General features: G+C 53.3%; 7 protein-coding genes and 5 long non-coding RNA genes across 25 annotated transcripts in view; 6 read left to right on the forward strand and 6 right to left on the reverse strand.

The window, feature by feature from the left end:
• The window catches only part of EIF2D (eukaryotic translation initiation factor 2D), a 28093-nt gene extending 15561 nt beyond the window's left edge, over positions 1–12532 (reverse strand). Inside the window, exons 1-11 of one of the 6 annotated variants that reach the window (XR_011381387.1) lie at positions 12279–12523; positions 11322–11512; positions 10238–10321; positions 9664–9754; positions 5905–6012; positions 4211–4410; positions 3695–3812; positions 1464–1509; positions 972–1075; positions 738–887; positions 295–384 (exon numbers count right to left, since the gene is read on the reverse strand). Coding sequence is in view for 4 of the 6 variants with exons in the window: in XM_002717549.5 (XP_002717595.1) it covers positions 295–384; positions 738–887; positions 972–1075; positions 1464–1509; positions 3695–3812; positions 4211–4410; positions 5905–6012; positions 9664–9754; positions 10238–10321; positions 11322–11512; positions 12279–12334 (1238 nt within the window). In the remaining 2 variants the exon portion in view is untranslated. Of the gene's footprint in view, positions 1–294; positions 385–737; positions 888–971; positions 1076–1463; positions 1510–3694; positions 3813–4210; positions 4411–5904; positions 6013–9663; positions 9832–10237; positions 10322–11321; positions 11513–12278 lie in introns of those variants that run through there. The other 5 variants (XR_011381388.1, XM_051821272.2, XM_002717549.5 and 2 more) reach the window with 5 other exon arrangements.
• An 8153-nt stretch (positions 12533–20685) lies between these two features.
• On the reverse strand, positions 20686–21892 carry LOC127483525 (uncharacterized). The gene is made up of 2 exons (XR_007909890.2): positions 21446–21892; positions 20686–21142 (listed from the first exon to the last, which is right to left on the reverse strand). It is a non-coding gene; the product is annotated as an uncharacterized lncRNA (long non-coding RNA).
• Positions 21893–21896: 4 nt separating this feature from the next.
• DYRK3 (dual specificity tyrosine phosphorylation regulated kinase 3) lies at positions 21897–33947 on the forward strand. Of its 3 annotated transcripts, none has more exons than XM_070054947.1 (3): positions 21897–22033; positions 24939–25050; positions 32144–33947. In XM_070054947.1, exons 2-3 carry the CDS (start codon positions 24967–24969, stop codon positions 33716–33718), a joined length of 1659 nt encoding a protein of 552 aa, XP_069911048.1. In that variant the 5' UTR covers positions 21897–22033; positions 24939–24966; the 3' UTR covers positions 33719–33947. The 3 variants fall into 3 exon arrangements, with proteins under 3 accessions (XP_069911048.1, XP_002717594.1, XP_008266723.1); XM_002717548.5 differs by lacking the exon at positions 21897–22033 and adding an exon at positions 22372–22647; XM_008268501.4 differs by lacking the exon at positions 21897–22033 and adding an exon at positions 22671–22874.
• A 13668-nt stretch (positions 33948–47615) lies between these two features.
• On the forward strand, positions 47616–64422 carry LOC138844934 (uncharacterized). Its single transcript, XR_011381391.1, has 3 exons — positions 47616–47756; positions 62682–63225; positions 63915–64422. It is a non-coding gene; the product is annotated as an uncharacterized lncRNA (long non-coding RNA).
• Positions 60800–67905, reverse strand: LOC138844933 (uncharacterized). The gene is made up of 2 exons (XR_011381390.1): positions 67767–67905; positions 60800–61046 (listed from the first exon to the last, which is right to left on the reverse strand). It is a non-coding gene; the product is annotated as an uncharacterized lncRNA (long non-coding RNA).
• Positions 66973–111565, forward strand: MAPKAPK2 (MAPK activated protein kinase 2). Its single transcript, XM_051821279.2, has 10 exons — positions 66973–67567; positions 106108–106247; positions 106344–106408; positions 106626–106705; positions 107129–107255; positions 108353–108428; positions 108710–108834; positions 109132–109217; positions 109331–109411; positions 109985–111565. The coding sequence occupies exons 1-10, from the start codon at positions 67277–67279 to the stop codon at positions 110126–110128; spliced, it is 1215 nt and encodes a 404-aa protein (XP_051677239.2). The 5' UTR covers positions 66973–67276; the 3' UTR covers positions 110129–111565.
• A 15903-nt stretch (positions 111566–127468) lies between these two features.
• Positions 127469–132154, reverse strand: LOC127483527 (uncharacterized). Its single transcript, XR_007909891.2, has 2 exons — positions 131412–132154; positions 127469–130980 (listed from the first exon to the last, which is right to left on the reverse strand). It is a non-coding gene; the product is annotated as an uncharacterized lncRNA (long non-coding RNA).
• Positions 132155–142485: 10331 nt separating this feature from the next.
• On the reverse strand, positions 142486–149017 carry IL10 (interleukin 10). 3 transcript variants are annotated; one of them, XM_008268045.4, is made up of 6 exons: positions 148701–149017; positions 147761–147820; positions 147370–147522; positions 146410–146475; positions 145387–145417; positions 142488–142892 (listed from the first exon to the last, which is right to left on the reverse strand). In XM_008268045.4, the coding sequence occupies exons 1-6, from the start codon at positions 148863–148865 to the stop codon at positions 142771–142773; spliced, it is 597 nt and encodes a 198-aa protein (XP_008266267.1). In that variant the 5' UTR covers positions 148866–149017; the 3' UTR covers positions 142488–142770.
• Positions 147393–184609, forward strand: LOC127483528 (uncharacterized). Of its 3 annotated transcripts, none has more exons than XR_007909893.2 (5): positions 147393–147516; positions 180778–180957; positions 181820–181888; positions 182355–182580; positions 182703–184609. It is a non-coding gene; the product is annotated as an uncharacterized lncRNA (long non-coding RNA). The 3 variants fall into 3 exon arrangements; XR_007909892.2 differs by having other exon boundaries at positions 181823–181888; XR_011381392.1 differs by having other exon boundaries at positions 181820–182580.
• A 7476-nt stretch (positions 184610–192085) lies between these two features.
• Positions 192086–192643, reverse strand: LOC127487004 (large ribosomal subunit protein eL32). The gene has a single exon (XM_070055201.1). The coding sequence runs from the start codon at positions 192582–192584 to the stop codon at positions 192177–192179; it is 408 nt and encodes a 135-aa protein (XP_069911302.1). The 5' UTR covers positions 192585–192643; the 3' UTR covers positions 192086–192176.
• A 16794-nt stretch (positions 192644–209437) lies between these two features.
• Positions 209438–218134, forward strand: IL19 (interleukin 19). Of its 2 annotated transcripts, XM_002717437.5 has the most exons (6): positions 209438–209699; positions 211531–211709; positions 211825–211890; positions 214296–214448; positions 215312–215386; positions 217636–218134. In XM_002717437.5, the coding sequence occupies exons 2-6, from the start codon at positions 211566–211568 to the stop codon at positions 217729–217731; spliced, it is 534 nt and encodes a 177-aa protein (XP_002717483.3). In that variant the 5' UTR covers positions 209438–209699; positions 211531–211565; the 3' UTR covers positions 217732–218134. The 2 variants fall into 2 exon arrangements, with proteins under 2 accessions (XP_002717483.3, XP_069912306.1); XM_070056205.1 differs by lacking the exon at positions 209438–209699 and having other exon boundaries at positions 211430–211709.
• Positions 218135–234151: 16017 nt separating this feature from the next.
• On the forward strand, positions 234152–237455 carry IL20 (interleukin 20). 2 transcript variants are annotated; one of them, XM_017347827.3, is made up of 6 exons: positions 234152–234306; positions 234415–234602; positions 234879–234941; positions 235042–235194; positions 235830–235904; positions 236736–237455. In XM_017347827.3, exons 2-6 carry the CDS (start codon positions 234444–234446, stop codon positions 236844–236846), a joined length of 561 nt encoding a protein of 186 aa, XP_017203316.1. In that variant the 5' UTR covers positions 234152–234306; positions 234415–234443; the 3' UTR covers positions 236847–237455. The 2 variants fall into 2 exon arrangements, with proteins under 2 accessions (XP_017203316.1, XP_002717482.1); XM_002717436.4 differs by having other exon boundaries at positions 234153–234306; positions 234876–234941.
• The last annotated feature ends 9387 nt before the right edge of the window (positions 237456–246842 follow it).

Raw genomic sequence — 246842 nt, forward strand, 5'->3', positions numbered from 1 at the left:
ATAATACCAAAAAGCTATGACAACTTGGGTAAAATGTTGGTGAAGTTTGCATGCCACACCTCACAGCAGCCACGTGCACCTGAGATCAGTGGTGGCTCTTCAGTCCACAGCCGATGTCGCCGGCATGGTGGGACCCAGGCAACCTAAGCAGGAATACTCTGGAAGCCACCTCTCAGGAAGATTTCTGAGACGCCACGGTTTCTGCACTCCACCCCAGACACCCTCCCCAAACACGTCACTGTCTGAAGGTGAAAACCGAATGGGGCAGACCTAGCTCTCTGCCTCCCCACTCACTTTTTGTTGTCTGCATCCACCAGGTCATTTTTCTTGGCATAGTTAATGATGATGGCTCGGACCTCACTGCCCTCGAGAACACTCCCCTTCCTAGGACAGAAGGACCCGGGAATCAGTTCAAGCTATGGCCAAAGACAAAGCAGGAGCGTCCAGACTCAAGCCCTGCTCAGCACATGCCTGCCTTGGCTTTTGACCTCTACTCTCTTCCCTTTTCCTGGGGCAGGCACACGTGCGGGAAGAGGCTTGACAGCAGAAAAGGAAGACACCTACTCTGGTTCTTCTAGTCCCAAGAAACTGCCAAAGAGAAGGCGGGGCTTGAAGCTGGACTTAGGAGCAAGGAAGACAGGGAAAAAGGCTTTTCCAGTCACAAAAGAACAGTTCCGAGAGGGAGCAGAGGCCAGGACACCAAGCAGGCAGGGAAGGGCTGCTCTCCAAAAACTCACTTGTGGCCAGACTCCTGGAAGAGCAGGGTCATGCTGGCTGGGACACAGTAGAGGGGTTTTATGTCTGGAGGGCGATAGGGCTGCTCCCTGCTACCCTCCTGCACACTCTGGGAGGTCAGGGAGGGCTCAGGTATGACGAAAGATGTGATCCTAGAACCCGGCAGAAGGAAAGAAAACACATTTGATACGAGCATCTTGGCAAGCCCCGCGCCGGGGCCCAGGCCCCGCACTCACCTCGGGTGTCTCCAATCCACAGCCACAACGCTCTCCACCCCTCTGCTGAGCTCCTTCACCTGCACGATCTGCTCCTGCTGCATGTGCTGCAGGAACTTGGAGAGCTACGGGAAAGGGGGCCAGTGGCAGGGACTTCCTGGGCCCCGCCACGGAGCACTGGGGTGTGCTGGGGCAAGCGGGGCAGGAACCCTGCCCTCATCCACCAGGAGACCCATCCACCCTGCCGGAGACTAACCCGGGAGGTTGTGCAGAACTCTGGTCACACAGGCAAGAGCCAAAAGGGAAGAAGTGGGACCACCCACCCAGGGAGACCTGGTTTTTTGTTTGGGTTTTTTTGGGGCGGGGAGGGAAGGGGCCTTTTCCCTGGAATCAAAAACCCAATTCCAGCCCACGTCCTGCACACAACAGGCTGTCCCAGTGTCCAGGCGGGTCCGTCCCATCCTGTGTGCCCTACGCAGTTCTGAGTACAACGCAAAGCAGGTGCCTGCTTACCTTCTTGTAGCTTGACTTCTTTATGTCCAGCTGGTGTCCCTCAGGGCTGATGGCAGAGGAAAAGGCAACTTAAGCTGACAGCAACCTGGTGGGACTGCCCGACACCGAGAGGATGGTCTTGCCTCAGCCTTCCTCCCCACACTCATTTCACACAGATGCTGTGGCTCCAGAACTTTCTGTCCAGTGGGGGCATCCGAGAGCCTCACAGACTGAGGGATGCCTGGATCAGGGCTGTGTAACAGAACTTTCCATGAAGGCACAGAGTCTCCATCTGTGTTTTCCAAGGGGGGAGCCACCAAGGTGGCTATTGAAATGTGACTAATGTGACCAAGGAGCTGAATTTCTAGTTTTATTTAATTTTAATTCATTTAAATTTAAAGTAACACATGTAAAAGCTATTATACTGGATATAGTTTTAGATTCCTCTCAAACCACAGGAACTTCTATGTCCTCAAAAGCTCCACCTCAGGGCTAGGGCTGTGGCATAGGGGGTAAAGCCACCGCCTCTGGCTGCTCCACTTCCGATCCAGCTCTCTGCTATGGCCTGGGGAAGCAGTAGAAGATGGCCCAAGTCCTTGGGTCCCTGCACCCATGTGGGAGACCTGAAAGAAGCTCCTGGCTCCTGATTTCAGATCAACCCACCACCAGCTGTTGCAGCCAACTGGGAAATGAACCAGTGGATGGAAATTCTCACCCTAACTCTGCCTTTCAAATAAGTAAATCTTAAGTTAACAACAAAAACTCTACCTCCAGAGGAACCTTCCCATCACCAAGTTCACAGTCCAGGCAGCCAGGTTGAGCAGGGTCAGCAAGCTCCATCCTGTGGCCACCACCAGTGCTGCAGTGGCACCGCGGAGGTAGGGCCTACCAACCCTAACTGCTACCACCTGGCTTCCTGTAAGAGCTACAATCTTTCCCTCTCCCTAGAGCTTATCTTTTCTCAAAATATGATATTCAACAGCAAGATTATTGGGGAGCTCTTCCAGCAGAAACCACTGCCACAGATGAAGAACCTCCGTTCTACAGAATATTCCAGGACCCCTCTCCCCTGTCCTTCGAACCCAGCAGGGTCAGGACAAATTCCTAAACATCTCACAACTTGTGCAGGACGCCTTGAAGCAGCCTGGGTGTAACAGGCAGGGACTACACTAAAAGCCACTTCCAAAAATGGAGCAAGACTCCCCAGTGAAAGAAATTCAGTCCTAGGGTAAAATCAATAAGCAAGCCTCCTGACACAACAGTATTTATGGGGTGCTTATCAGAGGTCAGGCTATCTCACCTTTACCCTGCGAGTGCTGGAAGCGGCTCAGAGAAGCCCAGCGGCTGGAGGAACTCTGCCTTACTCAGACCCGACGGCCCCACTTCCAATGCCCTACCACGCCTCATGGCTTCTGCTTTATGGGGGGGGGGGGGGGGGGCGGGTAGAGGGTCCACACCTGTTCTTCCTCCTAGAGAACTCTGCCTTGCTCAGACCCCGACAGTCCATCCTTCAACGCCCCACCCCTCATGGCTCCTGCTTTATGGTGTGTGTGAGTGTGAGTATGCATGCGTGTAGGGGTTGGGTAGAGGGTCCACACCTGTTCCTCCTAAGGAACTCTACCTTGCTCAGACCCCAATGGCCCCCTTCAACACCCAACCCCTCCTCATGGCTCCTGCTTTATGGCATGTGTGGGGGTGGGGGTAGAGGGTCCACACCTGTTCCTCCTAGAAGAACTCTGCTTTGCTCAGATCCCGACGGCCCCCCTTCAACACCCTACCCCTCCTCATGGCTCATGCTTTATGGGGTGTGGGGTGTGTGTGTGTGTGTGTGTGTGTGTGTGTTCTAGGTAGAAGGCTCAGACCCCGACGGCCCCTCCTTCAACGCCCCACCCCTCCTCATGGCTCATGCTTTATGCGGGGGGAGCATAGAGGGCCCACCTATTTTTCAGAATTGTGAGGGAACTGAACATTCCAGAGGGAGACCCCTGACGAGACACTGTCCTGGGTCTCTCCCAGGTCACCTGCCTGAGCCGAGACAGCCTGGAACCCCCAGCAGGGGCCATTTCAGAGAACCTTCCATTTCCTCCACATGCTTTCACTGGCCAAAATCTAAGTTTGTAAAACCCAGGACCTGGTTTATTCGCCAGGCCAGCTTTCCACTCCACCCCCACCATGCCACATGGCGTGGTCCACCCAGTCCCCCCTCAGCCTGTGCCCTCCCCGGCTGCTGGCCCCAGCAGTGCCTTCCGTACCAGCAGGAGAACATGTGGCTGCCGAGGAGCGTGCTGGTGAGCAACGGGAGGTCGGCCTTCTGGATGCGGCACTTCAAGGCGTGCAAGAAGCACTGCTGCAACAGCTCATCCATTTGCTCTGCAAGGCAAAGACCGGATCACCTCCTTCCTGAGGGAGGCAGAAGGCCCACCCGGCCCAGCTCCACCCCGGCCTCAGCCTCTGGGCCTTGAAAAGAACCCGCCCCAGCTCTTACTCTTGAGCCCTGAGTCCCAGGGAAGGGGTCAGCCCACAAGTTCCACGAAGCCAGGGGCACTCACGCAGAGAATCTGAGCCACATAAAACCCTGGAGGGCTCTGGAGCTGGAAACAGCCCCGAGGCCAGGGCAGACTGGCACCGCGAGGGGGGCAGGGTGCACTCGAACTCCTAGGCAACATGTCACAGGGCTGCTGCACCACCCTCTGCTCTCAGATGAGGGGGCACACCAGGCGCCTCGACTGGAGAAAGGGAGATGTGTCCTTGCACTCCTAGAGCCGTACCTTGAAGGGTTCTGCTGTCTGTGGGGTCTTGGTCCTGGCCCCCAGCGCTGGTGGCTTCTGAGAGAGCCGTCTCCCCATTCCCCTCCTCCTCTCCCTGCAGCACGGGGTTCACCTGGACCGACTCCTTGTCATCATTGAGATCTGCAGGATCCACCACCAGGGGAGCAATGGAAGGTGGAGAGGACTTGTCTCCAGATCGCCTGCAAAAATCTCATGTCAGAAACACCAGGAAGCAGCCAAATTGCTCTCCTGGGCGGGGAGAGGCAGCCAGAGGCTCACAGCAAGCACGAGCCCCCAGGCAGGAGCGTCTGAGAGGGGACAGGGAGCCTCTGCTCTCGTCTCAACACTACTTTCAGTCCTGGAGCCAGTCCCCCATCAGCCTCAGTTCCCTCATCTCTAAAATGGGGAAATCCTTTCCTCTTCCTTATCCCAAAGGAATAATACAGGTATCGTTAACACACATCCTGAGACAGAGAAAAATAAAAGAAAAAGCAGTTAAAGTTAGGTCCCTAAAGTATTCTGCTTAGACGAGTTAAAAATAGCAGAACCATCTTGAACTAAGCACAAAACTCAGACTGCATCGGCAGCACGCGTTTGGTGAAGGAAACCCGAGGCCCAGCGTAGAGAGCAAAATACAGACACCTGGGCTGCTCAGGGGCTGCAAAATCAGTGGCTTCTGTTAATCGAACACACTCAAATGTGCACAGTAAAGACAGCCCTGCTTGTAAGCCACTGAGCGTTAGAAAGACAGGGGAAAAAAGCAAAGCCACAGCAGAGTAGGCAGAGAGAAGCTGTCAACTCAGAGCTGCAGTGTGTCTGTCTGGTACTGTTCACAGCAGGCCAAAGTGCACCATCAGGTAAATAGCATGATTTTTTTTTTTTAAGGGGAAGGGAGACTAAGGCAGCTACTGATAGAAAAATTTAGACAACCTGAACCTGACTGCTCTTGCCCAGATGGTTACAAAGCAAGGTGCCCAGAGGACAGCAATCAACAGCTCTGGAAATCCTGCTGGAAAAGTAGGCTAATGAGCTGCACCTCCAGCAAAGCAGGGCTTGGCCAGCACTTATCAAGAGTATCTCCAAGGCTGGGCTCGGAAAGGTAAGGCTGAATCTACACCACACAGCCACACGGCCTCGTGGCCTCGGCACTCGGCTAAAAGGCCAGCTACATCACTTGTTTACTCATCTGGTAAAACGACCGGAAAATGACCAGAATAGGAACAGGTACGTGGCTTTAAAAGCAATGGCTACATTCCGGATGTGTTACTTCTGTAATGAGGGGGAGACCTGAAATGTGAAACCTGATGAATGAGCCTCATCAGACTATGTCCTGGGGCTGAGAACCTAACCTGCTTTGATTTGGATTCAGAAGCACCTGTCATGAGGTGCTTGGCAGGTAAGGCCAGACCAGCAAAACCAACACCAAATGCCAGTATCACCACAGGGAGGGCAGAGGAGCCAGTCCCTAAGGTCTTCCTCCAAATCTGGGATCTACAATTCCCCCTGAAAATCAAGTTCTAACTTATCTGAACAGGAAAAAAATATTTTCTCCCCAGCTGTCAAGGAAACATAGTCTGGTGCCAGCAACCTGCCTAAGGACTCAGCAGGGACTAAGGCTCTCTTTTCTGGGCCTCGGGCCCCATTCTTTCTCCACCCGCACCGCTCCCTGTGAAGAGAAGAAAGGCTGTACCCACCACAGGTGGTCCTGGTACGTGTGGAGCACAGAGAAGCCCCTTCCCTTCAGGCCTGACGTCAGCATTTCTTCTGTGGACATGGCAGCAACTCCAATGGCTACTGGGGCTCTGAGAGGAGGAAGGCCAGGGACCAGGGTCAGGGAAAGGCTCCCAGAGCACACGCCAGGACCACCTTCCCACACAAGGAAAAGGACCACAGTCACCAACTTCAAACTTCCACTTGTACTACAAAACTAACTCGGTCCAATCTCCATTTCCTTCAAATTCTCCGTAGATGACTCAATAATTCCTGGGTCAAACATTAGCCTTCTGTGTAGACTCCTGTTATGAAATTATCACTGCCTCTGTTTCATAAATCAAACATGGGAAGCACATGGAAGGACATTTAAAGTTTGTTTTTTAAAAAAAAATTATTTTCATTTTACTTGAAAGGCATACAAATAGAGATCTTCCATCCACTCCCCAAATGCCTGCAAGGCCGGGCCATCCCAAAGCCAGGAGCCTGGATCTCAATCCAGGTCTCCCACACGGGTGGCAGGGACCCAGGCACTTGAGCCATCACCTGCTGCCTCCGAGGAAATGCATTAGCAGGGAACTAGAACGGGAAGCAGAGTGGGAACCCAGCCACTCCGATATAAAATGCTGGCATTCGAGGTGACATCTTAACCACTTCACCAAATACCTGCCCCCAAAGTTCTTTTTCCTTAAGGATGTATTTTCTTTATTTGAAAGACAGAGTTACAAAGAGAGGTAGAGCCAGAGAGAGAGGTCTTCTGTCCATTGGGTCACTCCCCAAACGACTGCAACAGCCAGAGCTGAGCTGACCTGAAGCCAGGAGCTTCTTCTGGGTCTCCCATGTGGGTGCAGGGGCCCAAGCACTTGGGCCACCTTCTACTGCTTTCCCAGGCCATAGCAGGGAGCTGGATCAGAAGTGGAGCAGCTGGACTCGAACTGGTACCCATATGAGATGCTGGCGCTGTAGGCCAGGGCTTCAACCTGCTGCCTCACAGCGCCGGCCCCCAGTTCTTTTTCTTTAATTCCAAAAATATAAACCATCTCCCCTACTCTGCAGGAATCATAGCCATCCTGTAAGGAAGTCGAGAGGGGAGGTAACTCATACACCATAAAGGAGGTGGAGGGATGCCATGGAGAAGAGACAAGAGATAAGCAGTGGAGCCAACTATAGATTCCTCTTGAGCTGGCTCTTTGTATCAGGGCTTGCTCTGTGAAACTACATAGCCAGGGTCCAGCGCTGTGGAGCAGTGGGTTAAGCCGCCGCCTGCAGCGCTGATATCCCATATGGGCATCAGTTTGATTCCCAGCTGTTCCACTTCTACTCCAGCTCCATGCTAACGTACATGGGAAGGCCGTGGAAGATGGCCCAAGTGTTTGGGCTCCTGCACTCCCGTGGGAGACCTGGAAGAAGCTCCTGGCTGCAGTCTGGCCTAACCCTGGCTGTGACAGGCACTTGGTGAACTGGCAGATAAACCAATGATCTTTCTCTCTCTTTTCAAATAAACATAAACAAAAATTCTAAAAAATAGTAATAGTATTCAATCATCACTCACTAGCGTAACACAAATGAATATGACCTATATCCAGCATTGGCCACAGTGCAGGGAAACAGGCTCCAAATACGCTGTGAGTAGAACAAATGGACACAGCTTTTTTGAAGGCAAACAGAAACTAGGCATCAGCTTCAAACTAACAGTGCTGCTTTTCCGTATCTGCTCTGTGAAAGTAGTGGCTCCAGCGTCCCTAGAGGCATCAACAGGACTGCTTGTGGTAGAGACGAGTGGGAGGCAACATAAATGTCTGCTGGGGAGGACTTGCCCACGGCCACACAGCAAGTGAAGAAGACTCAGCAGCTGTGTGCTGACAAGGAAAACATCCATACCCACGAACTGAAAAAACCACCACGGCAGACGGCACTGTGGCGCAGTGGGTTAAGCTGCTGCCTGTGATGTCAGCATCCCACACGAGTGCTGGTGAGTCTCAGCTGCTCTGCTTCCAACTCCGCTCCCCGCTAATGTGCCTCAGTAAGCAGCGGAAGGTGACCCAAGTGCTTGGGGCCCTGCCACCCGTAGAGGAGACCCAGAAGGAATTCCAGGCACTTGGCTTGGCCTGGCCTAGCCTTGGTCCTTGCAGCCATCTAGGGAGTGAGCCAGCAGATGGAAGATGTCTATGTCTCTCTTTCTCTAACTCTGCCTTTCAGATAAATAAATATTTTTTAAAAAAATGCATACACTGCATCATTGTTGGTTTGTGGTTTTAAAGAGACACACCTCAAATCATACCCTTTTAGATGCTCACATGTAGATGCACTGAGAAAAGGCAGTAAGCATGTACAGCAAAATGATAATGGTTGAGGCCGGTGCTATGGTGTAGCGGGTAAAGCCACCACCTGCAGTGCTGGCAACCCATATGGGTGCCGGTTTGAGTCCCGGCTGCTCCACTTCTGATCCAGCTCTCTGCTATGGCCTGGGAAAGCAGTGGAAGGTGGCCCAAGTCCTTAGGCCCCTGCACCCATGTGGGAAACCCAGAAGAAGCTCCTGGCTCCTGGCTTCGGATTGGTCCAGCTCCAGCAGCTGCGGACACTTCGGGAGTGAACTAGCAGATGGAAGACCTCTCTCTCTCTCTGCTCTCTGTAACTCTGCCTTTCAAATAAATCAATTTTTTTAAAAAATGATAGTGGTTAACTCTGGAAGAAAAAGACTGTGGGGTGAGGGGACTTCTGATTTCTCAGAATTGTTCATATAATTACCTTTTGATTTATGTGTAAAAGAAAACAGTGAGGTGATGGCTGAATACCTCTGTAAATGTACTAAAAGTCATTGAATTATACGTTAAAATTGGTGAATCTGAATGGAGCTAAACTATATATCAGTAAAGCTATTAAAATTAATTAGAAGCAGACCAGGACCAGTACTGTGGCATAGCAGGTAAAGCCGCTGCCTGCAGTGCTGGCATCCCATATGGGCACCAGGTTCTAGTCCTGGCTGCTCCACTTCTGATCCAGCTTGCTGCTAAGCAGTAGAAGATGGCCCAAGTCCTTGGGCCCCTGCACCTGTGTGGGAGACCTGAAAGAAGCTCCTGGCTTCTGGCTTCAGATTGACGCAGCTCTGGCCATTGTGGCTATCTGGGGAGTGAATCAGCGGATGGAAGAACTCTCTCTCTCTCTCTGCTTCTGCCTCTCTGTAACGTTGACTTTCAAATAAATAAATGAATCTAAAAAAAAAAAAAAAAAAAGAAGAAGAAGAAGAAGAAGACCAACAGAAAAGTCAGGAAGAAGGAGACTGACATGACAACTAAACGCGAGCTGATATCGTGGACAGGACCCTTGACAGAAAAGACACTAGCAGAACAGATGGGAAATACTGAAAGGTATGGAATTTAGCTAAGTGTTGTACCAATAATAATCGCACAGTTGTGACAATGACACTGTGGTTATGTAAGATGTTCCACTGAGGGGAGCTGGCTAAGGAGTCAATCAGAATCTGTACCATCCCTGTAGCTCTTCTGTAAACCTAAAGTTATTTACAAAAAAGCAAAGACCAACAAAACCGTCACAGCAGCAAATACCCCCAGCCCAGACGTTCAGGCACCCCATGGACCCAATGCCAGTCCAACAGCAGGTCCACTCTCTGCTTCTTCCAAGGAAACTTGGATTTCCTTTCCATTCTGGGCCCATAAGCTTTGAAAGCTATCGTTCCCCTTCTCCCCCCCTTTCACCTCAGCCTCCCCCCAGAGACACCGTACCTGTTCCCCACCAAGGCAATGGCGCAGAGGTCGCCCTTCTGTACCTGAGGCAGACCAGCAGGGGGCACCACAAGTCCCGGCAACATCAAATCTGCAGCAAACAGAAGCATCACAACTCATTTCTGCCTCCATCCAATGTCATGTTTTACTCCATCATTTATTCATTTGCTGGACAAAGAAACATCGATTAAGTAGAAACTATGTTATTCACAATGGAAACTGAAAATGGTAGCTTGTCAGACCTCCCTTTGGGAGGCTGGTGATGAAACCCGACCAGGAAGGGTGTTCTACAGCACGTACTAGCTTGTCTTGGTTCCCTAAACTCGGCTGGCTGGTTTAACGCACAGCAAATGGCCACTCACAGAGTTCTAGCACAACACTTGTCTTCTTTGAGCCTCACAACAGGTCCGGGAGGCTGAGAGGGCCCACAGAACCAGCCATGTGAGAGGTGTAACACAGACATAGGGAAACTCTACCTTTCAACCATCCGAACCCATAAAATGGGGACATCGATTAAATTGGTTGCCCTCCCTAAGTAGGTTACAGCCAATCTGAATACAGGAAATTCTCTTACCTGCTCCCCCCACCAGTTTTTCCAGTACCAGAGGCCATGTTGTGAAGGTCGGTAGGAGATCGGGATGGGACCACAGCATGTACACTACACAAACAAACCAGAAATCACTTAACCACCGAACACTCAATCTCCTAGGGACCTGGCAAAGCCTGACACGACGGTCACTGTAATTAGAACAGAAAAGAAACTGAACTCAAAGCCAGAGAGAAGTTGTGAGGGGACACCCAAGAGGTTTCATTCCTGAGAAAGGCAGAGACCTAAGAAACTGGGTGTCACTTGAGTTTGGGAGGCACCCATCGTCCACCTGGAATGCAACAGCAGGAAACGGCCACGTGGATACAAGTGGGCACAGACAGCCCACGAGGCTTCCACTTATGACCTCAGAAGTCACTGAAGAGCAGGGAGCCAGCCTGCAAACTTCTCCATGTACCGCTTCTATTTCTTCTGTTTGCAGAGTGAACAGCAGTAAGACGCTTAGCTCAGAAAGGGTCCACGTTTGTCTTCAAGAATCGCAGGGAAGTGGGGGTGGGGAAGAAGGCATCGCCTAAGGAGACTGCATTGCACAGCTGCAGCAAACATCAGAGAAAAGTCAGCAGCCGTGGAAGAGAGGAGAGGCGTCCCTGCCAGTCAGAGCCTCAGACTCCTTGTGAGCCACCCCGAGTGAAGTTTATCACTAAGATCACTATGTAGCGCACTTCTAGCACAGTAGCTCTTGTCAGTAGCATGAATGTCCTACTAAGGACGGTTTTGAAAAGCAAAATGCCCTGAAATCACGTCACTTTGAAGACCTCAGCCCTACCCCTACTGAACCCACTCTAAGCTCCTCAGCCATCGCTCCCTCATCTCAGAACTTCCCTTTGCAACCAGCTGGTCTGGATCAGCCCCCTCCGCCTCCCTCCTACAGCAGCTCTGGTTGTGAAAGACCCCATTTCTAGGAAGGCCAGGCCAAAAAGACCCTGAGGGATGGTAGCGGGAGATTTTTGTGCTCATTGGTCACCCATGAGGCAGGTTAAGGGAAGAGAGAAAGAGAGGCAGCGGTTACACGAGGACTATAGTCATGGCCCTCTCCATCCCATTGCCATACCTGTCGGATACAGATTTTTCTCCAGTTCAAATAGGATGGGGTTACCACCACTCACGTACACAGTCACTGCATCCCCTCTGTGGGCATACAGCTTCACAGTGTTGAGCTCCTCCTTGCCGGGGACTAACTCAGAGACCTGATCTGTGCCCAGGGTGGGAAAAGCAGCCGCCACGTCAGCCCGGAGCTTCCTCCTGCAGAAAGCACATAGAGAACTCAGGGCTCACTATAAAACCGCGTCTGATTCAACAGCCTGTTCTCTTTCTCATCCAGCGCTCTGCAATTTCCCCAGGTTCCTGGCGCCCGTCTTTCTCTTTATGGCTGGGAAAACTGAAGCCTAAATGAACAACCCAAATTAGCCTGCTACAGAAAATACGGCCCTGCTCTCCTGATTCCATGCCTGGCCCTCAGACCCGCCCCTCTCTGGGCAAGTCTGTCAGCTTACGATGAAACAGGCTACACCACAGCACCAACAATGCCAACTGCAGGACGCCGGCTGGCAAACGCGGTGTCTGTACTGGCGATGCTGTGTGACCGGCTACAGTCCTCCGCGCCGCCGCCACCTGCCTCCCCTGCAGGAAGGAACCACTCAACACTTTTCTTCCCGTACTTTGAGCTCCCAGGGCGCCTCCCCCGACCCAGTCTGAACTCTCCCAAGGAGCTCTAACTTCTTCGGAGGGCAGGGACCCTGTATTACTGCCTTTTCCGCATCCTCGCAAGTTCCGACTGAAACAAACCTTCTTTAAACTAAACTCCCTAAAAGACCCCCCCAAACCGGCCTGGCAGATAAGGCAGGCCCCCTTACTTTCCTCACCCTCAAAATGTGCCTCCCCGGACTGTTCCCCTCGGCCTCCGCCGCGGGTCGGCGGGCCCGGCCAGAGACGGCCGTGGGGCTGCGGCCAGCAGGGCCGAGGAGTCCAGGGGGCCTCGTGGGCACAACAGACGCGGTCCCTCCCTCACCTGTCCGACCCCTTGATGGCCGTGTTGGACTTGACCCGAAAGGCCTTGGCAAACATGTCTGCTGGGGTGGCCGGGGGAAAGCAAGGAGCGCACAGAAGCCAGAGGCTGTCAGGAACGCGAGCGCGCTACGATGCCCCGGCCCGCGGCCCTGGAGGCAGCCATGCTGGGCCCGGCCGCGAAAGAGGCCCGGCAGGAAACCCGGGCAGCGCAGATCCGCGGCCGTCGCCGCTGCGGAGGCCGCGGCCGCCCCCAGTGGCCAGGCCGGGAACTGAAGAGGGCGGGGCCGAGTGGAGCGGCTCCCGGGGCGTCCCCGCCCCGACCAGGCCGAGCCTCCCTCCGCCGGGTCTGCGCCTGCGCGAGTTTGTGGGCCCGGAGGCGCTGCCGTGGGCGCTGTGTGTCTCAAGGCGGGTGCATTCGTTTCTTTTTTCTTTTTTTTATTTCCCACTGGATCTGTACTCGGTAGTGCGTTGAGTAGACGCTCTGCCAGCTCTCTTTCCATTCAATTTTGCTTAAATTCCGGAAAAATTAATTGCACTCACGTTTTATTAAACTTTCAGGCCTCTTGAATGCATTTCTTTCTTAAAAAAAAAAAAAGATTTGTTTTATTTATTTGAAAGAGTTACAGAGAGAGGTAGAGACAGAGAGAGTGGTCTTCCATCCGCTGGTTCACTCCCCAGATGGCCGCAACGGCAGGAGCTGCACTTATCCAAAGCTAGGAGCCTCTTCCGGGTCCCCCACGTGGGTACAGGGGCCCAAGGACTTGGGTCATCTTCTACTGCTTTCCCAGGCCATAGCAGAGAGCTGGATAGGAAGAGGAGCAGCTGGGACTAGAACCAGCACCCACATGGAATGCCAGCTCTTCAAGCCAGGGCTTTAACCCCACTGTGCCACAGCGCCAGCCCCTGGATGCATTTCTTAAAGGCTTCTATTTAAGATCTTTAATGTTGTGGGGCTGGCTCTCTGGCATAGTGGGTGAAGCCGCGGCCTGCAGTGCTGGCATCCCATGCGGGCAACGGTTTGGGTCTCGGCTGCTCCCCTTCCAACTCAGCTCCCTGCTGATGTGCCTGGGAAGGCAGTAGAAGATGGCCCAAGTCTTTGGGCCCCTGCACCCACGTGGGATACCCGGAGGAGGCTCCTGGCTCCTGGCTTCCGACAGGCCCAGCTCTGGCTGTTGCTGTCATTTGGAGAGTGAATCAGCAGATGCAGGACTTCTCTCTCTCTCTCTCTCTCTCTCTCTCTCTCTGCCTCTGCATCTCTGTACCTCTGCCTTTCAAATAAATTTTTTAAAAAATTTTAAAAGGATGTTTATGGTGTAAGTCTCTAGCTTACACCATATAATATATTCAGCTATTATATCTGCTCCCTGATTTTAATTTACACTAGGGCACTAATAGTGACATGAAATCCACTTTTTAAAAAAAAATATATTTATCTATTTATTTATTTTGAAAGAGTTACAGAAAAGAGGAAGACAGAGAGCGAGCTTCCATTTGCTGGTTGAGCCCCTAGATGGCCACAACAGCCAGTGCTGGGCCAGGCTGCAGCCAGGAGCCAGGAGCTTCATCTGGGTCTCCCATGTGGGTGCAGGGGCCCAAGCACTTGGGCTATCTTTCTGTGCTTTCCCAGGCCATAGCAGGGGCTGGATTGGAAGCTGAGCAGCCGGAACATGAACTGGCCCCATACAGGATTCCAGCATTGCAGGTAGCAGCATCGCCCTCTGCACCACACCAAGGGATCCACTCTCATCCCAGGCTTGTCCTCAGACTGGCACACCACAGAAAGAGATCATTTCCTAAGAAGGGAGCAAACACTGAAACACCTGAGGGCCTGACCCCTCCCAACTTTAACTGTGTGAGCTAAAGCGTCAGTGTTGTGGCTTAGCAGGTTGAGCGGCTGCCTGTGCCACTGGCATCCCACCCCACATCAGAGGGCCAGTTCCAGTCCTGGGGAGTCCCGGCTGCTCCACTCACCATCTAGCTCCCTGCTAAAGCACCTGGGAAAGCAATGGAAGATGACCCAAATACTTGGGTCCCTGCTACCCATGTGGGAGACCCAGATGGTATTCCCAGCTCCTGGCTTCCACCTAGCCCAGCCTTGGCTGTGTGGACAGTTGGGGAGTGAACCAGTGGATGGGAGATTTCACTTTCTCGCTCTCTCTATCTGTATCTCTATCTCTTTCTGCCTTTCAAATAAATGAATAAATCTTTAAAAAAAGAAAAGAAAGCTTCAAAGCGGAGTGTCCAGGCACCGATAGAAAATCCTAAATGCTTGACTCAAGGTCGGTTGCACAAAGGAGATTTCCACCTTGACTGCCCAAAGATGCAGCTGTCCAGTGTCTGCCCACACCTGCTGTGGCCTTGTTGCCAGCCTGCTTCCTCCTGAACTCCAAACCCCCAGTCACAGGTGAATGTCAGAGTTGCTCAGTGGACAATGCCACCTAGGACACATGCATCCCATCCTGGCTCTGCTCCCAATTCCAGCTTCCTGGGAGGCAGCAGGTGATGGCTCAGATAGCTGGGGCCACATGGGAGATCCAGACTGAGTTTCCCACTCCTGATTTTGGCCTTGCACAGTCCCAGCTGTTGCAGGCATTTGAGGAGTGACCCAGTTGATGAGAGATCTTTCTCTTGCATGTACCTGCTCTCTCTTTCTCTGCCATTCAAATAAATAAGTAATAAATAAATTTCATTTAATTAAAAAATAAGCTATCAAACCATGAAAAGGCAGGAGAATCCTTGAATGCAAATTACTAAGTGAAAGAAGTCAATCCAAAAAGGATCATGCCCATAATACCAAAGTGAGAGTTCTACCTGGATATAGCAAAAAGAAGAATGATTGCCAGAGTTGGTGGGCAGGGCCGTGGCAAAGCACAGAGGACTTGTAGGGTGGTGAAGTTAATCTGTATGACACTGTAAGGGTTGCTGCACTCTATCATCCTAGATTTGTCCAACACCCACAGGATGTACACCCCCTAATGAGCCTTTACAGACTCTGGTAAACTATGGACTTCTGGTGTCAATGTAGGCTCACTGAGTCTAATGTGCAAAGAAAGAAAGTTTGATACAAAACCTGAAAACTTAGAAGACCAAGATGTTTGAAGGGCAAGGGAAAGGAAGTGGCTCTAATTGTAAAACCTGTGCCCGTGACCCTGTGGCTTTTTATGAATGAGAAGGTCTCCTCGAACACACGATGCACAAGGGGAAGAGAGGAAGTGAAGGGCTACCCATCAGGCTGGAGCATTTCTAAACAAAATGAGAAGGGCGGGTGCGAAGAAGGCGGAGTTCCGCCAGGCCCAGCACAGCCCTCCTACCTTGTCTGGTCTTCCAGGCTGAGAAGGGGGCCTGCTGGGACCAGGCACCCAGTCAGAATAGCTGCACCCTGGCTGTCCACCTTGCATGCTCTGGGAGCTCCAAGGTGCCTCTGGCACTGAGAAGACATTGTTTGTAACTATGAAGCCTTCTTGGCCTTCCCTGGGACTTCCTGAACATTCTGCTATGCTTAAAAAAAAAAAAAAAACAAAAAAAAAAAAACACCTTTCTTCTTCCCTAAACTTATACTCCCAAAAGCTTCTGAAAAATATCTAGAGGATCCTAGGTAAGTCACATGGGAGCCCCTGAACATGGGCAATTGGACAGAGTCTTAGAGTGGATCAGAAGTGAGCCTTCCACTTCTCAGAAAGATAGTTCTTTCTTTATCTGGGAGGTGAGCATGTTCCCCACAACCTGTGGTTGGAGACTTCCAGAACCCACTGGTGTCTGGGGAAACTCTACCAAGGAGGGAAGATGCCCTGGGAGAGGTTCACAGTGGCTGAGCTGTAAGCCCCAGGAGCTGGAGGGGAGAAGGGAAAGGGGAAGGCAGAATGATGAGGTTGGAGGCCCTGCAGATGGACCTGGGCTCCTTGGGGAGCCCTAGACAGGAAGACTGGCAGGGACTGGGCAGTGGCTGGACTAGCAGCCCAAGGATGGAGTCAGGATGCCTCCTAAAGTCCAAAGTTAGAAATTCAAGTGCTAAAGGAATATGTTTTTGTATTTTTTTTTTTAAATTTGAGAGTGAGAGACAAAGAATGCCTGTGCTCCCTCATCCACTGGTTTACTCCCCAAATGCCCACGATTGTCAGAACTAGGTCGGGCAGAAGCCAGGAGCCAAGAACTCCATCCAGATCTCCCACGTGGGTGGCAGGGACCCAAAGACCTGAGCCATCATCTACTGACACTCAGGGCATCATTAGCAGGAAGCTGGAACCAGCAGTGGAGCCAGGACTTGAATCCAGGCTCCACTTGAATTTGGTGTAACCATTATACCAAATGCCCACCCCAGTTTTGTGGCTACATGGGAGCAGTGAATTTCTGCAGAAAGAATTCAACTGGCACCCACACTGATGGCAGGACTGAAGTCAAACACTGAGCTTGGGTCTAAAACATGTTAACAGCGTGGCTTTTAACTTCCAGACCATCCCTCAAAGGAAGAGGAGGCCCTGTGGCCATCCCCCAACCATGCCCCTCTCAGCACGAAGCAGCCAGCGAGGTCATTGCCCTTTACCACTAGGGTCCATTCTTCTGAGGGGGGAGATGTGAGGAGTCAGACGAGCTAATAGGCAGTTAGGTAAGATCCCTGCTGGAATGAGAGAGAGAGTCCTTGTAAGAGTGCACCAAGTGCTTGCCTCTTCCCACAGGCTGCCTTTAGCAACACCTAGTTTTTTTGTTTGTTTTAATATTTATTTATTTATTTGAAAGTCAGAGTTACACACACAGAAAGAGAGAGAGAGAGAGATGTCTTCCATCCACTAGTTCACTCCCCAGTTGGCCACAAGGACCGGAGCTGTGCCAATCTGAAGCCAGGAGCCAGGAGCTTCTTCCAGGTCTCCCACACAGGTGCAGGGGCCCAAGGACTTGGGCCATCTTCTACTGCTTTCCCAGGCCACAGCAGAGAGCTGAATTGGATGCGGAGCAGCCAGCTTTTGAACCAGCGTCCATATGCTGGTGATTCAGGCCAGGGTTTAACCTGCTGCACCACAGCCTTGGCCCAACACTTAGTTTTATTATGAGAATAGGCTAGATGGCTAGAGAGATTGCCAATTCCAGCCCTCTAATGGGTTTTTACCCCTGCCCCTGATTGCTTGTTCTTCCAGATCTCTGAATGGTTATTATTCCAGTCCTCTGAGTGGTTGTTAACTGTTATTCTGCTCCTCCCCTGGTTAAATCTAGATTTTGTGGAAAAAAAAAAAAAAGCCACTATCCATAGGATTCTGGGCAACTGCTTCACTCCCCAAATGGCTGCGACGGCTGGAGCTGGGTCCATCCAAACCCAGGAGTCAGGAGCTTCTTCTGGGTCTCCCACATGGGTGCAGGCCCCTGCCGCCCATGGGAGAAACTCAGGTGGAGTTCTGGGCTCTTGGCTTCAGCCTGGTCCAGCCCTGGCTATTGTGGGCATTTTTGGGAGTAAATCAGAGAATGGAAGATCTCTTTTTGTCACTCTCTCCCTGTCCCTCTGCCTTTCAAATGAATAAATATTTAATTAAAATGAAAGGATTTAGTGTGGCCCAACCACCGGTGTCAGCCCCACCCCCACCCTAATGGGATTCGCTGTTCCTATTTCCCTGCCCGCCCTCCGGCAAAGTTTTAAAAGGACCTGTTCCTGAACACGTGGCTCTCTCTTCTCCCCTGCTGGCTCTCTTTCTCGGCTGGCTGGCTCCTCTGTCTTGGCTCCTCTTGCTTCTCTCTCCTGCTCTCTCTCTCTTTTCTCCTCGCTAGCTCCTCTCCTCTCTCTCTCTTACACTCTCCTCTCTCTTTTTCTTTCTTTGCCCCTTCATCTGCTGAGTTTTCCCCGATAAACCCTTTCCCTTACTCCAGTGTCTGGTGTGTTTGGTGGCAGCCTTACATTGGTGCCGAAACCCAAGACCTTACATTTTGCAAATGAGATTATATGCACTTAAGGAAGGAGAACAAAGTTTCTTGGGATTACTTCTCCAAGGTTAAATTTCAAGTCCAATTCAAGGCATTACAGGTGAAGATTTTATTCCCTCAGACTGGACTGCCACATCTAATGAAAAATACAAGATGCCTAATTAAATTTCAGATAACCAATGCATAGATTTTTTTTTAGTCTATCACAAATATTGCATGAAATGTACTTATAGTGAAAGCTACTCACTATTGACCTGAACTTCAAATTCCCCTGCTGAGTGGCCTCTCCCACTTGTCTGGCAGTTGGTGTTGGCTAAAGGCTCTAGCTCAGACGTGTCCACATGGGGGCAGCATTCATGCTACAGAGAACAGTGGCCTTGGCTCATACCACACAGCCCCAGGATCCCCAGCTTTAACAAATCGCCACACTACCACGTAGTGCCTTGACACACAAACTCAGTTATCTTACAGTCCTGAAAGCGAGCAGCCCTAGAGTCATGGGCGGGCAGGCCGTGTTCCTGCTCCCTGGCCTTCCCAGCTTCCCCAGGTGGCCTGCACTCTGTGACCGGGGGCCCCTTCTCCAGATGAGCATTAGCAATAGCCTTTGCAACTCTCTCTCTCTCTGGCCTCTGCTTCCATCTCCACATTTCCTTTTCTGGCACCTTCTAAGGACTCTGGTGATTACACTGAGCTCACCGGCGCATCCAGGAAAATCTCATCTCAAAATCCTTAATTTATCACATTTGCAAAGGCCATTTATGCCCAGTAAGGTGACACAGATTCTGGGATTAGGATGTGGACATCTTTGGGGGACTATTACCCTGTTGACCATGTTTCAGAATCTTAAATTACGAGGAATTGTAAGTCACAGAATTCTCTAAGACTCCCGTGGTTTTGTCTGGGCTGTCCTGCTGGGATCAGAGAATCCAGGCAGTACACAGACAGGCAAACACTGGGTCTGAAAACCAATCAGACAGGGTTTGAATTCCTGATCCTCACTTTCTAGCCCACGGCCTCGGGTAAGTTATTCGTCTCTGGGGCTGTGTATGATGCCTGCCCACAGGACCATGTGGAGTTTCAGATGAGCACATCCATATAAAAGCATTTCAGATGCTACTTGGAACACACAGATACCTAAAAAATGGTGACGCTTAGAAATGATCCTGGCTAGGCTTTCAGAGTTCAGAAAAGTAAATGCTTGTCAAACATTTTGAAAGGAATTATATACTTCTATAGTTTTAACGATTTGTGACTATTTTAAAATTCATAGAAGTAAAGCTGAACATCTTTTGATTATGGTGTATGGACCTTGCCCATTTTCCTGTTGGACTATGTTATGTTTACTTTTTATTTGTTGAACTCTTCAGTGGAGCCAATAAGCCTCTGACTTAAAGTAAATTAAAAATATGCTACCTCAAAAATAACAAATATTTTTAAAATTTCAGTTTCATATGGCCCACCAGGGGCGGTGGGTAGTACTCTGTCATGTCAACTCAAGAAAAACTACAAAAAGAGATGGCAGAAATTTGGGGAAGAAAAAAATGTTACTTGGTTTGGATTAAGAGACAAACTTTGAGGCTGGCGCTGTTGCGTAACAGGTAAAGCTGCCACCTGCAGTGCCGGCATCCCATATGGGCGCCAGTTCAAGTCCCAGCTGTTTCACTTCCAATCCAGCTCTCTGCTACGATCTGAGAAAGCAGTAGATGGCCCAAGTCCTTGGGGCCCTGCACCCATATGGGAGACCCGGAAGAAGCGCCTGGCTTCAGATTGGCACAGCTCCAACTGGTTCAGCCAATTGGGGAGTGAACCAGTGGATGGAAGACCTCTCTCTCTCTTTCTCCCTCTCTCTCTCTCTCTCTCTCTCTGCTTCTCCTTCTCTCTGTGTGTAACTGACTTTCAAATAAATGAATAAATCTTTTAAAAAAGAGAGAGAGAGAGAGAGAGAAAGAGAGAGAGAGAGAGAGAGAGCAAACTTCGGGATCTAAGAGACACAGAAACAGATATGTACACTACCAGAAGCAGTAGTGCTAGAAGAATGATTTTTACAACTTCTCTTGAAATAATTTGTAAAAATGCATTATAGGGGCTGCTGTGGTGGTGCTGGGTTAAGCCACTCTGCAACTCCAGCGCCCCATATCAGAGCACCTGTTCGAGTGCCTACTGCTTGGCTGACAATCCAGCTTTCTGCTAGTGCACCTGCGAAGGCATCGGCAGGTGATCCAAGCACGTTGGCCCCTGCCACCCAAGTGAGAGACCTAGAAAGAGTTCCTGACTCCTGGCTTGGGCTGGTCCCCAGACCATTGCAGCCATTTGGAGAGTCAATCAGCAGATGAATCTCTCTCTCTCTTCCTGCCTGTCACTCTGCCTTTCAAATAAAGAAATCTTTAAAATAATTTTTTAAACTTAAAAATGCATCCAACTTTGTGATGCATTATAGGATAATATGCATTATGGTAAATTTTGCTGTAAAGAAATTAATAGCAAAGAACCGATTTCAAGCTTCATCCATCAATAGCTATTTTATTCCAAGGTGACTATGACCACAGGAATAATTGCTGACTCTGTGCATTTGAACCGGTCACAGTCACATTCTGAATACTCCAGTGGTTTTTGAAATTGCTTGAATAATTACATTTTGTTGTTGATTTGTGACAGGTTCTTTGTGTTAGGGGTCTGTTAGAACTGGCCTCAGGGGCTGGAGGGCTCCAGGGAGCGCATGGGGGCTCTTGCTAGATCCGTTACTGGACTTTAACCCAGCAACAGGGGCTGGGAAAGTCCTCGGGTCAGCAGGTCAGAGGTTCGTGGAGCTCTCCTCCCTGCCTTGACCGTGGGAACAGTGGGTGAGAGACAAAGGAGGCCTCTGTGTCTTCCAGCTTCCGGGCAGGAGAGGGAGAGCGCTGCTTCACCTTGGCGCTGGGCGCAGTCCTCCCAGAGCAGCCGTCCAGAGTGAGGTCAGCAAACCTGTGCGGGCAAGTCCACCGCACCGCTCAGGGCAGTGCAGCGGGCCCAGGCGTCCGCGTACCCAGCCGAGGGATTACTTAATAGAAGGTTGCAACCTCAGAGCTCCAGGGCCCGCACAACAATCTCTAAACTTTGCGTTGCCATGTTCTTCAAACAAAACCTTCAAAAGAGCGCAAACGCAAATCCCCACGAAGCAGGTTTGCTCTGGTGGCACAGAGTAAGGGGTGGGGAAGGCAGAGAGGAAAACTCATTCATACAACTGGAAAATCTCCAAAAACTGTCACGAAAGCCAGCCTCACGTACACCTGTGTCCCAGAACGAGGCCACGCTGACCCCCAAGGATAGAGTTCCCCGCGTGGACAGGTTCTCGATTTACAAGGTAGGCGGCTCTGGGTCCTCAGGGGGCGCCTTCACTTGCGGGACGGAAAAGCCGAGGTCCGGGAGCCCGCACCGCGCCCACCGCGGCCCGCGTCCCCGCATTCTGAGAACGCGGGGCTCGCTCCGGGCCGCCTGCGCCTCGCGGGTCAGACAATCGGCGGGGAAGCCACGCTCGGGGAAGCGCCGCGCGCCCCCTGCGTCCTAACCCCCTTCACGTTGGTGTTAGGAGATAGCTTTTACTTCTCACGCAAGGCCAACATCATCATCATCATCATCAATAATAACCGCACACACGCTGAGGAAAAAGAGCCTTCCGGAGGGTCTGGCTCGGGAGTGGGCGGGCTGCGCTCGCGAAAGGTCAGGTTCTGGCTCTGCCGGCAGACGACCCTGAGGGGCACGGCTCCGCGGGCTGAAAAATGGCTCTCGGGGGCCGCCGCCCGTTGTGCTGAGGATCGACCACAGCGCCAGCCAACGGGTTTCTGTAATTGCTTTCCCCCGCCGCGAGGAGGCCAGGTTTGAGAACAGGGAGCAACGTGCCACGGAAGGGACCGGAGGCTGTGAGGGGCGGGCCGCACTTCTGGGGCTCATCGTGGTTTTCACTAACGTCTCGTCCGAGACTTCCTCCGCCGCCCCCGCGAAGCCGGCAGCTCTGGCCGAAGCTGCTTCGCCTCCGGAGCTCCCGGGCTCGTGCGCGCGCGGCCCGGGACACCGGCGCAGGGCGGGTGCAGGGCGAGGGCAGGGCGAGGGCAGGGCGGGCCGACTCCGCCCCGCCCCCGTGCGTCAGCGCGTCGCTGCGCAGAGGCGTTTCCCGGGGCGTGCCGCGGTTGCTAGGCGACCAGGCCGCGCCCCCTCCCGCCCCGAGCTGGGTCTCTCCGCCCGCGTTCCGAGCAGTCGCGAGGGAGGGCACGCGGAGCTGCAGTGGCTGGCTGAGTCCCCAGGGAAGCGTCGCGCCCCCGGAGGCAGCTGTCCCGGCGGCGGCGCAGGTGGACTGGGCCCGCCGAACCCTCCAACCGCCGCCCCTCCCCCCGGGGCAGGGTCCCGAGAGCGCGGATGGGAGGCACGGCTCGCGGGCCCGGCCGGAAGGATGCGGGGCCGTGCGGGGCCGGGCTCCCGCCCCAGCAGCGGAGGTAACGGCGCCGCGGGGTAACGGGCTGAGAGGCGCCCGAGGGAGCGGCTGGGGGGCGGGGACGGCCTGCGCCGGGATGGAGCGAGCCCCCGGCAGGGCGACGGAGGGAGAGGGGCTGGGGAAGAGGGGCTGACTCCCGCCCCGGGACCGGCCCCAGCTCCCGGGAGCGGGGAGGGGGCTCGAGCGGAGCCCCGGTTCTTTCGGGAGCCCTGCGGGCGCGGGCGCATGGTAAGGGGCATTGAGAGCCTGGGACTTTTTGTGGAGCTCCTGGGGGAGCCGGGGAAGAAGCCCTGTTGCTCGGAGCGCAGGGCCGCCCTCGGGGTTCCGCGGAGCGGGTGCGGCCCGCCTGGGCTTTGCGGGTGAGGGTTCGCGGGCGCAGGTTGCGGGGTTTGCGCCCCAGTGGAGAGGAGGGGCCCGCCGCAGACTTCCTGTGGTTGAATCTCACGTTGCGGGCGAGTCCTGGTGGTCTGTGTTTTCGAGCGCTCGGGGCCAGAGGGGTGGGCACGGCTCGGATACTTAGTTTCTGGAGGTGACGCTGTGCCCTGCTAAAGATACAAATAAAGCGATCAGAATGCGAGCACGTTTTTAAAAAGAGAACATTCCAAAAATCTGCCTCGTTTTTTTTTTTTTATCCTTTGTATTCTCATAACATCAACAAGAAAACTCTAGAACTGATTTTACTAAGCAGTTTTTAAAGGCCACTAAACCACGCTAGGATATTTAAAAAGCCATTGTAAAATTCTTCGTCTGTTGCACGGTACTTGGTGATAGGGTGAAGCGCTGGTTTGTGTAACCTGCAAACCCCTGTTTCTGGTAGCTGATGAAATACATAATTCAAGACCATCTTGCAGATTAAATAAATCCTGGTGGGGCACTGTGTTAAAGAACAGAGAACTGATCCTTATTCATTTAACATTTTGGCTCCACCACCACCAGGAAATGAAGTGGGAACAGAAGGCACACTCAGTACATTTTGCAATTTAGAGCATCCCTTTAGAGTTTCCTGTCGAATTCACTGTATTTTTCTTTTTTTTTTTATTTTTTTATTTTTTTTATTATTTTTGACAGGCAGAGTGGACAGTGAGAGAGAGAGACAGAGAGAGAAAGGTCTTCCTTTGCCGTTGGTTCACCCTCCAATGGCCGCCGCTGCAGCCGGCGCACCGCGCTGATCCGATGGCAGGAGCCAGGATCCAGGTGCTTTTCCTGGTCTCCCATGGGGTGCAGGGCCCAAGCACCTGGGCCATCCTCCACTGCACTCCCTGGCCATAGCAGAGAGCTGGCCTGGAAGAGGGGCAACCGGGACAGAATCCGGCGCCCCAACCGGGACTAGAACCCGGTGTGCCGGCGCCGCAAGGTGGAGGATTAGCCTATTGAGCCACGGCGCCGGCCGAATTCACTGTATTTTTCTTCAAGTTAGGCAGATGTACCTAACATAAGTAGTTAAACCAGTCATAAATAAGGAGAAGACAGCCCTAAAAAGGCCTTTTATGTTGTGGCTGTAAGACCCAAGTCTGCAGACTGGCATTGTGCAGGCTCAGAGAACGGGCACAGCCCCGTGGCAGAGCTGGGAGTGGCATCCGCGTCTCTGACTTGGAAGAAGCCATGACCCCTTGTCACCTTTTTCTCGTCTGGTTTTTAGTCTTCAGATTTGAATGCCTTCATTTTCAAGTAGGAAATTAAATGAGATCCTGTTGGGAGCCCCTGTTTTTTAGACAACATTCAGAAAGTAAGACTTATTCTGGTTTAAAGTACAAACTTAGCGATGCTATCCTTTCTTTAACAAATTGAAGGAAGGGTCTGGCCTTGTGGCAAAGCCTGTTAAGCTGCTGCCTGCGGCACCCGCATCCCGTATGGGTGCTGGTTTGTGTCCAGTCCGGCTCCCTGCTAATGCACCTGGGAAAGCAGCAGAAGGCAGACCAAGTATTTGGGCCCCTACCACCCAAATGGGAGAGCTGGATGAGGCTCCTGGCTCCAACCCAACCCAGCCCTGTCTGTTGCAACATTTGGGAAGTGAACAAGCAGATGGAAGACCTCTGTGTCTCTCCTCTCTCTGTAATTCTAGCTTTCAAATAAATAAATGATTTTTTTTAAATAGGAAGAAAAAAGTTGGATTTCTTGTATTCCTTTCACATAAGCCAGTTGTTTGTGTTCAAAATAGAGACATTTACCTCTGCTCATTGCTTTTCATAGCAGATAGGAAGCAGTTAAGACATAGGGTGTTTTGGAAATACAAATTTATATTGTTTGATTGCTGACAGGGTTTTTGTGTGTGTGTGTGATCTTCTCCACTAGATTGGGGGATGGTGTCTATGATACCTTTATGATGATCGATGAAACCAAATGCCCACCGTGTTCAAATGTCCTGTGCCATCCTGCTGACCCACCCCTGCCCAGAAGACTGAACGTGAGTACCGGGTCGTCCTTTGCCCTCCAGTTGTCTCAGAAAGCAGGAAGCATTACGTAGCACTGATGGTTCGGTTGTGGATCCCTGGCACCGAAACTGCTTTTGGTTTGTCTGTTTCCTTTTGATTTCTCCTGACTGTGGAATAACAATGACCGTGGCCCAAGTTGAGCCAGTTTGGAGCTCACCTTTTCCTTTGATTTTTCACTGGGGCAAATGTGTGGCATTAGGAAAGAAAGTGGGATGTGACATTCACATAGGTAAGGTTTTTTTTCCTAGAGGATGTCATACACAGGGTATTACAAAGCCTCCTTTTAGTAAAGACAAGGAACAGCAGAAATCCCCCAGAATTCATAGATCTACAGATTTTTTTCTCCTGCAAGGCAGAAATAAATTCCCAGCTTATTAGAACGCTAATAAAAAACCATCTTAGGGATCCTAAATAAAACGTGAACGGTACATTTTGGTTTTTGATACATGTCATCATTCTGAGGACTGCAGATACTTGGTGTCCGACTCTGTCTTCCTTAATATGATAAAGTTAATTCACATTCCCTCGGCACTCAGAGAGGAGCGGGCAGCGCAGGGCTGGGACTTATGCCAGGACAAGCAGAAGCCAGCCTGTGACTTCAGAATTCCCTGCATGCGTCATCTAGTGAACAAACTGAATAATCGAATTGACTAAATTGTAATCTTTTTCACATTTCTGTGATTGAGACCTGAACTTGCTTCTGTATGGAAAAGAGTCACCTGTATTGGCCGGCGCCGCGGCTCACTAGGCCAATCCTCCACCTGCGGCGCCGGCACCCCGGTTCTTGTCCCGGTTGCTCCTCTTCTAGTCCAGCTCTCTGCTGTGGCCCGGGAAGGCAGTGGAGGATGGCCCAAGTGCTTGGGCCCTGCACCCCATGGGAGACCAGGAGGAAGCACCTGGCTCCTAGCTTCGGATCAGTGCAGTGCGCCGGCTGTAGCGGCCATTTGGGGAGTGAACCAACGGAAAAAGGAAGACCTTTCTGTCTCTCTCTCACTGTGTAACTCTGCCTGTCAAAAGAAAGAAAAAAAGAAAAGAGTCACCTGTACTTCGCACGATTCTCCCAAGTTCTCATCCGTTTCTGCCATTAGGATCAACCTTTTTACCACTTCAATGCTAATATTACAAAGTGTGGGCTAAAAATACTGGGAGGGCTGGCCACCCTATTTTTAATCTTCTGGAGCGCAGTAGGGTTTCTTTCTATTTCGACCACAAGTTTATTTCTTGAGTATGTAAAAACCTCTGCGGGCTGTGGAACCGCACGCCCCTCGTGTTGACCGTCAGACTTGGTGGACGCTTGGCGCACTCAGCATGGCCCTGTCGGAAACTCAGCTGTGGGCTAATTTAAAGTTCATTTTCACTTTAATTCAGAGCTGGCCAAAGCTGAACATGTTCCAGGAGGCCACCTCAGCTGGATGTTTCAGGATCAAGATGTGTGGTGTTGAGAGTAGTAGGTTGTGCAAGGCACAAGACTTTAGATTCTAACCTAACGGTGCTTTGCAAACTTTCCTGAGAAAGTCTGTGACCTCTAGGTGACGCTTGAAGTTCATTATGCTGGGACTCCCTCCTGAGCCTGTACTGCTGTTTTCACTAAGTCTTTCAGCTTCATTATTTGTTCAAGATGCTGCTTTGTTCTCAATGTAGACAGTAAGTCATCTGCACTTGGACTTGCATTGGGTTAAGTTTTGTGTCGCAGGATTTAGAGTTGGGAGCTGGGGAAAGGGGGGGTTCCATATGTGGATGAGAGGACGTTTCTGCTGAATTTCGCAACAAGATCTTTTATAAGTTAATTTATACAGTGTAGGATTGTGCTTGGAACACCAGGAACCCTCCGAATTAACAGTGTATGCAAAGTATTTTTTTTTTCTTGAAGATTTATTTCTTTAGTTGAAAGTCAGAGAGAGAGAGAGAGGGAAAGACAGTGAGGGAGATCTTCCACCTGTTGGTTCACTCCCCAAGTGGCTGCAATGGCCAGGGCTGAGCCAGACCAAAGCCAGGAGCTCCTTGTCGGTCCCCCATGTGGGTGATAGGGGTTAAGTCTTGGGGCCCTCTTCTGATGCTTTTCTCAAGGCCATTAGCAGGGAACTGAATTGGAGTTGGAGCAGCCGGAACAGGGCCCATATGGGATGCTGGCGTCGCAGGTGGCAGCTTTACCCGCTGCACCACAACACTGGCCTCTGTGAAACATTCTTAAAAAATAAAGCATGGCGCCGGTGCCGCGGCTCACTAGGCTAATCCTCCGCCTTGCGGTGCCGGCACACCGGGTTCTAGTCCCACTCGGGGCGCCGGATTCTGTCCCGGTTGCCCCTCTTCCAGGCCAGCTCTCTGCTGTGGCCCGGGAGTGCAGTGGAGGATGGCCCAAGTCCTTGGGCCCTGCACCCCATGGGAGACCAGGATAAGTACCTGGCTCCTGCCTTCGGATCAGTGTGATGTGCCAGCCACAGCGTGGCGGCCATTGGAGGGTGAACCAACTGCAAAAGGAAGCCCTTTCTCTCTGTCTCTCTCTCACTGTCCACTCTGCCTGTCAAAAAAATAAATAAAAAAATAAAGCATGGCAAGTCTGGAATGATCTGTCTCTAGATATAACTACATGGATAATAAAATATTTGGTGGAGTGGGCCACATACATTCTTGGTTATTGTGATGACAACCCTAGACTGGAAATATATGTCGTTCTATAACATTACATGTACGCTTGAACCTGTATGAACATTGTGGAATCGCCTAGAACAATGGAGGGAAGGTTTATTTATAGCACAGAGGACTTGGTATGTAGTTGGTTGAGTTATTTACAGGAAGGGAAGGACAGATAAGGAGAGAACCCCTCCTTGTGTGGAAAATTTTCTTCCTGGAATTCTCCAGGTCCCGGGTGATTCACACCTTGATCTGTACAGGACCACACCTGCAGCAGTGAGCTCTGCCCTGGGAGCCATGCTGAAAGACAAGCCCAGAGCGCAGCCCGTGCTGAGAATGCCAGCGGCTAGGAGATAGAGAATGTAGCCCGGAAGGGGAGAGGAGCCAGGGGGCAGGGCAGCCCCTGTGCGGGGTCTGAAGGGCTCAGACTTGGATCTGGACACTTCCTGTGCAGCCCCTGAGGGCAGAGCAAGGCTGCATTTGCCAGGAGAGAGATTTTAGCTCCTTTTAACAAAATGCCATGAGCCTGGGCATCCCAAAGGCGTCCTTGCTGTGCTTGTAATTGTCCTCTGGAGACTCAATTGCCACTGTCTATCTGTTCTTACTACTGTGCTGGGCCTGAGACCCTGTCTTTATCACACACAGAAATGAGGGCCCCCACAGCCAGCACAGCCTCACAGGTAGACAGAGCAGGTGGCGCTCCTGGGGACGGATGGCCCTGAACCATGAATACCTTTCCTGCCAGCTTGTCGTCGATGACTGCAGATCCTGAGAGGCTTTCCGTGGGCTGAAGGCACTGGTGTTCTCTGCTCCTTACCCCTGGAGTGGTGGCTGAGTGGGACTCGACTGTGTCGCAGCCTGAGAGTGGGTTTTATGCAGGGCAAGAAGTGGGCGAGGCATTTCCCTGCATGCTAGGGAAGGCCTGGGTGAGGGGGCTGGCTGAGCAGAGACAGATTCCGTGCTGAGTGCTCTCGGGAGACTAGCAACGGGACACCACTGCAGAGTGGAGATAGAAGCCGAAGGGGTGAGTGGAGGAATTTAAACCTTAACATATGGAGAATTTTGCCTAATTGTCACCTGTGGTTTTAAAATATTTTATATGGTTTGTGAGAGTCTTTCACATATACTGTCCATCATAATTTGATTCACACAGCATCCTGCAAATGGGTATCATTATCCACGTTCCACAGATAGAGAAACAGTCTGAGAAGGGTTGAGGCAAGCTGCCCAGGGACCCCAGCTGCTTCAGGAGTATGGCCACTGTATCCCAGAGGCCCTAGCTGGAAATGTTTAGATGCATTAAAGTTAGGCAGTAAGAAGTTCCAGGGACTGACTAAGATGCGTGCGGATGTTCTCTTTTCTATATGTAACTCTAGCTACAAGCAAACAAAATTTTTTCTCTTAGTTCAGCCAGACTTATTCCTGAATACATTGTGATTCCTGAATATGCTTGTTTTGGGGGCCAACACTGTGGCATATTAGGTTAATTCTCTGCCTGCAGCGCTGGCATCCCATATGGGCACCGGTTCTAGTACTGGCTGGTTCACTTCCAATCCAGCTCTCTGCTGTGGCCTGGGAAAGCAGTGGAAGATGGCCCACGTCCTTGGGCCCCTGCACCCACATGGGAGACCTGAAAGAAGCTTCTGGCTTCTGACTTCAGATAGGCTCAGCTCCGGCCGTTGAGGCCATTTGGGGAGCGAACCATCGGATGGCAGACCTTTCTTTCTGTCTTTCACTGTCTGTAACTCTACTTCTCAAATAAATAAATAAATAAAATCTTAAAAAAAATGCTTTTTTTTAAGCACAGTTGCTAAATAGTGAACAAATTCAGGTGATGGATGGAGGAACATACATGCTTCTGTTTCTCCATCTCTAAAACCAGGAGTTATTATTTGACTTAATTATGGATAAACACTGCATTTGCGTGCATTTTAGCAAGGTATTTCAGTCCTGTCTGCAGGCCTATTTATTTTTCTTGACCATCTATGGTACCCTGTTTTGGTGTCAGAGAGACTATACTTGGTCCATGTTCAACCTCTTTAAAATTAAGTGCCGAGCTATAAACTGACTACTTCACTTTTGTTTAAGATCAAATAACTCTCATGACTCAATATTTGATGAATATTTAAATTGATCAAATAGCATAAAAGGAACCAATGGCAGGTACCAACGTGCTACTTTTTTTTTTTTTTTTTTTTTTGACAGATAGAGTTAGACAGTGAGAGAGAGAGACAGAGAGAAAGGTCTTCCTTCCGTTGGTTCACCCCCCAAATGGCCGCTATGGCAGGAACTGCGCTGATCTGAAGCCAGGAGCCAGGTGCTTCCTCCCGGTCTCCCATGCAGGTGCAGGGGCCCAAGCACTTGGGCCATCCTCCACTGCCCTCCTGGGCCACAGCAGAGAGCTGGACTGGAAGAGGAACAGCTGGGACTAGAACCCGGCACCCATATGGGATGCTGGCGCCGTAGGCGGAGGATTAGCCAAGTGAGCCATGGCGCTGGCCCCTGTGCTACTTTTATACCTAGATTAGGGGCTGCCTGAGATATGCCAGCACTTAAATGTTTGCATTCTTTTTTGTTGTTGTTCATGTTTTTGTTTTTTTATTTTGCTCATCTATACATAATATATTCAAATATAATTATTTACTTAAGTTGTGCTTAACTTCTTTTTTAAATTTATCTTTATTTATTTGAAAGAGTTACAGAGCAAGGTAATGACAGAGAGAGGTCTTCCATCTATTGGTTCACTCCCCAGATGGCTCCAAGAACCGGGTCTGGGCCAGGCTGGAGCCAGGAGCCGGGAGCTTCTTCCTGGTCTTCCACGTGGGTGCAGGGGCCCTTAATCTGCTGCTTTCCCAGCCCATAGCAGAGAGCAGGATCGGAAGTGGAGCAGCCGGGATTTGAACCAGTGCCCATATGGGATGTAGGCACTGCAGGCAGTGGCTTTACCTGCTATGGCACAGCACTGGCCCCAACATTTGACTACTTTTTAACATCATATTTTAGAGATAGCTGTAGCTTAGAGCTCCCCCAGAATTCTTTGTCCCTGATACTAGAGCTGCTCTGAAATGATCAGATCAGGGGTACAGATCTTCATGATCCATCAAGAAAAACATATATTCTTCCAAGTACCTCAAACTTTTTCATTAAGAAAACATGTCTTCTTTCTAGCCCCTTAATATGTTCCTTTTTTCCCTTTAAAAGCTTACATGGCCTTAAGGTAGGCAGCATGAAGTTTGGACACACGAGGTAAAACAGGTAATATGGTCAAGCCAACTAATACAGCCGTCATCTCAGTTACCCTTTCTCCCTTGATGTCAGATTTCTCTGGGTGTTTGGTTATGTTTGCTTTTCTTTTCCTCCATTTTATTTCAAAGAATCTGATTTTAGGTCAAAGACTCTTGTTTCAGTCTAGAGGAATAAATAGAACTGTCTTCTTTGAGTTACTGTTCCTCGCAGGGAAAGGTTAAGGCAGGTAGGGGAGAGCTGGGCTCCTTACTGAAGGGACCGCTGCTGGGAAAGGGTTTCGCCGGAAGTGCTGCTCATCAGGGACGATGTGATCACGTGGGATCTAAGAGCCCCTCTGGCGTGGACCTTTCGTGCTCCAGTGACCCGAGTTAGAAGCTGCAGTCACTTAGGTGGTGCATGTTTGATTCCTAGCTGTGGTCAGCATTCAGACCTCCTTAGAGGTTGTGTAAGTGCTAGAACTGGTGCTGAGTTTATGCTGACGGGAAGAGCCCTGATTGGGAATTGGAAGACCTGGGTTCAAATCCTGCCTCTGTCACTTAATGGTACTTTATAGAACACTTCAGTATGCATCGTTTTGATCCTGCTGCACGCCCTTACGGTTTGGGAGGATACCTGAGGTGATTAGTAACAATGTAAGACAATATGCATGTACAGTATATACATGTTATGTAGAAAATCAAGTAGATTTTGCACATATACAAGTAGATATGTAGAAAATCAAGTAGAAAATCAAGTGGCACGGACAAAAACTACAGTGAATATGTGGAGCTAATTAGTATGAACCGGGAGTGGTTCTGTGTGGGAGAGACCGGACTTTTTGGGCCTAGAAAGGTGTGTTGAATTTGAGTGAATGGAGGTGTGTGTGTGTGTGTGTGTGTGAGAGAGAGAGAGAGAGAGAGAGGGAGAGAGGATTGTCAGGACATAGATGTGACTATAAGAAGGAACCAGTTTAGGGGGTGGTAAGACAACTGGAATCTTGAACAAAGCCAGGCACGTAGCGGGTTGGGTGGCCTATTTTAATAGAGACGCTGAGTGTGGAAGAATGTAACACAAGCCTCCTGAGACTCCTGCTTGTCTCATCTCCCTTTTGGGCTGTTTTAATCTTAAAATAAGCATGACTGGACATGCTGTTGAGAGAGGAAGCTCTCATCCTTATCATGTTTTCCTGTTCATTTTTCTCATTCTCAGGTCACCACCGAGCCGTTAGCGAGAGATCAGGCCCAGCACCTTGTGAGCGGTGGCGAGATGAAGGTAGAGCAGCTGTTTCAGGAATTTGGCAACAGGAGATCAGATGCCCTGCAGTCAGATGGCGTTAGCAGCTCCGAGAAGGGCTCTCCCGCCGTCTCCCAGGGCAGAAGTCCCGAGGGCTTGCCTGCCGTGAAGTCCAGCAGCTCGTCCAAGGCGCCCCGAGCGGTGCCTCTGACTCCGGAACAGGCGCTGAAGCAGTACAAATACCACCTCACTGCCTACGAGAAGCTGGAGATCACCAGTTACCCAGAAATATACTTTGTGGGTCCAAATGCCAAAAAGAGACATGGGGTTGTCGGTGGTCCCAACAACGGGGGGTATGATGACGCGGACGGGGCCTACATTCACGTCCCTCGAGACCATCTTGCCTACCGATATGAGGTGCTGAAGATCATCGGCAAGGGGAGTTTCGGGCAGGTAGCCCGGGCCTATGATCACAAACTGCGACAGTACGTGGCGCTGAAAATGGTGCGCAATGAGAAACGCTTCCACCGCCAAGCGGCCGAGGAGATCCGGATCCTGGAACACCTGCGGAAGCAGGACAAGACGGGCAGCATGAACGTGATCCACATGCTGGACAGCTTCACCTTCCGGAACCACGTCTGCATGGCCTTCGAATTGCTGAGCATTGACCTTTATGAGCTGATCAAAAAGAACAAGTTCCAGGGCTTCAGCATCCAGCTGGTGCGCAAGTTTGCCGTGTCCATCTTGCAGTCCCTGGATGCTCTGTACAAAAATAAGATCATTCACTGTGACCTGAAGCCAGAAAACATTCTCCTGAAACACCATGGCTGCAGCGCGACCAAGGTCATCGACTTTGGGTCCAGCTGTTTCGAGTACCAGAAGCACTACACGTACATCCAGTCTCGGTTCTACAGGGCTCCGGAGGTCATCCTGGGAAGCCGCTACAGCACTTCTATTGACATATGGAGTTTCGGCTGCATCCTCGCGGAGCTGCTCACGGGGCAGCCTCTGTTCCCCGGGGAGGACGAAGGGGACCAGTTGGCCTGCATGATGGAGCTGCTGGGGATGCCACCCCCCAAACTCCTGGAGCAATCCAAACGTGCCAAGTACTTCATTAACTCCAAGGGCCTGCCTCGCTACTGCTCCGTGGCTACTCAGGCAGACGGGAGGGTTATGCTCGTCGGGGGCCGCTCACGTCGGGGTAAGAAGCGAGGGCCTCCAGGCAGCAAAGACTGGGGGACGGCGCTGAAGGGGTGTGACGACTACTTGTTTATAGAGTTTCTGAAGCGGTGTCTTCACTGGGACCCTTCTGCCCGCCTGACCCCCGCGCAAGCCTTGAGACACCCTTGGATTAGCAAGTCTGTGCCCAGGCCTGTCACCCTAGAGAAGGTGTCAGGGAAACGGGTCGTTAATCCTGCAAATGCTTTCCAGGGACTGGGTTCCAAGCTGCCTCCGGTTGTTGGAATAGCCAGTAAGCTTAAAGCTAACTTAATGTCGGAAACCAACGGCAGTATACCCCTGTGCAGTGTACTGCCGAAGCTGATTAGCTAATGGACCGTGTGCGTCCAGAGATGCATATGTGTGTATTTTTAATTACCTTGCAAACCTGCAAGTGGGAAAAAGCGCAAGCCCGTGGTGGATATGTTTTTGTTCGACTAGACTACTTTTTATAACAAGGGCAAAACATTTTTATATGACTGAAAGAATCTTCAAGGGCTAATCACCTAACCAGCTTGTGCTGGACCCCTGGAATGTACAATAAATGGCTTTGAATCGGTCAGTGCATCGTCAGATGTTTCAACCTGTGTGTTATTCTGTGGCTTTAAATCTTTCTCTCAAGTTAGAAGGAATATGGAAGAATACATGCTAACTGCTTCTCAATTCCGTTACCCCTGGTTCTGGGCGGGTGGCTTAGGACGTGGCGGCCACTGCAGGTGAGCGCCCGGCAGGCCTCTCTCTGGGCTCACGGAGACTGTGGGGCAGGGGAGCACCCGACTGGCTGATCGACGTCACTGCTTTTCCATCCTCTGAGGCACGGGGTTTTTATTGTGTGTGTGGCCGCGTTCCTGTTCCACGTCTCCTGTGTTGCCTCTGCACCCTGAGCATTTCCAGGCATTTTACCACTGGCAAGTGAGCTCTGACTGCAGGGTGGAGCCGGGTGCGTCCCTCCGCGCCTGTCTCCAGGGGAGATGAAGCAGCTTCTTTGCCCCAGGTGACCTGCATGAAAACTGCTGTTCCCTGACTCCCTGGCACTCCATGGACCACCTGCTGCTGCGTGGTCGTGGGCTTTCTTCCTTATAAAAGCAATCACTGGGGTGGGCATTTGGAGAAGCGGTTAGGATGCCACGCCCAAGTGTGTCTGACACCCACATCCCATGTAGGAGTGTCTAGGTTCAAGCCCCGCCTCCCATCTCAATTCCGGCTTCCTGCTCATGTGCACCCTGGGTGGCAGCAGGTGATGGCTCAAGTAATTGGGTCCCTGCCACCCATGTGGGAGACCTGGGTGGAGTGCCTGGTCCCTGGCTTTGGCCAGGCCCAGCCCTGGATGTTGTGAGCTTGTCTGTCTGTGTCTCTCTGCCTTTCAGATAAATAAGACTTTTTTTTCCCCCGTGGTGATCATTGTCAGGTAAACCTCACGACAGTTTAAATGCTTTCCTTCCTTTCTTTGTAGTTAGCACCTTAACGAGCCACATCTTTGCCATTTTTACTTGAAATGCAAGACTCTCTCTGGATTCTGTTTGAGCCTCACAAGAAGAAAATCGACTTTGATTGACAATCCAGAAACGTGATAATCTGTCTCCCTACCCTCTTCTCCCTTATTTTATTCACCTCAACAGCTCTTCATTGTCTCTGCTAAGATTTCAAGGTAAATAGTGAGGGCTGAGCATGAAAGGAATTGCTGGGATGGAGAGTGGAGGAGGGACGGTAACCAGCTCGCTGCTGCTGTTGGGTGGGGTGTTTCTTCTTTCTTTTCCTGTCTCCTCTTCCATGTCCTCGCTCCTGGATACGTGCTCTTTAGAGCTGAGCATTTGTTTTCGACAACATAGTTCTCAGCATGATCTGGTTCCATTTTTGTTCTAGAATTTTCCCTGTGCAGGCTCTGTTTTGCAGGGTAACACTGTAACAAGAGAAAGGAAGAATGCCATGGACTTACTATTCAAGGGTCTTGAGTCTTTTTAGTTAAAAAAAATGCTTATTTATTTGAAAGACTGATAGATCATCCATCTGCTGGTTCACTCACCAAATGCTTGCAACAGCTGAGATTGAGCCAGGCCAAAGCCAGGAGCCCGGAACTCCCATCTGGGTCTCTCCTCTGGGGAGCAGGGCCCCAAGTACTTGCGCCAACAGCTGCTGCCGTCCAGGGTGCACAGAAGCTGGAATCTGGAGCGGAGCTGGTGCTTGAAGCCAGGTACTTCCGTGTGAAATGAGAGGCCGGTGTCCCAAGCAGCGTCTTAACCCCCTGTGCCAATCATCTGTGCCAGATCGGGCTGAGGGAAGTGGGTAGGGAAGGCTCAGCCTCCCAGCCCGGGCCGGACGGCAGGGAGGAGCTCCCGAGCCTCTCCACACAGGGGAGGTCTTGGTTCTCTTGTGGCAGAAACTGGATTATTTAAACTGTAAATATCGCCTTTGCTCCTGGCTTCTGGAATATCCTGCCCTTTTAGCTTCCTCTAACTCTGGCCCGATTCTCTAGCTTGCTGGGAGGCCTAAGCACTGCCCTTCCCTAAGCTTCATGCATTATCTCGGCGGCACATGTGTGGATGTTGTTTTGCCCGTGGTTATCAGCGTGGAAAACCTGCTCTTACCGTTAGGAGGTTGCTACCGCAGACACATCAGCTCCCCGCGCCTCCGTGTCTGTGGTCTGGGTGAGAGTGCGCGACCTCTTGCTGAGGTCCACCTGTGCTCAGGTTCTGCGGCCTGTGGGCCCTGGGGTTACCCAGGCTACAGCAGCGTGGCAAAGGCTGTGGACAGCCATGATGCTGTAGACAAATTCCTGGACACTCTGGGAAGGTGAATGGATGCATTTCCGCCTACGCTTGGCAACCCAGAGGGTGACGCGGGGCAGTTGTTCAGGTTGGCGTGCCTGGCTCCTGCGGGCCCGTTCACGTTCAGGGAGCGTGGGCCGCGCTGGAACGGGCTGCTGTGTGTGTGGATGGGTTTAAGGAGACTGATGGGTGGGTTTCAAGGGTGAGCGCAGGGTGCGCTCTGTGGAGGCTTCCCTGAGCCCTCTGCCCCCTGTTAGCCGCTGTTAAGTGTTCGCTTGGATTTCTGCCCAGCCATGGCAGGAATTCAGGGAGAGACTGGATTGGATCAGTTGGTGCAGACGCAGACTGTGTCACACGCAGTCCCTGGATTGTTCCTCAGCCACTTTGTTCTCGTCACTTCATTAGGTCACACTGGGGGGACTTACTGATTTCTGAGTTGACAGCCTTAAGAGAATGTCCAAAGTGTTACTGACAAAATGAAAAGGTTGGCTCAGAATTTGTTTTATTTCATTCCTCAAATCTTTTCTTTCTTATTTATTGGAAAGTCAGAGTTACAGGGAAAGAGAACTTCCAAACACTGGTTCACTTCCCAAATGGCTGCAACAGCCAGGACTGAGCCAGGCTGAAGCCAGGAGCTCCATCTGGGTCTCCCATATGGGTGGCAAGGTTTCAAGTCTTAGACCATCCTCTGTTGCTTTTCCCAGGCCCATTAGCAGGGAGCTGGATCGGAGGTGGAGCAGCCAACACCCACATGGGATACTAGCATCACAGGTTGTGGCTTACCCCACTACATCACAATGTCAGCCCCAAAATCATTTTTTTTTTCTTTCAGCAAGGGAAATTGGCCAGTGCAGCTTATACCTGCTCACCATATCAGACTCCATCCTGCCTTCTACTCTCCCAGTGACTGATCTCTTCACATGTCAGGAGGCCTCAGATGCAATCCCGTATCTTTCTGATGCTTTGTGATATCTTTATGATTGACAGGTTTGGATGTGGGTGGGTCATGTGCAGACTGGGGACTGAGGAGCACACTGTCCTTGAACATCAACCAGTGCAGCCTCGGACCGCTGCTTTTTGGGAAAACAGACAAGGGCTAGGAGAGGCCACTTGTTCCTGTTACCTTGCTAATAGCAGTGCAGCTGTAACCTAGCTATGATGGAAGGTCCTGCCTCTGTCTCACAGGGGCTCTGTGGAGGAGGAGAAAGTCTAGCTTGGATCTTGGTTCCTAGAGGAAGCTGAGAGCCAAGCTTCATGGCTAGGCATTTAAGGGGCTTTGGGGCAGCCAGCCTAGCTGGCTAATGTCATTACATTTTAGTTTTCATGACATCAAGTCTACTCAGTATGGAGTTTATTGTATGAGCAAAAGACAAAAGATGAAATAAAAATTTCAACTGAAAGTTTTGATTTGTAGCAGCTGGGTGTGTTAAAATACTATGCATAATTAAAGCTAAATGCTAAAGTTTAGGCAGGAGCTGATAAATGGTTCTAAGCTTTTCTGCCAGACTCCTCCTCCTACTCTATAGTGAGTCATGAAAAAGTCTTTCTCATTTATTTGAAATTATTTCTTTTGCATCTGTCATTGGACGTCATCCGCCATGGAAGTGGCAGGGGTGACTGGGATTCTAGAAGTGTCTAGAAGGGTTCTGTGTGCAGCTTCTCTCCTGAGGATTCGGGGTAGGTGCTCCTCCTTTGACCTAGGACTTGCTGTGGCATTGCCCATGTCCTTCCTTCGGTAGAGCGCTAGAACTTGCCACACAGAGAACAGGTGTAGACATCCCTGAAGTGGAGAATCTGGCGTCTGTACTAACAGGGAGCCAGAAAAGGCCAGGGGTTGGCAAACCAAGGAAGAGCTGTCCTCTGCCGGGGGTCACTGTCCCAGCTATAAACACCGTGTTCAGTAGCCTCCTTTCCACGCATACCACTTTCAACTTCAAACTGCACTTCTGGGAGCCCAGGATCTTCCTTCCAGACCCGGACATCGGTCGTAATGTGGTTAGGGATAACCCTTTGGAAACGTCTGTCAGATTACGGCAGTGCATTTTAGTCACTGTGAACCTATCCATGTAGGGACTGAAGGCTCCCTGGTCCCCGGGGTCCCTAACCACCCATGTAGGGACTGAAACTCCTGGTCCCTGGGGTCCCTAACCACCCACGTAGGGACTGAAGGCTCCCTGGTCCCTGGGGTCCCTAACTGCCCACGTAGGGACTGAAGGCTCCTTGGTCCCTGGGGTCCCTAACCGTCCATGTAGGGACTGAAGGCTCCCTGGCCCCCGGGGTCCCTAACCGCCCATGTAGGGACTGAAACTCCTGGTCCCTGGGGTCCCTAACTGCCCACGTAGGGACTGAAGGCTCCCTGGCCCCCGGGGTCCCTAACCGCCCATGTAGGGACTGAAGGCTCCCTGGTCCCCGGGGTCCCTAACCGTCCACGTAGGGACTGAAGGCTCCATGGTCCCCGGGGTCCCTAACCGTCCATGTAGGGACTGAAGGCTCCCTGGTCCCCGGGGTCCCTAACCGCCCATGTAGGGACTGAAACTCCTGGTCCCCGGGGTCCCTAACCGCCCATGTAGGGACTGAAACTCCTGGTCCCCGAGGTCCCTAACTGCCCATGTAGGGACTGAAACTCCTGGTCCCCGGGGTCCCTAACTGCCCATGTAGGGACTGAAGGCTCCCTGGTCCCCGGGGTCCCTAACCGCCCACATAGGGACTGAAGGCTCCCTGGTCCCTGGGGTCCCTAACTGTCCATGTAGGGACTGAAGGCTCCCTGGTCCCCGGGGTCCCTAACTGCTGAGATATGCCAGAGCCACAAATACATCGTCTAGACTCCGGAGGGGCTGGATCCGATTCTTAATATAGCTCAGCCACTCGATGCTAATATTGTCTACACTAGGAGATGCCTTCCCTACTGGAGACTAGAAGGACTGTCCCCTTTTCTGCCACTGCACTGACAAAGAAAGGAGTCTGCTCAGTGGGGCCACACTGCCCCGGGCTGTTGAGCTCCGCAGGCCGGCCTCAGAGGCGGGAGTTTGAATCATGCTGGTGTCATGGGATTCTGCCGTTGTTCACGTGGGGCTGCTGACACGCTTCCTCTGGAAAGCACGGCTTCGTGTGGATGAGTCAGTGGTTTTTTATTTTTTTATCTGGGGGTGTTTAATTGCTTTGAGAATTTTTTTTTTTTTTTTTTTTTTTTTTTTTAGCATCTTGGGATTGGTTCAAAGCCAAAGCTGAAATTGGCCCCTGAAAAACCCAAATGCCCTACCCTGAGGGGGCCTCACGGGGTGTGTGCATGGCAGTCACCAGGCTGCAGACGCTGTGCTGCAGGTACAGCCTTGCTAGCTTGGTGACAAGGACAGAGAAAGAGAGGGCTGGCAAGAGGGGGTACTGGGAAGTGTCGGGGTGAGATGAGAACAGCCTCGCCGGGATGCAGCCGAGACTGCTCAGTCTGGTCGGGAAGCCCAGCCGGGAAGGAGACACGTGGGCTCACCATCTCCTGGGCAGCTTCACCCCCCACTCCGGAGCCCACGCTCAGCTTAGGGATGAAGTCTAACTTCAGGGAACGCCGTTTACTTGGGAAACAGGTGATTTTCTTGGGCCTGGACCTCCATGGGTAGAGGTCAAGTTGGAAGGGACCACTGAGGGAGTGGAAGGGAGGGGGCACAATGGTGAGGGCCCTGGGCAGCTCTGCTCCCTGCCTGCCTCTGATCTGGCCCTGGGCCACTATTGCCCTGGCAACCAGAGCGAATTGGACACTGGACTGAGGCATCGCCTTCTGCCACCCTTGAATTGTCCCCCGGATTCTTAGGCAGGCTATCTGCCACATGGGAGCCTTGTGTAAGGTAGAAGTGGGCACACTCTCACGTGAAGAAACTGCGTGGCAGAGAAAGGAACTCCTGGCCGGGCAGAACTGAACACGCAGCCTTCAATATGGCCAGTCGCATTTATTCATGATCAAGCACACGGTCAGTCAGGACACTCCACATCTTTATATATATATATATATTTTTTTTTTTTTTTGACAGGCAGAGTGGACAGTGAGAGAGAGAGACAGAGAGAAAGGTCTTCCTTTGCCGTTGGTTCACCCTCCAATGGCTGCCGCGGCCGGCGCACTGCGGCCGGTGCACCGCACCGATCCGAAGGCAGGAGCCAGGTGATTCTCCTGGTCTCCCATGCGGGTGCAGGGCCCAAGCACTTGGGCCATCCTCCACTGCCTTCCTGGGCCACAGCAGAGAGCTGGCCTGGAAGAGGGGCAACCGGGACAGAATCCCGCGCCCAGACCGGGACTAGAACCTGGTGTGCCGGCGCCGCTAGGTGGAGGATTAGCCTAGTGAGCCGCGGCGCCGGCCGCACATCTTTATATTTCTAATGTGCTGCTTTTTTGCTAGTAATTTTTTAACCTAAAGGTTTATTTATTTATTTGAGAGGTAGAGTTTATATGACAGGGGTCTTCCATCCTCTGGTTCACTCCCCAGATGGCTGCAGTAGCATGTGCCGGGCCAGACCAAAGTTAGGAGCCAGGAGCTTCCTCTAGATCTCCCACATGGGTGCAGGGGCCCAACCACTTGGGCCGTCTTGCATTGCTTCTCCCAGGCCTCAGCAGGGAGCTGGATTGGAAGTGGAGCAGCCGGGACTCGAACCGGTGCCCATGTGGGATGCCAGTGTCTCAAGCAACCATTTTACCCATCTTGCTGCAACACCGGCTTCCATGGCTTTCAGAGCAGTTAAGGCAAGAACTCTTGAGCAGTTAGAAGAGGCGGTGAAGGTGGCACGCTGCCCATGGCTTCCTGCTGTTGAAAGAAGTCCAGGGACAAAAGCACAAGGTGACTGAAGCTAGAGGGGGCCGGCGTTAAGGACTGGTCTTGGCCTTTCCCGCAGCTGAGCCTGCACACACTTTGGCCTGGCTTTGCATCTGGTTCCTGGTGGGTCCTGATGCAGGAGCAGACTCGGGACACCCAGGCTGCGCCGCCTCTGGAGCCGGGGCCGGAAGCAAGCTCACCGTGCTGCTGGGAGGCACGTCCTCACAGGCCTCTGGGGGCGCACTTAGTCTTTCATCAGTGACTTAACAAGGGACTGCTGCACGCGGGGAAGGCACTGCAGGGGCTCTCATCAGGGTCCGGGGCACCCGCAGCCTGGCAGACCGTAGGTACGTTCAGGATGTGGCAAAGCCAGGCAAGGGCTCCAGAGAAAACAAGTGGCCTACGCTCTGCTCGGGTTTCAAAACGTGAATGAATGCACAAGGTGAACGGGGTGAGGAGGGGGAGAGGGAAATGCTTCCAGAACGTTCTGGGTGCACAGAGCGAGGCTTCTGTTCTGAGCTAGAGGAGCAGGAGGGAAGGGGCGGGGATGAAAGGGAATGGCAATGTGCGATGTGCACCCCGGGGGCCACTGGGCTCCCCTCTTACCTGGAGGATGAGCTGGGGTCATCCTGGAGGGAGGGGTATGACTCCCGCTGCTCCTCCTCTAAGCGATTCTACCCCCAGTCGGCCGGCCGGAGGAGAGGAGGAAGCAGCTGGCACGAGGCCGCCCACCTCTCCTGCCTCTGCCCCACTTCCCTCAGCAGCTGGCTTTCTGCGGTTGCTAGATCACGGTTGTTCATTTGTGTCCCACAGCAAATGCCATGAGAGCCCGAGAGAGGGGGACACAGGCGAGGCCCGTAAAGGTCACCCCTGACAGCTTCTCCTGTCACACTGTCCCAGTCCAGCTTTCCCCACCCCCGTTAACCCTTTCCTCTCCTCGGAACCCCAAGCCCCTATTGGCTTTCAAATGCCCAAGGAGGGGGGGAGGGACGAAGAGGGGCCTTCCGAGTTCTTTGCGGGGGTGGGGAGTCGTGAGGAAGGACCGCAGGTGCTTCCCCTAAGTCCTGTTGAAATAACAAGGGCAGGTGCTTCCGTGGCGGTCCCTCTGCTGTGTCACCAGGCTGGCCTGGCCCCAGGTGGCTGCGTTTCAGAGACAGGCTCGTTCCTCTGCTCTTTATGCTTGGCTCTGAGTTCTACCCCGTGCAGAGAGGAGGAGGGTGAAGGACGCCCCGTAACTGGGAAAGGCTGGAGTTCTCAGACCACAGATTAGCAGTGCTGGGGAGGGCGTGGGCGGTCCTGTCTCAAGCTCCCCCATAACTACTTCTACGCAGGCTCCTTCAGGGGTGCTGAGTCCCCTACCTGCCTTCTCCTCACTCTAATTGGCCTGTGCCTCCGGCTTGCCACAGCCTGGCTGGATCCACTCAGACACGCACGGCACCCATGCCGCTACCCTCCAGGGAAGTCAGACACTGAGATTCCTAGAGCGCAGATGTGGGTGGATGTCCTCCGGGAGGAGGGAGGGAGTGGAGGGAGGAGGAAGAAGAGAAGGAGGAGACAAAGGGTGGGGTAGAGGGTTTTGGTGGCGACTGCCTGGGCCATCACTGGTTGGCTCTAACTGGTTTCCCTGCTGCCTGCCCTGCCTGGGAGATGACGAATGAATGCCACCCAGGTTCTTCCCAACTGAAACTGGAGACTGCAGGCCCCAGTGGAGTCACCCAGCACCCTTGTCCGTCTGGTCCATGGCGGAGCCAACAGCTGGGAGCTAGACCCCCAGCCCGGCACCGTGCGTCCCAGCAAACCCCTGCCCCTGCCCCTAGCCAACTTCCTGGAGCTCCAAGGTAGGTTTACTTCTCCCTGTGGGGTTGGGGAAGGGGCAAAGGCTGGCCAACTGGGGCTTCAACACGACGAGAGCACACCCCTGCCAGCTCTGCCTGAGGAGACCCCTCCCCTCCGTGGGAATGGATCCCACTGTGTGCCCTGCCTGCACACCTGCGGGTCACGTGACTCAGACTGGCGCAGAAGAGATCCTGGGTCATCTTCCAGATCAGGTGTCTCCACGGCCAGCAGGCCAGCTCTTCTTTACGGGGCCTGGGTGGCCAGGGAGGCACAGTGGGAGGAAGCAAGTGAGGCCACAGAGGGAACCAGCTAGACTGTGCTCCCCGCTAAAGCTGCTGGTGGCTGGCTCCTGACACCAGGAAAGGCGCTAACGTGGGTCAGGACAGTGTGGAAGAGGAGCTGGAGGGAGAAAGGCGTGGCCAAAGTTCAAGACCAAATCTTAATGTAACCAAAGCCGTTGTTCCCATCAACACCCCCACCCCTACCCTTCCTGCGCAGGCTCATGTGCACACGTGTGCATGCACACACACACACATACACACACACACACCCTGCCTATCTTTATTCCCATAGCTTTGGGCCCCTGCATGCCTTCCTGCCCCCACCTCTCTCCTCCCAGCTCAGAATGTCAACAGCTGCCTGTCTCCAGCACACGCACACACACACACACACACGCACACACACATACATCCCCTCTCCTGGGTCTCAGGCTTGAGGCTGCCTCCCCTTCCCAGGCCTGTTTCCCCGTGGGCACCATGCAAGGCCCTCTAGTACCCTGGAGCAGCACAGAGAGGCTCCTGGGAGAAGAGGGTTCAGTCTGGAGGTGGTCTCTGAACTGCTGTCCCAAGGTAGGCCAGAGCATTCAGCAAGCTGCAGCCTCCCTCTCCCATCTGAGTGCCTGGGCTTGGCTCCTCCTGGCGAGAACAGTGCCAGCTGGGCCCGTGCAGCTCCAAGTGTACCTGTGCACTGCGCTGGTTGGGCTGGACCTGGGCCTAGGCATCATGAAGGGACTCAAAACTTGCTCTGTAGAGGATGACATGAGCCCAAGCTGGCACGGTGCCATGGGGCAGGACGGAGACAGCCAACAACTCTCGATCTGATGGCTGATTCTTTAAATGAATTTTTATTTATTTGTTTTCATTTGTTATTTGAAAGGCAGGGAGAGAGAGAGCGAGACAGAGAGAGCTACCTTCACCTGCTGGTTCACTCCCCCAAATGACAGCAGCAGCCAAGGCTGGGCCAGGCGGAAGTCGGAGCCTGGAGCTCCATCCGGGTCTCCCACATGGGTGGCAGGGGCCAAAGCACTGGAGCCGTCACCTGCTGCCTCCTGGGATGTGCATTAGTAGGAGACTGGATCAGAAGCGGAGTAACCGACTTGAGCCAGGCACTCCCGTTTGGGATGCCGTGTCCCCGGTAGTGATTGATTTTAACCACCGCGGCCCAGATGGCTGATTTTGCAGAAGAGGAATTGGGTACCTCCACCCTCCAAAACAACTCCATGTCTGCACTTTTTTTTTTAAAAGATTTATTTTTATTTATTTGAAAGAGTTACAGAGAGAGGGAGAGGGAGAGGAAAAGGGAGAGAGAGAGGGAGAGAGAGAGGTTTTCCATCTGCTGGTTCATGCCCCAAATGGCTGCAATGGCCAGAGCTGAGCCGATCCTAACCCAGGAGCCAGGAGCTTCTGTTGGGTCTCCCATGTGGGTGCAGGGACCCAAGCACTTGGGCCATCTTCTACTGCTTTCCCAGGCCACAGCAGAGAGCTGGATTGGAAGTGGAGCAGCCGGGACTCAAACCAACGCCCATATGGGATACGGGCGCTTCAGGCTGGGGCTTTAACCCACTGCGCCACAGTGCTGGCCCCCCAAATTTGCACTTCTAACAGGTGCAGAACAGCACTGACCTTGGTGGGATCACGTGTGACATCATGAACTGTGCTGGGGCCGTAAGCTTGGGGACAACTGCCCATTTTCTCTAGCTGGGAAATTTAAAGAGATCCGTGTGGGATCAGCACTCTTGCAGAAGCATCAGAGTTGCTGGAATACAGCCAGTAAAATGGACTCTGAGCCAATAATAGGGCCAGCACACCAGTGTGGAACAAGGGACTGGGGATTGCAGATGGCTTGGAGCGAGACGTGGGGGCGGAAGACGTTCCCAAGGATGCTGTGTCTCATCTCTTGAGAGTCTAATATAGAGGCCATGTCCGGCAAACGATTTGGGGACAGTGAATTGCATAAGGGAAAGCCATGAAGGGCGGAGGAAGGGAGAGGTTGCCGGACTCCCAGAGAGCAGTGGGCGTGGCTAGGCTTTGGAGCAGAAGCTCTGGCCTTTGGTAGTGGAAGGTGGGCCGCACAGCCTCTGGCCCGCAGGGAAGGACCGGGGAAATCAATGGACTGACCTCACTCTTGCACCGTGTCATTTTACTCCCCAGCCTCCCACTGGCCAAACCCACCAGGAAACCAGAGCGCGAGGGAGTCTGGTCCGTGCAGCAGCCTGTGCAGAGGGCGGGGCGTGGAGCACTGGAGCACGGCGTTGGCAGGCCTACGCAGGCAGTTTCAACTGTGTCAGTAAACACTGTGTGAGCGCGAAGCTGGCACCGGCACTGTGCTATCAGCCGAGGATGACACATGGGCACGGAGGGCTGGTGTTGTGGCATAGCAGGTTAAGCTGCCACTGGCAATGCCAGTATCCCACATCTGTACCAATTCAAGTCCCGGCTGCTCCACTTCCAATCCAGCTCCCTGCTAATGCACCTAGAACAAAAGATAGCCCAAGTGCTTGGGCCCCTGCCACCCACATCCGAGACCCAGATGGAGTTTCAGTCTCCTGGCTTTGGCCTGGCCTAGTCCTGGCTGTTGTAGGGAGTGAACCAGTGGATGAAAGATCTGTCTCTCTGTAACACTGCTTTGCAAATAAATCTTTAAATTAAAAAAAAAAAAAGATAAAAACATGGGAACGTATTTTCAAGAACCTGTCACCCACATGGGAGACCCAGATGGAGTTCCAGGCTAATGACTTTGGCCTGGTCCCCCACTGGCTCTTGCAGGCAGTTGGGAAAACCAGGAAATCGAAGCTCGCTCGCTCTCTCTCTCTCTCTCTCTCTCTCTCTCTCTCTCTGTGTGTGTGTATATCACTCTGCCTTTCAAATAAATAAAAATAAATAGCTAAAGTTCTAAAAATGCACTTGATTGGTAAGTAGATGGTACCATACTAAGAACTTGGGCTATGGAGGTGGATAAGACACACCCACCAGGGGCAGTGTCGTGGCACAGATGGTTGGGCCACCATGTCCAGCACCAGCATCCACGTGGGAGCGTGGGTTTGGATCCCGGCTGCACCGCTTTTGCTCCGATTCCCTGTGGGTGCTCCTGGGAAAGCAGAGGATGGTGGCCCCAGTGCCTGGGTGCCTGCCACCCTCTTGGAAGACCCAAATGGAGTTCCAGGCCGCTGGCTTCAGCCTGGCCCAGCCTTGGCCTTGGCGGCTATTTGGGGAGTGGGTGGACAGATGGAAGAGTTCTGTTCTGTGTCTTCCTATTTCTCTGTCACTCTGTCTATCACACTGATCAATCAATCAATCTTTAGGGCACACACCCTCTTGCTGTCCGTGTTCTACAGTGAAGAAAGACCAGAGGTGTAGGGAGGAATGGGCAAAGCTGTAGGGGGCCAGCGAGGAGAGAGTGGGATCTGCTGGCTCCCCACCTGCCCTCCGCTCCCAGCACCGTCTCCCCATCTTGCAATCGGCGGTGCCGCTGGCTTCTCTCCAGGACGGTGCGGGTCGCCGGGCCGGCAAGCCCCTTCCTCCCGCGCAGGGGGGCCCGCCAGCGCCCGCGGGCTACGTTCAGGCTCCGCAGGCGCTCCGCCGCCGGTCTCAGCTGGAAACTCGGAAACCAGGCCAGCGCTGGGCAGCTTACGCAGTCTCTGCTCTGAGGACACACAGGGAGGCAGGCAGGGGCAGCCGCGCTGGGGCTCGGACGGCTGGGAGCCGGTTCCAAACGGGATGCCAAGGGCGCAGACGCCCCTTCGCCTCGGCCGCTTGTCACAGCGAGGGGCCCGAGGCAGCCGCGGGGGCCGCAGCCCGGAGCCGGCCGGCAGACTGAAGGGTCTGTTGCGGCCGAGGGAGGAACCCTTAGCCCTTGGGGTCCCTCACGCTTAGCGAGCGCCTTCTTAGCGCCGCGGAAAGACCCCGAGTGGAGCGACAGCGCCCCCTGGCGGTGGAGGCGGGGATAAAGCTACCCGGGGCGGCCTAGTGCCCTGGTCTCTCATTCAAGATCCAAAAGTCAGAATGTGAGCCTGGCGCGTGCGTCCAGCGTGGATCCCTCCTCTTCGTTTCCCCTGATTGCAGTTCTTGCCCCAAGCCAGGGGCTCCTTTCAGTTTTACGGATCGACATGTGATAGTGGAAGATGAGCGTGGTCCTTTTTGCTCCTGGGAGGAAGAGAGGTGGTTTTCTGGAAGATCTTTATTCAGGCCTGTTTCCATACCTGTAACGTGGAGATGATGCTACAGGCTGTGAGATCCACTAGGACCCGCTGATCACAGGCAGGGATCTGGGCCTGGGATCCCAGAAGTCCCTTGGCTGGGGTGGGCTGTCCGCCGTGCCTGATGCATGACCTGGTGTGGAAGCCAGCATCACTGTCACTCCTGCCTGGTCCCGAGATGCCCTGGTGGCTGCCAGCCTCCGTCTATCCCCTCTTCCAGCTGCCCAGGGCTGGCTGCCCAGCGAGGACACAGTGACCTGGTGACTATGGCACCCAGGCTGGACGGAGACGGGGAGGAGCCCTGGGCCTATTTGTGGTGGTGTTGCCACTTAACGGTCTTTAACATTTGCATTTATTTTTAGGCACCTTACTGGACATTCCTTCACACGCCGCGTGACCCTGCCCGGCCCTGGATGCCGTTGGTGGGAAACAAGTCAGCGGCACGAACTCTTCCCCTCCTACGGGGCGACGCTCTGACGGTAGCTGCGAATCTCTTCCTGCAGGTAAATCAGCAGTTCCCTTTCGTTTCTTTCTTTTTCTGTGCTGAGAGCTTAAAAAATACAAACGAACTGAGTTGTTGGAACAATCAGTTCCTTGGCTACGCGTGCATCTGGGAGCAGTGTTGCCCTGTGCACTTACAAATTATTCCCGGGAATTAATTATCGTTAGTGAGAGGCTGCTGGATTCCAGCTTTGGCCCTCGGATTTCTGGACGGCGCTCCCTCCTGTCCTCTTTAGCATGGGCAGAAGCGTAGTGGCCGCCATGGCCCAGCCCCTCCCCCAGAGGAGTGCGTTTGCTACTGACGACATCAGAGCAGGGGGTGTGGCTGCCTCAGTTTCCCAGCGCCATGAGTTCTGGGGTCTTTAATACCGTGGCCCAGCCAGAGCCCAGCTCCTGGTCAGACAGGGAGTGGGTGCCCCAGAGAGATGTGCTCAAGGAGTGAGTGAGCCTGGATGTGTTACAGCTGCTCATGGTGACAGCGAGGTGACAAGGGTGTGTGCCTGGGGTCAGAGAGGTCTGGGTCCACATGCTGGCCCTGCCCCCTCCTGTGCACGTGCTAGCTTGTATGCCACAGAAGGGGAATCGTGGTTCTTACCTCTTGGTGTGAGGCCCCCCCGTAGCCCTAGGTATGGGGGCCCTTTGCCTCCCTGCCGCCTCCTAGGGAATCTCACAGGAGCACCTCTGGAAGCGACTTTCTCCTCTTCCACACCCGCTGTATTTCCTGTTGGCTCCCTTCTGTCCTAAGAAAGCGAATCCTGGGGCCGGTGTTGTGGCGTAGGCGGTAAAGCCACTGCCTGCCATGCCAGCATCCCTTATGGGTTCCAGTTCAATTCCTGGCTGTTCCACTTCTGATCCAGCTCTCTGCTACTGTGCCTGGGAAAGCAGCAGAGGGTGATCCAAGTGCTTGGGCCCCTGCACCCACATGGGAGACCCGGATGAAGCTCTTGGCTCCTGACTTCAGCCCGACCCAGCCCTGACCACTGTGGCCATTTGGAGAGTGAACCAGCAGGTGGAAGATCCCTCTCTCCCTCCCTCTCTGTCTGTTACTCTGCCTTTCAAATAAACAAGCATATGTTTGACACATCTTTAAATAAACAGGTCTTAGCCCTTGAAGGTGAGGACTTCAAGGCCAACAAGAGGAGAGAGAGAGATGCCACTTTCCTCGGCTTGGTGGCTGAGATTTGCTCATCTTGCTGTGTGTTCCCTTTCCCCCTCCTGCACCCCAAATACCCAAGCACCGACATGGGGCCCTCCTCCCATCTACACCAAAGCTGTTGCACCCTCCCCTTTTCTCCAAGTCCAAGAACGTGGCTATATTCTATGACTATCTACCTAGTAAAGTAGTTGGAGTAAGTTAAAACCCAACATAAAGTAATAGTTCCCATCCACAGCTATTCGCTGGGTGCTGTGTACATTCCTGAGGGCTGGAGCAGTGCAGGCTTATGGAGCATGGGCCTTTTATTAATGTGATGACACAGGATTTACGGCGATGTTCTAGAATAGGCTCTGAACTCATTTAGAATAGTGCCTGTGACTTAGAGCCAAGGCTTGCGAGGGCCCGTGTCTCTCGGCTCTGGGGAGCTATGGAAGTTACCGTTTTTCAAGATTAATTTATTTATTCAAAAGGCAGAGGCACAGAGAGCAAGGCATCTTCCCAACGGCCAGGGGTGGGCCAAGCTGAAGCCAGGAGCCTGGAACTCCACCTGGGTCTCCCATGTGGGTGTCAGGGACCCAAGCACTTGGGCCATCTTCCACGGCTTTCCCAGGTGCATTAGCAGGGAGCCGGATCAGAAGGGGAGCAGCCAGGACTCGAACCAGCACTCGAAGGGGATGCTGGAATCACCATAGCCCACGGCGTCACAACACCAGCCCCTGTCGAAAGATCTGTGAGGCCCGTAATAACGTGGTCAGATTTGCATTTGGAGGGATGATTGGATGATATTCGCAGGATGGATTAGAAAGGGGACCGGAGAAGCCAGGTAAGAGGCTGGTGCTGCAATCCGGATGGAAGCTAGTGGGGCCCAAAGTGGGGCGGTAGGGTAGGAGGAGTGAGAAGGAGCCTGCATCGGCGACGAGGGGTGAGGAGTCCGGGCTGATCCTCAGCTTCAGCCTCTGGACACCAGTGAGCAGCAGAACAGAGTGCGTGTGTGGTGCAGATTTTCCGGTCGCTTTGCGGATGCTGGATTGACGGTGTCTGGGCAGCCAGAGTGAGGGGAGTCTGCTGCAGGTGTGGGGTCAGGACGACACGGGCTGTGCCTGCAGCTGTGGCTGCCGGGCTCGTGCGTGCTGAGTCCGCTGCTGGCTGGAACCTGGCCGGTGGAACACCTGGCAATGACCGTCAGGAAAGGGTCCCAGCAAGCCCTGGTGTTGCTGAGGCAGGCGGGGCCGAGAGCAGCCGCGGGAAACGGAAGAGGCGAAGAGGCGAAGAGGTGAAGAGGCAAATAGGCGTCCCAGAGCCCGCGGGGTCCTGAGAATCCCGCCAGGAGGCGGCTTTGAGAAGAAGGAGAGAAGCAGCAGAGAGACCTCAGCGGAGAGCTGAGGGCAGACCTCAGAGGAGCTGCGCCTCGGGAGAGGAGGATGTGCAGGCGGGGAGTGCAGCGATGTGGCTGCTGCCCTGAGTCAGGGAGGGGACAGGCAGAGGAGGCCGGACCCTGGAGAAGAGACACTGATGCCTGTCACAGCCACTGCAGTGGGAGCGGACACGTGCCCTTACTCACCCCCTAGAAACCACCCCATTTTCTTTCCTTGTGGCAGAATCCATTGGGGCAGCAGGTGGAGAGCAAAGTGCTAGGGGCAGGTAGACTCCTCCCAGCCCCAGGGGAGGAGCCGTGGGAACTCCAGTGCCTTCATGCAGTGGTTGGTTTAGGAGTGGGCGTGTGATCCACTTCTAGCCAATGAGACTTAAGGGGAAGCTGAGTGAAGTCTTCTGGGAAATAGTATTTCCCTTGATAAATCAGATACAGGAGGAAGAAAGTCTTTGACATTTTTAGAAAATATTTATTTTTGTATTTGAAAGGAAGAGAGAGAGAGAGAGAGAGAGAGAGAGAGAGAGAGAGAGAGAATCTTCTATCTGCTAGTTCACTCCTCAAATGGCTGCAACAGCCAGGTCTGGGCCAGGCCAAAGCCAAGAGCTGAGAGCTCTGTCTGGGTCTCCCATGTGGGTGCAGGGGCCTAAGCACTTGGTGCATCTTCTGTAGCCTTCCCAGGTGCATTGGCAAGGAGCTGGTTGGGGAGTAGAACAGTAGGGACTGGAACCGATATTTCCATATGGGATGCCCGTGTTTCCAGGGGTGGCTTAACCCACTGTGCTATAACACTGGCCCCTTTGATTTTTGCTTTGCCTTCAAATTAAAAAGAAATCTTTCTTAAAAAAAATTTCTTTTGGGGCCAGCTCTGTTGAATAGTAGGTTAAGCCTCTGCCTGCAGTACCGGCATCCCATATGGGTACTGGTTCGAATCCCAGCTCCTCCACTTCTGATCCAGCTCCCTGCTGGTGGTCTGGGAAAACAGTAGAAGATGGCCCGGGTGCTTGGGCTCCTGCACCCAGGTGGGAGACCCAGAAGAAGCTCCTGACTCCTGGCTTCAGATCAGCCTAGCTTCAGCCACTGCAGCCATCTGGGGAATGAATCAGCAGATGGAAGATCTCTGTCTTTCCCTCCCTCTCTCTGTAACTCTGCTTCTCAAGTAAGTCAACAAATCTTAAAAAAAAAAAAAAAAGTCTATTTATTTTCATTTTATTTGAAAGACAGACAGAGATCTTCTGTCCCCTTGTTCACTCCCCAAATGCCTGCAGGGCTGAGCCAGATGGAAGCCAGGAGCCTGGAAGCCCCCTGGATTTTCCATGTGGGTGGCAGGGACCCCAAGTGCTTGAGCCACCACTGCTGCCACCCAGGGTGCATGTTAATAGGAACAGGGATTGGAAGCGAAGAGGCCAGGACTCAAGCCAGGCACTATGACGCGGATTTTAGACACAAGAGTGGCGCCCTCTTGATGGGAGAGTTGGAAACGCCAAGCCACTGAGGAAAGCACAGGTGACTGGAGTGGAGTCCCTGCCCTGGGGAAATTCACACCCCGGGCGAGGGCGAGGAGAGCCCTAGTGTAACACGGCTGTCCACAGGTCTGCTGGTTATGGAGCTGATTCTGGAACAGTCTAGAGGAGGGGAAAGTAGGACAGTCTCCTCTAGGAAACGAGGCGAGGGAGATGGAAAAACAGGACGGATACAGGAGCTGACTGTCCTGAGGTCCGCGCTTGCCAGCGGAGTTGATGTGGGACGCAAGGAGGGGACCAGCCAGAGGCCACATCTATTTTGGCCCGGGAGCGATCCTAAATACCTACTCGCGGTTCTCCAACTTTATAATTTTTTTTAAAGATTTATTTATTTATTTGAAAGAGTTACACAGAGAGAAGAGGCAGAGAGAGAGAGAGAGAGAGACAGACAGACAGGTCTTCCATCTGATGGTTGAGAGAGAGAGAGAGGTCTTCCATCCGATGGTTCACTCCCCAGATGGCCACAACAGCCAGAGCTGCACTGATCCGAAGCCAGGAGCCAGGAGCCAGGAGCCAGGAGCTTCTTCTGGATCTCCCATGCAGGTGCAGGGGCCCAAGGAGTTGGGCCATCTTCTACTGCTTTCCCAGGCCATAGCAGAGAGCTGGATTGGAAGAGGAGCAGCCGGGTCTGGAACCGGCGCCCATATGGCATGCCGGTGCTTCAGGCCAGGGTGTTAACCTGCTGCACCACAGCGCCAGCCCCATGTTCTCCAACTTTCTTTCAGCCGGGGTCTTCCATAGAGCCTCTGTATTCAGGGCAGATGTTTCTCTCCTTCCTTTTCCTCGTTGAGGAGGTTGAGGAGTCGGGGCACTCGCCTAGGGAGAACCTGTCACTCACCCTCCAGGCCCAGCCCCGAGATTGTCCTTTGGTGTGCAGAACAGCAAAGCAGCCCACAACAATAATTACTCAATAAATAAATGAATGGGTGACATCACATCCTCCCTTCATTCTTTATTCTTAGCCTGGTTGTGTCTTTGTGCCTGAGAGGGAGGGTTTCTTTTTCTTTTTCTTTTTTTTTTTTTTTTTAATGTTAACTCAGTTAATTAGAGGTCTGATTTATTTATTTATTTACCTGCCTTTTTTGTTCACAGAGAAAGGACTCTTAACCACCTGCTTCCTCCCTCCCTCCCCTTCTCCTGGGGCGGTATCGCCATTGTCATCAAGATAATGGCTCCCTCCCCCACTCCTCTCCTCCCATCTCATTCCCCTGAGCCTGGGAGATCTCTACCTTTGTCCTTACAGGACAGCCTTTTAGCAGCTGTAAAAAAAATTAAAATACTGGTCTGATACCTCTGCTCCCTGAACCTGTCATCCCCACCAAACTCTGGAAGCTGCTCATCCCAGTCTTAGCTGTTCCCAGCACATTCTCATCGCCAGGGAACTCTCTCTCTCTCTCTCTCTCTCTCTCAGCCGCCCACCGTCCCAGGCTTCGAGTGTGCCAGAATTACATCTTTTTTTCCTTAGCAGAAATAGCTGCGGTTTCTCCTAACAACTTCGCAAGTTCCCCGCCGAGCTGGAAATTCCCTGCTTGGTCACAGCTCTTACTAGATACACAGGAAGCCAGAGCTGGACGTGTCTTCGCCCCCGACCTGCTGTGTGGCTCTGGGGAGTTAGCTTGCACTCTCTGGGCCTCAGATCACAAAGATTACCTGGATTGGGGCCACACTGTTGGATGACAAGGTTTGGGGAAGGATTTATTTTTGGAGGACTTGGGAAAAGGGGTTGATGGGGGCTGGCATTCGTGGAATGGCCATTTAGAGCCCTGTTGGGAACTGAGCCCAGTGCTCTCCATCACCCTCTCCTACCCCACCCGGCCTCGGCTGTACTCCACGCGTCTGGGAGGCCCTAGATAAACAGAGGGCAGAGGCAAGGGGCAGAACTGTCATTATGATGATGATGGTGGTGATGCTCTCAGCATGAGAAACAGGAAGTGAAACTGTCTGAAATGCCCAGTGGTAGATGCCCAGCCTCATCTCCCCCGCAGGGTCTGAAGGCAGAGAGGCAGCCAGGGAGGGGAGCCGGGGGCCCCGCCTGGCTGGGCAGCCTTCGGCTGGGGGCAGCAGCACGTGCGGTGGTGCCAGCCCCTCTTCAAGCCTTGGTGGTGATTGGAGGTCCATTCCACCCGCCCCCGCCTCCCCACCCCTTCCCACCAGCCCCTTCTCCCTTACTGTTTCCTTCCCCATTTCCTAGAGAGAGCTTCAGCCCACTGGCTGGGGGAAGGCATTGAGGGGCTGACGGGGTGACTTGGCCGGTGCTGTGCATACCTTCCCCGCCAGGCCAGGTCTGAGCCCAGGGCTTGTCTCCGTGGCCGGTTTCGTCAGCCCTGCAGACACACACTACCCGACCGGCCACGGGCTTGCCTTCCCCGCCTTTCAGGGAGCTGCGTGTTCACTGCTGGCCTGGCCGCCCAACGCTCCATCTGCTCCGTCCTTTGTCTTTTTCAGGAATCGATCACAGATAAATGGGAGTTGGTGGCAAGGGTATCCCATGCTGACGTTTCCATTCGCGGCAGCCGGCCTCTAGACACACAGAGAGACCGGGAAAGTGACCTGATTTCCCTACCACCTTTTTAGCTCCACTTCTCGGGGAGAAGAGAGCCGACAGACAGCCGTGTGGGCAGTAAAGGAACCCAGCTGGGATTGCAGAAATACCTCCTCTCTGGACCGCGCTCTGAAACCAGGCAACCTAGGGGGAAGGGGTGGTGGTGGGGCACGTGGCAATGACAGTGAGTTTTGCAGCCAGACAGGACGTTGGGCTCTCTTTCTGCTTCCCCAGACCCACAATTTTTTGTGGCTTTCATACCAAGATCTGGAGCCAAATTACTCCCCAGCATCGCTGCGCAGTGGGTTAAGCTGCCTCTAGTGATGCCCACATCCCATATCAGAGCACTGGCTCAAGTCTCTGCTGTTCTGCTTCTGATCCAGCTCCCCGCTAATGCACCCAGGAGGGCAGCAGAAGATACCTCCAGTGTCTGAGTCCCTGCTCAGAGCTGGATGGGGTTCTAGGCTCCAGACTTCAGCCTGGCCCAGCCCTGGCTGTCACAGTAGCTTGAGGAGTGAATCAGCAGATGGAAGATTTGATCTCTCTGTCACCTGCCCCATCTTTCTCTCTGTCACAGTTGCTCTGCTTTTCAAATAAATACATCTTTAAAAATGCTGTAGATAATTGGATTTTGATTTGGGAAAAGCATCCCGGTCTTATTCTCATGATAATATATTCTGATCTAGAATAGGGATCCAGAGAAGCCCACCTTGGGGTGGATGAGGGTCACAGCAGGGTGCTGGGCCAAGGATGAAAGATTCTAGTAGAGGGGCCAGCACTGTGGCACAGTGGGTAAAACCGCAGTCTGCAGCGCCGGCATCCCATATGGGTACCGGTTCAAGTCCCGGCTGCTCCACTTCCGATCCAGCTCTCTGCTATGGCCTGCAATAGCAGTAGAAGATGGCCCAAGTCCTTGGGACCTGGAAGAAGCTCCTGGCTCCTGACTTCGGATCCGCACAGCTCCGGCCACTGAGGCCATTTGGGGAGTGAACCAGCAGATGAAAAACCTCTCTCTCTCTCTCTCTCTCTCTCTCTCCCTCTCTCTCTCTCTCTCTCTCTCTGCCTCTGCCTCTCTGATAAATAAATAAATAAATAAATAAATCCTTTTTTTTTTTTAAAAAAAAGATGCTAGTAGAGAGCTCTGTAGCCCCGCTTACAGAGGGACAGGGGCTGCTCCCTGCTCAGAACGTGGTGGCCCAGAAGTCAGGTGCTGGTTCCCAGCTTCCCGTGTTCAAGCCCCAACCCTAAGCCTTGCTGTAAGTCACTTCAAGTCCCTGGGCCTGTGTTTCCTCCTCTGGCTCCCTGGAAGGTCACACTGTCTAGTAGGAGTGCAACAGGCGTTGACTGAGTGAGCACATGGGGTCATTGCAGGCATTTCAGGAGCTCTGCCAGCGCTTGGGAAATGGGAGCTATTAGATTGTGACCTTTATTTGTCCTTGCTGCCATGGGCCATCTTCCATTCCACCCAGCCAGAACCCAAGGGCCGCATTCAGTGAGGGGCACTGGGCGAGTCACTCGGTGTGGATACAAGGTTATGAGAACAGAATCTCTTAGATTTCTTACCCAGTGAAGAGCGGAGCCTGTAGCAGGTGGTGTCACATTGAACCCAGCTGTTCCTGGTTCTCCAGCCTCGTTCCTTCCCTGTTCTCTCCTTCACTCACTTCTTCTGCTTCCCTGCTCTTTCTTTGTCCAACTTCGCAGGAGGAGAGGCCCCAGGTGTCTGGGCCAAGGAAGGTCCCTGGGACCCCTCCAAGCCCTTTGATGCCTTGTTTGAGCCAGAGGAGGAAACGCAGGCCCAGGGACTTTAAGTGACTTACAGCAAGGCTTAGGAGTAGGGCAGGAAGCCACGGGTCCCCCCACCCAGCAGTTCCCTGCTTCCCAGGCCCTGGGCTCCTCTACCAGCTCTGAGGAAGCTGGAGGAGGTTACCAGGCCCTGTAATAACCACACTTCTCATGGTAAACATGAACCAGATTCCTGGGCCGTGATGCAGGCGGGGCTCTGGCCGGGGCAGCTGTGATTACACCACGGTGTGAAGCAACGCCTCTGCTGGGCCCCGACCTGCTTGGGGAAGGCCCACAGGAGAGCCTGCCCACAGGCCCCTCTTAGCTACCATTCTGGTCATTATTGGCCTGAGTGACAGGAGCCTTAGTGCCAGCAGGCTCTGCAGACACACGTGGACGAGCGGGCAGCCCTGCACTCCCAACCAGACTGGCATCCCTCCCCACTTCTCCCAGGGCTTGTCCCCCCACCCCCGTCCTGTGCCCAACTCCCACCCTTGCCTGTCACCCCAGCCTCTCTGTCTCCCCATGGGGAGAAATGGGCACTTCCCTTCCGATGCCAGGAGAACCCACCTTTCTTTCTTTTTTTTTTTTTCTGTTTGTAAAGGATTTATTTATTTATTATTCAAAAAGTAGAGTTACAGAGAGAGAGAGAGAGGGAGAGCGAGCGAGCTTACTTCCACCAGTTCACTCCTCGAATGGCCACAAAGGCTGGGGATGGTTATGCTCAAGCCAGGAACCAGGAGTTTCTTCTGTGTCTCCCACAACAGTGAGAGGCCCAAACACCTGGGCCATCCTCCCCTGCTTTCCCAGGCACATTAGCAGGGAGCTGGATTGGAAGTGGAGCTGCAGGGATGTGAACCAGCGCCCATTTGGGATTCTGGAGTCACAGGTGGCAGCTTTATCTGCTACATCACATGCTAGCCCCACCCTCCTTTTTAAAAAGATGTATTTATTCGAGGGGCCGGCGCCCTGGCTCACTTGGTTAATCCTCTGCTTGCAGCGCTGGCCTCCCATATGGGCACCGGGTTCTAGTCCTGGTTGCTCCTCTTCCAGTCCTGCTCTCTGCTGTGGCCCGGGAGGGCAGTGGAAGATGGCCCAAGTGCTTGGGCGCCTGCACCCACATGGGAGACCAGGAGGAAGCACCTGGCTCCTGGCTTCGGATCGGTGCAGCGCCGGCCATGGCGGCCATTTGGGGAGGGGGGTGAACCTACGGAGGGAAGACCTTTCTCTCTGTCTCTCTCTCACTGTCTATAACTCTATCTGTCAAAAAAAAAAATTATTTGAAAGGGAGGAGAGAGAGAGAGAGAGAGAGAGAGAGAATCCAGTTTCCATCCACTGGTTCATTCACCAAATGGCTGAAATAGCAAAAACTGGGCCAGGCCGAAACCAAGAGCCAGCAACTCCATTCTGGTCTCCCATGGGGGTGGCAGGGGCCCAAGCACTTGGGACATCTGCTGCTGCTTTCCCAGGTGCATTAGCAGGAAGCTGGATTAGAAGTGGAGCATCTGCAGGCTGGCGCTGCAAGCAGTGGCTTGACCCACGAATGCTGCAACACTGGCCCCTGTTCCAGTTCTTATGTTCATGCCCTATGTTGAGGTTTGCACAACACTCTCACATTCATTCCCCATAGCTCTCCAGCCGCCCAGAGTCCAGAGCGTGAGTGGAATTGCCAACCCCCACATCTGCCTCTCCCCTACACACCCCACCATCCAGTCTGTGCTGGCCCCCTGCTGCGTCTAAGCAGGCAAAGCAATTTCCTGTCTCTTCCCATTCGTTTGTTCCTGTCAAACTCTTTCTGCTCTGTGGCTCTTCTCTGCCCAGAGTGTCCCGTCCACTGGGAGGACTTCCTGGAGGACTTCCATTTATGAACCCCACAGCACCAGGCCTACGTTCTCAAGGCTCCCCAAGAGATTGGCTGTTACCACAACCAAAACCAGAAGAGAAAACATACATACCACACAATTTATCATTTAAACATATTTAACAGTGATTAAAAAGAAAACTTTATGATAGCTGTATTTTTCAAAAAGTCTATGGAAAATACATATATGAAAAACTGCATGGATATCCAACTTTTTGGCATCAACACACACTCTTTTTTTTTCTTCAAAGATTTATTTATTCAAAAGGCAGAATGATAGATACAGAGGGAGATACAGAGAGAGAGGGCTTCCATCTGCTGGTTCACTCCCCAGATGGCCCCAACAGCCAGGGCTCAGCTAGGCTGAAGCCAGGGACTCCATCCAGGATATGGGGGTACAAGTCCCTGGGCCATCATCTGGTGCCTTCCCAGGTATTTAGCAGGGAGCTGGAAGGGAAGCAGAGTGGCTGGGAGTGGCATCAGTGCTCCACTTTGGGACAACAGTGTCGCAAGTGCACCACAAAGCCTGCCTCTGCACTTACGTCTTGATTTCACTTTTCCATGAACCTTTTCAAGTCCCTGCTTATATGTAACTTCTCAATGCATTTGAGTGCACCTGTGCTTTTGCGGTTTTTTTTTTTTTTAGATTTTTATTCATTTATTTGACAGAGTTACAGACAGTGAGAGAGACAGAGAGAAAGGTCTTCCTTCCATTGGTTCACTCCCCTAATGGCTGCAATGGCCGGAGCTGTGCTGATCCAAAGCCAGGAGCCAGGTGCTTCTCCTGGTCTCCCATGCGGGTGCAGGCGCCCAAGCACTTGGGCCATCCTCCACTGCCCTCCCAGGCCACAGCAGAGAGTTGGACTGGAAGAGGAGCAACCAGGACTAGAACCCGGTGCCCATATGGGATGCCGGCGCCGCAGGCGGAGGATTAACCAAGTGAGCCACAGCGCCGGACCCTCACCTGTGCTTTTTTTAGTTGGCTGGCAGCTTCTCTAGATGACAGCTGCCATGCCCATCACAGTACTGGCACTAACCGATGCTCAATGCTTGTCGCCATGACACAGGGCACGGAGCTGATGGTGAGGGGTGGGCAGGTGCAGGCCTCAGGCTGGCCCTCAGGCCAACCTCTTTCTTCCGGTATATCCAGTTTCCCCCTGCACCTATGCCTGCTCCCTTGGGAGGCTCTAGACATCCATCCAGGGCCACTGGTAGGCCCCTCCCCAGCGTCAAGGAATGGACTTGCAGGAATGAGAGAGGCCTGCTTACAACAGGTGCCACATGGGTCACACCAAAGGTGTGCTACGATGAGGCCCCAGCAGTTCTGAGAGCCGGAAGTTGTTAAGGCCACATGCCTACCTGTCAATATGTGGTGTCGACGGGGTTTGTTTGGGGGGGAAGCGTGCAGATCCAGTGGTCTCCACATGTCCCTTTCCTCTATAATGTTGGGGTTTTCACCTCATAGAAGTGTGAGGGGAAAAATTAGCTCCTCCCTCTGCTGACAAAGGAAAATAGAGAATGGATCACACAAGCCTCACGTATTTAGGCCTTTCCACAGAGGCTTACAAATGCTAGGACCCCAGGTTCCCGCCTTCACTCATGGCCTCTGTGTCCTGCAGGCGAGGCAGTCCCCGGAGCTGGGCACGTGGGCTGGGGTGTCTTCCGCAGGGCAGCTGGGCTCGTTCATAAGAGCTTTTAAGAATCCAGGCTCCGAGACGGAGGCAACACCCGGCTCTGGATTCCCGTCCTGACTCTGCGGGATGGCCTTGGCCAGTGAGTTAGCCTTTCAGACACGGCATCGTCTCAGCAGAAATACCACCACTCAGGGCACAGCTGAGAGCTCTGGACCAGAAGATTCCGATGAGAGTACCTGCTGCGGAGTAAGGACTCACCTTCACCGGAGTCACCACGGGACAGGGAAAACACACAATGTTGTTTGTGTATTTAATCTAGGGAGCGTTATCTCTTCCTTCATTATGTGAAGAGAGTGCTGAGGTGTGGTTAGGACAGTGGTAAGTAGTGGAGGTAGGATTTGAACCCAGGGCTCACTCTACCATGCTCAGCTACCTTGAAATTCCTTTCTCCTGTGAAGCTGTCATTAAACCCTTAGGAAGTCTCCACCCTTTCCATATACAGACTCCCACGCTTCCTCCCTACCTCTTGTGCCCTCCCACTTCCGCACGTTTATCTTAAGTGAGGGGAAAAATCCAAGCATCAGCAGGTCACCAGGCAAAGCTCTGATGATCCTGTGGGCTGACCCATCCTACTTGTGTTCTGGACCACAAGCCCCTTTTGTCCTCGAATTCCTTATCCAGGCTGCGTCCTCATCCACATTGCAACTGATGGGACAGACACAGGCCGGACAGGAGGGAAAAGCTTATGCAGGGATGACAGCCGTGGGTCTTCTAGAATACAGCTGGGGGTTTGTCTTCTCTACTTGGCGCACACTGTGCTTCGGGATTCACAAGGCGGCTTCTTGTCGTCCTAATTAGTCTCATTTGTAGTCCCTTTGGACCGCGTGCTGTGTGGAGGTGAGGTTCCCCTTCCCCCCCGGGGGGTTCCTTCTTTCTCTTTCCATTCCCCTTCCTCACCAACTGCTCCCCGGGGCAGATAAGGACACAGCTGGCGGCAGCGGGGGAAGCGCTGCTTCCCCCCCAGGATGTCCCCACGTGGGGCACCTCGAGTCAAGGGCAGCTGCTTTGGGTAGACTTTCCTTCTGTGCTTCAGCCCACAACATCTTCAGAGAGATCTAAGAAGAAGGGTTGATGGAAACTGCGGAGACCAACATTTTGAAGTAATTTTTGGGTCAGAATTTTTACAAAATTGATTAGTTTATTTGACAGGCGGGAGGAGAGAGAGAGAGAGAGAGAGAGAGAGAACGCGCGTGGGCGCGAGAGAGATCTTGCATCTGCTGGTTCGCTCCCCAGATGGTCACATCATCCAGTGCTGGGCCAGGCTGAAGCCAGCAACCAGGAGCCTCATCCTGGTCTCCCATGAGGGTGCAGGGGCCCAGGTACTTGGGCCATCTTCTGCTGCTTTCCCAGGCCATTTGCAGAGAGCTGGATTGAAAGTGGAGCACACAGGACTTCAACCAGTGCTCATATGGGATACTGGTGACCCAAGTGGCAGATTAACTCACTGTACCACAATGCCTGCCTCCCTGGCTCAGAAATTTTTTGGCTAATGATTCCTATATAGGAAGATACTTCGAATTCATGCATTGTTTTACCATAATGCACACTTCCCACACTTTTGAGAACTTCTTGTCTGCATTTCAATGTTTTTTATATCCAAATAGATATAGATGTATCTTAATTCCATTTCCACATGCTTATTGAAGTCCCCATGTATCTCTGTCATTTTTGTTGCAGAGAATTTCTCATTTTGTCAAAGAAACACATTTTTTTTAAGAATTATTTTTATTTACTTGAAAGACAGTCTTCCATTCTGTTGGTTTACTCCCCAAATGACTGCAACAGCCAGAGCTGAGTTGATCCTAACCCAGAAGCCAGGAGCTTTTTCCAGGTCTCCCATGTGGGTACAGGGGCCCAGGGATGTGGGCCATCTTCTACTGCTTTCCCAGGCCATAGCAGAGAGCTGGATTGGAAGAGGAGCAGCTGGGACTCGAACCAGCAACTATATGGGATGTCAGCACTGCAGGCTGGGCTTTAACCTGCTGAGCCACAGCATTGGCCCCAGAGAAACACTATCTTACGACAAGAGTCTGCTTCTGTCTCCCCGGCCTCCAGTCCTTTTCCTTTCCCAAAGTGTATTTTCAGCCTACAGAGCTTCTCCTGGACTCAGGCTCCCTTCTGTAGTATTTTGTTGACTGCATCAGCAGGACAGACAAAGGCCACACCCTCGGGTGCATACAGACACCCTCCAGCCTATGCCGACCCCATCTCATCAAGGGAATGCTATTAGAAACCTCCCCTGTGTCATGCATCCATAATGCCACACTGCGGTAAAACAGGACACCTCTGTGACCTTACGGTGTGATGGCAGGGTGGGGAAGCCAGGGGCAGAGAGGCCGACATGGATTCACCATCTGTCCTGGAATATAATCCAGCCACATAAATGACCACGGCCCTTTGCTTAGGCCAAGATGGAAGCAAGCTGGGATGTGGGAGATCTAAAGCTGATGTAAACTGGCAAGTGTAGCCCACATGTCTTCAGGCTGCTCCCGACCAGCAGTGGCAGATGCCCTTGCGTCTCAGCCGTCAAGAACGACGCATGGCTCCGTGTCTGTTCAGGGTTGCAGTAGGGATTGTGAGCATGGACTTTGGGTCACGCTTGAGTTCTGTCCCTCGCTAGTCAAGTTATCCTGGGAAAGTGACTTAGTTTTTACAGGACTTGCTCTTCTCATTTCTGAGACAGAGACATGAGGATAACAGCACCGTGCTCACAGGGGTTGTGTCATGGCGCAAGGTTTGTTGGTGAGTGACAGAAAAGCTGGCAGATCAGTCCTTCAACAAAAAGGATATTTATTTCTCCTTCATATAAAAGTCTGAGTAGGTTTTTGTCGGAGAGGGGGGAGTGTCACTGTTCCTAAATCTGTCTATATGAAATACATGAAACTTGTATAACTTAAATAAAATTAAAAAAAAAATCGGAGTGGGTGATTTAGCGCTGACACGATGGATCCATGCACCGAGACACAGGCCTCCTCCGTCTGCTCTGTCTTCCACCTGCAGCTTCCTGTTCAAGACCCAAAATGGCAGCTCAGGCTCCAGCCATTCCATTCTCATTCTAATCAGCGGGAAGGAGCAAAGAGGAGGAGGAGGAGGAGGAGGAGGAGGAGGAGGAGGAGGAGCTACTTCTTCCTTTCAGCCACTTCCATTTCAAGTCATTGGAACCAGCCATCAGAGAAATCGGGAAACATAACTTCCATCCAGGCAGTCATGTACTCAGCCACATATCGGGGGCTCTTTCTTGTTAGAAGGGGAACAGATGTTAGCCTGGACACCTGCCAAGGTCAGCTGCAGATCTCTAAGATTTCAGTGAGACAATGCAGGTGTGAGCACGGCGTAGGGCAGATATGAAGCACTCGGTAATCGCTGTCATCGTCCTCATTACCATCACCACGAGGGTGGAGACTACTTTGAAACCGTGCCAAGGAGCTGCTGATCAAATCATCCTTACTATCGCCTTTTGAAGACACTTTGAGCTGCTTCTTTTATGACACCCCCAACGTGTCCTCATGAAGTAAAACAGTATGGAAAGCAAAGCAGGGAGAAGGTGAATGTAGGATTTGGGGTGATGGTTATCTTGGGGGGCGGGGTGGGAGAGTGCAGGACGCACCTGGTTAGGTATAGGTTATCGTCAAAGTCCTGAGTTTTGGCTGGCGCCGCAGCTCACTAGGCTAATCCTCCGCCTTGCGGCACCAGCACACCGGGTTCTAGTCCCAGTCGGGGCGCAGGATTCTGTCTCGGTTGCCCCTCTTCCAGGCCAGCTCTCTGCTGTGGCCTGGGAGTGCAGTGGAGGATGGCCCAGGTGCTTGGGCCCTGCACCCCATGGGAGACCAGGAGAAGCACCTGGCTCCTGCCATCGGATCAGCTCAGTGTGCCGGCCGCAGCGTGCCAGCCGTGGCGGCCATTGGAGGGTGAACCAACGGCAAAAGGAAGACCTTTCTCTCTGTCTCTGTCTCTCTCACTGTCCACTCTGCCTTTCAAAAAAAAAAAGTCCTGAGTTTTTATGTTGGGTGGTGGATCTACAGGTGTCTACTGCATTACCAGAGGGCTTCATAAAGTTCACATTATCTTTTAATTCCATTGGTCCATGAACTTTTTGAAACCTCCTGTGTAAAGCATAACTATGGGTTAACTCCATAGAAGCAGAGACGCATGGTCCGATGACAATGATGAGGGTATGCCATGAGTTGAGGATTCTAAAAAGTCAAATTCTTTTTCTTTTCTTTTTTTTTAAAGATTTATTTGAAGGGCAGAGTTACAAAGAGGCAGAGGCACAGAGGCGTCTTCCATCTGTTGGTTCACTTCCGGGATGGCTGCAATGGCTGGAGCTACACCGATCCGAAGCCAGGAGCCAGTAGCTTCTTCTGGGTCTCCCATGCAGGTGCAGGGGCCCAAGCACTTGGGCCATCCTCCACTGCTTTCCCAGGCCATAGCAGGGAGCTGGATCGGAAGTGGAGCAGTCGGGACTTGAACTGGTGCTCATATGGGATGTGGGCATGCAGGTGGCGGTTTTACCTGCTATGCCACAGCACCGGCCCCAAAAGTCAAATTCTTTGTACCCAAGGGCCTTCACTTGTCTGTGTGCACTATGTTGCTTGGAACGTGTGTGTGTGTGTGTGTGGGTGTGTGGGTGTGTGTCCATAGTAGGCAAAAACAGAGCTTTCTATTTGCATGGAGCTTGTTCGTTTGAAGTACTTTTACACAGTCACATAAAAGCAGCTTAGTAAATAGTTCATTACAGATGGCTGAGAGTGTGGTGCTATACAAATAGGACTTTGGACTTCTTCTGTGTCCTGCAGGAAAATATTTTAGTCTTACGAAAGCTCTGCCAGCTAGGCAGGGCAGATATCATTATCACCATCTCCACAGATGAGAAAGAAGGAACGAAGGGGCACGGGGCTTTGGCGCAGTCCCCAGCCCATCAGATCGGAATGAACAGGAGCTTCAGTCTCGCCGGTGCATCCTCCTTAGCTCCTTGCACTCCTCAGTGACTCACTCAGCCATTAGGCATTTATCCCGCTGCGTGCCAGGCACACTGGGCTCACGTGCTGTGGTCACGCGCTATGCACTGTGGAGAGCCCCTCGGAGTCCCTGGGTCCCCCTGGCCCGGCGAGGCCCTTGCAATGCAACAGGAATCCCCAGCTGGGTCTCAGGCATCCTGTTATTCCTGGGCTCCCACCAGGGAGGAAGGCAGCTGTGATGTGAGGGTAGATCCCTAGGCAGTGGGGCAGAGAGCAGAGGAACATGCCAGCAAAGGCCCAGTAATGGTGATCTTCACTATTCATGGTATTGACGGTCAATGCTTTCTGAACAATTCCTACAAACACCGCCTCACTTCATTCTCACTCAGCCAAGGGCCCCTTCCTTCTTCTTTCAGGTGCAGAGAGAGGTTACAAGGTTTGCTCAGGTAACTCAGCTGCAGGCCTGTCTTGGACTCAGCCCATCTGTGTCTGGATTCTGTTATTTTCCCACTGGGCCTTGCTGTCTCTGAAAGACAAAAGGCGCTCATTCTCTTTCTAGCCTTGTAGAGAGGAGCAGGTGGTGGCTTAACACCCAGGCAGAGCAGGCCGTAGGGAGCCTCCGTGGGAAAAGCCCAGCATTGGAGAGCCCTCATCAGCTCAGGCCAGGGGCCTTCTTCCGCCTCCTCCTCCCCATGTTCCTCTCTGTCCTTGGGCATGTCCAGCAGTAACACAGAACGGGGAGGTGAAGGTGCTTCCAGGCCTGTGCGCTTAGGTAGTGTCTGTCTCTGAAGGAAGGTGGGTGGGGGTGGGGGTGGGGGTGGGGGTGGGGGAGGCTCCAGTGCCTCTGGTGGTGTCAGTCCCCTAGTGTGGGAGGAAGCTCCCAGCTGCTGCAGACAGAAGTGAATTCTTCCTCTTTGGGCTCCCAGACCTGTGCCTGCCACTCTCACGGTGCCACCCACTGACATCTGCCTGTCTTCATCCCCACCAGATGAACACCACCCACTGCCAGAGGCAGGGCATGGCACCTGCACACAGCTGGTACTTAGCAAGTGCTGCCTGAGAGGAGTGGCTATTCGAGCTACTTCAGGAACCATGTATCTCGCTGGCCCACAGAGTGAGCTCTGCTCGCCTTGGAAGGGACAGGGCTGGGAGCGGGACCCCTGCCCTTCACTCTCCTGGGAAAGATGAACCAGGCAGGGGTCACTATCACTTTTGCCCTGTCCTCCTGGACTCAGTTCCCAAGGGCTCAGGCTGCTCTCTCCAGAGTTTTTTTTTTTTTTTTTTGAGGATGAGTTTTATGGGCCATGTGTGGCCACAAGTCAGGTCTCACTCTGATACAGACTTGGCTGTAACTGACCTGGAGTCTTGTCTTTCCCTGGCTGGGGCCCTCCTCTTATTTCTCCGCTGCTCTACTAGTCCAAGGAGGGAGCAGCTCAAGGGATGTGTTTGGTGATTATCTCCCAACCCTCTGGGAACAAGAAGAGCCCCGGATGCACCCTGGATTTCCTCTTCCAGGGGTGCAGCGGCCCTCCCAGGCAGCCTCTCTCCCGGCCAAGGGTCTGGGCCTCCCTCCACCCCTCCCCTGGCCCTGGTTATGCTGTGGGTCCCGCAGGACCCTGGGAATCGCCCTGGACTAAACCAGCTTTCTCAGAAACACCCACTTCTCAAGGCTCTAGGTTCAGGATTAGTTTTTCCATGTTGGAAATGAAAACCTTATCACTCTGAGTCTCTGCACACCCTCGGGAAGGGGCCGCTGGTCTCCCCGTCCGGACCGCGCGGCCGGCAGGTGGGAAGAAAGGGGCTCCTAGGGAGCCATCAGCCTCGCACCCTGCGTCTTCTCCCGTTTGAAGGTATAGCTCCTAACTCGTCCACGGCTCACAGTAGTGAATCTTCCCTGAAAAACCACACATGTACTAGAAAAGGGCAAAGCCTCGGAGAAGAACGCTCACCAGGTGCTCGCACCTGTCCCAGGGCGGGTGGCCCCCGAGGTCTCACCTGGCCAAGGCACCCCTTCTCTTCCAACTTGCCGCTGCCGCCCAAAATGGGCCAGACAATTGGAGGAAAGTGGATTTTCTCTCGGCATTACGCAGCAGCTCTCCCACGCCTCCCCGCGCCCCGCGCGCGGCGCCGGCCGAGGGACACGCTTTCCCCGGTCCTTCTCCCGCCCCGCGGGGTCCCAGCCCCCGGCCCCGGGCCCCGGGCCCCGGGCCTCCCCAGCACGCGGCCGGCGCCGCGCGTCCTCCCCTTTAAGGCCCGCCCCTCCCCCACACCCACACCGCCCCGGGCCCCGCCCCTCCGACCCTCCCCTTTAAGGACCGGCCCCGGACGCAGACGAGGCTGTGACGCGGCCGCCGGCCCCGGGGCTGGGACTTTGTCGCGCGGCCGCTGCCCCCCGGCCGGGCCCCGCTGTCCCGCGGCCCCCGGAGCGCCAGGCCCCCGGGGGGGGGAGGGAGGGAGGGAGGGAGGGTGTAGGGCCGGTGGGCACCAGCGGCGGGACCCACGGAGCCCCGCGGCCCGCAGAGCCTGGAGCCGGGCGGGGGCGCGGACGCCGGCTCCAGCCAGGAGCAAACTTCGCAGCCGGGCGGGGGGCAGCGGGGACCCCGTCCCGGGCCGGAGGAGGGGGCGGCCGCCGGCGCCATGCTGCCCGGCCCGCAGGGCCCGAGCGCGCCCGCGCCGCCCCCCGGGCCGCCGCCGCCGCCGCCGCCGCAGCAGCAGCCGCCCCCGGCCCCGGCGCAGCCCCCGGCCCCGGCGCCGCCGCCGCCGCCCCCGCAGCAGTTCCCGCAGTTCCACGTCAGGTCGGGCCTGCAGATCAAGAAAAACGCCATCATCGACGACTACAAGGTCACCAGCCAGGTCCTGGGGCTGGGCATCAACGGCAAAGTTCTGCAGATCTTCAGCAAGAAGACGCAGGAGAAATTCGCCCTCAAGGTAGGTGTGGGCCGGGGGGCGCGCGAGGGGAGCCCGCGGCCCCCGCCGAGTTTCCGGCCACCGCGGCGGCGCGGGGCACCCGCAGGGCTCCGGCGCCGGGGCCACTGGTGCCGAGCCCGCGCCGTGTCGGGGATACGGGGCCCCACGCCCGCCTCCCTCCTCCCTTTCTTCCCGCGGGCACAAAAGGCCCATTACTCACCGGGCGGGTGGTCGGTGGGTTTGGAGAAGTCGGATCTCGGAGGTTTCCTTCGGCTCGCTCCTTATTTGGGAGCCGGAATGTGTGATTTCACTTCCCGGGGCCTCGCGAGGGCGGCCGCGCGGGCCGGGGACCGGCGGGGCGGACGGGTCCCGCGCGCGGGCCACTCTAACTCCGGCCCGGGAACCCGGGGCCCGGGCGCCGCTCGCGTCCCGGGCGCCGCGCTCGCTGGGCGGTGGAGGGAGCGCCGGGGAAACCCAGCCTCTGTTTGTTTTGTTTTCGTTTGAAGGGGTGTCGGGGGCGGGGGTGCGGGTTTCTAAGCGGAGACCTGCCGGAGAAGTTGCCCGGAGCGCACCTGGCGGCCCGCGGAGGGGTGGGGGGCGCTCCGTCGGTCGGGGTCACCCGAAGGGTTTCGGCTCAGACCCTGTCTCCGGAGGGAGCCGGGCACATCTGTCTCCCTGGGGGGTGTCTTAATGATTGGAGGAGGAGAAAAATACTTCCTGTGTTGTATTTTTCTCTTCCCTTTCACGTTTCAGTTATCAAAGACAAAACTCAGATAGGAGTTGTGGGTGGAGCGTCGGATATACAACCAGCCTCATAGAAACCGGGCGCAGAGGGGCAGGCGTGCTCGATTTCGAGGGTTTTGGGGTCTCTGCAATGATTCTCTCGCCCCTTTTCTCCTCCACGCTGCCGGGTTTCTTGGCTTTTGGCCATAAGCTCCGGTTGTGGGATCTCTGCTGGTGGTGGCAATGGTGGGAGAGTGTTTGTCAGAATTTAGGGCACCCTGCAAGGTGTGCCTTACACTTCTTTCCATACCAACAGCCGGGAGAGGAGGGGGGAGGAACTGTTCCGCCTGACCATGGCTCTGACCTTGGGCATTGCCGTTGACGGGTCAGTTTGACCACGGTTAACCTGCATCCTGGAGGAGGTGACAGGCACGCTTTCCAGGAGGGTTTTGTGTCCTCTCTGAGTTGCCATCTGCCTTCCTTGTCCCCTGAATGGTTGGAATATGGCATAAAAAGGCTTGAGGACAAAAGCTCCCGACTTCTGCTGCGTAGACTTGGACACGCAAAACCACCTTCTGAAGTGCTTCTGGGTGGCAGTTCAGATTTTTATTGCAATTAATAGGCAAGCTGCTTGCATATTTTCCTCTTCTGAATAGTTCTGAAAGGAAGAAATGAGCAGCGTATTAAACAGCACTTGTAATTTATCCTCCTCAGGTTAGAGTGGGTGAAGATGGAAGGCAGAATGTTTTGACAGGCAGCCTGCTCCCAGACCTTCTAAGTTGACTCAACTGTTCAATGGTAGATTTCCCACACATCTCTGTGTTAAAACTTAATAATAGAGGAAGAGAGTAGGGGCGAGGCATCAGGAGACTGACAGCGGTGTCAACAGCACTTCCATATCCAAATATTGGCTAAGACATAATTGCAGCTGTGGGGGAATCTGGCTCAACGGATCCTGTTCCTCACACCAAAGAGACTTCCAGATCGGGAATTCTGATTAACCTTAGGGACTGAAGAATGGTGTGATTTTTTTTTTTTTTTAACAAGCAGAAGTCTTTTGATTGTAAAGTCAGATTTTTGATTATGAAGCTGTGGGGGCAGCAGGAGTACCCCCAAGAGGAAGGCTTCAAGAAGGAGGCAGACTAGCACTGGGCACAGTGTGGGAAGGCCATCGCTGGGGGCTCGCGCAGAGCCACAGGGGCTGGGAAGTGTGACAGCTCGAAGCTCGGAGCAGGTGGCAGCTGCTGGGATGCCCGGCTCCCTGTCTGTGGTCCGGTGACCTCTCAGACCTGTTAGGTGAGAGCAGGGCTTACCCAATGGTCCAGCGCGCCTGCTTTGTCTCCACCTCCACCTCTGAGAGCTGACATTTACATGGTTTTGGTGGGTGCTGTGACCTCAGCTCGCTGTCTCCCCTGGCTGCTCTTGCAGAGCTCTGAGTCACGCTCACGCTTGCAGGCAGAGCTGGACAGGACTCCAGCCGGCATCTCGTCAGCCCCCTCGTGTTGCAGGTGCGAGGAGTGACTTGTTGCAGGTATTCTAGCCCTGTGCTCGGCAGAGGCAGGATTAGAACCCAGATCGCCCGCAGGGAGCTCCCCAGCTCTCAGTGCCCCGGAGTAGTGGCCGGGCTCACAGGCCCTCCTCACCCGTCCTGGACCCTGGGTGGGTATTTGCCAGCTCTCAGCTCTCTGGAGTTGGAGGGGCACCTCCTAAGCCAGCTCAGCAGCTCTGGGAGTTTAGGATCTGCTGTAAAAAGCTTTCTTTCCCCTCTTACCGTCACCCTCTCTTTTAAAGGGATAGGACTTCTGTTAACTGCTGCCTTGGGAGGAGCACCTAGTGTCAGCCCACTTGTGTATTGATTGGCTGTGTTCCCCATGGGGCTCCTCAGCTGCTTGCTGCTTCGCTGTGTCCTGGTGGCTCTTAGGTATTAGCTGAACAAATTTAATTAAAGCTTGCCCTGTTGTCCCCCTTGGCTGTGCACTGCTGATTAGGGCAAGCACGTTATTGCTTTGCAGAATATAAGATGTTGTCGTAACTTATCTCTGTTTATCTTTCCACTGTGTGGCTTAGAGAAAACAAGAGCCTGTGTTTCTTCTCCTCGCCTCTCTCCATCTGGCCTCCCTTGCCGGGTCATGTAAGTGCCGCAGCCATGTGGCTTCCTTTAGTTTCGTGAAGAGATGAGTGGAAGCTCTCGCAGTTGGTGTGGACACTGTCAGAGGGAGATGCCCGAACTCCCACTCCTCAGTACAGGCACCATCCTACCCACAGGCCACACGCCTCCTGTGGGGCACCTCCGGTGGGAGCAGGATGGGTGGGGGGTGGGCGAGCGGCAGTGCCCCGGTGCGGGTTGCTGGATGGACTCAGCAGGTGAGTGGACCAAAGCAGCCTCTCTGATATTCAGTATTGTTTTGGGCAGTTAAGAGTTTGTTGTATAAGCTAGCCTGAAAAATTTAGGGGTCAGTTACCCCCTCTGGAGAAGACCAAGTTAACACATGGGGTCGAGAGCTGCCTTGTCTAATATGTAGCCTCTCTCCAGGTGTGGGTATTAGAGTTTCGAGTCATGAATATGAATGCAGGAAACGAAATCAGAATTCGCTTGCTTGACAGCCCCTCGCCCAGTGTCTCGGAGCCCCCTGCAGCTGCTGGCTGCCGGGTTGAGCAATGCAGAAGAGCGTTTTCGTCCTCGCAGAAAGCTCACTGGGCTTTGCTGGTCTCGGGGCTCGACTGTGGTTGGGAATGGAGGAGCTTTGGAAGAGGGAAGCTGGGCTGGTGTCAGGGGTCGTTGCTAGGCCCCTGAGGAATGAGTGTTGGGTGAAGTCGCAGCGCTGAGGGAGGAACCGGGCAGGTTGGTCGGGGCAGATGGTGCCGGGGGCCGTGAATTGAACCTAGCTCATCGTTGTGTCAGAGCAGGTGTTGGAGTGTTTGAGAGGGGGGCACAGTGTTGTTACAAAGCAGGGAGAGGAAGCACTGAGGCAGGGCTTGGAGAGTTCTGAGGGAAGGGTTTGACCTTGTCCTTTGGGAGAAGGCTTCGCACTGGCCCTGGCTCCAGCCCCAGCCTCTGCTGCAGCAGGCCTCTTGGCATCACTGAGTCAGGATCAAAGGCTGGTCAGCTGCTCGTCCTCTTCCACTTGTGAGTTCTGGGCTTTGGTAGAGATTGACGATAATCTCTAGCTAAGATCTGGGATCAGTGGCCGACAGGAGGGCAGAGAAAAGCCATCCCAGGGCCTCCCGGCCAGATGTTGGTGGGCATCTGGGACACGCAGCGCTCCTTTTTGGGAGGAGGAAGATACTGGCTTGCGCAGTTGGGAAACCGTTTGGACTGCTTGGGACCTGAGGGGTTGGATGTTATCAGCCGATGACTTTGCTGAAGCAGCAGGTGCAAGGAGTTTGGAGGCCTGGAAGAACCGAAGGCTGGAGGCAAATTTAACGCAATCTCTGGCCAGATCCTGGCGCTGAGGCAGAGGCCAGAGCTTCAGTCACCAGCAGAGTCCAGGCATGTGTGGGGTCTGTGCCGGGGGAATGGTTCAGAGCTCCCAAGCAGCCCTGCTGGGCTGAACGCCCAGATGCCCCCTGGGGGCTTGGTGTGTGCGGTATAGGATTCCCACTTTGCTGCCTCCTTCTGCTCTAGCCCAGGCCCTTCCAGGGGTCATGTGGTGCCCCCCCACCATGCTGCACGCTTCTGGGAGGTCCCTGTCTGGGAGGGAGGTAGCAGTGGTTCTTTGAGGGGCTGCAGCTGCTCTTGGTGATGGTGTGAGGCCCAGTGGTGAGAGAGCCATGTCTCCCGGCTCTGCGGAGCTGCCGCTTGCCTGCTCCTCTTTCTCGACCACTTAGGTCTCGTGGAGGAGGAGGCTGGGCCAGTGCAGGCAGTTCTGTGGACGTGCCAGAACCATGGCTTGGGCCCTTTTTCCCGGGACCTGCTCTCGGTCGGGTTTCTCGGTTTTCATGGTAGTTGTTCTGGGCTGCAGACCAGCAGGGGAGACCCGAGCCCTGGCAGCTGTTCCCCCAGAGGTTGCCGAGTCAGTGAGGGCACTGGCAAGAAGGGGCCGCACCACCGCATGGCTCTGTGTGTCCAGATGTGGAACCCAATGAGATTTCCCGTGCCTTTTCTAGACTTTAGGAAAATCCCAATATTTTGAATTTTAAGACAGAAACAAGCCTGCTACTAAGGGTTATGAACTAGATAAGAAGGCACAAGAAAAAACCCACAGAACTTCTAGCCTTTGTGCCCTGCTGTCTGGTTGTGTGACCTTGAGAAGGGTCAGTTGAGCTTTGCAGGCCTCGGTATGTCAGAGGGTCTGGCTCCAGCAGCCCCTGAGCCCTGGTGGTGTGGGCCAGTGGAGGGCTGAGGGCGGGCAGGGCTGCATCATTGCTCCTTGTCGTCCGTGGGATGTGGGCAGCATGAATGCCCTTTTGATAAGCTTAGTACGGGCTCCAGGACAGCCTGTGTCCGGTTAATTAATAATCACCACTGGCCAGCTGCTCCTTCTCGGTGTGAAGACTTAGACAGGGTTCCTGCTGGCCACTCGCAGGGGAGGGGCTCCTAGCTTAGGAGGTGCGTGTCTTCCCGTTCCTTGAAACCTCTTCCTGTAGTGGTGGTGCAGGGTAGAGGTGAGGATCTGTGTTCCCTGTACAAACTCTTTCTCATTGGAAGTCTGGGGCTGTGATGGATGGTGTGGTTGGGCCTTACACACAGCCACCTGGGGTAGGGCAGGCCTGAGATCCAGCCCCTGTCCCCTGGTCAGGGCGTGTGATTTTGCCTGGATGTGTGATTGAGTTCCTTCAAAGGGGCACCACTTTCTGATTCATGTATAGGCAGGTAGGAGGTAGGGAGGGCCCGTTTTAAGAGCTGGTGAGAAACAAGGATTTATGTCCAGGTACGCTAAGCCCCAGGTAGGGCTGGGTCAGAAGAGATATTAGGGTTCCAAGGAAGCAAGACGGGAAGGGGGTGTCTGGTAATGTCTGGAGGCAAGAGTAGCGTTTTCAGCCCTGGAGGTCTGGGCTGTGGGGTCCTGTGTACTAGGCCGGCAGATTTGGTTGGAGGAGGAAGAAAGACACAGGGAGAAGGGGCCTAAGGTTGGGCTTGGCCTCTGGCAGTGTGGACTTTGTGGGGTCTTCATTCTTGGATCCAGTAAACACCTCTGTGTGCAAGCCGGCTGGCGGCTGAGGCTGGGACGTGCCCCAAGGTCGACCTCTGTCTGACGTTGCATTCCGAGGCCAGCCAAACTCTGTGTCCACCCCAGCAGCAACAGAGCTCTCCAGAAGGGTCAGATGGAAGGGCGTCATATTCCTGGGGACATTTCCAGTCGTCCCCTTGGCCAGTGTCCACCCAGGACGGTCATCTGGGAGGGGAAGAACAGAAGCTTGGAAGAAGATAAGGGAAGAGGGCGTGGCGCTCTGGGTGCCTTCTTCAGTCTTCACTCCGTGATGATTCTAACTTTGAACCTGAAGCAGAGATGGACTCTGTCTTATCCCAAGTAGGAGAAGGACCTTGCTGACCCCTGTACCTTCGTCCCTCAGGGCATTGTGTACCCCGCTGCAGCTCTGTGCGCAGGTGACTGGGGGATCACCGGGCTGCCGTCACCATTTATCCACATCGTTAGGAGGTTTCCAGCCCACACTGGGCATTTGCAACCCAGCCTATCCCAATTGCTAAATATAAACCTGTCACTGCTGCAGTCCCCCTCTCAGCCAGGCCCTGCTGTCTGTCCCAGGTCTTCCTGGCCTGCCTCTGACTGCTTATCTCACTGTCACCTCCTCGTTTGCCCAGCCTGAGTGCTGCTGGCAGGGTAGGGCCAGCTCTCTGTGCTGGGAGCTGGGATGTGCTGGTTCTTCTCCCAGAGTCTGCATTATGTGGCACGCTGCCTTGTGTGGTCCGCGTGGGGAGAGGGCTGGGCAGAGAGGAGGGAGAAGTCCTTCAGAATGGATGAGACCTCCTTCTGGGCTGGCCTCAGCTCTGGCTTGCTCCAGGCTCCCCTGCCCAGCAGGCCCCCCTGCAGGGGTGAGTAGGGGAGTCCTGCCCCGGCTTCACCCCAGGTGGGCTGAGCCTGCTACCTGCTGGTTTGCCTGCTCTGCTGGTTCGTTAGACCTCACTCCGCAGCACGGGGCTTCGGGTTACCACATTCAAAAAGTGTGACCTCATCTTGTTGGCTTCCAAGAATAACTGGGCCCTGGCTCTCAGGACCTCCTTCCTCAGTCAGGCGGTGGCTCTTGCAGCTCTCCTGGCTCAGCCACCTGCAGAATGTCACAGAAAGAGCACAGGTCTCTTCTGTGTCCTGACTGCGGGGGCAGGGCGGGGGGCAGATGGGGTCCTGATGATCTGGGTCCATTCAGGTGCCTGGAGTCCTGGAGACCTGCGGAGCCAGATGAGGAAAGGGGCTCAGGGTGCTGGGGGCGGCAGCTTGGCTGCTGGAGGCTGGGCAGGGCATTCCTTAGGGTTGACGTTGGCATTCTCCTCGTTCTGGTTTGTCCAATCCTTGGACAGGTGTTGGTACTAATCATGGCACGGGGTTCCTGGGTCTGTGTTCTGAGATTAGGGTTTATTTGGGGGAGAGTGATAGGAGCCGAGAGCCAGCACTTGGGGAGTCCTGTGCCTCCAGCTCGAGTTACAGGCCCAGACCATGCCTGCAGGGCTGCCTCCTTCCATCTGTCCCCCGGGGCCTCATTCCTCTGCAGGCAGAGATTTATCTGCCAAGGCCCATTGGCCTCTGGAGGGGAGGAGCTGCTTGTAGTTGCTAAGAGTTTATTTTTAACTCTGACAGGAGGATCCCCTGTCCTTGGAACAGTCAAACCTTCTCTCTTCCCCTGTCCTGGCCTCATTCCTTGGCTTCTGCAGTTCTTAGAAGAAGGTGGTGGGATTCTCAGACCAGCCTTCACAAGCAGCGAGCTGTTCTCACTCAGGAGAGCATCTGCACATTGCTTGTCCTGTGTGGCTTTTACAGAGCTGCAAGGGTCTTGGGGCAGGGGCGGGGGTGGTGGTGTGGTGTCGAAGGCCACCCGTGTGGAATGTGGAGCATCCCAGGAATGCAGGTGGACAGGCCGAGAGACCAGTGTCGCCCTCCAGCCTGGGGTCCTGTTCCCCTTCCTGGCAGGCAGAAGGCCATAGAGGAGGAGCACATATAGTGACTGCTTTATAAACTGACCTTCCAGAAAGGCTGAGTGCCGCTGTTCCCTCTGCCCACAGGCTCCCCGCGTCGTGTCCTGGCCAAGGCACCTTCCCTTTTATTTCACATCTAAAATGCATTTCTTCACGTGCAAGGTGTTTCTTTAGACATTTGATTGGATTGTAGATTCCTTGGAGACTTGGTCTTTGTCATCACCGTGTGTCCTCACTGGGAAAAATGCAGAGTGTTTGGGCACTTGCACTACACCTAGCTGCCCGAGGAAGATGTGACAGCGGAGTAGAAGTGGGTGCCAGCGCTCACACATGCAGCTCTGAGTGGGATCCACAGGGCAGGGCCGTGGCGGCTCCGAAGTGGGACGGTGCTGGTCCAGGCTCTCCCGAGACTGAGCCAGGCTGTAACGAAGGCCCCCCCTGACAGCTGTCCCAGTTCTTCCTCCTGTCTGCAGGAGGCTGCTCTCAGAAATCTCCCGGGCGCTCCTTCCCTCCACCCCCTCAAATCTGCACCCTCTTTGTGCCGCGGAGTTCTTGTTCCCATTCTTGTAAGAGCCCTGGCCCCAGCTTTCCATCGCTGTTTCTCCTGCCTTCCCCTCCCTGTGTCGGGGTCCTGCTTTCCCTGTTCAGCTTTGGGGATGACCCTCTGCCCACTGGCCAGCTTTGAGGGAGGGGCACATGCAGAGCAGGCCAGCTTTCCTCCCTTGCTAGCTGCAGACGCACTGGAGACACACAGGTGTCATCCAGGGCTGTCTGTCTGCTGGCCTTGCTCCTATGTGTTGCAAGAGGGACCAGTGTCAAGCACCAAGTTGCTAGAACTGTGGTCAGAGGTTTGAACCTCGTGGGACCTCAATTCCGTGTCACAACGGATTTGCACAGGCTAGAGACTGAGCTGGAACCCCAGCCATCTCCCTCCCAGCCCTACCTGCGTGGCCTGAACAAGTCCTAGAACCTGTTTGGGCCTCATTCAATTTCTTCATTTGTAGGTCAAAGGGACCAGACTAGACCCTGAAGGAGTCTTGCTCTGAAGGCCTTTCTTGATTGTTGTTGCCACATTCCCACTGCGGGGGAAATGACCTGGTGCTGTGGTAGAAGTGGTCAGCCTGGGTGCCAGGGAGCCCTGGGGTCTGAGAGCCCTCTTTCTGTTTCTGCAAGCCCGTGCTGTTTCACCCTTCCCTGGGCTGTCGTGTTTTTATCCATTCAGCCAATGTTTATAAACGTTTATTCTCCTCCATGCCTGCCTCCTGTCTTCCCTGCTGAGTGGCCATCAGGTGGCCCAGATGGCAGGATTAGCCTGGAATGGGAGAAAGTCAGGGTCATCCCCACGGGCTTAGACCTCTTTAATACCTCTGCTCTATGAGGTGAAATTTAGAACAATGAGAGTTGATGCTTTGGAGCAGCTTAGACTGGATCCCTGCCTTTCTAAGCAGGATTTGCCTTAGGGTGCCTTCTATCCCCCTGAGATCCAAAGCCACTTTCTGCTTAAGAAAATTAATTGGCAGTGCCAAGAATGACTTTTGCAGCTTCCTAAGGATAGATCAGAACAGCAGATTGCCTTTGATACATGTAACAACCCATCATTCAGGCGGATGTTGGAAGCTTAGCAACTCTGTGAAGGTTTCCCAGCTTTGTGGCAAGTCTTTATTGAGCAGATACTAAGTAATCAGGCATTGTGTTAGGTGTTTTACTCACACTCTCCCTAATCCTTAAAATCAAGATGCAAGGGAAGAGTCCATTTTACAGAAAAGGAGACATGTTCAAATGGGTTTAGAATAATGCATTTGTTAGCAAGTATTTTTAAAAAAGATTGATTTGAAAGGTAGAATCATGTGTACAAACACACACAGAGAAAGAGAGAGAGAGAGAGAGAGAGAGAGATCTTCGATCAGCTGGTTCACTTCGAAAGTTGCCAAAATGCCTGGTGCCCCTCAGAGCTAAAGCTAGGGGTGTGGAACTCCATCTGGGTCTCCCACCCATCTGGGTTTTCCACGTAGGTGATTGGGCCATCTTCTGCTGCTTTCCCAGGTGTATTAGCAGGGAGCTGGATCTGAAGTGGAGCAGCCAGGACACAAACTGGCACTCATATGGGATGCTGGTGTCCCAGGTAGTGATTTAACCCACTGTGCCACGATGCTGGCCCCAGCACCTGCTAAGAACTGAGCGTGATTTTAGGCTCTGGTGATACAGCAACCTATAAGACAAACAGACATAATACTCCTTACTGCGTGGAGCTTGCATTCCAGGAGGGGCAGACACACATCAGTTAAATGACACACTTGTCAGGTGGTGATAGACACAAAGAAGAAAATGAAGGCAGAAGGAGGCCCTGGAATGCGGAGTGTGTGTGGTATTGCAGTTTTAAATAGATCAGGAAGGCTTCAGAACTGAGGTGGGGCAGCAGCGAGGAGCACTAGCAGGTGCAAAGGCCCATGGCTGTTAGTGATGGGAGTGTCAGACTCTGGATCCTGGGCTCTGGATAGCTCACAGTGCTGCCCAGCAGTTCTGTGACTTCATTGTAATTTTAAAATTTTTATTTAATTTTTATTTTTTTATTTGACAGGTAGAGTTATAGATAGTGAGAGAGAGGCAGAGAGAAAGGTCTTCCTTCCGTTAGTTCACTCCCCAATGGCCGCTACAGCTGGCGCTTCGCAGATCTGAAGACAGGAGCCATGTGCTTCTTCCTGGTTTCCCATGCGGGTGCAGGGGCCCAGGGACCTGGGCCATCCTCCACTGCCCTCCCGGGCCACAGCAGAGAGCTGGACTGGAAGAGGAGCAACCGGGACTAGAACCCGGTGCCCATATGGGAGGCTGGCGCCACAAGGCGCGGAGGATTAACCAAGTGAGCCACGCCTCCAGCCTCCATTATAATCTCATACTGCATTTACCTAGCCATTTGTTTTATCAAGTATTTATGGAATGCTTATTTTTTACAATTTACAGTGATAAGAATAAGTTGTGGGCCTGCCTTTGGGAATTTAGTTTCCAGCAGGAATGATCACCTGTGTGTATAAAAATGAATGAATTAAGGCTGTCCTCCTCCCTTTCCCCTCCAAGAGTAGGAATGTGAGTGCCCTTTCGGGCATATGTCCATTTGACCCTGGTAGGTGGGGTGGTCTGATTGCAGGTTTTACATTCAGAGAGATGTGGGGGTGGTTTCGTGGCAGAGTCAGGGAACAGGCAGCCAGTAAAGGACACAGACACTGATGGAGTCTCCAGGTCCGGGAAGGGGTGGGGTCTTGAGGGTCGAATCTCTTCATGGACACACACCTGGGACCCAGCCCAGAGGGTGCCGGTAGGAGTGAGGCCAGCAGGACAGTTTCTAAAAAAAAAATACGAGAGACTTGGCCAGATACTCCCTTTTCTTTGGCTGAGGAGGGAGAGATGTCACCCAGGAATCTTCTCGGTGACAGGAAATACTTGGGATTGGGCAAAACTGACCACTGCAGAGAGCCTGGAAAAGAGGCCTGGGAAAGCCAGGTGGCTGGGCTGCAGAGGGTGGCCGCTCCTGTTTTCTTCTTTTGGGCTCTTAGAGGATTTCTGTGGTGCCCAGGGGAGTCGCATCCTTCTCATGTTAGCCAGTGGACAGGCCGTGAGCAGGGGCTGTGACCCCCGAGGGCTCTGGCCATCTTTGCTTCCAGGCAAGCAGAGAATGGCACACAGGATGGAGCTGCCGTTAGTGCAGATGGGAAGGTGAAGCAATGGGTCCCTCTGTTTTTTCCTGAACTTCTGCTGTGACAAAGGAAGTTGCAACATATTTTTTTTTCTTTCTTTTTATAGCATAGGAAGGGGGGGAGACCATTTTCCAGTAAAGTGAGAAAAAGTAGCAAGTCACGCCTGGGTGGGTGCTGCGCCTCCTCGCACAGTCTTCCTCTCTGCCTTTCTTCCCCATCTCTGCCTTTCTGTCCCCTTTCCTCCCAAGGCTGTGGCCCCGCAGGAGCCGAGCTGTTCTCCGAGGAGGGAAGAAGTCAGCCCTTGGATGGAGGGAACCTTGTCTGTTGTCCCAGCTCGCACCTGGAAGGTTGCCTGTGGCTTCACCCTGGATACTGAGTGATGTTTAAACAGGACAGGTTGTGCCTGATACCCACCTGGCGTCTCTCTTGGTGTCCCAGCGGGGTGAGGCAGTACTTGTGTCTCAGTACTTCCTAACCACCTTGTTGGTGGCTTCAGGGTGTGTGTCCAGGCAGATGCTGGGGAAAAGGGCCTGGAATGTGTGGGAGGCAGAAGTCAAGGCTGGATGACCACACATGTTAACACTGAGTCCTTGGTCAGGTTGGATTTTGGTCTCTGTGCTGTGGCTGGGCAGGAATCCCGTTGTATTTGAAAGTGTGCAGATGATATATTTTCCTGATGAGAACTTCTGAAGTTTGGAGAAGTCGTGGAACTTTTTTACTCTCTATTGGTGAGATTCCTTTCCTTTCTCTTGGATGTCTGTATCTCAACACAGCCAAGAAGTTACAGAACACACGCACTTTGAGACAAGCATCGGGCAGCCAAGGGGTGTTCCAGGCCAACCCTGCGGGTGAGGTCTGCAGATGCTGCTGGTGCACAGGCGTCCGCCTGGCTGTCCAGGATGGGGTGCAGTGGCTGGTGTGCATGGCTTTCCTGGGCTGCAGAGGGGTCAGGTCCCTCGGAGTGAGAATTCTGGTTCTTTGTCCCCTGTACCTGTTGCTTCTGCTGAGCCGACACAGAGCTCCTGCTTTCTCCGTTTTCTTTGAGTTTTATCTCTGTCACCAGGGAGGTCTGAACTCTGAGAGGCTGGTGCTGGAGGGAGTGGGCCAGCATTTGGTTGTTTGCCTGCATCCTACAATGGATTCATGTGTTCTCTTCCCCAGGCACCTGCACTTGGCCAATATGGTAGACACTAGCCACGGGTGGCTATTGCTTTATTTTTATTTACTTATTCTCCTTTTATTTGAAAGGCGGACACACACACACACACATTTCCATGTGCTGGTTTAATCCCTATGTGCCTCCAGCAGTCAGGGCTGGGCCCAGGCTGAAGCCAGGAGCCCAGAACTCAGTCTGGGTTTCCCATGTGGTTGGGAAGTACTAAACTACTTGGACCATCACCTGTTGTCTCCCAGACAACACTCCCAGAGTGCGTTAGCAGGAAGCTAGAATTGGGAGTGGAGTCAGGACCTGAACTTTTGTACTCTAATATGGAATGCAGGTGTCTCAAGCAGAGTCTTAGCCACTTGCCAGCCTGCCCTGCAGGTGCTACCTGAATTGAAGTTACAGTTGAGTGAAGTTCAAATCTAATTCCTCTGTTGCATTAGGCATACTTTGAGTGCTCGTTTTTTCCTTCCTTCCCTCCCTTCTTCCCGCCCTCCTTCCTTCCAAGATCTGTTTGTTTATTTGAAAGGCAGAGTAACAGACACAGACACACACAGACACACATGCACAGATATTGAGATTGATTGATTCCACCTGCTGGTTCACTTCTCCTATGGCTGCTGCCAGGTCTGGGTGCTAGGGGGCCAAGTACTTGGGCCATCTTCTGCTGCCTTCCCAGGCGCATCAGCAGGGAGCTGGATCGGAAGTGTGAAACAGCTGGGATTTGAACTGGTGCTGATGTAGGATGGTGGCTTAACCAACCACCTTACAACACCAGCCCCGAGCAGAAGTTTTGAGGCCCAGGTGAGAGGGCAAATTCTAAGTAATCATTTAGAAAAGTGTCTGGAAAAGGATGTGGCTTGACCTGCGTAGGACTGTGTTCCAGCAGTCTGCGCCCTGTCCCAGGGGCTCCCAAACCAAGTCAGTTGACAGGCTCGCGTGCGGGTGTTACTGCAAGGTGCAGATTCCTGAGCTCCATCCTTTGTATCTTGCTGAGTCCCAGAGTCTGCAGAGGTGGTGTTCAGGACTCTGCATCTTTACTGTGCTCCCCACGTGGTAGCACTCTGGGTAACCATTGATCTATCTAATCTGTGCTTAAATTCCTCCGGGGAGGGGGAGCTTACCCCTTTTCAAAAGACTCTTTCCCCAAAGAACACCCTGATGTTACAGCTGTGTGTGTACTGAGTCCACGCTCTGGCTCCCTGGCCTTGTGAAGCCCTTTGGTGCTTGTTGGATTCTCCAGAGCTCGCATCCTCTGCGTGCAGATGCTGGTGGGGTCTCCTGTAGCCCGAAGCCATGGCACCATTGCAGGGGCCCTAGGGGCATGCAGATGCAGAGGGTCGGGCATCTGTCGTCAGGCCTGATGGGAGACAGAGGGAAGGTCAGACATGGGGAGTGTCAAGGACCGTCTGGCGGGGGCGTACTCTGTGGACCCCCCCCCCCCCCCCCCAGCGCTCTGCACCTGTGCCCAGGGTCGAATTCCTGTTTCTCTGCGTGGTTAATACTCGCTCTTCAAGGGTACCGGCCTGGTTCTCTCAGGGCCATTGGGAGCCTCAGCAGATAGGATGACACCTGTGACTTCTGGGTGCAGACCTTCAGTGGCGTCCCCTCACCTCCAGTGTACAGGGCAAACTCCTACACCAGGTGTTCGAGCAGGCTGGGTTTAACCTTCCTGCCCCTCACCGTTCCGGGCATCACTGCTTCCCACTGCGCCGTGTACGCGTGTGTTCCAGGTCCTCTTGGGCCTGCCTTTTGCTCATTTTCCACATGCTCTCTGGTCAAATTGTTTTTGTCCTCCAGGGCTCGTATTTGGTTTTCCCTGCCCCTGTGACCCCAGTTCTGGGCAGAACTCCCTCCCTTCTTGTGCCCAGAGCAGGTGTTGTAGCCTGCACGACTGCTTGGAATTTGAGCTGGTCATGGCCATGGCCTCCTCTGCTGGACTGAGCCCCCTGAGGGCGTGGACTGTCTCACGCTTGGTGTCCCTAGGTCACTGAGGGCCTGGCACGGGGCTGGGGGGAGGGCGTGTGCCCAGGGTGGGCCGGCTCTGGTCTGGTGGTCTTCTTGTGGGTGCCCTTGCACAGCCCCGGCATCCTCAGCCTCAGGGAGCCTGCGCATCCTGCCTTTTAGCAGCTGATAACGACCAAGCAGGCTGTGAGGCCTGGCTGTCTCAGGCAGAACTGGCATTTAAGCAATAAAGTTTTGAAAATGGAGCATTAAAGTGTCAGCTTTAGAACAGCTGGTTCCCCACACCACCCCACGCAGTTGGAGACAGGTGATGGAATCGTGAGTGGCGCCAGAGAATCCTTGCAGCCTTGGAAAGAGCCCAGGGGAAGGAGGCCTTGGGGGCTGTGGGCGGGAGCTGGGAAAGGCTCTTTTCAGGTTTCTGCTTTCCAGCGTGGGGCTGGGGCTGAGGGGCTGGGGCTGGGCTGGGGCTGAGGGACTGGGGCTGGGCTGGGCTGGGCTGGGCTGGTCGGTAGATGGGTGGCAGGTGCTTCACTAGAAGGGCTATCAGAATTCTCCCAGTTTCTGGAATTGAACAGATTTTGCCAGTTGAACAAGCAGGGAAGTTGGGGGGAAATGGGATAGGAACGCACCCTGCCCTTACCCTCAGGTGGCAGAGCGTGCCGTTCGTGTTCAGTGCTGGGCAGATCGGGACAGCCTCGCCATGCCTCATCTTCCTTCCTTCTGACGCTCCTGGGGGTGGGAGGGACAGCACCAGAGCTGGAGGAATTCCCCAGCCTCTTGATGGCACCGTCACTGACCACAGCTCCACCTCAGCGGAAGGTGTTCTGAGAAACATGCCTGGCGGGAGCAGGCCCCGGCTGCAGAGCGCGGGGAGCTGCCGGAGAGGCAGAAGCTTCCTGTGAAGTCGGCCGTGGGGGCTGGGGTGCACCTGCTTCTCCACTCAGCTGGAGGGGTCAGCGGCAGGCACCCTTTCTGAGTGAAGCACACAGCCCACCCAGGAAACCAAGGAGGATGCTGGAGGGGTCTTTCCCACAGGTTCAACCCAGGGAATCTGGGCTTTGTTTTCAAAACCCAAAATTAGGGTCTGTCTGACAATAGTTTTTCTTTGTGGAGGGGCCCTGGAGGGGAGTGAGTGTTGCTTTCAGATCCAGGAGAAAATCAGAGCTATGTAGTTTGAATATGAAAGCAGCAGAGGGGCAGGTGTTGCAGCACAGCCCTGGAAGCTGCCGTGCCGCATCAGAGAGTACTGCCTCTGCTGCCGTTTCCAAACAGCCTCCTGCTTACGCACCTGGGAGGCAGCAGGTGATGGCCTGAGTGCTTAGGTTCCCGTCTCCTGTGTGGGAGACCCAGATGGAGTTCCTGGCTCTTGGCTTCAGCCTGGCCCAACGCCAGCTGTTGAGGGCATTTGGGGAGTCAGTGGATGGAAGATCTCTCTCTCTCTGTCCCTGTCTCTGTCACTCTGCCTTTCAAATGAATAAGTAAATTAATCTTAAAAAGCACTAGACTTTTGTGGGAAAGTGAGATTTATGTGGAGTGTCTCTGGCTCACTGGCCCCTCCCTGTATTGTCTGGCCCGTGGTAGGAGGGATGGGTGAGAAGGCCCTGGGCCCCTTCCTGCTGTGCTGTCAGGTTCCGTTGCTGGAGTTTATGGAGTCTTGGCTGAACTCATCCAGTGTGTGATGGTTGTCAGTGACTTCTCACTGACCGCAGGTATGTACACTGAATGCGGTCACTCAGGTATCCTCGTAGCCAAATGCGGAGCAGCTGGTGAGGTCTGGGGTGGGGAGGACTTGCTGGTTCACCAGGGTAGGAACCTTGTCCTTGGTGACGTAAGTGCTGGTGGTCCATAGCCAAGGTTGCCTTGACTTTGTGCTTGGGTTCAGTGCCTCTGTGAATGAACAGTGGTCCTTGTAGGAGCTTTATCAGCTCTGGACCGGAATAGCAAAAGGTAACTCAAGTGCGTGTGTGCACTCGCTCGTCGGCTTGCTGGGAGCTCACGGAGGGGAAGCGTGAGCATAGTGCTTCTTACACACTCCAAATGGTAGACAGCTCTGGCCAGGCGACCGGGTGGACCTAGAGGAAGCGGCCGCTTATTTCTCCTTGCGCCGACGCCAATGCCGACTTCCTCTGTGATCACGTGAATCAGGGAATGTTCTGCAGTGCATGTGACCTGGCCATATTGAAGGCTCTGAGAAGTTCCACAGTAGAAGAATATTTCACTTGTTTCATCCTGTGCTTCTACATACACACATACAGGAGCCCTTATTACTGTTCTGTGGGCTACTGTCTGAGAGGTGGCAACACAGTCTCTCTGCCCGGGAGAACTGTCCAGTGAATCGGGGAAAGTCACATGACTCGGTCCTCACAGGTTTGGGAAAGGGGTGTGTGTGTGTGTGTGTGTGTGTGTGTGTGTATCTGTGTGTCTGCTGGGGGGTGTGGCAGAGAAGGGCCCCTGACGGCAGGTGGCTTCTATTGAGGTTGGTGCTGTCTGCATCCCTGTTGGCTTTGTGCTACTGGGGAAGCTTTTGTCCCGACTTGAAAACACTGAATGGCAGCTACATCTGTCACGCTTGGGAAGTGGTGGTTTGCAGCGTGGGGGGTGAATGAGCCATTGCAGACACCCCCGCTCCAGGCTCAGACTGCTGAGCGCATCGCCGTGTTGGAGAAGGGAGGGGCTGCCGACCCTGGGAGTGGAGGGGAGCAAGCCTGAGCTCTCTGACCTCTCTGCGATCTCCTTCCCCGGGGGGGGGGGGGGTGGCATTGGCCCTGCAGGGGCTAGCCAGGAGGGAGCAGGTGGGCTGCAGGTTTCTTCCCCCTAGAGGTGGGCCAGGGTTCCAAGGCGCTCAGTTCTTCATTACCCAGGGGAGTTGAGCCAGGCGTTTGGCTTGAATTTAAGACTTAGATTTGTAAAATGGATCTACCCAGATATGTGGAGTTTGAAAGTTGGTGAGTCCTGTCTGGGATGGTTTCAAGACCCGTGGTAACCGCCTGGGAGTGACCGTTCCCCAGATGACTCTGAGGAATGCCTGGGAGGCTCCCTGGAGTGTTCCCCTTGGAACAGACCCAGGCCTCCAGGATTCCCGGAGCCTCTGGCTGGCGTGGCTTTGCCAGGAAGCCATGGTTGTTTCTGAGGAAATCAGCAATTGGGAGCAGATGGCTCCATGGGGCAGGCGTCCGTCACCTTTCTGGGGACTGTGTGCTTCCAGGGCCAGGAGACCCCCACGTAACTAAGGGAGGGCCAGGATTTCCTGTCTGCTGCCCTAAGCTGGGCAGGGCTGGCGGTCCTCAGCAGGAAGGAGGGTGGGTGTCGGCTGTCCCCGGCTCCTCCCAGCCCCACGCGCAGGCCTGGAGTCTGGGGTGAGGAGGAGCAGGGGCAGGTGTGTGCGCCCCACAGGCTGTCCGCTGGCCGGCTTCGCTGTGGGAGGCGGGAGCATTAGCTGCTTTGCCCCCTGGGGCTGTGTCTGCAGCCCCCAGGCCCCAGGGTCTCTGGAGGACCCAGCAGCTCTGAGCCCTGTGGAGGTGCCGTGGCTGTCAGGCGAGAGCCCTTGCCAGGGCCCTCTGAGCTCGCTGAGGTGGGTGCTGGGTGAGGGTGGCGATGATGACTCCTCTGTCCCCGCAGCCGGGGCTGCATCACTGCTGTGCTGGGAAGGCCTGGTCAGGGAAACTCTTCCTGACCCCCTGAGGGGAGGGGCTGCTCCTCTTCTTCAGGAGAACCTCCAGCTGTGCCCGGCCAGAAGGCAGGCCAGCGTCTGAGCCGACCCTGCAGGCACTGCCGGCCTTGGCCCCCTGACCAAGAGCAGCTTAGCCCGTGTGGTGTGCAGTGGGTGCGTGGTTGGGGAGGGCGTGGCCCCACCCCTTCTCTTCCCCACAGGTCCCCGCCTTGTTGGGCCTCTGTTTGTGGTCATGGCTGTGTTCGCAGCTGTGGCACACTTGGTCCAAGATGGGGTATCCCATTATCCTGCATGTTAGGGACCCCTGGCATGGCCATTCCCAGAAGAGGTGGGACTTCCCCAACCCTGGGCACTCCAGAGACTTCTTCCTGGTCCCTTTCCCAGTCTTGACCACCTCCCCCAGGGAGTGCGGTGGGAAGGGGTCCTGCCAGAGGCAGTTTTTGGTTTGTGGGGGAACAGCCTTTGGGCTGAGCAGCAGACACCCCTTCCTCCGTGCGAGGCCTCGAGCACCGGACTCCTGGTTTCCTTGGAAACCACAATGGCTGAGGCAGAGAAGGAAGGGTTGCTTCTTGTGGGCTGGGATGGGGAAGGGGTGGGAGGAAGGGGAGGCCGTGCTCCTTTTCAAAAAGTCCTCGCTGGTCTGATCCGCGGGGCGAGTGATTCACGCACTGACCGTGGAGCTTGGCTCTGAGGACATCTTGCATCAGTGCAGGCTCCTTGCCTTGGCCTGTGTGGCTCGGGCTCCCTGTAGCTGTAACAGCATCTCTGCTTTCCTTGGCTCCTGTCTGTAAGAGTGGTGGGCAGAGGTGCTGTGAGTGGCAGCTGTCAGAGCTGGGAGCACACAGGTCTCTCTGATCCCCTCCTTGTACACTCATCCCTTCAGCTGAGACCACGGGGGCAGGGATTGGACCCTGACCACACGCACAGTCACCCGGTCATGGAGCTGGTCCCGGAGGAGCAAGAGCTAAGGACAGCCGAGGCTGAGCACCAACCTCACGGGTGCCCCCTCTCGGGCCTTGTGCAGTTCTGCAGCTGGACTGGCCCCTGTTTGCCCCCGCACTGCCCCCTGCTGGCTGTTACTTCCTCCTTCCCAAGACGTTTTACTATGAAACAGTTCATATGTGCAGCAACTTGAGAGAGTTGTGCAGTGAACACCTGTAAAGCCAGCCGCCTAGTTGCTGCCACTCACCTCTGCCTGTATTTGCCACATCTCTTTCAGTCTGCTAGCCCGTGTTACTTTGGGAGTGTATTTCACAGTGAGCTGCAGACATCAGCGCTCTTTTCCCTTACGTAGATGTTGGAGGTCAGTATTTGTTCATGCATTTGTTTTTTTTTTCTTATGTAGGTCAGTGTTATGTAGCAATGAAAAGCACAAATCTTAAGATACCATCTGATGGGCTGGCGTCGCGGCTCAATAGGCTAATCCTCCACCTAGCGGCGCTGGCACACCGGGTTCTAGTCCCGGTCGGGGTGCCAGATTCTTTCCCAGTTGCCCCTCTTCCAGGCCAGCTCTCTGCTGTGGCCCGGGAGTGCAGTGGAGGATGGCCCAAGTGCTTGGGCCCTGCACCCCATGGGAGACCAGGATAAGTACCTGGCTCCTGCCTTCAGATCAGCACGGTGCGCTGGCCGCAGCGCGCCAGCTGTGGCGGCCATTGGAGCGTGAACCAATGGCAAAGGAAGACCTTTCTCTCTGTCTCTCTCAATATCCACTCTGCCTGTCAAAAAAAAAAAAAAAAAAAAGATACCATCTGATGAATTTTGATCAATGCCTCCATCTGTGCGACACACACCTCTGTCAGTATCTAGAACAAAAGGTTTTATGGCCCCAGCAGGTTCCCTCCTTCTCCTTCCTGAGATTATCACAGTTCGTGGGTTTTCATTATGGATGAGTTTGTCTCTTCTGGAACCTCTTGTAAATGGGATCATCAATGTGAAGTCTTGTGTGAGGTTCAGTCACAAGGCAACATGCGTTGGTCGTTTGTCCCTGTTTTTTTTTTTTTTTTTTTGACAGGCAGAGTGGACAGTGAGAGAGAGAGACAGAGAGAAAGGTCTTCCTTTGCCGTTGGTTCACCCTCCAATGGCCACCACGGCTGGTGCACCTCGCTGATCCGAAGGCAGGAGCCAGGTGCTTCTCCTGGTCTTCCATGGGGTGCAGGGCCCAAGCACTTGGGCCATCCTCCACTGCACTCCCAGGCCACAGCAGAGAGCTGGCCTGGAAGAGGGGCAACCGGGACAGAATCCGGCGCCCCGACCGGGACTAGAAACTGGTGTGCCGGTGCCGCTAGGTGGAGGATTAGCCTATTGAGCCACGGCGCCTGCCCCCTGTTTTGTTTTTTAAAGATTTATTTATTTATTTGAAGAGCAGAGTAACAGAAGGGGAGAGACAGAGAGAGAGAGAATCTATCTATCTTCCATTTGCTGGTTCACTCCCTAAATGGCTGGGCTGAGCTGAAACCACCAGCCTCCAACTCCATCCTGGTCTCCCATATGGGTGGCAGGAACCCAAGTGCTTGGGCCATCACTGCCACTTTCCCAGGTGCATCAGCAGGGAGTTGGATCAGAAGGAGAGTCGCTAGGATTCAGACTGGCACTTTGCTGTGGGGTACTGCCACTTCTAGCAGTATAACCTGCTGTGCACAACGCTGGCCTGTCCCGCCCTCGTTATACTGAGCAGTACTCCACTGTATAGATGGGATCTAATTTGCTTATCCATTCTCCTGTTGATGGACAGTTTGGGGCTGTGATGAGTAAACTGCTATGATTGTTCCTCTGTGAGTCTCTGCGAACATGATGTTTTCCTTTCTTGTGGCTCAACATCCGGGAGAGTGGTTGTTGGGCTTATGGGAGGCTGCAACTTGTGTTCCTGTCTGTTTTGCTGCCCTGGCCTCCCCTTGTGCTCTGCACCGAGAATGATTAGGGGTAGGAATCCTCTGAAAGCCCACGCACGTGGCTGCCCCTGCCCAGGCACTTCCGAGGGACCTTCAGTCCCTTCCAAGACCGCTAGTGTTGTGGGTGGCTGTTGTAGTTGCTCCCTGGAGGACCCACGTGGGCCGACTCCAGCTCCTGTTGTGTGGCAGCCCCACAGGCCTCGAGGTGCGCTGTCACATGTGGGCCCATCAGCCACAAGCCCAGGTGTTTGGACCGATCTTACTGATCTGGTGTTCACATCTGTTACATCGGGGGCGTCCTCCTTTGGGAGTTTATTTTCTGGTTGGGATGTGGCCTGAGCACTGGATTCTAGTGTGGCCTAGATGTGGATTATGGAGTGTGAGAAGTACAGAGTATGGTTGCCTCTGGAGCTAATTGTTCTAAACAAATTTTAAAGATCTTCCATCCACTGGTTCACTCCCCAAAATGCTGCAGCGGCCGGAGCTGGGCCCATCTGAAGCCAGGTGCCAGGAGCTCCTGGGTCTCTCATGTGGATGCAGGGGTCCAAGCACTTGGGCCATCTTCCACTGCTTTCCCAGGCCATTAGTAGAGAGCTGCATAGGAAGAGGAGCAGCTGGGACAGGAACCAGTGCCCATATGGGATGCCAGTGCTGCAGGCAGAGGCTTAGCCCACTGCGTCACAGCACCAGCCACCCCTTCGCCCAGGTGCTTTCAACAGCTTGGGTTGGACAGGGAACTCAATCCAGGTCTCCCAGCTGAGGTGCAGGGACCTAGGATTGAATCATCACCTGCTACCTCCCAGAATGCATTAGCAGGAAGCAGGACTCAAACCTAGGCACTGTGATATGGGGTGCAGGGAGCCCATGCAATGTCTTTTTTTTTGTTGTTGTTGTTGTTTTTTTTTTTTTTTTTTTTTTTTTTTTTTTTAAACTTTTATTTAATGAATATAAATTTCCAAAGTACAGCTTATGGATTACAATGGCTTGCCCCCCATAACGTCCCTCCCACCCGCAACCCTCCCCTTTCCCACTCCCTTTCCCCTTCCATTCACATCAAGATTCATTTTCGATTCTCTTTATGTACAGAAGATCAGTTTAGCATATATTAAGTAAAGATTTCAACAGTTTACTCCCACACAGAAACATAAAGTGAAAAATACTATTTGAGTACTAGTTATAGCATTAAATCTCAATGTACAACCCACTAAGGACAAAGATCCTACATGAGGAGTAAGTACACAGTGACTCCTGTTGTTGACTTAACAAATTAACACTCTTGTTTATGGCATCAGTAATCACCCTAGGCTCTTGTCATGAGTTTCCAAGGCTATGGAAGCCCCCTGAGTTCACTGACTCTGATCATATTTAGACAAGGCCATGGTCAAAGTGGAAGTTCTCTCCTCCCTTCAGAGAAAGGTACCTCCTTCTTTGATGACCCGTTCTTTCCACTGGGATCTCACTCGTGGAGATCTTTCATTTTTTTTCCCCAGAGTGTCTTGGCTTTCCATGCCTGAAATACTCTCATGGGCTTTTCAGCTTGATCCGCATGCTTTTTTTTAAGATTTATTTTGTTTGAAAAAGAGAGAGGTGGGTGGGGGGAGGAGAAAGAAAAAGATATTGGTCTTCCATCCACTGGTTGACTGCCCACGCGGCTTCAACGGCCAGGGCTGGGTTAGGCTGAAGCCAGGATCCGGGAACTTCATCCTGGTCTCCTATGTGGGTGGCAGCTGTCCAAGTACTTGGGCCGGCTTCTGCTTCTCCAAGCACGTTAGCCTTAAGCTAGATCAGAAATGGAGTAGCCGGGACTCAAACCTGCGCTGGGATGCTGGGGTTGCAAGCAGTGGTTTAACCTGCTATACCACAACATTGTTCCCACCCAGTGGCGTCTTAACTGCCGTGCCAAGTGCCTGCCTCCTTGTCTTGATCTAGATGCTTTGAACTGTCAGGAAGCAGATGATGTTAACTTCTTGGCAGCACATCATGGCGTCAAAGCAGATGAATTAATGTTTGCAAAAGGATCACACATCTCAGTGGTACAGATAGTAAGATGCTCATCCAGGTTTAGTCATCTGGAACTTCTGATCTTAATAGCGTTCCTTGCATCCTTTCTACTTGCCATTGTCTCATTGAATCTTTAAAACAATTTCAAAACACATTTAGTCAGTTGAAAGAGCAAGAGAGGGTTCACTCCCAAATGCGCACGCCAGCCGGGGCTCAGCTAGGGGCGCAGCTAGCGTAGACCCTGGGAGGGCCCAAGTAATTGGGTCCCCACCCGCATGGAAGACTGCATTGTGTCCCTTGCTCTGGACGTTGGCCCTGGCCCAGCCCTGGCTGTTGAGGCACTCAAGAAGTGAACCAGTGTATGAGAACTCTGCTTTTCTTTCTTTTTAAAGATTTATTTATTTTATTTGAAAGGGTTACAGAAAGGCAGAGGTGGGGCGGGGGGAGAGGGAGGAAGGGAAGGAGGGAGGGAGGGATCGTGCTTCCATCGGCTGGTTCATTCCCTGAATGGCTGCAACAGCTGGAACTGAGCCAATCTGAAGCCTGGAGCCAGGAGCTTCTTCTGGGTCTCCCATGCAGGTGCAGCGGTCCAAGCACTTAGGCCATCTTCTACTGCTTTCCCAGGCCATGGCAGAGAGCTGGTTTGGAAGTGGAGCAGCCAGGACTTGAACCAGCACCCATATCGGATGCCGGCACTCCAGACAGCGGCTTTACCCGCTATGCCACAGTGCCAGCCCCTGTTTTCTTCTCTTAACCTTTCAAGGATCTACTGCCTAGCACCGACTGTCCCCCCCCCCCCCCCCCAGTTTTCTGGTCACTTGCATGTTTTGCATGTTGGGTACACTTGTTGTTTACCATATCGTCAACTGCTTAGTGGCGAAATGCCAGGCACAGCTAAGCATCCCGGTGGCACTCCTTGGTTTGCTGCTCGAGGTGTTCTTTGGGCTAGGTCGACAGCAGCTGCTTGTTGAGTGTCTCCTGAATGCCGTGTATTGACTGGGCCCGGGCACATGGTCCACGGTGGGAGGGAGGATCCGGCTAAGCAGCCACGGGGAGCTCTGATGTCAGAGTTTCGCGAGAGTTCTGTGGGAACCTAGGAAAGAGGGGCTCTCTCTGGCAGGGCAGAGGGCTTCCCAGAGGCACGAGGGCGTGGAGTCACGAAAGGCCTGTTTGAGGTCATGGAGGTGTGGGGTGTGTTGTGAGGGTGGAGATGCTGTGGGTGGGACTAGGAAGACCGTGTTAAGAAATATAGAGGTTAAAAAAACCTTTAAATTACTTTCCGCTTATTTGGGGGGAGGGGACTGAATGAGTTCTCACTTCCCGAATACCCACTGCTTGGGGCCTGAGCCAGGAGTCAGGAGCATAATCTGGGTCCCTACACAGGAGACAGGAACCCAGTTCCCTGAGCCAGCACTGTTGCCTCCCAGGGTCTGCGCTGGTGGGAAGCTGGGGTCAGGAGCCAGAGCTGGGGATTGAGGCACCCCCAAGTGGAACACAGGCGTCGTAACTGCTGGAATAAATGCCCACTGCGCCAGTGGAGATGTTTTAGGAAGAAGCTGTTGTGCCCAGGTTGCCTTCCAGAAGGTGACCCCCGGGGGTGTTCCGGGACAGAGCAAGTCTCCCCTCTGCCGGGAAGCAGCAGAGGAAAGGGGTCTGTCAGTGGGCAGGAGGCAGCCGACTGGGAAGAGCAAGACGGGTTTGGGAGCTCTTCCCAGAGACAAGATTGGATGGGCTCTGTGAGCGATGGGGCAGAGAGAGAGGCATCAGGATTTCTGTCTGGGAGCCTGGCGAGCTGGCAACGTCACTGCTGTTTTCTGAGATCTGGAGCAGATGACCGGGGGACAGTGCTTCCGTTGTGTGCATGTTCAGCGACCTGTCCTAGATTCTTTCAACAGCATTTTATTGCTGGTCATTTATGGGAACTGCAAATATTATCCAAAAGCTTTGGCACCTTGCCTCCCTCTTTCTTTGTCTGGCAGGAGATTTTGTCTGTATGCCTATTTTCTTTTTAAAGTTTTATTTATTTGAAAGGCAGAATGACGAGAGAGAGAGAAGGAGAAACAGCGAGAGAGAGAGAGAGAGAGGGAGACAGACAGGCAGGCAGATCTTCCATCTGCTGGTTCACTCCCCAAATGGCTGCAGTGGCTGGAGCTGGGCCGATTTGAAGCCAGGAGCTTCTTCCTGGTCTCCTACATGGGTGCAGGGGCTTAAGGGATTAGGCCATCTTTTACTGCCTTCCCAGGCCATAGCAGAGAGCTTGATTGGAAATGGAGCAGCTGGGGCTTGGACCAGTGCCCACCTGGGATGCTGGCACTGCAGGCGGCGGCTTTACCCACTCACTACGCCACAGTGCTACACTGCCCCCCCCTTTTAAAAGATGTATTTATTTATTTATTTGAAAGAGTTACACAGAGAGAGGAAGACAGAGAATTTTCCATCTACTGGTTCACTCTCCAAATGGTCATGATGGCCGAGGCTGGGCCAGGCAGGAGCCAGGGGACCAAGCTGGATCAGAGAGCTGGATCAGGGTCAGGGATCTGGATCGGAAGTGGAGCAGCTGGGTCTCCAACCAGCGCCCGCGTGGCTTAACCTGCTATCACAATGCTGGCCCCAGTGGGATGTGATTCTTAACATTGGGGTCACTTAACTTAGTCGTTATTCATAGTTTACCTTGGATTTGAGGTTGAGAGAGAGAAAGAATATGTTTACTTAGCTTGTTCCAGACTGAAGCACATTCTCTTTGACAGAGAAGGACGGGGCAGAGTGGACAGGAACGCTCTCCCATTCTCCATCATTTTGTGTGTTTGAGCCTCTGTCTCCACGGGCAGCTGCCTCCCTGTTCTTCTTGGAGCTTTGGGTGACCTTCGAGACGTGCTTCTGGGGGTTCTTGCCGTTTCACAAGCTCTGCGTGTTCTGTTCTGTGAGCCGAGCCTTTTCTCTGGATGTGTCCTGGCTTGCGGGCAGTGGCTCTGTCCTTGACACATCCTTTAGTGCCTGTGCTCATCACAGTCCCTGTGCTGTGGCCCTGCCCCGCATGGCTGCCGCCTCTGCCTGCTCCGTCGGGGATTGCTGTGTCTTAGATGGCCAGAATGCACCTGCTAGCGACTCAGCAGCATCTTTCAAGATGCACCCCTCTAGGAATCTCTCCCCATATTGCTCTTTATTTCAACATTTTTTGTTCCCTTTTTAAAAAAATCTCTCTTTTGAACTATAAATCAAAAGACTACTTCCTTCTGATATTGTGTTCTTGATATTACTGTTTTTTTTTTTTTTCTTTAAACACAATTTACTAGATTTTTCTTCCTGGTCAGACTTTGGTTTGGAGTAAGAGTTCCCTTCCCGTGTCTTCAGCTGCGCGACAGGTGATGTCTTGAGTAAGGTAAACACAACCATTTACCAGGTTCCCCAGCTCTTAGCGGCAAGCCGCTGTTGGTGTTGGTGACCTGAGCTCTGTCTTACTCTGGACCCTTTTTGCCAATAGTGTAGGGAGAAGTGGCTCCTGCCTTCCCCAACCTTGTGGTCTCCTGTATGTTACCACAATGGTTACTGATCTGGTTCCTTTCATCATCCCTCTCCAGCGGTTCTGCAGTCTCAGGCAGGTGGAACCCTGTGCGGTGGGGTGTGTGTGTGTGTGTGTGTGTGTGTGTGTGTGTCTGGATGTGTGTCCGTGTGCGTGCGTGCGTGCATGCACACACGCGCTGCCCTCTTGGTTTGCAGGATCCTTCTCTCTTTCTGCTCTCTCCCTCAGCTCCACTCCCTTTCCAGATAGATCTGCTGAGTGGGTACACATGTTCCGAATCTTGTTCCACTAAACCAGGCTGATGAAGATGAGATGGCATTTATCCCTTCAAATTAGAATTTTCTTTGGCAGCTGTACAGGGTCACATTGACAGAGGTGGCTTAGTCCAGAAGCAGTGTTCCTGACCTCCTTCCGTCTGAGCATCTCTTGATTGGTCAATCTCCGGGTTTTTTTTGAGTCACAATAGATACTGAAAGATCATGGTATTTTTCTTCCTGCTGCTCGGATTCTAGCTTAAAGCAAACTTGGAGAGCGAAGTGTGTTTTCCCTCCTACCTAGGTCTACCCTGGCTCCCAGGGAAAGGTGTCTTGTGCCTTGTTGTGAGCTGCTGGCTCTGATACCCAGGCTGCCCCTCGATCAGGGGTGTTTATCAGACTGCTCTGTACCAGGCTGTGCGCTGGCCGTGACGGACGTGGAAATGAATGGGGCGGCATGTGAGCAGAGTGGGGACAGGAGGCCCTGAGGAGGGACAAGACTGGCCAGAGGACACTGACCTCAGCAGCTCGGGGTTCGTCAGAGCTCCTTCGTAGTGGAAGGAAGAGCCTGGCAGTGAGTGTCTGGACTGGGTCTGAACGCCGACTTGATCTTTCCCAGCTTCGTGGTCCTGGTTGCTGCACCTGTGCCGTGCAGCCAGCAGCGCTCCGTCTATAGGGCTGTTAGGAGGCTTCATGTAGCAATGTGTCCTGTGCGCGTGGTGTGGTTGGGGCTGTGCAAGTGAGAATTCCTCCTTCTCTTGCAAAGACGTCACCTGTCCGGAGAAACGGGTGTCTGTGTCCCTCGACTCTGTTTCCTCCCGACACTCCCCAGGTTCACATCCGGCTGTGTGTGCAGTGTCCATTTCCACATAAGTCAGGAGTGGCCGGCGGCTCTAGCAACTGTTGGTCACAGCCTCCAGGGCCGTGTCTGTACACTGCTGTTACCCTCCTACTCGGAGTGACAGAGGTGCCCCGGCGTCCTGTGGCCGGTGTGAGAGCCCTCCTCTCACTCCCCTCCCACTGTAGCAGGAGGCTCAGCCTGCGTTTGGGAAGACCTGAGTTATGCTGTAACGTAGGACCTGAGCCCCGGGACCCGCGCTGTGGTGCAGAGGTGAAGCTCCCACCTACGATGGCAGCATCCCAGCTCCGTGCACTGGTTCAAGTCCCGGCTGCTCTGCTTCTGAGCCAGCTCCTTGCTGATGTGCCCGGGAAGGCAGTGGAAGATGGTCCAAGTACTTGGGCCCCTGCCGCCTACACTGGAGACCCAGATGGAGTTCCAGGCTCCTGGCTTTGTCCTGGACCAGCCCCAATCATTGCAGTCATTTGGGGGAGTGAGCAAGCAGATGGAGATCTCTCTCTCTCTCTCTCTTTCAAACAAATAAAAGAAGAAATCTTAAAAAAAAAAAAAAAAAAAAAGAACCCAAACCCTCTGACGGCCTCCCTCTTTGCCTCAATCCCCTCCCCTCTGTCCCCCTTCTCTCCTTCCCCTTCTCCTGTCTCTCCTTCTTCTCTTCCCTTACACAGAGCAGGAACACAGAGGGAGACACCCCGGGGCTCTGAGAGGGTGGGGGGCTGTGCGGGATCCAGGCTGTGAGCCTCCCCGAAAGGTGCAGGCCCTTCCTCGGAAGGCAGGTGCTCTGTACGCAGAGGATCTGTGCAGACAGTAAAGCAACCTGGAAGGGTGTAAAGTGGGGAGCGGGGTGCAGAGGAGGAGGCTGGGTGAGAGGAGCCCAGCACAGTCCAGTGCTCGGTGGCGCAGGGGCGAGCGTGCGTCACCGTGCTGTCTTGCATCCCGAGAGAGGAACTGATAGGCACCAACCACAAAGCACAGATGAGGACGTGGGAAGGCTGGCTGCCTGGCTCCGTCGGCTCGCGCTGTGTTAATGTCTGAAAGTACTGCACGGTGCCCCATAAAAATGTGCAAGATCGTGTGTTAATAAAACATTTAAAAAATAACTTTTTTAAAAAGGAAGAAAACTGCACACCTCTCTCTTGCACCCACTTTCTAGGGATTGACTGTTACTTTATTTTTTATTTATTTTTGATAAATTCCCCCAGAAAAGGCTAAGTGTCCACAAGTCTGTAAATCCTCCTCCCTCTGCCTTGAAAAATAAAAGAACAGCAAAGCCACACAAATGAGGTCATTCCGTGTACATTCTGCTCAGCACTTTTCCTGTGTCCACTGTTGGAAATTTAAAAGATAACACAAAACAAGATGGTAGCACCTCAGTACCACTGAGAATTAACCACGGATTAACCTTTTCGTGTATTTGCTTCTTGTCTCCATAGCTTTGAAAGTCACCTAAGCAGTGGGAAGCGGTCCCGCTAGACCGTGCCAACGGGCCGCCCGTCCCTGGCTGCTCTCCCATCTCCGGAGCCCTGGGTCGGAGCTGCTCACCCTCTGGGTGCGGTGTCGCACTGGGTGGACTCGCAGTCCTGTTGAGAGACCCTTGGGGGGCCACAGTTCCTTGCCAGTAAAATGCCCAGTGAACGTAGTTCATGGAATGATTTCCTGGGTGGGTACTCACTAGGCCCAAGGCTTGTACGTTTACGATTCTGATAGTGAGGCCAAGCTCCTCCAGATGCATGTGCGATTATATATCCCAGGTGAGCGTCTGAGACTTTTCACCCACGATCTTTGCATCAACCCAGGAGTTTTGGTTGCTCGGTAACAGTTACCGTCACTGTCTGGCAGCATTTCGCGTGCAGCGAGTTGCGCAGAGCGTCCTCCGTTTGGCCGCCTGCAGTCCTCTTGCTGTGAGCTGCCTGCTCGTGTCTGTCGGCCGTTTTTATATCGGGTGGTTAATCTGTTGCACTTGGTTTGCCAGAGCTGGCCTTCTGTCCTGTCCATCATGTGTCACAGACGTTTGGAGAATTTGTCATGGACAGTGTGAGACTCGGCCTCCTGGCATCAGGGCTGGGTGGCCAGGATGGCACTTTGCGTGGCGGTGAGTGGTGTGGCGTGGTTGTGCGGTTTTAGATACTGAGATTGTGTTGTTGGAGCTTTGTTTTGGGTGCCGATTTTGTCCTGTCATGGTTGTGAAAGTCAGTTATCAGAGAATTGCTTTTGCCTCCAGCCAGGTGTCTGGGACCTTGTGCGACACCGAAGGGCCTGGTCTTGTATTTCTCAGATCTGTTGTGAGATTCACGTTGAGGTCTGACCGACAGGGGCCGACCATCGGTCACGCCCCACTGAGTGCCGCGGGGGCCCTAGGACGGGAACGGGGCCTCCTCCCTCACCTGCTCGCCCCCTGGATGCGGAGGAGAGCCAGGAGTTCAGTCAGGAGCCGGCGCTGCCCTTTCTGCGTTCCTGAGCCGGGCCAGATGGAGAGAGAGGCCTGATGTGTGTGTCCAGCGTGGGAGAGAAGAGAGGCTCTGCCCGCGCCCTGGGAGCAGCATCCTCGAACTCCTTCTTCCCTTTGTAACCCAGATTGCAATTCAGGCCCTTTGCCTGGAACTTGCTCCCTGTGTACCTCCTGTGCTGAAGGTGGGTGTCATGGCGGAGCTGGAGAGGGAGATGCGGCGGTGGCAGAGGGCTTAGCTGCTCTGTCCTGCTCTCTGTGGTATTCTCAGTGCCCCTGGGGCCCGTGTGGGTCGAGCTGGGTGCTCCAGGTTGTTACTGAGTGAGGGCTTCTGTGCAGATGAGATCTGTCACTGTGTGGCTCCTCCCTCTGGGCCTCCGTGTCCCGCTTTGGCTCCAGATCCAGGGACAGGAGCTCTAGGGGGACCTGGCAGAGAGAATGATGTCAGGACAGCGTGGCCTGGTCCTGCAGCCGGGTGACTTCCTCTGCCTCCATCTTGGCTTGTGCAGGACTGGGGTGGGGGTGGGGGGGCAGTGTGCTCAGCATCCCAGGTTTCAGGCTGCAGGGAATCTCTGAGCCGGCTGGGCTGCTGCCCTGCTCACCGGGAGCTGGGTTCCTGCTGAGCCCAGCTGGAGCAGAGGAAGGTCACTGGACAGGTTGCATGGCAGTTCTCCCTCTGTGGGGAGGGGGCGCTTGCTCTCCTTCCCCAGGCGCAGCCTACACCTGCTGGGCACGAGCTGCTTTCTTGTAAGACCCCAAGAGGGCAGCCCCTGGTCCGCAGAGCCCGGTAGAACTGCCAGGAAGCCCAGGGCGCTGCTCCCTGGCTGCGGGGTCTAAGGGCGTAGACGGCCACCCTCTGATGTTTGGGTGCTGAGCTGCTTCGTTCTGTTCCATTGTAATGTGCTAAGTGGAAACCACCTAGGAAATAAAGCTGTAATAAAGGAAATTAAATCACCAGTGGTTCTTTCAGAGATAATTACTAGTAATTTGCTGCGTACAATTACCCTTAGTGTTTTATATCCTTGTATGTACAGTTTCAATTTTTTATACCAAAGTGCACTTATCTTTTTGTTCCATTATCCATGATCTTTTTGAAGTACCCTCATCTATGGAGTGTGTGTGTGTGTGTGTGTGTGTGTGCACGTTTGTGCAGGTAGCTACGATTAAACACAGATACAGTACTTATAGAACTGGGTCAGTGCAGCAGGTAAGGTTGTGTGGCTGCCCATGTTTTACTTACCATCAGATGCTTTTCTTTTTTCTTTTTCTTTTTTTTTTTTTTAAGATTTATTTATCAGGGCCGGTGCCCTGGCACACTAGGTTAATCCTCCACCTGTGGCACCGGCATCCCATATGAGTGCTGGTTCTAGTTAGGTTGCTCCTCTTCCAGTCTAGCTCTCTGCTAGGTCTTCCATCTGCTGCTTCACTCCCCAATTGGCCACAACGGCTGGAGCTGCACTGATCCAAAGCCAAGATCAGGAGCTTCTTCCGGCTCTCTCGCGTGGTTGCAGAGACCCAAGGACGTGGGCCATCTTCTACTGCTTTCCCAGGCCATAACAGAGAGCTGGATCGGAAGTGGAGCAGCTGGGACTCGAACTGGTGCCCATTTGGGATGCCAGCGCTGCAGGCGGTGGCTTTACCCACTATACCACAGTGCTGGCCCCAATCAGATGCTTTTCTGACAAATAAATTCAAATAATTTTATAGGGGTGGGGTTTGGGCTGCGAAAGCACCACTGGGAGCGGTGACCGGGAACCTAACACTTAGACCTCCATTCTGCTACGTATTCTTCTGAAACATCATTTTATGGCTGTAGACCATACAGATTCTCACTTTTGAAAAAAACTGTCTTGTGGCTGGACGTAAAAGTTTCTAGCCATTTCTAGCTAACTATTGGGATAATTATATCCTTAAAGCTACTTCTAGGATTAGTATCTTAGGATCAGATCCCAAAAGAGAAATCGCGACATCAGAGGGTTTGTGCCTTCCGGCACCTGCAGCCTGTGTTTCTGGCTGGGGGTGTTCTGGACACTGGAGCAGATTCCCTGCGCCCTGCCTGGCCAGAGCCGCAAGAGCAGGGTTCAGATTCCAGCCCTGCCACAGACAGCTGGCGGGGAGGCCTTGAACGACTCACCCGGTGCTGAGCCTTCTCATTTATAAAATTCATGTTCCCGCCCAGGGTGGGCAGGAATCGGGGAGCTGACCTACTGGAGGTCTCGGCAGCTGTCTTACCCAGGGGTTCCTCTGTCCTGTGCCCGCTGTGCCCGCTGCTGCCCTCCCCAGTCCTCTGCTTTCCCTTTTACCTTGAAGAGCCCTGGGCCAGGCCTCGTGTGGTGCAGAGGGACTGCTGTGGCCTGGCCTGGCAGGTGAATGTGGGACACACAGCTTTCCCTGCACCCCAGGAGCTCAGAGGAGGTCTTGTGTAACAACATCACCACAAGGCACACTGTGCTCAGGCTGAATCGGACATTTGCATCCCTCTTGGTCAGGAAGCTGTATCTTCCTCCTCTCTATGTGTACACGCTGGCCTCTGACTGCCTGAATTCAGCAAAGTGGGGGTGGGGGCTGCCTTCCCAAGCCCACTTCCCTTCCCTGTCCTGGGTCCCCCTCCACCCTACTTCTGGAGCTATTAGTAACACTTGAAGTGAAGTGGGCGTGACCAGCATCCCAGGTGCCTGCCCCAGGGGCGCTAGTACATGGGGGGCAGGGAGCGGAGTGACAATGGCATACGCTCACGTGTGCCAGGCACCCTTCTCTGTCATTCACACAGTGCACCTGTGTGTTCCCTCTTCCTATAGCAACCTATAGCAACCCCAAGTGGCAGGGACTGTTACCCTATGCATTTAACAGGTAAGGGAAACTGAGGCACAAAAGAGTTAACAGCTTTCTCAAGCTTCTGAATGGGTCATCCCTTGGTGCTGGGGCCTGTCCCTCCCCAGTCTGGTCCTCCCTCTGCCCTGCAGGGGACGAGGGCCTCAGGCTGTGGGCTCCCTCTTTGTTCTCTTCTCTCTGGCTTGGCCAGGCTTTGCATGATGCAAGAGCTCTTGAAGGGGAGAGGAGGGCACCACGCACGACCTGGGCTGGGAGTCCTGTCCTCTTCCTGCTGGGCTCTGGCGGAGACAAGGATTTGGGCAGCTCCCACGTCCCCGCCCCTGCCCCCACGCCGCGGCAGTGGGCTCTGTGGCCAGGTCCCTGGCTCCTGCCGCACTCGGCAGGAGCTGTTGCCGATTGCACTGCAGTCAGCACACACAATGAGCTTTTCTAGGGTGCGAGAGTTTCAGACGCAAACCACGTGGGGATGAGGCAATGCACAGTCCGGGGCCTGGCTTACACGGTTCGTTTGAACATCTTGCCCAGGCGTTCCTGTGGCTTGGGAGTGGCCGACCTTTCCTTCCAGTCTCCGGCTGTCAGAGTCTGGTCCTGCGCCCTTTGGCCTCTGCTGTCCTTGTCCAAGTCGGAACCCTTGCCCCGTGACTCTCCTGGCCTCTGGGGGAACCTGCTGCCTTGCTTCTCTGCTGGTGCCCCTGACAGTTCCCTCGCTGAGCCCCACTCCCTGAGTCCTGGTCTGGCCCCATGCCCCAGGGTAGTGGATGCCTGCGTTCCTCCCCCAGAGCCGGGTGGCTCCTGACAGCTCTGCCCCAGGGGTGCTGGCCAGCCCAGCCCACCTGGCCAACTTGGAAATTTTGCTTGGTTGATTTTTATGATTTCTGAGACATGTGTGTCTGGCTGGATGCCACTTACCAGTAGGCACCGCGATTCTCACCCTGTTTCCCTAAGAATTTAAAAACAGCCTTTTGGGGCCAGTGCTGCGGCGAAGTAGGTTAATCTTCTGCCTGTGGTGCCGCTATCCCACATGGGTGCCAGTTTTAGTACTGGCTGCTCTACTTCCTATCCAGCTCTCTGCTATGGCCTGGGAAAGCAGTAGAAGATGGCCCTAGTCTTTGGGTCCCTGCACCCACATGGGAGACCTGGAAGAGGCTCCTGGCTCCTGGCTTTGGCTTGGCACAGTTCTAAGCCATTGCAGCCATTTGGGGAGTGAACCAGTGGAAGGAAGACTTCTCTCTGTCTCTCCCTCTCATTGTACCTCTACCTCTCCAATAAATAAATAAAATCTAAAAACAGAACAGCTCTCTTCCCAATTTACTCTGCTGCCGCGAGGATAGACCCACACAGTGTACCCTGACGTAGGAGAGGGCTCGGGTGCACGGGGGGCTCAGAAAAGCCTCTCCCCAGTGTGGGAGAAAGTTGGATACATTAGCCACCGGGTGAGGGAAGGAGTGGAGATGTGCCCCTTGGGGACGGGTTCGAGAGACAAGTCGCAAACCTAGACAAACCTAGACAGCCTTTTCAGAGCTGAGGCATTCCCTGCAGGGTTTCTTTGTCTTTCTTCCTCCTTTTTTTTTTTTTTTTTTTTTAAAGATTTGTTTATTTGAAAGAGAGTTACAGAGAGGGGGAGGGGGGAGGTCTTCCATCCACTGGTTCACTCCACAGATGGCTACAACAGCTGGAGCTGGGCAAATCTGAAGCCAGGAGCCAGGAGCCAGGAGCTTCCTCCAGGTCTCCCACGTGGGTGCAGGAGCCCAATCCTCCGCTGCTTTCCCAGACACATTAGCAGGGAGCTGGATCGGAAGTGGGGCAGCTGGGACTTGAACCAGTGCTCACGCGGCACTGCAGGCGGTGGTTTTACCCATGACACCACAGCTTGCCTCCCCCTCCCCCCCGAGTTTCTGAAGCCCCCAAGAGGAATGGAATGGGAGTTCCTGAAATTGCGCCCAGCACTGGCTTCCTAGCACGAGCTGGGCAGTGCCCACCTGGGATTCCAGATCCCTGGCTCACCTGTGTGTCCGCCTCTCTCAAGGGGAGCATTCCGGTGGAAGGGAAGGCTGACCCAGACCCAGGCTTTCTGACCGCACGTCCTCTGTGGCTTCGTGCCGCTCCAGCCTTCCTGAGTCAGAAGACAGCTTGTGTGGGGGCTCTGGAGGCACTGGGAGGGGAGCCTGCACGTGGGTGCTGTCACGCGGTGGCTGTACTGGTCACAGCAGCACTCCTGGGCGGTACCCTCGCCCTTTCTTACAGGTGGGAATGGGCTCAGAAGGGGCATGAAACTCCAGACCTGTGCAGTGTCTCTCCTAACTAAATCCTCAGCTGGGTGTTCCTCTCTGGGCCTCTCCTCCTGTGTGCCTGTAGAGGGCGACAGGCTCCTTCCTGCTCTGGGAACTGGCCCTGGACTCTTGAGTTTTGAACTGGTGCAGCACATTGTCTCCCAGGACTGTAAGCATTTCCTGTGTCTGTCGCCCCCTCCTGTCTCTCCCTCCTCCCTTCTCCCTTCTACTCCCGGTTGGCTTGTACTCTGTCGTATTAGGACTCCAGCATTCGGTCTTGACATTGAACGCAACATGTGTCCTACAGCAGGAGCTCAGCAGCTGCTTGCTGAATGGAATTACACAAAATGAAATTGGCCAGTGCCTCTCATGTGCTCTCAGAGTGTGGGAGAGTAAGGTAGACGCTCCTCTGGTCTGTGTAATAAAGACTTTGAAAGTGCCAGGGCGGGGATGGGTGTTGTGGGGCTTGGAGTGCTGGTTCCACTTCCTATCCAGCTTCCTGCTGATGTGTCTGGGAAGGCGGCGGATGATGCTGCAGGCACTTGTGTCCCTGCCACCCCTGTGGTGAGACCCAGATGGAGTTCTTGGCTCCTGGCCTCAGCATGGCCAGCCCAGACTGTTGCAGGCATTTGGAGAGTGAACCAACTGATGGAAAATCTCTCTCTGCCTTTCAAATAAATAAGTAAATCCTATGTGTATCTATCTATATGTCTATGTCTATAAAAGTGAGACGCAGGACCTGTGCAGTGTCCTCCTATTGCCATAAGGTGGCAGTGTGACCTCTGCAGAAACCGACCTCTTTGTGCCCTTGGCTCCTTCATGCTCTGTCGGGGAGTCTGGGCTATCTGTCTGGGAACTCCTGTTGTGGGACTTGCCCCCGACACAGTCAGTCTGGCAAGTGCTAGCCTGCAGCCCCCCCCCCCCCCCCCCCCCCCCCGCAGTGTAATGGTGGGAAGATGTGGGCGTTGGACTCTACCAGGCCTGGCTTCCAACCCTGCCTCTCCCTGGACATGGACTGCAACTAAAGGCCCAGTGTATGGATGTGAGCCACCACGTCAAGGCCTGCTGGCTCGTTTTCAGTGCCTTCCGTAACCTGCCGCCTCTCGGCCGTGGGACCTGACTCACCCTGCTTCATGTACTTGCCAACAGGTCTCTCAGACCTCCCTGCTGCACCCCCCACCCCTCCCCCTCCATCTCTGCCAGTGCCTGTGTCTGCCATGGCCCCTGCCTGCTGCCCCCCACTTGCCTCTCCCTCTCCTTCCCTACCTGTCTCTCTGACACCCCAGCCCTGAAATCAAGGTGTATAGGACCAGGCCAGCCTGCACTCCTGTGGGGCTGGCTGGTCTGCAAGCCGCCGTCTTAGCTGTTTTGGCACCTGTGTGGTTACAGCAGGCACTCCCTGATGCAAGCCGCGGTTACTGTTACTGAGCACAGGACACTGCTGGGTGCTTTGGGGCATGTTTCTTTTCATCCTCATGAAAGATCTGTGTAGCAGAAGCTGTTATCCCTGCCTTGCAAAGGGGGCAGGTGTTGGGGCTCAGCAGGTGAGGCTGCCGCTTGGGATGCCTGTGTCCCGTATCAGGGTTCCTGATTCAAATCCTGGCTACTCTGTGCTTCTGGTCCAGTGTCTTGCTAATCTCCTGGGAGGCAGTGAATGATGGGCCAAGTACCCATGTGGGAGACCCAGGTGGAGTTCCTGGCTCCTGGCTTCAGCCTGGCCTATTCTTGACTGTCGCAGTCGTTTAGGAAGTGAGCCAGTGGTTGGAATGTCTGTCTGTCTGTCTCTGTCTCTCTCTTCTTCTCTCTGTCACCATGCCTTTCAAATAAAGAAATGTTACAAATAACAAAAAACCCAGAGAGTTATACCATGATGCTTTGGGCACACCACAGCAGTGTGAAAACAAAGCAAGGTTTAAGCTTTTGGCCAGGAGAGGTCATGCAGGATGCTTGGTTGTCAGCCAGGATCCAGATGGTTGCCTTCCCCAGGGCACTGGTTGGACCTCAGGCTAGCTCCCCTCACCTGGGCCAAGGTGACCGCCACAGTCCCAGGTGGCACAGGCACGGCCACGGTCTCTGCTGGCGACATTGCTCCGCCCTGGGAGCCTGCTGCAGCCCCGCAGCCCAGCAGATGGCCTGGAAAGCCCACCCCTGTGCTCCTGCTCCCTTTCGGAGGCCGCTGGAGACTTCCCGCAAAGTTCTTCCTGGCCTGCCGACTCCTAGGCTTTTTCCCAAGCCAGTCCTTAGCAGAAGGACTGGAATTAGCGATACTGGCATGGACCAGGCAAGATTCAGCCCCTGAGACTGGTGGGGGCCCAGCCACCTGGTCCAGGGAAAGGGGGACGCGACGGGCTCACTGAGCTGTGTAACTTGTTCAGTCGCAAACCTAGAAGAACCAGTTTCAGACTCTCCGCTGGCGAGTGTTTGCCCGGTGGTTAAGAGGCCTGCTTCTCACCTTGGAGGGCTCTGTTCCGGGCTCTGGCTCCTGCTGCAGCTTCCTGCCAGTGCAGGCTTCGGGAGGCAGCCGGTGATGGCTCCAGCAGTCGGGTCCCTGCTACCCACGTGGGACACCTGGCCTGGGTTCCCAGCGCCCGGCTCTGGCCTTGGCTGTCACAGGTGCTTAGGGGAGCGAACTAGCAGATGGGATGCTGTCTCTGTCTCTTTGCCTCGCAAATAAAAGAAGAACCAAACATCTGGCTGACGGCATGCCATCTCTCGTCTCTCGGTTGGGTGGGGTAAACACAGGGAGACCGAGCCCGGCTCTGGATTTCGCCTGCTGGGTCTGATGGTCCGGGCAGCACCTTTCCCTGCTGACCCTGCCGCATCCCCTCCCGCTAGGCCCCTTTCATTACCGTACTGGTTTTTTTCCTTCTGTCTCGCTCTCCAGTTCCTGTCTTCCAGTACCCAACCCCTGCCTGCCTTCTAGAATAGACTTCCTGCCCTTAGCTGGAGAAAGGGCCAGCAGGCGGCATGGCCTGAGGGCGGGGCTTAGCATAGCTGTCAAAGGCCTCAGAGGGGTCACATGGAGGTTTCTGCCAGGGCACAGGAGGCAGCTGCCAAGGCCTCCCAGGACCCAGCAAGGGAGGCCAGCAAAGGGCTGCAGGGGCTGGGCAGGGCCAGCGGGCGTGGGGTTTATGGGCTGTCCGCAGGGCCTGCAGAGATCGTGCCCTTACTCGGGGGGCGGGGCTTGTCTTGCAGATGCTTCAGGACTGCCCCAAGGCCCGCAGGGAGGTGGAGCTGCACTGGCGGGCCTCCCAGTGCCCACACATCGTGCGCATCGTGGACGTCTATGAGAACCTCTACGCGGGGAGGAAGTGCCTGCTGATCGTCATGGAGTGGTAAGCGGCTGCTGGGCTGCGCCTGGCCCGTCCTGTCCCCACGCCCCGCTCAGGACAGCCCCGTGTTCCTCAGGTCTCACTGTGGCTTTGTTTCAGTTTGGATGGTGGAGAGCTCTTTAGCCGAATCCAGGACCGTGGAGACCAAGCGTTCACTGAGAGAGGTAGAGGGGGGTGTTGTGGGCCAGGCAGGGCAGTGGTCTGCGTCCAGGGCCAGCATGGAGGCTGGGCCTGGCCTCCTCAGCGGCCAGGCGGCTCTGGGGTGGGGGTGCGTGTGGGGAGCCTTGGGCTGCATGGGGGCAGCCGGGGGCCTGGGCGTTCAGAGCTGGTGACGCATCTCTGTGCCTGCCTTTCCCTTGGCCGCCCCTCTCCCCGCTGCAGAAGCGTCAGAAATCATGAAGAGCATCGGCGAAGCCATCCAGTATCTGCACTCAATCAACATTGCCCACCGGGACGTCAAGGTGCTGGCTCCTTGTGCCCCTTTGGGTGGGTGCTGTGGGGACTGTGGGCCGGGGCTGGTGGCCAGAGACCCTGCGTCTGGCCACCTGGCTCCTGAGGGCAGTGTGGGGCTCTCTGACCACTGGCAGCCCCCACGCCAGCAGTGAAGGCCTCGTTGGCTGGTCTGTTCCGCCCGAGCCTCCTGGTCGCATCCTGCTGTGTTTGCCACTCGCTCTCGGTGTTAGCTTCCTGTCCCCGAGTCTCCGAGAGCTCTGGGTAGACAGTGACCTGGTTAGAGGGAGCCCGCGTGGCCCTGGGGGATCCGGGGCCAGCAGATGATGCGCACGAGGCACGGGAGGGCGGGAGGCAGGGCCGCTGCCCGGTAGGTTTCCGGTAACTGCGTCCCGGCCACAGCAGGGCCGTCACTTGTCTGTCTCTCTCCGTAGCCCGAGAATCTCTTATACACCTCCAAAAGGCCCAAAGCCATTCTGAAACTCACCGATTTTGGCTTTGCCAAAGAAACCACCAGCCACAACTCCCTGACCACTCCTTGCTATACGCCCTACTACGTGGGTAAGTGCAGCAGAGGCCCAGGGCCCTGCTGTTTGCCTGGACTCGTGGAGGGTGCCACATGCTGGCGGGTCGGGTCCTTGTGGCTCCTTGGCGCTGGCTGTGGCGTCAGGGCTGCACTGGAGTGGGGGGTAGTAGAGCTCATCTCTCAGGCGCCGGGTGGGGATCCTCACACACAGCCCTGCGCCCCGACGAGCCGCCGTTCCCGCAGATTCCTGGGGAGGCCGGGGCCCAGGTTTCGTTGTGGCATAAAAGGTTTCTCTGGCAGTTAAGGAATTTGTTCATCTTAAGATTCTAGGGTTAGGGCTGGTGCTGTGGCATAGTGGCTAAAGCCAACGCTGCCTGCAGTGCCGGCATCCAATATGGGTGCTGGTTCCTGTCCTGGCTGCTCCATTTCTGATCTAGCTCCCACTAATACACCTGGGAAAGCAATGGAAGTTGGCCCAAGTGCTTGGGTCCCTGCAGCCATGTGGGAGACCTGGATGAAACTCCTGGCTCCTAGGAGGCTTTGCCCTGGCCCAGCCCTGCCTGTTGTGGCCATCTGGGGAGTGAACCAGTGGATGGAAGACCTCTCTCTCTCTTTCTCTCTCTCTGCTTCTCTATAACTCTTTTCAAATGAGTAATCAAATCTTTTAAAAAGGAGAAGAGGTATAGGGCTGGTATTGTGGCGCAGCAGGCTAAACCCCTGCTTACAACACCGCCATCCCATTTTGGAGCACTGGTTTGAGTCCCAGCTGCTCCACTTTTGGTCCAGCTCCCTGCTGATGCCACCTGGGAAAGCAGCAGAAGATGGCCCGTGTGGGAATCCGAGATGGAGTCCCTGGCTGCTGGCTCCTGACTTTGGCCTGGACCAGCCCTGGTTGTTTTGGCCATTTGGGGAGTAAACCAGTAGGAGGCAGACCTCTCTCTCGCCTAGATGCATCAGTCAACCAACCTATCAGTCTTAAAAAATAAATGAATAAATAAACAAAGAGCCTAGCCCAAGGACTGCTCTCCTCCTCCCCTGTCCTCCTCCCCCTGGCTGTGGCTGGAAGGTTGGATTGACAGCGGCGTCCACGGGAGGGGTCGCCAGGCCCCTTATGTTGACTTTTGGTTTGCAGCCCCGGAGGTGCTGGGCCCCGAGAAGTATGACAAGTCATGTGACATGTGGTCCTTGGGCGTCATCATGTACATTCTGTGAGTGTGCCACGGAGGACGCTGCACAGGCTGGGCTGCGGCCGCCAGTGGGGAGGCCGGCGTGTGTCCCGAACAAGAAGCAGGGGCAGATGTTGGTGCCCCCTCTTGGACACATTTCCTGGGAATCCCCTGCGTGCCCTGTTCTCTTAATGTTTGAGGGGTGGACGTGGCCAGTGTGTGGTTTACACTCCTGCATGTTGGGTCCCTAGCCCTGTCCCAGCTTCCTCTGTGGGGCCTGTATCAATGAGCCCGCTCAGCCCCTCTCCGTCTGCTTGACACAGGCTGTGTGGCTACCCCCCCTTCTACTCCAACCACGGCCTTGCCATCTCCCCCGGCATGAAGACTCGCATCCGGATGGGCCAGTACGAATTTCCCAACCCAGAGTGGTCAGAAGTGTCCGAGGAAGGTAGCAACCCAGCCTTTTGGGACCAGGGGGAGTCTGTGTGTGTGCACACGTGTGTGTCCATGTGTCCATGTGTGTGCACGTGCATCTGGGCGTCTTTCTCATGTGAGTGCCATCACTGGGTCTGCTCACCCCTGCTGTGTGCGAAGGGCCGAGGCAGGACTGGCTGCAGGGCTGTGGAGGGTCCCAGGCGGTCCCTGGGGCGGGTGCCCCCACGCCGCCCCTTCGGGCCCAGTTTCTCCTGAGAATGTGGGAGAGGCCGGGCTCTGAGCTGTTCCCGTGCCCTGCTCACACCCACAGTGAAGATGCTCATCCGGAACCTGCTGAAAACGGAGCCCACGCAGAGGATGACCATCACGGAGTTTATGAACCACCCCTGGATCATGGTGAGCCTGGCGGGCCCGGGGGCTGGCCCCCAAGGCCTCCACTCTGGTACGGGGCCTCGGCCAGGACCCTGCCTGCCCCAGGCATTCACTCGGGCCCCCTCCTCTCCCCTCAGCAATCCACCAAGGTCCCTCAGACGCCCCTGCACACCAGCCGGGTCCTGAAGGAGGACAAGGAGCGATGGGAGGACGTCAAGGTGAGGGGGTGCCAGCCAGCAGGTGCGCGGGAAGGCGGCTCTGCGCGCCCAGCCGTGTCCCCACGCCAGAGATGGTGGCTCTGCGCGTCCAGCCCTGTGTCCCCACGGCAGAGGTGGTGGCTCTGCGCGCCCAGCCCTGTGTCCCCACGGCAGAGGTGGTGGCTCTGTGCGCCCAGCCCTGTGTCCCCACGGCAGAGGTGGTGGCTCTGCGCGCCCAGCCCTGTGTCCCCACGGCAGAGGTCGCGGCTCTGCGCGCCCAGCCCTGTGTCCCCATGACAGGGGTGATGGCTCTGCGCGCTTGGCCCTAGTGTCCACATGACAGCAGTGGCGGTTCCCTGTGCCTATGTCTGCCAGCTCTGCCTCCCTGGGACCCCGGTCATGCAGCTGGGCTGGCTGGGGCAGAGCAGGCCCGGGGGTCCTGATCCGGCCCAGTGCTCTTTCAGCCTGCCTGCCAGCCATTGGAAGGCTGCTGCCAGCAGGTGGCCAGCATCCGGGCCTGTCTCTTCTGCTCTCTGCGTCGCCTTTGCTGGCCTTCTGGGCCCTTCCTCACGCAGCACCCCTGCCCACCCCTAGGAGGAGATGACCAGTGCCTTGGCCACAATGCGTGTTGACTACGAGCAGATCAAGATAAAAAAGATCGAAGATGCGTCCAACCCTCTGCTGCTGAAGAGGAGGAAGAAGGCTCGGGCCCTGGAGGCTGCGGCCCTTGCCCACTGAGCTGCAGCCCTGCCGCCTCCCTGGAGGACAAGCAATAACTCCCGAGCGGATTTGTTTTTTAAGCGAAGAGACACAGACTGTCCCCTCTTCCCCCTCTGCCGCCCGGCTGCGCGGAGCCTGGACCACGTGGCCGGCTGAATCCTGCCTTTGATTCCGGATGCCCGACGGGGGGAGTTGGGAGGTCGCGGAGAGGAGGGAGGGAGGTGCTCTCGAACCTGTGCTCGTTTTGCAGTTTTATCCGTAATTTGACTTAGGATTTTTATGAATTCTTTTATTGTGCTTTCCCTTCCGCTGCCTCCTTCCTGCCAGACCCCTTCCTCTCTGGATCCTGCAAAGGTTTGGGGTTTGTTCAAGGGTGATTCATGGAGCTGTTACGGGAGGGTCCTGGTGTCGTCCCACCCGCCTTCCCTGTCTCCCCACTGGCTCGGTGTCCTGGGCGCTCACGGCCATCCATGGGGGAGCCTGCCACCCCCTGTCACCCCTGGAGGCCTGGGGCACCACCAGTGTGCCGGGCAGATGGGAGTGTGCGTGTGTATGCTTGTATGCGTGCGTGCGTGTGTGTGTGTGCGCGCGCGCGCGCATGTGCGTATGTGTGCCCACTTCTGTGCCTGGGACCGCGCATTTGAGGAGCCAGGGCCAGGCAGGGTTGCAGAGGGAGGGGCCCCCAATGGCTCAGAACCTCCTCCCTCCCAGGGCCTGCCCTGCCTGTACTGAGCCTGCCAAAGTGCCTGGGATGCCTGTCCAGACTCTGAGCCGGGCTGGCCGCGTCCTGGCTGTCAGCTGGGCTCCGCGAGGCAGAGAGGAGTGACTTGGGCACTGGCACAGCTATCGGGAAGACTGGACCCCCTGCCCCCACACCCCGTGCTGGGCCTGTGTGCTCTGGGCACTGATCTACTGAGCAGCCTCTACTTCCCTTCTTGCCTCTAGCAGCCCTTTCTCCTTTTCTTACCTTTTCAGCCACTTCTCAGTGGGCTGCTCTCGGCTCCTGTGGCCGAGCTGGGCAGTGTATGTGGACAGCCTTGGGCATGCCCATGTCTCCTTGGCGCAGGGCATCAGCCGGCCACCCCATGGGCCTCCCTCAAGTTTCCATTGTGTGACCTAGTGTGTGTGTTGGGGGGGGGGTCTTCACACCAAAGATGTCCCGACTGCCTCATTGCCCGTTAGCCTTTCAGCCCTACCCCCAAACAGCTCTGCCTCCTGTGCCCAGGCTGGGGGACACGGCATGGGGAGCCGTGCTCTGTGCCCTGGTCCCTCCCTCCGGCGACCTCGCCCCCAGGAGCAGGTGGGAGCACCGGGTCTTCTGTGGGTGCCGGGCAGGGCTCCGGGTGCCTGCCGCACCTCCCTCGTCTCAGACGGTGTGTCCAGCACTCAGACTGTTGTAAACTGTTGTTTTGTATGAGCGAAATCGTCTTTACTAAACAGATTTAATAGTTGAAAGTTTTTTTTTCTGTCTTCCTTCCTGGGGCTCAGGCCCCCAGGCCTCCTCTCTGTGTGTGCTGGGGAGGGCACAGCCCAGGGCTCCTGGGAGGGCTCGGGAGGTGCGAGGAGCCTGGGAGCCCGTCCTCTTTGCTGGATGCTGAATCTGGAGCCAGGCTGATTCTTTGTCCCACACAGCCATGTGGCAGCTCTGTCAGCCTGGGGGAACTGGCTGGTGTGGGGTCCTGGGGTGGGGTGAGGGGACAGGGAGAGGATGATTAAATTGTTTTCAAAGCCTGGGACGGGCATCGAGAGCAGGTTAGTGTAGTACTTAACAATTCCAGCAGGGGGCGATGGGGTCCAGCAGAAACCACAGCACCTCCAACTGGAACAGACCTCAGTGGATGCAGATGGAAGTTTGGGCGCAGAGCTGGGCGGCTTGGCGTCACTGGGTGATGAGTTGACTTGGGCACGCGGCTGGCCTGCCGACCTCCGCGGCTCCCTCCCCGGCGGGCCAGGGAATAGCACATCCTAGATCCTGTCACCTGCACTTTCTTTTGTGGTCCTCAGGCTGTTAGGACAGAAATGCCAACCAGGAGGGTGTTTGTCCCCATGTAATGAGTGATGGCCAGCGAGAGGGTGCGGCGAGGTGTGGAGGCCACACAGCCCTTGGTGTGGGTCCTGAGACCTGGGTGCCCCCGACCCCCGGAGGAAGGCTTGCTCATTTGCCCCCTCGGTCTCCAAAGCCGTCACAGCGCCCGTGCCCAATTCATGGGGAGAGAGGCCCCGTGGCTTCCCCCTCATGACTCCCGGTGGGTGGCTGAGGTTGGTCCCACCTAGAGACCGTGCGTTGCTCTAGAAACCCGGGCTCAGAATTAAGCAGAGTGGGGGTTTGCCTTTCGAGAATCCGGCTGTTTGGTCTGTGTGTGAGATGGAGGGAAAGGTGTTGGGAAGGGAGTCCTCAGAGCCGCTGTCACTGAAGGCCGCGGGGCAGTGGCCGCCCCGATGCAGAGGCCTAACACGGCGCAGGTGTGGGGTCAGGCGTGGGAGGGTCCCGCTTTCTCCATCTTTGAAGCCAGCAACCTCGTGTCTCACAGACCCTCCTGTGGCCAGAAAGGAGTCAGACTCTCTCTCTCTCTCTCTCTCTCTCCCCCCCCCCCTCTACCCTCTACCCTCTACCCTCTACCCTCTACCTCATCTCAACATTTATTTATTTTATTTGAAAGGCAGAATTAACAGAGAGAGAGACAAAGATCTTCCATCTACTGGTTCACTCCCCAAATAGTTGCAACAGCCAGGGCTGGGCCAGGCCTAAGCTAGGAACCTGAAACTCCATCTGGGTCTCCCACATAGGTGGCAGGGGTCCAAGCACTTGGGCCATCATCCACTGCCTTCCCATGATGCATTAGCAGGAAGCTGGATTGGAGGCAGTGGATCCAGGACAAGCCAGGCACCCTGATATGAGATGCAGGCAGGGGGTGGGGTGGGGGTGGGGGCCTAACCTGCCGTGTGGCAATACCTGTCCTGGAGTCTCTCTTTTTAAGATTTTATTTATTTATTTGAGAGGTAGAGTTACAGACAGAGAGAGGGAGAGACTCTTAGGAAGGTCTTCCATCCATTGGTTCACTCCCCAAATGGCTGCCATGGCCAAGGCTGAGCCAATCTGGAGTCAGGAGCCAGGAGCTTCTTCTGGGTCTCCCACGTGGGCGCAGGGGTCCAAGCACTTGGGCCATCCTCCACTGCTTTCCCAGGCCATAGCGGAGAGCTGGATTGGAAGTGGAGCAGCTGGGACTAGAACCGGTGTCCATATGGGATGCTGGCGCCGCAGGTGGAGGCTTACTTAGCTCACTACACCACAGCTGCAGCTCCTGGAATCTCTTAAAGATGGGTGGGATGAGATTGGGCCCACCCAGATAATCCAGGAAAATCTCCCCATCTCAAGTTCTTGCCTCCTGTTCCATGGGTGGGGTGCCAGGTGCCAGGTGAGGTCCTGTACCCTCAGGTCCTGGAACGAGAGTGTCTTTGGGATCCAGCCTGCTGCTGCAGCCACCTCGACGCAGATCCCTGTGTTTTGCCTCCTCGCCTGCCTGGGTTAGCCCAGCTCCGGAGGACGTGTGGGTGGCAGTGAGGTGGGCCTGGCTTTCAGGGGAGGCACGGGGGTGAATGCCCAGTGCGTCCCCGCTCCCCGGCCTTCCTCGTGCATGGCTGTGACTTCCCCATCTCTAGTGGGAGCTCAGCCACCTCCTGCCCAGACTCCCCACTGGAGGGCACTGGAAATGTGTGTCCCTACAGGCAGCCTCCAGCTTGCGGGGGGAGGCATAAAGGGCTGTGGACACCCCTGGGCACCTGCCTGGTTCTTGTCCTTCGCGTCGTCAGCTCAGCTCAGCCTCTGCTCTTCCCCACGAGGGAGCTCAGGCCCAGAGAAGTGGACTTGGCCAAGGTCACACACTAGTTGGGTTCTGTTAAGAAGCCCCTGGAGGCTGGCGCTGTGGCACAGTAGATTAAAGCTCTAGCATGAAGTGCCGGCATCCCATATGGGTGCCGGTTCGAGTCCTGGCTGCTCCACTTCTGATCCAGCTCTCTGTTATGGCCTGGGAAAGCAGTAGAAGATGGCCAAAGTCTTTGGGCCCCTGCACCCACATGGGAGACCCAGAAGAAGCTCCTGGCTCCTAACTTCAGATCGGCTCAGCTCCAGCTCTTGTGGAACCAGTGGATGGAAGAACTCTCTGTCTCTACCTCTCTCTGTACCTCTGTATTTCAAATAAATAAAAATAAATTTAAAAAAAAGCCCCTGAAAGCACTCTTTTTTTATTTAAAAAGATTATTTATTTATTTATTTGAAAGGCAGAGTTACAGAGGGGCAGAGGCAGAGAGAGAGGTCTTCATCTACTGGTTCACTCCCCAAATGGCCGCAACAGCTGGAGCTGGCCATTCCAAAGCCAGGAGCCTGGAGCTTCTTCCGGGTCTCTATACAGCAGCCCAAGGACTTAGGCCATCTTCCACTGCTTTCCCAGGCCATAGCAGAGAGCTGGATTGGAAGTGGAACAACTGGGAATTGAACCAGTGCCCATATGCAATGCCGGCACTGCAGGCAGTGGCTTTACTCGTTATGCCACAGCACCAGCCCCATGGAAGCACTCTTGATAAGGGAGGGCCGAGAGAGTTGGGGGAGGGGCTGGAGACCCACCCCCCAGAAAAGTTTATTTTCCTGTGCAGTGGGGGTGCTGTTCCCAGGCCCTGAGGCTTTTTGAGGAGTTGGGTGGCATGCTGGGTCAAATGCCTCGTGGCCTTTCCCACGAGTGCAGGCCCAGCCTCCAGGTTGGTGTCCAGTGGTGTGGTGAGGCTGAGCCCAGCCTCTGCCCTGAGCTTGAGGGGGAGGGGGTGTTGGAAACAGGAAAAGCACAGGTCTGGGTGGGTCTCCTGCTAGTGCAAGGTGTGAAGGAAATACAGGTATTCAAGAGCACAGCGGGAGGCTGGGGAAAGTGGCTGCCTGGCTCAAACCCTGCCAGAGGGATGAGGCTGCCTGCCCAAGGGTGGAGGCTGTCCAGGCAGCCTCTGTCCTCAGCCCCTGAGAACACAGATGCTTCTTCCTTGGGCTTCCTGATGGGAGAGGCCCCAGCCACCCCGGGGCAGGGCCAGCTGGGTTTGACACCAGGCTCCAGCTCTGTCCCTGCACTGAGAGCAGTGTGGGATGATGCCCAGCACAGCAGACCAAATCCCCAGACACTTCCTCTCCACTTGTGCTTTGGGCAAACAGACCAAGTGCTAGATCCTGATCCTGCCCTCAGGAGATGGTGAGGGGATTCCTCCGCCTCTCCCTGCACAAGGCGTCTGCCTGCAACAGTGAGTGGCCTTGTCCCTCCTGTCCCTACCTCCACAGGCCTGAACACCTGAGAAACTTCCAGTGCTGGAGTGTCCTCCATGGCCGTGTTGAGGTCAAAGGAAACACTCTGGATTCTCCTGTTCATGCCTCGGGGTTGGGGGTATCAGCCCTACCCTACCCGGGACTCCCTGGGGCTGTGCCAGACTCAGGAAAGTGGGAGATGCGCTGTGTGGGGGTGGCAAGGAGGGGCCACGCCGAAGCTCCGGGCCAGCCACTTCCCCCAGGGTCAGTGCTTGGGTCTCTCTGGTGAGGCAACATCAGCCACTGCCCGGGAGGAGCTCAAGTGTGTGCTGGATCCTGTGCAGTGTGCGAGACTTCGGGGAGACACTGGTGAGGACGGGAAGTTCAGTGTCGGGCGTGGCCTGGCATTTGCATTCTGGGAGGGAGCTTCTGGTGCAAGAGCAGGGGGCTGGGAGGGCTGCCCACAGCCCTAGTCCACGCCGGCGCCCAGCGGCCGAGTGGGCAGTGGAGAGTTCCGTGCTGGGTTCCCACTGCAGGAGCCGCAGCCTGCCGCCTTTGAGTCTGGGTTCAGCCCTCGGCTTCTGGTCTGCTGAGCTCTTGAACTTGACCTTTGACCCCATGGTTCTACCCATAGTCTGCTGCCCCCCCTCGGTGTTTTCTGCCCAGCTTCTCCAACCTGGACGCCTCTCTATCGTGCTGTTGCCCCTTCTCTCCACAGAGCTGCAGTCTGGGGGCGTCCTCTGATGGGGATTTCCCATTTGGTTTTTGGTTCACTGAATTTTTTAAAACCCTCGCAAACGTACGTCTTACACTTGGGTAGTTTGCCATTAGTCCTGCATTTTACAAATCCTTATGGACCAGTATGATATCACCTGGAATTGGGGGCCCTCCTGGGGCTGTCAGGGTCCCCCTTACTCCTCTGGCTGCTGCCGCGGAAAAGCCAAGGCCTCTCGACTACTCTCCTGCCGCCACCCTGCCCATGCAAGGCGGCGTGCAAAGCCTGAAGCCCTTGGGGGCCTCCTGTCCTGTGCGTGTCCAGCATGCCAGCACCTCAAACACGGGGTCATCTTGGATTTACCGCTTCTCCTGCTCAGAAGGTAAGGGTCAAGGGGGCCGAGGACCTGGGGGTCTGGGCCTCTCTGAGGGGCCAGGGATGCCATGCAAATGCGTTCATTTGCATCACTTTCTTACTCTCAGGGACAGTCAAGTTTCCTACACACAGCACGGCCAGGATTTGCAAGTGAAATACCGGCTCAGGCCTTTCCCCCTTGGACCCTGCCCCCCACTCCGTTCTGCCCCTTAGGCCCTGTGTGACCTGGCACTGGCCTTAACCTCTCTGATCCCAAGGCAGCAGTGTTTCCTGGAGCCCGACTATGCAAGCGGGCGCCCTGGCCGGTGCAGCCACCGATCAAGGCCACTGCTGTTGGAGGCTGTGACCCGGCTCCTGCCCCAGCCGGGCAGCTGTGCCCCCCTGTTCCTCAGACGGCCGAGCCTCTCGGGGTAGAGAGGCCTCAAGTTTCGGAATGAGCCGCCTTCTCCCAGCCCTCACCCTCTGGCCCGGAGACCTGTGGTTCTGAATTCACCAGGCAGAGGTTCTCAGAGAAACCACAGTCTCAGCTGGGGCCGTGGGAGAGCCATCTGGGTTTGGTAGGACTCCTAGGGGGCCCTCGGGTTTCTGGCATGCAGCTGGCGCTCTTTCTGGTCATTAACCTGTTCTGAGCAAATGGTCTCTGGAGTGAGACCGGAAGCCCACTTCTCAGCCGCCTGCCTGCCCACAGGAGGGGGCGTGGGCAGGCTGCTTGGGGCCAGTGGGCAAGGCAGAAGACGACGGGCCGTGAGAAACCCAGCTTGATCTGCTTATCCAGGCTGGAGTAGGTGCTCCGCATCTGTTGGATGAATTCATCCAAAGCAAAATTAACTGCAGTCATCTCAGTAATTCAAACATTATGGAAGTCACACGCACATAGAATTATCTAGACACACAGTCAGGTGTGAAAGTTCCTTTTGATAGCCTCTCCTCACCCAACTGCCGATTCCTGTTCCAGAAATAGCTCCTTCGAACAGCTTGCTTCTAATCCCCCATGTTCTATTAATTTATTTAAATAGATAACTGCTTATAAACACAGCTGAGAAATCTCCTTGAAGTTTGTAACAGGAACAAGTGGAATCATTAGGCATGTTGTTCTATCACTTGGCTTTAAAAAATTGTGATAAAATACAGCAAAATTTACCCTCAGCCATTTTGTCGTGAATTCAGTAGTTTATTCCCACTCTTCCTGCTCTTTAAGCACTTGCTCTTGCTTTTTTATGATTTATTTGTTTTATTATTGAGAGGCAGAGAGAGAAAGAGCGAGTTCCCATCTGCTGACCCGCCTCGCAACAGCTGGGGCTGGACCAGTCCTAAGCTGACAATTGGGCACTTAATCCAGGCCTCGCTCGGGCGTGGCAGGAAGCTGATTACTTGAGCCATGGCTGCTGCAGGGAGCTGGAATCCCGTGGAGAGGACACTCCCATGTGGAATGTGTGCATCCCATCCAGTGCCAGCACCTGCCCTGCACTTGCTCTTTAAACCTCGGGATCTCAGTGAGGTTCCAAGACGCAAGTCAGGGGATCATCCTTTTTTTTTTTTTTTTTTTAGTAGTGGCAGCGTATTTCCATAGTGTGGCTGTGCCATAATTTATTGAACTATCTGCCGATGGCTCTGTGTGCGCCCTCCCCCCTTTTTCTAGTATTGGCATAGATGCTGCAGGTATCTGTACAAGATCTGTGAACACGAGTGCATTTCTGAACTGTAAATCCCCAGAAGTGGAACAGCCAGATCTGAGGGTCTATACATTTTAGGTTTTAGGGACAGTAGCAGGGATTTATGAATGAATGCATCTTGCACAGCGTGTTCTGAGTGACAGGCCCATGAGGAGCCTTGCTGTCCACAGTGGGGCCATCTGGGGATGGAAAAGTCCTCTGAGAGCAAGAGGGCATTGAAGGCACTTCCCCAAAGTGATAGATTCATACCCTTGGCCGCACTGTGGGCTATTGGGAAAATCAGGCCCAGCGAGGAGCAAGGGGATTCCTCTGCCTCTCCCCGCGTTAGTGGCTCTGCTCACTCGGTCTGGTCATTTGCATATATTTTGGGCATGTAGGCAGAATGGCTCAAAGACGAAATCTGGGCTTCAGCCTGTTCAGCCTCTTGCTGGTGTTTGATGGTGAGCCGGCTACCTGACCCCAGGCTGCGGGAACACTGCAGAGCTGGCAGATGACCTTGACCTAGGGCTGATTCCGGAGGGTGCTGGGAGAGGGGGGCTCATGGTTAGGGATAGCATGGAGGGCACAGCGTGGAGGAGGTGGCTCCTGCTGAGGGTCCTGGGTGTTGTGGTGGACCTAGGACACAAGCAGGCATTTTTTCTGACCGTGCAGGACCTCATATGGACATTGAGTGTGTGTCCAACCCTTTACTGGTTACTGAATTTGAAGGACACTGCATGGGAGAAGGCTTTGACGTGACTAGGCTAGTCTGAGTTCAAACTACTGGTGGCCACTTGCCCTCTCCCAGCCTCAGCTTATCAGCTAGTAAAATGGGGATAATTTTTAAAGAAAATATTTATGTATTTGAAAGAGTTACAGTGAGAAACAGAGTTGTTCCACCTGTTGGCTCACTCCCCAAATGGCTGCAATGGCCTGGGGCTGGGGCAGGCTGAAGCCAGGAGCCCAGAGCTTTTTCCCAGTCTCCCACATGGGTACAGGGGCCCAAGGGCTTGGGCCATCCTCTGCTGCTTTTCCAGGTGCATTAGCAGGGAGCTGGACTGGAAGTGGAGCAGCCAGGCCTTGAACCGGTGGCCCTGTGGGATGCTGGTGTCTTAGATGGTGGCTTTGCCTTCTATGCCACAGTGCTGGCCCCAGCTCGGGATCATTTTTGAGGTGCGCTTGAGAACGTGCCTTACAGACCCCCTGCTGCAGGGCCCCAGCTGCCGTGCTCTGAGATCCATGGTTGTGTTTATGTGGAAGCTCCACTTCCTCTGTCTGTTCCCAGCCAATGGCTGGATGCAGCCGGGAAACCAAGCCACAGCTGTGCCAGTAGCACCAGGAGCACCAGGACCCCAGCGGTGGCTCCCAGGGAGTCCCCGTCGCTCTGGGAAGTGCGGGGTCCTCCGCCTGGGGTGCACTTCCGCCTTCTCAGCTGTTTCCACCAACAAGACCCTTGCAAGTTTCACCCCATTCTTCCACCTGCTTCTTGGAGAACTTGACAATTAACGCTTGAGAAAGTTCATGGAAGACAGAATTAAAGGAACAGTTTAAGTTGGTTCCGAAACATGGAAGTACCACCTAGTGTTTTCCTAATAACCATTTCCCATGTACTTCCTGCGAGGTGTGAGGAGTACACACCATGTAAGGCGATCGTGTGGAAGCCTTAGCCGGCCCTGGGTTGGCACTGGCTGTCGTCGTGTGGTCTCGTCTCTGTCACTGTGCCAGTGGGAGCAGCTCCGTTTCCTGCGTGCGGGTTTGGAGTCAGGACTGAGGGTCTCCACGCCCTCCCCTGCCCGGTCGCCTCCTGGCTTCTCTCTCCCAGATGGCTGCTCTGTGACAGTGGGGACCAGCCCTCTGTCCCGAGCTGGGCCCGACTCGGGGGGCTAGAAGGAACTCCGCGGACGGCCCCCTTGGCCTTGCTGAGGTGCCGGCCTGCTGGGAGGCGCTAGGAGGGACTCAGAGGGGCTCTGGGGTCGGCCGGCAGTGTGGCCCCAGGGTCCGAGGGAGGATGATGGGAAGACGGTGCGGTGAGCGTGAGTCACAGTGTTTCTCTCAAAACCCCGTGCTCGTGGTCTCAAGAAGGCGCTGGAGCCCATGAGCCCCAGCCCTGGTTCCACGAACGCCCCCGCGTTCCTCCCACAGTTGCCAGAATTCAGCAGGCCCAGGTTTTGGGGTGGGGGGCGGGTAGCATTCTTGTCGCTTATAAGAATTTGACCAAGAAAACCACCAGGTTATATTCCCGCCAAGGAGGCCGCGGAGATTGGGGCTGATTGGGAGGAAACGTGAGGGCAGCCGTGTGTAGTCTGCGGCTCAGAACCCGGCCCCTTCCGCTCACGGGCCGAGACGACTCAGGGTGGAGCTGCGGGGGCAGAGTGTGGCCTGGAGCCCCGCCTCCTGCACATCTGCTCAGTCTCCACATCTGTACCCCCCACCCCCGGGTCCTGTCAGTGGTGGGAGAATGAGCCCACCACCCTTCTTGCCTTATTTAAAACTGCCCTCCGCCTTCCCGTCCCCGACTCCTCACTCTGGTTACTATACCGCTGAATTCAGGGCTGTAGTTTTGAAATCATTCTTATTGAAGGATCCTGTACCTGCAAAAAGTTTCCAGGCTTACATTTCCCCCACAGATCTGGTCAAACACCTCTGAACTTCCTGACGTGTGAGGGCTGGGATAGAAGGTCCAGGGACGTGGGCCGGTCTTACATGCAGGCCCTCAGCTGCGTGTGGAAGGTGGGCAGGGACCTGCTGGCGTCTTGTCCTCGGCACAGGACGGAGCCCTTCCTCCTCTGACCTCACAGCTGTGTGCAGAACAGCACAGGCGCTGTGGGAGTGCGTGCCGAAGGCTGTGGCCCAGAAGCAGAGCGTGCTCACCTGGGGCTGGGAGTGGGTCCCAGAGCCCTGGGATGGTACAGGAAAGGCCTCCTGGAGCAGGTGAGCTTTGAACCTGCCTGCTGCCTGCACCGGCTTCTCCTTCCCCAGTGGAGACGCAGCTCCCTGCTGATGCGCCTGGGAAAGTAGCAACGGATGGCCCAAGTGCTTGGGCCCCTGACATCCACATGGGAGACCCAGGTGGAGTTCCTGGCTCCTGGCTGCAGCCTGACCCAGCCCTGGCCATTGCAGCTATTTAGAAAGTGAACTGTGGGATGGAAGATCTCTCTTTGTGCCTCTCCTTCTCTTTCTGTAATTTGCCTTTCAAATAAGTAAATAAATCTTTTAAGAAAGGGAAATGGGACTGTGAGGAGAGGTGTGTGTATGGCCAGACGCCCTTGCCCAGTGAAGCCTGGTAGAGCTAAACCCTGCAGGTGGCCAGGCACTTGTCTCCTGCTCCAAGGAGGGCAGCACAGTGGTGGCTGGGGTGCGGCTCCACCTCCTGGGGCCGACAGGGGGAGTTATGCGGGGCTGTGTGTGGGCGCATCTTGTGCCCCTAACCGGGCATATCCAAGGCCAGGTGGAGGGATGGCATCTTGGAGTCTCAGGGGCTCAGGGCTGGTGGCCCAGAAAGGGACGCTGGTGTTTCTCTAGCTTTCAGAAACCACAGAACACCAAGTACTATTTGTCACGCTGCACCCTGCACAGCTTTTGCTTGCAAAGTGCCCCTGCCCTGACCATCTGAGTAGCTAACACACAGAGCAAGCACCAAGAGAAAGTCGTGGCCCCAGGTGTTGTGGTTGCGAAGAGGTAAGAGTAGATCTGTTTCACCAGCAAAGAATGGAACAGTCCCGATTCTCATGGCAAGTTTGTGATTGCTGTCACGGGGTCTCGCCTAGAGTTCCATGAACTCTGGAGCTGAGGCTGCCCATCCCAGGAGCTCCGCCTCCTGCACCCCGCCCCCAACCACCACCAAAGGAGGCAACCACGTGTCTGTCTTGAGTCATCCCCAGTGAGCATGGGTGGCGGCTGGGGCTGGCCTCTTGGGGGTCATCCTGGAATAACTTCACGGTGAAGCCAACGTGCCTGGAACGTCAGGACTGTGACAGCAAGGACTCTTGTCTGATTTCGTATCTGTACCTGTAATTTGTGTACGAAAGGCAGCTTCCAGATTATTCAAGCTCTGGGCTCTGCAAGGCCTGGATCCATGGCTACTCGCGTGTGTTAGAGAAAGCGGAAGATTCCAGCCCCTTCCGTGGCGGTTGCTGGGAAGTGACATTTCCCAGGCCCTTGGCATCTGGTGACTTGGGTCTAGCTACTGGGACGTGGGCAGAAGGGATGCACCCACCAGCCCCAGTCCTGAGCTAGTAAAGCAACCCATGCAATCCTCAACCTCTGTTTTCGACTTTTGGCTGCAAGCCAACATCCAAGGCAACCTTGGAAACCAGGCATGGCGGTAGCAAAGTGATAGCGTCTGACGATCTCAAGTTTGCTGACACGTTTCAAAGCCTCCTCACGTGTTAGGCTTCTGCCCCCGGAGGCTGACGGGAAAGCCCGAGCACTCCAGCCTTGGCACCAGCAGGGAGCTCCAGCCATGCAAGTCCCAGCTCGTACCTGGCATCCTTCACCCTGCCCGCGCCTGCACCACCATGAAACCCACACCACCACCCCTTCCTTACGCTCTCTGACGCTAGTTTTTGGACGTCCTCGGGAGCCTGCTCTGCTCTCCCTGGGAAGGACTCATAATGTGCGTTAAAAACCTTTTCCTGTGGCGCAGCGGGTTACAGCCCCGGCCAGCAGTGCCGGCATCCCATATGGGTGCCAGTCCCAGCTGCTCTTCTTCCGATCCAGCTCTCTGCTGTGGCCTGGGAAAGCAGAAGAGGATGGCCCCAGTGCTTGGTGCCCTGCACCCATGTGGGAGATCTGGAAGAAGCTCCTGGCTCCTGGCTTCGGATGGGTCCAGCTCCGACCATTGCAGCCATTTGGAGAGTGAACCCAAATGCAGATGGAAGACCTCTCTCTCTCTCTCCCTCTCTCTGTAATTATGTCTTTCAAATAAATAATATAAAATCTTTAAAACAACAAGAACCTTTTCATACCTGATTGGTGCCAGTGCGGCGTCATCAGTCCTGACATTCCGGGTGCTCAGGGTCCGTCCTGTGCAGAGGGGTGAGCAGTGCTCAGAGGCCATCAGCATGAGTGACCGCATACAATGGACTCCTTGCCTGTTCCTCTCCCTGCCTCCCTCTGCTGCGCTGACCCCTCACCCCAATTTGTATTCTTTTTGGGAGTGACAATGAACTCCTATTGTGTGTTACAGCATCCAATGTTACCTTAACTCTTTAGTTCTAAACATTTGTGATCTAATTCATCTCCTAAGTAGCTTTTCAGAAAATCTGAGAAAAAAAAAATGAAATCGTTTGAGTATTCTCCTTTCTTTCATTCTGTGCCCAGCAAAGACAATATGAAGAGTGAAGCCTTTTAATTCAGAATACAGGAGGGAAGGTGCGAGGGTTCCGGCCGGGGACTCCCTGCTTGGTTTTCCAGTTCTAATATGTCTTTATTCATTCATGGTATTTTGTCCTGTCAAAAAGAGGGGTGGGAGGAGAGGGTTGGTATGTGCTATGGGGAAGGGAGGGAAAAGAAGTGTCCAGTACAGCAAAATCAACAGTCAAATAAACCTACCTATGGAGTCGCCCAGGCCCAAGGGAGCTGCCACCCAGGGGTGAAGGGAAGGGGTTGCTACCAACAGGTACTCACCTCCCCACCCTCGTTCCTCTCTGTAGCCAACATTTCACACACAGCTTTGGTTGCTGGCAAAAAACATGGCGGTCCATTTGTTCCGCCACCTGGCCAGCAGGTTTCAGCTTTGGTGACCTCTAGTCTCACACAGAGAAGGGCTCCTGATACGCATGCACCTTGGCTTCCCAGGGCCCTGCGCACACCCACTTTCCACGTGGAAGGCTCCTGGTGGCTGCTTTCTGCTTTCAGAGTGGAGTGAATGCTAGGTTACCAAACCAACGAGTGGGAGCCTGTAGAGAGTCACCAGGGAGGGGACAGGGAGCCTCCTGCCTGGGTTGTGGACGACACCTGTTGAGTTTGAGCAGAGGGAGATGCCGGGTCAGGAGGAGGTGGTGGGTGTGGCAGCTGAGTCAGATTTCAGAGGTGCTGCGAAGTCCCGCCCGAGAGACACAGTCTCTGACCTGAAGGCCAAGGTGCAGGCAGAGCAGGCAGCATGGGCAGGGCACGCTGCCTAGGGCAGAGGAATGGAGTCACTCAACACGAACGGCCACTTCTGCACACGGCCGGCGTGGTGCAGAGGGCAGCTTTGAGACCATCCTGGTCAAGACAAGGTGCTGGTTTCATGTGGTTATTGGACTGGCCCATCTGGATTTCCAGTAGACTTGGTGTATCCGGATTTCACCAGGCATCGGAGAAGGTCTTATGTGATCGATTTGTGATAAGACGTAACTGTCTATTATGTCTAGCTGGGAGAAGAACCTTGACCGATATGTGATGTCCTATGACCTTGGTTCATGATTGTCTGGCAGCAGTGATGGCTCAGTGATTGGGTTGCCGCCTCTGCTGTGGGAGACCTGGATTGAGTTCCTGGCTCACAGCGGTAGCTTCAGTCCAGTGCATCGTGGGCATCTGGGGAGTGAACCAGCAGATGGGAGCTGTCTTTCTCTGTCTCTCAAATAAATAAAAATAATAGAAAAGCTAGATCAGCATTCCAGAGTACCTAGAGTAAAGCAGGTATAAGTAGTAAACTTAATTTAAAAGCTTTGGAGTGCAATGCAAGGTGAGGATGAGGAAACTTGGTCGTGTTCAGATCAAGGAGACTGGGATGTTAGGTGACCCCAAGGACAATGCTGAGGCAGAGCCCCACACGCTAGGTGGCTTCAAACAACAGGAGTAAATGCTCTCCCCGTCCTGGGGGCTAGAAGTCCACCACTTCAGAGTCAGCAGAAAGCTCAGGGGCAGAGTCCTCTTGCCTCTGCTGGTTTCTGGGGATCGCTGGCAATCCCTGGCTGTGGCGATGCAGCCCCAACCTCCGCCTCTGCCTGCACATGCTCGTGTTTCCTGTGTGTTCCAGCTTCTGTATCCAAATTTCTGGACTTGTTACAAGCACCCACCCGCAATCCAGTATGACCTCACTTTGACTTGATGAAAGCTACAGAAACCCTGTGTCCAAATAAGGTTGCATTCGCAGATACTGGTGGGGTGGGGGTGAGGGTGGGGTTGAGACTTGCATGTAACTTCTGGGAGACACAGTTCAGCTGACGGCACTCAGTATGGCCAGCACCGTGGTGCAGCTGCGGCCGGGCCCTGCACTGTGGTGGTGTCATGAGGCCCCCTGAGAAGGAAGGGGACCGTCACGGCCTAGGCAGGCACAGTCAGGGATCTCTGCAGTGCTCGGCTCCTTCTGCTTCCTGTGGCTTCCAGGACGTCACACTCTCCCTTCTCCTTTTACCTTTCTGGCTGTTCTTTCTTGGTCGCCATTGCTGGTAGCCCGTCCTCAACCCAGCCATGAAATGCTGTGTTTCTCGGTGGTTTAAGTGTCTTCTCCTTCTATGTATTGTTATTATCGTCATTATTATTGTTCTTTGCTGAGTGAGCTGATTTCCTCTCCCAAGGCTGCAGTTACCATTTATATCCTGATGACGACAGAGTCTTGTGGAACTGTCTCTTGCCATCCAATTAGATGCCTCTACTTTTTTTTTTAAAGACTTTTATTTATTTTATTTGAGAGATAGAGTTACAGACAGTGAGAGGGAGAGACAGAGAGAAAGGTCTTCCTTCTTTTTTTTTTTTTTTTTTTTTTTTTTTTTTTTGACAGGCAGAGTGGACAGTGAGAGAGACAGAGAGAGAAAGGTCTTCCCTTGCCGTTGGTTCACCCTCCAATGGCCGCCGCTGCAGCCGGCGCAGCGCGCTGATCCGATGGCAGGAACCAGGATCCAGGTGCTTCTCCTGGTCTCCCATGGGGTGCAGGGCCCAAGCACCTGGGCCATCCTCCACTGCACTCCCTGGCCATAGCAGAGAGCTGGCCTGGAAGAGGGGCAACCGGGACAGAATCCGGCGCCCCGACCGGGACTAGAACCCGGTGTGCCGGCGCCGCAAGGTGGAGGATTAGCCTATTGAGCCACGGCGCCGGCCGAAAGGTCTTCCTTCTGTTGGTTCACTCTCCAGATGGCCGCTACGGCCGCAGCTGCGCCGATCTGAAGCCAGGGGCCAGGAGCTTCTTCCTGGTCTCCCACACAGGTGCAGGGGCCCAAGCACTTGGGCCATATTCTATTGCCCTCCTGGGCCACAGCAGAGAGCAGGATTGGAAGAGGAGCAACCGGGAATAGAACCGGCACCCATATGGGATGCTGGCACCATAGATGGAGGATTCACCTAGTGCGCCACAGCGCCGGCCCCTAGACGCCTCTACTTAGCTTATCCCAACTAAGCGTATCCAACATGGAGCTCTTCATCTTCCTCTTGAAAACCTAGGTCTCCCCTGAGGTTTCCAGTCTCAGCAGACAGCACCGCCATCTGCACACGTGTCCAAGACGTCCTTCCCTGCCCTCCTCCAGCCAGGCACCGAATCGGATGGACTCCACGTTTGAACTAGCTCCCAAGTGTGTCTGTGGAATTCACTCTTCATTCCCGTTGCCACGACCTCGGTTCAGAGCACTGTCTGGTGTTCCGGTTTTGGCTTGGGTTAGAGTAGCAGCTTCTGAGTTGGTCTCCCAGCCTGAGGCCTTTGTCGCCTCCAACTCACTTTTCGTATCACAGCCACAGTGCAAAGAGGGTCATGTATGGCCGCTGCGTATCCCCAGCCTCTCCAGGATGTGAGTCAGCCTCCCTCACGTGGCCCACCAGCGACTGCCTGCTCCGGTGCCTGCTCAGCTCGCAAGCCTCACGTCTCTTTCTTCCCTCTGCTTTCTCTCTGCCCCTCCCTTTCCTCCTCCCTGCACACAGTTCCTCTCTTACTTTGCCTAATTCATTGAAACTCAGATTTTAGGTTCAGCAAAAATGTCCTTTCTTTTGGGGAGTTCTTTCCTGGCCTAGTTAGCCTGCTCTTGTCAGTGGCTCGTCTTCCACGTTGCGGGAGTCTGTGTGCTGAAACTGATGTGCCGTGTGTGATTGGCAGCCTCGGCATTGGGCGATGCCTGGACTCCACACACTTTGTTCCCCATCTCTGCCTCCTGGATTGCAAGTTCTTCATTTGATTCTCTGTTGCAAGCCTGGCGTGCAGGAAGTGCTCATATTTGTTGAATGAATGGCTCCGTTTTCAGAGAGATATGGCTAATTGGAGTGCATACAAGAAATACGGAAAATGTTCTAGAAAGCACCCCTTTTACAGAATAAGCTAAGTACTGAAGAATTATTGTGGAGAAATGAAGAATTAGAATGGCTAGAATAGCGACCTTGAATATTTGCAGGGCTGTCATGTTGGAAATGGAATATATTATTCTATTCTGTTTTTTTTTTTTTTTAAGATTCATTTATTTGAAAGGCAGAGTGACAGAGAGGGAGAGACAGACAGAGCTCTGTCATCTGTTGATTCATTCCCCAAGTGGTTGCAATGGCTGGGACTGAGCCAGGCTGATTCCAGGAGCCAGGAACTCCATATGGGTCTCCTACATGGGTGGCAGGGTCCCAAACACTTGGATCAGCTTCTACTGCTTTCCCAGGTGCATTAGCAGGGAGTTGGAATGGGAGCGGAGTGGTGGGGACTCCAACCAGCGCTCCAATGGGGCGCCAGCACTGCAGGTGGTGGCTTAACCCATTATGCCACAATTCTAGCCCCTATTATTCTATCTTATTCCCGAAAGCACAACTGTAATTTGAAAGCAAGTCATAGGGAAAGAAATTTGGGGTTGATAGTAAAATTGAAAGAACTTTTCAATAAGGAGCTGAGCAGAAATGAAACTGGTGGCACCCAAAATAATGAGCTGCGCCTCAGTGCAAACACCGAAGTCTGAGCCAGGTGTCCATCTGCAGGGTCGCCACGGGTGACAGTGTGACAAGGGAACCTTTGGGAGTGACAGCCTGTGATTTTATGACTATGGGGAAGTTTATTTTTCGGTTGAGCTTGGGCATTTGCTTAATGCTTCTTTGTGCTGGGCACTGTTGGGGACACAGGGCTGCACTCATCCCTGCCCTCCAAGGTGCAGTGGTTAGGTTTTGAGGGGCAATGTCAAGTTCATGGGGGTCAGTAAAGAAGGCAGAGCCTTGCCAAATATCACCCCGCAGCCATGTGTGCCGTGCAGAGAATGGTCTTGCTCTGGGGTGGAGGGATTCCCAAAGAGGAGGGGCTGGAAATGCCCTTGGAGGATGGGAGAGGCCTGGAGAGGAGGATCCACTTCAGGGGATGAACGGTGATGCGAGGACCTGTGGGAGAAGCAGACGAGGCCGGGGACCCAGGCAGGTGCACGCCACGCCTTTTATTCCCAGCCTCCAAGCCCGCAGTTAGCTCTGTAAAGCTCCGGCTTCCTTAGCTAAAGCTGATGAGGAAGATGGGCCAGGGAACTTGCTGAAAGCCAGGAGTTATGTCCTGGTGAAAGGGGATGGACTCCTTGCCTCCCCAGCTCCTTCAAAGATTTGGGGTTCGCTGGATGAGTCAGAAGTGACTCAGCTGCTCAGAAGCAGGGAGTAGGGGAAGCCCCAGGATTGAGGCTGCCGGACTGTTTGTAACCCAATAGCTCACATCTCTTTTTTGTATATACTTCTGGCTGCGAGTAAATGAAAACCCAATTAACAGTGGTGTAATCACAAAGAAGCTGATCATCTCGCAGACTGAAAGTGCTGAGATGATTCTCATCCAGGACCGCTTCATCTCATGGGGTCAACAAGGTCAACAGGGTCCAGTGACTTTCCACTACTTTATTCCTGTTTTCTGCTGAGTGAGCCCAGGATGGCTTCAGCAATTCCAGGCTTCAAGTGTAGACAACACAGAGAGGCAGAGGAAAAGCCCAGTTTCCCTGCTCTTAAGAGTAATGAGAATATTTCCCAGCAGGCTCTCGTTCCTGGAGGGACTCCGGTCCCTCCTCCTTTCTCATTGGCCAGGTAAGATCATAAACTTTTTGCTAAGTCAGTGCTGGACAAGTGAGAGGCAGTGAATTCCCAGCTCCCCTAGACCCCAGCGATCTCAAGGTTCTTTGTCATGAGAGAATGGGGGAATGGGAGCCAACAGTGACGGCCTCATTTTCCTAATAAGGATACTTGGCTCTTCAGGTTTGGCAGAGACCAGGCGACACGTCCGTTGCTACCCGCCTTCCTGCAGTAGGCGTCCTAGTCAGGGTGTGCCCACCGTGCTGGGGCGCCTGTGGCGGATTGGTGTGGCCCGAGATTCTCGCTGGAGCACTAGGTAGGGTTCAACCAGATGATATTGAATCAGGCTCACAGCACTGCACCTCGTGTAAACTTCATCTCAGATCTGCAAGGCAAGGCTTATTATTCTCACCTTCAGGTCGGGAACTAAGGTGGGATGGCTTATGCAAGGTCTACAGTAAGTGGTAGAGTGGAGATCTGACATAGGGTTAGTCTAAATTTTCCTCCCACATGTGTCTCACTAGCTCTTTCCTCCAGCCTAAGAACTTCTGTGAGGCTAGGAACAAATCAGGCAGTCCTACCTACGTTTGCCCTTCTCAAATATCTTTGACTAGGCACCAGATTTTTTTTAAAGGGTTTGTTTATTTGAGAGGCAGAGTTACAAGGAGAGAGAGGGAGAGAGCGGCCTTCCATCCACTGGTTCATTCCCCAAGTGGCTGCAAGGGCCGTAGCTGGGCTGATCCAAAGCCAGGATCCAGGAGCTTCTTCTAGATCTCCCTCATGGGTGCAGGGACCCAAGCACTTGGGCCATCTTCCCCTGCTTTCCCAGGTGCATTAGCCGGGAACTGAATAGTAAATGGAGCAGCCAGGACTTGAACCATTGCCCCTATTGGATGCCATAGGCAGAGGCTTAACCTACTAAGCCACAGCATCAGCCCAAAGAACCAGATTTTTTAAAAAAATTTCAATCTGTGATGGATCATCATTTTTATAAAATAGTAAAGAGAATTACTAGGAAAATGAGTGAAAATATAATAAAGATATATGAAATATAATCTCCATTTTAAATTGGTCTATCAACTACAAAAATATTCTGTCAAGTTACTGTAAGGTCCTCTAAAAACTTTTTTCAAAAAAAATTTTTTGTTGTTTATTTGGAAGGCAGAGTGGGAGAAAGAGAGAGAGAAAGAGAGAGAGAGAGGGAAAGAGGGAGAGAATGATGGAGAGAGACCTTCCATCTGTTGGTTCACTCCCCAAATGCCCATAGCAACCAGGGCTGGAGCCAGTAGCTGCATCCGGGTCTTCCATGAGGTAGCAAGGAGTCAGTAACTTGAGCCGCCACCTGCACTTCCCAGGGTGGCATTAGCAGGAATGTGGACTGGGAACAGAGGCGGGACTCCATTTCAGGTACTCCTATGTGGGATGAGGGCATCCCAAGTGGCAGCTTAACCCGCTGTGCCACACTGCTCACCCCTCTAAACACTCTTGCTTCTTGCACTTATCTTGCTACAGACTGCTAACAAACAGCCGTGGGCTGATCTTCAGTCCACACTGGGCAGACGGATTTAGGCCGTCTTTGCCTCTGTCCCCTCCCTAGAGGATGGCACAGGATCCTCGACGTGTGATGCCTCAGCTGACATGAGGGTTGGGAAAATCACTGGTCGTAATCTCGCCCCGTTCATCAGAGGAAGAGGTTAGATACTGCACAGCTGTTTTCCTCGGGACTTCTATTTCCACGAAGAGAGTTGCCTTCGAACATTTGCTGTTGGTGATTTTGATTTTCCATCCTTCTGCTAAGTAGGAAAGAGACTGAGCTCAGTGGTGAGGTGTGAGATGGGAGAGACCCAGGAGGTCAAGGACCTGAAGCCACAGGAGAGGTCCCTGTTAGGAGATGTGCTGGAGGTTCCCAGCAGGATGTGTCATTGAATGATGATTCATCCTGACAAAACAAAACAAAACAAACACCAAACTTCTTGATTTGAGTGACTCTAGGGCTGTGTGTGGTTAATGCTTGGATATTTATTTTTCTGACGTAAAAGTGACTTCAATGCCTAAGATATATTTAGGAACATGTAGCCCCTTTCATTTGTTAGGAAAGTCCAGTTATCCTGGGGAGTCTTTCCAAGAGATCTACATTTATTCCCCTCTAAGATTTAGGAAACCTAAGATGATCAGTTGCCCAGCTCATGAAGCTCTGAGAACTACGTGTGCGAGGATCAGAATCCCCCAGAGGCTCCAGGACCACTATCTCCTCCGTCTACCCCTGTTTCACACATGATTTGAGCGCCTGCCCCGCAGTCTTCTTTCTTCTGCCTTGACTGACCCCCTGCTGCCGCCCGATGGAGGGCTGTGCCCTTGTGGGCGACTCACCTGAACCGTGACTCCTCCGTTCCGTGACTTCATGGTTCCGACGGCGGCTTCCTCTGCCGCTACGCAGTCATTTGCTCTGCTGATCGCAGTCTGACTTTTGCCGGAGCTGCTCTGTCTCCAGGCCTCTTCGTTCAGGCGCTGCCGTCTGCACAGCCCCCTTCCCGTGGGATCAGCTCCGCCCAGCGCAGCTGTTCCGTGCCTCCATGATCGGAGTCCCAGTGCTTAGGCTTGTCTCCATGACTGCCCCCTTATCAGCTCTCTCTGGTCTTTGTGTCTCTCCTAACCTCCTTACACTCTCTCCTCCTTATCCACTCTTCCAAGGGACAGCAGAAATCACCCAGTGGATACAGTATCAATTTCCTGCCAACAGGTCTCTCTGTACCAGCCTGCTCTGCACTGCCTGCCCCGTCCCCCTTCCTGTTACAGGGTGGAGGTGTCTTCCTCACTTCAGAGGTAATTCTTTCCTCTACCTGCACCCTCTCTGCTGCTTTCCAAGGAACCTGACTTCAGTTCTTCCACCTCAAGCCTCTATCGTCAACTGCTTCTCTGTGGGCCCAGTGTCTTGAAAGAATTGTCCACAGTTATCATCCCATTTTTCCACCTCATATTTCCCGTGCGAGTCAAGAGTGGTCCCCACCTGTGGTCTTAGCTGGCCTCCACATGGCATCTGTTCCGTGACTACTCTTTTTCTCTTTCAAGCTTTCGTTTATTTATTTGAAATAAATAAGAGGAGAGAGAGAGAGAGAGAGGTCATCCTTCTGCTGGTTCACTCCCCAGATGGCCGCAACAGCCGGAGCTGTGCCGATCCGAAACCAGGAGCCAGGAGCTTCTACTGTGTCTCCCCCGTGGGTGCAGGGGCCCAAGGACTTGGGCCATCTTCTATTGCTATCCCAGGCCATAGCGGAGATCTGGATTGGAAGTGGAGCAGCCAGGACTTGAACCAGCGCCCATATGGGATGCTGAGGTCTCCCATCCTTAGGCAGCAGCTTTACCCACTACGTCACAACACTGGCCCCAATAAATACTTTCCATCTACTGTTTCACTACCCAAATGGCTGCCACAGCCAGGGTTGGGTCAGACGGAAGTCAGGAGCAGGAACTTCTTCCAGGTCTCCCACGCAGGTGCAGGGACCCAAGCACTTGGACCATCCTCTGCTGCTTTCCCAGGTTCATTAGCAGGGAGCTGGGACTTGAACCTGCCCACAGGGCATGCTGGTGCTTTATCTGCTACACCACAATGCTGGCCTTGACTATTTTCTCTTTCTTGGGATAGTTTCTCCCCTTGTCCTCAGGGATGCACTGTCTCCTGGTGTTACTTTTCACCATTCAGGACTCTCTAGGACTCTCTTTAAGGAGTTCCTTTGTCGGTTTTTCCTGTCTAGGTTCTCCATAGCTTCATTCTGGGCTTGCTTCTCTTTGGCTCTACTCACTCTCTACTCTCCCTTTGCTGCTGTGGTTTGAGTAGGGTTTTCTTTCCTTTTTTTTTTCCCAAAGATTTTATTTATTTGAGAGGCAGAGTTACAGACAGAAAGGTCTGGTTCATTCCACCAAATGACTGCAATGGCCAGGGCTATGTCATGCCAAAGGCAGGAGCCTGGAGCTTCTTCCAGTTCTCTCACATGGGTGTAAAGGCCCAAGCATTTGGGCCATCTTTCACTGCATTCCCAGGCCATAAGCAGAGAGTTGGATTGGAAGAGGACGCAGCTCAAACTGACACCTGTATGGGGTGTAAGCGCTGTAGGTGGAGGCTTAGCCAAGCATGCCACAGAGCTGGCTCCCCTGGCTTTGCTTGTATGTGTGTGTGTTTTAAGATTTATTTGTTTATTTGAAAGGCAGAGAGAGAGAGACAGAGAGACAGAGAGAGACAGAGACATCTGTCTTCTGGTTTACTCCTTAAATGGCCACAACAGCCCAGGCTGGGCCAGGCCAAAGCCATCCAGGTCTCCCACATGTGAGCAGGGGCCCAAGCACTCGGACCATCTTCTGCTGCTTTTCCAGGCATGTTAGCAGGGAGCTGGATAAGAAGTAGAACAGCCAGCTGGGACTTGAACTGGTACTTACGTGGGATGCTGGCATCACAGGTGGGGGCTTAACCTGGTGCGCCACATCGCTGGCCCCTGGATTTGGTCTGAGTGTGTCTTCGCAAGGTTCATGTGCTGGAGTTCAGTCCCCATTGTGAGGCTTTGAAAGGGTGGAAATTTACTCTGATGATGGTGTTGAGAGGTGCAGCCTGGGGAGGTAAGATTAGATGATGCCCTCGGGCTGGGGCCACCATGATTGCATCCTGCTGGCTTTATTAGAAGAGAGAGCCCAGAGTGTAGAGGAACAAGCATGCGGTCTCTACCACGTGATACCCTGCACCACCTTGGGACTCTGCCAGCAAGAAAGTCATCCCCAGGTACAACCCCTCAACCTTGGACCAGAGCTGAAGCCCAAGTGAAGCTCTTTTCTTTTTTTTCTTTCTTTTTTTTTTTTTTTTTGACAGGCAGAGTGGACAGTGAGAGAGACAGAGAGAAAGGTCTTCCTTTGCTGTTGGTTCACCCTCCAATGGCCGCCGCAGCCAGCGCACCGTGCTGATCCGATGGCAGGAGCCAGGTGCTTCCTCCTGGTCTCCCATGGGGTGCAGGGCCCAAGCACTTGGGCCATCCTCCACTGTACTTCCTGGCCACAGCAGAGAGCTGGCCTGGAAGAGGGGCAACCGGGACAGAATCTGGTGCCCCGACTGGGACTAGAACCCGGTGTGCCGGCGCCGCAAGGTGGAGGATTAGCCTAGTGAGCCGCGGCGCTGGCCTGAAGCTCTTTTCTTTAAGAAGCATCCCATCTGTAGTGTTTTCTTGTTGGCAACAGAAAACTCAGGATCTTGGTGCCCTTATCCACTCCTGTGTGTCCCTACCATCTTGGTGTCATTGACGCCCATGCAATTCTCTCCAGATGAGAGCTCCGCGTCCATCTGACCACTCTGGGAGTCTTCACTTGAGTCTCAGTGGCACCTTCAACTCAGCAGGGCCAAGTAGAAGACGACACCTGCTTCTCCTCCACCCAGCATCTCAGGGCAGAGGAGTGGGGTGCACCTTGGCCATCACCCACTCTCCCCTAAGCAGCTGCTGAGTGTCTACCCTCACCTTCTCTCAGTTCCTCTTTTTTGATTTTTTTTTTTATTTGACAGATAGAGTTAGACAGTGAAAGAGACAGAGAGAAAGGTCTTCCTTCCATTGGTTCACCCCCCAAATGGCCGTTACAGTTGGAGCTACACTGATCCGAAGCCAGGAGCCAGGTGCTTCTTCCTGGTCTCCCATGCCGGTGCAGGGGCCCAAGCACCTGGGCCATCCTCCACTGCCTTCCCGGGCCACAGCATAGAGCTGGACTGGAAGAGGAGCAACCAGGACTAGAACCCGCCACCCATATGGGATGCCGGCGCCACAGGTGGAGGATTAACCAAGTGAGCCACGGCGCCGGCCCCTCAGTTCCTCTTTATTGCCACCTTTGTTCACTCTACAGCTTCCTCCTGTCTGGCCTGGAAGCACAGGGCACTTAGATGGTCTCACTGAGAAGGTGTACGCTCTCCTCTCCAACACAACTTCCAGCAGCTTCCCCTTGCCTATACAGTCTGAAACTTCTGCCATGGTCTCCCATCCCCGAATGATTCAGTCCTTGCTCATCTCTCCAGGCTCATCTATTTATTTATTTATTCTAAAGGTACAGTGACAGAAGGAGAGAGAGAGAGAGACAGAGAGAGATAGAGAATCTTCCATCCTCTGGTTTACTCCCCAGAGACTGCCACAGCCACAGCCAGGTCTGGGCCAGGCAGAAGCCAGGAGCTTGGAACTCCATCCTGGTCTCCTATGTGGGCTGTAAGGGCCCAAGCACCCAGGTCATTATCTGCTGCCTTCCTAGGTGCATCAGTAGGAAGTTGGATCTGAAGTGGGGCACCTGGGACTCGAACTGGCACTTTGATATAGGACGCTGGAATCACAAGCAGCGGCTTAACCCACTGTACCACAGCGCTGGCCCCACTCTGAACTCATCTTTAAAACTTCCCCCATGCCCACCCCACAAAAAATACCATTCAATGGGGCTGGTGCTGTGGCGCAGCGGGTTAAAGCCCTGGCCTGAAGCGCCAGCATCCCGTATGGGCGCCGGTTTGAGTCCTGGCTGCTCCTCTTCTGATCCAGCTCTCTGCTATGGCCTGGGATAGCAGTTGAAGATGGCCCAGGTCCTTGGGCCCCTGCACCCACATGGGGGACCCAGAGGAAGCTCCTGGCTCCTGGCTTTGGATCAGTGCAGCTCTGGCCATTGCGGCCATCTGGGGAATGGACCAGCAGATGGAAGACCTCTCTCTCTGTCTCTACTTCTCTCTGTAACTCTTTCAAATAAATAAAAATAAATCTTTAAAAAAAATACCATTGGCTCTGTGATTCATCATTTGATTCCTTAAACAGTTTAAGTTCTATGAGACAGGATGGAGAAGCCAGAGGGCCCTGAGTCCAGCTCTGCTGTGAATTGGAGGAAATGTACCCGCACTTTGCAGACACAGCCCCTGCCCCACCCCGCCCCACTGGCCACGGTTTGAGTTCTAAGTGTCTTTTTTTTTTTTTTTCTTGTTTATTTGACAGATAGAGTTAGACAGTGAGAGAGACAGAGAGAAAGGTCTTCCTTCCATTGGTTCACCCCACAAATGGCCACTACAGCTGGAACTACGCTGATCCGAAGCCAGGAGCCAGGTGCGTCCTCCTGGTCTCCCATGCCGGTGTAGGGGCCCAAGCATTTGAGCCATCCTCCACTGCCTTCCCGGGCCACAGCAGAGAGCTGGACTAGAAAAGGAACAACCGGGACTAGAACCTGGTGCCCATATGGGATTCTGGTGCCACAGGAGGAAGATTAACCAAGTGAGCTATGCGCCGGCCCCCTCTAAGTGTCTTTTAAATGTGCATTTCACTCTGCCTTCTGTCACTTCCTTCTTCACTTGGCCGGCTCCCATCCACCCTTCATCCAGGCCGGAAGACACTTTTTGGGGGAAGCCTGCCCTGACCTGGGGCCAGGTTACTTGCTTTGCTAAACTTCCCACTTCTTAGTACTGGAGACCATCACCATCATAATAAAAGGGTGCAGCTAACTTTATCATGTCTGCTTCCTGCGAGGGCAGGATCAATGGCTGCCTTATTTTTGGCCTTTTCTTCAGCCCCCGATATAAGACCTAGAGCTTCATGGGTCCCAAATAGACAAATATTTATATCCTAAAAGTTCTGAATTGGGGCAAAGGTCAAGGAGAAGTCGGCCTGCCTCTGGTTTGATTTCAGTCTCGACTTCGAGGGACCCGCATGTAAAGATTATGATGTAAGGGATCAGATGAATGATTTCATCTGGCACATTAGCCACAGTTCAGTCCTGGTAGAGGGCCATGGCAGGGTCAGGCCGGGAAAGTGACAACCCCCTCCTCTAAGTAATCCAGGAACTCTTCAAATGGGCGTGGGATCCTGGGTTGCATTCTGAGTGAGTGCCGAGCTCTGTTACAAAATGGCTCCGTGATCTTGCAAAACGGCTTTCCCTCCCCCCCTCTTTTTTTTTTTTTTTTCCAAACAATGTATGAAGGAAAGATCAGAGTAGTAATTCGAATGGTCATAGTTTAGATTTTTTTTTTTTTTTTTGACAGGCAGAGTGGACAGTGAGGGAGAGAGAGACTGAGAGAAAGGTCTTCCTTTTCCATTGGTTCACCCCTCAATGGCTGCTGTGGCCGGTGCACTGCGCTGATCTGAAGCCAGGAGCCAGGTGCTTCTCCTGGTCTCCCATGGGGTGCAGGGCCCAAGCACTTGGGCCATCCTCCACTGCACTCCTGGACCACAGCAGAGAGCTGGACTGGAAGAGGAGCAACCAGGACAGAATCCGGCGCCCCGACCCAGACTAGAACACTTTGTGCCGGTGCTGCAGGTGGAGGATTAGCCTATTGAGCCGTGGCACCAGCCATAGTTTAGATTCTTATCATGCAAAACAATGATGGAAAATGAGGACCTCTGAACAAAGTTCAGTTTCGTCATCAGATAAAGCTTTCGGCTCAGTTAACCTAGCTTCTATTTAATGGCGTGTGTAACCATCGCTCAAATAGCAGTGAACCATCTATGTTAGCAGGTTACTGGATTTATGCAACTCCAACTGGCTATAATTCATGTAGATTTCTTTACCGCGCCAAGCATTCCTGAGGCCAAATCATGAAATTGAAATCAGAGTTCAAAACAAAACAAAAACAATGGGTTTCTCTTTCCCTCCCAAAGAGAGGGCTGAGCCCCCTTCTCCTTCCACCCAGAAATGGGGCGGAGGCAGAGGAGGCCTTGGAAGGAAAGTCCCAGCGGTGTACAAAGTATGCCCCGTTCTTTCTTATGGTCACAACACCTGTCTTTCCACCTGGTCCCATGTAAGCAATCCCTCCGATGTCTAGTGGAGGTGTTCTCAGGGAGTATTTACGCTGTGCTGGGAGCATCACACACATTCGTGCCCTATGAGGTTTTCTCGCCACAATTCCTTACCAGGAATAATGGTCCTCCGTGTCACAGAGGAGACTAGTGAGGTAGCAACGTCCCACCGCCATGCAGCTGCAGGTGAGTGGAAAGCCCAGGGCTAGAGCTAAGGTGCTTCAGCCTCTGGAGGCTGGGCAAGGCCCCCGGGCTGTGCAGAGAGAGCTGAGTTGTGCTTCTTCCCCCCGGACTGGGATCTCCCTGTGTCTTCTGCAGCCAGGGGGCCAGGGAGGCTCTGGAAGCTCTGTGCACCTTGGCTGCTCAAGGCTGCCGGGAGGGAGGAGCTGTGGGTGATACACAGGTGGCTGGGACGCTGTCTGGAAAGTTACCTGTGCAGACTGCAGACAGGGGTGGGTCCCCAGGAGGGCCGGTGGGAACGGGCTGGCTGGCGGAGGGAGTCAGAGGCTGGGGGCTTGAACAGAGCATCAGCTCATCGAACTGAGTTGCTCTGCAGCCTTCACCACGCTATTCGTGTCCAGCCTGACTATTGTAAGCTGTTTTGGAAAGTGGGCGTTCAGCCTAGCAGTAAAGATGCCCACGTCCTATCAGGGAGCACCTAGGTTTGCCTCCTGGTTTCAGCTCCGGATTCCACCTTCCTGCTAATGTAGATCCCTGGGAGGCATCGCAAGGAACTGGGCTCCTGGCACCCACGCAGGAGACCTGGTGTGAGTTTCTGGCTCTCCAGATGTTGCAAGCATTTGGGGAGTGAAAAAGCGAACAGGGGCCCCCTGTCTCTCAAATAAATCCCTACAAACTTGCAACGCATTACAAAATATTTTGGCTGTCTAGAATTTCTCGAGAGAAAGAACGGCATCAGCGTGAGGCAACTTGTCTTTCCACGAGCGGATTGGACTCCAGCCAGCCAGCCAGAGTGTCTTCCTTCCTTCCTTCCTTCCTTCCTTCCTTCCTTCCTTCCTTCCTTCCTTCCTTCCTTCCTTCCTTTCTTTCTTTCTTTCTTTCTTTCTTTCTTTCCCTCCCTCCCTCCCTCCCTCCCTCCTTCTTTCCTTCCTTCCTTCCTTCCTTCCTTCCTTCCTTCCTTCCTTCCTTCCTTCCTTCCTTCCTTCCTTTGACAGGCAGAGTTAGACAGTGAGAGAGAGAGAGACAGAGAGAAAGGTCTTCCTTCCATTGGTTCACCCCGCAGGTGGCCGCTATGGCCGGTGCACTACACTGATCCGAAGCCAGGAGCCAGGTGCTTCCTCCTGGTCTCCCATGCGGGTGCAGGGGCCCAAGCACTTGGGCCATACTCCACTGCACTCCCTGGCCACAGCAGAGAGCTGGACTGGAAGAGGAGCAACCGGGACAGAATCTGGAGCCCCGACAGGGACTAGAACCCGGGGTGCCGGCGCCGCAGGCGGAGGATTAGCCTAGTGAGCCGTGGCACCGGCCTGGAAGTGCTTTTCAATGAGTCTGTGCAGACGTAGCGGGGAGGCGATTGGGAAATGGGTGATTTTCATTAGACTTTTTCATATTTTGGAAGTTGTCACGAGACAGCCGCAAGTGCCTTCCCTCTAGTAACCCCAGGCTGGAAGCCGTTTTCAGACCCGCTGCCTTATTTTATCAATGCGAAAACGGAGTCCCAGGCAGGCTCAGTAAGATCTCCAAGGCATCCAGTGAGCTAGCGCCTAAGAAGATCGCGGACCCCACAAGTCACCTGGTACCCACAGGCCCCTCAGAGACTGAGAGCTCGCTGGCTTACTCTGGAGACAGCTCTGCAGGTTGTGAAACTGCCAAGATCCTCCCGCTGTTTTAGGTCCTGGGTTTATATCCTTATGACCCAGATCCTACTTCCTGGGAGGGTCACATCTGCTTTCCCCCAAGGGGTCCCCGTGAGACCCACCCTGGCAGGTGTTCTGAGTGGGGAGCCTGGCGTCTCTTCCTGAGCCTTCTCTTTTCTTCCTCTCCAGTCTCAGCCTCTTCCTTCTGGATTGTGCCTCACTTCCAGGGGGAAAAACCTGTTTGCTGTCTCTCTGTGCATGGCTCTACATCATCGTCACAAATGCCAGGAGCTTCCCTCCTTGGTCCCACACCCCTCACCTTAGAGATCCGCCTTCTCCCTGTCATACACTAGGCTGGGAGGGGCAGAGCAGGCCTGGGAGGAGAGGGGGTGGTTTCTCTTCTCAGAGAACAAAGGTTCCTTGCCATCTCCTCCCCACGAATTCCCAGCCACACCTCATTCTGCGCTCTTTCCAGAATGCATGTATAGCTCATACCTGAGAATGCCTTTGGCCGGTATCCCTGGTCCCATCAGACACCACCATAGCCTGGAGGAGGTAAACAGAAACTCATTGTATGCTGGTTCTGCAGGCTGGGAAGTGTGAGCTCCAGGCAGGCCAGGCAGGTTTCCCACTGAGTCTTCTTCCCTCGGCCATATGGAGGTGGGTTGCTCATCTGGCCTCTTCTTTGAGTGCATTTAAGGGGTGAAGAGGAGAGAGTAAGCTCTCTTCTCCTAAGGGTGCTGGGTCCATCACAAGGCCTCTGCCCTCACGACCTTGTCAAACCCTGATCTCCCACTGAGGGGCCCTCTTTGAGATATCATCACTTTGAGAGTTAGGCTTTCAGTATTGACAGCTGGGGTGGGGGACACAAACAGGCTGTAGGACCTGGGAAGAATCTTTAAATTTTATTTTCTTCTTATTTATTATTTGTTTATATGAGAGAGAGAGAGAGAGAGAGAGAGAGAGAGAGAATAAGAGCTCCCATCTGCTGGTTCACTCCCTAGATACTCACATGGCCAGGGACGGCAGAGGTGGACGCCTGGAGCCAGGATCCTAGTCCAGGAGTCTCACGTGGGAGGCAGGAACTCCATTACCTGAGCCATCACCACTGCCTCCCAGGGGCTGCACTGGCAGGAGAGCAGAGTCACCAGACTGACATGGGAATCAAACCCAGCTGCTCCAATGTGTTATGTGGACATCTTAACTACTGGGCTAAGTGTTACCGGAGAATGGCAGGGTTCTTGTCTTCGCGCAAGAAAGATTTCAGGCGTAAGACAGTAGTGGGAGGTAAAATAGCAAGGTTTATTAGGGAAGGGACATCCTTAAGGATGGATGGGCACCTCTCCAGACAGAGCCTGAGGGAGAGTGCCCAATCGCTCGGACTGGGGGGGGGGGGGCAAGGTTACATGGTTGAGTGGAGAGATTACACCTGGGCAGGCCAACGGGCGGCTCAGCGGAGAGGCAGAGGGCTGAGCGCGCAGTCCGGTTGAGGCCGGGGGGGGGGGAGGGTTTAAGGAGATAGGTTTTTGTCTTCACATCTCCTCCTGAAACAAAGGATTTTATGGATGTAGATATTAAGAAGCTTCTATCTGAGTTTTCCCCTGAAGGTATCAGACAGGAGGAAGCCTAGCTGGTGCCATCCTGGGTTCAGAGGAAGGGTGAGCAGGACCCCCTGGAGAATGGGGATCCAGAGCAGGGTATTTGAAATGCAGATACTGGGCTCATCTGGAAGGTTATCAGGCAGAAGAGGCGGGGACCCCCACCTGGCAGGTTATTGGGTAGGAGAGGGCAGTCAGGATGCGAACACTGGGCTGCCCCTGAAACTTTTATTGGGATGACTTTGAGATGCAGATGCATATGCTGGACATAGATGTCTTTTCTTTTCTTCTTCTTCTTCTTCTTCTTCTTCTTCTTCTTTTTTTTTTTTTTTTGATGTTTTTTCTTTAGGTCTTTATGTCACACACACATAAGCTCATATCTGACTTCCTACCTAACAGAATCTGGTTTCCCTTCCCTTGAACGTGGGCTGTACTGGCCTGCTTCTAACAAGTAGAAGTGATGGTCCTCCAAGGTACACTCACTTCCTCCTTATTCTCTCTTGGATCATTGGCTCCAGGGAGGATGGCGGCCATGTTGGGAGGATGCTCAAGGAGCCGTGTGGAGAGGCTCAGGTGGCAAGGACCCATGGCCCCCTGCCAATTGTCATGTGAGTGAGCCCTCTGAGGCATGAGTCCGGTGCCCCACTGAAGCCTTCAACTGCCTGCAGCCTCCTTAGAGATCTTGAGCCAGAAGTCCTCGTTTTCAGCCTCAGGCTATGACCTACTGAAATGGTGAGATAGTAAATGTTTCTTGGTGTGAGTGGCTAAGTTTGGGGTGCAGCAATGGCTAACTAATACAAAGGAAAAGTCGTCTTACGCAGTCATCAACTTTCCATTCTCTATGGCTGGTTCAACTTATCAACATTTCTCCTGTTTCTGAATGACCAACAGATCAAAAGAAGAAGAGAAATGAAAAATGTCTTTGGACAAATGAAAACGGACACACAGCAGACTGAAAACAGTATCTCAAATTTTAATGAGGCCGGCGCCGTTGCTCAATAGGCTAATCCTCCACCTTGCGGCGCCGGCACACCGGGTTCTAGTCCCGGTCGGGGCGCCGGATTCTGTCCCGGTTGCCCCTCTTCCAGGCCAGCTCTCTGCTATGGCCAGGGAGTGCAGTGGAGGATGGCCCAGGTTCTTGGGCCCTGCACCCCATGGGAGACCAGGAAAAGCACCTGGATCCTGGCTCCTGCCATCGGATCAGCGCGGTGCGCCGGCTGCAGCGGCGGCCATTGGAGGGTGAACCAACAGCGAAGGAAGACCTTTCTCTCTCTCTCTCTCTCTCTCTCACTGTCAACTCTGCCTGTCAAAAATAAAAAAAAAAAAAAATAAAAAAAAAATTAAAAAAAAAATTTTAATGAGTCATAAAAATGGCATTAGAAAAGAATAATGGGTGTGGGTGTGTGTGGCAGTGGGCTAAGCCGTTGCTTGGGGTGCCTGCATCCCATATCAGAGTGCCTGGGGGGAATCCTGCCTTGGCTTCCAATCCAGCTTCTTGCTAATGCACACCCAGGGAGGCAGAGATGACGGTCCAAGAACTTCAGTCCATGCTACCCGTACGGGAGACCCGGATGGAGTTCTCCTGGCTTCTACATGGCCCAGCTCCAGTTTTTACAGGTATTTGAGGAGTGAACCAGTGGATGGAAGATTCCCTTGCTCTGCCTTTCAAATAAACAAAAATAAATAAATAAATCTGAAAAAAGGGGGAATGATACAGTCACTGCATATGATATATAAGTTATCATAATCCTTGAGATAATGAACTCTCATTTAATAGCTATATTACTAAAGATAAACTACATAACTTTTCTGGGCCTCATTTTCATTATATGATACATGGAGCTATCAATAGTTCATACTTCATAGCTTTACATAACATATGAACTAATATAGAGCAAGTACTTAGCAAAGTATTTGACAAACAACTTTAGTCCATGTTTGTATTATTACTAGCATAAATAGCACGTGTACTGAAACACGGATATGCATAAAGAGATGACTGGGAGGACACACCGAGCCTATGTATTCCCCAGGGTTAATGGATGATCAATTCATGGATTAATAGAGTCATCCAAAAAGCTTGAACTTCAAATGTGACTGATAGCAAGTTGTTATTGAACCCTAATAAAGCAAATATAATACTGAATAAAAAAGTCACATTTCTTAGCTTACAGAAATATAGGAATAATAATCACTTTACAGAAAATAGCAATAATAAGGCCACAATAGGATTCTTCAAAAAGTTCATGGGAAATGAGTATAATGAAAAAAGCTGTGTATGGATTTTAATTCTTTACACTAAAATAAACTTATTTTTAAATTCCATTTTCCATGAACTTTTTGAAATACTCCTATGAGGTATGACAGATACGTATATCGCTAGTGCCCAATCAGTTGTAGCTGTTGCTGACACCTTATTGGCTCTACAGCTTGTCCAGGTGATGCCAATCTCATTGCCCCCTGCCTGGCAGGAAGCCCCGCCTTCCCGAACCTTCTCGCAGGCCAAGGCACTACTCATGACTTCTTTAGCTCAGCATAGGCAGCTTCAGGCCTCTCTCCTCGCCTCCCACCAGTCTCCATTCTTAACCTTTCATCTCAGAATTTCAGCTTTGATGCGTCCCACTTCCTTCCTATGGTTACTTTAACCGAAGTGAGTCAGGTCTTACCGAAAAAGTGACCACAATCAGTCAGCTCCCAGCCTCCCCTGGGCTAGGGCTGCCTGGGCAGGACGTAAGGGGAGCATTTACTCAGCCCACTCTTTCCCCTTCTCTCCCCTAAGTCACGGGGCCTCGAGTAGGGCTTCCCCAGCCGCCATGCCCCTCCCAACAGACCGCAGCCTGAAGCCAACCTCACACTCGTCTGATAGCTCAGGGCGGGGACAGAAAGAGTGGCGGTCTGGTCCCTGGTATCCCAGCCAGCGGACTAATTCGCTTGTATTCTGCTCTGTCGGGTCCAGCCCTGCTCTCTTGCCCCTGACTGAAGCTCAGAGAGGATTTGGTAGGAGTGTTAAGTTGGGATCACTGAAAAGAACCAGCCGTACGTGCCAAGACAACGGTTGGCGTTGTCTTCACACCCACATGCCCCGGGCGAGCCAGCGTCACCCCCTGGAGCCCTGGAGCTTCAGCAAGTACAAAAACACTAGAAAACTCCCCCTGCCCGACTCTCTGACTGTGGTACGTACAGAAGCTCCCCCTTAGCCTTGTCAGTCAGCTCAGTCTTTAGGGACTCAGGGAGAAATCCTTAAAGAATTGAGCGATGAGAAGACCTGGGTGGTCTTTGCTCTTGGCTCTGGAAGTGAGAAGAGCTTTTCCTGTGCACGCAGGTTGGAGCCCCTCTGTCTCCTGGTCAGGGGAGCTGGCTGCCTGTCTTTGGACTGCAAAATTCCGCCACCCATTCTGAGTCAGATAAGAGGCAACAGACACCATTACATGACTTGGATGAGCTCCATTTGTTTATTTAAAAGTAAAATCTGCTGAGAAGACAGACAAACAATATAACATTCCCAGAGGAATTGAATCACTTTTAGTTAAAACTGAGTTCTATTAGAACCAACTTGAGGGTGTTATAAATAAGGGGTTGAAGATCGAGGTCAGGAGCCTCCCTCTGAGCTGCCGGAAGGGTCACCACCCAAGGGGCTTCCGGGTCTCTCTTCCTAAGAGGCTAGGAGTCTCTGGAACACTCGGAGAGCCCAGGTCCGGGCTCCAGAGGGTAAGAGGGAGCTCGGCTTAGGAGTTAGAAAGTGTGGTCAGGCACAGAAGGAATGGAAGCCTCAGTCGGCTCCCCAAGGCACATTTTTCCCTTTCACATAAATTATAATTTCTCCTAAGACACTCAAATCCCACAGGGCATCACCCCATGGGAACAGCTTAAATGCAGGTGAAAATAATAAATACTGAAAAAATTATAATAGTGGGCTTCTTTCTAAAGAGTTCACAGAGAAGCTCGGTAAATAAATAGGATCGGGAGCTGAGGTATCAGAGGTAATAAATATTGAGAGGTACAACAGCTTTCCAAGGTGCTGGGTCAGCTGACCCAGGGTGTGCAGGTCCCTAACTGATGTCCTAGACTCTAGCCGAGTTGCCATCCTGGGGCTTTTAGCTTTTTATCTTCATTGTCATGTAGGTTTCTATGTAGTTGATGAAGATGTCAAACTCACTCATGGCTTTGTAGACGCCTTCCTCTTGCAGCTGTGGGGGAAGGTGAGAGTCACTTTGTTAAAACCTCTTCTAAGCATCTTCACTCCGAGGGGCATGGCCCTGGGTGGAGGGGAAGGTCAGAGCCTGGGAACCCAAGCCCAGCTGTGTTGGGGGAGGCTGTGCACTGGCCTGCATCTCCTCCCAGCCAGCAGCACTGCTGGCAGGTGGCAAGAGGCACAGTCGCCTGGCAAAGCAGAGCTTTGGCGTGGTGCCTGTTCAACAGTTTTAAAGGTCACGCATCCGCACGCTGCCTGCTTATGCAGCATTTGATGCAAAGATATTAGAGGAAGCGTTTTGAAGACAAGACAGAAAGGAGGAGGGAAGGGGCCCGTTGAAAATCTGTGCTCTCTCACCCATGGACGGAGCAGGCCCTGCCCTGCTGCCCTGGCTTACTGTCAGGGGGCCCATGCCCCCTGAGGATGGCACCAGCCCAGAGTCTGTCCCCAGGCCACCACGGGAACACAGGACACAGCCTCTGGGAAGCAGGGCTGAAGCAGCAAGGGGCTGCTGGAGGGGTGGAGCCCCTTGAGGGCTGGAAGTTGACATTCTCAGCACCCCAGCAAGTGTGACAGACAGATGGAAAGCGACTCAAGGCCCCTCCAGGCACGGGGATGTTCTGCTCCCTGCCCGCTCTGAGTTTGGGGAGTCCAGGCTGAGCCCCACATCTACTTGGATGTGCACAGTCACGTGTCAGCTTTCTGCACGTGTGGGTTCAGCCCCGAGTCTCAACGAGGTACTTTCTGTACTTTCTGTTTCCTTTGTCACTCTCCCCAGCTGCTGGCTGGCTCCCGGGGTTCAGACTGCCTGGTCGGCCCGCCCCGCAGGCCTGCCAAGGCGGGGAGCAGTCATTTAGAAACCCCCAAAGACACTTCACAGAAAACAAATGCTCCCTGCTGCCTGAAGCAGTGACACTGCCGGGTTCCCACACTGCCTGGGGCCGGCGACTCCCTGCAGCGCCCGGGGCATCACCTGCCCAGGCTCACCTTGCTGAAGGCGCTCTTCACCTGCTCCACTGCCTTGCTCTTGTTTTCACAGGGGAGAAATCGGTGCTGGGGGAGAAAAGATTAAGTGTTAATGACCTTGGCTGTCAGCCCCTGGCGGACCCCGGCTGGCCAGATGTACCCTGAGAAGAGCCCACTGTCAAAGCTCCCGGGGACAACAGGGCTGAGTCCCTGGAGCGGAGCTGTTGCGTAGGAGAGGCTCAGGTGTTTGCCAGGCTGGGGTAGGACCCAGGGCTGGGCTCCTCCTGCAGAGCCCTCCCAGAGTCTGCTGGGCTGCAGAGGGGGCTCAGTGGAGTCGGGCCCTTTCCTGACTCTCAGTCTCAGCCGCCAAGGACTGCTTGTAGGCGCTCAGGAATTGGAGACACAGTCACACCTGGGGCACCGAGCCCTTCACCTAGCTCTCCGTCCGTCCTGTCTAGCATCAGTGAGAGACCGAAGGAGACTGTCTGGGGTGAGGGTACCATTTCAGTGGGAGAAATAAGTTATCTGGAAGAATTATTCCTGATGCCAGCCTGGGGACACCGGTTGCCCTGGCCCTTCTGGAACACCAGGGAAATCCTGCCAGCCAGTCTGCCCCACTTGGAGCTTGGCTTGCAGGGTCCAAGAATAAGAGGTGAGCTGGGAGTCTTAGCTCCCCGTCCAAGGCGTGGGTCCAACAGGACCCCAGGAGCCCCGACTGAAGCTCCAAGCCACTTTCGGGAGGAGAGAGGGGAGTAGTTAATAAGCCACAAATGACTCACAAATAACAGGAAAGCTGCTTGCATATCTTCACATGTAAATGCCCAGCAGCTGCCCCCACCCCCTCTGGGAGAGAAATGAGCAAGAGCTCATACCCCAGGCTTGCCTTGCACCCTTCCAACTCACAGCCTGCCTGCCTGCCTGTGCCCGTGCGCCCCGGGGCGGCAGGAGGCGGCCGCCTGGGGAGAAGCGTCTGCTACTCACACATTGCCGCAGCCTCAGCCTGAGGGTCTTCAGGTTTTCCCCCAGGGAGTTCACGTGCTCCCTGATGGCTGGACTGTGGTTCTCAGCTTGTGGCATCACGTCCTTCAGGTAAAACTGGATCATCTCCGACAAGGCTTGGCATCCCAGGTAACCCTACGGGCAGCAGCCAAGGCGGTAGGTGAGCGGGAGGAAGGGCTGACGCGACGCTACCCCTTGAGAACACAGCTTTGTCCCTGGGGCCTAGTCCTTTGTAACCCTCCGGCTGAGTGCTGAGTTAAGATCTTTGACTTCTCCTTTTGCGAGCGAAGGAAGCAAACCCCGCTCCCCCGCAGCGCCTCCCTTCCCTTAATCATGCTGCACCCTCCTCCCCACCCCCACCCCCGCCTCTCACCTTAAGGTCCTCCAGCAGGGACTCGGTTAACAACATGCTGTTCAGCTGATCCTTCGATTGCTGCAAGGAGAGCCAAAGGAGAGTGAACCCGAGGTTTAGAAAGAGACCGGACATGCGTGCCTGGCTGATGCCCTTTTGTGTTGCAGGCGTTTTGATTGTTAATCAAGGTAGCTAGCTCCGAAATAGAGAGTTTTAAAAATCAGGAATCCATAGTGCTGGAGCCATTCGTTAAATCAGGTCCTCTCCCTTGGAAATCAAGTGAGATATATATATATATATATATATATATATACACACATATACATATATATATATATAATTTTTTCCCTCCAAAGCTTTGCCTCTGTCCCCATCTGCTTCCTGCAGCAGAGCCACCTGAGGCTCTGGAGGGCCACCTATGTCAGCCCCTAGTGCCCTGAGTCCCTCTCAGGTCCTGCTGCTTCTGTTCCTTCTCCGCTCTGTGGACACCCAGCTCCAACCCTGAAAGGTCTCTGGCAGCAGGAAGCCCCCCCAGCTAACATGGATTTCCTCCCCGAATGCTGCTCCCCATGCCATCAGCCCCTCAGGTCGGGAACCTTGGGAGGAGAGGCAATGATGTTCTCCCTGGAGAACAACTCCACCTCCAATCACAGCCTCGATTTCTCCCAGTCAACACAGAACTGGACTCCAGCAGAATCCTAGAAAAAGTTCTGAGCATAGAAGAGATGGTCCATTCACCATGTAGGCTCAGCTTTTCATGCACATTTGTGGCATCACCTGGACTTATCTGAACTCCCTGAACCCACGGCTTGACCTAGGACTGTCTGAAGAATTCAAGTTTGAGGGGACTGGGTGCTGGAGGAGGAGAAAGAGGGGAGATGGTTCTTCTTCTGGCCCCTGCAGAAAGCCTAGTTCAGGCAGCCCCAGGAAGAGACAAAGGACAGGAGGGCATCATACTCACAAAGAAAGTCTTCACCCTGCCAAAGGCAGCACGGAGCTCGCGGAGCATGTGGGGCAGGCCGCCTGGAAAGTGAATGCAGCTGTTCTCAGCAGGGGTGTCCTGGCCTCGGCTGGCCCCTGTCCCACCCAGGAAGACCAGGCAACATAGCAGAGCTGAGCTGAGCATGGTGGAACTCTGCCTGCTTCTACGAGTCCGCCTTGTGGTTTGCTTTTGCAAGAGCAAGCCCCTGATGTGTGGACCTTCACACCCTTGTCCCCCTTTATATTTGTGAGGCTCCTCACTCACAGTGTCACAGTCACAGATTTCCTGGCAAAGGTTCTGATTAGAGCTCCTCCCTCCTCTAGATCTCTCCAAGTTTGCATTGGTTGAACTTAAAGTTTTCAATTTTTGCATTGTAAGCAAAAGGACTGGTTGAAGTTGAACTTCTGCATTACAGCTATTTTTAGGATTGGCTACCTCTCTCTCTTTTTTTAAAGTAATTTTCAGCGTCTCATTTGAAACAGTTGATTTCCTGGGGAGAACAGCTGTGGGTTCCACTAGCATGTTCCTAGGTCACAGTGACGTGCGTAAGTTGCCTGTTCAAGACGCTGGCATTGAGAAATAATCGGGTTCCCCCCACCCAACCTGGGTTGACTATTCCAGATTTCTCCTTGCTGACTTGACAAGTCACCTTAGCCCCCTGGGCCTCAGTTTCCCCAAGTGAAGATCAAATGTTCAAAGAGCTTGGTTTCCTAAGGGACAGGTGAGGTCAGGGGTGGCTCTAGCTCCTTCCGTAGCCCTGGCTCTTCTGAGATTCTAGAGCCCCTGTTTCCACCTCATCAGGTGTCCCAGTACTTGGGGAAGTTCTAAGAGTATTCCACACTTCCTGACTACTGATCCCATGCCAGCCGGGGCCTTTAGTGTGGACCTTAGTCCATTTGATGGTGAGTGAACCAAGGCTGTTACGTAATCTGCACAAGTGTCCGTGGGTGCAATGTGCCCCCTGTGCAGGAAGGAAGGTGTAGTTAAGCATTCCCTAGGCGTCCTTTATGGTTGTAACTGTCTTTGGCTGGAGGCTCAAGCTTGAAAGGTAGGGAGGAAGAAGCAGAGGTGACCAGGAAAATGAGTCAGGATTCCATGGAGGCTGGGCAGCTGGCCTCTTCTCCCCCACCTTGCCTATCTTTGCCCCTTCCCAAAGAAGCCTTGGTAGTCAGGACTTGTTCAGATCCCGGGAAAGTCTCTGGGGTTCTTTGCTGGGACCTTGACTGCTTCTTTCCATAGGGCCTTTGGCCCTACCCAGTTCAGACAGTCAGTGGGAAGAGTGCTGGCCTGGGGCAGGGGCCTAGGTCTGTTGCTGTATGCCCACGGCAGGTCACTTGTCCTCGCTGTATCTTCCACCTGTCACAGAGGGGCGCAAGTTGCTGCCCTGCTGCTTTGGGCTTAAGTAGCGAGTGGCCCTCCCCTTCCTGACCAGCGCTGGGACATCTCCTGTGGCTCCAGGTTCTGAGACTGCTGGGTTGGAGAGGCTGCCACGCCAGAGGAAAGGGGCAGACCCCGGGCCCAGCCAGTGTGGGTGAGGGGGAGGGAGGGAGGACGAGAGAGCCCAGGGCCACCTTGTGGATATACCTACCCTGGTGACCTGTGCATTGGGACCCAGGGACCCCTCCCAACCCTTCGGGGAGTGTCAATGCAGAAACCAAAGAGTTGTGAAGGAAGAGAGACCCTTTTAGAAACTGGAATGGCGCTAACTCGGGAATTGCTGTTCTTGCCAGACTTACTGGAATGAGGAGCAGTGAGTCCTGGGCTTCCTGTCCCTTCCCTCTTGGCTCTGGGTTTTTTGAGCTGTGTCTGCTTCAGCCCACAGGGCAGGCCCTGGCCCCTGTCTGGGCTGGGTGTTGCAGGTGCACACGCAGCACGGCAGACCGGCACAGGCCAGAGGGGTTGAACGCCAGTGAGGCTGTGAGCTCCTCCCTGACCCAGGCAGCACAGAGCCCTCCTACTTTTGTTTCTTCACTGTGAAATCTACACTCTTATATGGCTGTCATCCGTGTCTACTCCTTCTTCTTGCCCAATCAGCTGTGAACTCCCCAGTGGGATTTTGTTTTATGCGTCTCTGTGGACCTGGTACCTAGTACCGAGTATGGCCCACAGAAGGTGCCAGAGGCACCGTCTCATGAGCCCGGCCAAAACAGAGGGTGCAGCACTGAGGAAGCTGGGCTGGGCACAGGCAAGCACTCAGAGGGCTGGCGAGAGCAGGGTAGTGAGCAGGCACGCCCCTCTTCCAGTTGTTCCTTCTTACAATGTGAGACAGGCGCACATCACACACACACACACACACACACTGGCAGGGAGAATGGCAGTGTGTAAAAGCCCTTTGTATCTTTCTTTAATCCATCATCCATCAAATAGGGTTAAGATTACTAGCCGACTTCTTTGTTTTCAAACACGTAGCTGAGAATTTTCAGCCTTTTATTGAATAGCTGATACTTGCAACATTGATTTGAAGTCAGTGTACCCTTAACTCAAAATTTCAGAATCTAACTCCTCGGAGACAACCGTAGGTAGGCTCCTTGATGCCAGTGCTTATTTACTCCCTGGAAACAACCTTCCCCATCAACACACTTCCTGCTACCTGTGTCAGGAGATGGGTGTGGACGCCTAAGGAAAATGAAGACCTGTGTCCTTGTACTGGCAAAACAAGAACCAGATGACGCCTACTTCTCAAGTCTTTGAAGATATCTATTCATCTGAAAGTCACTAGGATCCACTGGGAAAAGTCCCAAACCCATAGGTCACATCAGAGACACAAATGCCAGCCCCTGCATGCTTGAGTTTGGATTTGAGTGTGAGGGCAGAGCCCTCACTTCCTTCCCAGAGGAAGGAAGTGAGACAGCAGTGCCCAGGGAGGGTGTGATGACAGCCTGGGCACCTCCTGGTCCTGTGCATCTCAGGAAGACACCGATGCCACTCAGCAGCCTATGAGCTCCTTGGGGGCAAATGGCCTGAAATCTTTAAGTCTCGATGCCCAGCAGGTGCCTGACAATTAAATTGAATTTAATTGAATTTTCCAGCAGGGATATGCTTAGAAATCAAAGGAAGATTGTGGGAGGGGAAATACCTCTCCTCTTCCACCCCCACTCCAAAATATCCCCTAATTTCTTTATTCGGCTGAAGATGGAAGTAAACCTGACTAAGTATGGCTTACAAGAAAGAAAGGTATTTTATCCTTTGGTTTCAGCCAACACCAAGTCCAGAGGTTGGCAGCCCAGGGTGGGCATGTCACTCAGATGTCATCCACTGTTTTCTTCTGCCGTTTTGTCCTCCTGGCCTTAGTTACACGATGTCATAGAGAGGGGAGATGGTAAAGTCCAAGTCCAAAGGCACAGGAGATTCTAGTAGTGTTTTTGGGAAGCTCCAGGCTGTAAATTTCACCAGCAAATGCAGAGAAGTTGGGCAGACAAGAACTGCTGGAGAGAGAGTGAGCGCGAGAGAGCTGGCGAGCGGGTGCGCAGGCTTTGAAGGGTTGTCTCTGCAGGAATCCACCTTCCCGATCCCCTCATGCCCAGCGGAGCAGCTGCCTTCTTGGTTGCCCTGTGCTGTGCTGTGCTGCAATTCTGCAGTTCAGCCTCGAGGGTGGGGACCAGGCTGGGAGCCCTGTGGGGCTGTAATAGGGAGATCACGGAAGCCGGACTTGCTGTGCCGGGGTTCAGCCAGCAGGGAGCAGGCGAGAGGCTGATGCAGGTGGAGAAGGTGACCATGCCCACCTGGGGAACAGGAGACGGTGGGCGGTCCTAATGAAAAATCCCCTTGGGGCTGGCTCCTATTTGCTGTAAGCAGTTATTTTTTAAAGCCGATAATGGGAGTTTCATTTCTTCTTATCCTGGACGTCTAGTGTGTAACCCTGTTTTGCCAGCTTGAAATTTCTGGTATCCCCTTGAATAACCTTCCTGGGCTCCGTGGACAGAGGCTTCTCTGGCGGCTGTGCTGCAACAGAGCTCACGTGTGTCCCACACCCCAAGTGCGGCCGGGTGGGGGCCCGCGGGGGCAGGGGTGGGAGGTGCTGTCCTCCTTGGGCTGCTCTGCCTTTGGCCTCGTGACTGGGGTGCTTCTGAATAAAGACCTGTTGGGGGAGGCCTCCAGGAGGAGCGCGAGCTGGGGCTGGCCCCTAGGTCAAATCGAGCGAGGGTTATGCAAACAGTACTGGGTCCCCTCTGAGGATCGTGGCTGGCAGACGCTGGAAACCACAGCGGAAGGACTGATCTCCGGACAGCCAGTGTGGAATTCCCCTTTGTGTAACTAGGGTGCCAAATCAAGCAGTTTGGATTTTCCTTAGGGCATGGACACTGATCTGTAACTTGTCATGTGAGAAATTTGGCTTAGCAGGTACCGCGGCGTCAGGTGTTGGAGCCCTGGCCTCCAGAGGCTACAGCTGCCTCTGCTGTGTCTGTGCGGCCTCCTGGGATAACGATGGGCCCCTGAGTCTGGGGCCACACATGGATTCTCTGAACTCCAGAACTTTCTCTGCTAAGATTTCCTTTGCTCAGCTCTCTGGATGGGTGGTGCCTCAAATGGAACACATTCTAGCTGTGCTGGCCTTAGGCTTGTGGGACTTTCACAGTCCATGGGAAGGACCCTGCCCTTGCTCTACTGTCACTGTTTTGAAATTAATAACCACCGAGCGAGGGGCCCCACATTTTCATTTGCATTGGTTCCACCCAGTGTACGCAGTTGATTCTGTAGCTGAGGCCAAATCATCCTCTTCTCTCCCTCTGGCCTCACTTTCGTCCAGGGCTCCCTAACTCAGCGACGGAACCAGTATCTGTCTCTACAGGTAGTTTGTTGGGTTCTCCTTCCCCCTTGCTAACCCACATCCCACCCACCACCAGATCCCCCAATTTATCTTTAGGTCCCCAGTGTGCTCTCATCCCTCAGCAGCTACCAAAAAATAAATAAAATAAAAAATAATAAAAGCTCATCTCTCTTGGACCTCAGAACCAACGGCAGGTGCTGCCCTGACATCCTTGCTCTGAACTGCTCCCCAGCTGGCAGCCAGAGTGATGCTGCCAAACGCCCATCTGACCCGGACCCTCCTGCTGCTCTAGTGCTTCAGTGACGCCCTGTTTTCCCTCTTTTGGTAAAGTCAGGAGCCGGACTCTTTAAGGCAATCTAGAACTTCCTGTATCCCTTGACCCTGCCTGTCCCTTCTGCTTCAGTTCTCAGCACGAGTCACTTCCCCCTGCATTCCAAACTCATAGGCCTTCTCCTTTCTCTTCAAATGATCCAGCTGTGTCTCGGGCCACAGGGCCTTTTCGCGTACACTTCTCCCTTCTTGTTCTCTGCCTGTCTTCATCCCTCAGCCCCAGTTTGGATGCTGCTTCCTCAAATGAGGTTTTCTGGATTCCTCAGGCTAGCTTGGCTCTGCTGGGTCTGTCTTCTTAGAGCATCTTGGTGTCTTTTTGTATGACCCCTGTGCCGGTTTGAAATGATACAGATGGTCATGTGCCCCTTGGATTTCCATCTCCCCGCCACACTATAAGCACCGTGAGGGCAGAACCCACGTCTGTTTAGGCTCATCACTGTTTGCCAGTAGTTAGCATAGCCGTTGCACATCTAAGGTTCTCACTAGATATCTGTTGGCTGACTCAGTGGCTGAGCCTGGGTTTTCTAAGCTTTTTGTGTCCCTACCTGGCTATGTCATAGAAGGTTGAGGCTGAATTCATAACAGCTGTCTTCACAAACGGTATGCTATTCCCATATTTTCCAGTATTTATTTTTAAATATATCTGATTGCTAACCAATGTTCTTCTGGGCAGATATGAACTCAGTTCCTGGGACTGGACTCTTACAAATGTCCTATGGATAGGATGTCAGAAGAGGAGTCATCCCATCCATACGTCTTCTTTTACAGAAGGGCAGAGGCCCAGAGGTGGATATCACTTTCCCTGGCACAGAGAGAGGGAATGGGGAAGGCAGCATCTGAACCCACTGCTTTCTCAAGTCAGTATACCTGGTTCCCTGATTGTCATAAACATTAAATCTCCCCCAAGTCCTAGGGCGGGTGCCAGCAACTCGGGGAGTTGGCCAAGCTGAGTGTGGTGTGTGGGGCTGCGGTGGCGAGGAGAAGTTGAAAGTCTGTGAAAATAAGTTTCCACCCATCAAACAGTGATGAGGCTCTTCCACACCTGCTGCTTAGGGACGGGTGATGGAGGTGAGGGCTACTTAGCTATGTTCGTCAGGGAAATATTCAAGCGTTAGAAAATTGTCAGATTCAGCCTGTCCATTCGTTTATCTCTGTCTTTCAAAGAAATAAGTAATTTTTAGAAAGAAACCTTCTTGAAGAGAAAGGAGAGTTGATCACTTCCCCTCATCTTGCCCGCTCAGATCTTTATCTCTAAAACGTGCCACTGGCTGTGAATCCTCAACAGCACTCCACTTGGTTTTGGCCTGGGCTCTGCACCCTCAGCCACTGTCGCCGTTGCAGACATGTGTTTTGTGTACTTTGGATGCACATCTCTGCCTTATAGGTGCCGCCCTGCGCCCTGGCTTCGAGCTGCTTCCCTTGTGGCTGTGTCATTTCCATGTGCTGGTCTTGGGTTGTAGACCAAAGGAGAAGAGAAAGGGAGTGGGCGTGTCCCCCCGGGGCCCAGGAGTACTTAGGACTCCTTTTCACTCACGAAGATGTTTGAGGAGTCCCGAGGAACTTTTTGTGTGTGGGTTTCACCTCTCCATACTTGTCATGCTGGAAACCCAAACTGGGCAATTGAAATATCTATCTATACGTGACCTCACTTTAGAGTCATAAGCTATAACAAAGCCACCACATGTGGACTTAATGCCATATTTTAAAATAACACATAGCTATCTTTTGAACCAAATCATTGAATGAGAAGAGTGGCACTGGTTTGCAATTTTTTTGCAAACCTCTTTGATCTGATGGAAGCAGCTGGATTTTCACCGCTGCACTTCCATTGAGTCTACTGTGATGGGGTTTTCTGGTCGGAGCACTGGAAGAAAATCCAGTCTCCCATGGAAGCAGACTTGGAAAAGGGTCACCCGGGGTTCCTCCAGCCACCCTTTGAGAACTGCTGCTTTAATTGTTTCTCAACTATCTCTGGGTGAGGATGAGTGGGAGGGGAGTGATAGAAGTGTGGCCTTCGAGGAAGGGGTGGGGACTCTATCCACTTGCAGCTGGCCTGGGGAGCCCAGGGAGAAGCCCCCCCATCGCTATGCTATTCAGAGTTCCAAATAGCCAGGGGGCCCCTGCTGCCCAGCGGCCCCTGTGAGCGTCTCGTGTGCCACGGGGCTGCAGTGGCTCACACGTGTGTTTGTGGTTTCAAGTCAGAACCCATGGGAGTTGGGGCAGATTGACAGAGCTCTTCCCAATGCTTCGAAGCCCCTCTCTCAGGGGCCATGGGCCCAGGTGCTGGCATGAGGGGCCGAGTGTGGTGAGGGACACAAGGCCCCCAGGGCCCCTCGCAGTCCTATTCGGGCTCTACTTTCTACTTCCACTTTTTCTTCTCTGCTGCCTCCCCGCTTTGTCGCTCACTCCACAGTTCTGAGCAGTTCCACAGCTCTGCTTTCTCTCGGGCTGGTCTCGTGCTGTCTCGGTTTTTAGAACACTCTCAAAAGGACAGGCACTTCCCAGCCCACCTCGCCAGGACCTACCCAATCCACCAGCACTGGCTTGTCCGTGAGGAGTTGGCAGGTTCGGGCGGAAGGTGCGCGCTTCCTGATCCAGCTAATGAAGTGGTTGGGTGCTCAAGGGAGAGCTGGGCCCCTGCCTGCCCATGTGTCAGCCTTCAAATGTAGTTCACGCCACTGAACTGGGACATGAGTCCTTCTCTTGATGGTTACATCAATGCTTGTTATTCTTTCTAATCATGAAAGAGCGTCTGTTTATTCCTTGGTGCTGGAGGATCGGAGACTCTTCCCAGTGGGCACCTTGCGGTCAGGAGCCCCAAGCAGAGGGTTGGATACGGCCTGGTATCCAGTGGTCGGGTCTGTGGTTGGTTTATGAAGCAGTGGCTAAGGGTTGTGTGCTTGTCCCAGGCCTGTGGGGCACACCTCATATACGGTTGATGGCTAAGGAGCATCTGCCTTCCCTGCTGGGCTCCCCACCTCCACCCCTACTCTGGGGCCAAAGTTCTGTTCTTGGAAACCACAGCCATGCCCTGCCTTTGGCCTTGCCTTTGCCCCAGAGTCTCGTGGTTCCACGTGTGGGCCCTCGACTCAGACTGAGTTTGCAGGGCAGCTCTGGGCAGCTGCGCAACCTGGGCAAGTTACTGGGCTGTTCTGTGTTGTAGCAACTGCTGTGACTGGAGGGGTGGTGAGCCCTGGCGGTGCTCAGGCTGTGAGGTGCAGGGGTTGGGTGTGTCTCCTCACGAACTCCAACCCTGGGATTCATTTATTTGAAAGACAGAGTTACAGAGACAGGTAGAGACAGAGACAGAGAGGTCTTCCATCTGTTGGCTCACTGCAATGGCCAAAGCTGAACCAATCTGGAGCCAGGAGCCAGGAGCTTCTTCTGAGTCTTCCACACAGGTGTAGGGCACAAGGACTTGGGCCAACTTCCATTGCTTTCCTAGGTGCACTAGCAGGGAGCTGGATAGGAAATGGACTTGAACCAGTGCCCATATGTGATGTCGGCACTGCAGGCCAGGACTTTAACCCACTGCGCCACTGCACTGGTTCCCCCACTCTGGGACTCTGAGGACATTCCAGGGGGACAGAGAAGTCAGTCTCATAGGAGAAGGAGCCCCTGGACCTGTGCCGTGGGACCCCCGAAGTCCTTTTCAGCTCCAGGCCTTGCTCTGGATCTTTAAGTGGGGGACTTGTCAGAATTGCTTTTCCTGCAACGCTTTTCAAACCTGACATCCTGGAACTGCATCTTGCGATATTTCTCCGCTGACTACCCTACCCCTGGCTGTCTCCTGCCTGCGGCAGGAGCTGTCAGCACGCGGGGCTCTGATGCACGCTTTCCCTCCCTACCGAATCCGTCAGGTCAGCACAAGCCCAGCCCCCTCCAGCCTCGTTCAGCTGGCAGCTTCCGGCCAGCCCTGGAAGTGCCATTCTGTAAGAGAAACGCGCTCTTTCCCCGGGCGACGCTTGCGTGTGTTCACCTGTATTTCCTTCGCGCCGTCCTGGCCCCCAGGGCTGTGAGGTTGCAGTTTCGTTGTGAGTCAGGCCTGCTGAGAGCAGTGGAAATGCGAGGGGCCTCTGCTGGGGAGGGGAGGACGTGATGCTGCCCTTTCTTCAAGAGCAAGGCCGGGGGGTGGGGGGGAGGACAGGGGTGTGGGAGGGGAGCCATCAACTTCCGGAAGTGGACTTCTCAGATTGACTGTCTCAAGGAATAGCGAATATTACTGGAAAGCCCTAGAGAGTGCCTCATCCCTCCTCCTGAAAGGCCTGCACATTCTCAAGAACTTGTCCACGCTGCGTGCGCAGTGCCTGCTGCGAGGCTGGCCTGTGCTGGGGAGGAAGTGCTCTGGGTGTGGCTGGCTTGTGGCATGGGATGATAGGTTTCCCTCTAGGAGGGGACCATGGGATCTGGGGTCCCATGACAGGGCACCGTGGGGCCAGGGCAGAGCCAGCTGCCTTAGAGTTTGAAGCATCGAAGTCCCCTACCGAGTCCCTTGTGTCCCATAAGGAGAAGGGGAGAAGCAGAGAAGGCAGGGAGGGATTTGCCCTTGGCGGATGAACACTCACCACGCAGGCTCTGAATCAGCAGGTGCAGGGCTCCCTGAAGGATGCTCCGCACAGCAGGTGGGTGGAAGACCCGCAGAACAACGCATGGTCCACCGCCCATCCCCAAAGTAGAGGGGCCTGTTTTCTGCAGACCGGAATGGCAACCACTGGTTTTCCTTACCCCCGAGTCTCGAAAGTTCTTTATGAAATGGCCAGTAACTTCTAGAGATGCAGTGGCTCAAGTTCAGAAGTGGGAACAGAGCAATGAAGAGGAAAGGGGACCCTTCTGTGTGCTGAGCCCCGAGACTGAGTGCCATGGAGGGCTGGTCTGTGAGCTGGGACAGGTTGGGGAGGGGACAGGCCATCTGGGAGCATGGGGTCAAGATAGCAGGAGACAGGGCTTTCTTTCCTTTCTTTTAAAGATGTATTCATTTATTTGAAAGGCAGAGAGAGAGAGAGAGAGAGAGAGAGAGAGAGAGGGAGAGCATGCACATCCATCTATTGGTTCACTCCCCAAATGGCTGCAGCAGCTGGGGCTGGGCCAGGCCATTGACTGGAGCCCAGAGCTCCATCTGGGTCTCCCATGTGGGTGCAGGGGCCCAGACACTTGAGACATCCTCTGTTGCCTTTCCGGGCACATTAGCAGGGAGCCGGATCAGAAGCAGAATAGCCTGGACTTGAGCTGGAGATCCAACACGGGATGCATGTACTCCAGGTGGTGGCTTAGCTCACTGTGCCACAACACTGGCCCCAGAACACATGGCTTCCAATGGAGGGGCTAGAGCCCCTTGGAGGGCGAGGGGGCGGGTCCTCCATTTGCAGGGAGAGGGAGCAGAGTATGATGGGAGGTGACCCAAGACAGCAACTTGGTCTGTTTCAAATGTGGCCTAAGCCTGGTCACATGGCTGATAGGAGAAAGAAACTTTCCTTTGCAGATCTCATAAAACTCAGCTCTCGAGAGTCCAAGATGAAAAAAAAAAAAAAAAAGAGTCCAAGATGAGGCCAGTGCTGTTTGTAGCACAAGTCAGTTGCACTGTAGGCTGGGAACGACTCAGCTACTGATAAAAGGAGTTTCTAGCAGATGTTGAAGTTCCAAAAAGCGCCTTGCAAACATCCGTGTGAAAGCCAAAACTGCCCGCCCTGAGGCGCATGGACAGGGACCTGGTGACAGGGGCCGCAAGACACAAAGTGCATTAGGCAGAGCTGGTGACGGGGCTGGCGCCAGGGAGGGAGGGGTGGTCAGAGGCCCTCCTTAGAGGGTGGCGTGGGCAAGCTGGCCTCCTGCCGGCTCTGCCATGGGGACCTGGCAGCTGTGCCCCTGGATGTGAGAGAATGATGGGGTGAATGCCTGGCACAGTGTGCACTTGCGTTAGGTAGGGAGACGGAACTGGCATCTCTGTGTGAAAGGGGCTCACGGAAAAGGAAGCACCTAGAAACAGCCCGGCTTTTTATGCATTAAAGTCCTGCCCGCACCCCAGTTCCTTTATGGGTGGTCCAGCCTTCCCCCTAAGGGAATCCTCTCTGCCCCTCACCAAGTGGGCTACCTGGTCTCATGGTATCGGGTAAGAGTCTCACAAGTTTCACACCCGGAAAACCCTTTGTGTAGGAGAAGGGGGTGAGGAGAAGGAGAGACGGCCAGAAGACTTGGACCCCGTTCCCTTACATGCCCTGCGTTCTGAATGCAAACTGAGCTCTGAGCTCTTTGCTGGATGCCTGCCTGCCTGCTTGTCAGGTGTATTCACGCCACTAAACTATGTAACCTCGCTCACTCCCATCTGAATGGCTGGACACGGTCTCTCTGGTCCATCCGGTGCCCAGCCGGTCTGACAGGTGCACCACCTCTCATTCAACCCCGCTGCCTCCCTTACCCCTGCTCTCCGTCTCATGCCTGAGATTCCTCTGTTACAGGAAGACAAGAACCTGTCTTGCAGCCCTCCCTGCCTGCGCTGGGTGGTTCTGGCCTGACGCCTGCTTGCTTACGCCAGCCCCGGGAACTACTCCATGGCATCTGGCTACTGCGGCCATCACCGTCAGAGTGACTGTGTCTGTTGACACCACCACGATTTCGCTTTCCTTTCTGGGCCTCCTGAAATGACTTTGAACATCCAAAGTTTGATGCAAACAGAGGGAGAAATGATGTCCCCAGCTTGTCTTTCTATGTGGGTGGGGGCAGATGAGCCCGGGAGTGGGACGCAGGAGCTGCTGGTCACGCTGGCGACAGCTGGGGCTTCTGTTTCATTTCATGTAAAGCCAGAGGGTTTTAGAGTAAACTGGGGTGGAGGGAGGGGGAGTGCGGGCTGTTGCCGGCCACATCAAGCCAGAGCCTGCTCCTGTCCTGGCCAAAAGAGGGTTGGGGCTGCCAGGGCCATGGAGCTGAGATCTGGTCTGTGGATTGGTGTGACGGACACTGAGCCCTTCCCTGGTCCCCTGCACTTGCCACCCTCGCTCAAGCTGAGGGCCGCCTGGGTGCTTGACCGCAGCTCTGACACTATTCCGAGGACAACCACGTTAACTCTTAGCGTGCATTGTCCCTTCCACCCCACACACTGCCAGAGAACACGATGCATTCTTCATTCTTTCTTCCTTTATCTGAGAGGCAGAGAGAGAGGGCCGGGGGAACAGCCGGACTGAGACTTCCAACCCGCTGATTCATTCCCCAAATGCCTGAGCAGAGCATTTGAGCCAGATCTCCCCTGTGCTCGGCAGGGATCCAACCCCCAGGGTGCCCATTAGCACTGGCAATGGAGCCAGGACTTGAATCCAGGCGCTCCAGTGGGGGATCCTGGGGTTCCAACCAGCACCTTCTCTGTTGCATCAAGTGCCTGTGCCCAGAATGCATTCTCTCTCTCTCTTTTTTTTTTTTTTTAATTTTATTTGTTTATTTGAAAGACAGAGTTACAAAGAGAGGTAGAAACAGAGAGAGAGGTCTTCCATCTGCTGGTTCACTCCCCAAATGGCCACAACGGCCGGAGCTGCGCCGATCCGAAGCCAGGAGCCAGGAGCTTCTCCTATGTGGGTGCAGGGGCCCAAAGACTTGGGCCATCCTCCACTGCTTTCCCAGGCCATAGCAGAAAGCTGGATTGAAAGTGGAGCAGCCGGGACTCGAACAGGCGCCCGTATGGGAGGCTGGCACTGCAGGCAGCGGCTTTACCCCTTGTGCCACAGCGCTGGCCCCAACCATTATCATTTTGCTGTATATGCTTGCTGCATTTCTTCAGTGCATCTACATGTGAGCATCTGAAAGGGTATGATTTGAGGTGTGTCTCTTTAAAACTACAAGCCAACAATGAGAAGAGATACAGTCTAGTTTGCTGTGACTATTTTGCATAATTTGGTTACAGTATAGATTTAAAATTATCAAATGTTTAAAGACCCAGGAAAGGGAGGCCTGGGTTTCTGTCTCTCTTCCATGTGACTTGGGAGATGCAACTTTCAACTTCAGTGGGCCTCAGTTTGTGTCTCTGTGGAATGGGGAGACTCCTCAGTTCTTTCTCCTCCCTTGAGGAAGATCGAAGAATTTTGCCAACTGGTTGCAATACTTTTTTTTTTTTTTTTTGAAGATGTATTTATTTGAAAGGCAGAGTTATGGAGAGGGAGAGGGAAAGAGTGGGAAAGAGTGGGGGAGAGAGAGAGAGAGAGAAGAGAAGAGGAGAGGACAGGAGAGGAGAGGAGAGGAGAGAGAATTTTCCATTCACTGGTTCACTCCCCCCAAATGGCTACAACAGCCAGGGCTGGGCCAGACCAAAGCTAGGAGCCAGGAGCTTCTTCCAGATCTCCCACATGGGTGCAGGGACTCAAGTACTTGGGCCATCTTGCATTTCCCAGATCATTAGCAGGGAGCTGGTTCTGAAGCAGAGCAGCCAGGACTTGAACCAGCACCCACGTAGGATGCTGGCGCCACAGGCAGTGGCTTAACCCGCTGTGCCACAATGCCGGCCCTTGGTTGGAATACTTTAAGGCTACAAATTAGTTAAACACATGAATGAGTTCACCCGTTAGCGATCTTGTCCTTGACTCAAGGACAGAAGTCCCGATGGTTTCTCCCAGAACTGGCAGCAGGGTTAAGACTCAGGAGTTTCTTCTCCCCAGCCGTGCCATCTACCACTGAGCCATACAGCCTTTTCCTGGGCTGCATTACCCTCACCACTAAATCACTTTCCTCCCAACAGTCACCTTCACAGCCGTGGGAAGCTGCGCTTTTCAGTAAGCTTCCTTGGAAAATCCCCCTCTGCCCGGGCTTCTTGGGTCCCCTGTGTGCCTTCCTTGTTCATGACACGGCTGGGGAAACACACTGATCTGCAGGCTCTTATTCATCTCCTCAATTCCGGGGATGGCTTAAGCAATCTTATCTGTTGTGATTGTGAATGTGTGCCCCTGTGTGGGATGCCTCGCAGCTCTGCAGTGACCAACCCACGGCAGCTTTCTGATACCCTGTGCTGTATGCTTCCTGGGTGCCCTGCATCTCAGGGCCTCAGCTGGAGCCCACAGTCCAACACCCTGTGTCTTAGCTGGTTTTCCTTTATTGCTTCTGGTTTCTTGCTGTGTGCCAGACACTTCCTCAAGAATCTCTTTGGCTACTAATTGTATTTTGCAGAAAGATAAATTAAGGCTTGAGTGAGTTGCTTTAGGTCATGGAGTTAGTAAATGATTGAGGCAGGAATGTGAACCCAAGTTTGATACCCAAGCTTAGAATTTTTTTTTAAACTATACCACGCAGCTTCTTAGCATAGCAAGAATTTTCCCTGAGCCGCCGTACCTGCTCCATGAGCTTCACTTTTTTGGAAGCTATTAAACCACTGCTCTGCACTTCTTCTGAACCTCATCCGCTCTCCACACCACCTATCCTCCCAACATACTGCTGCAGAAAACTGTCCCAGAACTCACACCCTCTAGAAGCAACTTCCGGGAAGCTACTCTCAGATTCCAGTAAGAGTTGGAGGTTGGAAATGGTCCAGCATAAATCCACCATGTAGATGATTTCCCTGGTTCAACCCTTATGTGGGCCATCTTGCACTGGAAGGGAACTGGGAGTCATTTCGAGCAGGCCTGTGAGAGATGACTAACCACCCTGGCACCAGTCCTGTCTGCTCTTTTCCCGAAGCTGTTCAGCAGGGTTCCATAGTGTCTCATGATCTGGGAGGTCAGAAATTTTTCTTCAGTCCAACTAAATCCTCTCCTGCACGACTAGAAGGCTGTTGCTAGCTTTGTGGAGTGACAGAAGTTCTAGATAAGCAGAACTAGGTTCTGCTTTTTAAAGATTTATTTATGTATTTGAAACTATAAAGAGGGAAGAGAGAGACAGAGACAGAGAGAGAGAGACAAAGAAAGAGAGAGAGAGAATATCTTCCACCTGCTGGCTCACTCCCCAAATGACTGCAATGGATGGAGATGGGCTACACCAAATCCAGGAGCCTGGAACTCCATCCATGTCTCCCATGTGGGTTTCAGGGACCCAGGTACTTGGATCATCCTCTGCTGCTTTCTCAGGTGCATTGGCAGGGAGTTGGATCTGCAACGAAGCAGCCAGGACTCGAACCAGTGCCCCAATGGGATGCCAGCATTGCAGGTGGTGCCTTAACCATCTTCTACAGGGGGGCTTCAGAAACTCAGTGGGAAAATGGAATCAAAGACAATGTGAGGAGTGTGCATTTAGCCTGGTGGCTGAGATGCCCGTATCAGAGTGGCTGAGTTCAATTCTCTGCTCTGGCTTCTGATTCCAGCTTCCTGCCAATGCAGACCCCGGGAGGCAGCAGCGAGGGCTCAAATCACTGGGTTGCTCTCCCACGTGGAGGCCACGTGAATTCCCAGCTCCTGACTTTGGTCTTGGCTCTCAGTCCCAGATCTCATGGTCATTTGGGGAGTGAACCCGTGGATGTGGATGGGAGCTCTTGCTCTCTCTCTCCTTTTGTCTTTCTATCTCTGTTCCTCAAATAATTTAAAGATATGTATGTATGTACGTGTATGTGAAGTTTCCATGCACTTGTTGAAGACTCCCTGTTTGCATTTGTCCGCATAAGAGGAAATCATACGAGTACTTCCCATGTGTCTGGAACTCCAAGGATCACAACGCGCCCGCTCACCTTTGAAGTCGTCCACTCTTCCCGCTGCCCGAGGAGGCAGTCAAGACAGGGTTCTTCCTGCATTTTCCAGACGGAGAAGCAGGCTTAGAGAGGCTGGCTTGCTTGCCTGAAGCTAGACGATGGATGGAGCTAAGGCTCTACTCCATATCACATGCCTAGAGCTGTCAGAGCTATGAGGACGTTGGGAATTAATTATCTTCCAGTTTATCCACATCAGCATTTCTTTCTTTCTTTCTTTCTTTCTTTCTTTCTTTCTTTCTTTCTTTCTTTCTTTCTTTCTTTCTTTCTTTCTTTCTTTCTTTCTTTCTTTCTTTCTTTCTTTCTTTCTTTCTTTCTTTCTTTCTTTCTTTCTTTCTTTCTTTCTTTCTTTCTTTCTTTCTTTCTTTCTTTCTTTCTTTCTTTCTTTCTTCCTGCCTTCCTGCCTTCCTGCCTTCCTGCCTTCCTGCCTTCCTGCCTTCCTGCCTTCCTGCCTTCCTGCCTTCCTGCCTTCCTGCCTTCCTGCCTTCCTGCCTTCCTGCCTTCCTTTCCTCAGACCCTTTAAAGGACTGTGAGGGTGGGAGAATAGGAACCAGAACTTTGAACTTCTGCTGATGAGTTAGTTTATGTCTGAATCTGCATCACCATGGAGAGATGAGCAATGTGCTCCCAATGTTTTTTTCAAACTTTCTATTTATTTTCATTTAATTTGAAATGCAGAGAGAGAGAAAGAATGAGAGAGAGAGAGAGTGGGAGGGAGAGAGAAGAGAGAAGAGGGATTTTTCCATCTGCTGGTTCATCAACCAAAGACCCGCAATAGCCAGGGCTGGGCCAGGCTGAAGCCAGAGCCTGGAAGTCAGTCTGGGCTCCCACATCATTGACAGGATCCCAGGCACTTGAGTCACTACCGGCTGCCTCTCAGGATGCGCATTAGCGGGAAGCTGGATCAGGAGTAGGGCAGCTGGGAACCGAGCCAGGCGTTCTGATATCGGATGTGACTTAACTGCTGAGCCAAATGTGCTTACTCCTCCAACAGGTTTTTTTTTTAAGATTTATTTATTTATTTGAAAGGCAGAGTTATGGGGGGGGGAGAGAGAGAGAGAGAGAGAAGGGGGGTCTTCAGCCGTTGGCTCACTCCCCAAATGGCTGCAATGGCCGGAGCTGTGCCAGTACGAAGCCAGGAGCCAGGAGCTTCTTCTAGGTCTCCCATGTGGGTGCAGGGCCCCAAGGACTTGGGCCATCTTCTACAGCTTTCCCAGACCACAGCAGAGAGCTGGATAGGAAGTGGAGCAGCCGGGTCTCAAACCAGCACCCATATAGGATGCCGGCACTGCAGGCAGCGGCTTTACCTGCTATGCCACAGCACTGCCTCCCCCCACTGCCAGTAGGTTTTAAAAGGGGGAAAATAATGTCCTGAGGGTGCATTTCTCCCATTGTCCCACCTGTCCATGTCCCAGAGGAAAGCCTGAGACCCCCCCCCCCCCTCTGGCTGCAGCCTGCCTAGGACTGTGTGGCAGCAGCTCCCCCCGCCCCCGACTGCAACGGAAGGAAAACACCCGTTGCCTCCCAAACAGAAAAAGAGGAGAAAAAATTTAAAAACCCGAGCTCAGCAACCATAGAAGATAACACCGCCGAGTCTCAATATGGTTCATCGGCAGAATTTCCCCCGCGCCAACGGCCCGTGTCAGAGCTGTATTTTCCACTCCGGCTGCCGAGATTGGTTGTGGCATCCTTGAAGCTATCTTTCCTCTCGATGGAGACAGACGCTGGCGCAGGTGGAGGGCCCTGGCAGGTGTCTGGGGATTTACAAGCTCATCCTTGGCCTCTGACACCTACCCCCACCCTCCCCAGCAGGACCGGATGGGCTGGGGCAGAAGCAGCTGGGGATGCAGGAAGCTAGTTAGGGTTTTGCCATCCCCGGCGTCTCTTGAACCCGTGTCTACGGCTCTAAGGTGGCACCGGCTGAGCTGTAGGCGAGCGCCACAGGGGTTTCTCTCTCAGCACAGATTCCTGAAAGTTGACAGTGACTTGATAGATGACGTTTGGTATTTTCCTTTGTTCCTTCTCACTGAGCTGTTCTCTGGAGCAGTGCCTCTGTGTATAAGATGTTTCTGGAAGGGGGGCTTTCCCAGGGCTGGTCAGATTTACCATCTCATTTGCTGATGGTGATATGAATGGTGAGCAATGCCCATGGCATCCACTGCTGATCAGATTCCAACCGCCGTGCCAGGGAGGTGCTTCTGTTGTCCTCGGTCAGGAGCTTGTTTCAAGGGAACCGTAGGCTTGGATAGAGTGACGGGATCCAGGAACATAATCTGTCCATGACCAAGATAGGGCCGGGCATGTCCCCGGGGGCCCTGCTGCTGGGTGCAGTCAGGGGTCCCTAGGCTCCAAACTGGCTCTGTATGTGCACTGATGGTGCCTGTCCCTCCTCCCCGTGCCCTGCGTCTGGCCCCCCAGTACCCTCGCCCCCCAGCTCTCTGGCTCTCTCCACCCTTACTAGGCACTCCCCCCCCCCCACCATCGCTTCCACCCCGCCCTTGTAAAAGCTCTGTTTTCTTAAAGGTAAGTGGCCAACTGAACACTTTTAAAAATAGGTTACAACTGCGATTTCTCACCCTCCTAGGAAAAAACACCTGCAGTCTTAGCTGGTAATATTCCAGACAGGGTGTCTGGGTCAGTGTTAGCTTTCCTGGCTGTGTGTGTGTGTGTGTGTGTGTGTGTGTGTTTCCTCCCTCTAGAGCTATTGGGCGTGAGCATGGAGGGCGGGGCCCTGGCCTTCCCAGGCCACTTGGATCTATAATCCCATCCGTTGTTCCCAGTTGGAAAGATGAACAGTGCCCGCAGTTTCTGTGGCTTCTGGAGGCTGATGTTGAGATACCTTTATTTCAAGGTTTGAGGAGGCCAGGGCCTAAAACGCCCACCTTGGGAATGATAAAGCAGCCCCTGCTAAGTGAATGCTGCTGGGTGCCCCGAGCCTGGGGGCAGGTCAGAACTCCCTAGGGCTCTCCTCCCCTGGGCCCCACCTGCTCCTGGCCCAGCCATCCGCCTGGCCTCCCTGGGGTGTGTGCCCTGGGAAAACAGAGAAACATGATACCCTGGTTGCCTCTGTGGAGTTCAGCCCAGCCCTATGCCCTCTGGGTTTTAAGAACTTTTCCAAGGAGGGAACTGGATCCAAGTGTCCTGCGTTCTTTGGAATAAATAATCAAAACAAAACGTGGGCCAATGCTCTAAAAGTGAGTGTATATGAACTCCTCTGCTAATACTTACAGCAATCCTAGTGTGTATCTGTGTAGCTGATGGAAGGATTTCTGGTTGGCCCATCTTACAGCTGGGGGCACCAAATTCCAGAGGTGACAGCCCACACACTGGTGGAGTCAGAGCCAGGCTCTCGGCTCAAGTACTGTGGCTTCCAGGACCTTCTGCTGCCCTTAAACAGAGCTGTGGGGGAGCCGATGGGCTCACTGCTAGCTGAAATGAGGAACTTTCTAGCACTTGGCACATAGGATGTACTCAATAAATGTTACTTACTGCGGCCCAGGAATGGCTTGTTATTTTCAACTGATTTTTAAATTTATTTGAGAGGCAGAAACACACACACACACACACACACACACACACACACACAGAACAAGCACTCCCATCTAATGGTTCATTCCCAAATGCCTACAATAGCCGTGGCTGGGCTGGGCCAGTCCTAGGAGCTGGAAACTCAACCCAGGTCTCCCACATGGGTGGCAGGGAGCCAAGTGCTTGAGCCATCGCCTGCTGCCTCCCAAGAGCCACGTTAGCAGAAAGGCGATTGGAAGTGGAGTGGCCGGGGCTGAAACCAGGCCCTCTGCTTTAGGATGTGGGGGTTCCAGGTGGCTACTTCGCTGCCGTGCCACGCGCCCAGGTTTGCATTTTCCTAGCCACAGAAGCAGCGTTCACAGGAGCCCAGGAGCGTGTCTCTGAACACCCCAGCCAGCCCCTGGCCATCTCCTGGGTGGGTCAGCTCTGCCCTTGGGGGTCGAGCCCTGGAGCTGGATCCTGGCTTCTTGAGTTTCTGACACTTCGGTGTCTCTGGTGGAGTTTCTTCTCTGAGGAATTTGGGGGGTGATTATTGTAAAATCACAGGACGGGGCTGGGGACGGACGGCTGCTTCCGGGGCAGCACGTGAGCTGGGCGCGGCGGGGAAAGCCATGAATCAGGGGTCATGTAGCAAGACAGGGTTTTCCTACCGGCCGGCGCTGGTCAGTGTGGGGCCTGGGTTCCCTTGAGGGATTCCCCGATGGTCCAGCCGGCAGTCATGTTCTGCTAGAATGCCTACGGTTCCCCCATCTGGCCTGACTCACCCCAGCCCCCGGATGGCTCAGCGCTCCATCAAGGTGCTGCTTGGAGAGTCATGTAGGGCCCCAGCCCGCAGCTCCTGGCCTCCCCACCTCCACCATCCTCCCATCCTCCCACCCTGCACCCCCCCCCCCCAACACCAGGCTGCGCCTGAAGCTGAATAGAAGGCTCAACCTTTCCATCTCACACCTGGAACCTCAAAAATAGGAAAATCACAACGGCAGGAAGAAATAATGACACCAGTTACCATCGCCCTCTGAATCTCTAATACCACCACCTTTGTCGCCGTCACAGCTGGGTGGCTACCATGGTAATGCCGCGTGGGCCTCTTGGCCGTGGTGGGATGAATGACATCATCCCAGGGGCTGGGGGGGAGGGCGGCCGTAGAGCACCGGGGCCCCAGGTGTGAGCAAAGGCCCTTGGGGTGAAGGCCAATGTCAGTGTACCTGGGTCATGGGCATGAATGCCAGGGGGCTCCCAGTCAGGACCTTCAGGTGGTAGGTGGGCAGTGTTCTCCAGCACCCCGAACGCCATGGCCATGCCAATCTCACCCCATCACCATCATCATCAAATTGTTCTCCGGTCTGGCCATGCAGACGTTTCTCACTGGTCACCACGTCAGAGTCTGAGTTCATATAAAACCCTCAGTTTTCCCAACTGCAAAATGGAAATCAATACTACCACTCCTCTTGGGAGGCTAGAACGGAATGACAGATGGAAAGTGCCTGGTGCGGTATACCATAGGCACTTAATAATAGTGCTTCATTTCACCCATTTCTCTTTCTTTCTTTCTTTCTTTCTTTCTTTCTTTCTTTCTTTCTTTCTTTCTTTCTTTCTTTCTTTCTTTCTTTCTTTCTTTCTTTCTTTCTTTCTTTCTTTCTTTCTTTCTTTCTTTCTTTCTTTCTTTCTTTCTTTCTTTCTTTCTTTCTTTCTTTCTTTCTTTCTTTCTTTCTTTCTTTCTTTTGCCAAGCAGAGTTAGACAGTGAGAAAGACAGAGAGAAAGGTCTTCTTTCCATTGGTTCACTCTCCAAATGGCTGCTATGGCTGGTGCGCTGCGCTGATCCAAAGCCAGGAGCCAGGTGCCTCCTCCTGGTCTCCCATGTGGGTGCAGGGGCCGGAGCACCTGGGCCATCCTCCACTGCACTCCACACACAGCAGAGAGCTGGACTGGAAGAGGAGCAACCGGGGCAGAATCCAGCGCCCCAACCAGGACTAGAACCCCGGGTACCAGCGCCGCAGGTGGAGGATTAGCCTAGTGAGCCGCGGCGGCGCCAGCCACCCATTTCTTTCTATGGTCTGTGGCTGTGTGCATGTCAGCCTGTCACATTCTGTTCCAGCTCTTCTCCCGGACTCCGAGCCCATTGTGCACTAAGTGCTCCTCTTCCAGGAAGGCTGCTGCTCCAGCCCTCGGTGACGTCCCCGCCTCTGAGCCTCTGCCTTTGCAGTCTGCCTGCGATCACTGTGCCCCCTGGGTACTCCGTACTTGGGGCATGGGTGTAAGTTTCACCTTCCCACGGACGTGGTAGCGTCTCAAGTTCAGGAGCTGGGCTCATTGCTTCTTTAGATTCCCATGCCCAGCAGGTCTCTAAGTGAGAAACAGATTCTTTTAGAAAAGACCTAGGAGGTGGGGAGGGGTGGGTGTGGTGATGGAAAGTTACCCAAAGTGATGGGGAGACCAGCTGGGGCGCTTTTGTCTGGGGATTTCCCTGGACTGTGTTTCATGACCTGTACCAAGCCGCGTGCTCTGTGAGGCTGCGATCCTGCCACACTCTCCACTTTCTGTATCTGTTTCTGCCCATGACACCTATTTGAGTTGACAAAGGTGCTGGGGGATGGAAAATTCTGGGAGTCTCAGGGCAAAGGCCAGTGAGTGCATGCTTCCAGGAAAGATGTAGGCCCCAGAGCTTCTTCGTGCCCTGAAGAACATCAAGTTCTTCTAAGCCCTGTCCTAGTGCACAGTGCCAAAGGCAGTAATCCGAGCTGTCCTCTAGCCCCGGCCTCCCTTGGGGGCTTCTGCCGCTTTGTGAACAAGCCTAGACAGAGGGGTCCGTCTGTATTCAGACCCAAAGACCAGCTGATGAATTTGAGAATTAGGGTCACATCTGGCGCTGAAGCCGGTACTCGTGGGTGGGCAGTGACCGGGAGGGGGGTGGTGGAACACCTTTGTGGACCCAGACAGCCCCCAGCCAGTTTGTTCAGTCACAGACACAGGCTGCCTTCCGCCCTGGGGCTACTTTCCAGGGAGGAGCCCTAGATGCTGTTTGATCGGGGCTAGGATTTGGGTTTGCTGAGCCCAAGCTGACGCTTGAGTTACTCTGAGTGCGTGATTCAAGAGCCTGGCCTCCCCCCACCCCTTTTCCTTACTACCTGTTTTCTACTCTACCGAAGCCAATTTGCCTTTGTTTCAGGATCGCAAAATGTGGAAGGCTGGGGTTGGATGGAGCGTAGGGACTAGCTTTACCTTCATGTAGGCACTTCATGTTGGATGGAGTGTAGGGATTAGCTAGCTTACCTTCGTCTCCATTCCGTGTGAGGAAGGGGGAACCAGGGCTTGGGGATGACTTGCTGAGAACATAGCTTCTGCACGTGGCTGGCTATGCCCACAGCTGCTCCTGGGTCAGAGCCTGCTCTGCGGGTTTATCCCTCACACCCACTCTCGTCCCATCAGTTGTGTCTGAATCAATGACTCACTTCTCTTTATTCCTTCTGTGACCCGTCTTTTTTTTTTTTTTTAAGATTTATTTATTTATTTGGAAGTCAGAGTTACACAGAGAGAGAAGGAGAGAGAGAGAGAGAGAGAGAGAGAGAGAGAGGTATTTCATCCGCTGGTTCACTCCCCAAACGGCCACAAAGGCTGGAGCTGTGCCCATCCGAAGCCAGGAGCTGGCAGCTTCTTCCAGGTCCCCCACGTGGGTACAGGGGACCAAGGACTTGAAGGACTTGGACCATCTTCTACTGCTTTCCCAGGCCATAGCAGAGAGCTGGATCGGAAGTGGAGCAGCCGGGTCTTAAACCAGCACCCATAGGGGATGCCGGCACTTCAGGCCAGGTGTTAACCCGCTGTACCACAGCGCCAGCCTCTGTGACCAGTCTTAAAGCTCACCTTCTCTGATACATTCAGTTCATCTTGTAGTAGGGCCCCCAGGAGAAGCACAGCCAATAGAACCATGCAGTTTACTGTAAGGCTCATGAGAGCATCGAGGCAGAGAGCCCCCGCCATCTACTGCCTGCGAGCCGGAGACCCAGGAGCTCCCAGGTTGTGCTTCCAAGGCCTGGGAGCCAGGGAGCCCCTGGCATAGCTTCCGGCACCGGTCTGCAGACCTGAGGGGCAGGCGTGCCCCGCGCAGGCAAAGGTGGACACGTGGGCTCAGCGCTCAGGCCGAGGAGAGGGACCTCCCCTGCCTTTGCATTTTCGTCCAGCGGAAGCTCTGCACAGATTTAACAAGGTTCACCCACAAGGGGAAGGGCGGCCTCTGCCTACAGCGCCCAGATTCAAATCCTAACCTTTCCTGGAAGCATCCTCACAGAGACACCCAGACAGAATGCTTAACCAGGCAGCCGGGCATGCTGCGATCCGGTCAAGTGGACACACACTGGCTGTAAGCGGCTTCCAACCTTGTCCAGGTGGGGGCGTGTACTGTGCTACTTTTCTCCCAGTGATCTTTCTCCATGAGCTGGCATGGTTTCAGTGTGTCGTTCATCATTTCCATTAGTCTGGCAGCTTCTCCCATCCTTCTGGGGCCTCCTGGGAGGGGGCATGAGCCACCATCACGTCTTCACCTGGACCCTCATCATTTTTTTCAGTGGGGTTACAAACTCAGGGGTACTCACAGTCCAGGAGGTGGAGGTCAGCACACCTCCTTGTGGGACTCTGGGGAACACACACCTTCCCCGTCTCCTCTGCGGGGGGTCAGCCAGCCTTGAATGGTCACGGCTCATCCCTGCCCGTGTAGACGTGGCTGCTGAACAGGATGTGAACATCCTCGATTTTTTTTTTTCTGGTCAAGTCACTTGTCTGGGGTCACACTGTGACACATTCATTGCCAAACCTGTTCCTTCTGTCAGGGCTCCGTGGGATTATGCCAAGTCAGTCTTCCTTTGTACTTTCTTGCTCAATCCATGCAAAATCTAGAATTCTCAAGCAGGAAGGGAGTCCGCAGGGAGGGAAGGGGTGAGGGAGAGGTCACATCACACATCTGCCTCAGCAGAACGTGTGCGGATCGGAGGCACCAACGAGTGTCCACGGTCACCTGGCTCAGCATCTCCCACCTGAGGGAGCTCCTGGATCCTCGCAGCCATAAATCTCTGCTGCGGTGGTTTGAGCCTGCACCTGAGCCCTTCGTAGCTTCCCCTGGGACAGGAAACATTCAGGGGATGGGCAAGTGTCCACATTCATTTGCCTTGAAGACGTTACTTGAAAAAATGGCTTTCCGAATAGGGCACCTCCGTATCCTTATTTATTTGCCTGTTTACTTTGTGTAAGACCCAGTCAGGGGTCCTGTTGCCTCCTCCAGACCCAGGCCTGTCTCTTGCAAGCACCAGAGGGCCCATGGCCAGAAGGTGAGGACAGCCCCTTCCTGGCTACTGCCCCTTGGGGATCAGGCTCTGCAGGACGGGGTAGCCGCCTGGAGGAGGTGTAGTGGTTGGTGGGATGTTTCTTTTCTTTTCTCTTTTCTTTTCTTTTCTTTTCTTTTCTTTTCTTTTCTTTTCTTTTCTTTTCTTTTCTTTTCTTTTCTTTTCTTTTCTTTTCTTTTCTTTTCTTTTCTTTCTTTCTTTCTTTCTTTCTTTCTTTCTTTCTTTCTTTCTTTCTTTCTTTCTTTCTTTCTTTTTTGACAGGCAGAGTTAGATGGTGAGAGAGAGAGAGACAGAGAGAAAGGTCTTCCTTCTGTTGGTTCACTCCCCTAATGGCCGCCAGGGCCAGTGCTGCACCGATCCGAAGCCAGGAACTGGGTGCTTCCTCCCGGTCTCCCATGTGGGTGCAGGGACCCAAGCACTTGGGCCATCCCCCACTGCCCTCCAGGGCCACAGAAGAGAGCTGGACTGGAAGAGGAGCAACCGGGACTAGTACCCAGTGCCCCAACCAGGACTAGAACCTGGGGTGCCGGCGCCGCAGAGGGAGGATTAGCCTAGTGAGCTGTGGCGCCGGCCGGTGGGATGTTTCATGTTCCAGGATATTGGTGTCTGGCTCTTTTTCCATGCGACCTTGACACGAGGCAATTTCTTTTTTTAAAGATTTATTTTACTGGGCCGGTGCTGTGGCGTAGCAGGTAAAGCTGCTGCCTGCAGTGCCAGCATCCCATATGGGCGCCAGTTCAAGTCCTGGCTGCTCCACTTCCGATCCAGCTCTCTGCTCTGGCCTGGGAAAGCAGTGGAAGATGGCCTAAGTCCTTGAGCCCCTGTACCCACATGGGAGACCCGGAAGAACTTCTGGCTCCTGGCTTTAGATTGGTGCAGCTTCAGCCGTTGCAGCCAATTGGGGAGTGGACCATCAGATGGAAAGATGGAATACCTCTCTCTCTCTCTCTCTCTCTCTCTCTCTCTCTCTCTGTATACCTCTGACTTTCAGGTAAATAAATAAATCTTTAAAAAAAAGATTTACTTTACTTACCTGAAAGGCAGAGTTACAGTGAGAGGGGGTGTGAGAGAGAAACCTTCCACCTGCTGGTTTGTTCCTCAAATGGCCACAAATGACTAGGGCTGGGCCACGCCAAAGCCAGGAGTCTGCAACTCCATCCAGGTCTCCCACATGGGTGGCAGGAGCCCTAAAACTTGGCCCATCATCTGCTCACTCCCAAGGGCATTAACAGGGAGCTAGATTGGAAGTGGAGAAACTGGGACTGGAACCAGTGCTCTTTGGGACACTGGGGTTGCACACAGGTGGTGGTTTACCCGCTGCACCACAATGCTGGCCCCGAAGCAATTCCTAAAGGGGTTTAGATTATGAACCTTAGATGTCCCCCAACCTCATCCTTGCCTTTACAGACAGAAGAAGTGAATCAGAGCTAGCCATTGGCAAACCCAGGGAAAACCAGGGCTGCACCTGCTGACTGCTTGTGCTTGCTCAGAGCACCCAGAACCTTCTGAGTTTGGTTGTGCTGAGTTGGAGCGGAAGGGGGAAGGAGAACACACCTGCTGTAGGTCATGGGGGACAGGTGACTTCCTCGGGACGACTTGCTGCTTGCATGTCCTCCTTAACAGGGCCCAGGCAGAGTCAAGGTAGCCGCCTTGCTGGTCCAGGGAATGGTTCCCAGGGGCTGTGAGGTCTTGGCTGTGCTTATAGCCGGGCCTTGCTGTGCTGAAGCTTTGGCCCCGTGCCCGACAGCTCTGGACCTGACCTTGGCCCACGGTGGAGTGGGGAGAATTGGCCCAAGCTCCTTGTCCTCTGCTCCAAGGCTATCTATCTGGGAAGTGCTTTGAGTTCCTCAGAGAGAGGGGTGAGGGAGGAGACTTCCCTGACAAGAGGCCACAATCCCCATGAGGTTGGAAAGACCTGAACGTCAAAACCCAGCAGCTGGTGTCGGCAGTGCCGGTGAGGACCCACCCAGAAGTCTTCCAGGTGCTCACTGGGGTAGACTTTTTCCCCTGAGTCATTTTCGCAATACGCTTATGAGGCAGGGTCTAACTTGATCTCCGCCTTGCAGAGGGGAAACTGAAAGTCAGAGAGAAAGCTGAAATTACTTTCCCAAGGGCAGTTTGCAAAGTGGCAGAGCTAGGTTGCAATTCAGGCAACCTGACTCCAAACTCACATTCTTAGCCACAATGCGGGGCGAGTGCTAGGGGAGTGGTGGTCTCCCACCTGCCCCACCTCCCAGAGAGGGAGACGAAGTAGGAGCAAAGAGGTTTAGATGGGAAATGTGTCAAGAAAGAAGGAGAAACTGCCCACGTCCCTGCCTCTCAAGCTGCCCAGCTCATGCCTTACACCCAAGCCCCTCCCTTGTGAGCAGGCAGAGCCCTTGTGGAAGCCGGTGCTACAGCCCAGGCTGCACCTGGGCACCTGTGTGGAAGTGCCGACAAAGGCACTGAAGGGAGGGTGAAATGTAGGGTCAAGCCCTCATCTCTGCAGCCTCCAAGTCCATTTCCTGCAATGCTAACAAAGTCAAGGCTGCAGGGTCTCTTTCTCCCAAAGCCCCGGGCCTCATTCAACATAGATAATTTTTAAAATTTTCATTTTGTTTGAAAGGCAGAGAGCGAGAGAGGGCACGAGAAAGACAGTGACAGTGAAAGAAAGATCTTGTATTTACAAGTTCACTTCCCAAATGCCTGCCAGCAGCCAGGGCTGGGCGAGGTTAAACTAGGAGACCGGAACTCCATCTGAGTCTCCCACACAGATGGCAGGAACCCAAGTTCTTGAGCCTCCCAGGCTGCATTAGCTGGAAGCTGGATGAGAAACAGAGCCGGGTCAAACCCAGGGCATCCCTAGTGCTGACCTAACCATTCTGCAAAATGCCTGCTCCAGGGCTGGCACTGTGGCGCAGTGGGTTAATGCTCTGACCTGAATCACCGGCATCCCACATGGGCGCCGGTTTGAGACCTGGCTGCTCCACTTCCTATCCAGCTCTCTGCTATGGCCTGGGAAAGCAGAAGATGGTCCAAGTCCTTGGGCCCCTGTACCCGTGTGGGAGACCCGGAGGAAACTCCTAGCTCCTGGCTTCGTATCGGCGCAGCTCCGGCCATTGCAGCCAACTGGGAGTGAACCAACGGATGGAAAACTCTCTCTCTCTCTCTCCTTCTCTCTCTCTCTGCCTCTCCTTCCTCTGTGTAACTCTGACTTTCAAATAAATAAATAAATAAATCTTAAAAAAAAATGTCTGCTCCAACACTGGTAATTCTATTATACAAATATATAGTAGTATACCATGTGTATTATATAATAACAAATAATAATACAGGCTATGCATCAGTATGTAATGTATGTGTTCCCTCGCTCCTTTATATGCCTCTGGACTCCTCCATGAACTTGGCCATCTCTTCCCCCCACCCAGTCCTGGAGTCCCACCACCTCTTCCCCAGAAACTCCGCCCCTCCCTCTCCTCTGGGAGCCTGGGTTGAGGGTGTGATTCAGCTCAGAGTAGCTGGGCTCAGTTTTTGTAAAGAGGTTGCCGTGTGTGCACTTTTGCCAACCTCAAAGCCACAAGGAGGTAGGAGCTCAGTGCCTTTCCTTTGTAACAGTGACTCTGCATACTTTTCCTTTAGAGAGAAGTGCTGGGCACACCGACGGGGCTCCAGGACATCCCCCAGGGACCCCGTGCCTCTCCCACCCACACCTGCAGCTGCGCACACGCCACCACCTGTGCAGACACTGCTGGCTCTCCCTGGGGGTGCGTCACTTCTGTTACAGGGACTCTGGAGGCAGAGTTGTTCTCTGGAGCTACCAATACCCGGTTTATTCCAAGGCTCTGTCAGATGGGGCTTCCGGACACCCACGACTCCCCAGGCCGGCCTTTGCCTGGCCATGAAATCCCTCACTGCTGGGCTGCTGCCAGGTTTAGGGGAGATGGAGGGGCCTCTGGACTGGGGATGTGGTGGGAGAGGGTGGGGACATGGGGGAGGGAGAGGGTGACCGATAAACTACACCCTTTCTCCACCAGTGCCCATCCGGACACACCCGCTCCTACATAGTGACACAATCTTCACCAAGGTTTGGAGGCTGCAGGGTGCAGGTCCAGCTGGCTGAAGTGAAAGGAGAGGGATTCTGGTAAGGGGCCTGGGGGTCTCAGACTAGGAATGAATGGAAGCCACTGCTGGCCACGGAGGAGTTGGAATCAGGAGCGCCCGAAAGCCAGGCCCAGCCTCTGGCTCTCCAAGGAAGCAAGCACGCTCCTTCCTGCAATGCTTGGTGCCCCTGGCCCTACCCCTGCCCCTGCCCCTGCTGTCCCGTTCTCGCCCAGACCGGGTCCCTCAGTGCCTCCTGGAGGTTTGCCGTAGACGGCAACCTCGCAGCCCGGAGCCAGGGCCCATGTGCTAATTCCTTCTTCTAAAACACTGCATTTCCTTTTTCTCTGTCTCACTGACCCAGGCGTGTACCTCCTTGCAGGTGTACGTCCTTGTGTACGTGTGCAGTGACTGGAGCCGGGGAACAAGCGTCTCCGTCTCCTCTGCCTGTCTCTGTGTGTGGAGGCTTTGAGCTGCTCTCTCCGGGGTCTCCACGTGCAGAGGTTGTTGTCATCACAGTCATCCTGCTGTGCTGCTGAGCACCGGAACGCATTCTCCCCACGCAGCAGTGTTGTACTGCCGGCTATCCAGCCTCCCTCGGAGCCCCCAGCCTCTGCCCCCAGCCTCCAGCAATTACTATCCCACTCCCCTTTCTGGAGAACAGCCTTTTAGCTTCCATGCGTGCATGAGAACGTGCAGAGACCAACAGTTCAGCTTAGGTGGGGCATCCACCCTCCAACCAATTAGAGCGGGTGGCCAGGGCCAGGGTGTGAAATCACCATGCACGGTGTTTCAAGGCAAGTGGCTCGTTCTCCTTGGAGGTCTCTGCCCATTTCTGGGGAGACGGAAGCGAGAATCCCCACAGCAATTAGGTCTGTCTCTCTTCTTGGCTCTTACGGCTGTCTCCCTGGTGTTGGCACTGTTTTTATAAAGATCTCATCTCCACCTTCCCACCTGCCAATAAACTGGCTGCCCTAGTCTTCCTCTCTCCCACAGTTTGCGTAAAAAGACTTGTACACGCACTCAATAAAAATCTAAAGTTGACGTCATCTCAAATAAAGCAGCTTTCAGGAAACGTTGTTGCTTGGACAAGTCTTGTATTTCCCTGGGTCATCCTGAGTTAATTAAATTCAGTTGATTCAACCGATTTGTATTGAGGGCCTTCTGCCTGCAAGGCACTGTCCTGGCTGCCGTGGATACGACGCCGAACAAGACAGAAAGTTGGCCCCATCCAGCTTCCGGTTTAGTGGTGGAGCCCATGCTCAGACAGTGTTTGCTAGGCACTGGGCTGGATGCTGGGGTGGGTCCCCGGCTGTGCCTGGAGGAGCTGCGTCTTCCTGGGAATGGTCGCCAACAGCCTGCTGCACAATGGGGCAGCGTTATGAAGGGTTGGAGAAGAGGTGCTGTGAAGCCTAGAGAGTAAGCGGCAACCAGCAGGAGGAGGGGTGGCCAGGGGAAGTTCTGCTGAGATGAGTGACACGTGACTGAACTTGAAGGGTGAGTGGAAGTTTGCCAGCAAGAGAGTGAGTTGGATGTATGAGTGTGCATGTGCTTGGGGTGTTGTAAAAGGCATGCCAAGGATGGTGATCAGAACCTTCCAGAAAGAGCTGTTATCTGCAGATCTTGATCACAGTGAAAGGGCACCTGCACTCGGGGAACAGCAGGAGCAGGAGGGCAAGGAACGAGGAGACCGGCCACAGACCCCCGCCCTGGCCCCGAGCACTGAGCCCAGGAAGCGAGGGGTAAGTACCCACGGCCAGCAGTGGTGATGATGGTGGCCAGGCGCCAGGCCAGCAACAACCTCCGGCTAGGAACGTAGTCTAGGAAGCCCTGGCGGCCGGCCTTGCTCCTGCCCCATGGCCGTGGACCTTGGGCCCATGAAGGGGGGGTGGCTGGATGCTGAGGTGCTGGTGAAATCTTCATTCCCAAGTTAAAACCTTCCCCAGAAAGCACTGCATCTTCCGATTTTCACCCCCTTGTGAGGGGAATGGGAGTTTCTGAATTCTGCAATTGGACTTACGAAATCAAAAGAAAAGTTGTCTGTAGATAAAAAAGAAGAAACCAGCAGAAGGGGGCCTCCGCGTCCCCACGTCCTTTGAGTTTGTGTACAGCTCTCAGCCGAGGATGTGATGAAGGTCAGAGAAAGGGGATTTCTGGAGCCAGCTCCTTCCCCAGGAATGCTCCCCACAGAAGGGCGCTCCTGTTCCCACCATCTCCCTGTGCCCGAGTGAGGGTGGAGGGGAGCCGAGCTGGGATGGCTCACACTCAGCCCCTCCCTCCCCGTGCAGCTCCGTCTGCTTCCCCGCCTCTCCTGTCAGCCTGCAGCCCTGCTGGCCCTCCTCTCTGTCAGTCTTAGAGAGGGTCTTCCCTCTTCTCTGCTTCTCAAAGCCAAGGTTGAAAGCATCCCAGGCCCCCCGAGCTGACCAAGAGCTCCACCTCTGCGCTCTCCCGGCGCTGTGGGCTGATCGCTGGATTTCCTCTCCTCTCAGGATGACAGTGATGGGTCCCGATGCAAAGCAGCTGCATCTCTTGACCTCAGGGACCAGACTTTCATCACCTCTGTATCCTTAGGCACTAGCAACAGTACCTGTCACTCTTTGCTAATGAACGCTGGTTGACCTGGGCACCTTGTCCATTGGGGCTGGGGGAGGATGAAGACAGCTTTGGAAACAATTTCAACCAGCAGATGAAAGAACGGCGTCATGATGGGAAGGCAAACGTGGGAGCCTGGAGAGGGGGTGGGGGCTGCAGCAGGTGCGTGGTGTTGAGTGCGGCTCTGGGCTCCTGCACTTCATTGCGCTAGGCCTGGTGCTTGGAGCAGGTGAAGAAGAAGAGGAGGAGATAAGTGTAAGAAGATGTGTGTTTCATAGTTATGTTGTTAGTAATATCTAGGGTGATTTTTAAAAAATTGCCTTCTGGGGCTGGTGCTGTGGCATAGCAGGTAAAACTGCCATTTATCCCATATGGGCACTGGTATGGGTCCCAGCTGCTCCACTTCTGGTCCAGCTCTCTGTTATGGCCTGGGAAAGCAGTAGAAGATGACCCAAGTCCTTGGGCCCCTGCACCTGCATGGGAGACCCGGAAGTATGGGCAGTGTCAGTATCCCACATGGGCACCGGTTTGAGTCCCAGCAGCTCCACTTCTGATCCAGCTCTCTGCTATGGACTGAGAAAGCAGTAGAAGATGGCTCAAGTCCTTGGACCCCTGCACCCATGTGGGAGACCCGGAAGAAGCTCCTGGCTCCTGGCTTTGGATCAGTGCATCTCTGGCCGTTGCAGCCAATTGAGAGTGAACCAGCAGATGGGAGACTTCTCTCTTTCTCTCTTTCTGCCTCTCCTCTCTGTGTAACTCTTTCAAATAAATATATATCTTTTCAGGTTACCGTATGAAACCAGACACAGCTGTATCCACTGATCACCTCATGTCGGTTTTACAGAGAAGAGAACTAAATGTTCAAGAGGTTCAATAACTTTCTCAAGGTCATGCAGCCAATTCACGATGGAGCCAGGGCTTAAATCCAGGTCTACAACTGTGGTTCATCAACAAAGAGCTCAAAGGTGAGTCACTACCTGATAATTCAATGCTTAGTGGCATCACAGGGACACAGAGTTTAAGGTTTTGTTTTGTATTTTTTTTGTTCTTTTTTTGGTGGGGGAGGAGGAAGGCCAAGGGTGAGTCCCAACCCTGGGCTTCTCGTTCCTTGAACAATCCTGGCTTCTTGTTCCTTGGACAGTCCTGCCCAGGTGTCTGTCCTATCCCCTTGCTCTGTTCTCTCTGCCCAGGCGGTTAGAATAGGACCCCCTAGCAAGAGACCAATCTTCTGGCAGATAAGAGAGTCTTTAGGCAGACCCTGGGAGAGGCAGGTGAGGGGGATGTCTGTGAAGGACCTCAAGGGCAGGAGCAGCGTGGTCCTGGAGGGCAGGGGGCAGTGGTCTCCTCCAGATACTGTCCTTCCCGGAGGCCCAGCCCTGAGTGGGTCAAGTTCAAACACCAGGCTTGCACAGGATTACCTGGGCCTGCTGGCTCAAAAGGCAGGATATGCTCAAGGTCTTTTCCTGAGCCCAAGAGTCTGCCTTTTTAGGGCAGAATCCCAGAGAACCCGCAAATTGAGGACCCTACCTTCTGCACTGCAGTCATACCCAAGTGATTTTGCTGTTGATGCCAAGAGAACTGGGGGTGCCAGGAACTTGGGGCTGGGCGCCTGCCAGGTCCCTGCACCAATCAGAGGCATTGACCGGGAGGCCGTGTGTAGGAGTCCCCATCTTTCGGAATTAGTGATGTGGTTAGAGTAGCAACGTGACTTTCTGTGGACGGAAGGTAGGTCGGATGTGAGAGTCTCCCTCCGTGAACGCGAGTGCGTCATCTGAGTCAGAGCTTGTATCTTTACTCTCAAAAACAAGTCATTTTTGTTCCTGTCAGCAGCTTGGCTTAGCCCACAACAAAGCGGCGAGCTGGATGCTGGGACAGGGAGGTGGCTACAGGGCTCAGGTGAGCCGGTCGGCCAGGCTGGGTTTGGGGAGAGCAGGGACTTGTTCTTACCCAGGGATCAGTCCACCTGCCCACTGCCGTGCAAGCACAGGCCTTCAGGAAACTGTTCGTGGGAATTTTTTAATCACTGGGGATGGGGTGGGCTTGTCCAGAGCTCTTTAAGGAAGTGAATTTCAACCTGCAGGCAATTCCAATGTATCGAAAACCTGAAAAAAAGACATGCAGACCTCATTCGGATGTACTAAAATGTTTCAAAGGATTTGTTTAGTTATTTGAAAGGTAGAGTTACAGAGAGATGAGAGTCAGAGAGAGCTCTTCCATCTGCTGGTTCACCCCCCCTCCCCACATAGTCCCAACAGGAAGAACTGGGCCAGGCCAAAGCCAAGGAACTAGGAGCTCCATGTGGGTCTCCCACGTGGGTGGCAGGGTCTCAAGCACTAGGACCATCTTCTGCTGCTTTTCCTAGGCTGTTAAGCAGGGAGTGGGATAGGAAGTGGAGCAGCTGGGACTCGCACCTAAGGGCTCTCAGCATCACAGGTGGTGGCTTAACCCACTAGGCCACGAGTCCAGTCCCTCACACGTGCTAAATTCGACTTTTGGGGATGGAGTCTGGGGAGCTGTTTGAAGTGACACAGAATTATGGAGCGATCAGTCCAGCATCATTTCAGTGAATGGCGTTGGAAGTCCCTGAGGTAAGAGAGGAAACCCCTCCTTCTCCGTGCCCCTCTGTGTCTCCCCGCCCCTCCCCTGCTCTTTCCTTCCCACCACAGCCCAGTACTCCTACTCAGAAGAGCTCCTCCCATCTCTCCTGCAGGGAACCACAGGGACACAGCCAACTATGGGAAATCCACGGGCGCTTCGAGCATATTGAACTGTGGGTTGCTTAACACTTCCACCTGTTTGCCAGCTTTGCACCCAGCCTTGGAAGTCACAAGGCAGAGTTGGCTGACAGCTGTCCCAGCCATGGCCAAGAGGGTCCCTGAGGGGCCGGCGAACGGTGAGGTCCTTCCCCACTCAGGCATCCCTGGCTTCAGTGCTAACCTTTTTGGATTGCGCTGTTCTCAGTCTTCGTCAGAACACCCCAGGCTGAGTGCCTGGGAACGCTTTGGGTAGTGAGAGGCTGAGGGTGACTAGAGACAGGAGGAACTCGGGTGCACGAGGGCTGGGCGAGTGTGCATTGTGTGAGTCATAGCAGCGGCTTAGCCCACATCACCAAGCTGCTGCTCCTGGCAGCGTCCTTCCAGGCACAGCAAGGCGGAGGCTGGATGCACGCAAATGTTCCTGGGCAGAGGTGCTCTGTGAACCACCAGGGATCAGACCAGAGACTCTGCCGTCAACCACCCAAGGAAGCTGCTCGCACCAGCTCCCTCCCCTGCTCCTGCGCATTCACTCGGGGTGGAGGGGTGGAAGATCCAGGGGGAATTTCCAACCTAAAACTCTCCGTCTGGGCCCTGAAATCCCCTGACTTCACAGGAGAACCAGCGGAGCGTTTGTGCTGCTGAATGGACGGACATTGCGGGTGTGGGTGTGAGAAGACACTCCCTCTTCAAAGCTCCCCCCATCCTTGGGCCCTGCGTGCCCTCCCCCTGTCCACACCTGGCAGTGTTTTTAGAATACACACCTGTGTCTGGTCAATTCGGTGGTGTATGTATTCTTTTAAAAAATGATTGATTGAGGGGCCGGTGCTGTGGCACACTAGGTTAATCCTCTGCCTGCGGCGCCGGCATCCCATATGGGCGCCGGGTTCTAGTCCCAGTTGCTCCTCTTCCAGGCCAGCTCTCTGCTGTGGCCTGGGAGGGCAGTGGAGGATGGCCCAAGTGCTTGGGCCCCTGCACCCGCATGGGAGACCAGGAAGAGGCACCTGGCTCCACCGGATGGAAGACCTTTCTCTCTTTCTCTCTCTCACTGTCTGTAACTCTACCTGTCAAATAAATAAAAAATTCTTTTAAAAATGATTGATTTATTTTCATCTTATTTCAAAGGCAAAGAGATGAGAGAGCAAGAGCGAGAGAGAGAGAGAGAGAGAGAGGTCTTCCATTTATTGGTTCACTCCCCAAATGCCTGCAACAGCCAGAGCTGGGCTATACTGCAAAATCAAGTGGGCATTGGGTGAGTCAGACTGTGTCTTTACTGGGCCATCTCGTGCTGCCTTGCCAAGGTGCACATGAGCAGAAGCTGGGATTGAAAACAGGGCCTGGAGTTGAGCCCAGGCACTCAGATACGGTATGTGGGTGCCCCAAGTGGCGTCTTAACTGCTGAGCCCGAACGCCTTCCCCTGTGTGTGTTTCTGATAACTCTCAGTTGACTCCCTTGGGTTGTGATTTACTTGTCTGTGCTAAAAAGAAACTTTGAAAAAATTAAGAGGGAGAGCCCCTCCCTGTCCTTGAGTCCCCACTTAGGCTAGGCATTGTTCTAGGTGTTGATTTATGTCCACATACTCTCTCTCTCTCACACACACACACACACATCTATGTGAGGGAACTTCAAAAAGTTCATGGGAAAACCGAATTAAAAATAGGTTTGGAGGCTGGCATTTTGATGAGTAGGTAAAGTGACCACTTGCAAGACTAGCATCCCAAGTCAGAGCGCCAGCCCTGCTGCTGTGCTCGGATCCGCTCCCTGACACTGCGCCTGGGAAAGCAGCAGCAGGTGCTTGAAGTCCTTGGGCCCCTGCACCTGCGTGGGAGACCCAGATGGAGCTCCTAGCTCTTGGCTTTGGCCTGGCTCATTATCATGTGGGCAGTAGACCAGTGGGTGGAGGATCCCTCTCTCTACACTGGCTTCTCTGTCACTCTGCCTTTAAAATAAATAAAATAACAAATTTTTAAAAAGTTTATTTTGGTGCAAAAATGTTTGGAATCTGTGTGGTTTTTTTTTTATATATTTTTCATGAACTTTTTGAAGACCTCATGTAGACAATTTCAATTTTTTCTTGCAGCAAAATAAACTTACCTTTTAATTTCATTTCCTGAGAACTTTTTGAATTGTGTGTGTATGTGTGTGTGTGTGTGTGTGTGTGTGTGTGTAGTGGGTGGTAGATGCTAGAAGGACAAAGCAGACTCAAGGGAGCTAAATAAACTGAGCAGAGGGACCACTGATCTGGAAAATAAATGACAACTTCATTCACTTTTTTAAAATAAGAATACTGTAGGCTAGATGCTAAAAAAATTGACAGCTGTGACTAGCGTAAGACATTCTACAGGGCCGGCGCCACGGCTCACTAGGCTAATCCTCCGCCTTGCAGCGCCGGCACACCGGGTTCTAGTCCCGGTCGGGGCGCAGGATTCTGTCCCGGTTGCCCCTCTTCCAGGCCAGCTCTCTGCTGTGGCCCGGGAGTGCAGTGGAGGATGGCCCAAGTGCTTGGGCCCTGCACCCCATGGGAGACCAGGAGAAGCACCTGGCTCCTGCCTTCGCATCAGCGTGGTGCGCCAGCTGCAGAGCGTCGGCCGCGGTGGCCATTGGAGGGTGAGCCAACAGCAAAGGAAGACCTTTCTCTCTGTCTCTCTCTCTCACTGTCCACTCTGCCTGTCAAAAAATAAAAAAAAAAATAAAAAAAATAAAAATAAGACATTCTACAATGAAATGCTGCAAGTGGAAGAGCTATTTTGTTAGGTTAGACACATGGCTATTGAATTAAACTCCGGAAGGGAAGCCACGACTTGCAAATGGGCACTGCAGGAAACTAAAACCAGTGAGTAAAAAACAGACTGAAGATAAATTTCTTAGAACACAAAATCAAAAGATAAGGAAATGAAAATGAAAGACTGGAATCAGTGTGAAAGACAGATATCAAAGAGCCACCCACGAGCAGCAGGAGTTCCTAAAAATAATCAGAATCATTTGGGGCAGAAGCCACGTGTAGAAAATGTCTTTGTTTTCGGGAAGACCTTTGTTTAAATGCTGAATTTGCTTACTGTTTTCATTAGGAATCTGGATTTTGTTGGGATTCCGGCTCAAACTGGCTCATGCAAGAAGGGGGCTCTTCCTGGCTCCAGTGAGGGAGCTGAAGCTTCCCCAGGAATGCGCCTCCATGGTGCCTCCTTCCTGTGCGTGCTTCCCCTGGTTGGGGGGGTTGCTCCCACAGGGGGCACTCACGCCCTCCAGGCTTACCTTCTTTCAGCCTGACAACCCCCAACCTCCCCTCCACCACTTCCATCATTAACCCTGGGTTAATCCTCAGCGACTTTGATTGGCTTGGCGCGGGTCATGTCCCCCCCTGGAGTCTGTCTATGTGCCTGCGAAGGGTTGTTGCATTCACTTCAGTGTCAGCACACATCTGCCCCTGGAGGGAGGCCTGGGTCAGCTCTGTCCAGCGCTTGCATGAGGTGCGAGTAAGGCAGAGACCATTTCCCAGAGGAAAACAGCGCTGCTGATCCCAGAAGAAAGCCGAGCGGACGCTGGGCGGGCTGAACACTATCACGCTGAGCAGATGAATTCAACAACTGCTCCCAGATGCTTCCAGGCAGAGGGTCTACAGCGCAAAGGTTAAGAAAGCTCTAGAAATAAAATGCAGGGAGGAAAAGAAGAGAATCAGGCATGCTTCAGATTTTTGCTCTGTAGCTGTATTAAGGCAACGATGCAAAGGTTTTTGAATGGTGAGGGAAAGAAGTCCTGTCCCCCAGGAATTCTATACCTTGGTCATTTGTCATCCATAACACACACACTCAGACACTGCCATCCCAGGACTGCTCCTGAGAAAACCAGGAGCCATATATTGTAGATCGCTGGGGATCAATTAGACGCAACCCAACAGCCGGTCCCGTGCGGCTGCTGTTGCTAGTCCTTAACTGGTTCCGTGTCCTCTCGCCTGTGCCTGCGCAGTCGGAGCTGGTGTCGGCTCTCCTCTGGACCATTGCCACAGCCTGTGAACTTCCGTTTCCCTTTCACTCTCACCCTTTCTAAACCATTTCCCACATGTTGTCTCATGGGCTCCTAATACGCCAGATTGTGTCACTTTCTCTCGTAAAATAATGTGCCAGCTTCTTCAGGCGCGCAGATCACAATCAAGGTCCTTCTCATGGCCTCCAAGGCCTTTCCTGACGGGGGCTTCGCATGCTGTCCCCAGCCACCCCAGCCTTTTCTGGCCACGCGAGTCACACGGTCGCCCAGCCGTTCCTGTGGGCAGCCTGCCGAGCCCCTTCCTCTCCAGGGCTCCCTTTGGCTGGCTCCTTCCTTAGCAACCCTGGCTCCCATCACCTCCTCAGGTGCCCTCTGGACTCCCAGTCTAGAAGTGGGTTCCTGCCCCTTTTCTTGGCACCCTTGTCTGCAACCACCAGTCCCAGTGTGTGATCACAGATGTATGGGCATCCGTGCATGTGTGTATCTCCCCCTAGTGTGTGGACCCCATGAAGACAGGGGCTGTGTTTCTTTCGCTCACCCCGAATTCCCAGGTCTTACGCTGTGTGTGACACAGAAACGGTAGGCAACAGGCATTTGCAGGTGAGAGAAGGAAGATTGAAATGAGGCAAGCCGGCGCCGCGGCTCACTAGGCTAATCCTCCGCCTTGCAGTGCCGGCACACCGGGTTCTAGTCCCGGTCGGGGTGCCGGATTCTGTCCTGGTTGCCCCTCTTCCAGGCCAGCTCTCTGCTGTGGCCAGGGAGTGCAGTGGAGGATGGCCCAAGTACTTGGGCCCTGCACCCCATGGGAGACCAGGAGAAGCACCTGGCTCCTGGCTTCGGATCAGCGCGATGCACCGGCTGCAGCGGCCATTGGGGGGTGAACCAACGGCAAAGGAAGACCTTTCTCTCTGTCTCTCTCTCACACTGTCCACTCTGCCTGTCAAAAAAAAAAAAAAAGAAAGAAAAAAAAAAAGAAATGAGGCACTGATATACAGAAAAAATGATTTTATGTAGGAAGGAGTCTAAGTAATGAATTTCACTGTGATTTCTAAGGTGACGACAAACTTTCTCTTAAAGAAATGAACTCGTTTAAAAAATGGAGTAGAGTGGCTGGCGTGGTGGCTTAGTTAGGTTAAGCCTCTGCCTGCAGTGCCGACAGCCCATATGGGCACCTGTTAGAGTCCTGGCTGCTCCTCTTCTCATCCAGCTCCCTGCTAATGATGTGGGAAAGTAGTGGAAGATGGCCCGAGTCCTTTGGCCCCTGCACCCACCTGGGAGACTTAGAAGAAGCTCCTGGCTCCTGGCTTTGGATCAGCCCAGCTCCAGCTGTTGCGTCCATTTGGGGAGTGAATCAGTGGATAGAAGACCTTTCTCTCTGTCTTTCCCTCTGTCAGTAACTCTACCTCTCAAGTAAATAAATAAAATCTTAAAACAAAATGAAGTAGAGAGCAGATTTAAAAATACAAGATGAAGTGAACAAATCCAGTCTAGAGGGCTTTTGGTTCCTGAAAAAAAAACAAAAACAAAAACAAAAACCCGGTACCATGCTGTGAGAACTGATAACACGGCCGTGATGCCACAGCTCCGAGAGCAGGACCAGCGGTGCAAGTGGCGTGCTCGAGGCTTTAGAAGGACAGAATTCAGTGACCTGGGGAGGGAGGCATGGAGGCCATTCCTGTGTGTGTGTGTGTGTGTGTGTGTGTGGTGGGAGAAGACTCAGTGAGCAGAGACAGAATAAATGAAGGAGATGGAGGGTGTGGAGCAGCCCCGACTTCCACACAGCACAGAACTCAGAGTCGGAATCCAGAAACTTGTCACAAGGACAGAGTTTCGGCCTTGGAGGGGCCTGCTGGGGTGTACCTGCGTCTGCAGGTGCCCCAGGCCTCGGCAGGAGTCCCACGAAAAGGCACCCAGCCCGTTCGGCGTGTGGACAACAAGGACCCCTTGTGGTGCAAGGGGGAAGGGAAGAGACAGATGTAGCAAAGTCTGCGGGGGCCAGGGCTGCTGCCCGAGGGAGGATGGCCTGGGTGGGGCATGGTGAGTGAGGGCGTGGGTGAGGATCCTCTAGGACAGAGAAGGAAGGCAGAAGGTTCTAGAAAAACGTGCACTACTTCCAGTGAACTCAGGGACAGATGCTGTGTAGGGGCGGGGGAGCCATGCTGCTCTCTGTTTATTCTTGGGGAATAATCTCTGTTGATAACGCTGTCCTTCAAGGCCACCCCTGGCTGTTGGTGCCTGGAGGCTGGGGCAGGAAAGCCGGCAGTGGAGAGAGGCGAATGCGGCTTTCCTAGGTAAAGGCTCCGGGCTGGGAATCCTCCCCCCCCCATTTAGTATTTGTGTGAATCGCGCTGGCTCAGCAGCCCAAGCCTGCTCTCATCAAAGGAAGGGGCGACCCCCACATCCCTGGGTCTGACCCTCCTATGGGACGGGCTTTGTAACCTGCAGTGTGAGTGCTATTTGGTCCTCAGTCGCAAGGTGTGGCTGAGCAGGAGACTGAAGGGCTGGGGTCCGGTCTCGGGGCCTGACCCCTGTGGTTTCTCCTGCGGGTCCTCACTTCAGCTCAGCCTCAAGGGAGGCCCCAGTTGGCCAACTGAGTAGAGCAGCCCCTGGCTCTGGTAGAGATTTTTATTTATTAAAAAACTTCAAGGGACTGGCACTGTGGCGTAGAAGGTTAAGCCTCTGCCTGAAGTGCCAGCATCTCATATGGGCACTGGTTCGAGTCCCAGCTGCTCCACTTCTGATCCAGCTCTCTGCTGTGGCCTGGGAAAGCAGTGGAGGATGGCCCAAGTCCCTGGGCCCCTGCACCCATGTGGGAGACCCAACAGAAGCTCCTGGCTCCTGGCTTTGACTTGACCCAGCCCTGACCATTGTGGCCATTTGGGGAGTGAACCAGCAGATGGAAGATCTCTCTCTCTCTGTATTTCTGACTTTCAAATAAGCAAAATCTTTTTAAAAATTTTGAAAGTTTATTTTATTTATTTGAGAGAGAGAGAGAGAGGATCTTTTGTTGGTTCATTCTGCCTGTAACAGATGGGACTGGACCAGGCCCAAACCAGGAAATGGGAGCTTAATCTGAGGCTCTCACACGGGTACCAGGGTCTCAAATGCTTGAGCCATCATCTGCTGTCTACTAGGGTGCACATTAGCAGGAAGCTGGAATTGGAAGTGGAGCCAGGGCTTGAACCCAGGCTCTCCAGTAGAGGGCGTGAGTGCCCCAGGTGGCACCTTGACTACTGTGCCAAACACCTGCCCCTCTGGAAGGGACTTTATAAGATGATTTTATCCTGGGGCCAGCACTGTGGTGCTGTGTGGGGGAGGCTGAATCCGGAGAGGCCTAGAGGAAACTTCGTGAGCCTGCCTCGAATTTGAAAGCCTGACTTAAGTTTCAAATCCCTGGTAGCAGACACCCCAGCCCCAGGGCGCTTCTGCCTAAGGATCCTTAAGGTGGTAGAATAGGAGTGGCTAAGACCCTTGTGCATCACAACAGCCCACCCCTTGCCTGCATCCGCTCATCCGCTCTGTACCTCAGCTATATATACACCTCCCTTTCACAATAAAATGAGACCCTGCTTTTGCTTCGACTGGGCTCCACACCCCTTCTCGGTCAAGGCAAGCTGCGGGCAGCCTGCCTAAATCTCCGGCGGTGGCGAGGAACAGTCACCGCAGTGCAGCAGATTAAAGCTCAGGCCTGCAGCACCAGCATTGCATATGGACGCCGGTTCAAGTCCTGCCTGCTCCACTTCCAATCCAGCTCCCTGCTAATGCACCTGGAAAAGCAGCAGATGGTAGTTGGAGTCCTTGGGCCCCTGTACCCACATGGGAAACCTGGAATAAGCTCCTGGTTCCTGGCTTCTGATAAGCCCAACTCTGGGAGTTGCAGCCATTTGGGGAGTGAACCAGTGGATGGAAGACATCTCTCTCTCCCTTTCTCTCCCCCCTTCCCTTCCTCTCTCTCATGCATGTGCCACATGTGGATGGACCTGGAGGACGTCATGCTAAATGAAATAAACCAGATATAGAAAGACCAGTGTTTCACTCTGTCACATATATGTGTATTTTAAAAAGGGCAAACACACAGAGACAGAGAATGAACCAGTGATTACTGCTGGTAGTGGGGTGGCAGTGGTGGGGGGACAGGAAATGGAGAAATGCAAGTCAAAGGCACAAGCTAGCAGGCATGTAGGATGAGAGCTAATGTACAACACGGCAGCCAGAGTTAATAAAATGATGCATTGGTGATTTTCACTAAATAAGTAGATTTCAGCTGCCCTTGTCACGTGCACTCAAAGTCACAATGAAATGATTGACTTTTTAACCTACTTCACGATAGTAACCACTTTATCATTTACATGTAACCCATAAAGTCATCTTGTAAACCTCAAACACAGTATTTAAAAAAGGTCTATCTGTACTCTCCTGTCATAACCAAGTAGCATGTGAGAAAATGAGGTTGGACAGGCAATGGCCACTAGATGGTGCCCTAGCAGTCCCAGGGCATCCCACCGACCAGCTTCAGACAAGAAATATGGTAGCTGAGCAGAAGGGGGAGGGCTGGATGAGGGAGGGATGCATTTTCATTTGATGACTTGTTGTCCTTCATTTGTAATGAGCCCGACAGGAGCGCCTCTGGGTTAATTTGAGGATAGCATGTGGTGGTTAGGTAACCACTGGGAGTGGAATAAACCACTCCATCCATTTGTTGAAAACTATGCAGCAGCTTCCTCTGGGGCAGTTCCTCCCACCCAAGATCCAGCCAAGCCCCCTCACCCCACTCCACTCCCAGCTGTGGTCATCCTCGGCTTTCTCAGAGGCCGGGGGCAAGAGCAAGGTCTGAATCAGGTGGGATATGTGTACACAAAAACAAGGCCACTATTTTGCTAATAAATATCAGCAGAAACCTGGCCATGGATGTGGGAGTAGATTCTAGCAGTGTCAGACCAAAGAGGATGGGAGAGGCCAGTGCCACAGCTCACTAGGTTAATACTCCACCTGTGGCGCCGGCACACCAGGTTCTAGTCCCGGTCGGGGCGCCGGATTATGTCCCGGTTTCCCCTCTTCCAGGCCAGCTCTCTGCTGTGGCCAGGGAGTGCAGTGGAGGATGGCCCAAGTGCTTGGGCCCTGCACCCACGTGGGAGACCAGGAAGAAGCACCTGGCTCCTGGCTTCGGATCAGCGCAGTGCCAGCCGTAGCGGCCACTTGGGGGGTGAACTAACGGAAAAAGGAAGACCTTTTTCTCTGTCTCTCTCTCTCACTGTCTAACTCTGTCCAAAAAAAAAAAAAAAAAAAAAAAAGAAAAAGAAAGTGAAGAGGATGTATTGATTAGGTGTATTGATTAGATAGTCTGCTTTTAATATGTTATTTCTTTTTTTTTTTTTTTTTTTTTTTTTTATGGAAGAGACCGGTTTTCAAGGTTTTATTTAAACACAAATAAAATGCGCACCCGAGCCGCCTACTCATTTTCTTCACTGCGCAGCCTGGCGTTGGGGTTGGTGACCCTTATGGCCAGCTGGGCCGCTCTCTCCACAATGGCTTTGCGGTTCTTGGAGGAGACGTTGTGAGCAATCTCTGCACAGTAGGATTTGTTGCACATCAGCAGCACCTCCAGCTCCTTGACGTTGTGGACCAGGAACTTCCGGAAGCCGCTGGGCAGCATGTGCTTGGTCTTCTTGTTGCTCCCGTAGCCAATGTTGGGCATCAAGATCTGGCCCTTGAATCTTCTCCGCACCCTGTTGTCAATGCCTCTGGGTTTCCGCCAGTTACGCTTAATCTTGACATAGCGGTCCGACTGGTGGCGGATGAACTTCTTGGTCCTCTTTTTGACGATCTTGGGCTTCACCAGGGGTCTGAGGGCGGCCATGGTGCCGAGGAGAGGGCAGCCACCTCCGGAGGCAGCGCCGAGGAAGAGAAGGGCTAATATGTTATTTCTTGCAACCAGAAGTGGCTCTAGAAATTTCCTAGTTGAATGACTGAACCTTGGATTCAATGATGGCATATATATATTTAGTAAGGTTTTAGTGCCAGAACGTTCCTGACTCAATGGAGAGGAAGGCATCCAAGACTTTGGGCGGTGGTAATGGTGGAGTCACTGATGAACTGTGCTCATCCGTCCCCCAGGTAGGTTCCCTAGAAGGCCCAGGCGACCCTCCCTGGATTCGGACATCGAGAAATGCATTGCTGAAGGTAGCACTTGTGCATCTGGACAGCTGTGGCAGTGGCCATCTGTGAGCCAGATGTGATGACCGACACCTCTGCTGAGCTGGCTCTCGACTTCGGTGGGAATAACGGGATTCCCATACAACAGAAGCCAAATGTCCTAACTCAGCCGCCAGAGACCGCATCTGCCAGAAAGACCAGGAGGCACACAGCGGTATGCAAACCATTTGGCACCTAGGGGTCTGTGCTGGGACTAATTGATGATGGCACACCTAAGAATGAAAAGAATTAACAGCTCATTACAACATGCTTGATTTATATAGGACGTCTGTTGGCTCGAGTTGCCTCTCATCCGCTTTCCAGATCAAAGCCAATTCTAGACTTCGAGTCTCTTGACTGAAGGGTGATGCTGTGGCTTGAATACTTGTCACTCCAAACTCACACAGGAGTTCAGTCTCCAAAGTCTTATGTTGATGATACTAAGAGAGTGGAACCCTAATCCAACTACAGCACCTGGAGGTAGGACTTTGTGAAGGGATTAGATTGGATCAGGTCATGAGGAAGGAGTCCCTGTGACCAGATCCTGCTGAATTTCTAAGGGGGGAGAGAGACAGACAGAGAATGAACATAGACATTGCATCCTCTGGCTCTTGCCACGTGATGCTCTGTGCCAGCAAGAAGGCCATCAACAGAGGCTGAGCCAATGGGACCCACCTGAACTGGGAGCGAAAGTAAACCTCTGCTTTATAAAGTAGCCAGCCACCGGCATTTTGTTATAGCACTGCGACATTGGCTAATACAGAGGATAAAAGTCCGTGGATTTCAGTTCATGTTTTCCCCTGCCTTTCCAGTGCTTGCTGAACTGTGTGTGGTGCCGCCACCAAGCCAGGCACGGGGACCAGGCCCGGACACAACAACACGGCTTACCCGACCAAGGCTTTTTGTTCATCAGTACTGCAGAATGCTTCAACTGCTGACTGAACTAAGCCCTTGTTACGGCTCCCTTTCCCAAAGGGCCCAGCCAGTCCCTGAGGGCAGATGGATGACATTGCAACACTTCTATCGTGGAAGGAGACAAAAACTTTTCCTTGCTGCAGGAGATAGTATATTCTGAGAGCGGATTTTTCTTTCCTACCCCAAAATCTGGCAGCATCACCATCTGGGATTACAAAATTGCTTCTGATCAAGTCATTTAAAAAGAAATACAGCAATGAGTTCATGCCTGTGGAATTAACTGTACAACCACACACCCGGCCATCACCCAGAGGCAGCAGGTCTAATAAGAAGACACAAGGGGCTACCGGAGATTCAGTTATGGTAGCAATTGAGCGATTACCATCCCCTCGAAAGGACAGAGCCCTGTGTCAAAGGTTAGATTGTCTTTGGATCCTGGATAACCACATGGGTCTGTGGTTCCCAAAGTCAGAATACATGGACCTTGGAATCAATGGAGGACGGGCTCGTCTCACTGCTGAACCCCATGGCCCACTCACAGACTGCTTTCCATCTCTGTGACCTTGACCTCTGCTGCTTGGAATCTTAATTCCTAAGGAACAAATGAACGCCTCTACCAGGAAATACACCAACGTTCCGTTGGTTTGGAAAATGAGACTGCCGTTTGGCCTTTTTGGGATCCTCATGCTACTGAACCATCAGACAAAGAAGAGGCTGACTCCGGGGCTGGGGTGGTGGATCTTGACCGCCAAAGAGAAACTTTGGTTGTTGCCAGTGTGTGGAGGCGGGGAGGACTATAAGTAAAACTCTGGGGATTCAGGATTTCAGTGTCCAATAGCAAAGGTTAGGAGATGACAACTTCCCCGTCCCCTGGCTAAAGGGCAAGATGGATTCATTCCTCTGCTTTGTAAAAGCTCCCAACCCCTTGAGGGACTGCGAGAAGATAAAGGAAGTGTGAAATGCATAGTAGAAGAGGAAAATAATAAATATCAATGCAGGCCTCATGGCCAGTTACTTGCTTGTGTGCGTGTGCGTGTACGTGTGTCTATGTGTGTGTGTGTATCCACTACTTTCTTCTCTCTATTACCCACATTATTTTATACAAGTTTTGTTGGAAGTTAACTTTGCGATTTGGGTTTTAGAAAACATATTCAGATGAAACTGTGACTGCATTTGAGAAGTAGCAACCATGGCCCAAGGGACAAAATGACTGCTGGGAATTTGTAGTTCTGCGTTTGAGGAGAAGGAGACGCCGTCTTGCTTTGTACGCAGGACAGTTGCATTTCTGAGGAGGGCACGGAGTCTTCTGTGCTATGTCGAAGATTTTTGTGGAGTGGAGGCACGGAAGCTGGACGGCCAGACTGGACTGTGTCCGTGTTTAAGAGTTGCCGCTCAGCTCCACGGCCACCCCGCCGCACTCCGCTTTGTGGCCTGCAGCCGGGACCCTGCAAACCATGCTTCTGCTTTTCCCGCTGCCGCTGCCAATAGAGGCACTGGACTTCAAAGCTGGAGGAAGAACAAGAGGTTTTCTCCTTTCTGCCTGGTTCCCGAGGGTTTCCTGTCTGCTTGTGGTTCCTGCGAGTGTAACCCCAGCAGGTCTTGACCATAACAGAAATATGTCCTTTTGGTCGCAGCAGTTGAATCCAGAGGGTGGTTTTTCTAACAACTGCGGTACCTGCTTCATCATGTCCATCTCTGGGATGCCAGCAGTGGCCAGCCAGAGCCCCTCCAGAAGAGACTCCGCTCCTGGTCCCCTGGGCCTCCCCCTGAGGAGCTAGGGGAGCAGTCTCCTACCCAGGGAGCTGAGTTTCAGTTCCTCTAGACCTCTCTGCTCAGTTTCTGACTTTGAAAAATCGCAGCCTTGCTCCTTGGGTTCCTCGAGCTCCGAGTGCCTGTAGCCCTCACGATTCGCTGGGGTTTGCTCTCGTGTCTTTAGCTACTGTGGCGGTCGGTTGTATGCAGCAGCGTGGCTTGGCCGTGGTCCCCGGTTACCGGAGCAGATCTGAGTCAGGCGTCGTTGTGAAGGTCTCCTGTGGATGAGTGAGCATGCACCCTGCAGCCACTGGAAGCGCAGGAGGTCACTCTGCAGTGGCCATGGGCCCCCTGCCGTCAGTTGAAAGACCTGAAGAGCAGAGACTGAGGCTTGCTAGGGGAGCAAGAAATAAATCCTCCCTCCAGACTGCAAAATTAGCTCTTGCCTGACAGCTTCAACCTGCTCTGCGCCCTGCAGGCTCCAGACTTGCCAGTCCCTGCAACTGTCTAAGTTGATTCCTGGAAATAAATCTATTCATATATAGAAAGCGATTGTGGTTCTGTTTCTCTGGAGATCCCTGACTGATATGGACACTTTGTTCAGATCTTTGTACCTATCAGCATTTACTAAACTCTCTCTATTCAAATAACTGGTGTGGTTCCATCTCCCGCCTTAATCTCAACTGATTCAGCAATGCACCATTGGAAGTGGTTAAGATACAACTCCTATACGTGATCCCAGTTGAAGCAGATGGCCTGGGCAAGATTGTGGTCAGGAAACAGAACGTTGCTTAGGGAGATAAATCAGGTGCAGCAGCAGAGCGTGTAGGTTACAAGGCAAGCAAGAAACAACGATCATTCCATGGATCAGGTAAGCAGCACTCTGCAGTGCACAGTGGGAGGAACCAGAGCCTCTGCGGCCAAGAGCTGATAAAGTTGTGACAAGAAGACCCTCTGGACAGATGCCGATCTGGGAAACAAGCACTGCCTTCTACCAGGAAGAGAGCCGAACACCACGGGTCATAGCAAAGACCAGCAGAGTGCGGGCAGAGGAAAGCACAGTGGGTCAAAGCAAAGCTTCTCTCTGGAGGTGGCTCTATGTAACAAAGTGCCTGTAACAAGAGCCTTCCAACCAGAGCCACCAAGCACTTCCGCCACAGATCTGCACTCTGGGTTGGGCTCCTCGAAGGCAGATTGTCCCTGTCCCACACTATGCTACTGAAACATCTCAACTGAGCTGGCAGATCCACTCTCCAGACCTGGGGAGCTCCGCCAGGACCAGGGCAGTGAGCTGGGAGCCCCTTTTCCATGTGGGGCTCTCTGCAGGCTGTTAGAGCCCACCTGTGGCTGGCTTCCAAGGACAAACACCCCAAGAGAGGAAAAGTGGAAACTGGCAGAGTCAGTAGCAGTGTTTCTCCTGCTGACAGAATACATTCTGTCAGTCAGATGGTCCAGAGCCCGGATCCAGGGGGCTTGATTCAAAACTACTGGAAGAGACCAGCGCAATTCCACCCTCAGTGATTCCTACCTGGCAAAGTTCACTGGTCAGTTGTTTGTAGTTCTTTCCCGCTGGGTGGATTTGGTGACACAAGTCCCCTTGGAATTGTGAGTTACAGACTCTTCTTTACTCTTATATGTGGGTCTCCCTTCGTTAGGTCAATTCTACCTACCTGATTAGAAATCATGACTTTGGGAATTAGAGTTAGCAAAACGGAAGTAGCATAATCCTATGTAAACAGTCTGAGACAGAAACAACACCAGGCAAATGTATCTCAAAAGCAACCAGAAGAGTGAGTGTTTAGCCAAGCAGTGCGATGCCTATGTCACACATCATAGTACCTGGGTTCGATAACTGGCCCCAGCTCCTGACTTGAACTTCCTGCTGCTGCAGACCATTGTTCAAATAAATGGGCTCCTGACACCCATGTGAGAGATCTGGGTTGTGATCCTGGTGCCTGGCATGGAGCCTGGCCCAGTTCCAGCTGTTCTGGAAATTTAGAATGTGGATCAGTGGATAGGGGCTCCCTCTCTGTGTCTGTCTCTCTCTCCTCATTGCTTAAAGCAATGAGGTTTGAAAAAAAAAATGTTCTGTAGAGAGGAATCAAAAGAAACATGACAGCAGAGCTCTCGTTGGAAACAATGGAACTGAGAAGACAGTGGAAGATATCTTTAAACTACCGAAAGAGAAAACTGTCAGCCTAGAACTCTATACCCAGTGAAAATATTTTGCAAAAATGACGATAAAGATTTTTTTTCAAACATATAAAAGTTGAAAGCATTCATTGCCAGCAACAGGCTCTACAAGAAAAATTACAGAAAGTCCTTTAGGCAGGAAGAAATGACACCAGCTTGAACTTTGGGTGCCCAGAAAAGAACAATGATTACTGAAATGGTACTATGTGTATAATTTTTAAAAAGCCTATTTAAATGATAATTGTTAAAAAAACAATAACATGGGAGAATTTTGGAGTTTATATCATAAAAATAGGTAAAATGTGTAACAATGATAGCATGAAGACTGGGAAGGGAAATGGAAGTGCAATTTTATAACATTTTTATATTTTATTTGAAGTGGTATACTGTGTTCTGAAGGCAGACTTGATGAGTTACAGGTATAAGGTGTATAAAGATGCATTTGAAACCTTAAATCAGTAAGTTGCATGTAATAAGCCAACAAAAGAGATAGAATGGAATAATGAAAATGCTTAATGAATTCAAAAGACAGTAGAAGAGTAATTAAAGAATAGGTGGCACAGATAGAAAACCGATAGCAAGGGGATAGCCTTAAATCTAGCCATATCATGTCACATTAAATATGACTGGTCTAATATACCAGTTAAAAAGAAAAGATCATCAGATTGAATAAAAAACAGAAGAACCAACTGTATAAGAAACATATTTTAAAGAGACACAGAAGTTAACCATAAGAGAATGTTGACTATGCATAAATATACGCCAGCATTCAACAAAAGTGTGTTCTCTCTCTCTCTCTCTCTCTCTGGATTTCATAGCAAGGAATATATGAGCAGGGCAGGAGAGAAAGATTATAATAGAGTGGAAAAAATTGTTAGGATTGCTAGATGTGTTCATACTCTTGATCGAATGATGGACTTACGGTGTACAGACGTGTCAAAGCTTATCAAATTGTACACTTTAGTTACAATGAAAAATGTAGAAGCTTACAGAGAAAACAAATGAAAATCATCCTCCCTTCCAGATCCCACTTCTGTTTCGAGTCTAGCAGTTCTTAGCATCATCTAGGTCTGCACTGTCCAACGTGGTAGCTACTAGCCACAAGCGGACATTCAAATTCAGATGAATCAAAATGAAAATAAAAAGCCCAGCTTCTTAGTTGTAATAGGCACACTTCAAGAACCCAACAGCTATTTGTGACTGTGGCCACTACACAGAACCATGCAGCTTACAGAACATTTCTGCCCCCCCCCCCCCCCCCCCCGGGAAGTTTTCTAGACTACACAGAGACTCAGATGCTCCATCAGCAACTTGGATCTTTCACTGGCCTCTTACTGAGCTCTTCCTTTGTGCGAGAGACTTCTAGGACCTCTGTATGATCACTCTAGTTTTTACTAGGAAATACAAAAGATCAGAGCCGGTTAAGGAATGTCTGCAGGCTTGCAGTTAGCAAATGGTGTACCTGAAAGATCAACCTCTGTCTATCTAATCCCAGAGCCTGAACTCTTAGGTGAGGCTCATATCTGATGACCACGCCACACCTCTCATACATGTGTGATGTCTTCTTTTCACATTTAATAAAAGAATCTTTTATTCATCTCTTCTAAAGTTTATCTTGTTACATTAAGTTTATTGTTCCAGATTGTTAAAAAGTATTTTGGGATCCTCAGCCTGTCATTCTGTATGCCTCCCAAGCCTCACATATCTGGTAACTTTGTTAAGCACTGTCTCCTAAGCTTCATTCAAGTTGGTTGCAAAAGTCATTGATGAGACAAGAGAAGAGACGGAGGCCAGCGGTCAGCTCTGAGCCCCTCCCTCTCTTTAGGCTGCCTCAGTTCACCAGCCTGTAATTTCAACTTATTAGTATCCCACCTCCTTCCTGTCCTTACAGCCAAATCCAGGGGGTGTGCCTTGCATTTGGAGCCTGAAGACCATTTACCATAAACCAGAGCTGTATACTGTTATTAATTAGCTGATATGCTTGGCTTCCAGATGTTCGCCAAATGATGTGTGCTTCTGACCAAACAGGAGGCCTGGGAGGCTCAAAATTCTGGCACCTAGTGTTGACATGTGTCATTTCTACTCAGCCCTCCTCCTCCTCCGCCCCCTCTTCCCCCGCTCCCTCCTCCCCCCCCCCCCCAGCGTCCTCCTCACTGCCTCCATCTCCAAATGGATTGTTTTATGATCCATCGCTGAGAAACAAGCAGCAGTGGCTTCAAACAACAGTGATGGTGTGTTTGCCTGGTTGGCTTTCTTTCCACCTGGCCTCCGCTGGGGTTGCTTGGACCCCTGGGGTCTGGCTCAGGGAGGCTCTCTTGGCACAGCCCTGAGGGTCTGGTGATCTTGCTTCACACATTCCTGCCTCCCACTCTCCCACCCCACTTCCAGACTCAGCCCATATTGACCAACATGTGTTTCCGGTTGTCAACATGTTGTCAGTCATCTCCTGGCGTCCATCCAATGCGTCCTTAAAGACTCTGCCATGGTGTCCCCTGCAGCTAGAAGCTGCCCTCGGTGCCCCCTCCTGCCACACGCCACTGAGTGCATTAACCCCTCCCTCCTGTATCCACAGCATGCGGAGGAGAGGAGAGAGAGGAGAGAGGGGAGAGAGAGGAGAAGAGAGAGGAGAGAGAGGAGAGAGAGGAGAGAGAGGAGAGGAGAGATCTTTCACCCATTGTTTCACTCTCCAAAGCAGCAGGGGCTGGGCCAGGCCAAAGCCAGGAGCCTGGAATTCAATCCAGGTCTCCCACGTGGATGCCGGGGATCCAGGTAACGGAGCCTTCACCTGGGCCTCTGGAGGTGTGCATCCCGGGAAACAGGACTGGGAATGGATCTGGCACTTGAAGCAGGCTCCGCAGTCTGGGATGCGGGCCCTGCTGTCGGCTTCTTAACTCCGTGTGACAATTCTCCCGCACGATACACTTTTCCATGCACTTTTTGCAGACCGAAAATTCAGCCCTTCAACAGCCTGGATCATCGGCCTCCCGCCCACCCTGAGCTCACTGGTGCTGGATCCTGGGAGAGAAGCATGTAAACCTCTGGATTTCCTCTCTATGGGCTCAGAAGGGCAGCGTCTCTACGGCACAAGCTGAGGGGCTTCTCCAGCATCCCGCTGGGCTTTCATGTTGACTTTGCCTCAAGCCAGCACGGGTGGCCGTGGGGAAGCATCCAAGAACTGTGTGACCGTCCACGCCGTGGGGAGGTCCTGGACATTCATTCACTGAGCATTTGAGGAGCACCTGCCACGAGCTACATTTGCGGGGTGATGTGATGAACAAGACACACAAGATCCCTGCCACCACACAGTTTATTTCCAAGCCAGAACTTGACCGTAGTTTTTTCAAACTAAAAAATTGGTCTAACGAAGGAGCCATCTGGTCACCAACAAAGACTCAAATTCAGAGACAGGGTCTCAGCCCCCTCTGACCTTCAAGTCTGATGGGAGAGAGACTTTAGAGTCATTCAAACAATCTAAACTGGACAGAGTGCAAAGTGCTGAGGAGAGACCAAGGAGAAAAGAATGCGGTGAGAGCAGTGAGGAAGAGCTTCCTGAAGGAATTGCCCCTCGCTTTATGTTTTAGCCTTAAGCTCCTCTCTGAAAAGGTGCTCACAGCTGGCTGGTGTACAGCACACCACATCGAATGAATGTGTGCTTGGAACATGGTGGAAATCCTCTGGGCAAGGAAGTGTGATGGACAGCAGCCCGAGGGCAGGGGTGAGGCCGTGGGAGCTGGCTCTGGGGGATTGGGCCTGGCCTGCTCCTCACCTTGACTGTCTCAGGTTGGTCCGCCCTCCTCACTCTGCCACCTGCTGGCTATACGTAGGCACTGAGCCAGCACCTCCTGCCCAACCCCTTCCCCCCAGGTCCCTCCCCAGGAACTCCCTGGCTCCCAGTACCCACAGGTGCAGCTCTTTACAGCCTAGCTGGGTGTTGAGCTCCCTAACCGATGCGGGGGAAACCACGTCCAATTTCTGCGGAATCACAGTGCCCCTGCCACGCCTGGGCTTGCTGGTTGGGGTGGGCGCTCTCAGGCCACTCTCTCCACCAGGTGCTGTTCTGCTCGTCCTAAGCCTGGAGAGACGTCTTTATTTCTGCAGGAAGAATGGTTGAGGTGAGGAGAGCGACAGGGATCCTGAGGACGGAAAGAACACTGGACTGAGAGTTCAGGGGCGTGGGCTCGGGGCCCCGATCCACCCGTGTTCAGCTGTGTGGCTTTGGGCAAGACGCCTCTCCTCTCTGAGCCCCAGTGACGTCCTCACCTGTAGGTGAGAAGGCTGGCCCGGACCATGTCATGTCTGATGTGTGATGATGTTCAGAGTGCATGTGCTGGAGCCGGGCTGCCTGCAGATGCACCCAGCTCTGCCACGTACTGTAGCCTGCGAGCCCTGGGGGAGGGACTTAGCAGTGTTCTTGCCCGCAGTAATAGACAGGAAGACAGAACCGGCCTCACAGAGCAGGTGTGAAGCTCAGGAGAGAGAATGCAGACAGGTGTGTCACCCAGAGCCTGGGCAGGGAAATGGGTGCCAGCCCTGCTGGCTGTGACTGTTCGTCCAGCTCCTTCAGGCTGGGAATTTTGAGTATGTGGACATGCAAAAATGCTAGACCCTGGAGTGGAGGCATAGAAATCATGGAGACCTGCTACCGCTCTTCTAGTTTCCCCAGGTGCAAAGTGAGATGTAAGGACTGTAGAAGAGAAGGATCTCGCCTTCTCTCAGGACCTCTCATTTCTCTGGGCTGCCTGGGAAGAGGTGCTACTATGACAGGTGTACCTTGGCCGGATGGAGGAGGGGAGTGCCATGTTTATAAGGTGCAAGATAAAATAGGGGTTGGGGCCGGCACTGTGGCATAGCGGGTAAAGCCGCTGCCTGTGGTGCTGGCTACCCATAAAGGTGCTGGTTCGAGACTCTGCTGCTCCACTTCCGATCCAGCTCTCTGCTGTGGCCTGGGAAAGCAGTAGAAGATGGCCCAACTCCTTGGGCCCCTGCACCCGTGTGGGAGACCCCGAAGAAGCTCCTGGCTCCTGGCTTCAGATCAGCGCAACTCCTACTGTTGTGGCCAGTTGGGGAGTGAACCAGCGGATGGAGACCTCCCTCTCTCTCTGCCTCTTCTTCTCTCTCTGTGTAACTCTGACTTTCAAATAAATAAATAAATCTTAAAAACAACAACAAAAGATAATTAGGCCTTCATCTTCTGGTGTAGTAAGCTTGCAGATAATTTCTAGAATAAAGCATTAAGTAATAGCAGTTGGCACATGCTCTTTAGAATTATGGAGCTCAGTGGGAGGAGAGGAAGCCAAACTCCAAACCCTGACGTTCATGGGGAGCGGGAGTAGGGGCCCAGGGGCTGCCGTAAACGCTTGCTGATTTTCATCACACGCCTTCTAAAGTCACCTTTGATAAGAAGCAAGAATTTACCCAGAAATACAAGTCAACGCATTGTGCTGTCCTGGAGTCAAGGCTGGAGGGCGCTAACCGTTCAGCTCTGAGTCTGCCACTTGTGCAGGGACTGTGTTCCAGGCAACGGAGCAGCAGTGGGGTCACAGGTTCAACATTCCCGCAACATTCACAAGAGCAGGGTGCCGCAGCTTTCCTTTAGCTCGGTGACCTTTCCCCTCTGACTGCGGCGTCACACAGGCCTGCGTGCTGGGCAGCAGCAGGGAGCCCACCACATTTGGGAGATCTGGCTCAGGAGTCGTTGACTGGGGATGCTGTCTGCTTTGAGAGACATCTGTTTATGTGGTTTGTCACCACATCTCTGTGTGGATGAGGCCTTGCCAGCCACTCTTGGGTAAAGATAGCATTTAGAAATACCCCTTTCAAACACCGTGTGGCTCTTATCACTCACTGGAGCTGTGTGGACACAGGCAGAGGAGCAGGCATCGCCACGCGTGCAGCCAGCAGCCAGCCTGCTGAAAATTCTCCTGGTCATCAGACGTGGAAAATGATAAGCCAGGGGCCAGCGCTGTGGTGGTAGCAGGAAAAGCCGCCACCTGCGGTGCTGGCACCCCAAATGGGCACCAGTTCGAGTTCCAGCTGCTCCACTTCCGATCCAGCTCTCTGCTATGGCCTGGGAAAGCAGTAGAAGAGGACCCAGGCCCTTGGGCCCCTGCACCCACATGGGAGGACCCGGAGGAAGCTCCTGCTTCCTGGCTTCAGATAGGCTCAGCTCCGGCCATTGGGGCCAACTGGGGAGTGAACTGATGGATAGAAGACCTCTTCTCTCTCTCTCTCTCTGCCTCTCCTTCTCTCTCTATGTAACTCTGACTTTCAAGTATATGAATAAATCTTAAAAAAAAGAAAATGATAAGCCAGAGTTAATTTTCATTAAAATCTAGAAAAATATACTCAATAATACAATCATACAACTATAAATGAATCATAGACATTTTCCTTTTCTGATGGGAATATCATAAATCAGAATTTATCAAAATTCCCATATTTATAGGGTACTAATGTTTCATATAGGTTCTGCATTCTAAATATCAACATGACAAAAATTCAGTTTTGGAATAAAAAAGCAATAAAATTGAGTATCATGGAAAAAGCAAGCAAAGCAGTGTCAGGCAGTTAATGAACACGGGGTGAGCGTTTGGCAGAGCAGTTTAGATGTCTCTCGGGGTGCCTGCGTCCCATAAGAGGTCCTGGGTTTGAGTCTCAGCTCTGCTTCCTGTCAACGTGTGCCCTGGAGGCAGCAGCTGGTGGCTCGAGTGCTTTGATCCCACGTCGAGTTCCTGATTCCTGGCTTTGGCCGGGCCCAACCCCAGCTGCTGCAGGCCTTTGGAGCGTGAACCAGGAATGGACGCTCTCTCTGTGTCTGTCTGTCCTTCTCCCTGACTTTCAAACAAGAAAATAAATGTGTAAATAATAAAGTGTTGATTTATTATTCTGGATTTTGTGGTACGTGTCAGCTTTTTAAATTTGGAATTTGTTGTGATTTATTATTCTAAGTATTCATTTTGTCTCTAATATGGCTTTTGAATTCCATTTCTTGAAAGAAACCATGGCTCCCTCCCCAATGTAGAAACTGGATCTGCCCCTGGCTGGAGAGAGTCCAGTGTAGACCGACCAGATTTAGCAATTACAAATATTGGCAAGTCGTTCATCTTGAATTTCAGCTCAGCCAGGGACAAGGGAAGGTGGGGCGGAAGAGGGAGCGAGCTGGCTGCAGGAGTCGCAATGAGACAAGTGCTGGGGTTCTCGAGGCCAAGAGCCAGGAGGGTGCCTTCCAGGGGGCTCCTCAAGACAGAACAGGTGGCACAGGCACATGAGGTCCCGATGTGAGGGGTCTGGAAGTCCTGGGTAGGGGACTTTGCCTTCACCGAGGCTGCAGGGACCCACACTAAGAATTTAAGCCCGGGAAGCACCAAGACTAGCTGAGCACCTTAGAAAGCTGGTCTGCCAGGGAAGGGTGCCCTGTTGTCCCAGCAGAGGGGTGCAGCGGTGTCGCCTGGTCTCCTTCCTTACCTGTTAACAGCTCCCCAGTACCCTGTCTCCACAGGGCTGCTGTGGTGGAATTGGAACTCCTTGACACACAGCGTCTGCGGCTGTGGGTGGGCAGGCTTTGACTGACAGCCCTGGGGCAAAGAAGGAAGAGACAAGGAAAGCCCAGGTGGATCTGCCCTTGCCCCTCACTAGCACGGGGGTGGCCAGCTTGGATTTCCCGAGGTCATCAGCTTCCTCGGTAATGGCAAGTCAGAGCAGCCTGGCCTGGCAGGCGACAGCATCTGTGGGCTCCCCAGAGCTCCAGACTCCCTTCCACATCTGATCCCATGGGGCGAGGGTAGTGAGGGTAGCGGGGTGGGAGGGGTGAGAGAGCGCAGAGGTCAGGAGGTAGAGGCTTTGGAACACTTGCACCACTTCTGTGCTGGAAACCCAACCCAAGGAGAAACACTAGGTCTAAACTGACCGGTTCTGGGCTGGATGTTTGGCCGCATGGTCAAGGCACTAGGTCCCCCCCACCCCCGTTGCAGTGCCTGGGTGGGATCCCCAGCTCTGGTTCCTGACTCCAAGTTCCTGCCAGTGTAGACCCTGGGAGGTAGCAATGAAGACTCAAGTGCCTGGGTTACCACCATCTACCTTCGAGACCTGGGGTGAGTTCCTCATTCCTGGCTTTGGTCCAGCCTTGCCCTAATCACTGTGCTCATTTGAAGGGCGAACCAGCAGATAGGAATTTTCTCTCTTTTTAAATAAAATAAAATGAAATGATTTGGATTTAAAATAAATGCATAAATATATTTCCCATTTCTGAGAATTTTATCTTTTTTTTTGGCTTTATTTTCAACCTACATACAATTTTAAACATCCTGACCTAAGTGTATTTATCAAGATACCTAAATATTTCTATTGTTTCGGCTTTTAAGTCCTTATTTGCTTCTCAAAGCGAATATTCATCAGTAACAATTACATTAGTTTCTTTTACAGATTCTTTCTCTGTCATATTTCCTAGCGTGGTAAAGTCCTCCTAGTGACAGATTCTTACCCAGGTGCGACCTAAACGACCCAGATCGGCCGGATTCGCTTCATGCAGACTTTGTGGTAGGGCCCCACCTTGCTCTACCCAGTGGATCCTCATCCCATAGAGGGCTCTGGGCTCGGCAGCCTCCAGAGTGGGCGATTTTGCCTGGGCTCCCACACTTGCGTTAGGAGTGGGCAGCTGCCATTCTTTCGTGAAGAGGAACTGGTCCGGCCCCACCGGACTTGATGATTCCTGAAGCTGGAGTCAGTGCTGGGTGGGGATGGAGAACGGGAAGGCAGGAGAGACCCGCGATCAGCTCAGCGCAGGCTGCTTCCTCGCCCCTCCCTCCCTCCCTCAGCAAACGGAACACTGAGGTTTCCTGTTCACCAAGCGGGAAAATGATGGCTCCCTGGTTCTGGAAGTCCCAGTTCTCACGTTAGACATAACCCCGTATCTAAGAGCCACGCCAGAGTTTGATTGCAGTTCTGGGGAGATGCACTTACAACTCAATCTCTGTTCTTTTTTTTAAATGAAGGGTCAGGCACCAAGGCTTGGGATATAGAGAAATCCTTTCTTGCTGTTTCCCCTTCCTCCTGGTGTAGGGGCTCAGGCTTTGCTTAAGAACAAAGGGCATTTTTGAATTGCTTGGTGTGTGCCTGGGTCGGGGCTGAGGGCTCCCAGGGAATCATCTAATCATCATGCCATGCCCATGTGGTGAGTATCCAGTAGGTACCATCTGACCATTTTGCAGGTGAGTGGACAGGTACCGAGCCCACACGCTGCATGAGGAGCTGCGCACATGCCACATGGTCCCTTCTGCAGGCTTCCTGCTGCCACATCTTGCCCTACGGCGAAAGCCAGCTAAGGACGCGCGTCTGAGCACATGGGCTGTGTTGCAATCCTCTCACGATGTGGGCTGGCCTCTGAGCCCGGCGGCTGAGACCATGTTAGGAAAACAGCCCCCATCTCTCACTCAGCACAGACTTGGGGACACGGGGTGGGAAGTGGGGGGACCCCAGAATCAAGAGCAGTTCTTTCCCCTTTCTGCAGAGGGCGTGGAGAGGTGTCTCTTAACCTCTAATGAAGGTCTCTTCTCTCCTAGGTGCATAGGAATAAACCATGCAGATTAAAGGAGTAGTCACTATGTGACAGAGCCATTAGCTCACTCCAACCCTTACAGTTTATTTTACATATTTTGTGGAGCTTCAAAAAAGTCTTTTTTTTTTTTTTTTTGACAGAGTGGACAGTGAGAGAGAGAGATAGAGAGAAAGGTCTTCCTTTTCCATTGGTTCACCCTCCATTGGCTGCTGCAGCCAGCACACCGCGCTGATCCGAAGCCAGGAGCCAGGTGCTTCTCCTGGTCTCCCATGGGGTGCAGGGCCCAAGCACTTGGGCCATCCTCCACTGCACTCCCGGGCCACAGCAGAGAGCTGGCCTGGAAGAGGAGCAACCAGGAACAGAATCCGGCGCCCCGACTGGGACTAGGGTGCGGGCGCCGCAGGCTGAGGATTAGCCTAGTGAGCCGCAGTGCCGGCCTTCAGAAAGGTCTTAAGTAGCTTATCCAGTATCTCAGAAAAGGGATCCAGGGTTTATTTAAAATTTTAAAGACTTATTTATTTACTTATTTGAAAAGAAGAATTAGAGAGAGAGAGATCTTCTATCTGCTGGTTCACTTCCCAGATGGCAACAACAGCCAGGGCTGGACCAAGCAGAAGCCAGAGCCAAGAGCTTCATCCAGGTCTCCCACGTGGGTGGCAGGGGTCCAAGCACTTGGGCTCTTCTTCTGCTGCTTTTCCCAGACCATCAGCAGGGAGCTGGAGTAGAAGTGGAGCAGCTGGGACTCAAACAAGTGGCCCATAAGAGATGCCAGCATGGCAGATGATGGCTTTATCCACTTCACCACAACGCTGGCCCCAAGAGCTGTGTTTATTCCAGGAAGCTGTGTTTGGGGAGGAAGCTGTTCATTTCCTGTCTTTACATTGCCCTAAACCCTGACCCTTGGATTTCGTGGTCAAGTGTGTATAAAAAGCTTAAGCGGCCACTTCAAAACCTGCCTGCTCCTCTTCTGATCCAGTTCCCCCATAGTGCACCTGGGAAAGCAACAGAAGATGGCTCAAATGCTTGGGTCCCTGCCCCTACGTGGGAGACCTGGATAAAGCTCCTGGCTCCTGGCTTCGGCCTGGCTCAGTCCTGCTGTTGCGGCCATTCGGGGAGTGAACCAGCAGATGGAAGATCTCTCTGTGTCGCTCCTCTCTCTGTAACTCTCTGCCTTTCAAATGAATCAATCAATCTTTAAAAAAAAAAAAAAGTTAAATAATGCACCTTCTGGCCCAAGAGCAAGGATTCCAGGTTCTGCTCCCAGCACTGCCGCTGGCTGTCTTCGGCACCTCTACTTTCCAGTCTCGCCTTCTCTCTCTGCACTGATCAAGAGTGGAAGCACTCTGCGGCGCTGGCATCCCGGGTTCTAGTCCTGGTCGGGGTGCCGGGTTCTAGTCCTGGTTGCTCTTCTTCCAGGCCAGCTCTCTGCTGTGGCCTGGGAGGGCAGTGGAGGATGGCCCAAGTGCTTAGGTCCCTGCACCCGCATGGGAGACTGAGAGGAAGTACCTGGCTCCTGGCTTTGGATTGACACAGCGCCGGCCGTAGCGGCCATTAGGGGAGTGAACCAATGGAAGGAAGACCTTTCTCTTGGTCTCTCCCTCTCTCACTGTCTAACTCTGCCCGGCCAAAAAAAAAAAAAAAGAGCGGAAGCACTGCTCAGGGGAGGAGATGGAGGAGAAGCAAAGAAATCTTGCATTCAGGAGAGAAGAAAACATTCCCTGTGAAGTGACACAAAATGACGTGTGGAGAGCACCCAGCATGTGCCTGGCACACAGTAGGTGCTTAGTAGCTCTGTGCAGCTTCTGGGAGATGGATTGAGCGGGAGCCAGGGGCACCTGCAGAGTCCCATGGGACTGGTAGCTGGCAGGCAGGGCGTTGCCTTCTGAAGAATGCTTTCATGACTTTGCCTGCAGGGCACGGCTGGTGGCAAGCCACGGCTCTCAGGAAAGTGACCTCACTGGGGTTTCTCTGTGTGGACACAGGCTTGTCAGACAGTCTCATTTGCATGGTGATTTTTTTTATTTTCCCCAGAAACTGCATGCCAGGACCCGGGAGAAAGAGGCATTTCTTAATAACGATTAATCAGCTCCATCACAAAGACGGATGAAAAGAAGACATGAAAACAATTAGGGAAAAGAGGTGCTGAAGAAATGAGGAGAGAAATCACTTCCACCCAGTCGACGCTGACAGCATTTCCGCTGATGCACCTTCATAAAAGTGACCAGCCCTTCCCACATGGGAAAGAGCAGGGCGACAAGACGCGGGGAACAGTTGCCCGGCGCGGCGAGAGCCGAAGCGAGAGCCGAAGCTGATCGTCCACCCCCGAGCGGCTGCGAGTCCTGCTCCCCCGAGGCCGCCTCCTTCAAGGTGCCGGGGGGAGATGGGCAGTTGCGACCATGCTGGGGCACTGGCTGCTTTGTGGAGAGGGGACGGAGACCCTGCACAGGGTGCACCTCCTGGGGCCTGAGCAGACAGCCGGCAGGGAGGGCAGGGCAGGCACCTGACATCTTTCCTATCATGCTTTTGTTCCAGGAACTGCACTGGGCACTTTAATGTGCCACCTTCTTTCTTGCAGTATCAACTATCTCTTTAAATGTAAGGCATGCTGCTGGTTCTGTGGGACCCGATCAGGAGCAGGTGCCTGTCTGACTGGGGGTAAGGGTTGTCAGTGGGGCAAGGCAGCAGAGAAGAGAACGGGCCCCAGGACCCATCTGCCTTCCTTCAAGTCCTGGCTGGCGTAGGGCGCCTTCCCGCCTCTGTCTCTGTTCTCTTCTTGTTGAAATGGGACTGGAATGGGGGGCCTGTGAACCCTGGATGAGACACTTGGTAAGATGTTTGGCAGGTGCCTGGCACCGGTGGTATGTCTGGCCCGTGCACCCTCTAACTGGCTCAGGGTGCCGGAGTTGCCTTTAGAGGGGCAGAGCTTTGGGGGTGCCCCACACACGCCCCTGCCAGTGGGGTTTCTGTCCTTGCTTGGCCAGAAAGAGGTTGAGACAATGGAAGAAGGGCCTCCGGTGTGATGGCTGCCTTGTGGCAGACTCCCGGTACACACCTGTGTGCTCACTGGGAAGCAGATCCAGCTAGGGCAGGACGAGGATTCTGTTTCTTTCTAGAGCAGGGGCCCAGGGCCCACGATGGGTCGTGGGGGAGGAGCAGGAACAGCTCTTCAGAGTCACAGCCGCTGTGACTGTGGCCGGGGGTGGGAGGTGGGAGGAGGGCCTGTGCAGCCCCTCAGCTAATTGTGTGAGTGTCCTCCTCTCTTCCATGTCCACACTCACCATCCTGACCCCAGCACACACGGCTGCAAGCATGGAGGGTGCCGGGCAGGGGCTGGTCTCGTCACGTGTGTGGACATCAGACCCACGTTGAAGGCTGGGCTCTGCCTGTGATGCTTGTGCCACCCGGAGGGTGGAAGGAAGATCAGAGAAAGAGAACACAGCGAGCTGTGCCACGGTGGATTATGCACTTTTCTCTGCGCATCGTAGGATGCGATTTAGGGTGGGTAAGGGAAGACGCAGAGGGACAGAGGCAAGGAAGGCGAGAGGGTTAGAAGAGGCAACTGCTCTGCCTAGGAATGAGCTGGCTGCAGACGCGTCCCTGTCATTCGCTGGCTCCAGGAGGAACAGACGAGAAGCCTCCAGCTAGGACTCCCGGGGGGCTTGCGCTCCCTAGCTCCTCACCGGGAGTTAGGAGGAGGGGGCATCATTTTGCAGGAGGTGAAATCTGCAGAGCTGGCACAGCACTGACTTTAAGCAGAGGCACATTAGGAGATTATATAAGAAAAGGGTGTCTTCTATTTTGGGGGCAAACATTAAAAACCAAATGTGCTTTCATGGTTTTTCAGATCTGTTGCCTAATTCCTAGGGCATTTTTCCGATTTGACTTATTAAAAACAATGCTCTTCACTCCTGTTGACAAAGTGAGCTGTGTTGAGTCATAGAAGAGTGATATACACACAGATCTCCACGCTGGGACCCAAGAGAGAGCTGCATCGTGCCCTGGGGGGGCAGTTGAGGAGGGAGTGGGGGTGTGTGGGGAGGAGAGGGCTCATATTTGACTGACTCACGGAAGAAGGAGGAGACACACACCCCTGAGACTCCACTGGCTGAGGTCTTGAGTCTTGTTCTCTCTTGGCCTGCCCTGCCTGGTCCCCAGGGGGTGTGGGTCAGGAGTCTTCTCTTCATCACTCTCTACGCAGGCTGGGCAGCTGACGTGCACCCCTGTGTGCAGGATATGAAGGTGCAGGGTGTCCCCCTCTGGCTCCTGGGCATCACGCTTGTCCTGTGCTCAGGGCACCTCCGTGGTCTCAGGAGATGTCCAATCTCCATGGACATGCGCCACCTGCAAGAGAGTTTCCAAGACATCCAAAGAGCCATAGTGAGTACGGGCCGGGGTGAGGGCTGGGCCGGGGGCGTGCTACCTTGAAGGGTAGGGTCCTGCTCTGAACACGGGCGTGCTCAGCACTTGCGTCTGCTCTTGTTTCCCTCCACAGCAAGCCAATGACACCTTCCAAAACATCACCATCCTGTCTGCACTGGACAGCCTGCAGGGCATTAAGGTACTGGCCTGTGTCTGCTCTTTCCTGCATGCTCATCTTCATGGTCAAAGGGCCCCTTGGCTGAAAAAGGAGTCCCCACTCTGTCCCTTTCTCACCCCTATTCTCCGGGCTGTCCTCTGTGCACAGGCGTCTTATGTGCAGGGTAGGAGTTGGGGAATACTGTGGTCCCTGGCAGTCTGAGCAGTGCCACTGCCCTTGAGCTCATGGAAATGCCGGTGCTCCGAGGGCACAGGATGTGGTGGCTTGGGAGTGGTTTTTGAAAGAAGGGGGAGCTGAGAAAATGAACCGTGACTTAAAAGCTAAGGAGAGTCTAGATTAGTGGATTGGCACGGGGCATGGGTGTAAAGTCAGTGAGGGCAAAACCTGCACCAGGGACAGTGAGGTGGCAGGTTTGTGATACACAGAGCGTCGAGGGGAGTGGTAAGGACCGAGGAAGAGAAATCTCCTGGAGGCAAGGGATTTGAAAAGCAGGCTGAGCTCTAGTCCTGTAATCAAGGCAATGGTTGCTTGGTATTTTTGAGCCCAAAACTCTGTGGCCACAACATGTTTTAGAAAGACTGCCTGGTGAGGTTGCCAGGGAGGACTCCGGTGCAGCTGTCCAGGCAAGCGGTGCTGAGTGTACTGTACCTTGCCGGGGATAATTCACTCTACAAAAGGGGCCATGAGTGGTGCTTTCATTTATTTTTATTTTATTAGCAACAAAGAGAGGGAGAAGGAGTGAGAGGGGGAGATCTTTCATCTGCTGATTCACTCCCCAAATGTCCATAACAACCAGGGCTAGTCTGGGCTGAAGCCAGGAGCCCAGAACTCATTCCGGATCTCCCATGTGGGTGGCAGGGACCCAGGCACTTGAGCCATCACCCACTGCCTCCCAGGTGCACTAGCAGGAAGCTAGATTGGAAGTGGAATAACCAGGATTCAAACTGGCACTCCAATATGGGGTGCCTGTGTCCCAAGTGATGACTTAACTCACTGCACCACAACACCTACCCCAAGAGTGAGCTCCTCCAGTCCTTGAGAACATTCTAGAAAGATCTGGCTTTTCAGGAATTTATGTGACAGAGTGCAAGGTCTCTGTAATGAGCGATTTCCTCACCGTCTCCACATAGGTCAGGGAGACCTCCATAATTCTTCCAGGCAGTGACTCATTTGTGGCGGGTAGATGTACCTACTTAGTAAATCATATTCTAACCAACTGCGTAAGAGACTCCTTAGACAGCATGGCTGGGAGGAACGCCATCTATTCTTAGACCAACACTTTCAGATAAGGTCACTGAGCCCTTGGGAGGGAGAAGGACTCGCTGGTGGCTAAGCCAGCCGTGGAGCCCCATGCATGCGCCTCCGTCTCCAGCTTCCTTCTCCTGGATCCAGGAGCTCTGGAGCAAGGAAAGGAGCTAACGGGGATTCAGATCTTCATCATCGTCCCTCTCTCCCTCCTGCCCTTCCTCCCTTCCTGTTTTCTACCCTGTTCCTATTTGTAGAGCCACAGAGTTTGGTATCTCAGAGGCGGGTTAAGGGAACCAGCAGCGGCAGAGGAGGAGATGGGTTTTGTGTTGCGAATAGAGTTTAAGGCCATCTAGGAACAGCTGTCTTGGGGCCAAAGCGATGGTGCTCCTTTACCACTAATGATGATGGATGCCCTGTCCCGTCCCTGAACCACTCCCTACTTAGGCTGAACGGTAAATCTTCTGCGGCATCATTCACCGGCTCTCTCTGCAGTGCAAACTACCAGAGAGAAACTGTGTAGCCAGCTTGTCTGGGTGGTGCCTTCTCAGTTCTGCACCCTGCAGGCAGTGTACCTCCCCTCTCCCCGGATGTACCCATCCTGGCAGGTGTCAGTCTGCTCTCTTGGAAATTTCAGCCCATTCTAGTGATCTGTGGAGTCTAAAAAGGCCACATGGGAAGGGAATCCAGTGGGGGGCACTGAGGCAGGCACGCTGTCCTCATGGTGGGAGGAGGGACTGCTGGAGGTGGCCGCGAGGCACCACAGAGAAGCCGGCTTCAGCTTCTGGATGTAGGAGAGTGTTTTCCAAGAAAGCTGCTTGGCCATCAGCCCTCCGCAGAGGGAGACGCCCGGTTCCTGGAAGGACGTGAGCAGAAGTCGGGGACGCTGTGCTGTAGCTGCTGGATGGAGAATTCTGGTCCCCGACTGGCTTCCAGCCACGTTCTTTGTTAGCCTCTCTCTTGGCCATATGGCAAGAGGCGGGTAAACTGGGGTCTCTGCTCATTGCTTGTGTCCTGGGCGGCTTTGATGTGGCGAGAGGAGAGGAACACTCTGAGACCGTTAGGAATTTTGAAAAACGACTTTCAGTTCTCTGCCTTCTTGCCGCCCCCACTGAGCTCTCCCAGGTCTGTCAGATGGAAGAGCCGGGGGCCTGTGCGGCTTCTCTGCTTTGTGTCTGCAGCCGTTAGATGTGTGCTGCGTGACCAGGAGCCTCCTGGCGTTCTACATGGACAGGGTGTTCAAGGACCACCAGGAGCCGGACCCGCACATCTTGAGGCGAATCAGCAGCATTGCCAACTCCTTCCTCTACATGCAGAAGACCGTGCAGCAGTGTGTGAGTCACGGTGTCAGGATCCCGAGCATCTGCTTGGCGTCTGCCCCGGGAGGGCCCAGGATGCGCTGGCCCCAGCTGGAGGCCAAGGAAATCCCCTGCCCCGTCACTGGCAGGCAGGCGGCCTCTTCCAGGGGTCACACTTCTCCCAGGGCCCCCTGACGGCCCATCAGACCTCCTGGGGGGACTGGCTCATGTCCAGTGTTCCTGAAGTGGCCCCTCCAGGCCTGGGAGAGAGATGTGTCCTGGAACCCAGTCTCACCAGTTGTTTCTGGCCTTTTGTTTCCAAACCACGTCTAGTCTCTTGATTTAGCCTAGCCCTAAGGGTCACCCATGAATCCACTACGAGCTTAAAATCCAGCATTGGAAAGGAAAACGAAATAAACAAAAACTTGGAGCACAAGTCCTAGCTCCATTCCTGCAGATGATTTCCTGTGTGACTGTGTGGGAAGGACTTCATCTCTCTGGGTCTCAGAGTCTCAAATTGTTATAGGCCCCTGTCCTACTTGCATTAGCATGACCATGAACTTCAATGGATTCATATAGCCAATTATTTAATTCATTAGCTCAGTAAATTTTTTTGCTGAGTGCCTACCTTGTGGGATGTTGCATTCAGAGAGTGCAAGATAGAGGTGGTGCCTGCTGTCCCGGTGCTAACAGACTCGGGGGTGTAGATCCAGAAAAAGCAAAAGCCAATGGTCCCAAGCAGGCAGAGTCTACACACTGGCTGCACTCCCCGCTGGCCACCCTACCTGAGTTTACTCCCCTGGCTCTCACCCTGGGAGGGGGAGAAGTGGTACGGCTCACATGGGGGAGATGGCGGGCGGAAAGGTCCTCTGATGGGTGCTGCCCCTCCTCCATCACAGCAGGTGCAGGGACGGTGTCACTGCAGGGAGGAAGCCACCAACGTGACCCAAATCATTCACAACAACTATAATCAGGTAAGGTCATGAGGAAGGTGGGAACTGAGAGTAGAAGCTTGATCGAGAGGGCGGCAGCCCTGCAGCCTCCTCTGGACTCAAATTCATTCGTTTGCTAAACAAGTTTCAAGTGAGGACCTTGCTGCTTGAGTGTGAGTGCAAAGGGCTCGTTGGTCTTACTGAACTGGCTACTTCCCTGGGCTCCTCTCCTCCATCATCCCTCCACTAAGAGAGGGAGAGAGAGAGAGAGAGAGAGAGAGAGAGGGCTCCCACCTACTAGTTCACTCTCCCAATGCCTGCAGTGGCCAGGGCTGGGCCAAGTGGAAGCCAGGAGCTGGCAACTCCATTCAGGTCTCTTGTGTGAGTGGTAGGAACCCAGTTATATGAGTCAGTGCCTGCTGCTTCCCGGGATCTGTGTTGGCAGGAAGCCAGAGTCCGGAGCTGTAGCTGGGAACCGAACCCAGGTACACTGATGTAGGCTGTAGCTTAACCAGCATCTAAACTGCTAGGCTGAACGCCCACCCTGCACACCACAGCCTCACATAGCAGCCCTGACCTGTGTTATAACTTGCGGAAAGTGCACGCTGCTTAAGGTGGAGATGATGCAGAGGGAGCAAAGAGCAGCAGGAATCCCAGGCTGCTACGCTCAAGGTGTGGGTCCGGGAGGTGCCCCTGTGGTCTGCACCTGCCGTCAGGTCCCGGCCCGCGTGCTGCAGACACAGCGCTTCTCCTGCGGATGGCAGTGCAGAAGCAGTGTGTCTCCTGCGGCGTCTGCAGATCTTTTGACAGGCAGAGTGGACAGTGAGAGAGAGAGACAGAAAGGTCTTCCTTTTGCCGTTGGTTCACCCTCCAATGGCCGCCACGGCCGGCGCGCTGCGGCCGGCGCACCGCGCTGATCCGATGGCAGGAGCCAGGAGCCAGGTACTTATCCTGGTCTCCCATGGGGTGCAGGGCCCAAGCACTTGGGCCATCCTCCACTGCACTCCCTGGCCACAGCAGAGGGCTGGCCTGGAAGAGGGGCAACTGGGACAGAATCCGGCGCCCCGACCGGGACTAGAACCCGGTGTGCCGGCGCCGCTAGGCGGAGGATTAGCCTAGTGAGCCGCGGCGCCGGCCTCCGTCTGCAGATCTTGCTACAGTGCAGATCTCTGGCTTGGTAGCTCAGTACTGAGGCCCGAGTTCTCTCCCAAATGAGCCAATGCTCGGATGTGGAAGGGGGTAGGGGTTTGCTTGTGCAGGGCTCTGTTTCTTTGTGGGGAGGTTGGGATACTGTTATGGCAACAGCAAAAAGTTGCTAGCTGTCCCTGTAGGCCAGGTACTGCTCTAAACACTCTACAAGCATTCACACTTACTCTTCACGGCAAGGTGGTGAGTCATTGCCTGCATTGGATAAGTTAGGAAACGAGGCACAAGTTGGGTGAGCAAACTAAGTTCATACTGCACCTGAATGGTGAACACAGGGTTTGCTCCCACGCTGGCTGGCTCCACAAGCTGTGCCTGAAGAGCCCACTGCCTCCTTCCGGTCTGCAGAGGAAGGCGGTGGAGTACGCTAGGACACTGCGGTTCCAGTTCCAGCTCCGGGGTTCTCCTGCAGGGTGAGCTCGGACGGGACACTCGCCCTCAGGCCCTGGTGCTTTACTGTATCAGATGGGGACCCCAGGCTGTCCCAGCACCATGGGGATTAAGACTTTCTGGGGGCCGGCGCCGTGGCTCAATAGGCTAATCCTCCACCTAGCAGCGCCGGCACACTGGGTTCTAGTCCCGGTCGGGGCACCAGATTCTTTCCCGGTTGCCCCTCTTCCAGGCCAGCTCTCTGCTGTGGCCCGGGAGTGCAGTGGAGGATGACCCAAGTGCTTGGGCCCTGCACCCCATGGGAGACCAGGAGAAGCACCTGGCTCCTGGCTTTGGATCAGCGCACCGGCCGTGGCGGCCATTGGAGGGTGAACAAACGGCAAAGGAAGACCTTTCTCTCTGTCTCTCTCTCTCACTGTCCACTCTGCCTGTCAAAAAAAAAAAAAAAAAAAAAAAAAAAAAAAAAGACTTTCTGGGACAAGAGAAGCCAATGTGAGAAAGAAGACAAGCCAATGACTGGCCAGCAAAGAAGTTAATTTTTATTAGAAGAAGCCAACATGATTTGTGCACAAAAATTGGCGTTGCCTATAGGATGATGCTATGCAAATACATTGGATGATGAACTATGGCTTGAGTTGTTTGAGAAGGGGTGCAGGGTCTGGGGAGGCATGGGCTGACTGTGGCTTCCTTGGTTTCAGATGGAGGCCCGCGTGGCTGCCGTCAAGTCCTTGGGAGAGCTCAATGTCTTTCTGGCCTGGATCAGCGAGAATTACCAAGACGGCTCTGCTGCCTGACACCAGGAGCCAGCTTAATCACCCAGGCCAGAACACCCCCGTGAGGCTTCCTGGGGGACACAGCTGACTTTGAAGGGGGAGGGACACGGGAAAGACCCCTGTGTGTCTCCTGGTGTTGACCTCCTGTGGACTTGCTGCGCTCATCTCTGCCGCTTGGAAGCTGTAGGGGAAAATCTGGGTCTGGGCAGATCTCGCTCTGCAGCTGAAAGCCCTCCTGGCTGGTCCCAGCCTGCCTGATCCCCGTTGAGACTGGCCAAATGGTCTGGTGTGGCGAGCCGGCCTGGGAGGGAAAGGTCCGCTGGCCCATAATTTATTGTGAGGTTGTTTATCCCATGTCTGCGATGTGGGCTGCGCGCTCTCCTGCAACGCACCTTGTCCTGATTGGAATAAACTCTGTGCTTTGCCTGTGAGTGGGAGTGTCTTCTGACCCAGGGCGATTCGGTCGAGGAATCCTAAATGCAGCCTATCAGACATGAAAGAACACAGGCAGAGGGGGAGACTGAGGCCCCAGAGCTGGTTCTTGCAGCAAAGGCTCTAAGCTCAGTGTCTTCGTCTGTTTCCATCTCCAGGACAAAGTCCCTGAGGCCAGGTGACTTCAGAAAGAGAAGAGGCTTATTTAGCTCACAGTTCTGGAGGTGTAAGGGCTCGGCACCTGCACTGGCTCCGGCTCTGGCTCGTGGTGGGGGGAGTCACACCCAGATCGCACAGTAGATGGCTTCACCATGGCAGAAGCTCCTGGTGGGGGAAGAGATCGGATCTCCAGACAGGAAGCCAGATAGCGATTTGGAAAAGCAGCTCACTTTCTTGAGAATTAACTTGGGGTCCCAGGACTTTCCACTCGGCTCCCCCTTCTACGGGTCCCGCCACCTGTTACACGGCCACACTCAGGACCAAGCGGCCATCATGTGAGCCCTTGCGGGAGAACACTCTAGACCAGACCCACACTGTGGCACTAGGTCTTCAGGTTCTCTTCCCAGCACCACCTGAGCGTCAGGAAGCCAGGACAGAAGGCTTCTGGCCACTGCTCCTCCTCCACAGCACCCCACGGCTGATGTCTTTCTTCTCTTTCCACTTCTCTGATTTTCTCTGTATTTGTCCGTCTCTGTTATCTCTTTCTTACTGTTCCCAGCCTAGCTATGTCTCCCCAACCCTAATCCATCCACCATGAGTGTATGCCTGTTTCTGAAAGAGGGCAGGTTGTCATGGTGATGAGGCTTTAACAAGGGCAGCCCACAGGCACCGGGAATCGTGGGAAGAGGCCCAGGGCCCAGGCTCCTGTGGACACAGACAGATGTCTGGATGGACACCCCGTAGACGATACAGGGCACAAACACCGAGCTTGAATCTTGAACAACTGATGTTTGCTGAGTACCTACCAGGTACTGCATGTGGAGGAAGCACTTACCCCGCCACATCCTGGGTGGGTATCTGTACCATAACTGGCTGGAAGCAGCGACTGGAGAAAGAGAGTGCACGGTCATGCCTTCGAGGGCGGAACAAGATCTCCGGAGGCACAGCAGAGCTGCTTCCGATCCCACAGGGCTTGGAGCAAGGTCTTACCGTCTCTAAGTCTCAGTGTCTCCTCTGTAAATGGAGATATCAGTGGTGGTCTCCAAGGGTTGCTGTGAGCCGAGTGCGGTAGAGCGCCTCCAGGAACCTCGGCGCAGTGGGGGGCTACACGGAGCAGGGCAAAGGTCACTGAGGCAGGAGCCATGCTCTGCACCTAGGGCTCCTCCTGCCTTGAATTGCTCAGGGCAGCCACGGAGCCTCTTGGGTCTTAGCTGTTGTCAGGTGGCTCCTGACTGCCCTGGACTCTACGCGTGTTGATGACGTCACAGGCAGAGCCACGGTACCTGCACACACGCCTCTCCCCAGCTCCCCTACTGCTTGCCCAGGCTCACCTCAACTCCACCAGGCAGCGCTTCTGCAGACAACACCAGGCATGGCCTCACCTTAGAACCTGTGCACTTTGCACATTTGTAAACTGAGGTCGAGTTTAAAAAAAAAAAAAAAAAAAAACTCCACACATTGTGCTTGACTGGGATTAGTGAGCTATTAGGGCGGGAGTAAGGTGGTTTGTGGAGGACCTGACCTTTCCAAGGTGACCTTGGGTGGACCTCCGTGCTGAGCAGGCTGCAGGATGGCAGGGATTTCTGCTCTTTTGCGGCTGCACTGGGACGCCCGGCCCCAGACCCTGCACAGCTTGCACCCCACCTCCTTAAACGCTCCACTCAGAGGGGTTCTGGCCAAGCAGAAGCCCCGTTTCCACCTTCAGCACACCTTATAGCCTTTTCCTGTTTTCCTAGCATCCTATTTTGTTTGTTGTATGTTTCCCTTTATTTAACGATGATTTTATTTAAGAGGCAGGGAGAGAGAGAGAGAGAAAGGACCTGCTCTCCTTTCTTATGGTTCACCCCCCAAATGCCTGCAATGGCTGAGGTGTCAAAGCCAGGAGCTGCGACTGAATCCATGTCTCCCATGTAGGTGGCAGATGCCCACTTACTGAAGCCATCACCACTGCCCCCCAGGGTCTGCACTGGCAGGAAACTGGAGTCAGGAACTGGAACCAGGACTCAAACCATCAGGCCTAACACCAGCCTTGGATTCACATTTATTAACTAATGATCTGTATGAATTAAAACAATAATAACAGCAAGCATTCATATCGTGCTTTCTGGATGTCAGGTGACGTCTAAGAAAGACACAGGACATAATACGTATGAATATGTATAGTTCACTTAACTCCCAACAACCCTATGGAAATTCTGAAGATGAGAGAAAATGGAAAGATCACCTTGCTGAATGCTAGCAGTACGGATAATTAAGCCCCAAGAAGGAAACTGGGCACAGAGAGGTAAAGTAACTAGCCCAAAGTCCCACAGCTCGTAACAGCTGAGCCAGGTTTCCAAACCAGGCAGCCTGGTTCTAGAGGGATGATTATGCAAACAGCGATGCTGTTGCCAGGCAGTGAGGTGAGACTGTAAGTGTTCTCCGTGACTTGTCGACCGTCCTCCGAGGCGAGGGCCGCTGACTGTCCCCATCATAGAAGGCAAGGGCCGCTGACTGTCCCCATCACAGAAGGCGAGGGCCGCTGACTGTCCCCATCAGGCAGAGGAGGGGGTCTGAGGCTCAGCGAGCTCCCCAGCACACCTATGGCCAGGCAGTTGGTGTGGAACTGGGACTACACTCAGCGTGCCTCCTCCGAAGCTGGGTTCCAGTCATCGTGGTCTGGGGCCGTGCGTCCTGCTTGAGGGTGGGAGGCCTGGGTTGGGGGAGAGGGTGCTTTGCTGGCGTAATGAGATGTACTTAGAAGATGGAGTGTCGCTCCCAGCGACCGCCGCAGCGCTGGGGGAGGAGTAGGACGAGACGCTGAAGGGGGAGAGCTCTCCGTTCTGAACTCAGCTCCGTCCAGCTCCGTCTCTGCTCTGCTTGCTTTGCTTGTCCGCCTGTCCTTTCTCTCCTTTCAGACTTGAAGGCTGTGTGCCGACTCCTTTTTCCCCCACAGTGGATCAGGCATCGGGTTGCGTTTTTTCCCTTCACAGAGCTGGTGCTTAAGAAATACTTGCTAAGGACCCGGATATAACATCTGCCTCCAGATGTTACCTTCCAAGTCCTTAATTGAGCCCTGGAAGGTGCCCCTGAGCACCCCAGGGTGCCCCTTCAATTGCCCCAGCACAGGGGAGGGAGCTCCCTTCACATGCTGGGGCCAAACCAGGCACTGTACATTTGGGATCTCATCCAAGCCTCTGCCTCGGGGGCCCAGGGATTGGGAGGTTTTGTCCCTCCATGGTCAGGGAAAGTATCTGATGCTCCCAGAAGTGGGGGTGGGGAATTGGGGGCGGGGGCCTTGCCCAAGGCCCTGCAGCTAAGGGATGGCAGAACCCAGAAAGCAAACCCAGGCCTCATTTCCTGGAATCGGTGCTCCCTGCCTCTGGGGAGAAGTTATTTTGCTTTGTCCAAGGCTGATTGGAGCAGGAGTCATGTAGACAAGGCCTTTGAGTAGGAAGTAGTCTTTTATCATTTTTAAAAGATTTATTTTACTTATTTGAAAGACAGTTACAGAGAGAGGTAGAGACAGAGAGGTCTTCCATCTGCTGGTTCACTCCCCAAATGGCCACAACAACTGGAGCTGAGCCGATCAGAAGCCAGGAGCCAGGAACCTCCTCTGGGTCTCCCATGTGGGTGCAGGGACCCAAGGACTTGGGCCATCTTCCACTGCCCTCCCAGGCCATAGCAGAGAGCTGGATTGGAAATGGAGCAGCAGGGACTCAAACTGGTGCTCACTCGGGATGCCGGCTCTGCAGGCGGCAGCTTTACCCGCTACACCACAGCACCAGCCCCCTGCTTGGATATTCTAATGGTGGCCGCAGGAATGGATACAATACTGCACATGTGTACACAGTTACTGATAATTTTTTCCACACAAATGCAGAGCTGTAAGCTGTCTGCCAAAGGTTAACACCATTGCTTTGTACTCGCAAGCAGAACCCGGACCTGGTTACATATAAGCAGAGAGTTAACTACACAATGAACGACACAATGAGGCATTCATAGGCAAGCAGGTACCAGATGCCTCTCTCTCTTTTCTTCTGACCTTGGGAAGGCTTCTGCCACAACTTTCATCATGTCAGTTAGAAACAGGCTGAATTAAAAGACAAGGGCCTCTGGCGCATTATAATAACCTAGTGCCCAGGGCCTTACCAGGGCCAGCAATGCATGTATTAAATCCAGCGGGCCTGGACTTACCCCAGCCAGTGTCTGGAGTTGTGGACTGAAGCCGGGTGAATGATCAGAGGCCGGTTTCTGAATGTGTCGCAATGGCCCGGGGCCGCTGGCAGTCTGGACTCCTCCTGTGGCGGGGCATGGAATCCTGTCATCCTCCAGGGAGCATTGCTGACGGCCATGCGCACTCAGGGCAGCTGTGGAGTCGAGGCCAAGTGAGCAAGAGGCTAGGCTTTTGTGTCAAATGTTGGCCCTGCCACTTGCTGTGTGACCTTGGGCGGTCTCCTAGGGCTGAGCCTCAGTTTCCTGTTTGTATAATAAAGGAGACACCTGCTGCCTTGTGGATTCAAGATCCCCGTTCTGCAGGGGATCCCCAGGGATGGAACAGGAGCTCCCTTCAAATAACCGTGGTGACTATTTGATGCACGACTTTTCAGATCTTATTTCCTATGAAATGTGGCTGTTTGAGAACATCTTTAAAATTAGCTAGGGAGACAAGGCGAGAGGCAGTGGCCCAGGGGTGGCGCCCCCGACACAGAGCCCCTGCAGTGGGAGCTGGCAGAGCTGCACTCCTGGCCGGGCTCCAGACAGCCTTCCTGGTTCTCCCTGTTGCTGGGGCATCGCCCCTGCAGCTGGGCAGTGCTCACCCACTGCCGACTCTTCCTGTGTCTCTATCAGAGAAACACGCACTGTCACACCAGCACCACATTGCATGCCGCCCCTTGGTGTCCCCTGCAGCCGTGAGCCAGTGCCTGCCTGGGGGTGGCAGAGCGAAGGCTCCACTCCTGGAGGTGGGTTCACAGCAGGGCTCAGCGCTGCAGGTTTGGTGACGGAGCTTTCTGGGGGGAGGTAAGGGACGGGGAGATACATTCTCAGAAGATCGCTGAGAACCCCGAAGCATTGTAGAGAGGGTCTGTAGGCCACGGCCTGTCGTTGAAACACACTCAGCCCAGCCTCGCCTCTGCTGCAGGACTACCATGGAAAGATGTGCGTGCTGTACAGAGGCCTCTCTGCGCAGGTGCGAAGCTGGCTGCCGGCACCTGGTCCCCCAGAAGGGCCGTTCCGGGGCCTGGGAGAGGGCTCAGGGTGCAGCTGGCACACCAGGAGCTCAGTTTGGTTCCTTGTGCCCCAGTCTGGATGCCTTGATCTGGTCACCTTCCTGGACACGGGAAAAGAGGCTGTGCCTCAGTTTCCTTATTTGAACGATGAAAAGAATAACTGTGTTTGCCTGATGAGGTTGCAGGCAGATAAAAGGAATTAATAATTTAAGAATTACCCACCACCTGGCACCCAGTAAGTGCTACAAAGCTGCAACAGTCAGACAGTGATCACCTTCTGGTGCACCGTGGCTCTGTGCGCAGCCAGCGGTTGGCTCCCTGAGAACCAGGGCCTGCTCCCAGGGCAGAGGGCAATCTTCCTCTTCCTCTTCGCCTCTCTTCCTCATCTTTGCTCCTTGGGATTCTCAGTGGCCTTTTTGTTCTTGACAAGCCGGAGATAGCTCAGCATCTGTCTCTGCAGAATCCAAGTCCCTGGGCGCACTGCTAATCTGTGAACAGCAGAACCCAGTAAGTAAATGCCCATTGAGTGCACGCATGCCTGACGCAGACAACCCCAGCTGTGCAGGCCAGGCCCTCTTGGAGGAAGCCGCAAGAGGAAGCCTGTGGCTTTGTCTCTCGGCTTTGGGACTCTCTCCGGCTTCCTCTTATCCTTCTATCCACTTCGAACCTGTACTTGTTCCATTTCCATAGCCCAGAGCAAAGAATCCATCTCCCCTGTGCCTGGCCTGCTCGGCTTGGAGTAAAATTTGCCGCTGATTGTTGTCCTAGACTCCTTAATCCCATATCCTGGAGCCTGGGTGTCAGGGCCTCCCACCCGACTCCTGGGCTGGCCAGACCCTGGGTCATCATGCTAACCGGGCCGTGCTCTCCGGGGAGTGATGCAGACGTCCCAATAGGGCGGCAGCGGCACTTTCCTTCTTGGGCAGGGCATGCTCAACTTTTTCAGACCAGCAGCCCCGTGCGTGGGGAGAAAGAGCTCCAGACGGACTGACTTCGCTTCTTGCTCACCTCCCTCCAAAACGTGTCCCACATCTCATCCAGAAAGAGCAAGGTGCAACTGCAGATGTCCCTGAGACCTAGTGCAGACAGTGTCCCCGTGGAAGGCCCTGCGGCGGTCACTCTGTGACCACCATTGTTAGGAAAAGAGTTGAAGATTTGTGCTTCCTCACACAGGGCACAATAAGTGTTAGAAAAAGAGGTGCAGAATAGAGGAGGCAGTGTACGAATTTACAGCCAGACTGAATTTATTCAGAGAAAATAAATTCCTAGAGGTGGGTGACCAGCTGTCCGTGTGCACACTGATGGAGCACATGGCAGAAGGTCCCGACCCCCTGGGGTCTGGGCCTTTTTATATTTAGGAGGGCTAGGGATGGGGGTGGGGTAGGGGGCAGCAGGCAGGCGAGGGGAATTCCTGGAACTGGTCTTTCAGGTGTTCTGGCAACTGGTCTTTCAAGCGGCTGTAGGGGTGGGGTATGAAGGCAATAGGGCGTGAGTCTCAATTGAGATCCACGGGCAATGAATACATTCCAATGTCTATCTTTTGACCAGTGGGCCAGAATGGCTGAGGCTTATGTCTTTGTTCCATCAACCATAAGGCTACAAATGGTGTGCACTGTGGAAGTTACTGGAAATTAGTGAGCTTAGTCTCTCTGCAGGGAATCTGGGACAGAAAGCTTTGAAGTAAGTTAGAAAAACGCATCAGTAAGCAAGTCTGTTGAGCTTCTGGGATGTGGGCAAGGTTGAGCTGGAGTCTGAGTAGGTTGACAAAGGAAAACAGTCATTGATTCTTAGATATGAAAAGTCTGGGGCGGGCATTTGGCTCTGCAGTTGACACCTGCATGCCATATTGGAGTGCCTTGGTTCAAGTCCCTGCTCTGCTTCCAGTCGAGCTTCCGGCCAGTGCAGGTCCTGGGAGGCAGCACAAGATGGCTTAAGTACTTGGGTCCCTGCCACCCACATGGCAAACTTGGATGGCTTTCTGTGTTTCTGGCTTTGACCTAGTCCAGCCCTGGCTCTTGCATACATTTGGGGAGTGAAGCAGCAGATGGAAGATTCTCTTTCTCTTTCTGTTGCTCTGCCTTTGGAATAAAAATAAATAAATACATTAATTAATTAAAAGAAATGAAAAGTCTGAGTGTGATTCTGACGTTAACAGCTCATTGCAGTTTGGCTCATGTTCTACCAGTGTCAACACCTACCCCGGAGCCCCGCCCAAGACTCTCAGCGGGCAGAGGTGCTCTCTGCTCTGGGAGTTGTGTTCCTGCTCACCCGCCGTGGTCTCTCCACTCCCCAGGCTCACGGAGCCATTCGTCCTTCAAGGCCTTGCTCGTACCAGAAAAAAAAAAAATGTTGGGGCCGGTGCTATGAGATAGTAGACTAAGCCTCTGCTTGTGGCACTGGCATCCCATACGGGTGCTGGTTCGAGTTCTGGGTGCCCCTTTATCGATCCAGCTTCCTATTTTTTTTTTTTTTTTGACAGGCAGAGTGGACAGTGAGAGAGAGAGACAGAGAGAAAAGTCTTCCTTTACCGTTGGTTCACCCTCCAATGGCCGCTGCGGCCGGTGTGCTGAGGCCGGCGCACCACGCCTATCCGAAGGCAGGAGCCAGGTGCTTCTCCTGGTCTCCCATGGGGTGCAGGGCCTAAGCACTTGGGCCATCCTCCACTGCACTCTCTGGCCACAGCAGAGAGCTGGCCTGGAAGAGGGGCAACCGGGACAGAATCCGGCGCCCCGACCGGGACTAGAACCTGGTGTGCCGGAGCCGCAGGCTGAGGATTAGCCTAGTGAGCTGTGGCGCCGGCCCCAGCTTCCTATTGGTGGCCTGGGAAAGCAGTGGAAGATGGCTCAAGTGCTTGAGTCCCTGCACCCACAACCTGGAGGAAGCTCCTGGCTTCAGATCAGCCCAGCTTCGGCTGTTGCTGTCATTTGGGGAGTGAACCAGTGGATGGAAGACCTTTCTCTGTCTCTCTCCCTTTCTGCCTGTAATTCTACCACTCAGATAAATAAAAATAAAAATCTAAAAAACAATATTTTCAGTGGGGCTGGCACTGTGGCGTAGCAGGTAAAGCCACCGCCTGCAGAGCTGGCATCCCATATGAGTGCCGGTTCAAGTCCTGGGTGCTCCACTTTCGATCCAGCTCCCCGCTAATGGCCTGGGAAAGCAGTAGAAGATGACCCAAGTCCTTAGGCCCCTGCACCCACATGGGAGACCCTGAAGAAGCTCCTGGCTCCTGACTTCAGATTGGCCCAGCCCTAGCCATTGTGGCCATTTGGAGAGTAAACCAGTGGATGGAAGATCTTTCTCTCTCTAACTCTGCCTTTCAAATAAATAAATTAATCTAAAATAAAATATGTTATCAAAGCATGGGCATGACAACTCGGTTATGTAGATTTTTCTTTATTGATGCATTAATTAACGTGCTCTAGCAAGAGTGAGCGTAAGCCACGCGCTGAGAAGTCTGAAGCCCGTGACATGATGCGAAACTAAGGAGTTCCTCTCCGTGACCAAGCAGCTCGTGCACGGCAGCTTGTGTCCCCTGCCTGTCCCCACAAGGGAAGAAAATGCTCAGTGTTGGTTAGAGGTTAGTGGAAGCAGAGATGTAGCTGCCTCTTGTCTACCATCTCCCAGCTCAAGAGCTCCTGCATTGGAAGGTCTGCCTTTTCCACGATGCTCCGAGGCCCCGAGGGGACCCGAGAGACCAGGTCTTCTCCACTTTGGCATATCTTGGGTCCCCCCAGCTCAGAGCCCGCCCATGGGGACGTCTCCACGCTTGTTTGTGAAGCTAAAAGGAAAACAATGGATCGCACACCTGTTCTCCCAGGTGAGGAAACGGGATTCAAATCTACAGTCTCGAATTCCTGGCCCCCTGTCCAGAGCAGGATCTGCCCATGGCTCCTACTCTGCAGGCAGGGACAGGACGGGTTAGTTTGGGGACCCCAGCTACGTCAGCGGAATTCTGGGGAGAAAGGCGAGCAGCCAGCCGGGCTGGTTAAGCAGAGCGTGATGGAAGAATGCAGGAAAGGGGAACGCCGTCACTCGCACGGCAGCTTTGCCGAGAGGGAACTGAAAACGTTCGCTTCAGATCGTCAGCTGCTCCTCTCCTCCCCACCCTGCCCCTCCAAGGAAGGCAGCCCAAGCCCCAGGCACAATTCCCAGCCGGGCCAGCCTGGGAGTGGCAGAGGCGTCTGCCTGCCCGCCCGCCTGCCCACCTGGGAGCTGCCCCCGAAGGCCCGTCTGCTTCCCTGGGAAGTGATGCAACTGGGCACGAGGCCCAGATGTCAGCCACGATGACGCCGCAGGCAGGCGAAACCCCGGGCTGCACACGTGGGACTTGCGGGGGGGGGAGTGGCTGGGCTTGCTTTGTGGTATCTAGAAGACGGTTTCCTGCTCCAAGATGGCCTTTTTAGGAAACTAAGATTGTTTCCTACGAAGGATTCTCGTCTTCCCTCTGCTCATCTTGTTTTTAGGGTGATGCTGCACTTAGAGGCTGGCCCCAGCTCTGAAGCCTTGCTTTTCCTGTTGGCTTGGTGTGCCCACAGAATGCACCCCACTTCTCCCCCACAGCGGCACCCTCTTCCATTGCATCGTGTGCTCACCACGTGCCAGGCCCTTGCTGTCCTTGGGGGTCTCCTGGCTCACACACAGCCGCCATCCTGTCTCTCCCCAAAGGTAAGAGCCTTCAATGGCGCCCTGTTGCCTTAGGAGGAAAAGAAAGGATTATAGAATCAAGAAGGCCAAGCTGAAAGAGACTTCAGAAATCATTTGGTTTGTTCTCCCACAGTCCACAAGTGAAGCAGGGATGCGATTTTTCCCGGCAGCACCGCCAGGTGAAGGTAGAGCTTAGCTTTCCAGAATCCAGTCCGAATCTCAGCTTGGATCTTCCTGGTCATGGATGATCTGGCCATATCTCTGACGCACTCTCTCACTGCTCTTCGGCAGGAAACCCGGCTCCAGCCCAGAAGCCCTTGTCAGTCCTTACGGGCAGACAGGAGGGATTTGCAGCCCTCACGCCTCCTGTACTGAGCACTGCCCCCTCCCCGTCCCAGCGTCTCTGCCCATCTGTGAAGGCTCAGCTGGAACTGGGCTCTGCATGGCCACCGACCCTGAGTCCTTCCTGTCTGTGCACTCTGAGCGTCACTAATCCGGAAGTCAGACCTCTGAGAGCCTCCAGAATTGGATACTTTTTGAGTGCTGACATGACGCCAAAAGCAGAGTATTCTGCAGTAACCTCAGATGACAGCTCAAAGTCCAAGTGCAGACACACTGAAAATACTGGGTAAAATTAACTGCAGGTTAAATAAATGCGATGTGTATGTGACAAACAAATTTTGTGTTTAGGCATGGGTCCCATCCTCAAGCTATCTCTTTATGTATATGTAAATATTTCATAATCTGGGGCCAACCCTGGGGCGTAGTATGTAGAGCCACTGGCCTGCAAGACTGGCATCCCCTATGGGCACTGGTTCAAGTCCCGGATGCTTTACTTCCAATCTAGCACCCTGCTAATGCGCTTGGGAAAGCAGCAGAAGATGGTCCAAGACCTTGGGCCCTTGCATCCAAGTAGGAGACCTGGAAGAAGCTCCTGACTCCTGGCTTCGGATTGGCCCAGCTCCAGCCATTGTGACCATTTGGGGAGTGAGCCAGCAGATGGAAGAGTGCTCTCTCTCTCTCTCTCTCTCTCTCTCTGCATCTCCCTCTCTGTAACTCTTTCAAATAAATAAATAAATCTTAAAAAATTCCAAAACCCAAGAGAAATCTGAAATCCAACCATTTCAGATGGAAGATACTCCACTCACAGTGGCTTTCCTGGTGGCTCTGCAGGCACAGCCGTCATCGCCCGAGCAGAGCAGCCAGGGACCAGGGCAGACAGCTGACGGGGCCGTCTCTGGACTCACAGAGGTCAGCACAGGCACTTGCACACTGTAAGCCTTTGGCAAATGCTCACTGAAGTCTAGAATTCTAGGCTTCCAGGATCCATCCTAGCAGATACTCCAAGTGAAACAAACCACTTTGCCAGTTTAAAGGTTGCGTGAAGATGCCATACACACATTCTTCCTGCCAACTCAGCGGGCCAGATGGCCAAGGCAGCTGCCAGCTCCGCATTGTTGATGGAGCACTGAGAGCCCGAGGGGGTGGGGAGGCTGCTCTTGGGCCACCCTGGGTCATCCTGCAAGGGAGCAGGTGAGTAGCAGAACTGGGTCTCCTGGCTCTCAGCTGCGTGCGATCTGGATGCAGTGCTAACACCCTCTTCATTCTTCCCACGGGACACCTGCTTCTCCAGGCAGAATTGGGGGGTAGGAAGCGTCTTTTTCAGTCTATTTTTTATTTAATGGCTTTTTGTACAGTTTTTAAACAAATCAACAAGTTTTATTATTTTAAATGTCTATGTATTTATTTTTTATTTGAGGGAGAGAGAGAGGGAGAGAGAGAGAGAGAGATGTCTCATCTGCTGGTTCTCTCCCAAAACTCCTATGGCAGCCGGGCTGGGCCAGACCAAAGCCAGCAGGCAAGAAGCCAATCTGGGTCTCACATATGGGTGGCAGGGACTTAATCATCTGGGCCCTCACCTGCCATCTTCCAGAGTGCACATTATAGGAAGCTGGAATAGGAATATAGCGGGACTCAAACCCAGGTGCTCTGAAGAGGGATGCGGGTGTCCCATGCAGTGTCTTGACCCCTGCACCAAACACCTGCCCCTCAGTGGGATTTTTAAGGGGTCACTTACTGCGGAAGAGGAGTTCATAATGGGTGGAGAGATTGTGAAGGAGGGGAATGCGTTCAACTTCCAGGTCTGCCTTTCACCAGCTGAATGTCCTCGGGTTGGTTACTTAACCTCTCTGAACCATAGCTTCCCCATTTATAAAACGAGGCAAATCAATCCATTCATTGGAGAGGCATCAGGGTTGGCTGGGTACCCACCAGAGGCTTCTGGGTGTTGGGACCATGAGAAGATGAACAAGGAGCTCTCAGGCCAGCGGAAGGTACAGGCATGTGACCAGGCGCCTGCACCTGGCAGTGATGAGTATATGGGGGGGCTACTCACAAGTGCAAGTGGAGGTGACACCATGGTGAGGGATCAGTTTTTCCTTGGGATGTGGGGCTGAGAGAGGTTAGGGTGAGATGGGGGGAGTTTAGTAGAGAAGACAGGTTGAATTGTTGTCTGTACTGAGTGTGATATGGAACTTGGTTGGTAGATTTTAAAATAATAAAATATTTTGATACAAGAAAATGGGAAACTTGATTATTAAAATTTGGATTGTGTGTGAACTACAAAGCTTAGTTAATTATTAGTTAAATCAAAGCAATTAAGAGAAGAACTAACTGACACGAGTACAACCTATTCAACAAGATTGACTGAAAATCTTCCTTTCAAATGTTCCCATCAGACCACATTTCCCAGTTTTACTTTCATCACACTTCTGAACGATGATGAGAAATTGTTTACTTAGCACCAGTGATGGGAAAACAGGCTTGAGCTCACATGCGTTCAGTGCTATTTGTGTTAACTAGTCACGCATATTTCCAGCGTTACAAAGAGGAGACGTGGTCTTCACTTCCCGGGGCCGTTTGGAAGACACTGAAAGAGGTTACAAAGAGCACCTGACTCCTAAGGTAGCAGAGCGAAGGCTGCTGAGTGTCGGAGCTGCAAAGATAGTCGTGCGTCATGCAAAGATAACGTGCGTTCTCATTTACAGAGTCATCGAGTGAAATCCGGAAAGACGAGATGCTATAGCCAAGTCATCCTGTGAACTACGGAATCTCTGGACTCGATACAATGTCCGACTTCAGAGTTTCAGACAGTGAGGGAGAAAAGTTTCCAAGGAGTATGTTCTAGTCTCTGCTGTATTGATAGTTTTCAAAACATTGTCTGTAACCCCTTCTGCGGGTTTGAACTTAACCTTGCTGTCATCCTACATGGTGGACTGCTCCCTGTCTATGGAATCTTCCAGTGTTGCCAGGGAGAAAAGACTATGGCCCATGAAACAGGGACGGCACCAGCAAAGGATCTGGGTCTCTGATGACAAAGGGAGGGGTAGTGAGGTGGCCATGTGGAGGGTGCAGACAAGAACAACAGAACAAGGGAGAAACAGCAGGGATGAGCCCACAGCATCTGCAGTCTGGGAGGAACCTGGTTAAGGAGAACTGAATTTACAGGGGAGGGCAAGAGCCCCACGCAGAACTGTTTCCAGTAATTCACCTCTTCCCTGTCTTAGCTCCCGTTTTACCAAGCAGGAAGGTGGAGCCAGCAGGAAGCACGTTGTTTATCCATAGCTACAACCAGTAATCGCCATGGGCAGTCGTTTCCAGAGGAGGAAGGTGTTGGGGCAACCTGCAGTCAAGCTGTCTTAGGACTTGAGGAAGTGCAACGCCACTGGAGAAATTCCAAGGGCGTTCCGGCCCTCGCCTGTGCAGGCTCACTTCCTTACGTAACATCCAGATACGTAACTGGAAGCCCCCCAGCGGGACCAGGCTCCAGGGAGACCAGAGGTGCAGCCCTTCCTGAGCTCAGCTAAGAGTCCTTCCCCTCTGTTGACACAGCGCACGTGGTTCTGGGCCAGCTGTGTCTTCCCCATCAGTTCCCCAGGTATGAAGGAGCCTTTTCCACGAGGATGAATCTCTTGGAGGACAAGGACTTGCCACATCTATTTTTGCTCTGCAGGACCTAGCACAACACTGAGGACTGTGGGTGTTCAATAGATACCGATCGAAGTAGTGAATTCAAGATAGATTTACCATGCAGCCACTCAGCTCGAGGCAGTGAGCAAACTACTTACACGGAGTTGATCTCTCGCGGTGAGCTCTGGGTACAAGTCATAGGTTACCATATTGAAAGGCTAAAACAGATTTCTGGGCTAAGTTTAATCATCATCATTTTGGAGCAAAGAAAATGTGAAATGCAGAGATGTGAGTTGACCCGTTCAAGGTCACCTGGATTTCATTCTGACTTACCTGCGACTTTTCCAGTGTTAAAACTGAGGTTCCTGTTTCTCAGGAAGCCTCCTCCATTCCAGGAAAACAGGAACGACTCCCACGTCCACATGGATAGGCGCGTGTTCAGTGCGGATTGGATCGGGCCCAGTTCTCTTGTCTCCCTACCCAGAGTCCTCTGGGAGACTTTGGGGTTTGGTATGCTTATCCCCAATCCCTGTGGTTGGCAGGGTCTCCGGTGGCTGTGAGTGTCACACAGGAAAAATCCAGTGAGGGGTGATGACAGTCAGAGCAGAGCCAAGCCAACGGGAGGCATGTGTCCCTATGCACCTGTGCTGTTGCGTATGCAGTGAACGCATTTCCCCTCAAACTCGTCAAGTAACTGAGAAACGCTGCAAACCTGAAGCAGGTTTATGACAAAGAACAGCCTTGTTTTAAGCTCACATGCTTTATCTAGGCCCTGAACAAAATTTCTTATACTTTTTACTTTCCTGGTTGTAAGGGAAGAAAACTCAGCAATGCCATATTCATCAAAGGCCTTTGAGAAAATAATTAAGCATTACAAATACATTACAAATTATATTACATTACAAATACATAAAAACCGATCCAGAGGGCACCTCTTTTTTTTTTTTTTTTTTGACAAGTAGAGTTATAGGCAGTGAGAGAGAGACAGAGAGAAAGGTCTTCCTTCAGTTGGCTCGCTCCCCCAATGGCCGCCACGGCTGGCTCTGTGCCGATCCAAAGCCAGGAGCCAGGTGCTTCCTCCTGGTCTCCCATGTGGGTACAGGGCCCAAGCACTTGGGCCATCCTCCACTGCACTCCCTGGCCACAGCAGAGAGCTGGCCTGGAAGAGGAGCAACCAGGACAGAATCCGGCGCCCCTACCGGGACTAGAACCCGGGGTGCTGGTGCCGCAGGCAGAGGATTAGCCTAGTGAACCACGGCACCGGCCTCCTTTTTGTTCTACACGGCCCTGTCACATTGGATTCTGTCCTGATTTAGAACATTGACATTTTGTTCACCACAGCTTCTGTCCATCATCCTGGTGTTCTGTGAAAATGTTCTTCGTCTTGATGATGGCGCTATTTGGTGTTCTGCACCCAGACTCTCCTCACCCTAATCTCAGCCCCTTAGCCTTTCACGTTGAAACTCAGCAGACCCTACACACCACCCTGTGGACCACACAGCCTCCCCCTGGGTTTCCTCACTTCTCTCTTGGGATCCCTCACTTGGTCCCAGGCCTCGGTTCAGGGCAGGGAACAGTCTGCTCTCAGATTCACCCCGTGAATGCTTGACTGCAACCTTCCTGCAGAGGGCGCTGTGGAGTCCCAGATTCAGGCGCGAATCTGGCACACCGCCCACCTGGTGTTGTCTTTCTCTGGCAGTTGGACGGTTATGAAATCATTGACTTTCTATTTGCCTTTGGGGCTGATATGAATCTACTATCCTCAGATAACCACTCTGATCTCAGACAACTGCCTTACAGAACTCAACTCCTTTGCCCCATGGGTGGCCATAACATCTGCACAATTTTCCCCAGGTGTTTTGGTGGCCCAGCCACCGCTTCTGTGAAATTCTGTTTTTCCCTGGTCCCCCTGTGAGTCTACGGGGACCAGAGCACAAACGACGTTGGCACCCTGCAAGGGAAGGCTGGATGCGTCAATCCCCAAAACAAGTTTTGACATTGCTCCGGAAATGTCATCCTGCATGCGTGCACCGCTGCTCCAGGCCGTCCCTGCTGGGCAATGACGGGCAGCCGGGGCCGGGGACAGCATAAAGGAGCCGGGATCTGTAGCACCAGCTCACTCAGTCCCCGCTGCAGGCACCAGGCGGGTTCTCTCCAGGAGAGGAGCAGCAGTGTGTTAGTAAGTTGGGAGACACCGGGGGCAGGCAAGTCCCTGGTGGCTGGCCAGCTCCTCTCGAAGCTGAGGACGAGGGATCAGTAAGTCGCGCTCTTTCCTTTGAATTCCCAGCTCCCGTGACTCCAGCCTGCAGCCGTACGATGAGAGCCGCGGGACTTGCCTTGGGCTTTCTCTGTGCTGTGTTCCATCTCCTCTGGGCTCCTTCCACGGGGCTCAGGACACTGCAACTGGGAAGCTGTGTGGTCACCACAGACCTCCAGGAGATACAGAGTGTATTTTCTGAGCTTCGGCACAGCGTGGTATGTCAGGAGGTCCCTGTTGCCTTCATCTTCCCTGCTGCTCTGACTGCTCCCCAGGCAGCCCTGGCTGGGCGATCACCAGAGAGGCAGGCCGGGGACTCCTTGCTCGGGGGATGTGGTCTCAAGAAACATCTGGCATTAATGACCTAGACAGATGTTGGAGAGGGCTGCCTCCCCCTGGGCCTTGGCAGGGCGGGGAAGGAGGACTTGAAGTGGAAGACCATGAGGGCGGCCACGGACCTGTCCCTTCTTGCCTCCCCTTCCTCTGTTTAGCAGGCCAAAGATGACATCACTGACATCAGAATCTTAAGGAGGACGGAGTCTTTGCAGGACACAAAGGTACGAGCGTGGCCCAGGCGGACTCTGGGAGCAAGACTAGAAGTGGTGGCCTCTCCCTCACTTGGGTCTGATCTCTGAACTAACACACTTCTCTTTGCAGCCCAAGGGCCGATGCTGTCTCCTCCGCCGTTTGCTGAGACTCTATATGGAGAGAGTGTTCAATAACTACCCGGCCCCTGACCATCAGACTCTCCGGAAGATCAGCAGGCTCGCCAACTCCCTTCTCACCATCAAGAAGGACCTTCGGCTCTGCGTGAGTGAGGGGCGTGGGTGACAAGTGCATCCCCGCGCATGGCTTCAAGGCTTCAGCAGCCAAGCTCCCATCTTCCCCCATTTAATGGATAGAGAAACTGAGCCCGGGAGTTCTAGGAACCTATGTTGTGTTAGTTCTTAGGTGATAAGAACTCCGTTGTATTGACTTCTGGTTCTACATTGTATGCATAGAGTACTTCATAAAGCCTAAAGAACTATATGATGCTAGCTATTTGATAGCAATGATACTAGTCTGTTGTGTCCTAATGTATCCTATGTCTGGGTAGTCAATCAACAGCATTGTACCATCAAGTGTTGAACTTGACTTCAGAGCATGGTCTTACCAATTCCTTCTTCTCAGAAAGTGCTGGAACAACTGGATGAGAGCCGGGGTGGGGTAGGTGGGGTAGGGAGGTCAGCTGGGGCCTAGTGGCCACAAGTGAGCTCCGTATTTGAGTACAGAAAGCTGATGGCCAGGTAATGACCCCAACCGCTGAAATCGGAAGGGACTTTTCTACAGGAGTGAGTGGCCATAGGGCTGTGCTTCGTGGGGCAGACTGTCCACCTGCCTGTCCACGGCCAGGCAGAGAAATCAGGATCCTTAACCAACGCTGTTATTCACTGGCTCCTTTCCAGCATGCCAACAAAAAATGCCATTGTGGGAAGGAAGCAATGGAGAAATACAATCAGATTCTGCGTCAGTTCGAACAGGTATCCGCGATTTTGGCACTGATGGGATGGGTGTGCTTCCAGGGCTTGTGGATGGGTGGGATCATGCTTGTCTGGGAACCCTCTGAGCTCCCCCAGACCACCCCTTAACCCAGGGGGCACCCTCGGGGCTCTAGAAGAGCGGGGAGAGAATGTCACTCAGGGGACGTCTGGATCTTCCAGCAGCAGAGACAGGAGGCGGTCATTGTCCTACCCCCGCACGTACACATTCCTTCAGCAGCAACCACAATTTCACGCACACTCTCGTGCCTTCCTCCAGCTCGGTGGGCATCACAGCACACCTGCCGGCAAGGCCTGCAGTCCACTCCTCACCGGCGAAGCCCTGCTCAGCCCTTCACTTACTGGAAGGCCCTGGTGGTCCCATGGGCGCCCACCCTTTCCCATGCTACCTTGCAGTCGCCTCTTCTGCCTGACTCCCCCAGCCGGCTGTAAATGCCTTGGGGATAGAGATTGTGCCACTCACCCTGGATCCCCTGACATCAGCCCAGCGGTCGGCACAATCAATATTAGTTCAGTTGTGGTGGGCACAGGAGGCACCCCCCACACGCACACCACTGAAAGAAAGCAGCCTGATACTTTGATCTCTGGGATTTGAGAGGCTTAGGTGGTGGGCCCCAATCTACTACCCCTGCAGGCATGAATTTCCCTGCATCAAACCAGGGTGATGGCCCCGTTCTCTACCTCCTCTTCCTGAAAACTGCTCTGCTCCCAGTCCCCAGCAGACCCCCACCCCCATGGGGGAACGGATCAGCCCTGAAGCACACGTCAGCACTTCCAGACCCACTCACGGCCGTGAACGTCTTTCTCTTGCAGCTGGAGCCCCAGGCAGCCGTCGTGAAGGCCCTGGGGGAACTGGACATCCTGCTGCAGTGGATGGAGGAGACAGTGATGGACGGAGGAGACAGTGAAGCAGAGAGGCACTGATGCCTGGCCGAGGGTCCCTGCCCAGGCCCCGCGGAGGCAGAACCGGGCCCGAACCACCCTCTTCCGATTCACTCAGTGCTGGTCACAATGTATCGTATTTATTTATTGTTTGTCTCCTTATATGGTTGTCTTTCTGTGCTCCCAGTCTTACTTCGGTTCATTCTTCAATAAGATTTTTCTAATACCGCTTATCCTCTTGGATTATATTTATTAGCTAATATATTTATTTATTTTGCTATCGACCTTATTTATTTTTGTACTTTAACATGAGACCTTTAAACATTCCCAGATTATGTTTATAACAGACTGGATGATGTATTTGCATATAGTAAAAAGAAAAAACCTCTAAATTAGAAAAGAGTGGCTAGAGGGGTTAGTCAGTCACTTTTGTTAAGGATGCCTCACTCACCACTACTGCTCTGTGAGCTACTTAAAATCAAACCATTGCCTCCTAAGTGTGGGTCACGGATGAAGAAGTCCAATGTGGGGTGAGAGACCTGACTTACAGTCTCTGGCCACCCCTGTTCAACTCCCCAGCCCTCTACTGTACACCTCCACCTGCATGGCCAACACATCTTTCTACAAATAAAGTGTGCTTTGCAAAATGTCTGCTTGGAGTTTGAAAATGTCTCAGGAGCAAAAAATAGTGTGGACCAGGAGCTTGAATCTCATGTCGCCCAGGGGCCTCTTGGCCTCCTGGAGAAGCAGTGCAAGCGAGAGCCTGGGCTCTGCCCTCATTCGCTCATAGCCCTGGGCCCACGACGGCCCTTGGCATGAAGGACCGACTGAGTGAGCGGCCTCAGCTGGGCCCACTTTTCCCTCTCTGGCTTGGAGCGCTGTCCTCCCTGCACCCCTGTTTTCTTCCTCACCCCAAGTTCCCATGTCCCTGTGTTGGTGTCTTGAGTGCCACACACGTGACAATGCTCAGAGGCTTAAGGACACGCAGTTGCTCTGTGGCCTCGCCAAGGGAGGAGTATGAGCCCACTTTTGGGGCGCTCCCGTTTGAGAGTCTGTCCGGCCCCAGAGGTTAGGTTGTTGCTAGATCAAGGCTTTGTCTGTGGCGCCTATGAAGGCAGTGTGTGCTTTCAGGCTCGCTCCAGGTGGAGCTTCCTTGGACTCTGAGGGGCCAGAGTTCGGGCCTGGCCGGCCTCCTCCTTCCTCCCTCCCCACCAAACTGCAAACTGCACCACCAGCTCCGTGGCTTGCCCAGCCTCAGCTTGCTCCTGAGTGGCTCTCCTTACCGCCTCCAACTTCCGTCTCCATCCGTGGCCTGGGCCCTGACATGGTTGAGTAACTTTATGGTTCTCCCCCCGCCCCATTATACCAATAACAAGTGCCCAATGGGGAAAATTTGGAAAATACAGCAGCAAAAAAAATTAGAAGCCAGGAGCCAGGAACTTCTTCTGGGTCTCCTACTTGGGTGCAGGGCACAAGGACTTGGGCCATCTTCTACTGCCTTCCCAGGCCATAGCAGAGAACTGACTCAGAAGTGGAGCAGCCGGGTCTCCAACCGACGCTGCGGGACCCACCTCCCTGTCCAGGGCAATTGTCTCTTCTCTGCTTGACTCGCCGTAGTACTGATGATGGAGGCAAACCAGACTGAGGGTTAAAGGAAAACCTCACTGAAGGTGGTTCAGGAGGGACAGGCTCCTAAAGAAAAGTTTATGGTGGGAGTGTGGGGGGGGGAGGGAGGGTGGAGTGGGAAGAATCACTACGTTCCTAAGTTTGTATTTATGAAATGCATGAAGTTTGTATACCTTAAATAAAAAAATAAGAACAAAAGAATGGTTTATGGTACTTGTTTCTGAAGAGTTAAAATTGTGTATGTGCAGGTGTAAAAAGTTAAGCTTAAGCTTACAGGTTTAAACCTTCCTGGTACAGCTGTAAAAATAAGACAGTAAAGTAGCACCTTGACAGTAGGGACTCCATTTTGGAGCACTTGAGACTCCATTCTGGGAAAGCACCCCCCCACCGTGAGACTCTGGTTTGCAACCATGATCTCAAATAGTCGGACAACAGCAGTGCACTACATCACCCTTGGCAGAGCACAAAAACCCCCTAGCATGATTGCTCAAGCTTAAAAGTAGAAAGGTTGCACCTGGGTTACCTGGGCTAATAATAAAGATGTGATTTGTCTGTGCCTTACATTAATGTCAAGTCCTAATTGTAAGATTGTAACTGGTATTGTCAAGATTATGATGAATATTAATTTCACTTAGGTTTTAGGTTATGTTGACCCCAGTAACCATATACTCTCTCTTGATTTTATGTACTCTCTTTTGATTTTAGCAACTGTGTATAGTAACCGTGCATAACAACCATGTATTCCCCCCTTCCCGGTTTTGCGGTTTTTGCCTTTATAAACCCTAACCTTTGGTTATTCGGGGCTGCTCTGTTCATGTATGATCAGACAGCCCCAGCATGCTGGATAATCAATAAATCTTTAACCCTTTGCTGGTTGCATGAGAGAAAAGTCTCTTGGAGTCGTTCCTCGGGCGGTGGGCTTTTTCAGACTCCAACATTTCCAATTACAATAATGCAGATGACTGCTCTCATTGGTTAAATACTTACCATGTGCTAGATACACACATTATTTAATCCTTAAACTAGTCCTGTGAGCTAGGTGGGATCATCACCAGTTTGCAAGGGATAATGTGCTCAGAGACGGTCGGTGATTTGTGTAAGGTTTTACAGCTCATGGAGAGCAGAACCAAGGTTTGAATGCAGGCGACTGATAGCTGGCCGGACACTTGCCCACCCTACTGCCTGCTTTCCCAGCACTGGCGTCTCTTATTCAGAAGCATAGGAGAAACACCTAACGAGCATGTGGGAGGATTCTGACCCGGACCTTCGAGAGCCTGGACAAGTGACACAACCACCTTTATTTAGTCTTTGCACCTGCAGACCAGGCTTGCCTTCCTCCCACACTGCGTAGGCAGGAGGCCTAAACAAGACTGTCACAGCTGATTTATGGAAAGACCTGAGACATGCTGCACGTGTCGTCTCACCGAATTTACCCAGGAGCGTGACGAGATGGCGACCTTGGCATTCTCATTTTACAGACGAGAAACTGCAGACCGGAGGGTAGAGCCTTGTTCTAACATGAGTGCAGGTGGGCAAACTGGAGAACCGTGCTGTTAGTCCCTGGTGACACTGGCTGGCTGGAAAGCCCACCGCAGAGAGAACACTTGACCAGTAGCAGTCCTGGTTAGAGCGCAGGAAGTGTGAACCATCAGCTTCCTGGTGTGATGCGTCTCTATGACAACTGCTTGGAGTTTTGTCTTCCCAAGGGTCTAAACCTTGTCCCCTCAGCAGGCAGTATGCCACTTCCTTTGGAGATCACTAGATAAGCATGCTAAACCTCGGACTGACCTAGCTGCTCGGGTGACTATGGTGGTGACACCGGGGGTAGGTCACTCCTCCTTTCTCGGCCTCAGTTGAGAGATCTCAACAAGCAGACAATGGCCAGACTGCAAATAAGGATAGAACTCTGACCCCCAGTCTGCAACAACCAGCCCAGGTGCCCAGCCCACTCTCTACAGCCTACTGACTTGAAGGCCACCACTATCTGCTACGAACCCTGTAGCAATTGGCCCCAGATGGCCAAGACCCAAGACAGGATCAATAATTGGCAGGCTCTCCAGTATTTGTCCTTGCTTCAGCTTAGGACCAACCAGAGAAAGCTGTGTATGTGCCTCTAACCAATCACCTAGGATGTCCCTCCTCTAGTTAGCCCAGCACACCTCCCCAGGCCAACACCTCCCTTCAGGGTGTACCTGGAACTTTCGCTTTTCCCACTAAAAAGCTTTCCCACTCCCCTGCCTTCCAAAATGCAGGTGATGGAGGCTGACTTCCTTGTTACAGCAAGCTCTGCACACAATAGCCTTTCTCTGCTTGCATTGGGTTGGTCTCCGCTTCTTTCCACACTGCATTTGTAATGAAAGGATGGGTGATTCTGGATTCTAGAGGCCAGATGTGCTCCACTGACTCAGGGCTCCAGATGTAGCTGTTGCCATCACTGCCTTCAGAAAGGAGTCGGCCTCGTTCCTGTATCACCGACCTTGAATCAGAGCTTAGGTGAGTGCATCTGATTGGGCAGGCCTAGCTGAGCCAAGCTCTGGCTGCCAGGGAGGCTGGACAAGCCTTCCGTCTGATGGGAGATGAGATCTTTCTCGGAATGAGATCCAAGTGTGGGTGACATGAAAGAACAGAAAAAAATTCATTCTATTTCTCACTTTCCTACATTGCAGTTGTGAAACACGAGGATTAGAACAGGTGATTCTGGATTCTAGAAACCGGATGTGCAACCAACATTGGATTCAGACTTTGAGGTGAGTGCATCTGATGGGGATTTTCCCAAATTCCCTACTTTGGTGGATCCAGGCCTTTCCCAACATTGTCCTTTGTAACTGTGGTTGCCGTCCGTCTCCGTGTATAGGGAGGGCAAAGGGACAATTCTCCCACCAGATGCTTATGTTCCTGAGCCACATGACTGTGTTTCGTTCAGCTTTTAGCTTTCTCCACCCCACTTCGTCTCAGCTCAGTAAAACACTTTGTCAATAACAAAGAACTGAATTCAAGAGTAAGAGAATGGGCCGGCGCCGCGGCTCACTAGGCTAATCCTCCGCCTTGCGGCGCTGGCACACCGGGTTCTAGTCCTGGTCAGGGCGCTGGATTCTGTCCCGGTTGCCCCTCTTCCAGGCCAGCTCTCTGCTGTGGCCAGGGAGTGCAGTGGAGGATGGCCCAAGTGCTTGGGCCCTGCACCCCATGGGAGACCAGGATAAGTACCTGGCTCCTGCCATTGGATCAGCGCACCGTGCTGGCCGCGGCGGTCATTGAAGGGTGAACCAACGGCAAAAGGAAGACCTTTCTCTTTGTCTCTCTCTCTCACTGTCTACTCGGCCTGTCAAAAAAAAAAAAAAAAAAAAGAGTAAGAGAATGTAAAGTGTTTAAAGAAAAAAATATTTAGGGGCCGGTGCTGTGGTGCAGCAGGTTAACACCTTGGCCTGAAGCGCTGGCATCCCATATGGGCTCCGGTTGGAGATCCGGTTGCTCCACTTTCAATCCAGCTCTCAGCTATGGCCTGGGAAAGCAGTAGAAGATGGCCCAAGTGCTTGGGCCCAGCACCTGTGTGGGAGACCCGGAGAAAGCTCCTGGCTCCTAGCTTCAGATTGGCTCAGCTCTGGCCGTTGTGGCATCTGGGGAGTGAACCATCGGATGGAAGACCTCTCTCTCTCTCTCTTTCTCTCTCTGCCTCTCTCCTCTCTGTGTAACTCTGACTTTCAAATAAATAAAAAAATCTTTTAAAAAATTTAAAAGTTAAATTGCTTTGTGTTCGTAAGTGGTCCCTAGCTAAGTTTCCCATGAGTCAGCAACATTTGATCTAGGTCACTCACCCTGTTTTGCAGACTGGGCCTTGCTTATAGGAGGTAGTACAATAAATGGTAAAAGGGGCTGGGTGTTTGGCCTAGTGCTTAAGAAACTTGCATCCCATATTGGGGCGCCTGGGTTCAAATCCCAGCTCTGTTCCCAATTCCAGCTTCCTACTGGTGTGCACCTGGGAGGCACAGATGGGGAGGGTTAAGTGGTTGGCCCTCTGCCACCCACATGGGAGGCCCAGGTTGAGTTCCTGGTCCAGCCCTGGTTGTTTTGGGGGAAGGAGAGAACCGGCAGATGGGAGGTCTGTCTATCTCTCAAAAAAACCAATATAATAAAAACAGATTTTGAAATTATAAAAAAATGAACACAACCACTCCTAAATTTCACTGGAAGGTTGGGAGGACAAAAGGTGACATGTGCCAGTTCGGCCCAACTTTGTTAGCTCAGTGAGTCAATCACCTAACAGGAAGAGGGTAGGACACAGAGGCCTGGAGGCAGGAAGCTGCAGACTGCAAGAGTGCTCACGCCCTTCAGGACACATTCTTAGTTTTACCAAATATTAGATCACAGAGAACCCGTAGCTTATTTTAGATGGTGACTGCAGACAGAGAGGGAAAGGGGTTGGAAAAGTTGGCACAGTAAATTACGGCTGAGTTGGCATTGACATTCAGGTCCCTGCACATCCAGGAACACTGATCTTCAGTCTGGTTCAAGGAGAGAGATCAGAAGTGGAAAATGTGTTGATTTCTAGATGACACACTTGTTTACACAGAAGCAGTCAATGGAATCTATAGGAAGCTTCCAGGACTAAGAGAGTTTAGTGGGGCTGCAGAATACAAGATCAATATACAAAGTCAAGTCTATTTCCATAAGCCAGCAATGCACTACTGGGACTTGACTTTTTAAATTGTTAATTGTAACAGCATTAAAAAGGTTGAAATACATGGAGGTAAACTAGAGAAAAAAGACTTCACATATCTCTTTACTGAAAATTGCAAACTATTGCTGGGGGAAATTAAAGATGATCTAAGTGGAGATTTCTACTGTATTATGGGTTAAAACACCCAGTATTATTAAGATGTCAATTCTCCCCAATTCAATGCAATCACAAGCAAAATTCCTTAGGTAGAAGTTGATAAACTAATTTTAAAAGTTTGTATGAAAATAAAATGCATCTTAAATAGCCAAAGCAATTTTGAGAAAAGGAAAAATACAATGGATTAATACTATTCGATTTCCAATTTATATAAATCTATGGCAATTAGGACCGTGTAATATTGGTGGAAAAATAAACAAACGAATTGATGGAACAGAACAGAAACTTCACAAAGGAGCTCACCTGTAAAATGTGTAAATGAAGTTTGACAAAGATACAAAGGCAACTCATTGGAGATAGAAATAATCTTTTCAAGAAATGGTGCTTTAATAATTGGATATTCAGGCCGGCGCCGCGGCTCACTAGGCTAATCCTCCGCCTTGTGGCGCCAGCACACCGGGTTCTAGTCCCGGTTGGGGCACCGGATTCTGTCCCGGTTGCCCCTCTTCCAGGCCAGTGCTCTGCTGTGGCCAGGGAGTGCAGTGCAGGATGGCCCAGGTACCTGGGCCCTGCACCCCATGGGAGACCAGGAGAAGCACCTGGCTCCTGCCATCGGATCAGTGCGGTGCGCCGGCCGCAGCACACCGACCGCGGCGGCCATTGGAGGGTGAACCAACGGCAAACGAAGACCTTTCTCTCTGTCTCTCTCTCTCTCACTGTCCACTCTGCCTGTAAAAAAAAAAAAAAAAAATCTCTCTCTCTCTGCTTCTTTTTCTCTCTGTGTGTAACTCTGACTTTCAAATAAATAAATAAATATTTAAAAAATAAAAAAAATTGGATATTCATACCAAAAAAAAGAGCTTGGGCTTATACCTTACTCCATAATTAAAACCTAACTAAAAGTTGAGCTTAAATCCCAATGTACACCCTACAACCATAAAACTCAATGACGTAAAGAACTGCTCCTCAAAAGATAACCAAAAGAGGGCCAGTGCCGTGGTTCACTTGGTTAATCCTCCGCATGCGGTGCTGGCATCCCATATGGGTGTAGGGTTCTAGTCCCTGTTGCTCCTCTTCCAGTCCAGCTCTCTGCTGTGGCCCGGAAGGCAATGGAGGATGGCCCAAGTGCTTGGGCCCTGCACCTGCATGGGAGACCAGGAAGAAGCACCTGGCTCCTGGCTTCGGATTGGTGTAGTTCTGGCTGTAGCGGTCATTTGGGGGGTGAACCACCGGATGGAAGACCTTTCTCTCTCTCTCTCACTGTCTAGCTCTATCAAATAATAATAATAAAAAGATACCCAGGGCCGGCGCCGCGGCTCACTAGGCTAATCCTCCGCCTAGCGGCGCCGGCACACCGGGTTCTAGTCCCGGTTGGGGCGCCGGATTCTGTCCCGGTTGCCCCTCTTCCAGGCCAGCCCTCTGCTGTGGCCAGGGAGTGCAGTGGAGGATGGCCCAGGTGCTTGGGTCCTGCACCCCATGGGAGACCAGGAAAAGCACCTGGCTCCTGGCTCCTGCCATCAGATCAGCGCGGTGCGCCGGCCACAGCGGCCATTGGAGGGTGAACCAACGGCAAAGGAAGACCTTTCTCTCTGTCTCTCTCTCTCTCACTGTCTACTCTGCCTGTCAAAAAACAAACAAACAAACAAACAAACAAACAAACAAAAAGATACCCAAAAGAATGAACTTGGCATGAGAGAGATACTTGTAAATCCTCCTTATGATAGAGTTCACGTGTCCAGAAAACGGGAAGAAGGCTCAAAACTCACCTAACAGGTGAGTTAATTACAATTAAAATAAAACAATGCAATCCATAAAAATGGGCAAAAGACTTGAACAGACACCAAAGAAGATTAATATATGCCAAAGATAAAAAATCTCAGTATCGTTTGTCATTGCATAGATGTGAATCAAAGCCACAGGAAATCTTACCTCAGATCTCTTAGAACAGTTAGAGTTGAAAACTGGCCATACCAAGAGACAATCAGAAAAAAAAAAAAAAAAAAAAAAAAAAAAAAAACTACTTCCAAATGACTCTGAGGTTGACAGTTGTCTTTTTTGGGGGGTGAGGGAAGTGGGACAACAAACAATGAAAACAAAATACTACCGAATGGGAATTCTATAATCAGAGAAAATATTCTTCATAAATAAATTACGGCCAATACAGATTGTGCTCCCTGTCTAAATCTCAACTGGTTTCTGTGCAGAGATGGCTAAGCTGATCTATTAATGGTCAGGATTTTCCAAGAAGCAGAACCACAAGTATATATGGATTACAAGGCCAAGAATCCTCTAGATCTGCAGCTGGCCAGCTGGGAAACCTCGGAGCCAGTGACATGGTTCTGTTCCAACTATGAAGGCCTGAGGACCTGGGGAGCCAGTTCTCTGACTTCCAGTCCAATTCCAAGTGTGAAGGCAAGAGAAAAGCAGTGTCCCAGGTTAAGGAGGTTCCGACAGGAATTCTCCCTACTCAGCCTTTTTACTCTGCACTGGCTGAGGCTCACCCACAGTCGGGAGGGCAGCCTGTCTTGTCAGTCTACTGATCCAAATGTTAACGTCATCCAGAAACACTCTCTCAGACACACCCAGAGTCATGTCTAACCAAATTTCTGTGTAGCCTGTGGCTCAGAAAAGTTGACTCATAAAATTAAGCACCATATGATCCTAGATTTATATGGAAATTCAGGGGATTGCAGAAAAGCCTAAATAAATTTGAAAAGGATAAACGAAGTCGAGGACTCTTACTTCTCGATTTCAAACCTCCTCCAAAGCTGCAGGAACTAAGAGCGTCTGGTACAGGTGAGTAATCCGGCATGGAGAATTCCGAAAGAAGGGAATGGTCATTTGATTTTCCACAAAGGTGCGATGATGATGGCCATTCCAGCAAGCGGTGCTGGTGCTGGGACAGCTGCGTATCCACATGCAAAAGAATTAGGTTGGACACCTATTAACATAACAAAAATTAATTCAAAATGGGTGAATGTCGTAAAAGTAAGAGCTAGAACTATAAAATTTATAAAAGAAGATAGTAAATCTTCCTGGCCTTGGATTAGGCAAGAGTTTCTTAGACATGATACTGAAAGAACAAACACACACAAAAAATGAACAAGTTGGACCTCATCAAAATTAAAAACTGTTTTGTTCTAAAGAAAATGAAAAAAAAAACATAGAATAGAAATAGCATATCAGATAAGGAACTTGGTATCCAGCGTGTCTAAAGAACTCCTAAAATTCAATGCTAAAAACATAACCCAGACGGAATAGACATTTCACCAGAAAAGATGTAGGAATAGCCAACAAACACCTGGAAACATGACAAATATGCTTAGTCATTAAGGAAGTCCAAATCAAAATCACCGTGCAATAGCCATAAACATTCACTGGAATGGAAAAAATAAAGAAGGATAGAAGATGATAAGTGTTAATGAGGATGTGAGGAAGCTGGAGCCCTTACGTATAGCTGTGGAATTGGAAAATGGCGCAGGAACTTTGGAGGACAGTGTGGTAATCCTTAAAATGTTTACCTTAGTTACCACATGACGTGGCAATTTCACTCCTAGGAATTGAAAAAGAACTGAAGACCA

Source organism: Oryctolagus cuniculus, chromosome 13 (assembly GCF_964237555.1).
Source record: "Oryctolagus cuniculus chromosome 13, mOryCun1.1, whole genome shotgun sequence".
Classification (NCBI taxonomy): domain Eukaryota; kingdom Metazoa; phylum Chordata; class Mammalia; order Lagomorpha; family Leporidae; genus Oryctolagus; species Oryctolagus cuniculus.

Bases quoted from the DNA above. Each gene is read 5' to 3' on its own strand.
- DYRK3 (XM_002717548.5), top strand. From the start codon at position 22,571: ATGGGAGGCACGGCTCGCGGGCCCGGCCGGAAGGATGCGGGGCCGTGC. The intron at 22,648-24,938 runs GTAACGGCGCCG...CTTCTCCACTAG, and splicing joins CTCCCGCCCCAGCAGCGGAG to ATTGGGGGATGGTGTCTATG. The intron at 25,051-32,143 runs GTGAGTACCGGG...TCTCATTCTCAG, and splicing joins CCCTGCCCAGAAGACTGAAC to GTCACCACCGAGCCGTTAGC.
- MAPKAPK2 (XM_051821279.2), top strand. From the start codon at position 67,277: ATGCTGCCCGGCCCGCAGGGCCCGAGCGCGCCCGCGCCGCCCCCCGGG. The intron at 106,248-106,343 runs GTAAGCGGCTGC...GCTTTGTTTCAG, and splicing joins CTGCTGATCGTCATGGAGTG to TTTGGATGGTGGAGAGCTCT. The intron at 106,706-107,128 runs GTGCTGGCTCCT...CTCTCTCCGTAG, and splicing joins TTGCCCACCGGGACGTCAAG to CCCGAGAATCTCTTATACAC.
- IL10 (XM_008268045.4), bottom strand. From the start codon at position 148,865: ATGCTCAGCTCAGCTCTGCTATGTTGCCTGGTCTTCCTGGGTGGGACA. The intron at 147,523-147,760 runs GTGAGAGGCGGG...TGCTGCCCGTAG, and splicing joins CCCTGCTGGAGGACCTTAAG to GGTTACCTGGGATGCCAAGC. The intron at 142,893-145,386 runs GTGAGTTTGACA...TTTATTTGAAAG, and splicing joins AGGCGTCTACAAAGCCATGA to GCAGAGCAAGGGAATCTTCC.
- LOC127487004 (XM_070055201.1), bottom strand. From the start codon at position 192,584: ATGGCCGCCCTCAGACCCCTGGTGAAGCCCAAGATCGTCAAAAAGAGG.
- IL19 (XM_002717437.5), top strand. From the start codon at position 211,566: ATGAAGGTGCAGGGTGTCCCCCTCTGGCTCCTGGGCATCACGCTTGTC. The intron at 211,710-211,824 runs GTGAGTACGGGC...TTCCCTCCACAG, and splicing joins AAGACATCCAAAGAGCCATA to CAAGCCAATGACACCTTCCA. The intron at 215,387-217,635 runs GTAAGGTCATGA...CCTTGGTTTCAG, and splicing joins TTCACAACAACTATAATCAG to ATGGAGGCCCGCGTGGCTGC.
- IL20 (XM_002717436.4), top strand. From the start codon at position 234,444: ATGAGAGCCGCGGGACTTGCCTTGGGCTTTCTCTGTGCTGTGTTCCAT. The intron at 234,942-235,041 runs GTACGAGCGTGG...TTCTCTTTGCAG, and splicing joins AGTCTTTGCAGGACACAAAG to CCCAAGGGCCGATGCTGTCT. The intron at 235,905-236,735 runs GTATCCGCGATT...TTTCTCTTGCAG, and splicing joins TTCTGCGTCAGTTCGAACAG to CTGGAGCCCCAGGCAGCCGT.